The sequence below is a fragment of the Podarcis muralis genome, chromosome 2 (assembly GCF_964188315.1).
Source record: "Podarcis muralis chromosome 2, rPodMur119.hap1.1, whole genome shotgun sequence".
NCBI lineage: Eukaryota > Metazoa > Chordata > Lepidosauria > Squamata > Lacertidae > Podarcis > Podarcis muralis.
Genome location: NC_135656.1, coordinates 28,481,789 through 28,733,797, shown reverse-complemented (window position 1 = coordinate 28,733,797; position 252,009 = coordinate 28,481,789). Strand labels below are relative to the sequence as shown.

General features: G+C 46.9%; 1 protein-coding gene and 3 long non-coding RNA genes across 18 annotated transcripts; 3 read left to right on the top strand and 1 right to left on the bottom strand.

Moving 5' to 3' along the window:
• Positions 1–23,897: 23,897 nt before the first annotated feature.
• Positions 23,898–184,134, bottom strand: BAHCC1 (BAH domain and coiled-coil containing 1). 13 transcript variants are annotated; one of them, XM_077924065.1, is made up of 31 exons: positions 183,844–184,134; positions 150,839–150,993; positions 143,357–143,549; positions 117,717–118,129; positions 68,851–69,030; positions 64,356–64,478; positions 62,057–63,754; positions 60,242–60,347; positions 59,676–59,780; positions 58,829–59,037; positions 57,822–57,980; positions 57,418–57,629; positions 55,706–56,021; positions 53,577–54,269; positions 49,708–49,910; positions 48,759–48,895; positions 48,306–48,431; positions 39,437–39,551; positions 38,616–38,883; positions 36,642–36,830; positions 35,665–35,972; positions 34,937–35,038; positions 34,471–34,603; positions 33,700–33,814; positions 32,402–32,477; positions 31,120–31,228; positions 30,845–30,964; positions 30,235–30,408; positions 27,331–28,412; positions 25,901–26,137; positions 23,898–24,829 (listed from the first exon to the last, which is right to left on the bottom strand). In XM_077924065.1, exons 4-31 carry the CDS (start codon positions 117,880–117,882, stop codon positions 24,623–24,625), a joined length of 7,668 nt encoding a protein of 2,555 aa, XP_077780191.1. In that variant the 5' UTR covers positions 117,883–118,129; positions 143,357–143,549; positions 150,839–150,993; positions 183,844–184,134; the 3' UTR covers positions 23,898–24,622. The 13 variants fall into 13 exon arrangements, 12 of the variants coding, with proteins under 12 accessions (XP_077780191.1, XP_028570112.2, XP_028570121.2 ...); XM_028714279.2 differs by lacking the exons at positions 143,357–143,549; positions 150,839–150,993; positions 183,844–184,134 and adding an exon at positions 139,995–140,365; XM_028714288.2 differs by lacking the exons at positions 143,357–143,549; positions 150,839–150,993; positions 183,844–184,134 and adding an exon at positions 131,696–131,926.
• LOC114588819 (uncharacterized) lies at positions 118,071–122,439 on the top strand. 2 transcript variants are annotated; one of them, XR_003704531.2, is made up of 2 exons: positions 118,071–118,197; positions 120,379–122,439. It is a non-coding gene; the product is annotated as an uncharacterized LOC114588819 (long non-coding RNA). The 2 variants fall into 2 exon arrangements; XR_003704532.2 differs by having other exon boundaries at positions 118,123–118,416.
• On the top strand, positions 134,666–138,764 carry LOC114588822 (uncharacterized). The gene is made up of 2 exons (XR_003704533.2): positions 134,666–135,190; positions 136,681–138,764. It is a non-coding gene; the product is annotated as an uncharacterized LOC114588822 (long non-coding RNA).
• Positions 184,135–231,637: 47,503 nt separating the features above from the next.
• On the top strand, positions 231,638–240,304 carry LOC144326914 (uncharacterized). 2 transcript variants are annotated; one of them, XR_013391802.1, is made up of 3 exons: positions 231,638–233,037; positions 238,154–238,329; positions 240,003–240,304. It is a non-coding gene; the product is annotated as an uncharacterized LOC144326914 (long non-coding RNA). The 2 variants fall into 2 exon arrangements; XR_013391801.1 differs by lacking the exon at positions 231,638–233,037 and adding an exon at positions 235,138–236,504.
• Positions 240,305–252,009: the final 11,705 nt, after the last annotated feature.

The following is a 252,009-nucleotide window of genomic DNA, read 5'->3' as shown; positions in this document are numbered from 1 at the left end:
GAGATGATACGGTAGTGTTTCAGCTTGCACAGTACATTATTCCAACTTTCCTCTGGAGAATTTAGAGCAGCATACAGAGTTCTCCCTGCACCCATTTTATTCTCATAACAATTGTGTGAAGTAGGTTGAACAGAGAGATGGCAACTGGTCTGAGGCCTCCCGGTTAGTTTCATGGGTGAATGGCGATTGAGCCTGGGTCTCACAAGATTCTAGTCTAGCCAGGTGTAGCCAATGTTAAACCCTCCAGATGTAGTGGACTTCAACTCCCACCAGTATGGTCAATGATCAGGGATGATGGGAGTTGTAATCCATAATGCCAGGGCAGAAGCAGTATGTTATCTAACCACTGTGCAACACTGGCTCTGAGCTGGCTTTGCGGTGAATCTATACCAGGGGTCAGCAACCTTTTCCAGCCATGGGCCGGTCCGCCACCCCTCAGACCTTGTGTGGGGCCCGACTATATTTTGAAGAAAAAATAAATAAACAAATTCTTATGCCCCACAAATAACCCAGAGATGCATTTTAAATAAAAGGACACATTCTACTCATGTAAAAACACGCTGATTCCCGGACCGTCTATGGGCTGGATTGAGAAGGTGATTGGGCCGCATTCGGCCCACGGGCCTTATGTTGCCTACCCCTGATTTATATTGTCTCCCCCTCATCTGCTAAGAATTCTGACCTTTGTGTGGGCCAGGGACCTCTCAGGCATTCTGTTGTGACAGATTTGCATTTAATGATTCTCTGGAGCAAGAAGGCAACATGTACAGTAGATGTTCTAACATATAGGTGGCCAATCTGTGACACTGACAGGACATGTGGCCCAGGCAGGAAGTGCTTGTGGCACTGCTTGATTAGAACAGGAGGAACTCTGCTCTGGGAATGGCACAGAATTAGGCCTCCATTATTGAGTGCTTCTGTCATAGGATTTCAATTACACAGAAGGCAAAGCCACACCAAGGCACAGGGAATGCAGGTGGGAAGGAGCTTCATAGGTTACACCAGTGTGGCAAAGTCTCACACTCTGGTAAACTTCTACAAAAGATTTACTGGTTCTGACCAGATGACACCATATGGCTGGGACAATCTTGTCAGATAGGCAGGTTATAAGAAATATTGTCATTGTTAAATTATTACTATATTATAAAAAGGTAAAGGTACCCCTGCCTGTACTGGCCAGTCTTGACAGACTCTAGGGTTGTGCGCCCATCTCACTCAAGAGGCCGGGGGGCAGCGCTGTCCGGAGACACTTCCAGGTCACGTGGCCAGCGTGACATCGCTGCTCTGGTGAGCCAGAGCCGCACACGGAAACGCCGTTTACCTTCCCGCCAGCAAGCGGGGGTGCTTTCGAACTGCTAGGTTGGCAGGCGCTGGGACCGAGCAACGGGAGCGCACCCCGCCGCGGGGATTCGAACCGCCAACCTTTCGATCAGCAAGCCCTAGGCGCTGAGGCTTTTACCCACAGCGCCACCCATTACTATATTATAGGCCTCAGCAAAAATGATCATGAATGCATCCCTCTACACCAGTCCTAAAGATATTTTATTGGAAATAAGCAGGGTGGCCGTGTGTCCTACTTTACAGAGAACAGCACTCTCTTTGGGAAGGCTGTCTAGTCCAAGTCTGATTTACCTATAAGGAACTGTAAAAATGAGAACATCAGCAGTTCTTAGTCAACAGACCAAATGGGCACACAAGACATCTGATATCTTTCCCACCATGGCAAAATCTATTATACAGAAATTATATAATATAAATTTCTAATTATAGAAATTTAAATATGCAAATTGATGTCTTCTTTTGTGGTGATACAGATTTCTTTTTCGGTAATGTGTAACTGACCACCCTCAAAGTAAGTCTAATTGATTTCAATTAATTTACTTTTAAGCAAGCATGCATATGATTGCAGCCTGAGCCTATAGAAGCAGCTGGGTGTGTACAGAGATAAAGAAGCCAGCTGAAAACAAAGCTAGATTCAACCTTTGTAAAATGCGGGTTGTTGTTGGCATGCGTCTGTCTCGGGAAACAATGAAGAGCGTGCCTTCGGGATTGAAGTCAAACCACTGGAGAGTTTCGGTGCCTGCTGTGGCTGTAGAGATTGATATGGGAGAGAGACATGTTTTGTTGCAACTGGGGCAGATGAAGGTGCCCGGTTGCGCTCATGCAGGTGTACCATGGCATTTCTTCTTTCTCCACTTCTCCCAGGAGTCATTGTTCCTCTGGTTGCTGCTGTGGATACACAACCTGTGTGTTCAGGTGCTGCTGCCATCTGCAAGGGATTCCTACATGGCGGGGTTAATGTTGCCTGCCTTCATGTCATGTTTCAGACATCTTTGTAGTGCAGAATTGTTCTGGCAATGGGCCTGGTGCCTGAAGCCAGCTCTCGCAGAGCACATCCTTGGGGATCATGCCATTTTCCATTCTGTGGCCATGACCAAGCCAGCGTAGTCGTCGCTGATCTAGGAGGGTGAACATGCTGGGAATGTGGGCTTGGGAGAGAGCTTCTTTGTTTGAGACTCTGTCCTACAATGTGATGCCCAAAGCCTTCCTGATGCAGCGCATATGGAAGGCATTGAGATGTCGCTCCTGGCGGGTACAAGTTGCCTACAACTCACTTCCATAAAGCAGCGTGCTCAACACACAATCTTGGTAGACCTTCATCTTGTTATTGGTTGTTAGCATCACATTCTCCCATACCCTTTTGGAGAGGCAAGCCATTGTCATAGTTACCTTGCCAATACCATATCCAGCTCAGCATTTGGTGAAGAAGTTGCTGGTTATGGTAGAGCCCAGGTAGACAAAATTGTCTACCAGCTCAAGAATGTGGTTATCAGTGCTGATGTGTGGAGTGTTGGCGACGTCCTGACCCAGCTGATGGTAAGACTGAACTCTCTGCAGGTTTGGGCAAAATGGTTAATGAGTCTCTGTAGAACTTCCCCATAGTGTTAATGCTGTGAGTCCTTCTGCCTTCTGCTCAACCTGATGTATAAGCGTAAATACAACCATATGTCACAAAGACATGACAGTCTCCAGTGACCTTTGGCCCCCACCCCCCAAAATCAAACCAGAGGTATACGTTGCCACCCCTGAAATCCCTTAGCACTTGGCAATGGGGTGTGCATAACCATATTTTGTGGAGGTAAGGGAAATTGCACAGAGACAAGTATGCAAAGAAAACAAAGCAAGAATTATTTCCTTTTCCAGTTTCGTACTATAAGAGGGTTCCACCTTAAGGAATTTTGTATTGCTATCTAGTCCAAGTGCTTTGTCAATAGCTGTCACCACTACGTTGACAGTATGGTCCACATGTGTGCCTCCTCCTTGATCTGGTGTGTTGCTGATTTAATGGGTTTTCCAGTGACAGCATGCCTAAAGTATGTTTGCATGTTCCAGATTGGCCACACGTGCCAGGCTACATCTAGGACCCTGCGTGTGAAGAAAGGAAGCAGGGGAGGGCTATTGCATTTACTGTGTTCAACATGTGTTGCATAGGAGGACTGCGTGACTTGCCCAGCAGTACACAAATACCCCGGGATGCGGGTGGCACTGTGGGTAAAACCTCAGCGCCTAGGGCTTGCCGATCGCATGGTCAGCGGTTTGAATCCCCGCGGCGGGGTGAGCTCCCGTCGTTCAGTCCCAGCTCCTGCCCACCTAGCAGTTCGAAAGCACCCTTAAGTGCAAGTAGATAAATAGGGACCACTTTCTAGCGGGAAGGTAAACGGCGTTTCCGTGTGCTGCGTTGGTGCTGGCTCGCCAGAGCAGCTTCGTCACGCTGGCCACGTGACCCGGAAGTGTCTCCGGACAGCGCTGGCCCCCGGCCTCTTAAGTGAGATGGGCGCACAACCCTAGAGTCGGACACGACTGGCCCGTACAGGCAGGGGTACCTTTACCTTTACTACACAAATACCCCAACTCAGGGGCTGCCTCTGTGGGTGTTGCCGTGCTCCCCCAGAGCTCCTCCACTACCAAGTCACTTCAAAAGGGAGGGCAGTTCCACAAAGAAAGCTTCTTCCTCCACTGAAGTGAATGGGGATATCTGCAGGTGCTCTGTATTGAGAGCAGAGGTTTAATACAGGCTCTTCGCTAGAACCCATATGCAGATGCATAAGCCTGTGTAGCGTGCACATGGAACACACAATTATCTATAATTTAAAACATTCCTCTTTCCCTCCTCTGCTTGGCCTGTGATCTCGGAACCCCACCCTGAACTCCATTCTGTTTTTTTCACTTTATCTGTTTCCGACACATGCCAACAGCTGTTTGAAGTTGCCTCTTGTTCTCCACATCAACAAGGATTGTGTTCCGCCAGAGACTGACAGTGAGTGAGATTTTTATAAACTAGCCAGAATTTTCAAACACTAAAAGGGAGAGATGGGAGTTTGGCAATTGCAGGACTAGTCCTTTGCCTGCCCGCCTGCCTGAGCCTCCCTCCCTCCCCACTCTCCTATTTATATAACCCCCAAAGTCATAAAAATGACAACACATCCAATAGAAGGGGATGGATCTAATTTACCGCCAGCAGCCCCTATAAAACCGCAGATGGGCTGTAGCCTGGGACTTCTCAATTAGATTATATGCTAAAATGAAATTCCATGGATTCTGTCCCAGGCCTGATGGTTAGGGTTAAACCTGGAGTCCCAACTGACGGAGAATCACATGCAAGAGCCAGGGAGCTCAAGCCACCTTGTAATGAGGAGTCTCATAAGCGCATCCCCTCTACACCCCCCCAATACCTGAGTATTGTTTGGCATGGCAAAGGATGCTACAGAATCTGGCCTGCATGGCACTGCACTTCATGTCCTTTTGTAACAGATGTGGGCAGGACGTTTGTATTCTGTTCTAAGAAACAGAATAAGAATTATGCAGTAAGGTACTCCACCTTCTATGCCAAGAATGGCACTTTTATAATTCTGCAAATTAGGCCAGTTTATACCACATTTGTGTAAGTTTCATAATTACTCCTGTCACTAGACATAGGGAAGGGGAAGGAACTATACTGGGAATGAAAACCTTCCCCTGCTGAGCTTTGGATCAGCTATCAAGTGTGTCTTCTCAGTCATGAGGACTGCCAACTTGCTTAAAAATTAAATTATATTCTCGGGAGGTTGCATTCTGCACCCAACTCAAAATACTGTGCATCTGAGATGTTGCAGAGGAGACGCGGCTTTTGATTTGCCCATGTATCTGAATATCCAAGAAAATTGGAAGGACTTTATCTAGGGACATAGGGAAACTACCTTGTTCCAAGGCAGACCATTGGTCCAGGTATTCTTCAACCTTTTTCTATGGTAGCGTACTTGCTTTGAATCCAAAAGGTCCCAGTTATCTAGTGTCTCCAGTTAAAAAGATCAGGGATCAGGGAAGCACTCATCTGTCATGAATCCTGGAGAAGGGTTGCCTGCCAGAAAATGAAATATTTAGACTAGACACACATTCCTATGCTCCTAAAATGTGCTGGACACTGAAATGTGCCTGCTTGATCTACTCCAGGTAGTGTGTTGACAGACTCTCACTCAGTTTTATGGATGCTGGACTTGCAGGGTAGCTTTTTAGGTTACGAGCCAGGCTGGTACAGCTATTCTCTCCTACATCTTCCGCTCCTCCTCCCAGAGTTGTCATCCACACCTTCGATTTGTCCATCAGGACTACATGCCAGGACCTAAGAGGACTTCCAAGCTGTACAAGTGAACCTGCCTGCCTGCCCCACATGTAGGCCTACCTGGAAAAACAAATGGCATGAAAAATCTCCAAGGATATTCCCCAGTGTTTCTGCTTGTATTTGCACCTAGGTGCAGCTGTTCTGCAAACAACATGAACATAACAGTCATTCAAGGACAGGAAAGAAAAAGCAACAAGGACATTGCTCACTTCTTCTGGAACACTAATGCACACATTCAAGTGCTCCCCCCCCCCACTCTCTTTTAAATAGCCCTATCCAATGAGCCACTGCACTGCGACTACAGCTTTGAGGATCAATCACGCACGTATTGTTGCTGGCATGAGAGCTGGAATTGGGTCCCTGCAGTAGTCCAGTTGCTGACACAGATACTAGGAGGATTGTCACCAGCCAGAATTTTTACTGGCCTCTCCAGAATTTTATGCTCTTGTCCTGTTGCCAGAACTGGGGGATGCAAAGTCAGGGATAAAAAAAAGATCTCACCAAGGCATTATTGCCATTATGGTGCATACAAGTGCTGTTTTGGTACAGACTTCAGACAAAGTGTTGCATGAGGGCAGCGGCTGCACCCATGAGCCAAAGAAACATGCACATGCTAGAATACCTGTGTGTTACTGGTGCAAATGTATGTACATTGTGCTGCCACATGAAGTGTCCTGGTGCCTGTTACTGGGTGCATGTCTTAAGACTGTTTTGGGGTCTGTCGGTTTCCAGGCATCCCAGAGGAGAGCTAGTTTATCTCCTGCTCTATCTAGGGATTGGCAGAGTTTCCTCACAGGCAGTTCAGCATCTGTGGAGTTGCGGCCAGCCCAAGGTGAGGCAGGTGAGGTAGATGCAGAATCCCAGCTTTTGCCGCACAGGAGGGCAATCTTTGCATGAGCAATGAAAAATCCACATCACAAAGGAAAAGCATCCTGCATATTTTGTCCTTTTAAACAAGGGTGCATTTTTTTTCCCTCATAGGAAGAGGAAGGAATCATGAGGGGCTATAGACTTGCTCTTTTTCAAACAAGTCAGCAGGGAAGATACTTAACAGATTTTTCTTTCTTTCTTTCTAGAAAGTTACTGTCTCTGGTTCCTGGAGTGACTGTAGAAAAACATGAAGGTAAGTTTTCTTTGTTTTTGTTTTGGCAAATACCTCTTTTTTCATCCTTATTCCTCTGCTGGGGGATTCTGTGGCTGGATTTGTAGTAGCCGCGTACAGCAGCCCAAAGCTGTTGCTCTTAATCCACGTTCTGGTCTCATCTTGCGAAGCGTTTTGGCTGTGTCTTGCTGTGGGACAATAATTGCTCAGAAACAGTTCGGATAGACATCATGGGCACACCTTGCCCCAGCACTGCTGCTGGAGGTAGTTGTCTAATTAAGCTCACACAGTTGTGGAAATTCAGAAAACCCCTAGTTTCCTCACAACTTTTACCCCTGCTCTCCTGAAGAGGAATACCATCCGCCTAGCACATCATGGCATATTCCAACCCCTAGGTAAAGGGGACCCCTGACCATTAGGTCCAGTCGTGGCCGACTCTGGGGTTGCGGCGCTCATCTCACTTTACTGGCTGAGGGAGCCTGCGTACAGCTTCTGGGTCATGTGGCCAGCATGACTAAGCCGCTTCTGGTGAACCAGAGCAGCCCACGGAAACGCCATTTACCTTCCCGCTATTTATCTACTTGCACTTTGATGTGCTTTTGAACTGCTAGGTTGGCAGGAGCAGGGACCGAGCAACGGGAGCTCACCCTGTTGCGGGGATTCGAACCGCCGACCTTCTGATCGGCAAGTCCTAGGCTCTGTGGTTTAACCCACAGCGCCACCCGCGTCCCCTAGGGCCTAGCCCAAAAGCCAAGGACACCAGCCTCCTAATGTTAATTTCAGATGTAACTGACAGCTCATTTGGGGGCACTGCCGCACATAGGGGATTGCATTTATTGCTCATTTTTTTAAAAATGGAAGCTGTTATCCTCAAGTCTCTACCCATGGGCAGGTCCCATGGCAGCACTAACACTGCAGGGCCCTTGTAAGCAGCTGCAGCTACAGTAGTGGGAGCTGTGAGTTAAAGGACACTTTCATGTTGACTTTGTTAAGGCTGCAGTCCGATACTTATTACCTGGGACCATGGGTGTAGGCAGGGTGTGGGGCAGCTGTCCTTCCCCATCAAAGCAAATAAATAAAAATACTAAAAGTAGAAATTGTAGACAGATTCGGACAGATTTTTCTGAGCGCTTGGGGTCTAAAAAGAAAGCAATTTGAAACAACTGCTGTTGAGACATTTCATTCCGAATCTGCTAGATGGAGCCAGTCAGAGGATGATGACAGGTAGGAGTCATGCCCCGCCACCCAACATAAATCCTGGCTAAGCCCATGCCAGGAACCAAGTCACACTGAATGTAGTTGGGCCTACTTCCGAGTAGGCATGTAAGATTTGCTCTGTATGTGTGATTTCCATTTGGTGTGCCGGCTTAAATGCCTCGAGCGCAGCCCAGAACACCTGGATGCATGAGCGTAGGAAGGGGGGGCAGAGAGAGGCAGCTGCCCCCCATCAATAAAAATCTATAAAAATACATAGCTAACTGAGGTTCTGCTCCCCCCACCAACAAAAGGCCTGCCCCCCCTAACCAAAATCCTAGCTACACCCATGCCTGGGTGAATCTAGTACAGTGGTACCTCGGGTTAAGTACTTAATTCGTTCTGGAGGTCCGTTCTTAACCTGAAACTGTTCTTAACCTGAAGCACCACTTTAGCTAATGGGGCCTCCTGCTGCCGCCGCGCCACCGGAGCACGATTTCTGTTCTCATCCTGAAGCAAAGTTCTTAACCTGAGGTACTATTTCTGGGTTAGTGGAGTCTGTAACCTGAAGCGTATGTAACCCGAGGTACCATTGTAAACTCAGTTCCCCAACCAAGCTGAACAGCCTCTTGATCCCAAACTAAGTAGGGCCATCCAGGTTTTCTCCAACAGGCCTAGAAACAATGTGCGCTTCTGCCTTCAACTCAGAACGCTTCAGCTTTGTATCAATCATCCCTTGCTGGCTTCCATCAGCATCAGATTCAGCTTCTGACATTGCAGTCATGTGAATCCACCAGGATTCAGCCCAAACTTGACTTTTCTTACATTGCTGCTAGTTCATTTTAAGCGGCGGCAGTTGGTTGGTTGGTGGGGGAGTTTGCTGTGGGGCATGAACAACAGATCCCTGTGTAACACCGAGTAGTGACTCGCTGGCACACTCGCGTGACCGCCCTAGCACAAGCTGAGGCAGTTGTAACTCTGTTTTACAGGTTGACTTTCCTATCTATTCCGTGTACGGTTGTGATAGTGCAAGTTCATTTTTGCCACATGTGCTCTGGGATGGAGGGCATGAAGTAACTGCTCAGCTTCTGAGCATAGAGCGTGGGGTGGGAAAAGCATACGGCACATAGACGCAGAGGAGTTAGGGTCAAGGGTCAGGGCAGCCATAAAATCACCGGGTCCCTCATTGCTATTTGATGTACCTTGAGATGTTTGGCTTCCTGTGAATATATAGGACTGGTAGACAATTGCTCAAAGTTCAGCCCATGTCATCTTTCTGGTTTCGCAAGGCAGGCCTGTTTCTGTAGTACCTTGTACACAACACAACATAACCTTTCACTGCAGAGGATAGAAACCCCAAGTATAAGGTGATCTGTAGCTACTACGTATGATAGGTATGTACTGCCTGCCGTGCCAGACACAACATCGCTCTGAACACCCGTTGGCTGGGACTCACAAGTGGGGAGAGTGCTCTTGTGCTCATGTCCTGCTTTCCACAGACTTCTGGCTGGCCACTGTGAGAACAGGATGCTAGACTAGATGGGCCTTTGCCCTGATCCGGAAGGTCTCTTGTTCGTACGTAGTCCTTAGAATTGTCACTGGACCATAAATGAATGTGTGAAGAAGGACACTTGGGGACAACAGGACAGTGACTTTGGGGGTTCCTTCAGGCTTAGGTATTAGAATAAATTGGATTGAGGCTACATAGGCACCATACTTTAAAATCACAATTACCATTACCACCACCCCCAAAAAAGAAAAAAGAAAAAAAGAATCCTGGGAACAGTAGTTTGTTAAAGGTCCTGGGAATTGTAGCTCCGTGAGGGCTAAACTATACTTCCCAGGATGTGTGTATGTGTGCGCGCGCGCTTTAAATGTATGAGTGTGTCACTATACCATGAAGAGCACTTCCCCTTTGGGTTTAAGGAAGGAGGATCAAGGAGGCCAGCGTCAGTAGGAGACCATTGTTGCTCTCAGGGCATCCACCTGCTTCCAGCCCAGCTCACACACATCCTCTCTCACTGTTGTCCTTCTCACTACCAGCCAGGTGATGGAGGGAGCCCACCTATTTGCCCTTTTGGCACAGAGCAACTTCCTTTCCTGTACTTAGGGGCCATTGTGGCCCTTGCCTGGCTAATTCAACAATGGGATCCCCAATTAGATTTTAACACTTGCCGGGTCCAGGAATTAGAAGGGACTCGGCAGGCGCCATACAGCCTAACTCATCATAACTCACAACACTACTCTGCTCTTCGACAGATTTTAATAACAGGCAAGTGTCACTTTGTAGTGTGGCATAAATGGGTAAACTGCTGCCCTCCAGATGCTGCTGTACCACAACTCCCATCATCCCTGACCGTTGGCCGTGCTGGAAGGAATCCCACAACATCTGGAGGGCGACAGGCTCTCTCTGTTTCTGTTTCTGACCCATTCAGGCTTCTAAATTTGGCTGCTACTGTAAAACACGTTCATAAGCAATAATGTTTTTCACCTGGGCTCTCACTGCACCCACCCTTTCAGATCAAATCCACATGGATGAGCCTCCCCACCTTATGCTGAGCACTTTTTAAGCTTTCCTACATTCCACTTTAACTGTGCCTCCTGCTCAGTGGCAAATGGACAGCCCCAGAATGCACAGAAGTATTTTGTTTGTGCCAACAAATGAGATAGTGCGTCTCAGCCAGGACTCCCCAAAACTAGTTTCTCTGCTTTGCTTTTCTCCCCCGGGCCATGAGAAAAATCCAAACGAAAGGTTTGTGTGCTCATGTATACACACACACACACACACACACACACATACACGCAGTCACACTGTCAGATTAGCTCTGCATGAGCCAACTGCACACTCCCACTGGAACAAACTCCATGCCGCTTGTATAATTTGCAGCAATTGCACTGGCTAACCACAAGAATTTGCTCTACAAAAGGTCTGCAAGGAGGTGGGCCATTTCTGCCTAATTCCCTCCAGGTGCCACTCAAATTCTTGCATCTCAAGATCAGCAGGTCCTGGATTCTTTTTTGCATACTTGTGAGTACACCCTCTCTTATAGTTCCAAACTTACAACACACTGGAGAGTGGAGAGACCACCCTCATTTGATGACAAAAGGATATAAATCCTATAATAAAACCTATAATATATTTTAAGTTACATGATTCAATCCCCTCCCAAAATTGCTTGCCTTCTTCTATATTCTTTAAAATCCAAGTGGATTTGCAATAGTTTTGTTACGTGACAACAACAATGACCGGTACATGTAAACTGTGTTGCACTAGTGTTTTCCACTAAACCACTGAGCCTCTTGGGCTTGCCGATCAGAAGGTTGGCGGTTTGAATCCCTATGACAGAATGAGGTCCTATTGCTCTGTCCCAGCTCCTGACAACCTAGCAGTTCGAACGCATGCCGGTGCAAGTAGATAAATAGGTACCGCTGTGGCGGGAAGGTAAACGGCATTTCCGTGCACTCTGGTTTCCGTCACAGTGTCCTGTTGTGCCAGAAGCAGTTTAGTCATGCTGGCCGTATTACCTGCAAAGCTGTCTGTGGACAAACGCCGACTCCCTCGGCCTGAAAGCGAGGTGAGCACTGCAACCTCATAGTCGCCTTTGGCCCAGAGTTACCAGCATTCAAATATGTGTGAACATGATTAAATACACACGTACACACAAGTGTTTCTTTCACACAGCTGAGGGACACCACAACCATAGTACTGGTGACAATGCAATAGTTCTAGTTGCTCCTTAATGCTTATAGTTGTCCTTAATGACAAGGCACAACTTGGTGACATTATGCAGTTTGGAACATTTTAATATGTTGGGGTGTAGTCTTGAGCTGAAATTTAGTACAATACCCTGCTATAGTTCTTGCAAACAGTGCCTGGGAAAGCTTTCTTTGCTTCTGTCCCCACAACAACATATATTGATTTGCCCATCAGCAGCAAGTAGGACTCCCAGCTTTCCTTCCTTCCTCCTCCATTCCCAACAAATCGGATTAACAGAATTGACTACCAGGGCCAATTCACACTTTCCCCTTTTGAACTGGATTTAAACGGCTACTTGCAAAAGGGATTGCTTGCTGATAGGCAGCGCAGATGATCAATTAAAATTCCCTCTGTTGGAGCTAATGGGCTTCTTAAACTGTAAGTGCATGGAGTTGTCAAGCCCAGACCTTGAGAAAGCTTTAAAATGTGCTTTTAAAATTCACCTGGTATAGGCCTTACTATTACATACACAGCAGCTCCCATTACTGCAGCACTATCTGTTTTATGAGACTCTTAAGGGAACAGGAACCCACCCAGAGTCTGAATCTGGCAACCCTGCCAGAGCAGCATCATGACACAGATTCAGAATAAATACAGTTGGCACCTCTGTTGTGCTTTCCTAGCAAGGCTTTGTGCCTTCAGCAGCCAGAAGACAAATAAAATGAGTGGGGAAGCCTTTCTTCTTCATTGTGGCCTCCACCTGTTGGACTGCCTATTTTGCAGGTGCTGAAGGCCAGAAAAAAGGCAATCACCACTCTCTGAAAATTAGAGGGTTAATTGGTTTTAAACCTGCTACCCAGGGCGCACTTAAAATATACTTCCCTTCCCTAGTTACCCCAACCTGCTTTCCAGATTCCTTTTTGTTTTGAGCAACATACTGAGGTTGCTCTATTACTCTTGGACCAACAAGTAAGTAGAGCATGAGGATGGAGAGGAAATGAGCTGAACTGAAGCACCAAAGTGAGGTGCTTTTCCTCTCTGGCAGAGCACAGGGATGGTGTTTCTTTTAGTGGCAAAGTTGTGTAATTATAGCAGCTGGAATGAATGGCTTTGCAGATTGAGATGGTAGTCACAGCTGGAGCAGTCTTCTTGGGTTCTTTCACTCTTCTTGGTCTCCTCCAAAGAGCTGAACAGAAGCAGAAAGCATGGGCCATTTTTTTTAAGACCGAGGGCCAAACTCCTTCATGAACGACCCACCTGGGGCCCATCTGCTATTAGGGAGCAGGGCCAGAGACAAAGAGAGGCCATGGAGCAAACTTTGTGCCGTAGGCCCTGCAAAAGGAAGAGGTTTCTGAGGTGTGTGCATCTCTTCATTGCTCAACCAAGCGAGCCAAAGGTAGGAGGACTGCATTTCAAGAATAGATTTCAGCAAGGTAAAAGCATGTGAGAATGTGTATGGTTACTAGATTTTTTTCAATGAATCTGGGGACACTTTTTTTTTTTTTTAAAGCTGAATAGCAACAGGGAGTCAATAGTGGAGGAGGAGGAGTTTGGATTTGATATCCCGCCTTTCACTCCCCTTCAGGAGTCTCAAAGCGGCTAACATTCTCCTTTCCCTTCCTCCCCCACAACAAACACTCTGTGAGGTGAGTGGGGCTGAGAGACTTCAAAGAAGTGTGACTGGCCCAAGGTCACCCAGCAGCTGCATGTGGAGGAGCGGGGACGCGAACCCGGTTCCCCAGATTATGAGACTACCGCTCTTAACCACACTGGCTCTCTGGAGATGGTGGAGATGGTGAGGCAAAAGACCCTGGGCCCAAGCACACATGCATATTGTATAAAGGTGCAAAGTCCTTCTTTCGCACCCTGTGATACATAAATGCACAGAGGTTTTTAAAAACTGGGCAATGGCTGCCCCCCCCCCCCGTGACTCCCAAGCCTTCCCCAATCAGTCAAAACAAAGGGGGAAGGGGGCAGGAGATGGCACAAGACACATCCTATGTGCACAAGACACATCATATGGGGACTTCCGGCACGGAAAAATTGTGGGCGCCACGGCAGTGAGCAACTCCGGAAGCCAGCCAGAGCCAACTGTGCTACCAGACTGGTTCCGGGCTGCTGAGGCTGCCACTGTCACATTTCCCGGGGACAGATTTGCAAATCCAGGGCCTGTCCCCAGGAACGTCTGGTAACCCTAGTGTAGTGACTGTCACAAGGGATGACTATGACTATGTCTATAGGAGTGGACAGAGTAGCCTGGAGGAGGGGTGTGTGTGTCACATATTTGGGGCCTGAGCCTCAGGTTGCCCACTGGCTGAAAATACAGGGTTTGTCTAGGTCCAGGCATGGCCAAACTTGGGTCTCCTGCTGTTTTGGGACTACAACTCCCATCATCCCTAGCTAACAGGACCAGTGGTCAGGGATGATGGGAATGGTAGTCCCAAAACAGCTGGAGGGCCAAGTTAGGCCATGCCTGGTCTAGGCTGTACCTGAGCTTGTTAAGAACAAATATTAACATTTCTGGTCCTTGGTTACCCCAATTGTGTGCTGGGGGGGGGAGGGGAGTTCTAACCTGTATGTGTTTGTTTCCATTTTTGCCATGGTTACCAGCTGATAGTAAAAAAGAAGAAAAAAGGGGGCCTAACCTGCTTTGTGTACCTTTAATAGCCGCTTGATCTACTGAAGTAAGGAGCAGAAGCTTTTCACAGAGGGCTACTATAATCTGCTAGTGTCTGTGGATCGAGCTGCAGTTCAAGGCGCAGGAGCTAGTAAAACTGTTAGCAATTCTAATTAGCAAATAGGTGATTATGCTGTGTAGTTTTAATCTGCTTCTGCTTACGCAGAAGGGAGAAGAAACATGGTAGGTACTGAAGCTGCAGCTTCCAATCACTGCAAATACTGCTCTGCCTCCCTGTTCCCACCTCCATACCTGAGATTTCTCCAGGTATTTCCCACATACTTTCAAAGTTTGTGGGCAAACCCTCCCTTCCTTTCCACCCACCTCTCGCAAGGAAAGCAGAGATTCTTAGAACGCTGAATGTTGTGACCTGCTTGGTGTGGTTGTAGGTTGTATACACAGCCCAGGAGGCTGTCTGCAGCCGTACCTTTGTAATTCTGAGGGGTGGAAACTGCCTCTAAGAATGAATTGTTAAATGGGCCCACTTTCTAGGTGTGATCACCCACAATGTGCCTTCATACGGTCACTATTTTGTGGGAGAGATTCAAGCGCATCCCCAGAATTTAGGTTTACTCAATTGAAGAGGATTGCAGTGCTTTGTAGGCCCGGCACAACAAACTTTTAAAAAACCCAAAAAACCAAACAAAACCCCACACCAATATGTTTTAGAGTTAGGGAAAGTGACAGAGACACACACTTTAAAAAGTGTGGGCTGAATAAACAGTCAGCAGCCAGACATATAAGCAGCCTGAAAGATGAATGCTCATTGTTTTATCACATTCCTGCAAACAGATCAGAATGAATGCTCAGTAAAGACTGGGCATAGTCTAACCTCCGCGTAAGCAAACCAGGATACATGCTCAAGAAACAGGCTGTCTGGAGGAGCCCTTGGTCATCTGTAATACTGTATACTCTACTGTAGGATGGCCTAGGTTGGCATCTCCCAAACCAGCCAGGGACTGTGGGGGACAACAGACAAAGTCCTTGGTGTCAAGCTCTTTCTGCCTTATTAGGGGCAGGTGCCAGTGTTTCTTGCATGAATAATTAAGCCTGCCTCATTCCTGATTGCTTTGCAATACACTGGTACCTCAGGTTACATACGCTTCAGGTTACAGACTCCGCTAACCCAGAAATAGTACCTCGGGTTAAGAACTTTGCTTCAGGATGAGAACAGAAATCATGCTCTGGCGGTGTGGCAGCAGCAGGAGGCCCCATTAGCTAAAGTGGTGCTTCAGGTTAAGAACAGTTTCAGGTTAAGAACGGACCTCCGGAACAAATTAAGTACTTAACCCGAGGTACCACTGTATTAAAAACTACTGTAATTGCCACTAACCCGATGAAATGTATTTTATTGATCAGAGTGGCTTGTGACTGCCATTATTCTGTGGCCTCCAACCGCTGGCAGGAGGTGTCATTTGTCTTGATTGCGGAGCCTATTGTGTAGCTTGAACCTGCTGAGAACTGTACCCACTCACCCAAATCTGCAAGGAAAGAGGAGCCTCATCTCCCAGGGTTGGGAGGGTACAAAAAGCCCTCCTCTCTCTCCCACCTGCAAGAGAAAAATGGCTGCCACAGGAAGCAACCAGCTCTGTCAGCCTGGGACTTGCCACCCTCCCCGGTGCAATGGAAATAAGATTGCCAGCTGATCCCTACTCTCAAGCAGGGTTCTTTTGCTTCTTAACAGTCACATGATAGAAATTCAACATCAGAATCTATCCACATCATGGTAATACAGCAGTGGGGCTTCTGCTCCTGTGACCTGCCCACCCCTTTATTGGGTGTTTTTCATACAGCTGTTAAATGCAATAAAGCCCTATTGCACACAAACTGTGGCAATGCTTCTGCTGGATCAAGTTGACTGAGAGGGACATTGCACCTATGTGTGTTGTGGCTGCCTTTATGTGTCAGTGAAACAGAGGAGTCCCAGAAGTGCGGCGCTGGCTGAAACCTTGAGATTTCATCCTTTAGCTTCAGTTAAGTTGTAGGCGCAGCTTCTCTAGGTTGTTCCTCCTCTGATCCTTTTGGGCATCTTCTGCCTGCCTGCTACCATAAGGAAGCAAGAGTGCCACAGAAAAGGTGGACTAGGTGTGAAGACCAAAGGAACAGGGAAGGAAGAGGTGGAAGAACCACTGCAATTTTCTGGTTTCTGTTGGTTCAAGGAAAAAATAAGTATATAGAAAGGAGAATTCCTGGATGCCAAGATTCAAGTTTGGGGCAAGTACCCTTTGGTGAGAGAACCCCAGCGGAGATTTAAAATCACAAAACATGCAGCAAAGTTAAGCATGTAAATATAGGTTGTTGGACTTTAAAATATGCCCCTGTGAATTCCAAAACTTCCCTCTTCCCCTAGCATAGAAAAAGACCACATGTTTACGAAGTTAAAAATGGTTTACTTACAAATTCTCCCAAGGTCAGCCTCACATGTTTTTCCATACAGCATTCAGAAAAGGTTGCACAAGCAGTAAAACCTCGCTTAGTTAAAGTGGTGAAAGTTCCTAAATTACTGGTATGGGAACTCAAAAGTGGCTTGTGAGAGCCATGCGGTCTGAACTGGAGCAACCAGCTCAAGCCTGTTTATATGCTGAGCTTATCAGGTCGACAGGAGGTTGAGCAATAGGCTTGCTTACCCATTTCCTCCCAAGGTAAGAGGAAGTGACCTTGCTAAGTCTGGCAGGACAGCTTGCTCTATGTTATTAACCCCTTTGTGCATTAATTAGACTTAAGTATGCTGGCAAACTCAACCCACTACAGTGCCCAAGTCCTCCTTCAGACACGGAATTGTCTCTCTCTGTGTTTTGCAGGCCTTTGGTGCTTTTAACACCTGCATGGAACTGGGTTATCTCAAGAACCCTTTGCTCCTATTATCAGGGGCAAGGAACATTTTCTAAGGCCTGAGGCAAAAATATTGTTGGAGCAATATTTGCAGCTCTTACCTTTGTACAGCAGGCTGCATTCTGGCCATACAAAAGACAGACGTTTTCACATGCACATCTCTTCACCTTCCATCTAGGCAAGCAATTGTTCAAGAATACATCCTAGCCAGGCAAAAGCAGTTGATGATGTGTATGAAGCCAGGGATGTAGCCTGGGGAAAATCCTGAGAGGTCCGTGGAGAGGCCTGGACAGCTCCATTTGCTCTCTAGGCCTAAGTTTCCCCACCCCCCGTATTATATGAACCTGACTGGGCATTAAGGTCAGCATCAGATGACATGTTTTCCATATGGTCATTATAATACATCTGATAGATGATTTCAGGAGGCAGGGCCTTTTTGTTGCCAGCCCCAAAGTTATGGAATGTCTACCCTATGGAGCTCTGCAACCTTCCAATTATTTCCTTTTAGCCGTTTTTAGCCATTGAACACTTTTAAAACCCCAACAATTCTGCAGACTCTTAATTTTCAAATAATATCACGCTTTTAGGGATTTTAAGCTTGGCTGTTTTCAACTCGTTTGATTTATAAATGCTGCTATTTTAGCGTTGTGCATTATTTTTAATCAATTTTTTTTAAAAAAAAATAATTCCCCTGCAAACTCTTTTAAATGCCTTTTTAGAAAAGCAGGATAAATAATAATGCAAAAAAATATTGTTGAACAAAAATTCCACTTTTCTCTCCCAGATCTTTGCTTATCGCACAGCTGTTCAAGCCCTACTTGGGGCACTGCCAAAATCAGTCAGGCAGCTGGTCTCCTCTTTCTGCTGCATCCTATGCTAGTTTACTGAGAAGTGTATGCACCACCGTATTTAATGGGACTTACAGGTGTCTCTAGGACTGAAACCTTAATCACTGCAGACTTAATCATACATTGCATTGACTGTGAGGGAGTTTTCCTAGCACCAGTAGGAACGTGAAAGTGAATGCTGTACCTGAAGCGTGGCCATACAGCACCTACAAGAGAGAAGAGGGTTCAGCCCTGCCCTCCTTTTTCCTGGGTCTCCTGCACTTTGTTAACAGCTATATAGCAAGCAGAAATTTGGAGGGGTAAACAGATTTACTGAACAGGGCAATTCTACTACATGGAGATTTCAGGGGAGCCAGGAATAAAGTTCTTCCGAAGGGCGGTTGGATCAGTCTGGAACCAAACAGGGCATGGAAAACTTGTGATCAGGTTGCTTTAATTGTTTTTACATTTCAAAGCAGATGCAGGGACCTGAAGTTTTGATCAGAGCATCAATGCAGTGTGTGTGTGTGTGTGTGTGTGTGTGTGTGTGTGTGTGTGTGTAACCCTCCCCTTGAGCTCTTTTCCTCATCTAATGTGCTTATCTCAAACTGTACTGTATCTGCGATTCACACCCACTCACCCCACCTACACAAAGTTTAATGTCAACCTGGTGGTGGAGGAATTTAGATCAGGAAAGTGAGGGTGGAGTAAAAATTAAAACGCCATCTCCCTCAACACTTAAGCTGCTGGGTGCTCAGATTCTGTTAGCAGAGCAGTTTTAAAGTTGTTGTTGTTGTTTATTTAAATCAGGATCCCATCATGGATTTTCCACATCCCATCTATTTTGGTCCAATGCTCAAGCGTCTTCCAGGAACCTGTTTGCATGCGGATGAGACGAGGTTAAGCCTTATTTCTGTGGAGTTTGTTATATAGTGGAGACAGAGGCCATGTACCATTTGCACAAAAGGGACGGGAGAACTTTTGCCTTGTTTACTCCATTTGTTTTGCTGCATTTGTCTCCCTGGCTCTCCCCCTTTCTCAGCAGTTATTTTTGGCCATTGCCCATGGTGGATGCTTCAAAAGATAATGGCAGCCCAGCTGGCTCAGACCAGAGGACCGTGTGGCTCAGGACTGTTCCCAGTGGCCCGTTCACAAGCAGGATGCGACTGGAATCGCACTTGCCCTCTTGTCTTGCCCAGCATATTGCCTCTGATCCTGCAGGTCATATATAGTCATCACGACTGTGAGCCGCTGATAAATAACCTTATACCGTATTTTTCGCCCTATTGGACGCACCGGCCGGCCCATAGGACGCACCTAGTTTTCATGGGGGGGGAAAGCAAGGGAAAAAATGTGACACCCCCCCCCGCAGCTCTGGGAGCAGCGGACAGGCTGCACGCAGCCTGTGCGCTACTCCAAGACCTTCTCCCTGCTTTTGTGGGAGGTGGCGGAATTCCCCCACCTCCCGCAAAAGCCCACAGGAGCCGTGCGCGACTCCTACGGGCTTTTCGACCAGGAGGGAGAAGGGACTGAAACGGCCAGTCAGTCCCTTCTCCCTCCTCGGGGAAAAGCCCCCAAGAGCGGCACGCTGTTTAAAGGCTGCGCGGCTCGCCTTCCCGCTGCCCCCCATCCTCTGGGGCAGGCGATGGGGGAAGCGCTGCTTTCCCCACCGCCAGCCTCAAAGCCAGGTCGGGGAGCAGCGCTAAGGCGTCACGCACCTTCCCGCTGCCCCCCATCCTCTGGGGCTGGCGATGGAGGAGGCGCTGCTTTCCCCCACCGCCAGCCTCAAAGAGCAGACTCTCCTGGCTTCAGCGGAAGCAACGCGAAGCCTCCGGAGTGCAGGCTTTGGAGGCTTCACGTTGCTATCGCTGAAGCCAAGGAGCCTGCATTCACCCCATAAGACGCACACACATTTCCCCTTCATTTTTAGAGGGGGAAAAGTGTGTCTTATAGGGCGAAAAATACGGTACTCCATGAATTTGCCTAACTCCATTTAAAGGTGTCCCAAGTTGCAGACCATCACATCTTATAGTACATAGCTGTCAACGTTTCCCTTTTTTAAAGGGAATAGGATTCCTCGCAAGAAAAGGGAAAAGTTGACACCTATGCATAGTGGCAGATTCCATAGCTTAACCATGCACTGTGTGAAGTATCTTTCTATTGTCTGTCCTGAACATCCCATCCGTAAAGGTTGATTGGATGATCCTGGGTTCTGGCATTATGAGGGAGAAAAATTCTATTCACGCCATGCAGCTCTTGACATGTCTCCCCACTTACTCGTCGTTCATCTAAACTGAAAAATCTCCAAAGGTTGCAGCCTTCTCTTGAAGAGAAGTTGCTCCAACCCTCTCCATCATTTTGGTTGTTCTTTCCCGCACCTTTTCCAGCTCCAGCACTCCTTTGGATAGGCAGCAAACAGAACCGTACGCACCACAGGCTTGTTCAAATTCATTACGATTACGGGCGGTTTTCCAGTTTTCTTTCCAGGTCAGCCACCACCAGTTCAAACGCCCATCAGTTCCCATGAGAAGTTGGATATTCCGTCCCAATGTGCATCACCTTACACTTAATTATATTGAACCACATTTACCATTTAAAAACTTATTCGTCCTGTTTGGAGGTATCATTTAGGAGCTCCCTCGTGACCCCTTTTTGTTTTTGCACCCTGAATAATCTGGAAGTCATCACCAATCTTGGCACGCTTGTTTCCAGATCGTTTATGAACAAGTTAAAAATAAGTCTTGATACAGATCTTTTGAGACCCTACTTTCTATCTCTCTCAATTTTTGTGACTGTCTACTTCTGTTCTTTAATTAGTTTACCAATCCATAAGAGGACCTGTCTTATTATCCCAGGACCAATAAGTTTATTCAGATATTTTCAATGAGGGAACTTTTATCAAATGTTCAAGTACATAATGTGTGTTGGGTCACCCCTGTCCACATGCTTATTGAAACTCTCAAAGAAACGTCAGTAAGACAGGACTTATCTTTGCAGAAGCTATGTTGATTTTTCTTTCAGAAATACTCGTTCTTTGGTATGCTTGGTAATTTTATCTTTAATAATGCTTTCCATCAATTTACCCGGAACAGACATTAAGCTAACAGGCCTGTAATTTTCTGGATCCCCCCTGGATCCTTTTAAAAATGGATGTTATGTTGGCCACTTTCCAGTACCTGGATATGAATGCTGATCCTGGAGACAAGCTAGGTCTTTTTTGTTAGAAGATCAGCACTTCCACATTTTTTAGAATTCTTGATGGAATGCCATCTGGAACTGGTGATTTGTTAAAATGTTTAATTTGTAAATAAGCCTGGAACTTCATCTCTTCTCACCACTGTTCATCTTTACTGTGAGATACGCAGGGCAGATATCTATGCCTGAATTTACAATTTCTGGAAGTTTGAAGAACTAAGGTAGGAATTCAGGTAGGAAGGCAAGGAATTCACTCACCTGTTATGCAATCTGTGTTCTCTCCTTAGCATACCTTTCGTTTTCTTGTCATTCAATGATCCAGCTTGCCTCCCTACCCATGAATTATAATGTAAATATTCCTTAAACTGATACTGTTAAAAGTTTTTAGTGACAGGCTCCTCAAATTCATTTTCTTCATTCCTGTCACTTGCATTTCATAGGCCCAATTTTGTTTTCATTTGGGCAAGACTTCAGTTTTCTGAAGGACCCCTTCTTATATCTTCAATAGCTTCCTTGACTCTGCTCATTAACCATGCAGGCATTCTCTTGGACTTGGTAACTTTCCTGAGCTGTGCCTATCTTAGCAGAGCTTTTACAGATAGCCATTTTATTTTCTCACCATGCCGCAGGTGTTGCATTATTTTGGTGTGTTGGAGGGTTAAAAGTGACTCATGCCATTATTTTTGTTTTTTATTTGATTTTTTTAAGATGGCAACCATTGGTTCCTCACAAAGTCAAGGGATACTGCAGTTTCTGGGGCATGGTGAGTAAATATATGGACGGTGGCCATGAACAGCCATAAAAAGAAAATGATTTGATCTTCTGTGCCTTTTAGTAATACAGTAATGGAATTGGACCCATGGAGCTCTGTTTAGCTCAGTTTTTTGTTTATTCCAAAATGATTACACACCTACTGTAAAATAGGAGCGGTAAGGCTCTCCTGAAACCAGTGGGCAGTTAGATAATCTGTCTGTAAACCCTGATGTGGAAAAAAAATCCCCAAATGTCTAGAACTGGCTTTGGTCATATTTATCTGAGCCCAATATCTGCCCCCTTGGGGAGAAAAGCCCAGAATGTTACAGTTTGAACTATTTTTTCCTCAGTTCTTCTCTTTTATAAAGCATCTAAGGTGGCAAGCATGCCATGGAGAACAGAGAACGATGAAGGTTCTTGAGTAGCCAGGATGATCCAGAAAGTACATAAATTATGTGATCTTCTAAAATACAGATTTGCTCTGGAGATTATTGGTTGCCCCTCGTCCGGCCAGAAATGAATAAAACCTGGGAGGGAGGACATGGCTGCTGCAGCAAATTTCAGCTCTGCTTACTTTCACAGGAACTTTCCATTTCACATGCACAGCTTCTTCCAGAGCTCTGTCTAGCACTTGGTGCAGGCTCTATGCCCTCCACTTATGGAGGCAACTTGCACAGGATCGTTTGCAGAATAACTGGAAGCTTAAGTCTAGCAGAAGATCTATACAAAGCTCTGGCTCCTGACTCCCTTATCCCATGATCCCGATGCATGACATGTGACTCACTGCACTGAAAAGAACACATTGAAAATATATAGTTACATTAGCAGTCCCCTCAGGAGCTCAGTTTACCTCTCTCTTTTTTGGGATCTCTCCTTGGACTGCAACACACACACAAAAAAAAGCTTGTCAAGCATCTGTCACAGAACTTGTGGGATGCAGCCAGCTTGCTGAGGCATAGGTTGTGCACTATCTAGCCTATCCCATATTGCAAGCAGCAGTCATAAAACTCTCCGGGCTTTGTTTTGCACATCTTAACTTCACTGTAAAATTCATCTGCTAGTATAGTGTCCAGCTACTTTGGTTGGAAGGGTTCTCTCTATTTTCTGGCAGAATGTTGCCTTTATAATTTCATGTAAGATTACTGAAATATCGCAAGTGCCGTTTGTTCTCTAACCCAAAGTGTCTGTTGCAAGGGCTGCTCAAACAGGAACATGTCAACTCGATAATATCTATAGATCTGTGCAGGTAGGCATAAGCCAAAGTACATTCAGCTCCCATGAGAGTGACAGCTTCTGCTAAATGTTGTAATAAATTAGGTACCGGCATCCGTTGTACAAGTCCCATTGAGAAGAGTGAGATTTGCCCATGAGTGGACGCATGTGATGGGCCTGTCCCATTCATTCATGCAGCGGGGCTTGCACACAAAGCTCCTTTGATGAAATTATACCTTATGTGAAAGGGTCAAGTGTCCAAAGAAGTCACAGGTAAGCTGTCTTATACAGTACCGAGACAGATCGTTGGTTCATCCAGCTCAGTTTGGACTACAGTGGTACCTCAGGTTACATACGCTTCAGGTTATAGACTCCGCTAACCCAGAAATAGTACCTCAGGTTGAGAACTTTGCTTCAGGATGAGAACAGAAATTGTGCTCCGGCAGCACGGCAGCAATGGGAGGCCCCATTAGCTAAAGTGGTGCTTCAGGTTAAGAACAGTTTCAGGTTAAGTACGGACCTCCGGAACGAATTAAGTACTTAACCCGAGGTACCACTGTACACGGATGGAGAGCAGATGGCCAGGATTTCTGATGAAGTTTCCCCAGCCTTAGCTGGAGATGCCAAGGAACGGACATTGGATCTTTTCCTTGCAAGGCCTTGTGTGTTGCTTTACAGCTAAGCTACAGACCGAAACCAAAGCTAGGAATATCCCCGACCCTGAGATACAGAGACCAGAATACTAGATCCTGATTTTATAATAATATATATAATCTTCTCTTTAACAGGAGCATATTAACATCCGCAGACATTGTCAGAATAATTATCATTAGAATAACAATAATAATAATAATAATTAATAATAATAATAAAAAAGGGTAGGAGGGGACGGGTGAGGGGAGTCTATAGTACACAGTCTTGTGAGGTCAGCGTAGCCTTTCGGAGCCTGCGCTGCCGCGGCCTTCAAGTGCCCCCTTCTGTATTTACACGCTTGCCTGGCATCCGCGCCCCCAGCTAAGCTGGAAGGAAAACAGTGCATCGAACACAAAATAAAACCCATCAAATAGCCCCCTTACCCTCCCACCCCCGTAAAACCTGCCTCTTTTTTTTTTTTTTTTTGTCTCGTTTCCTTCTTTTTCCATAAAACTTCCTGTCAGAAATACACTATTTACACACGAAATAAATAGAGCGGTAACCTGATTTGTGTTTGGCCTGCGGCAAACAGTCAGAGGTACTAGGGAAAGTATGGCTTGGATTCAAATCTGTACAGAGCCGTTTGGGGAGCCGGGATCAGCCTGCAACCCCGGGGCATGGCAAAGCCGGGAACCTTGCATATTTCAGGGCCTTGCATCCAACGGGCAGGAAACGGTGAGAGGAGACGGGCCCCCTTGCCACTGTCCCTTGGCCCTCCTGTCCACACCCCTGCCCCGCCAGCCGTTTTCCGGCCCTGGAGCAGTGGTTGCATCCCGCAGTCTCAGCATAAGATGGGCACGCCGTCTGCAGTCACGAGCCGGCCTGTGGTGGGGTCGTAGCTCCCTGCCAGGTAGTAGAGGTCTTGACGGTCCTGGTATTTCTTGCTGCGAGTCAGCTGCTCGTAGTGTTCACGTTCTACCACCTGGCATTTGTGCGAGATGGTTTGGACGTCGTTCTCGTCCTCGTGGCACGACTGGTACAGAGCGTTCTGCAAGAAGGCCACATGTCAAAATATTGCACCCCGGCCTTGTGTTTTTTGCAAACAAGAGGACCGAGGCGCTGACCCCAGGACCAAGTCCTCTGCAAGAATTGTTGCTTGCCAGTCTGCAAGCACCCAACATTGTGGGAAATTCAATCACATTTCAGCTCAAAGCAACAAGAGATACGGAAAGCTAGGGTGCACACATTCCGGAAATCTCCCTCCCAGTGTGGTAGCGTTAGCCAATTAGATTACAGTGCTACCTTGGTTCTCGAACATACAGTCATACCTCGGGTTATACCTTCAGCTTTCGTGTTTTTGGGATACGGACGTGCCGAAACCTGGAAGTACTGGAATGGGTTACTTCCAGGTTTCGGCTTCTGTGTATGTGCAGAAGCAGCAAATTGCCACAGGCGCAGCGCTGCGGGTTGCGAACGTGCCTCCCGCACGGATCACGTTTGGAACCCGAGCGTCCACTGTAATCCATTCCGGTAGTCCATTCAACTCCCGAAACTGTTTGAAAACCAAGGTGCAGCTTCCACTTGGCCGCAGGAGCTTCCTGCACTCAAGCGGAAGCCGCGTCGGATGTTCGGCTTCTGAAAAATGTTCACAAACCGGAACACTTCCAGGTTTGTGGCGTTCAGGAGCCAATTTATTCGACACCTAAGCCGTCCGAGAACCAAGGTACCACCATATGGGGCAAGTTCAACCAGCCTCCCCAGAGCTTGCTGGCCCTCCACTCCTGGCTGCACATGGGATAGCACGTGATCTCCCAGTGGATCCCAAACTACCAGCAGTCCATCCTTACTTTAGTTCAGAGCATGCTTTGTGTTGCTTTGTATAACTACAGTTGGCAGGGGCCACAAGCGTCATATAACCAGAACCCTCTGCAATGCAACTATCTTTTGCCCAACATAGGGCTCGAAGCCACGGCCCCGAGATCAAGAGTTTTTACACTCTTACCAACTGAGCCATCCCAGGTAGTACTAGTTCAGCCACACCCTGTGCCTGCCTCACCCTCCTTCCCCCCACCTAACTCTCGCTCCCAAAGTTCGCTCCCGGCACTTTCTGGCCTCTCACCTTGCCATCGCTATGTCGCTTGCCCAGCTTGGTCTCCTCAGGATGGTAGAACCACTTTACTTTGACAACCATGTTGCTGCCCCAGGATTCCCACATGCTCTCGATGCGGCCGATGTACGGCAGATGGGGTCGCCCGGCTGACAGGAAGACAGCACAGTCACCGATGCGCAGAGTCTCCTTGCCCCGTACAATTGCCTTGTAGAACAATTTCCGTGCTTTCCCCTTCATGCCACGACGCTGCAGGGAAGGGCAGAGCATGCTAAGGCACAGTAAACAGGGGCCTGCCTGTCACATAGGGTCCCCACCACCCCGCCTTCCGACAGGCCCTGGTGGGGTTCTGCCTCCTACGGGATTCTGACTGTTGCCATGGAAACAAAGCCCTGCATGTCAACAGCAGAAGATGCCCTCTGCAGCCTGTAGCAACGGAGCATAAGTGAGGGGCCCACTCTGGATCAAAAGCAAGCTTGGCTTTAGCAAGAATCCCTGGGAGAGGATAATCAACATCAAAAAACCCAATGGGGTTGTCAGGTGCCTTTTTATGTCCTGCGAGGTACGGGTGCCCAGAAGGACTGTATTGACATGGAATGCAGCCTAAGGACAAGACACACAGAACATGGCTGGTGCCTCACAGGGAGCAAGATAACCGAGTGCGTGGAAGAGAAGCAGCTCGTTCCCACTGTACCACTAGCCACTCGCAGGAGGCTGCTAGCCATTATGAAACCTCGGCCGTGTTCCCACAAATGCAGAAGCGCTTACAAAAAATTGGCCACTATTGCAGATTTCCTGTGTGAAGTATCTAGGACAACTGAATGCAAGTTAGTAAAGACAGTGATCCCTGGCCAACCCGGAGGATTTGGTGACCACCGATGCACGGCAGCGAACACCAGTCTAATCTCTGTGGGGCTCACGAAAGCCCCAAAGGCTGTTTTGCAGCCCAGTTCTGAGCCTGTCTATGTGGTTAAGTGTTTACTTGGATGTACATCTGAGCAAAGTGTGCCCGAGATGGGCAGCACGAGCATCCTAATTTGTTAACCTGAGGCTGAAGTGTAAAAACAGGAATTCATGGTTCTTTTATCACACAAAAAGAGAGAAAGGGAACTTGGGTCTTTCCGCCAGGTCAGTTACAGGAAGGCAGTATGAAGAGCGGAGAAGGAAGCCTCCCAAGCTTAGCCTATCCTCCTGTTGAAAGGCACAGAAAGACTTATGAACCGCTTCCTCCTACCATTTCCTTCCAGCTCTGTCACAATAGCTCTTGCCAAAACAAAACCCCATTGATACAGTTTTAACAACCAGACAAAGCAGATTCAAAACCATTTCCCTTAATTTGCATACTATAGTACAATCACACCATATGGCATAGAATATTTTATATATGAGAACATGAGCAATGTTCTAAAAAGCTCCGATGGACTGGCATCCATTTCCCATACCTGAGTGGGGTTCCCAGACCACTTCCAGAGCTGGCGTGCTGGCAGGAAAGCAGAGATCTTTGGCCGGTTTTCCACCGAGGGCAGCCTCTGCCGGCGGGAGAACTCTTTGGCTTTGGAGAAGCTCAGGGCCTCCTTGCGCCTGAGCTTGCCCTTGGCCCCAGCGCCAAAGCACCTCTGCAGGGTGCTGCCCTTGGAGCGCAGGGCTTCGGACTGAGCCAGCAGGGCTGGGACAGGGTGCGTCAGGCAGGTCTGCACAAGCAAGGTCGAGTCCTCGTCGTCGGAACTATAGGACGAGTCATTGTCGGATGAGCAGAGGCTGGACGTGGAGCCCGAGCCCGAGCTGGAGGAGGTGGACGATCCGGAGGACGAGGAGGAGACGGAAAGACGTGTCAGGAAGCGGGAGGGGACACTTCCTCTCAGGTCGTCCACCTCATCTTCATCCATGTCTGAGTAGGAGCTGTGACAGTCGCTGTCGCAGTGCAGACCGTACTCCGTTTGACCCGTGTACTTGCGCAGCGCCAGCCCCATGGGCAGCGATGCGCTCTTCTTCTCCTTGATCCCCAAGGCCGGGTGAGCGTAGCCGTGGCCGGGCAGCGAGCCAAAGTCCTTGTCGTTCATCAGCAAGGCCTTGCAGTTTTTGTTCTTGGGCGACGTCACGCCCTCGTGGTCCAGCTTGACCAGGTAATCGCCGCCCATTTTCCGGCGCCCTCCCTTGCCCATCTCGACGTCCAACCGCTCGGCCTTCTTGGCACGCAAAAGCTTCTGGGTGCACGGCAGAACCAGGCCGGCGCTTCCAAAAGCCGAGTAGGAGTTGGCAATGCGGCTGAACGAGTCTGAGCCAAAGCCGTTGCCAAAAATGGGGGCAGCCACGCTGTGCACGGGGAAGAGCACCTCCTTGGCCCGCAGCTTCTTGCTGCTGCCGTTGAGCTGGAAGAGGTTCTGCCGCATCGCTGTGCTCTTGCTGGAGGTCTTGCGCTTGTTCTGAGCCACAGCTGACCAGCTCAGCAGAGGGCTGGCACGGCGGCCCAGGAAGTGATCTCCAGGCAGGGCTTTTGAACTTGGGTGCAGCAGGTCAGATTTACCTGGTAGGAAAGGACAGGGTCAGAGAAATACTGGTGGGGGCTGCCAACTGCACTAAGAAACTGCGTTTAATCTTCCTATGTCCTTCCCCCATGCAACTGCTTTCATTTATTCTTGCCGGGGCCTGGTCAGATGGGTTGAGCCGATAAGGACTACAGTAGACCCTCGGGTTACGTTACTCTCAAGTAACGTAAACTTCAGGTTGTGAAAGTGGCAAACCCGGAAATATTTTTCCGGGTTACGCCGCATGCGCAGAAGCGCTCTATTGCGCCATGTGCATGCACAGAAGCAGCGCCTCTGGATACGGATTTCTCAGGGCGCGCATGGACCCCTGGAACAAGTTAAATTCGTATCCAGAGGGTCCACTGTATCCTCTTTGTATGCTAAAAAAAAAGCCATCCAGAAAGGGGTGGGGAATGAAATGGGTGTTTAAAAAAGTAGATACTAAATAGGTAGCAATCACAGTTAGATGAGCGCCACAGATCCTGCAAGTGTCTGACTCGGACACTGTCAAAGTATTTCTGCAGAATGGCGAATGGCAAAAGGCAGGAAGTAGCAGCTCTCACTGTTCATTCACTTCTCCCTCCCCAGGAATCCATGACACAGCCCACCAGCAGCCCTTGACTTGCAAACCATTCTCATTTGGCAGAAGAAATGCTAAGAGACAGAGTGAAGCCAAAAGAAGAGCTCTGCTTGTTAGGATCTCCCATGTGTCCAGTGTAGGATGCATTGACCTCACTTCTTTTTGCCCTTAGTGACATCAATATATAGGCACATAATCACGTTGTCCCTTGGAGTATATTGTCCCTGATTGGCTGGGATCTCCTGAGGAGGAATGAAATGGAGGGGGGACCGAGGAGAGAAGGCAACTGAAGCAGCAGCGATGGTGGTGGTGTCTTCGAATAGTGATGAACAACCATGAAAAAGGTTGGATTTGGGGCAATTGCAGTCTAAAGAAGAGTAAAATGTTTGGTACAGAGTTCAGAGTTCACCGGGTTTTGTTTATAACTCTATTATATCTTGGTCTATCTCCCTTTCCTGGTGTTCCACCCCCAACTGATGTCCACTAACGCTTTGTCAGGGTTCATGAACCCTGGCCCACCTTTTATGGTGCTGCTTCATTTTGATGTTTACACGCTGCTCTTTCCATAACTTAGATGGCCTTCTTTTTTTGCAGGTAGGGGTCCAAGTACTTCTGGATTACATAATGGACCTGGAGCAAGGAACCAGCTATATTTTGTAATTTTATAAGCTATGTGACTTTGCTGCTCAGTGTGTGTGTGTGTGTGTGTGTGTGTGTGTGTGTGTGTGTGTGTGTATATTACATGATCTGTGGTGTTTTATGCATTGTGACTTTGCTGTTATTTTTATTGATTACAGTCCAGTAATGATTTGATGTGGTTTTTGAGGTGTGATTTTCTGTTTAATTATTATTTGCTGATACGTTAAGGGTTCATTTTATTGTGCAATATTGTATTTGAAACAGATTATTGACTATTGCATTAAGCGTCTTTGTTTTTAGTCATATTTTTCATTATGATTTGCATTGGATCAGATTGTTAATAGGACGTGTGATCTTTGTTGCATATTTTATCATTTCTATGGCTTGTAAACTGCCTTGTGTGTAACAATGTAGAAAGGCGGTGTACATATTAAAAAGGAAGTTTCTGTTCTGCTGCAAAGTTTTACTGGGTAGCCCTGGGGCAAGTCACCCTCTCCGCCTAATCCCTCTCACAGGGTTTTGTGTGAGGATAAAAAGCAAGACAGACACAGGACCTTTGAGCGCCTTTCTAATGAAAGGCAAGCAATGGAGAATTGGCTTACCAGCTTTTTCTTTGCTCGTTGCCTTCTTGCCGGTGCTTTTGGCTGACTCTGAGCTCTCCCGCCCCTCAGCACACAGGCTTGGTGCCGATTCACTGGAATGGGGAACATCACTGGAAGACCTCTTGTTGCGACGGCAGAAGGTGGAAACCAAGAGTGCAGGAGAAGGCTCTGTGCCTGTAGCAGAGAGGGGAGAGTTAGAAATCTCAAGGACAGATCTCTAAGGGTGCCTCCTGAGTTCATAGGTTGGTGGCCCATCTGAATTTGCCTCTGTGGCAATATTCATCTCCCGCTTTTCACGGCCATGTGCAGGCTGGCAAGATCCCAGAAAGATCCTGCACCCAGAAAGCGCAGGACGTTCTTGGATGCCCAAAGGGAATAGCCACTGTGCCCAGAGCTGCGGGGAGTTTTATAACCAACCCAGCACAAGGTGCAGTGAAGCTGCACCCAAGGCGCAGATTGCAGCAAGGAAATTGCTCCTTAGCAAAAGCCCCAACATGGATGAAGCTCTGCATTACAACCTCTGCAGGTTTGGATCTGCCGAGGCAAAACAAAACACAGAAGCGCATCAGGTACAACTGACCCTGCCTTCCTCCCATCCAAGGATGCTTACACTGGATTTTGAAATCGGGTGGCAACATGCGGATATTAGACACTGCAATGTGGCCTGTGTCCCCATCGTCGAATTCTACCAGCACCGAGTCTGCATCATCCTCTTCATCGCTTGAGGAACCTGTGGGACAGAATCTGTGTTAACTTTGGGGACAGACAAACACACGCGCACATCTCAAGCCAGCTCTCCACCCTTTTCTGGACCAGGGACCTGGTTGCTCGCTGCATGCTTGACTCTTCCCCACCTTGGGGTCTCTATTGGCCAGCCCCTCTCACCTCGAATGACATTCCCTGGGTAGAGGCAGCGGGACTTCTGGCTCCAGTAAGCACAGACTCGGGTGCCAGGTGGGAGGCTGTGACTTGACTGTGGCCGCACATCCAGAACCTGGGAAGAAACAAAAGGTCGTGGTTGGCAGGTTCTCTTAGCAGTAGTGTTGCTGCCACTACTGCCTAGCCAAGGGCAATGCTTCACGTTGTATATCATAGAGTGACTGTCAAGGAGAAGATGGAACAAGCTTGGCAGAACTGGGTGTGTGGTGAGGCTCTAGTATTCAGGCACCGGCATTCCATGCCTTGCATAGCTATCTGCTCATCTGCCATGGTCTCCACTCACGTTCTCTTTCCTCGCATTCTGCCTAGACACCACTGAATGCTGCCCTTTCCCTCTAACTTTTACAAAGCTCCTTACTTTCCAAACACTCCAAAGATTTGGTTTAGAAAAACCAAAGTTGCTAACGGCAGACAAACCGCAGAATCAGTAACTGGACATATTATTGATTTGATTAGCACAGTTTATTAACACTGAGCTGATGTTTCCTTAGTGTCAGAACTGCTTGGATTCTAAAAGTCTGCACCAAGTGTGATGAATATGTCTTAGTACAACACAAGCATCAGCTAAGGCTGTCTCCTCACTGGGGGATGGGAAAACAGCACTATCAAAATGAACAGCAGCTTTTCATACATCCTGTTGGGCACTGTGATGCGCAGCTGGGAAGAAAGGGAGGTATTCTGTCCCCCAGAGCATTTGAAAGCAAGAAGCCAGGTGTGGCTACAAACTCTATGCTAGCCTCACAATACCGGTTGGTGGAAGATCAACATTGAAGCTAGGCTGACCATGACAAATCCTGTGCACTGTGCAAGTGCATCTAATCCCTCCCAGTTAGCATTGTCCTGTGTTGTCTTTATAGATCACCTTTTGGCCCTAAAGTCCCCAAAGCAATGAAAAGAATCATGTAGACATGCCCTTGCCTGAATGCATCTTGCCCTTCGCCCTACAACCACACTATCTCAGGCCCTGGTACCCAGAAGACATGCACCTCCTGAGTGTACCTTGCTTGCCTCAGCAAAAAATGCTTCTCTCCATCGTGCTGTGCCAGCTTGCGCTTTGCACATTGGCACAGGGGAGCGGCACTCTCTGCTCCCTGCCTCACAGGTAAATCCCAGATTCATGAATGCACCACTTGCTGTTGCTCCCAGTTGCATTCACAGCCCAGCTTCTCCGCCCCCAATTGCCTAAGCAGGCCTGATTAATCCCAGGCCATGATCTGCAGGGACTCACCGCCTCCTGCAGCAGCTGCTCCTGGGAATAGATCCTCTGCCGGTTCCCTCGCTCTCCCTCAATGACGATGCTGTAGCTACGGGAGGGACAAATCAATGGCAGAGATTTATACAGCTGGAGATGTGAAAGGCTGGAAAAGAACTCGGCTTGGCTCATTTTGACAAGATGTGAAATGGGACATTCAATCCTCGGTTTGCAGGGGAGGGAACAGAGCCCTTGCCTTTTGGCCCAGCAGTTGGGAGAGCATGATGCTCGCTGCTCAGCCCACAGGTCCATATAAGTAGGAGGCAAAGAGCACTCGGTGCTCAATTTAGGGTCAGGAATGGTGCTAAAAGCTTGGTTCAGGAATGGAGGAAAAACATGCTACAGGGATAAACAGTGCAACCCAATAGTATAATTACTCAGAAGTAAGCCTCACCTCTGTGAGGCTTACTTACAGGTAAGGAAACACAGGAGTGGCAGGCCAATGCTTTTATGGAGCACATTTTAAAATTAGCAATTTTAATGGAGGGCAGGTGGCTATTACTCTTATTCTGCAGACAGGTAAAAGCTTACCCAAGACCATACCAGAAACTTATGATAGAAGGGGCCTCTGAACTTTCACACCCATCTGTTCTCTGCACCACAGAGGCTACGGTGTACTTTTTGTTCAGAGCAGCGGAGGGAAAGCATTGGCTCTGCATTGCCAAGTATCAGAATGGATATCACCTGCCACTCTGTTTGCGGGTAAGGAAGATAGGGCCACGATACTGAATTGAGGTCATGTGAACATTGCAGCATGTTGCCTTGGGCAAGGGTGCTGGTATTACTTTAAAGCAGAGATGGGGAAACTTGTAGTCCAGCAACATCTGGAGGGCCACCACACCTATCATCTCTGACCACTGGCCAAGCTGGTTGGGTCTCATGGAGCGGCAGTCCCACAACATCTATAAGGCCATGGTTTTCCCATCCCTCCCTTTAAAGCAGCGTTTCCCCAAACTTGGGTCTCCAGCTCTTTTTGGACTGCAACTCCCATCATCCCTAGCTAGCAAGACCAGTGTTCAGGGATGATGGGAATTGTAGTCCAAAACAGCTGTAAACCCAAGTTTGGGAAACCCTGCTTTAATGGAAAGGGTATTAAAGGGACTGTAACTGTCTGCAGGCACAAAGGAGGAAGGAAGCCACGAAGAGCAGAGGAAAGGAACTGCCTGCCCCCTTAAATATCGCCGTGCTGCCATTTGTTCTTTGCAAGAAACGCCGAGCCCTCTCTTCTTGCATCTCTTGCCCATGTTTGTGCCTGGGAAAATGGGGGTTCTTACATGTCTGGTGGCTGCAAACTCTTCACACTCCCGGCGTAGAGCAGGCTGTCCTCTTTGGGAATGAGCACGCGCAGTCCATCCTGGAGATCCTCCTTGTGAATGGTGCATGACTGGGCTGCAGCCAAACAAGGCAGAGCAAGGCATGAATCCACAGCTCACACTGCTCCCCCATTCCTTTAAACCAGCATACTTCTCAACTATATATATAGTTTGGAATCTGCCTCCAGAATATGACAAAAGTTATTATTAAAAAGGAATATCCAGCTGGCCAGCAAGCACCTTCATTTAAGACCTGCAGCTCTTAAGACTGCATCTCTTGCAGCGAGTACACAGCAGAGGGTGGGCTTGCAGACTCGTTAACAAACTTCATTACCGCAGCTCTTGGGGGATGTTTCCCCAGCCTCGCCCACATGTGGAGACTGGAGCAGAGCCAAGAAATGCACCCAGTGGTGTGGGCTCCAATACCCGGCATCATCCCAGAGCTGCTCAGCAGAATCCTTTCTGCACCTCCCAGCGACCCACTGCAGCAGTCTTGCTCTGCACCCCTGTCTGCCCCGTCTCAGATTTCGCTTCAGCAGCAGCTTATGGACCACCACCACCACCCTCCACCTCGAATACGTTTTCCTCCTTTCGTCTGCCTTTGCTCTTGTCCAATGATCTGTGTGGTTCACACACATGCAGAGAGAGAGAGAGAGAGAGAAAGACTCTACTGGCCCCTGCTTCCACCCCCAGCAACAGAATGCTAAACTGTGAGGGAGTGCCAAAACTCACTGGGGGTCATGTCTTGCTCCGTACCAGTGGAGGGCATCTCCTCCTCTTCAGAGAAGCTGCTGTTATCATCAAACTCAAAGTGATCCTCAATGGCGAAGCTCTCCATCAGCCGGCTGACCGCCCGGCCTTTGCACTGGAAAAGCCAAGGAGAAAATGTATCACACGTGACAAACTGTGTCTGTGCCCAAGGCGCGAAGGGATGGAACAAGGGTCTCCTAAATCCCGAATCGATAGTGAAACCTCTGCACCACCCTGACCTTTGCCAGATGGGGGGGCCATTTCCCACTGGAAGAGTTCTCAGGGCAGCCAGAGGAGCTCCCACCCAGCAAATACAGTAGCAAGGCAGATCTGAGCCATCAGCTCCTCCTGGGAAGAAAATGGTGGCGGCCATAGGACCCTTCGGAGGGGGCAAGTGGTGCTGACCTACCCATGCCCTGCATTGCAGGAGGTGGCGGCCGTTTCCTACCTGCTTGCTGACCACTTTGTTCTTGACCTTGGCCAGCTTCTTGCCCTTGCTGAGGATGGCCTTGGCATTGCGGGGAGAGAGCGCCAGTGCCCCATTCTTTCTCTGCCAAGAGGGAGGGAGGGAGGAGAAAATGGGGTTAGGCAAAAGGCCAGGCAACAGAAATCTTCGGGCAAAGGAGCAGTGCTCTACAGAGTACCTACCCTGACACGAATGGCTGTAAAGAAAGACCCTTTCTCTTTTTTTAAAAAAAATAATGATTTTATTTATAAATTTTTAACAAAAAACATTTCAACAACATTTCTAGTTTAACAATCTCTTCATCTACAACTTTCCCTCCCTCCATGGTTCCCCCCAAAAATTTCAATTTAGGCTGCATATTATTGTTATTTTATACCTTTGCCTTATCACAAAAGAAAAACAGAAAGTTCACCCCCACTGCTGCCCTTATTCAAATCCTACTTAGTTTTTAAGTATTCTGCAAACATTTCCCAATCTTCTTTAAAACTGGCCTCTTTCTGATCTCCAATTCTACGCGTCAATCCTGCCAATTCTAAGACCCACCCCTTCCCTCAGGGCCCGTCTGTTTGGCAAAAACACCCCGCCCCCGTTGCATCCAGCTCGCTCCAGCCCATTGGGTCCCACCTTCCTTCCAGGGACAGTGCCCCTGGCACACCCCCCCCCCCACTTGAGGAACACCTCCAGTCTGGCCTCTTTGCGCGCCTGCTCACCCTGAGGGCCGACTGCAGCACCTTGCTCTTCCGCGTGGCTTTCTTGAGGCGTTCACTGTTGAGCTTTCCTGTGTCGTCCCGGGTTGCAAACAGTCGGGCTTGGCTGCCAGAGAAGAGCCCCTCGTTCGCGGCCGATGTCCCAGGCCCGCACTGCAGCTCCTTGGCCTTGCTCTTCAACTTCTTCTTGCTGGAAGCCTCGCAAGATGCTGCCCGGCAGACGGGCACCTTTTCCAGCCTCCCTACTCCGGGCTTCACCGGGCGCCGCTTGATTTTGACTTGGCCCTCGGGACTGGGGATCCGGCAGGGCCCTGTGGGGATACAAAAGAGTATAAGAGTTTTTGTGTTTTTGATACCTTGCCTTGGCCAGGTCTTCCTTTCTCCTTGCACAGTCTGGCTTGTATAATAGGAATAAGCTTAACACAAGTGCAGATTTGGGGCAGCCCCATATCTATTAGCAGCTTGTGGGCCAATCTGATAGCCTCCCCCCCTCTTCTTTGGGGGCTTTGCTTTTGGCATGCAGTGTGATACCAGAAGCTGGATCTCAGAACCTCGCCTGGATGGGCACCTACAGATTCCCCGTAATTTAAGAATTGGGCCCATATGGATCCTTCACTGCCATTTTGCATCTATCCTTGCACATGAGTAAAATTAGGGCCATATTATACCTTTAAAGTACATTCTCTCCACTGAAAAAAAATTGGGCACTGTAGTTTAAGGGTTGCTGGGAACAGTAACTTTGGGAGGTATAAATTACAGTGCTCAGAATTCTTTGAAAGGGAAAATGTGGTTCGAATGTGCTTTAAGGGCATAGTGCATACACAGCCACAATTTGGCAGGATGGACTGTCTGGGAAGACAGGAGGACCCGATGCAATCTTACATTATTTTCTTAACAGGCTTCAGTGCCTTGTTCTCTGCCAGCTGGGATGAATCCTGCATCTTACCAATAACGTTTTGCCACTTTTTGTTTCACATTACCTAGAAGCCCTTGCCTCTCCTTTTTCTTCTTTGCCTTTTGATTCGCTTCCATCTTCACCACCGAGGAAGGAGAGGGGCCAATCACAGCAGGGTTTACTGTCACGTGAAGGGTGGAGCTGGTGTCGCTGGTCAAGTCGTCAACACCACCGTCGTCGTCATCGCTTTCATAGTCTTTGTGGCGATTGTCATCTGCGGGCAGAGAGGAGAATCAGAAGAAATGGAAGAGAGGGAGGGAGCAGGCCATCTCAAGATGGGGGAGGGACTCAGAGGACATTATGGACAATAACAGGGAGGGGATGCAAGGCATTCTACATGATGCTTCGCTACACTGATGTCCATGCTTCTGTCATCAAGGCACACCCAAGACAATCGCTGCCTTGTTTTTGAGGCCTATACCCTAACACGAACTGAGAAGCCAGAGTTCAAAGCCAGCAGCTCGCAAAACATTTTATACATCTTGTTTGGGGCATTTTATTGCACTGCCTCTTTTTTAATGAATTTTTGGCAGCAATCCACCATTTGGGAACCGTTGGATTTGAGGACTTAATGCAGGAGGAGCCCCTGATAAACTGCCCCGGGGTTCTCATCACGGGTACAACAGTGGGGCAGAAGCTCTTCCAAACGTAACGAAACAAAAAAAGCCAAGCACACAACTTGGAGGGTGTTTCGGGCCTCGCAACTGCCCCCCTCTGTCAACCCCGCAGCAAATCTGGCCTGCGTATCCTCCTCCCCCTCTCCCAATCTTGAGTTCTTACATCCTGGCTCTTGCCCCTCTTGACAATGTCCCTTTGTTCTTTTGGCTTTGGGGAGTGGAAGCAGGATTTCTGTCTCAGTCTTGGCTTCCTGATAAGATGCCCCAGAAGCTCCAAGGGAAACCCATAAGGCTGCAGTCAAACTGGAGCGGACATTGGCCCCAGCAGAGGCCAGCACGTGCAGCTATTTTTAAATTCCACCGCTTCCTCTGCTTGCCAGGAGGAAATGCGCTGAGCGGCAAAAGCTCCTGGCCAGAGCAGAAGATAACAGGGTTTTTTTCCCCCCTGGAGGATGAACTTGCTCTGTGAATGGCTTGGGAGCGACTAATTGCGCTTTGCCTTTCCCTAGTGGGAAGGTGGGAGGGCCAGTAGGGATTCTGTGTCTTGGGAGTCCAGCACACTGCCCTACAGGACACACACATACTCCCTTTCCACAGGGCCGGAGGTCAGCAATTGTCCCAGGGCCTGTTTTAGCCGTGACAGATACGGCAAGGCAACAGCTGCAAAGTTACTAACATCCTCTTCACCTCTTACTTATTTAAGAACATTTAGTTACTGCTTGATTGCAAGAAAACCACTAAGTGGTTTACAAAGATATAAAAGAAAGCAATACCGCAGTGGATAAAACTCAGTTTAAAACAGGTTATTTTTAAAAAAAATCCAGAAGAAAATTAAAACCAACGAGATGAAACATGCAGCTACATGTCTGAAGAGGTTTGCCTAAAGAAACAATGGTTTAAGTAAGGTAAAGGTAAAGGGACCCCTGACCATTAGGTCCAGTCGTGGGCAACTCTGGGGTTCCGGTGCTCATCTCGCTTTACTGGCCGAGGGAGCCGGCATACAGCTTCTGGGTCATGTGGCAGAGCAGCGCACGGAAACGTTGTTAAAAAGAGTACAGTGAAAGGCGCTTGCCTGTTGTCAATAGGCAGGGAGTTTCAAAGTGCAGGTGCTGCCACACTCGAAGACTGATTTATTTTGAGTGTGGAATGAGGATTTTGCAGCACCTGTAACAGTGCCACTTCCACAGATCGAAGTGGTCAAGTGCAAGATGAGGCAAGGTGATCCTGCAAGTCAACTCCTCCCAAGCTGTTAAGGGCTTCGTTTATTAATAGCAACATGCTGGTAGCCAACAGGCAACTGGCGCGCATCTCTGACCAGGGTCTACACCACTGCCAACCTTTGCTTCCCAGCGAACCCCACCCTTCTCTACCGCCATCCATACCTGCATCAGTATTTCCTGTGCTTGGCTTGACCTCTGAGGTAGTGAGGTCCTGCTGTGGGTATTTGGCAGAAGGCGTTGCTTTGGAGCTCTTGGGCCGGGAGAGTTTCTTTTGGATCCTGGTACCGGGGCTGGGCTCTTTCCGTCGGAAGGGGCCAATGTTTGCGGGCAAGCCTTTGCTCTTGACCTTCTGCTTGAGATGGGAGACCTTGTGCACCACGGTGGAAGCCAGCTTGGTTTGGGAGCTGCTCTTCTTGCAACGCACCTTCTCCTGCAGCAGGGAAACAAACACGAGTCACTACGGTCCAAAAGATGCCTTCTCCGCTGTCTCCCACTCCCTCCCGCTCACATCTGTTTCTTACTATCAGGGTACATTGGAAAGGACGCTAGGGAGCTGCTGCCAGTCAGTGTAGACAGTATTGAGTAAGATGGACCAATGGTCTGGTTCAGTAGAAGGCAGCTTCCTATGTGATTGGTAAAATGAAACTCTCAAATTGTACAATTGTGCACATTTCTGCCTTACTTTGCCTATGGGGGGGGGGAGGACCACAATATACTGGAAGATGAAGGAGATGCGAGTGTCTCACATATGAAGATACAGCATCCCAGAGATCTCACTAGGCCAGTCCTCAAAGCCTAAAGCATCGTGGTTGATGTGGCGAGGGTCTTCCCCATCTGACTGGCTTTGGAAGGCAGGGGCAGAATGTCAGTGGCTCTGATCAGGCCTAGCTTGTTCACCAACAAGCTACTTTTTACTCAACGACCAGGAAGGTGAAAGAATGAAGAGGATGGCTGTGCTAGATAAGGCTCTGTGCTGGACTCACCTGGGAGTTTTTAATGCCACCATAAGGAGTCTCTGATATTTTCCTTTTCTTCTTCTTCGGCTCTCCCTCAGCCCGCAGCTCTGCACACAGCAGAGATAAGCTGGCCTTTACTGACCTGTGAATGGGAAAGAATGCTCAGTTTGGAGAAAGCCCAATGGAAAGACAATTCAGCTCACTGACTCCTCCATTTGGGGGCTGGAGGCCACGGGGTGATAAGGTGCAGAGGTGGAGCCTTACACAAAGGAAGGAATTTTTACATAGGTTTTCAGGATGGAATGAGCACACACAGACACACACATGCCAGTTCGCAGCATTCTGCAATTCCATGCAGCATCAATTACCATGAAACATTGGTTCTAGACTTTAGGGCTATATGAGAAAAACCTATGGCAGAATTCTTGTGGCTACTGCTGCCTGCCTAGCCCCACGCTCCTGTCTCCCATTTCCTTCTCCCAGTTAATTCAAACTCATTCCAAGTTCTCCATATACAAGGGTTAAAATGTGTTGGGTCAGAAGGACACACGCAACTTTTAAGCAAACTTGTAAAATTGAAGGCCATTTTGTGCTGAGATTTTTTTCAGTTTGGCACAATTTATTTTGAGCACGAAAATCAATACTGCCTTGGTCTACAGGATCTGGGAATTTCCTTCTGGTAAAACAGTAATGGACCTGCGTCATTATAACCATTATATGCCCCGGAGTCCAAGGTTGCCATACAAGGATGGAGAGTGCCAGGCAAATGTTCAGGTTCAAGTCCCCGGTCTCTACCCTTTGATCCAGCTGTCTTGGTGCTGGGTGCTCACTAAAGTTTCTAAGAAGCTCAGAGCATTTCTTCTGCCTTTGGGGAAGAAGAGCTGGAAACTTCCTTCCTCCCCCCCCCCCATCTCTCCAGAGCAGGAGGGCACAGCAGGAACTAGGTGCCAAGACATCTGGGTTTTATTGAACTCCACTGTTTCCTCAGGAAGCCGCTTGGATGAAGACTGAATTGTGGTAGCTGTGTAAAACAGGAGACCCAATTTCTCCTGACACATACAAGGACTAGTTAGTATTACTAGGAAAATGTCTGAGACTGTGGCAGGCAGGGGAGCAGTGTGTGTGTGTGTGTGTGTGTGTGTGTGTTTAAATACACCTCTATGTTCTGTGCACACATTTACACCTCACTTGGATTCTGCGTGCACCTCTGTTTTCACAGAGAGAAAAACCAGAACGCAACTTTTAAAACAGGATCACATACAGTGGTACCTCGGGTTACATATACACTTCAGGTTACAGACACTTCAGGTTACAGACTCCGCTAACCCAGAAATAGTACCTTGGGTTAAGAACTTTGCTTCAGGATGAGAACAGAAATCACGCGGCGGCAGCAGGAGGCCCCATTAGCTTAAGTGGTGCTTCAGGTTAAGAACAGTTTCAGGTTAAGAACGGACCTCCGGAACGAATTAAGTACCTAACCAGAGGTACCACTGTAAAGCAGATAGAATTGGGTATCTAAATGTGGCCAAATCAAGTTTGCAAACCCTTTCCCCAAAGCAGGGAAGGTTGACATTCCTCCCTAAGGGGCGAGGAGACTGAATGGATTCCCTTTGTGCGATGCTCAGAAAACGGGAAGGAAGAGATCATTACTGAGTAAAGAGCCCTGCTTTGCACCCTTGTCAAATGTCACCCATCTTCACCAAGTGAAATTGAAACGTGCCTCCCTTATGGATCGAAAGGTGTATGAGGGTTTATACGGGGAGTTTAGAAGGACAAGGTGCTTCCGGGGGGTGGGGTAGGTAAAAGCAGCTGGAGGGTCTTGTCTGCAAGACAAGAGTCTGAGCTGACGCCAGTGCTGGATGCATGCTCCCACACACCTTTCTTTCTTTCCCGTTTCCCTTAGGTGGGGAAGATGGCATGCTGCATCCCTCCCACAGGTCCTGTTGCTGCTTTAGGAAAAGGGAGGAGGAGATTCCTTGGACTTTTCATGCCTTCCAGCAACATTCCGGAGCGGCTGCCACTTCTGCTGCAGCTCATTAATTCACCAGCTATTGGGAGGGGGGGGCGGCTTTGGGACAATCGCTTCTTTCAGCTGAGCTTGTCAGAAGGGTTTATGTGCAAGGGGATTGCCAGAGGAGCTACAGCGGAGCTCCTGCCCGGGCAGCTTAACTCCCTCAGCACCGCCGCTCTTGGCTCCGAGGGAACAGGTTTTATGGGCGCGCGTGGGTGGATGTGGGTCTTGGGGGAACCAAGAAGCTAAGTGAGGCATGCCTCTCTCTGATACGCACAATGATAAGAGCCCTGTTCAGGCGCTTGTGCAGGCTTATTATTACCATTATTATTATTATAAAGGTAAAGGGACCCTGACCATTAGGTCCAGTTGTGACCGACTCTGGGGTTGCGGAGCTCATCTTGCTTTACTGGCCGAGGGAGCCGGCGTACAGCTTCCAGGTCATGTGGCCAGCATGACTAAGCTGCTTCTGGCGAACCAGAGCAGCTCACGGAAACACCGTTTACCTTCCCGCCGGAGCGGTACCTATTTATCTACTTGCACTTGGACGTGCTTTCAAACTGCTAGGTGGGCAGGAGCAGGGACCGAGCAATGGGAGCTCACTCGCGGGGATTCGAACCGCCAACCTTCTGATCGGCAAGCCCTAAGCTCTGTGGTTTAGAGCACAGCGCCACCCGCGTCCCTGGTAGGGTAGAAGTACCCCCCCCCCCCGCCAAAGCAGACAAATTTATTTTCATATGCAACAGCCGCAGCGAGAATACTATATGCGCAAAATGTGAGATGTGGTGGTACCTACTAAAGAGGATCGGCAGGTGAAATTGACAGAATATGCCGAACCAGCACGTTTAACAAGTAAAATTGGTGATCAGCAGTCTTTTAAGGAGGAGTGGAAAATGTTTGTACATTATTTAAGGAAAAAACTTTGTAAACATGTTAAAACGCAAGTAGGCTTTGAATAAGGACAGGAGTAAAATCGTATCTGAGAAAATTGTGGTGTATAACATGCAGCAATATTTGAAAAAGTTGGAGAAACCATAGAGGGGTGGAGGGGAAGTCCTGTGTTAACTGGCAGTTAATTGGAAAATGTTGAATTTGGGGTGACTCCCATTCAGCTGAAAGGGCTTTGAAGCCTCTGCAATAGGAGACCTGAATAACAGGGTGCCACCAAGGGCTGGATTGAAGCTGGCATAGGTTGGGATGTTGGAGGCAGGACTTGTGTGTGTGCCCTGTTCCCCTCCTCAGTTATGTGGAGCCTGTGGCCTTTCAGATGTTGCTGGACCATGGCATCAAATATCCCTGTCCATTGGCTATGCTGCCCGGGGCTGATGGCAGCAGAGTCCCCAGAAACATCTGGAGAATCACAAGCTTTCCTATCTTCAGTTTAAGTCAGTGTTTCCCAAACTTGGGTCTCCAGCTGTTTTTGGACTATAGTTCCCATCATCCCTGACCATGCTAGCTAAGCATGATGGGAGTTGTAGTCCAAAAACAGCTGGAGACCCAAGTTTGGGAAACACTGACTTTAAGCCCTGATGTGTTCACACAAATGCCTGAATCGAGCTAAGATCTGGAATTCTGGAAGAAAATCCTCTCAATTCTGCAGTATTACAACTCAAATTATGCAACTGGATAAAGCAAATTACAAAGACTATGCTTTCTTATTTTCCTCTTTTTTCAAAATTCTGGGTGTTTGTTCTACTTAAGGAGCAGGGCAAGACCTGTAAGGACTCATGGAAGAAATATGAGAAGCAGGATAGGTCTCTTGAAGAGGAGGACTGGGAGCCATGGGGAAGGACTATGAGTAACATGGACCTAAGTTGTCTTGCCCTCCTGACCAATGCAAGCCCTCTCTCAGCCACCTCTCCCATTTTCCTGGGGCTGCAATGAAACTTCCACGTAGATTATCACGTCTGATGTTCCTGCATGTACTAATAAGCTAAGAGCTATCATCGATTCCCACTATATGCATGCCAACTAAATGTGCACCATAAAAATCTGAGGGAATGATCATCGCATTAATTCCTAACACAAAGTACCTTCTGTGTAGGACTCTGGTATTGTGCAAAGGGATCCTAAGAGTTTGGCAGAAACAGCCAGCATGGTTTTGAGCTGTTTCTTCATAACCAGCACTGGGACAAAACTTAGCTAAGGAAAATGAGATGCAGAAGAAACGAGGTGAAATTTTCAGGGGTTCTTTGCAAACTATGGGATCGGAGTTAATATCTGTGCTCTGTAGCATTGCTGCAAGCACGCAGTCTCCTGCAGCTACTGGCAAGGACTCTTGGCTTATCTCGGCCATGGCTGCATGCGTGTGCATACTGTATAAAACACAAATTCTGCACCACAGAAATTAGAATTCCGTGACCTATCTGAATTTGAGCATGTTTGTACATTTTCTTTTATTTTGCATAAACTGATTCTGGGACATTTGCCGTTTTAACTATATATTAGGACACTACAGATCAGCCCCCAAACCACTGCTGAGCAGCCTTTTCTGCTTTGGGGAGAAACCAGCTGTGTAACTTTCAGGCAGATCTTTGCAGCGATAAGTTCTAGAAACATGCTCTTGAAAAAAGGAAATTAAGCCGAGAGTTCTGTTGGAAGCTGAGCATTCATTCAAGCTGAACTGAATGCCTAGTGCCCTTCTGTGCTCCCTTGGAATTGCAGCACATGCAAAGCCATGTTCTTAGAGGAGCGAGGTAGTTGCTCCACAGGCATCTGTGCCCGGCTCTTCCATGGAATAAGCCATGGCCCACTGGCCCAGTTAAACCCATTGGAGGAGAGCGCCAGGATTCCTGCTGCTAGTGTGTACTCACTGCTGCCTTCCAAACACTTCCTGTCTCCACAAAGGGCAGCATGTTTGTGTGTGCAAGTTACATAGAGCAAGCTAGAGGAAAGCCTGGATCAATCTCATCTGACACACTGAAAAAGAAGCAACGAAGGGACACGTTGCTTGATGTCAGGAGAAAAGGAGCAGGAAGCAAAGGCAAAGAGAACAACACTCTTATGTTTCAAGCAGAATCAAGACTAAAAAATAGCCAGAGGAGGTGCACACTCCCTACCTATAAACAAGAATCAAATTAAAGACTCAAGCCTGGCCTAATCTGAAGCAGGCCATCCATTTTTTCTTTTTCTTTTGACACCTTCTAAATCAGCCTTCCCCAATCTGGTGCCCTTCATGAGTTTGGGACTAAATGTCCCATTAGCCCGGTCATGCTGGCTGGTGGGAATCCAAATACATCTGAAGGGTTCCAGGTTGACGAAGTCCATCGCAAAGGATCTGCTCTGCATCGCATCGGCAGTTCTTTCACAAGCAGCGTCCTCCCAGCATAGTAAATATGAAATGAATTAGCTCCCTGAAGGCTTTGTTCCCATCCCCCCCTACTGCTGGCTGGCTTCCCGCTTGGATCTCCAGCGCTCGTTAGTTCTAATTGCTCCACTCCGGCACCCAGAGAAGCCGCCTCTTGTTTGCTCCACCCTGGGAATGCAGCCCAGGGTTTGAGGCCGCGCAAACCCTCTTTCCCCCTTCCCCGAGACGGCTTCTGTTCACACTCCTCTCCCGGGCCTTGCCCCCTGCACCTCGACCTTCTGACCCGGGGCTGACCCTGGAGCTGGTGCCAAATTCCATTCCTGCGGCTGCAGCAGGCGAGGAAGGAGGGAATTCCCTGACAAGCAGAGGGATGGGAAGGGAGCAGAGCACCCTCAGGCAGGCAGGCAGGCAAAGGGCCATGGGCAGAAGGCGGGGTGCGGAAAACAGGCCAGCAAGCAACTCGGGGCTCCGGAGAAAGCCAAGCTGCCCATCTTCACACCTCGGGCACCAGCGGGCAGGGAGCTACCGTGGCTCCAGGCCACCGCTCAGTTCCGGGGAGTGGCTGGAGGGAAGCAAGCTTGGCAGGGATTCTCTCGCTCGGCGTGGGAAGCTGCGGGAATGTTCCCGATAGGAAGCAGGCCAAGGGGCCGGGCCTGCAGCTGCCACAAGAGCATGTGTTGCTTCAGCGAGGCCAACAGCAGGGAAGGGATGCCATGATGGCTGGGAGACTTGGCCTGGCAACACACAGCAAGGGGATCCTGTGCCACCGTGACTCGCCTGGCTGGGTTTACAAGGCAAGGCCTGTGCGCCAGGATGCAAATCAGGAAGGAGCGCAAGCCGCCGTTCAGGTGTGGAGCGGTGAGTGTCGTGGGTGTGCGAGTTTCCCTCTGGCAGCCTGTGTGGTTTGGAGCCATCCTGCAATACTTTGATCTGCAGGGAAAGGGGGTGTCGGTTCGATGTTGCGCGAACTCTCCCAGGAAGGGCTGAGCCGTTGCTGTGTTTATAGGGCTGTTTGGAACAGCATCTCCCCTACTGAGGAAAAGCTACGCCATGCTCTGAGCCCACTAAAGCATGTATGTAGAACAGGGTGCAGGTATTATTTAGGTTGCAACTCGTGAATGCAAGAAGCACTCCCTAAGTACAGGAATTAGAAATTGGGGGAAGAGAGAGATAGACAGACAGACATTGCATCCCAAATATACACTATATTTCGGACCTGAGAATAACACCCCCACTGTGGACAGTGAGAGCCTCACCAATGCAATGCCACTGGTAGAATGTGGTTACACCATTTCTAACTGGGCCCAGCTACTGAATGGAGCAGCTTTTCAGAGACATGAAGGCAGTATGATGGACTATTGATGCCCCGTTACAGAAGGTCACGGCCCCCACCCCTCCTCCTGCCATAGTCTCTGGTTCAACGTATCTTACAGATTCTCATAACATTTGCAAAATGCAGAGGCCACAGGAGGATGGAATGCCAATGTCCCGGGGCAAGGATATTGGCTCTATCCATACCCGCTTCAAGTCTGCAAATAACCTGCCACCTATCAACAGCTTCGTTTCACCACTGATGAAAATGGTCAAAGATATTCGTCCCTCCTTTCAAGCGGAAGAGTTTCCCGACCCGGTATTCTCCCTTTCCGAACAGTCGGGAGCTCTCCTACCGCTGTGGAATGTGTGTAAGTCACGGAACTCAAAAGGATGCAAGCCCACGTTTTAGAAGCAGGGTGGTGGTGAGGCTTGGTTGTTAAGATATGCTCATACGCTGCTGGAGACATGCAGACAGTATGGTGGGAAAGACCGGCATTTGGAGGGGTCCCTGTTTCCTGCCTCCATCTGAACTCCTCTCCACTGTTCCTCTGAAGGCACAGAACAGTTTAGTAGAGCCCAAAACAGGGACTGCCTTCCAAATCAGCTAAGAATGTATTCCCTTCTGGATTTGGTTTTGCATAACAGCTCTGCAAGGTTTGGGGAGGGAACAGGAATAAATCCAGGGGAAAGGGTCCAGGCAAGGGCGGTGGGAGGGAGGGAGGAATGGGAGAAGGCAAGCAAGTTCTCCAGCAAGCCCTGGAAGATTTCCACGAGCCATATGGTGGAGCCATGTTGCAACCCAAAGCCAACACTAACTGCTTTTTTTCCCCTGTAACCTTCACTACATTTGCTAATGTTTTGTGACATAAAACCTAGAGATTAATTTTTTTTTCTTCTGTCTTAATTGAAGGAACCATTTAGTACAGATTTAACTATTATTACCAAATCATCAGGATTGATGCAGCGCACACACGCGTGCTCCAATCATGTTTGGACTAGCTTGGAGGATTTATGCAAATGGGCCTGCCGGGAGAGGCAATTTGTAGCAGAGAAGGACAATTATACAGGGCCCGTGAGTGCGGGAATGACTGTGCCGGGCGGCTAATGGATAATCATAAAGCGCCAGCAGCAATGAACACCACTGCAGTGTGACCAATGACTTTATACAGCACAGATAAAGAGGCTTTTATGCAACACTGCCTTCCTCTTCAAAAGAGGGGCAATTCTTTCCCCCCAGAACGGTGGCAGGAGGCAAGGCAGTCACAAGGCGGGGGAGCACAGAGGAGCAGGCCTCTCTCCAGCCCCGCTGCTCCCCTGGGTCTCGGTGCCCATTTGCAACATGCAAGACAAACCCCTGCACTCGGCGCTGAAATGCAACCACTTCTGGGGCGAAGGCACCGGTTAACAGCCACGAACAACAACATGGGAAGACTTTGACCTCAAGGGACTCCATTAACACCACCAGCACTACCCCCTGCCAATGCAAGCAGTGCTCTATAATAGCTACACTGCAAGCGCAGGGAATTGTGGGGGGTGCCCCTGCTCCCTCTTCCTTAGCAACTGTGCTGGCTTTTTAAGTATATAAAGATACAGCAGGGCAACAGAGGAGAAGCATGCATACAGCTTCATACACAACAGCCACCCTAGTAAACGTAAGCAGAGTGGGCGCTTGCAAAGTGATCGGTGGGGTAGCTTGGAGGGCTGCCCCACATAATGGATCCCATAACGTGGTGCATGCACACCATTTGAATGGCAACGTCCATCAACTCGGGGGAGGGGGGTTGGCCCCTTCAAATATTTGACCGGGGTGGTGGTGGTGAAGACCCCTCCGCCCCTAGGAGTTGGCTCCCGTGAACGCAAGAGTAGAAGGTACAGAGGGGGTGCATAAGCCTTTCTGTGCTTCCCACATTTCTCCGCAGGCCCCGGTTCCAAGATGGAAAATGGACTCAAGCTTGGGGAGGAATAAGTGAGGCAGGCAGGGGAGGAAAAGGCAATCTGGAAAGAAAAGCAGCAGGCGGAGGAAAGGTTCCGTGCCCTCCCCACCCCTGCTTCTAGAGGGACTTGGTGGCTACCCAGCATTTGGCCACGCAGCCCTGCCAGTGTCATGCCCAGTTCTCCCCTCGCACTCCTGTAATGATGCCCCCACATGCATGTGCTCATTCACGCACACCCACACTTCCTCACACGTTGGAAATACAGCATGTTGCGCATGCAGCGGCTAGGGTGCCCTTCCCGCCCCCTGCGAGCTGAGCCCGGTCACTCACTTGACCTTCCTGCTGTCGCTCTTGCTGATGGAGCCCTGGCGCAGGGAGCTGAGAGTGCTGGAGTGCTTGCGCTTCCTAGGTCGCCCTGGTCCCCGCCGAGCCGGACTCCGGGAGCTCTCGTCTCGCCTATGGGCAACAGCCACAATAAGCACACATCCAAGGGGCAAGCGCTCCCCTAGCTCCTGCTTGGAAGGGCTGGTGGTGTGTGTGTGTGTGTGTGTGTGTGTGTGTGTGTGTGTGCCTGCCTATGGTCTACAAAGCTGAAGAGGAGTTTGAAACTCTCGATGCAAGAGACCCATTTGCTTGCTTGGGCTGCAGGAGCCATAACAGACAGGTCCAAGATCAGGTGTTTTTTTCACACCCTCGCCTCTTTCTCAATGCTTTGTTGCCTTACCCACATTCTCTGGGGCACCTTGCCCTGCAAACCTGCTGAAAAAAGGCAAAGACACTCACTCGTGGTCGTGCCGCCTCTGCAGCTTGGCCAGCTCCCGCTGCTTCTCCTTGTAGCGCCGCTGCAGTTCCGCCAGCCGCAGCCGCATCTCTACTTCCTGGGTGTCCAAGTTCTCAATGGCTGCTTTCAGGGGGCAAACCTGCGGGAGAGAGGGGGGAGGATCCTTCACTGGGGTGGGAAAACAAAGAGGCCATGCCACGTGCACCATGCTCTGTGCAAGTAGTCCATTCATTCCTAACCTTCTCTTTTCCCTTCGAGTAGCAGGCCCAAGAACTTCCAGAGGTGAAGAAGGGGTAGGGAAGGCCAGCTGGCTGGAAAAGCTGACCTTTGGGTGGTCCACCCCAATCAGTGTCAGGTTTTGGCTGAATGCCTTCAGGGAAAGAAATAAGGGCCCGCCCGCCAAAAAGGTGGGGAACAACCAATATTGCATTGTCAGGGATTTTAAAAGCACGGGCCCAGCTGTTCCCTATGTCAGCTGACAGGTTTCAGCAGCAGAAGAGGGGGATCTCATCAGATAAAGTGGCTAGGAGTTCTGCAGATTTAAAAGGAACAGGGCATGTGTGGTTCAGAGACACACCAGACTGCTGACTTGTTCTAGCCAGGGCCAGAACTGTGCCAGGATGGAATGATGGGCAGCTGGAAGGAACACTGTTTATTCTCCTTCTGCTGTCAGAGGCAGGGGGTCACAAGTGGAGAGTGTGCCACCGCTCTGGCGTTCTGCTTTCAGGCTTCCCATAGGCATCCCACTGGCTGCTATGAGAACAAGGTGCTAGAATAGGTGGGCTACTGGCCTGTTCTAGCTGGCTCTTCTTATGCTTTTCAATTTATTGACATCACCTGTTAGCTTCCTTGGAAGGAAACGAACGGCAGGGCACAAATGATTGCAATCAACAAACAAGCACATCCTCTCTGTCCCCTATTTGAAATGCCCTGGGTACACGGGATACTTACAGGCTTGGTCTTAGGGGTCCAGATGTATTTGCGGCGGGAGGCCCGCATGCGCGGACGCAGGTCCACGCAGGGCACAGCAGCTTCTGCCAGGTCGAGGAGGTCAGGGGGGCTGCTCTCCAGGCCGGTTGCCTCAACCAGGGCCCAGGCAGCAGCGAGAGTGGCCAGGCTTTGCAGATTGAACGCTGCCAGGTCTTCATCCAGCACTGTGGAAAGGGGGGAAGGTTACCGTGGTGGAAAAACCATTCTCATCCACAGGGGAAAGAGACATACATTAAGATATCATACACCTTGGGTCTTCGGATCTTGGGTCCCCCAGGAGGTTGTGGACTCTCCTTCCTTGGAGAGGTTTGTAAGCAGAGGTTGGATAGCCATTTGTCATGGATGCTTTAGCTACTTTGAACTGCATGACCATTGGGTCATGACCTCCCAACTTGGCAGCTCTATGATTCTATTGGGTGTTTCCGGGCACATAAAAGGGGCACACCACCCTGAAACCATTGTCCCCTCTCTGCCCCCAAAGCAACCTTGGGTAGCGACTGGGTGCCGGCTTGTTGTTACTACTGGCCATGTCTTCCTATTTTTCCGAGCGAACTGCCGCTCTGTTCCTTTCTCGGACACACCCACTGGTAAGGGTTTTTTGGGGGGGAGGTTAGCCTGGCACAATGCTCACTCTGGAAAGGTTGCCTTGCCTCTGCCCGCTCTGCTCTCCATACCCTGCTACTCAAAGACATCAGGCACATGGTCGTGTTTATCTCAGGCACATACCACACATCCATCCAGGCAGAGGGGATGTTATTGGGATGCCACATACTTCGGGGGGCGGGGGGGGGGGGGAGAGAAAAGGCAATTTGAGCCGAGGGGGCAGCAGCCAGGAGCCAGAGCCGTCTGAACTTGGGGGAAGGAGAGGGGCCTCTTCAGATAGCATCAAACTTGGGAGGAGGCTTTTGGGAAGAAACTTGCCCAGAGGGGATTGATCGGAAGGGTAACGTAGTTCCAAACTACAAATTTTAAAAGTCCCTGGAGATGATGAGCAGATGGAGGAAGGGGGGGGGGGGGACGGAGAGTCGCAGATAAGGTTTTTGCTGTACATCAATTTGCTTTGTGCTTGTGTACAAGGATGTCTGCCTGTGAATGCGCCTGCACACATGTGTGAGGAGGCATGCAGGGGAGTCCTTGTATGTGGTTTCCGTTCCACTGTGGGCAAAGAACGGTTCCGGTGTGTGAGCAGTAACCGTTTGCCGTAGAGATGAAAAGCGCAGACTTTGCTTAGCCACAGGGGGTGATAACCATCTGCATATGTGGGCTGGTGCAGACCCCCTCGTCTGGGGAGGTGGGAAAACGGGAGGCTGAAAACGGCAGCGGAAAGGTGATAGAGACTAAAAAAAGCAAGACTTTCACTATTTTCATTCTGCTGAATTTTTTTTTTAAAAAAAACACCCCGCCAAACAAGAGCGCTAGAAAGTTCTCAAGAGCGATGAGATTCTGAAACAGGAAGCATCTAAGTGATATGGAGGCAACCCTTTCTCACTGAAAGGTGTTCACTGGTTAATGCAGTTGAATAAGACAGGTATTTTCCTATTTTTTAAGGACCCTCATAATAATAATAACGGGCCTATCCCAAGTCTCTGCAGTGCCCAAATTCAAGGTCCAAACTAGATGACGAGCCTCCCTAAATTGTTTTCTGTATGCAACAGAGTGGCTGCCTCAAAGGCTCTTGCCTCCCAGACTCACAAGGGGTTAATATCCTCTTCCGAGAGCTCAAATCAAAGGTTGAGCTACTCCTAGCGCCGGCTAGGCAAGCCCCCAATGTGCTGCCTGACCCCTGACTTCACTCCGCAGTTTGGCAGGACTCCAGACTCCATGCCTCTAGGGGGGGGAAATCACTCCATTCCCCACGGGCCAGGAATAAGCAACCTCTAACGATTAGCTCTTCTTTACGGCGGCAATTATGAAAGACACCGTTTTCCCTAGCTAGGCACCAGCATGCTTCAAGGCATCCTGACATGCAGAGTCCGTACTTCATAAAAGAGTGCACCTAGAGCAGAAGCCTAGGAAGGCAACTGCTGCTCAAACTCTGGGGGGTTTTCGCCATGGTTCTCAGCTTCCAGATCCCCAGAGCCGTCCAAGTTTCCTGCCTGGGTTGCAGATCACGTAACTCCAAAGGCACTGCATAAGGATATCATGGCCTACGAGGGACCAAAAATAGGGTACAGTTCTACTGGTGATCTGAGCGTGTGCAGATACTGTTCTGCAAACCCGAGGAGGGTCTTAAGGTCAGGAGGGGATCCTTTAACTTGGACATACAAAGGCCTACAGGGCTGTTAGGAAGAGCCCTGCAGGGTTCTTAGGGACAGCACCACTTATCTATGTGAAGGAAGTGGTGGGGTTAGTACGGGGGAGGCAGAAGCTCCTGATCAAAGTGGATCCTGCAGTTCTGTTCTGCACCCATTTCAACCAGGTGTCATCTTTTAGTTCACTAGATACTGACTGTCACAATGGTTCGATTACATGGCTTCGTATTTTGACTCTACATTTTTATTCTGATAGCCGCAGTATGGTTTGTTTGTTATTTTTAGCTTTGTGGTTTCGTGGCTTTTACTTTGTAAACTGCTTAGAGGTTTTCTATCTAGAGCAGGGTTTCCCAAACTTGGGCCTTCAGCTCGGTTTTTTGGTTGTTGTTTTTTAACTACAATTCCCATCATCCCTGACCACTGGTTCTGCTAGACAGGGATGATGGGAGTTGTAGTCCAACAACAGCTGGAGACCATAGCTGTCAACTTTTCCCTTTTCTTGTGAGGAGTGCTATTCAGAATAAGGGAATTTTCCTTTAAAAAAGGGGAAAGTTGCCTTCTATGCTGGAGACCCAAGTTTGGGAAACCCTGATTTAGAGGAATCTTATCTATACTGTATATTGATTAAACAAATATTCCTGTGAGGATGGGGAGGTGAGCAGCAAGTAGCTTCCAGCATGGCTCTCACGGAGGGGTTTAAGGCAGGAAGAAGCAGAGCAACTCTCTTAACCAGCAGTATGCCTGGTGCGGAAGCAATGTGGGGCAAATAATGGGGGCCCTGCTGGCAAGCTAGTGGAGAACGCTGAAAGGCTACAGTTGTGGACAGGCTGTTTGAGCAGTTCAATGGGAGATCGCACATGAGAGTGATGTGCATTTGCCCTTTGGCTGCTTAATCGTTCAGTGCCAACACTGGAGAGCTAATGGAAGATATCAAGGGAGCAGGCCCTGGCATGGATGCAAATTCTACAGTCTCAAAGGTACAAACTTGACAAGACCAAGGTCTGGGAAAAAAATCCAGAACTTCTGGTTCCAGTCCCAAGATAATGTTCCCATCATGAACAACCTTTCAGTCTCCAGTGGGCTGTCATCCTTCCTTCGCATCCCAAGCTCCTACAACATGCAGGGGAGTGGCGGTCAACTCCTTGCTGTCCAGGCAGGAGGCAGGGCTGTCCATAGCAAGGATAGGGCGGGGAACTGACCCTCCAGATGTTGACAGACTCCAGTTCCCATCAGCTCCAGCCAAGAAGGCCAATGGTCAGGAGTGATGGGAGTCTGGCAACATCTGCAGGGCCACTGGTTCCCCATCCCTGGCGTATAGGAAAGAAGTTTCTCATTCCTCTAACGACAATGGAAATTTAGCCCCGTCTCTGACTCTTGGCAGGCTGCCCTCCTGAACCAAAGAAGTAAGCAGCGCTTAGCTACCATGAACAAAATGAGTGGGCAAGTCACCCAGACAAATACAGATTCCTCTTCCCAGTCCCCTTGCTTGCTTGCTGGTCACTGGCCTCCGTGAGAGGGAAGGGACAAAACAGTGACGAGAGGGAGGGAGAGAGGAAAGATAGCCCCTGCGTTCCTTACCATGGGCGGCAGTATCACACTGCTGGCGACGGAGTTCCAGTTCTGCCAGCTCACTGAGCAGGGCAATGCCAGGAATCCCTGAGCTGCATGGCGAGGGCAGGGGAAGGGAATCTGCAGGAGGTGGAGATTCCAAGGCTGGGAGCTCGCCCAGATCGATGCTGGCAGCAATGAGGGCGTCCAGGCCGCACGGGGCCACCTGCACCTCAGCATGCGTCGACAGGTCATCTGGTGAGCTGGCATCGCTCTCGTCTTCCTGGCATTCATCTTCCAGTGCTGCGACTGGGCTGTCCTCCACAGCCATCACCTCCGGTGAAGCCCCTGGCACAGCAGCTTCCGGCCTAGGCTCCTCCTGGCATTCCTTCGGGGCAGAGTCCAAGCCATCTGGGCTGTCCCCGACCAGCAGGGGGCAACACGGCGTCTCCTTGGCCAGTTCCGTGGAGCTCGGCCTCTGGGGGTGCACAAGGAGGTGGGGAGGGGGAGGGTGGGAGGAATCCACTTCGGGGTCCCCAGCCCCACTGGATGGGCGAGCTTCCGACTCGCATTGTGGCTCCTGCTCCAGTGGGAAGGTGCGCGACTGTTCGGGCTCAGCTGCCGTGGAAACCGTTTGCATAGTGTCAGGATCAGCTGGGTCCAGGGGTAAAGGTGATGCATAGCCCAGGCCAGCCACAGGGTAGGAGTAACCAGGGGGAAGATCTAGAGGAAGAAAGAACAAGGAAAGAGCACCAAGATAAGCTATGGCACACACACAAGAGCGGGGGGTACAAGGTCAGCTTGGGACTCTCCAAACCAAAACTCAGGAGAACTCAAAGCTCAGCTCTGCCCTCGCCGGTCCTGGAAGGATCCTTTTAAAAATCCCATATGCTCAGAGACTCGGCGCCTGTTCATTGGGGGAGATAGGAAGCCCAGAGCTCTTGTTCTTTAGATGTCCCTTTTATGAAGAGGCACGTAGTGAGACCATTGATCCCCTGCCGGTGAGGCTCGCTGACCTCCCGGAAAAGCAAAAATTTGACCTTCTCCTGTTAGGCAAAGATCATAAGATGACCCGGATGGTCACCAGATTCTGTGTACAGATCTGTAGGCTCAGACCATCCTCCGACCAAACTAGTTTGTTAAGAAAATCCCCAAACTGGGTGACTCTGGGTCATCTCTGTGCGGTAGCTTATCTTAAAGTTTTAAGTGTCTGTACGCTTATTGCATTTATAAATTTTAAATTTATTGTTGTACATTGTTTTAAATGTTTGTTTTCCTTCTGGGATTGTACCCCCAAGTGTGTTTTATAAGCTGGTCTCCGACCGTAATAAATTATCTATCTATCTATCTATCTATCTATCTATCTATCTATCTATCTATCTATCTAGATAACTCAGATGAGCCTGACCTCATATCCTGCACCCTTCCTAAGAGAAGGCTGGTCCATTCTCACAACTTCTGTGACTGCAGTAAGTTATGCTAATGGAACATACTCCCTTGCTGTTTATTTATTTTCTGGCAGCATTGAGCTTTCTACAAATTACCTAGGAAGAATGGCGTTCAGACTTTTGTGGTACCGTGCCTGTAGGAAGGGGGAAGAGAGGGGGGAAAGCATGAACAGGGACCAAGAGGGGCTGATCAGGTTCTGATCCTCAACAGTGGAAAATCCTTCACTGATTGTTTCCCAAACTTGGGTCTCCAGCTGTTTTTGGACTACAACTCCCATCATCCCTAAGTAGCAGGACCAGTGGTCAGGGATGATGGGAACTGTAGTCCCCCCCCCCCAAAACACACACACACACACACACACACACACACACAAACCAGCTGGAGACCCAAGTTTGAGAAACCCTGTTCTAGAAGCCCATCCGGTTCCTGGGCCTTTAAGTGCACCCTTTCCAAACCTTTCTGCACAACAATGATGATTGAAAACTTTGAATGTGTTGGCTAAAGCCTGCGTAAAATAACTGCACTCCGAACTACATGCTGATGCCTATGCCCAGCAGGGCACAGATCAAGACACTTACTACAGGGAGAGGGAGTCCATGCCATGGACTAGTAACCAGCCCTGTGGTTGATATTGGGTGCAAGCAGTGCACAAATATACTGTGTCTCTTCCCGACGCCCCCTTCCATGCATAGCCTGCCACGAATCCCTACCTGGTTCCAGTGATTTGGGATAGTCCTGGGCTGGCCTCCCTTCAGGCTGCTTGTCCTCGGCCTCCGGGCCAGTGGAGCTCTGCGAGGGCACCGGACTGACAGCAGGCGAGCGTGGCACCACAGCAGGGCAGACAGGTAAAGTGCAGGGGGCAGGGCATTTGGGCGGGTGGCAACACGGGGAGAGCTTGGCTGAGCAGGCAGCTGCTGGCGACAGGCCCTTCGGGGGAGCGTTTAAGGCAACAGCTTTGTGGGATGGTTTGAGTGGCTTCTCGGGGCCTGGCATCTCCAGCTCAGGGGGCGGCTCTTCGGGCTTCCGCTACAAGGAGAGAGATGGACGGGTCAGCGAGTGCCTGAACCCCACGCAACCAACCTCACAAAAGGGCAATTAACCCAACGGCAATACAGTCAGTATATGCATCTTAAGACTTGCATTTGTCCCCAGTGCTTTGCAATCCTAAACACGTCTGGTTCCACATCACTTCCTGTTGATACGTCCTTATCAGCCCACCAACTCTGGTTCCTCACCCCAGTCCTGATCCTATACTCGGGTTGAATCGGTAGCCGTTTATTTCGATTGTGTCCCCTTCTCAGTCGGGAACAATGGGTTCAAGGAAAACCTGGATACACTTCCGATGAAGGTTATTTTGGGTTTCCTATTTTAGTGCTCTGTGCCACTCTAGCAGATGTGAGCTGTGTGTGCTTCCAAGTAAATAAATCAGGATTCTGAGCCAAAGCAACTCAGATTCCGTACCAGCAAAAAGCAAAATACTGCAACCTAGATGAAGTTATGGAAACAGGGATCATTTTATCTATCTTCTGCTGGTTGAGGCAGCAGGAGGCAATAACCTATGCAGGGGGCAGAAACCCCATCCTCTTGACTGTTGGGGTTTTTCATCCAGGCACACCCCTCTGGTTTCCAAGATGTCTACAGGCATCAATCCCACACTTTTCCAAGCACATCTTTGCAACTATATTTGGGGAGCTGAGCTTCAGAGAAGGTTGATCCTCAGGCCAAACATAATTATTATTTGCTTTTTGCGGTGCTTGCTCAGACTCACAACACACACACAAGCCCCGATCGTCACCCTCAGGAAGAGTGCTGTTCTTCCACATAGGATACTGGCGTCTATCACCACCATGCAGCGAGAAGCAGGATGTTGACGACCGTAGCTCTGCAGCCAGTAGAACTTTCTTTGAGATGACTCAGGAGATAAATTCTTACGCTCACTCAGAATCTGGCCAAGCACCGTATTTTGAGCCAGTGAGGGATTTCTCATCAGATCAGATTGGCTGGAGAACACTCTCTCTCTCTCTCTCTCTCTCTCTCTCTCTGTGTGTGTGTGTGTGTGTGTGTGCGCGCGCACATTTCCTTTCCCTTGAAGCATGGTGGGTTACTTAGTGGGTGAGTCGTCTGTAGCTGCACAGTCACCTTTCTGCAATGCATTTGCTTCGTGTGTGTTAATGTGTGTCAGCCTGGACCGTAGGGGCTGAGCTTTTGCAAAGCAGCTGCATGGGTGGCCCAGACTTTCATGCAGAGAGAATATTCGATGATTCCTTGGTGTCCCGTCCCCCCCGACCTCAGATTACCCATGTCCCCCAGAGGGAGGAGGTTCCTTCCTCAGTAAGCAGATCCTTTCTAGCTGCCCAACAAGAGAAGCCTGATGGGTACCGAGAGGGGTTACCGTGATGATGGCCTCACTTCGCACGCCTACCTGGCTGTGTGTGTGCCGCTGCACTTCCAGTGCCTGTGCTGCACGCTGCTGTTGCTGCTGCTGTTGCTGCTGCAGGGCATAGAGTTCTTGCTGACGCAGGAATTGGGAGCGGGAATAGACAGGGAGTTGCCCTGTGTGCTGCAGGTGAGAGCCAGGCCCCCGGCTGGGATACATGGGTGGCCAAATTGATGCCTGATCCATCACCTCAGCTGCTGAGAGACAGGGAGATTAATCAGAGAGGTAAACAAAGCCAGAGAGTACGGAGGTGCCTCCCTGATCCCTGAATTAGAGAGCCACACCCATCTCCTCTCATCAGAGGGGCAGCTCCCGTGTACCCCATCCCAGCTACTATCCAGCAGCAGTGGTGGGATGTGCCAGCCAATTAGTGCCTGGCTGCTACTTACCCAGGGTATGGGGCGCCCCATGGGCTGGAGGCTCAGAAGGCAGGATTACTAGTTGAGCAGGTGGTTCCTGCGACAGGGGGAAGACTGGCTGCATGGCACTGGGCATAGAGGCTGGGAAGCCGGGAGGCAGGTTTTGATGAAGAGCAGGGTGCCCGATGCCTAGAGAGAAGAATGCACTTGACATAGAAAGCCCAGCCCACTCAACACACCCTCCCAGCAGCCACATCTTCCTTAGGGAAAGAGATCGTATCAGAGCAAAGTGAGGCTTTGCTTTTTCATGGTTCCCTCAGGGTAGGCCAAGAAGCGTTCAGCTTCTCGTCACATGGGCATATGCAGACAAACGAAAACCCACCGCAAGAGGCAGGGAGCAGGTCACGTATGTACCACGCAGATAATATCCACTTAGGAAGATCATCATGTATCACACAGTCCTTACGAGATCTAGGAGAATCCCCTCCACCTATCTCTACCTGACAATCAGCTGTGACCCCGGGAAGGCAGTCTCCCAGGTCTGCAATACCTCTGAGGGTTGAGTCATAGGACAGGCAATAATCTAGTTTTGCCCGTGTAAAATTCTAGATGGAAAATCGTATGTATACGCAGGTGTTTTTGCTGCATGTACAGATGACTCTTTCTTGAGGCAAGAATTTTTTAAGCATATGAAGTGGTCCTAAATGTCACTAAGCCTTAGGCTCTCGAAAGCAATTAGGGCTAAAGGTTACGGTGAGGCTTACGCAATAACCAGTTAAAAAAACGGGCAGGAAACAGGCAGAACAGGGGGTCGCAAATAACGGGACAATAGCAATCCAGAGACTAAAAGCAACGCCAAGGGACGGGGCAGCAGGAAAGCACAGAAGGAAACTGAAACTGCCAGGAGAACAGAGTAGAAAACTGTAGATCAGGCATGAAGTGAGTTCAGAAATGGACCAAAGAGAAGGAGAGGAGCTGCTGCCAGCATGGCCTAGGCAAGGGTTCTAGGTAGAACGTTGACACCCAGCAATACTGACCGTATGAGTGTCCACCCATCCAAAGAGAAGGGCTGCGGGTCCGGGGCAACCAGTGGGTATGAGCCGGGTGGGTATGGGCTGCTGGGTCTCCTCCCAACTGGCTGGCCTGCAACGAGGAACTGCCCGCAATCATCAGGTGGGGTGTAAGGTCTCCAGGGCAGCTGCTGGACGGATGGATGCGGGCAAATTCCACAAGGTCCTTGTTATCCCTGTTACATCAAAAATCAGACGGGACAAAGGTAGGTCAGCTGCAACAGGTCAGGATCGTCCAGGCCTGTAAAGGGACTACACAATGTGGGCTGTCATGTAATGTACAGGCAATGCCCCCCTCTCCAAATTTGTACGGGGGTTCTGTTCTGCAATACATCTGAAAAAGCCCGCAAACACCCTGTTCTGCCCCTTTTGTGACATTTTCGGGACCCTTTCAGATTCGGTGCAATGCGTGTGCAGTCGTGCACATGTTGAATACACGCAAAGGACCGGGGTGGGGGTGGTGGTTTGCCTGTAATGGTCATTCTGTAGCCTCCAGGTCTAAAGGTCAGGCACTGTCAGGCTCCTGGAGTAACCAGAAGCCCAGCTATCACATGAACAGGCTCATCATGGGTCCAGCATTAAGAGCACTGTATGCAAAACCCACTGCACTCCCTTCCCCAGCTTTGATACCAATTGATGGGAGATACCATACATATTTAAACCAATTTTTTGCCCCAAAAAGGGACCCAAGGCCGGTGACAGAGGTCGCCGCAGTCAGGCACCTGCTGAAGACCCAGGGGCTCAGAAGTACCCGCCAACATCAGAAATGAGTTGAGATCGTATTATACTTGCTGTTGCAATTTCCGTAACTCACCTCACTGCCTTCTCCCTGTTTATTGGGAGTGGTGCTTGTTTCGTTATTTGATGGTGGCAGACAGTTCTGCTTGTTACAGGAGGCAAGCACTGGCTCTGTTTCGTTCTGTGGAAGAGAGACCACCATGATTTATTTCCCAAGATGCAACGCTTGGCAGCAGGCACTGCATTTTGGGAAATGCAATGTGGCAGCCGCCGCCACAGAAGAACGCCAAGCCAGTGCTCGCCTCTCACTCCCGGGAAGTGTAATATGCACCGCTACCAATAAAGACCTCTGCTGGGAGGAGGTAAAGGAAAGTGCCAGCAGCAGCAGCAGGGACTCTGAAGGGGAACTGGCAACATTTGACCTAGACAGGGGCCCATGTTGGTGCAAGGTAAGGGCCTACTACTAACAGGACCCACTCAAGCCTGGTGCCAGCCCAGAGTGGCTTAGAGATCAATACAAAGTTGATAGTTCCTGCCCTCAGATGTAAGGCAGCCAGCAGCAACAACTGTGCTTCCAAGATGCAGGTGGGCCTTCTGAAAGCCTCTCCAGCCTAACCATAAAGCACCACAAATCGCCCTTACTGGATCAAGAGATCTCTCCCAGCAAGCCCCAGGCGCTCCTCACACAGCCGGCTCCGTTCCTCTTCGGCATCCAGGTCAATGACATGCACAGGCCGTGCCGCGCCAGCTTGCAGGAAAAGAAGAACGGAAAAGGTAAGATTAGCTATCACCTTCTGGCAGGACTTCCCCAAGGGCTGGCATCTTTTCTCCTGGCGACACGAGCAGGGGCAGGAAGCGAAGGAGCAGGAGGCAGGAGAAAGGAAGGTCACAGGAGCACATCACTTCTGCATTCCATCTCCCACTCCAGGGTGGGGTTGGAACTTAAAGACTAAGTGATGGGGCACAGGCCCCTCTTTTAGAACTCGGCATGGAATTATAAAAGTGAGCTTGCAGCTCAAGCACCAGGGGCTGCAAGTCTGGAATGAGAGTTCTCGGATAGGAGGGAGGGCAAGGCCATGGTCTGGTTAATAATAATAACAACAACAACAACAACAACAACAATAATAATAATTATAATTATAATAACAATTTTTTATTTAAACCCCGCCCTTCCCGGTTCAGAAAACCAGGCTCAGGGCGTCTAACAACAAATTTAAAACACTTAATTGATGCAACAAAAAACAGCATAAAATACAGTATAAAACATGAATAACAATACATTCATGATTCAAAAATCAATTTAGGGAGGGAAATCCATCCAATAAACATTAGATGATCACTAGGGCTAGCTGGCTAAGTTAGTCCTATTTGGGCCAGTGAGGAGACCAGGGGAGAATTAGCTGTGGGATCCCAGAGCGGGTAATCTTCATAAAAAGGGGAGGGGAAGGGAATAAAAGATCAGGCTAAGTTCAAATTGAAAGCCAGGCAGAATAGCTCTGTCTTACAAGCCCTGGGGAAGGAAGTTAAATCCTGCAGAAGCCTATGGGCTGAAGCCCCTTCCATTTCTATGTTAAAGGGTCTCTGCATGTGGAAGGAGCGGCATGGCACAGCTCCCTAGTCCTGCCCCTGGCCACCCATACATTGAGAGCAGCTACCCTACTATACGGGATCCCAGTTTGTATAAATGCCTTCAATCAGGCCACGGAAAGACTTCAAAATCAGTTTTCCTTCAATAAAAATCTGGCATACCAAATTGTGTCCCTCTGCTGCCCTACGCCTCGAAACTTAACCAAAGACTTCTAGTAACAAAAGCGTAGCTGCTAACGTTTCAGTTCCGGTTGCGGCTGCGTTATAGACCGAATGTAAAAATTAAACAGATAGGAATCTCACTAGACGGCTTATCAGAAAATCCTGTGTTTGAGATAAATCAAACGCAGATGGCTAGACAATGAATTCCAAGAAGTTAGAAGCCAAATCAGGAATAGGAGTGTGTGTGGCAAGTCCGGGAATGGCGCACGGTGGGAAGCCAATGGCGTTGCATCTCTCCCAGTTAACCGAGCCAGACCCATGTAGGGCCTACATGCTGGGGAGTGCAGTTGTCTAGACCAGGGAACTGAATGGGTGTGCATTCCCGACTGCTCAGGATCCCCCAACCGCCTGGAGAAGGGGGTGCCAAGGTTCTGCCTACGGGAGCATGTGCACCCACAGGGTCCCCCTCCCCACTGAAAATAGGTTTAAAAGAAGCATTCTACTGAGACCCAAAGAACAGTATGTGGTGTTTGCTGGGCTGTGGTTGCACACATGGGCATGTGAGTATTGCTGACCAGTTTGCAAATGTGCCCATCAACACCAAAAGTCTGGGGAGCACTAGTTTAGTGGTTATGTGCATGTAGGAACCCGCAATGCAGGTCTGTAGACATCAGGGACTTTGTTGCAGTTGCAACCCCCCCATCTTACCTTTGAGCCCCATGGCAGCCCTGCTCTGCCGACTGGAGCTGGAGCCGTAGGCCGGTTCGGGCCGGCTAAGCGTATCCTTCTGGCGAGCCACAGCTACGGCGATGCCCACGGGAGGTTGGCGCACCTCGCCGTCCCCATGTCCCAGCTCGTGTTCCCTGCTGCGGGCGCAGTCCGGGCGCTCCATCTCCTGCTGGCCCTTGGCGCCCAGGAACTTGCCCCCGTCCTGGTGGGCGCAGCTGCCCTTGAGGCTGCCTAGTCCCACGAAAGGAGCTTTCTGCCCCACGATAAGTGCTTGGTTGCTGTACTTCAGCAGGTTCTTCATGGCCGACACGTCGTCGGGCGGCGCCTGCATTTCCTGGGTGAGCACCGAGCCCTGAGTCATGAGCGCGGCCTGCTGGAGGCTGCTGCTGAAAGGGTCCAGGTAGGAGCTTTTCCTCTCCTCCACCATGGGCAAAGGAGGAGGGCCCTGGCCCTGCACCGGCCACGGCGGCAGGTGCGGCCCATTGTAGCCCAGAGAGCCGAGCTCCATGGACTTGCGCTTGGACTCTGCGTGGGCCCCGGCCTGCTCCATCTCCGTCTGCAAGTGCTGCTGGTGGCGGATGCGGGCCACTTTCTGGGTGCCGTGCGTCGGCGGCTCCTTGGGGGCCTTGTCTAAAGTGCAGCAGGACTGGCTGAGTTTGCACAGCGTCTCCTGAGGGCTAGGCCGCGCGCAGTCCTGAGGGGGCACCATCTCAAAGTGCCCGCCTTTAGGCTGGTGGGTTAAGCTCCCAAAATGGCCGTCGGAGCCCGTGCTGTTCAGGTACTCCAGGCCTTTGAGGCGGGCCGCGTTGGAATTCTGCGGCCAGTCCAGCCGCCGCTCGGCTTTGCCCTCCACCTTGAGGTGAGAGAAAGGGTGGTTCCCGTAAGGGGGTGGGTGCTCGGGGCCCACGTCGTGGGGGCGCTCCTTCCCCTCGCAGGGCTCAGAGGGCACCTGGAAGGAGCGGCTCTTGTCAGTCAAGTGGCCTACGGAAGGCACGAAGGTGGCTCCGCTGATCCGCAGCTCCCGGCCGGCCTTATCCTGCAGGGGGCACATCCCGTCAGGGCTGGAGTGGAGCTGCAGGCAGGGGAAACTGCCCGTGGTCGTGCTCAAGGCCGGGGGCCCGGTGGGCAGGCTTGACGGGACGGTGTAGGAAACCGAGTGGTGCAGCATCTGACGCCGCTCCAGGCACTCGCTGTAGGACTGGGGGGGCTCGTGGTGGCCGAGGTCCTTGGCACAGCGGCTCTGGGCTCCCGCGTGGCGTGGCAGGATGCCCCCGCCACAGCTGGGCAGCACAGCTTTGCCCGAGTCGCCATTCAGCACCTTGGAGCTCAGCAGGCAGGAGGGCAGGTGCTTGGGGCGGTTGTCGCAGGAGCCCCGCTGGGGAGCCCCTTCCTTGCAGTTGGCCTCGGGCGTCATGGGCATCCCCAGCTTGTGCCGCTCCTTGGCCGCCGCCTCCTCCTCGGCCAGCCGGTCCTTCCCCTCGCCCTTGGCCCCTTTGTCCCCCTTGGACAGCACAAAGCGCTCGTAGTCCTTGTGGCACTTTTGCCCGTGGCCTGCCTCCCGGTCCCGGCTGCAGGAGCCAATGGGGTGCCCTGGTGCAGCCCGGGCAATGCTGGGGAAGTTGTGATTGGCTGACAGTAGAGTGGGCTGAGCTGGTAGGTTCCGCAGGTAGAAATTGTCTGGAGAAAGAGGGAAAGTGGTTAGGAAGCGTCTCCTTCGAGAAATAATGCCCCAAGCAAACACCCCATCTCTTCCTCCCCTATAAATATTGATTGCCATCCAATGCCCTTTTAAAATGTGTTGGGGAGCAGAGGGTTTTATTGGGTTCTTCTTTTTATTTTTATTGTGTATTTTGCATATTGTGGTTTTATGTTGTGAACCGTCCTAAGACCTGCAGGTATAGGGTGGTATAGTAATGATGATAATAATAATAATAATAATAATAATAATAATAATAATAATAATAATAATAATATCCCCCATGCCTTGTTGCCCAAGCAAGTCTAAAGGTTCTAGCCTCTCCTGCTTGCATGTTGCAATAGCTCTTTTAGGAATTGTGCCACTTGCAAGGCAGAGACTAAAGATGTTGTGCTGGGATGGTGGCATTGGCCTCAGATGCCCTTCAGAGAAACCAACTCCTTATTCCCTTCCCTCTCTGTGCAACTGCCTCCCAAATCTGTGCCCTTGATAAGGCGCCGGACTTCGTAGTGGTTCTTCTACCCCTTTAGAAGGGCGTATCTGCACGTTTCCCCGCAATCCCAACCATGACTCAACACTTGCCTTTCTGGCTTTCATAGAAACGGTGCTGGCCATACAGGACGTTGCTGTTTCCATGGTGATCCAAGTGGCTCATGGGAAGAAAAGTGGATGCTAAGCTCCCGGAGAACCTCGGGTAACCTGGAGCTAAAACAAGAGGCAGCGAGGAATGAAATGCTGGCTTCACAACACAGCGGTCGTGTAGTCAAGTCCCTGGCTTGGGCCTTTAAGTCTGTTCTGTCTCTATGTACCATAAATGTCAAAAGTAGACTGCCAGTGGTGGGTGGGTGGGGAAAGATATTCAAAACATTTGTTAAGACAGATTTTTATTATGGCAGTCCAAATAAACACCCAGTGCTCAGTGTTGGGAAATATCTGGCTTTCAAACAGCAAGAAGTGAATAGAAAGGTAGTCCGAAATTGTTGGTACCACAGCAGAAAACTCCTCTGGTGCTAGGCTGGGCAGAAGAAGCTCCCACGGGACTCTTTGGGAAGGGGGAATCACATGAAACAAAGGCTGTTTGGGGGAATAAAAACACCCTATAGCGTGAGCACAAGAAAATCCTGATGAATCACTGGATTCTTCATAAAATTTAGCACGGATATCTCGAATATTAGTCCCACAATTATGTGCAGTTGGGGGGGGGGGGCAAAAAACCTCCGCTTGCCTCTTCACAAGGCTGGGGCATGCTCCTGTGCTTAAATAAATACAGTAGGAATAAATAAATCAAGTTCTGCACCAGGGTGACTAATTATGGAAATCAAGCACCTCTATGTTTATTTGCAATAATTTATTCCACATCATGGTTTCAGCTTTACCAATAAATTAATAAATAATAACAATAACAATAACAATAATAATGCTTTGAGAATCGATAGAGAGAATGGATAAATGGGATTGGCAGAGGAGGAAATGTGACGGTGGGGTCAGGCAATGAATAAGTGAATATGCCGTGTGGGGCAAATGCGGAGCTGCTGAAGGGATTGAAAATACATGCTCTCAGGCCCACACTGATGGGGTCTCTCTGCAGGCTAGAAACTTCTTCAACTATTAACTTGAATAGCCCAGATCTTAAAGAACCTGGAGCTACCATATGCACCTGAATCCATTCCTGTGCAGCAGTTACCAGAGAGGCATGAAATAAACACAGTCAATGACTTTACAACCTTTACTAGGATTGTATCCTCCTGGCTTCCTGCCAGTCTGTGTCTGGGTCAAGGTGTCAAATGCTGCAGCTAAGGATTTTACTTGGGAGGGAAGGCAGGGGAGAGCCAAGCGTTTCGATGGGCACCAAGGTGAACTGCCTGTTGCAGCCTTGACGAACGCTAGCTCTGGGTTTTGGATGTTAACGCTCAGGGGGACGTGGGCCCAGTTCCTGGCTCCTCCAGAGACTTCAACTGCAGTGACTTTGGATAAATACCTCAACTCTGTGCAACTTAACCTCAGCTCCCTCCTTAGTAAAATGAGAGCAATCAAGGGTGACACATCTCAATAATATTGTGAGATGGAACAGCAATGTGCATTTAGGGGGGGAAAGGGAAAACTAAAACCAAACTAGAGATTTGGGGGAGAATACAGGAATGCTTGCTACTATAAGCACTTCAGAAACTGAAACTGCCTCTTGCTACAATTCAGAGTAAGGAAACCAATTTGAAGGATTGGCCAAAAAGATGGGTGTTTAATATTGGTAGGATTAAACTGGCGAAGACAAGAACAAAGTTTTTGTTTGCTCTGAGGGAAGAAAACTAAAAGTACCACTTAAAAAGTAAAGTGCCGTGTACTTTATTAATTTGGGGGGGGGGGGATAAGATGCGTGCATTCAGCTAGACCAGCTTTTCCCAAACTTCGGTCTCCAGCTGTTTCCGGACTACAACTCCCATCACCCCGAGCTAGCAGGGCTGGTGGTTAGGGATGATGGGAATTGTAGTTCAAAAACTGCCGGTGACCAGAGTTTTGGGAAACACTGAGCTAGACAGTATTTCACTTTCTTTCTTTCTTTTTATTTAGTATGTTGAACTATATTAATAGGTATGTGAATGTCGTCCTGAAAATTAGAATGGAAAAGACTTTGCATTACTAAGAGCACATATACGTGTATATATATATGCCTGCAATTTATAGAGATGACTAATAATAATGAGAGCTAGCCCAAATAATCCCAACAGACATCTCCTCAGACACTGTACACAGCAGAGTCCCAAGGAAAAGTTTTTCCACGCTCCTTTCGCTGGTGACTCACAGCTTCCCAGGGCTAGGATCTGAGCGGTGGCAATCGCTACGTGCAGCGTGTCAGGCCAAGCCACCAACGGCTCCCACCCTAACCTGCACCCTTGTCTGAGCGTCGCCATTGTCTGTTTGACTCCTCTCTAGGAGGAAGAGGCAGCCAAATCTCTCTTTATTCCTCTCTCTCTCTCTCTCTGTCTGTCTGCCCAAGTTAATCTCCCCAGTCAGCCACACACCAGCACTTTCAGCCCCGCTGCCCCACCCCCATCCACACACACACACACACACCCGGACAGGCCGCCCGTCAGCATGATGCCGAGAGCATTGCCTGCACCCCGACCCACCCCCCCTCCCAGCAGCCCCAGCATGCCGGAAGCCAGCTGGCAGCCGTTCAAACTAGCAGTCGGGCTGGCTGCCAGGGCACCGTGCCAGCAGCACCTTGCCGCTCACACTTGAACTTTCTGCATCTCGCAGGGAGGGGAGGATGTTGGGGGAAGGGCTCAGCGAGAGCGAGTCACCGCAGGAGACACAGAGGGAGAAGCGAAGAAAGCACACTGCGAAGAATTAGGGTAGCTGGAGTTGGGATGAGCATCGCAGCACGGCTGGGGCGGCCAGGAATGGGACCAAGGCAGGGAGGGAGGGGGTTCAAGGAAGACCTGTGGTTTGGGAGCAGAGGCGGCTGGGGAACGGGGGAGACAGGTTTTCTCTCCCCCCCCCCCCAGGGGAGGGCTGTGGGTCACACATGAAACACAAAAACGGGACATTTTTTTCCTTTTCTTCCACCCACAAGATAAGGCTGGAAGGACAGAATAACTGGAGAGGGAGACTGGGAGCATTGGCTGGGAATTTGGGGGCCAGGATAAGGGATGGTTTGGTGGAAGTGAGGGGCAGCAAAGCTGGGAACCCCACTGCAGCAAGTTCATTCTTAAAAGTATTTTCCAAGTTCCTCCTCCTTTTTTCAATTAAAACAAAAAAAACCAGAAGGGAGTAGGGGGCCAGTTGGGAAATGTTAGGGGAATTCCTGCAGCTAAAAGAAGGAAAATGTTAGCTCACAAGTGAGAAGAAAATGCAAACAACCCCATTGTTCCCTCCTGCTTACTTATCCCTCTTCCTCTCTAGCACCCTGCCAGCATATATACAAGGGGAAGGCCCCACCTCTGGGCTTCCATGACAGGACAGTTTAAACAAGGGATGAGGGACCTTTGGACCACCAGATGTTGTTTCAATGTAGCTCCCATCATCCCTGACCAATGACCATGTTGGCTGGGGATGAAGGGAGCTGGAGTCCAGCAACATCTTGAGGGGGTGGCAGGTTCCCCAACTCTCATTTAGGGAGTTACAACTAGGCAGCAAGAGTTTCAAGCAATGGTGAGTAGAAAGAAGAAGAAGAAGAAGAAGAAGAAGAAGAAGAAGAAGAAGAAGAAGAAGACAAAGAGGAGGAGGAGTTTGGATTTGATATCCTGCTTTATCACTACCCGAAGGAGTCTCAAGGTGGCTAACATTCTCCTTTCCCTTCCTCCCCCCACAACAAACACAGGTGAGTGGGGCTGAGAGACTTCAGAGAAGTGTGACTAGCCCAAGGTCACCCGGCAGCTGCATGTGGAGGAGCGGAGACGCAAACCCGGTTCACCAGATTACGAGTCTACCGCTCTTAACCACTACACCACACCGGCTCTCAAACAGATAGGCCTGGTCCCTGGGCTAGAATGTTCCTTTCTGACACTTTATTCCCCCTCCTTCCTAAGAATGGGGCATGCAATGATACGGAATTAAACTCGAGTCAATATTAATGAGGCCCATTCTCTTCCACAAATGCTGGGATCTCCCTAAACAAGGTCATGTATCTTCTGCAATTTGACATGCACAAAATATTCTATGGATGCCTGGTACAAAAATACTGGTCTTCTTCTTTTCTTTTTATTTCAAAGTCATGTTACTAGTCCTTGTGGTTGTGACAATATGGATGCCATTGTACCAATTCATCTTGTTCTGCCATCACAAAACTTGCGTTTTTGAAGATACCATATACATAGAGAGACAGGACTGATATAAGAATTAAGGACATTTATATATAGGTATTGGTTTTCATAATTTATTCTGTTAGCAGAATGTGAGCAGTCGAAGCACAGAATTCCAGCTCTCTTGGCTTTATTATTTGAACTTTTAATTTGTGCACAAATAGAATACAGGCAGAACTGAGAGATTTATAGTTATTGAGAAGCACTGCTCCCCTCTTCCATGTGCTTCTGGATATTCCACCAAGGCAGCGTTGAGTAATTCCATCAAACCCCTTTACCTTCATGGGAGTGTGAGAACCAAATCTGGGAAGTGCCGGAGTGGGGGCCGCGGAAGGCCGGTTCTGATGGGGATGACGCCGGGCCTGTGGGATGTGGCGGTGCTGCTGAACCCAAGCTGCTGCTGAGGAAGCTGCCCATAAAAGATGAGGCAGGTGAGTTTCCCATCAACCCACTTCCTGCTAGATGCACACACACACAAAAAGAGAGAAGGGAGAGGGAGGAAAAAGAAAGAGTGTCGGCATATGGATGGACCAGCATGAAGATCAGCAAACTTTCTACAGTAGCAATTATTGAGTTCTCGATTTGTCATAGGCTCATGGTACAGTGCGCTACTTTGCAAATAAAATACCTAAGCACTAATCTGAAAGCAACATTTATGCAATAGCACCATACATATTTTTGCTTAAAGACCTAGCTCATCATAATCGAATAAAAATCCTAGTTGATTGAAATGTTTGTCCCTGGAACCGGGCTTGAGGAGGAAAGAAAACACTTCCAGCAGATGTGAAGGCCCACCTACGTGCTTTTACACGCAGTGCCTGGATGCAAAAACACAGTTTCCCACTCAATCTGGCAAGCTTTGGTGGGCAAATATCATCTGCCTGCTGTCTACTCCAAGGAAGGAGTTGGTATTAATGTGAATCCCCATCAAAGACTTCTGAGAATCATAAACTGGATGCATCTCCTGAGCATGGTACCTAGATGCATACAAGCAAGGAAAGGCTGGGAGCATCCATTGCGACTAATAGTTGTGCATCTACAAGCTTATCAGGAAACAAATGACTGTGGGTAAATGTGTCACTAGGCCTTGAAACCTGGGTAGTAGCTGGCACATATACGGAACCCTTTAATATACAAGCCCGTGACCTTGTCAGCACTCATACGTCAGCTCAACACTAGCAGCTTCTACGCAAATGTACCAGCCCTGCAGAACGAGCAAAGGAAAACAACCCAGACGCAACATATTGAGCACCTCCATTTTCATGTCCCGAATGACTCCAGGAAGGGAGAATTAACCATAGGGAAATGAACCGGATGGATGCAAGTTCTCCAGAAAGAAGTATTCAAAAATTGCTTACTGTATAGAGTGCAAACATGCTCACAGTTCCTGTGAAACAACGCAGTCCTACATTTTGAGTCAATGACTCTCTGGCAATCAAGTTCCTTGCAACTGGGTCTCCAAACCACTGGAAAGAGGACCCCGTCTCATTTTGCAATACCTGTGGAGACACATCCTGAACCCACTTCCCACTTAAATGCAGCTATTGTCACATCAGCTAAGCACCTGAGGGTAGTGGAGCTCGACTTGTGCACCAGTCCATACCCATGGGAGCTGTGTGACGTGGGAGCTCTATGAGATTTAATAGCCTGCTCAGTGAAGAGAACACAGTTCATGGGAGGGAGCAGATGATTTCATGTAAACCTGCATTACATTACTCGCTTACCTAGACAATGCACAGTGTTACTGCACAGGCCAGCCTGTGATTTCTTGCCAGAACTAACTCTAGAACAGTTTATTTAGGAAATACTATTAATCCATGGCTGACACTTGGGACTCCTTGTATTTACTGATCATGGCTGTATTTGCCCGTGAGATGGCAGGACAGCTATACAGGTGTAACAGCACCTCTTGAAGGTGGTTGGCTTTTTCAGGGGTGGCTACTGCTCCAGGCCCTGCTAGGGCAAAAGACTTGAACTAACAATGGAAAACTCCTCAATGCAGAATGTTTGTAAGCTTGTTCCCCTACTTTGCTTTTCTCGCTTCCAAGGCACTCACTGCAATGGCTTATCCAGCTCTACAGATACTAAAATCTCTCTCTCTCTCTCTCTCTCTCTCTCTGTGTGTGTGTGTGTGTGTGTTCTGGCAGGGTTTCAAATTCATCATGGGAAAATTCATCACACCAAATTTCTGCCTGTGAAACAGTTGCTTAAGGTGAAGGGGAAAGCTTACCAGAAAAGATGGCAGCTCACTCGGCCAGGCCTGCAAATAGTGCTGTGCTCTATCTATGGGCAACGGTCCTAGACCTTTTAGTCATTACCCCTAGGTATTTGACGTGGGCGAGTGCCTGGTGAGGCATCCAGCCAAAAAGCAGGAAGTACTCCTCTCTTTAAGCCAGCCCACGCTCCCTGGCTAATCCCACTGGGATGCCTCAGCGATGAGTGTGGGGAAGTGGTTACAAGGGCAGGGCCAAGGCAGTTCTCCCCACAGCTGGGGTGGGGGTGGGAGCCTGATCACTAGCTAGGGAAGTCCCTTTCTGGACATGACATTGTGAAGAGACTAGGTCAGATCAGAGTAGGCGGTGGCGGTGTGAGAGAGCCAGCCCAGTATGGAGCTTTAAAAGCCTATCACTTTAGGCTCTCCCATAGGCTAAGCACAAACCTATGAGCACTAAGGAGATCCCTGGGGAGTTTCTGAGTCTCAGACCTGATCCAGAACTGCCCAACAGGGCCACAGACTTCCTTCCTTAAGGGATGCCCAAGCCCCATAAGATCCCTAAACTCCTGTTGAGTTTGACAAAAAAATAATTAAGTGACACCTAATTTTAAAATACTGTATTGGAAAAGAATGGGAGCGGCAGAGCTGTTTTTTGTTGTTTTGTGCATACCAACACCCCACACCGCACCCCGAATATCTAAAAGCTGTACTATTGAACTCTTATTTCTTCCAGGTGGCGTTGTGTGGGTTTTTTTAGAGGGCTCAGCTGGGTGATGCAGTCAGTAAGTAGAGAGGGCTTTGTAAGGTCAGCAGATACCGTATTTTTTGCTCTATAAGACGCACCAGACCACAATACGCACCTAGTTTTTGGAGGAGGAAAACAAGAAAAAAAATATTCTGAATCTCAGAAGCCAGAAAAGCAAGAGGGATCGCTGCGCAGTGAAAGCAGCAATCCCTCTTGCTGTTCTGGCTTCTGGGATAGCTGTGCAGCCTGCATTTGCTCCATAAGACGCACACACATTTCCCCTTACTTTTTGGGAGGGAAAAGTGAGTCTTATAGAGCAAAAAATACGGTATATAATTGCCCAGAACGTGGGAAGACACAAGAGTTCGGGCAGCAAGGAGGATGGGAAAGGAAATACTAGCGAGAAGCACTTCTCTTTCTAGCAGGAGTTACATATCTCCCTAATATTCAGGCTCGGCCTCAAATGTCATAAAGGAACCCCAGAAGAGGAAACGCAGCTCACTTGTGTCCCTGTCCCCCGCAATTCCATGCTGGAGCATCACAGTACGCCAGTGATTGTGTAAGCAAAAACAGATCCTCACCCCAGTCCTTGGAATCACCACTAAAGGGCTATCCTAGCTGAATTAAAACACTGATCTCCCATTTTGTGCCTTACTATTGCTATGCTGAGCATTAAATAACATTAGATGACTGAGGGCTGATCAGGATACTACTTTCTTATCTTAATTTTAATGCCCGTCATTTCTTCCCACCAACATCTTTGTATATTTGTCTGAGATACCCAGTGGAGATCTGAAGGCTCCCCCCTGGGAATGCAAGAGTTCATCAAACCACAGTTGAGAAAGGAAATTTGGCATCATAGGGGTGTGCCCAGTTTGTCTCTCTAGTTTGGCTGGTAGCTCCTATTGTCATCCTGCAGTAACTTAACAATCAGAATTGTGATTGATTTTCTAGACTTTTAGAGGCAGCATAGTTTTTCCTGTGTGTATGCATCCTAGAAGGTGTGACACAGCGATGCAGGTGGAGAAGGGAAGATTCTGAACACATGATTTTGTCTTAGGTTTAAAACCAGTTACAGTATTTAATCTGACAGGAAAGGTAATAGTGAGGGTGTGCCAATGAAGGTGCATGGCAATAGGTTCATCTGCCTGATATCACTGTCAAATGGCCTTGAGGGCAGGTGGTTCCCAGGTCTGTGAGCTAGGTTAGTTGCCTGTTCTGGATAGGGTTGGAAGAATCATGTACGGCATCTAGAGTTCTCTCTGATCCACCTCTATCAGTAGAGGCCAAAGAGACCTCTGTGGCCAGGAGTGTTTGTTTTTTATAAGCTCTGGCTAGTACGCCAGCTGCAACTGTTCTTGGAATTGTCCAAACCGAAGTCCTTGTGTGGGCTTCTGCTGATGGGACTCACTACTTGAATCTCACTCTCTTGATGTGACACTGCTCATGTTTCTCCACATCCCTGAGGTTTGGTTTGCCTTTATTATAACGGCCCAACCTTCATTGCAGCAAGCTCTGCCCTGTGGAACTGCCTGCCAGTAGACGTTTGGCAGGAACTATCCCTGCCTTTCAGATGTCTTCTGAAAACTATACTATTTAGGCTGGCCCTTAAAACATGAGTGTCACTTCTTAGCTAACCAGTACTTACTGATGTCTTTATACAGTGGTACCTTGGGTTAAGTACTTAATTCGTTCCGGAGGTCCGTTCTTAACCTGAAACTGTTCTTAACCTGAAGCACCACTTTAGCTAATGGGGCCTCCTGCTGCTGCTGCGCCTCCGGATCACAATTTCTGTTCTCATCCTGAAGCAAAGTTCTTAACCCAAGGTACTATTTCTGCGTTAGCGGAGTCTGTAACCTGAAGCGTATGTAACCCAAGGTACCACTGTATTTATGTTTTATGGGCATTCATAGTCTGGTTTTATTGCATTTTGTATGTTACCAACCACCTTGACACAAGGAAGTGCATATTATAAATATTTAAATAACAAACACACATTAAAACCACACTTTTTACAAACAAAAAACAGGAAACGTATTGCTAACACAATCTACACCTTAAGCGAGTGCTCTTTCCCCAAAATGTGATTATTATTTTTCTAGAGTCTGAAAGCGGCAGAAAACACGAGGGCAATGATTTGGTGACATTATAATATAGATTCTCTGTAAAAGCAAGTGAACAAGATGTGGTTATTCCAGAGTGAACAGCTAGCACAGAAGTACCGCTAGAACAATCCTTAAATCAAGAAATCAGTACCAGGTTTAATTACCTCTCTCAATCTTGGAACTCAGAAGAGTGGTTGAGGCCAATGAGCACATGTGCACATGCCCAAACCCACTTTACATGGGCTACAGGCAAAACTGCTGATCGGCGTACAAGTAGCCTGCTTGTAGAAGCCCCTGGCCAAATTCCTCCCCCCCCCCCCGTTGTCCCGTCACACACCTAGCATTACAGTGGTACCTCGGGTTACATACGCTTCAGGTTACAGACTCCGCTAACGCAGAAATAGTACCTTGGGTTAAGAACTTTGCTTCAGGTTGAGAACAGAAATTGTGCTGTGGCGGCGCGGCAGCAGCAGGAGGCCTCATTAGCTAAAGTGGTGCTTTAGGTTAAGAACAGTTTCAGGTTAAGAACGGGCCTCCGGAACGAATTAAGTACTTAACCTGAGGTAAAAGGTAAAGGTAAAGGGACCCCTGACCATTAGGTCCAGTTGTGGCCGACTCTGGGGTTGCGGCGCTCATCTCACTTTATTGGCCAAGGGAGTCGGCGTACAGCTTCTGGGTCATGTGGCCAGCATGACTAGGCCACTTCTGGAGAACCAGAGCAGCGCACGGAAATGCCGTTTACCTTCCCGCTGGAGCGGTACCTATTTATCTACTTGCACTTTGACGTGCTTTCGAACTGCTAGGTTGGCAGGAGCAGGGACCGAGCAACAGGAGCTCACCCCGTTGCGGGGATTCAAACCGCCGACCTTCTGATCAGCAAGTCCTAGGCTCTGTGGTTTAACCCACAGCGCCACCCATGTCCCTTAACCCGAGGTACCACTGTGTAATAAACAGCTGACAATTAAAAAGCAAGGCCCGCACCACCATTAGCCTGGCTCTGGAGTGTTGTGCTCTACAGCTCCCCCCTTCAACAAGCAACCTTATCTGCTGCTACAATTTCAAATCAGGAAGCCGGTGGCCATGCATTCCTAGCACCTCCACCCATTTGGCAGCACAGCCTCAGACCACACAGCATTCTGCGTCCCACGGTTCCCCATCCCGCTGAATCGGTGCCATTTCCGGCAGCTGTGGTTGCTACGGTACTTCTCCCTGTCCTCTCCCATCCCGCTTTTCCACAGCTGTGTGTGGAGTATGGGCAGTACTGCCAGGCCTAAGACAAACCCAGGATGCATTGCAGAAAATAAACTTCCCCACCCCCGCCGTGTATCCAAGCCCCCACGGATTCTGAAGCCGTTTCAGGGCAAAAGAGTTGCCCTCTCAGGCCGAGCTGCCAAGGAGACCAGATAAATAGGAAAGGAGGAGAGGAGCAGTTGGTCCTGGCATGGGGAGGGAGGCGGTTCCCGTTTCTAGGCCGAGCCTATCTGAGAAGCCGTGGTGCGGCGCCTTGGCTTGCGTCTCCCTGAGAACGAAGCCCCCCCGCCTCAGCTCTCTCACGCCTGCCAGCGTTTCCCAGCCTGTGAGTCACAAGCTGCTGGCAGTGTCTGCTCCCCTGACTCTGCAGCTGATCAGCTCCTCTCCAGTTTCCCACCCACTCCTCAAACAGCCAAATCCTTAGCCAAACCTCTCGCGCTACGCTTGGAGCCCCTGGATCCCATGAACTGGAAACGCATCTCTGGGCAACTCCCTCCTCCCAGTCATTTCGAGCCAAAAATACAATAATTGAGAGGAAAGGAAAGGGGGGAAACACATAACTGAATGGAGATGTTCGCTTCTGGGACGGAATGACCCTAAGGAAGGAGGCCGACAAGATATATTATTTCATACATGATAAAAGTATCATCCTAAACCTATTGGGGTTTTTTTTATATTAAATCATTTTGAGTCTCCACCTCCTTCCTTTCCACACCTGTAGTTTTGGTGCTGTCCCCTTGTTTTCCTGCTGTATTAATTCACATGACCAGCAATTCACAGCTTGTTGGTGCATGCAGTAAACCCGCAACTTATACAGGGTTTAGGTTCTGGGGATCCGCACCTAAAACTTGTGTAAGGTGAAAACACATTGGGTTCAATGGCAGGTGGGATTGCCAAAGTCTCCCCCCCCCCCCAGACGGTTGCCCCTTTCTCTCCCCGCCCCCAATATAATTGCCAAGCCGAATGAGCACAAGTTAAATGTGCGTAAGCTGTGGGCTTGCTGTAGTTAGTTGCTGTGATAAATTTGCCTTTCAAATTGAATTTCAAAAGGCTCTCTTGGGGTCTGGTGGCAACATGGCTGGCGAAGAAGGGTTTCCAACTATTTTACTGGGCGCTGCACCTGTGCCTTTAGCAACATCTTAGGGATCTGCAAGGATTAGCAAGTGATAACGCCAGATGATTTCTGCAGATCAGGTTGCTTTTTTCAGCATGGAAGTTTCCAAAGTTTCAAGGAAGGTGGGGTGGATCTCGTTTGCTGGGCCCACTGAGGCTCAGTTGCCCCCAACTCCCACCCTACCCTGCTTTTGTAATTCAATGCTTTAAGAAGCACAGCATCCGTCTCCTCAAAGCCATTGTTGACTGTAAAGTTTGCCTGTATAAAAGGGAATTCCAGGTCCAATCCCACTAAATTCTTGAAATTCAGTTTGCTTTACATCATTACAAGATGTGGACGCAGGAGGCAAAAGCAGGTCTAGGAAAGGAATATCCATTGAGTAACACAACAAAGGCTGAGAAAGCAACTGCTCCCCATGTTTTTCCATTGATTCAAACTCTTTGTGGTTTTAGTCAGTAAACCAGAGCTCTACAGGGGATTTTACTTCTCTCTGGCCACTGGAAACCAGGAAAAATAATAATCTGAATCCTTATAAAATCCTCATAGAAGCAGAATCCAAATATCTTAGCAAGCAAACCATTATGACCAGGAGGAACGCCATCCACCACTGTCTGTGGAAAAAACGAGGCTATGCCGGTTCCCCAACCCTTCAAATGAGTTGCAGGAAACAGGAATTTCCACCTTAAAAACAACACTGGGGGGGGGGGACTTTCCCCCTTTCACCACTGGGCAAGAATTACCATAAATTCATTCATGATGTCAGAGTAAGGAGACAAGGAAAGGGAAAGTGTTCAGGTTTCTAAAGGAAGAAGTCTTGAGTCTTTCAGCCTGTTTGCAACTCCAACCACAGATGTATGGCTATTGGTTGTTTTCTCTTTTTTTTTAAATGAAGAGGAAAAACCATTTTGCACAAATTCAGTGGCACTCATTCCTTCCTTTAGTTATTTACTGTATGTGATGGTTACCAGCTTGGAGGTTCATAAGAGGATTAGACAAATTCATGGAGGGTTAAGTCTGTCAGAGGCTACTAGCCACAATTGCTATGTTCTGTCTCTACTGCCAGAAGCAGCATGGGGAAAACAAGATGGGGAAAGTGCTATTGCACACAAAACCTGCTTGCGAGCCACTGTGGGCTGACTAGGTGGGCCTTTGGTCTGATCTTGCAAGGCTTTTCTGATGTTCTTATAATTTATTTATGTGTGCCCTAAATGAGGCTTACAGTGGTGTCTCATCCAGACTACAAATCAGGTTTACTCATTTGCTTCAGAATGTTGCAGTACCTATTGTTCCCAAACCACCCACTGGACTCACTCTCATATTTGCTTCCTGTACGCCAGAGCTGAGCCCCGACACTAAAATAAGAGCAAAGCACAGGACCTGGTCAAACACAGGCACTTTGCATGCAGAAGCAGACCAGGACAAAAAAAAAAATAATGTTCATATAAAACAGCAATCAACAACAGCTTAGCCGAAAGCCAACTTTCAGAACCCCAAAACTGTGGGACAAGCAGCCACTCTCTTCATCTCCTTTTCTGAATAGGGATCTCCTTAACTGTTGTGCCAATCTCCAGGGCGGGCCTCACAACACACAACAGGGGCAGATGATGCGCTGCTGAAAAGTAGTTATGGGCATGTGGTACTCTGGGCAACTGTGGATGAGGAAGTCCAGTCTTCATTCGGAAGGATCAGGAACTCCAACACGGATGCCTGATTTCAACTTGCAAGGGCTGGAAGAAGGTGCTCAATCCAATTACCTTAGGGAATTAGAGTTCACAGAGAGGTATGTTGGTGGTTTCTGGTCCAGGGCAGGGACAAACTGTTGCAAGGTTTGTGATCCTGCAGATTCTAGGCATTACGACTCAAGAAAAGTGCACGGAAAAAAAAGTGTACAGCCAGCAGAAAGGCACCAAGAACAGCACCTGTCCTCTGGCCAAGCTGTGGCCAGCCCAGTGGAAAAATGTGCCAGCTAGGGGAGGCATTGTTTGGAAGCAGTGGTGTGCTTAATTTCACTTGTGCCAAGGGAGCAACACCGCCTCTCCCTAAATACAAGGTGTTTGAGGCAACAAGCCCTGCTCTGTAAGCTAGGCCAAAGGAGGGAGGTTTTCCTTGGAGCTAGATAATAATGTTCTGAAAAGTCTGACTGAAGGGCTCATCGAGCCCGGTGCCAAGCCTGTTCAGCTGCTTTGTAATGGATACATTCTGCTAGCTGCACCTAAGGATCTCCTGATGTGAATCAGTGGAGCCACCAGTGAATCATATTTAAACAAAGCAATCAGCTCCAGACTGGACACTAATAGGATACCGAGCCAGGGCTACAGCATCCCTTATTCCAAGGCTTTACAGTACTCAGTCTGAGCTATCAGTTGCTGCTCCCTTGGGGCTGGGCTCCTTTCCCATCACTCATAGCTACACTAATGCCCTTCAACTCTGACCCAAAAGGTGGCTGTTATTTCCCACTTAAAACCTTCCAGGTGTCACTAGGCGCCCCCCACCCGCAAGAGAAGCCCAGGGCTCCTAGTCTTCCCATGGCATGAATCCGCAACGCCCCTTTCTGCCCCAAAGCCATGCACTCCTTGCCCCGCACATGCTTTGGCTGGTGCCCCTCAGTCCATCCACAGCCCGCCTGCCATCTTATTTCCAGCGTGAAAAAGAGCATGGAGGTTGGTGAGAGACGACAACAGGCTAGATGAGAGTTGGGAGGCTTGCATGACTTTTCTGCGAGAATGTATGTGATATTTGGGATGTCCTGGGCTCTGAGCTCCAAACTCTTTCCTCTCCAAACAGCTCAGCTTCTGCGGTGCGTGCCAAAGGGCAGAGGCTAATTTGGACTGAGGCTTGGATGAAGTTATCTAACTGGCCACTGAGAGCTGATGGATACTGCAGCTGCCCCTCGCTCTTCGAGGCAATACCCCTTTCTCCAGATCATCCCAAACGTCCCCTCTACTGCCAAAAATAACCTCCAACCACATTTTAAGTCCATATTTCAAGACATCATTGCTCCATGGTGTTTTTTTATTTTGAAACTCTCATTTGCCAGCTTTATTTTGGCTTCAGGGAAGGGACCCCACTGCTGCGGCCAGATCATTAAGTGAATGGGGCGGAAACCGGGGAATGGGATAAGCCCAGGTTGTCCCCACTTACCCCATGTTACTGAGGCAACTCTATCAGCCCTGGAAGCATCAATTCAAACAGCGCATGACGCACACATTCTCCGTAGAGCTGCCCTGGCTTACAAAGGCAGCTGCCTTGATTGCCATTGTTGAGGCAAACAGCACCCATTCATCCCTGCCCTGTTGCTGCACGGCAATGCACAGCTCCAAACCCATCCGTCTTAGCCTCTCATTTCTCTACCTGACAAGCCTTCTGTGACTCAGCCAGCCCACATCTCCTGTTTTCTGTGGGTCTCCTTGATTCGATGTGCAGCTTCCTCATTGTTCTGAATTGTAAAGCAATTTTAGAGTTTAAAAGCAGTGGTGGGACATCTCTCTCCCCACCCACCTATCCGCCACCGCCCCAGCCTAGCCATGCTAGAATCTCAGACATCTGTGGCTCGCACACTCAATAAGTTTGTGAGTTCGAGGGGCGGGGGGGAAGGTTTGCTGGAATTTATTCTAGAACCTAGAATAATTGAACCAGCAACAAACTCCTACCCCTCCCGCCCCAAGAGAGTTGGGCTCACACTCTCATAGTTTGAGCTGACAACTCCTTGTTCACTTTCCTTTTAACAACACTTGGCAAAGGTACTGCCAAATGAAAATGGGTAATAGATAATGTAGATCTTTCACTGGTCCCAGCTTTTAAGTTACAGAACAACCATTTTAGCAGAAGGCGACATTAAAAACTGAGCATTTATGCCCTCCATGGATAAATGCAATTGATTATTTCAGACAAAGCAGCAGTTCATCCATAAAAATATACTTCACAGTACACAACATATACTTATATGCACACACAAATACATAGGATACATACGCACAATACTTTATACTTGAATCAATGGAAAGTGAATACCTGGTTTTTGTTTTGTTTTTACAGTCTACACACAATCAAGATCTATTGCATATTTTTTTGCCCCTGAAAAGCGCTATTTGAGAAACTGCTTTCATTCTGAAAATAATAGCTCATTGCACATTGATTCTGCATTTCCCTGCATTGTGTCCATTTGAAAACAGATGAAAATGGATGTAGCCAGTGATGCTGTTTGGTGAGTGTATACTAAAGATTGCAATCACCCCTTCCTTCTTCACTCACCTGGGGCACATGCAGGGAGGGAAAAGAATAGCTAACCTAATCAAGGGGAGGGTTTTCAAAATTGTATCAAGTAACCACACCCACCTTTGTGGATGGCAGGATCTGGAATCAATCTCGTTTGGAAGCAACATGTTGGAGATGGCTGCATAATGGATTCCAGATCGAGAAAAAACTACATTTTTGTGCTGCAAATGCATTTGTGCGCATGCAGCTGGATATAGATCTATGGATATAGATACACAAATCCAGCGCACCTCATATGTCTCTCACCTAATCAAACACCAGGAGGGAGGGAGGGATAGTTGGTTGATATATTTAACTTGAAAAAGAAATGGCGCCCCTATGTACTTCCTTTGCCAAAGTTGGAGGCTCAGAATGCAATGAAGACCGAAAAACACAGATGAAAAATGGCAGGTTCCCGAGAGCCTTCCACAGTCAAAAGCGCTATATAAATGCTAAGAACTATAATTGTCCAGCTAGATTTCAATAACCACTTGAGCCGGGCTGAAATACAACAGGCACTGAAACTACAGATTGATCCTGAGAGACGTGACAGAACTATATGAGGTTATACAAAGCAGACAGGCCCTGACTTGGGAATGAAATGGCGATATGGGGGAAGCCTACAAGTGAGGCAGAAGCAAAAGGGGTTTCGGGGGTGTGTGAGAGAGGGGGCGGCTGGGTGCCCAGTGGACTGAGGTGTCTGAACAGAACAAATCTGAGGAGTGGAAACAAGGACAATATGGCCAGAAGTGAGGAAGCCCAACTATTTTTCCCCATAGAATCATAGTTGGAAGGGACCCCGTGGATCATCTAGTTCAACCCCCTTCAACGCAGGAATATGCAGCTGTCCCATTCAGGGATTGACCCTGCAACCTTGCCATTATCAGCCCCACACTCTAACCAACTAAGCTATATTGTGTGTTGTTTCATGATTAACTCAAGTGAGTGAACTCAAGCAGCTGAGCGGGGGTTCCCCCACTCCTGTTTCAGGTTCAGGAGCCATTACAGAAAAGGGAACAGGCTATTCTGGTGGTTGGAAAGTTGTAGCTGAGCCCAGGACACAGGTCACTGGGCTCAAGCTTGACTTCCCCAGAAGAGCTGCGCTGGGGAGGGCCTCACCCAGCCCCAGCCTCTGGGGGCTGTGCGGGAAATACTCAGACAAACATCTGTGCAGCTCCCAGTCAGGTTTCAGTGGCTGGAAAAGGAGGCCAAGTTCTGTGGGAGAGGCCTGGCCCAAACCAGCTCTGCTGGGAAAAGGTTCAGCAGCTAGGACTGCCTTGAAAATAACCTCCAGCTCTGGGCTCCATTGCAAACGGAACAGCCGCCATCTTAGCGCACACCAAGAGCTGAAGCCAGAGACATTCCAACTTTAAAAACAGAAGTCACACAGAACTTCGAGAAGCAGATTCATGCCTAGTAGATCCAAACTCAGAGGAAGAACGCTAATACCAACCTCTCCTCATAGCTACACAAATGTAGTACTTCCCAGACAGGAGGTGCTGATCTTCAATTCTGACCAGAAGTTATAGGCTCTGAGCGATGCAAGTATTTTCCATTAACCCCCAGACACGTGCTAATTTCCTTTATCTCTCACAGGCACTCTGCACATGTTCAGTTAAACAATTATCTCACAATTTAATTCTAAGCCCCGACGTGGAAATTTGATTACGGGGCCAAGCCTTTATATAACCCAGCTCAAATTAAGTGCTTCACAAATTATTCAGTGCACATTTCCTGTCTCGAAGAAGTGATGCAAACACACATATTTCCTGCTGTGTAATCTTCACAGCAAACAAACGCTACCTACCCAAAAGCATGCCCATGAATGCAAAGCCAGCACAGTCAACCATAATCACACCAGCGTGCAGAATGTAAGGCGGAGAGGGAGGCTGCATTCAAATGCATGGTGCGAAACAACAGAAATGTAATGCTGAGCACTGAAGAAGCGCCAACCCAGAAACGCAGAGAGGGCATGTCATGCACAACCAGATAAGTATCATAAATTCGCCTTTGGTGCATTCAAGGGTTCTCAACGCACTGCCCTCAATATGCGTAAGGCACTGTGAAGCAGGAAGACATAACCTTGCTAACCTTTTTTAAAAAAATAAAAAACCCAACAATGTGGCTGATGGGAAACTGACCCACCCCCACTGGCTACCAAACCACCAACTGCATACCCTCCCGACATGTCTCCAATGAAAACAGGGACGTCCTATTTAATAATAATAATTCTGCTATTTATACGCTGCCCATCTGACTGGGTTACCCCAGCCACTCTGGGTAGCTTCCGACAGATATGAAAACATAATCAAACATTAAACATTAAAAAACTTCCCTATACAGGGCTGCCTTTCGATGGCTTTCGAATAGCTCCATACCCTCCAACATTTCTCGGATGAAAATGGGGACATCCTAAGGAAAAGCGGGATCAAATTAGAAACTGGGATGGCTTCTGTGAATCTGGGACTATCCCTGGAAAATAGGGGCGCTTGGAGGGTCTGCAACTGCAGTAAGTGTGGAGTTTCTCAGCTTTTTGCACATAGAAATTCATTTCCTCTTCATCTCTTTGGAGAAGCAAAGGGAGGGCAGGCCTGGAACAAGGGAGGGGACCTTGCCCAAGGGAACTTTAATGAGTCAGTAGCAGAGGCAAGGCAGCCCGGGGACTGCTAGGCCCATTCCTATGCTCAGCCCAATCAGGAGCTTGTTTCTCTTGAAACAAGCTCCTTGGCCGCGAAGGCAAATCACAACATGCATGAGTCAGGGACTAGCTGTTAAGGGTTTGTGCCAGTGAGGGCAAGGGAGGCAAAAACTTGGCTCCAGGGCTTCCGTTGCTCAATTCTTTGGATTTGCGAAAATTCTGGGAATGGGAAAGGCCTGGGTTTGCGCCCATCCTTGAATCAAGAAGGATCTGGGGGAAAGTGTGGAAACAACAACTACCAGCACCACCACACAAACCCAGAAGCCAGCACGATATCCAATGTGCTGCACAGCCCAAATACCGTTTTCCACACAGTAATATCACGTGGTCTGTACGTACGGTTGTTGGCTTTTGTTTTCAAAAATTATGGCCCTTTGGGTTGAGTGGCTCTGAGCTTATTTAAAATATATTTCATTTTTCTTTGTGAACACAACCAGCTTCAGGGGTGGGTGGGTGGGTGTACGCTTTAAAACAACCTGAAGGAGTCAGCGTCGCTGAGCATATGTGGAATCTGTATAGACATTATGCGAAGCTATAAGAAACACACACACATGGAAAAAAATATTGCCTGAATCATAGAAAAAGTCTAAGCCATTATGTATACATCTGATAAGAACATGGGAGTTCAGCTAGTAAAATTTTGTCTGGTTGTTAGTCTTACCCATAAGGCAGTTTTCTTGAGATGAGGAGAACTCACTGAGGAAATCTGAGAACTTAAACTTCCACTTTTTTAAAAAAGAATATTTTAACTCTTACATATAACTGTCTAAAAATGAGAACTGCTGCATGTGACCCAAATGATTAAAATTCAAATAAAAAGGGGAAATAAGTAATAGTCACCTTTTAAAAATCTGACAGTTTTTAGTCACTTGTAATTTTAAGCACCTGATGTCTTGACTTTTAACAGTTTGGGGTGGTTACTCCAGTTTGCTGGGGCCAGAGTATTAAATTACAATAACACACAACCTAACTGCTCCTTTGCTAAGTGCTTACAGTAGGGAGTTCCCAAACTTTTAGGGCCTAGGAGCACTTTTGGAAATCAAGAAACGGTTGCAGGGACCATGAAATACCCATTTCACAGAAGAAGATCTGAAAATGCTCATAACTCCCTTGAAATAGTCAGGACACTTAATACATACATACCCCCAAACAAATAGAATACAGACAAAAAAAACCCAAAAAGCAAAACGCTCACCTAAATAACAACAAAAGTCTGTTTAAAATAATAATAATAATAATGAAACATTGGAAGGGTCATAGCAGGTGCCAAAGAAAGACAGTTAAACTGCGCACATGATCAAGTAAGTAGTAATGCTGAGACATCTGAACCCTCATCTCTGAATTCTACATATGGAGACAAAAAAATCCCAAAATGCCCTAGAGGTAGATTGCTAACGGCTTTGTGGAAAGTTGCCAGGTTCAGACTAGTAACACACTTGTCAGTGCTAGTGACAATAGGGCACAAGGTGGATCACTTCCAGGCTACCAGCTGGAACTAATAGGCAGATCCCAAAGAAAGATAAAAATAGATTGGTTGACTTTCTACTGTACAGCAAAGTATTTGGGAGCTCCTGTCCCAAACAGCCATGTACAGCAGTGAGAGCATAGAGCCACAGCTCTGGCCTTCTTGTTAGCAACCCATCTTAAAAAAGAAAAATTACATTATGCATAGCTCGTTGCCAGGATGCCCAGGCTCTCTGTGACAGATGCACAGCCAGCTGCGCTGTGCCCGGTTCTAGATAACGCAGCCAGCCCTCTGCGTTCAAGGGCATGTGAAAAACCGCCTCTCTTCCAAAGCCAACCAACCATAAAGATTCCCTGAGCACCGTCCTGCCCTCCCAATTCAGAGAGTTCCCACTAGAACCTCTGCGTGTACACATGACGGAGCGAGACGGCACCTGAATGCAATATAAACACATGCACTGCCCAATTGTATCTGCGTTCCTTCTCCCGCTTGGGGCTTTTCTCTGCTCTGAAACGCCTGGTCCCCACCTCCCCAGCCTGCGCATCTCATCAGAGAGGGCGTCTGAATGAGGCCCATAATCAACGCCCAGCCTTAATAGCCGGCAGTGGCAAACATAGGAGAAAAATAGCCTCAAACTGGCCTGAATTACAGGTTATTAACTGTAATTGGATATAAGCTCTCACTGGGTCTTTTCAGACTGTCCACAGGTTGGTGTGGAACTGCGATGTGTACATTTCAAAATTCCTCCTGACCACATCAAGGGATGCAAAGTCTGCCTTAAGCTCAAAAGTGCGGCATGCTGAGCCAGACCCAGCAGCCCCTTCTGTAACATCAGGGGTTTCCAGTCTTTTAAAACAGAGCAGAACTGGTGTGTGTGTGTGTGTGTGTGTGTGTGTGTGTGTGTGTGTGTGTGTAAGCATTGTGGTCTGCCCCCCCCCTTTAAATACGTGGCTTTCTCTTTTCTCCCCTTTGATGTCCCCTGGTCCTTTTAGATAGCATTTGGGCTTCATTCAAAGTTCTACATTAAGGACAGTCAATCTGAATATGCTAACTTAATTGGATGGCTGTTTCTGCTTCCAAGGTTCACCTTTTCAAAGAACCTGGTAATTTGTGTTGCAACAAAAACCAGGGTGAGAAAAAGAAGAAAGGTGGTGGAGGGGACTGGCAACAGGTGATCAGCAGGATCTTTCTGGAAAAGGGACAGAGTGCTGTGTCGAAGCGTTAAAGCCTTATCACTTGCTTGCTGAAATCCAAGTCAAGCAGTTCCTTTGGTTTCTGCAATTTACATCAGACATGACCCACTAGCAACCCTCAGCAATTACAAGACTTGCAGAGTTGGTTTTAAGAAAATATAGGTGTGACTGCAATTTGTAAGCCACACAGAACACACTGAATACAGAGAACCTTGTTCTCAGGTGCTCATACATAGGATTCCGCTGCAAGTTTCTTAGGATGTCAAATATAAGGGTCCACATTAGCACAATAGAGCTCACAGGTACTCAGAATAAATGCACACTGGTCTGGAATCCTTCCCTGTAGGAGTCAGCACCACTTCTGCAAAGACAGGAGTTACGGTTGCCACCATTTTCTCCAGCAGGGCTCCTGTGCTTTTAAACAGCTAGCAATTAGGAATTTAGCAGGTGTCACAGAGATGAAATGGTGCTGTGGAAAGTCACCTGCTACGCATCTTTGCAGGTTGAGGATCAATTGCTTAGATGGCATGTGCCCCAAAGCAAATACTATTCTCTTATTTCAGTCCTGGGCAAGAAGAGCACTCCGTTCTATTCCTGAGTCGGTCGGATGTGGAAGCCTGCAATTACGGAGAATCGTGGGGCATGAGGTTTGGGGCGCTGGCTCTCTCTATCCGGATGCCCACACATTTTTCCCAGCGAGGAAATCAATGTGCTTTGACGAGCACCAAAAAATCCTCAAGCAGCAGGAGCACCAAACAGTGTTGCCAGCTTTTGGGAGGATGGGGCTAAGGTGGGAGTTATTGTGCCTCTACTAGACACATGAGAGGCTGAAAATCCAGCACCTGGACCTTTTCCCTGCAGGGAAGCACAGCATTGGGTGGAAGAAAAGGAAAAACCCTGCTCCTGGATTTCTGCCTATTACTCAGGTGCTGACAGCAGCTCTGCCAGGTTGGCAAGCCCAGGTTGGCAACAAAGGTTGGCAAGCCAAACAATGAAGCAGCCTCTTTCAAAGGCTATCGAGGTAAACCAGGTCCTATACCCCTCTCTACCTCGTCTTTGGAGTCCCAGATGCACCAAAGATCTGCCTCCCCCAGGCTACACAAGAATGCAAGCTCTTCCACCACCCCATCTCACCAGCAACTTCCCATTTCATTAAGCAATAGGTATGACGTCTAACCATCTGTCCTCGCTCACAGCGCACTGTAAAGACTGGAACCAAAAACAGACGCTAGCAGGAACCTCAATGTATGGAAGCCTCCACTCCAACTGCTGCTATGGCTTCTCCTGCATCTCTGTGGACATCCAGGCAGCCAGGAAAGTCTCGACTCCAGGCCAGTGCAGCAATCCCTAGAGCAGGTTCCTCCCTCCCAAACACAATGTTCCCTGGATGAGTAATTCTGTTGTGGGGTGTGGAATGGATGGGTAGCAAATAGTGGGGAAGAGGTGGCAAACTTGGGATGGGGAGAGAACATTGTGCAAGCTCATACAGGAGGCTGGGGCAGGACAGCAACTGCACGCAGGGCTCTTTCAGCTTCTCATAGCATTTCATCATGGATGCAAGTCTTAAGCCAGCAGCAAGATGCTTAGCTGGCTCACATGGGAGGTTGCTATTTGGGTAAAGGTTTGATGCATGCAACACAGGCGTTCTTTCAAAACTTCTGCAATTCCAACGCCTGACGTCTCTTGGCTTCGCTTAGAACGAGCTGAGCTACAGCAGATAACATAACATAACCATTTTATCTGGCGATGGTGGAAGAAGGCAAAGCCAGCTTGCTCAAAATTCAACTGAGTTTGCAGGAATTTGGGTCATTTTTACAGAGGGCCAGCACAGTGGCTAGGAGAGATCCTGGTTCAAATTCTAGCAATTTTGCACAGTCTTGGGCAAGTCGCTGTCTTGCTTGATTACTTTACAGTTAGGGGCCGTTTCAACAGCAAAGAACTTCTGCTAAAATGGAAATGTCTGAAATGTAGAACGTCTTTCTCAAACTTGGCATACATTGCCCAAGCATCCTCAGAGGCTCTAGCTCCTGTTTTGTGGCATGCATGGTGTTTTTTTTTATTAAAAAAGGGGGGAAAACATTCATGTGCTCCAAATATTGTGGCTTTAGCAGGTACACAGTGTAAGGCTATAACATGTACCTGTTACAATCGCAGCACATTAAGTAGTCAGAGTGAGAAAGGAATTGCAGAGCATTTTGAGGAATAAAAAAGGTGTAATGAAGCTGCTTGATAATAAACTGGGATAAAATCCATGGGAAAGTTCTCCTGCACACACCCCACTGAAGTGAATGGGAGCTGTGCAAGGTCACAGTGGTTATCCCCCCCCCCCCCGCACATCTCACCGTAATTTTAGTGGTCCGGGCAAAGAAATGAACTGCGACACTGCAGCCTCTTGAGTCGCCTCTCTCTCTGATGCAACCGCATGCAGCTTTGCAAGGAAAGTGCATAATCAAAGCCGTTTTCAAAAAAATAAAACGAGGGAATGTGCAATCAGTCATAGTGCACTCAGCACTATATAAATTCTGTGCCAGGTGAACAGAGCCAACTCAAGACAGCACAGAAGTTCATCCAACTGGTTGGGAAACAGGTATTTAGATTCTGTAATGAGGAGGAAGACCCCATCAAATTCTCCATCCTCCTTTATTATACCGTCTCCCATTGGTCAAGCTGCTAGGGCTAATGGGAGTTAGGAGGCCAACAACGCTGGCTGGGAGGGCTCAGAGTTGGCTAAATCTTGCTTAGATTTAGGGATGCAACTGGTTTCACTTCACTCAGAGCAGTGTGCTATCCTCAAGATGTGTGTGTATGTGTGTGTTTTTAAGGTTTGTATACACATTTGAATGCAACTTCCCCCAAGTCAAAACCTAATGCTATATTGTGCTGACTCATGAAGATGCGAGCCAGGTTTCTATTTCTATTATAGATGCTCACAAGTCTGCCCCCCACGCCCACATCACATAAGTCCTGTGTGTGTGTGTGTGTGTGTGTGTGTGTGTGTGTGTGTGTGTCAGAGAGATGGGAGGGGAGGAGAAGGAGGAGGAAGAGGAAGAGGAAGAGGAAGAAGAAGAAGAAGAAGAAGAAGAAGAACTAAATGAAGGTGCCACTAGCTCAATTTACTGTTAAGACCAGTGATCTAATCCAGAGATATATTGCTGCAAAGAAAACGGTGGGAAGATTACATTCTAAATTGCACATAAGCACACACACGCGCGCACACACACACACAATTAACGGCTGTTCATCTGAGGGTGGGGGTAGAGGAACAACAGCGTAAGAGAAAGCGGCTCATTTCCACGATAACGTTATATTTTATTGAAACAATCTCTAAAGTTTTGGCCCTAAAAGTGTGAAAAGGCCTGTGGCGAAACCAGCAATCTGGCAGCTCCCTTTGTAAACAGTTTAGCAGGTGCCGTAATAAGGAATGGAGAAGCCAACGGTTGCAAATTAGCACCCAAGTAGCTTTGCAAGACAGGCTAAGAACTCCTCCACGCCCCCCCACCCGCCATTGCTGGGTCTCCAAAAGTCTTCCCCTGTAAGTGCTGCCATCACCCGGTGTAATCTTAGCCTGTCTTGCTCATCAATCAATTTGCCCCATAAAGCCCTTTGGCACACTGAAATATCAGAGAAACATCCACTCCATCAGCTTATGCAAACAGAACAAATCTCACTGGGCTTCTCCAAATATTGATTACGCTTCCTAATTTATAGCAAAATAATAATGGCGACAATGATTGCAATAATAATAATATATTTTTTAAAAAAGTTGGGAGCAGCAGGGGGGTGGCATGGGAGGAGCGAGGAGAGAACATGGTTGTGTGCAAGAGAGAATGAGATTGGGAAAGCAGCTGGTGACTGAAAAATAAACTGCAACCAACATGGAAAATGGTGAATGTTTTGTGGTAAATGAGGGGTGACAAGCTAGAGGCAGAGGAGGATCAAAGAAGTGAGGGAGAGAGGGAGAAGGAGGTGGAATTTCTTACAGAGACCTTTTTTCAACCCCATCCAACCTGGCAAGAAAGTCTCTTTGCGCAGGAAAGTCTTGGTACCTTTATACAAGCCACCGTGATTCAAGACTGTTTCACGCATTTGACACATGAGAAGCAAACCCAGGTTTGTCACCCAATATGTATTTGAACAGGGAGCGACAGTCAACCACAGCTCCCTGATTACTTCTATTTATATTCTGCTCTTCAGCCCAGATAGACTCCCTTAGCAGCTTCTCATGAAAGCCCATCGCAAGATACGACGTGATGTGCATCTTATGGGATGTTTAGAGCAGGCAACTTGCACGAGTGTACCTGTGCAATACACGCATTTAACAAACATGATATGCTGCAATGTTAGAAAATATGGGGCAAACCATGGAGGGGCGGTGCGGAAGTCAAATGTGAAATGGAAAAGCATGTATCAATTTGTAAACTTCTGAAACTTAGAAATAAAAATAATTTATTTTTAAAAATGCACCTTTTACAAACAAGTGAGTCACATTCACTCAATATTTTCAGGCATAGCCTTGTAAAAGTCTTAAGGTTGCACACCTAAAAACTTTATAAAGACTTTGAAGAATCGAGACGTTTTAATAGTCTATTTTCAACAAAACTCATGCTCGTGAAAAGTGAGAATTAATAGACACCCGCCCCTCAGATCACGACAAATAAAGAATATAAGGAGAGATGGCAGAAGGCCCAATAAGAGTCTCAGCCTCTGAGGAGGAAGTGGAGTTGAGGCAAGTTAAAAAGGGGAGTGGGGAGGGGGAGGTCAGATCTCCTGGGCTGTTTTCCTAGGTAATCTACAATTCAAAGTATTTTCTCCCCCCTCCGCCAACAAATCTCTGTGTTTTAGGTTCATGGAGGTTACTCTAGTTAAATCTTATTGTAAAGAGCTCTGGAGAAAAGCAAGCCCCTACCTAAACGAGGTCAAATCTGTAGAATTTGGACCCCAAAAAAGAAAAGGAAAAAAAGATGCTGTGTTATGGTCCCTGCCTGGCTCTAAGCACTACGTAACAGAGCAGTTGGCACAGCTGCATAAACACCGCTGTCTGGGAAGCAGGGAAGTTCACAGGGACTGCTAGAGTGCACTCCTGAAGAAACAGGATGGAGAAGAAAGTAACCCTTCCAAGTTCATCCTGAAAGCACCCTCCAAGTCCCAAACCTGTTCGGAAGGTAACTGGAGAACTTCCTGGAGCTGTGTCAAAAGGCAAGAGTGGATGGTTTCTCAGTTTCGCCTCAGCGAGCCACCTGCGCCCCATATTGGACTGCAAAGCATGTGCCCAATCACAACCTGTGTGAACACCTTATAAAAGGGGGGGGGGGGTTAGGGTTAGGGTAAGAACATAAACTCAACTTCTGTTATGGTGTTGCAATCCCTCACTGGAACTCTCTAGTGACCCCCACATGGCAGGTCAAAGAGTTGCATGACGCTGAATATTAGAATCCACAGGAAGGGAATCTGGGATGCAAGGACCTACAGTCAGAAACATAGGAAGATGTCAGTCTATTTAGTCCATTATCTAGCCCACAGGTAGGCAAACTAAGGCCCGGGGGCCAAATGCAGCCCAATCGCCTTCTCAATCCGGCCCGCGGACGGTCCGGGAATCAGCATGTTTTTACATGAGTAGAATGTGTCCTTTTATTTAAAAGGCATCTCTGGGTTATTTGTGGGGTCTGCCTGGCATTTTTACATGAGTGGAATGTGTGCTTTTATTTAAAATGCATCTCTAGGTTATTTGTGGGGCATAGGAATTCGTTCATCCCCCCCCAAAAAAAAAATATAGTACGGCCCCCCCCACAAGGTCTGAGGGACAGTGGACCGGCCCCCTGCTGCAAACGTTTGCTGACCCCTGATCTAGCCGAATATTGTCTCCTCTGACTATAGCATCAGCTACCCAGTGTCTCAAACAGTAGTCTTCTCCATCACCTCCTACCTGATTCTTTTAACCAGAGGTGCCAAGAATTGAACCTGAGAACATCTGCATTGTGTGCTTTGCCAATGGGCTATGGTCCCTGCTGAAACAATGACGGCCAGGAAAAGAGTGCTAATCTTAAAATGTTTATTTGGGACTTCCCAGAATTAGCCCTGGACATGGCTTAAGATCATATTTCTAGGTACCCTGAGGTAGTCCAACCTTGGATACAGCAGTGTGTGTTTGTGCATGCGCGTTTGCAGCCATGGTACGACTTGGTGATTTCCCTATATACCGGAAAGAAATGTATTATTTCTGATCTTATGAAGTGAGCTTAGGGCACGGATTCTTAGATCTTGGTGGTGATTATCTGGAGGCATCTTAAAGCAACTGTCTTTAATTATTATCTTGTTAGTTATGTCACTGAAGAAGAAATGCTGTATGAGATCAGCAGATCTTTTCAGTCCTGCTAGGCCACTGCCCCACTTCCGACTCTGGCAACGCTCCACGCCTCAGAGAAAGCTTGGCAGTCGCCCCATTGAGAGACAACCAGTTTATTTAAAACGAAACATTTCTATCCCACTTTCTTTCCCACTCCAATGGAGATATTCAAAGCGGCTAACAATATATGATAAATTAGGGTGGGTGGGTGTGGCAAAATCCAATAATGTAAGAGGAGCCCAGGAAAATGTGCACCCCTTGGAAATACAATACCTTTTTTTAAAACCACTTTTAACTCTTTCAGCTTTGAAAATATGTGCCCGGTCAATTTTGGGGTCCTGTTAGAAATTGCGGCCTAGGCCTCAGTTCTGTGGCAGGGAGCTCTCCCAAGGGCTGACATGCTGAGGGGCAGGTGAGCAAGTCTTCCTCTTGATGATTCATAAAACAGCTGCTTTCAAGTGTCAATGAATATCTCCTTTGCCTCCCCGCAGCCTATAGTTTGCTTCCTCTGTCTGCCCCCCTCTTCACCTTCCTGGGTGCCCATCTCCTTCCTTGAAGAACAGGGTTTCCATGGAACAGGAACCTCTGGGAGGGAGGAAACCCTGGAAAGTGGAAGGGAAGGGCAGACTGGAGGAAACTGTTAACACCATCCAAATACAAACCTGTGGAGGGCAGCGGGGGTACACAAATGGAGCCTGTGTGTGTAACAGATTCAAGTTTGGTGGGCAAAGGGCACTGCAAGTAGGAACACCTGACAACCCTTGCTTACCATTCTTATACTAAAAAGCACTGGTGCTCAAGCCTGTCTGGAAGACATATACCTTGGAAACCCTTGTCTCTAATCCTCCGAAGTGTGTGTGGGGAAAACCACTCTGAACATGCTCAGAGCATTCGATTAATTCTTTGCATATTCCTCCGAGCTCTGACACTTGTTTGAAGGATGAAACCCGCTCCAGCTTAGGCCCTGAAGTGGCCTGGGATCTGCTCTCAACCTCTGGAGAGGAGCTCAGTAAGTTTCTCGGCCAGGAAACTTGAAAATACTCGTTAGCTCTTGCAGTAAACAACAGAGGAAAGGCCCCAAGTTAGGCTGCTTCTCACACACAGGTGCGCTGGCCACATGCAGGCAGTGACAGTACACAGGCATCCTTACCCATCACACAGCAAAAGGAGGGAGGGGGTTCTGGTGGGCCACTTAACCTAGCAACTTCCCTTCAAGTGCAGGGACCAATTTAGTGAAACCACCAGGGATGTCTTTAGAGAAGAGGCTCTCGTCCCCAACACACAAACACACACACAGCCCCTTCAGAGAGGCTCACCAGCTGCTTCAACAAACAAGACCCCGCTACAAGTCAAAGCAAGCTGGGGTCAGAACCCATCCTAGTGACCCATTGGCAAGGCACACGGTTACCTCTTGGCTCTCGTCCCCTCATCTCCCAATCAGTTTCTGGTTCCTTCGGCTGATAACGCCAGAACTTGTTAAAACAAGGCAACTACATGCATGCGTGACAGCCTCCTCAGAGGACGGTTCCTGTCAGCCGCGTCTCCCAAGATGGCTGCATCCACTTCAGGAGGGGATTGCTTGTAAACCCTCTTCTTTAACAGGCCTGGTGCTCTCCGTATAGATTCAAAGATTCCGAGCCCCTGAGAATTGTTTGGATTTTCGCTATAATTACTTGGGGTCTGCCTGGCTGCCGGCCAACGAGGAGTGCTGTGCCCTCAAACAATGCCTCTCTTCCTAAAATAAACTCCCAGAGAAGAATTGGGAGGCGAAGTGGGGAGAAAATGCCATTTACGCTCCCGGCAGTTCAGATCTCTTCTGGCGCCATTTTTGCCTCTTTTGGAACCCAAGGGGTGGGTATATGTGGGGTAGAAGAGAACACCAGCTTGCAATATTTCCCTTACAATATGCAAGGTACTTGTCAGACATTCAGAACATCCCCTCTCATCGCTGCAGTTCTCAAAAACTCTCATGTTCCCTCTCAGCGTTGCTGGAACCAGGGAAAACAATGGGGTGCCTTTTTTTTCTTTTCTTTTTAGGCCCATGAGGGATAAGCCAGTGAGTAATACCAGGGAAGACTCTTGTCATCTGCTGCCTGTAAGTTCCCAAACTTTGGCACAGAGAGAACGGCAAAGCCTTTCATTAAGACATCAAGGCATGGACTCCTAGAAAGGCATATTCTGCAGCACCAAAGCAATATTATGAAGGCCAGACTCTCCCTCAGCAGACAAATTAGCAAGCGACAGAAGTAGGCTTTAATTATACAAAAGTGCTGGCAATTTTTATTTACTTTTTTTGTTGCTGCACCATTACATAAACTGCCTGGAGCTGGGGAAAGGAGGCATATAAAATACCTGAAGTTAATAAACATTAACAAAAGTGCTTTAGATATTATGTTGGCTTAAGATACTGATTGCTTTGACAACAAACAGCATGTGGATTCCTTTAAAAAATGGTAAGGGGAGAAGAATAAACCGTTTTGCACCAAGCATCAGTAAAACTGCAAATCCTGTATCTACTAACCTGGGTCTAAACCCCACTGAACTTAGCTGGACTTGCGATATACAATAGAACTGTGCTGTTCATCTCCGGTAGTTGAAGAATGACAGCAAACTAAAATAATTGATTTAATGTACCATATTTTTCCATCTATAAGATGCCCCCATGTATAAGACGCCCCCTAATTTTTGACATTATTTTTTAGGGGGGAAACCTAGTCTTATACACGGAAAAATACGGTATATGATTATTTCACACCTTGTTCTCTGAAGTATCCAACACAGGGCACCATCAAAAAGATAATATACATATGGAACATTCCTAAAGTCCAACATGGCTACGTGGCAAGTTCATCAGGGGTCTGCTGGCAGAAAAGGTGTTTCAATAAAGTATTAATAAAACAAAATAAGTGAACAAGTGGCCTTGGCTTAATCCAAAATAAATTCAGGATATTTTGAGATTATCTGCAATGCTTTGGGTAAATGGCATATTTTGTTTGGGGAGAAGACAGAAAACTAGCAAAGTTTATCTAAGAGATTCCATTGCACAGGCGAAAATACATTTTTCAGAACCTGTTCACACACGCTATATTTTCTGTCTACAAGACTTACCATATTTGGGAGGCTGAAACAATGTAATCTGTAACAGAGGTGATCATGGCTATTGGTCCACACCAATAATTCAATTCTGACAACACATTTTACAGCTGTCACAATCACAGGAATTGCCGCAGGCAGACCTGTATTCAATATCACCTGATACCTTAGGTTTCCACATGTATAGCATGTTTTGCATGTGACAGTAAACCATAGGCTTCTTTTAAAAAAAAATCTATGGTTTTATGTGAACACCTAGTGTGCTGGTGCACATTGCTGAAAAGGTCTCATTCCACATGAGTCAAGAGTCTGTCTTATCATAATGTAGAAACCCATGCAATTGGCTTATTCCCCATGATCAAACCATGAGCAGTAAGTCAAAAACAAACCATGGTTACCATTCACAATTTATCTGGAGTGGAACAAACCACAAACCTGGGTTATGACATCTCATCAAGCCAGGTTCTAGTTTGTTTCTAGTGCTGTAGCAGCATCAGAGAAGGAACAGAGCAAGAACTTTTGAGCTGTACGTACCAGCATGTTGCTTATTCATATTAAGAACATAGGAAGCTCCCTTATACTGAGTCAAACCAGTAGTCCATCTAGCTCAGTGTTGTCTACACCAGTTTTCCCCAAACTTGGGTCTCCAGCTTTTTGGGGGGACTACAGTTCCCATCATCGCTGACCACTGGTCTTGCTAGCTAGGGATGGTGGGAGTTGTAGTCCAAAACCAGTGGAAGATCCAAGTTTGGGAGACTCTGGTCTACACTGATCGGCAACGGTTCTCCAGGATTTCAGGCAAAAGTCTCTTCCAACTCTACCTGGAGATGCTGGGGACTAAACCTGGGACTTTATGTTTGCAAGGCAGATGCTCTTACCACAGAGCTATGGCCCTTCCCTAAAGTAGGAACATAGGTTGTTGTTTTTAGCGATGGTTTAACACAGGGGTGGCAAACCAGTGGCCGACAGAACAGCATCTGGAGGACTTCAGGTTCATCATCTCTGGTTTAAAGGGACCTGCAAACCGGACTTTTGTGTGCTTACGAACACGTTCCAAACTGCTTGTTTAGACAAAAATAAAAAATCAGTGTGCACCAGCTATTAATTTCACTGCAAACTGAAACTGTGCAACTTGGCCAATGCAAATCACAAAAGGCCGATCAAGAAAGAGATGTGCCATTATGAAAGCTTACTTTTAAGTTACTTTCTTAAGTTCTGTCCACATATCTTAATAAATGCAAGTTTTTCTCCTCGTGCTCTTCTCAATTCAATCTGTGCCTTCACCCAGTGGTTACAAAGGGTTGTTGTTGCTGTTTTTTCTTGGGTGCTTGCACGTTTCTGTTTCCTGTCAGGGCTCCCTTTTTAAATATTTGGCAAATAGAAAATAAATGCGGAATTCTCCCTGTATTATAATTTAAGATTAATCCATATTGTTATGGGCCTAAATAAATGTTGTAATATTGAAATGCAGTTCAAATTAGCTTGACAGAGTGCCAGAAGCACAATTAAAATGTTATCCAATGGGTAATCACAACCTAGTCTCTACGTTGTAAGTGCCACTTGCAATCTGTCGCCTTTTGACAAGAGAGAGAGGGCGGGGGGGGGGGGGAGAGAGAGAGAGAGAGAGAGAGAGAGAGAGAGAGAGAGAGAATGCAGAATAGATGTCCTGATCAATGCCAATGGTTGAAAGCCCCAAATAGATCCTGAACTTCTTTGGCTACAAAACTATAAAGCATTCTTTATACTCCTGTCTGCTGGTAGTGGGTGGGAAATACTGAAAGCAGGATATCCAGGATTTGGATACCAACAAGCTACCCACTAAAGATAAGAGTTGGACAGCCGGGTTTGTTTGTTTTTTAAAGACCACGGAAGGTGGTTTGAAAGAGGCATCAACGCCCATCTTGTATATACAGTCTCATCGCACTATCACTTCATGTACATTTTTTGTATTGTTTTAAAAACCTGTTTTGCATGAGATGACTGTGAGAAAAATGAAATACACATATATACCCAATAATTAAAATGAAACACTCTTTAAAACTATCTTCTGTCTCCAGCCCAAGAGGGACAGCCTACTTGATCAGAATCAAACTGAGTACGGTGGTACCTTGGTTCTCGAACAGCTTAGTTGCCGAACAAATCGGCTCCTGAATGCTGCAAACCTGGAAGTAAGTGTGCGAACGCTTTTCGGAAGCCGAACAACATCCAACACGGCTTCTGCTTGAGTGCAGGAAGCTCCTGCAACCAATCAGAAGCCGTGCCTTGGTTTTCAAATGGTTTTGGGAGTAGAACGGACTCCCGGAATGGATTAAGTTCAAGACCCAAGGTACCACTGTATCATCTAACTTAGTCTGCAATCCTAGCCCTGCTTACCTGGAAGTAAGACCCTATGAATTCAACTGGACTTACTTCTGAGTAGACATGGCTAGGAGTACACTGTTGTTTCTGATTCATAAGGGCCATGAGAATGTGCAACAGGAGGGAAGAATATCAAGAGTGGGTTTCATGCCCAATATCATCATCTTCTATAGAATATTAAATCTCTTGCTCCTGCTGATAAAAATATCTGATCATGGTCAAGTTGCCTGTTGCATGCTATTTTGCCATCAAGTGTTTTAAAATGGCATTTCAAATGGCATTTTCCATTTTCAGTCCTCCAAGTGACCAACAAGAAGTGGGCAGAAATGCCAAACTATGTGGAGAACTTCTCATCTCTTCCTGTAGTCCAGCAGGAAGGCGAAACATATTCTGGGACAGAGGTGGGCAGAAGGCAGATTAAGGATCTTTGAAAGGTTTACAACTGGTGAAATGGTATTTTCAGAGGAAAACCAGTGGCACAGATCAGCCACTATTGCTGCATTGCTACTATGATCTGTGATGCAATTAGGAAGAAGCATTAACTGAAAAGCATCTTTCTCCTGCCCACTCTAAAAGAGGTTGCTGAAACGGAACACTCAGGGGGGAAACAAGGTGTTGAACTTTTGTGTGCAAGGGCTTTTGGGCTCGGTTCTGGACTGGATCACAAATACTTAAAATCTTAGAATTGTAGAGTTGGAAGGGACCCTGAGAGTCACCTGGTTCCACCCACTGCAATGCAGGAATCTCAACTAGATCATCCATGACAGGTGGCCATCCAACCTCTGCTTAAAAACTTCCAAGGAAGGAGAGTTCACCACCTTCCCAGGGAGTCCATTCCACTGTCGAACAGCTCTTACCATCAGGAAGTTCTTAAGATTTTAAGTCGGAATCTCCTGTCTTGTGACTTGGACTTAGCATGTGTTCAGAGGCGCCCTATTCACAGAGGCGCTATTTTGCACCTAAGTTTGGTTGTTTTTTTTTACTGGAACTGAGATCCACCAAAGAAGATCCAGCAAGTTTTAAGCCCTGTCCTACGATATTAGCTAGAAACATTTTCAGCTGTATTCAACAGGCATGGATTAAGAAATGCAAACTTATGGTATAACTTATTTTGCTTGTTTTATTACATTTATGAAACTTCCTTCCATCGTGAAATGAAGGTGCACACATGCGCTTCCCAGGTAAGTAACTCATCCAGGTACTGGCCAGACCCAGACCTGCTTAGCTTCAACCAAGACCCATGTCACCTTCTCAATGGAACACACATCCATTTACAGCCAACAGAACTGTTCTGTACAGTAAACGGTGATTCCTCAATCTTTAGTGGCGCAGACAAGCACATCAGGTACTTGGCCACCATATCTCATGCAGGGATAATCACCATACTTTGAATATTCTGAGGTGGGAGAGCTAGCAGTTCATGCATCCATAAGGTACACTTCCTAGAAGTGCCTTTGCTTTTCTAGCAAAAAATAAACCGCTTACCTAGTCCTGGAGGAACGGAAGTAGAAGAAACCCTAGCACTGTCTCCGGCTGAGACAATATCTCCCCCTGAACCCACTTTCATTTTAAAAAAAGACTGTTCTCCTGATATATACGGTTCCCTTGCAACATTTATGTGGCATCCTTACAGAAACAGAGAGATAAATTCATGCCTATAGAGCACTGGCTTTTAACAGTTGGTGCAATCATGAGACGTTGCACAAAAAAACCACAGGATGAAAAAGCCTTTCCCCGCTTGCATGCCCAGAGTTTGTGTTGATTAAGATTACGGTGCGGCGTTTTCAGAGGACAACTGGTGGTAGAGATCAGACTAATAGAATTATATTAGCTATAATGTGATTAGGAAGAAAACAAAAAAAGTATTATTTGCATTCAGTTTTATCTCCACTGGGCCTGATTAGATGCAAACATAGATGGCTTCCAAATCATACCAGAAAAAGAAAAAGACCTTAAATGTATGCTTTGCTACTTGTTCCAAGAATAGGGAAACTAGGCTTATTATAAATTGTTGTAAGGGATATGCAGTAATCCACGTATGGGAGAGGGGTGATGTTTTACTGCTCCAGAAGTTTCTCTGAAAGCTTCTGAGAAGTAAAACTAACTGCATGAAAATGTATGTAAGGATGAAGGAAAATGATGGGTAAAAGATAATATCCAAGAGATATTACAATTATGCAAAATGTGAAGTTTAGAAAGAGTAACAGGCAAAATTTCAGGCCAGTGAGCTCTGCAAGGTTTTGGGGTTTCCAGCAACTTTTGTTGTGAAATGTGCCCTAAAAACAGATCCAGACATTCATGAGTAGATAGTGTGGAAACTCCTTGCTGTAGAAAGCCAAGAAACACATGCAAACCTCTAAAAGACAAAGCAGCCCAAAAAGTCAGAGATTTCAAGACCACTTTCACATGCCAGCTGAATACAGTGGTACCTCGGGTTACAGACGCTTCAGGTTACAGACTCCACTAACCCAGAAATAGTACCTCGGGTTAAGAACTTTACCTCAGGATGAGAACAGAAATTGCGCGGCGGCAGCGGGAGGCCCCATTAGCTAAAGTGGTACTGCAGGTTAAGAACAGTTTCAGGTTAAGAACGGACCTCCGGAAGTTCTTAACCCGAGGTACCACTGTAATGTCTGTTATCTGAGCCCCTCTTGTTTTGGGTCCAGGTTTTCAAAGAGCCTCCAACATGGGCACATTAATGAGAATCCAGCCACACTATGTGGTAAAAAGTAATTGTTCACTACCATCGTGTCGACTTTTAACATTCAGATCTGTTGCTCTGACGTTCCCCATTCTCCTACCAGAAGTTTTCAGCCACGCAGCCAGTGGAGGAGCTGGATCGCTCCTTTGATTTGTATGTACAGATATACAGAATTGTAGAGTTGGAAGGGACCCTGAGGAACATCTAGTTCAACCCCTCGCAATGCAGGAATATGCAGCTGCCCCATGTGAGGACAGAACCTGCAACCTTGGTGTTATCAGCACCACGCTCTAGCCAACTGAGCTATCTAGGCTGGAGTGATGTCACCATGCTACATCTCACCTGTGGCCACCAGGCACGGTTCTGTGGACTCCCCCTGCAACCATAGCCTAAAGCCCGGTTTGGAAACCGAGATTAAGGTGGTCAACATTTGCTCTGTCCGCATCACCCATCAACTGCCTGCCACACTTGAAAGCTTTTGCTCCTTAGAGATTTCTTTCAGACCTCGGATCATTCTCTTCATTGTGCGCATGTGTGCGCACACACAGAAAGCAACTTTTAAGTTTCAAAGGTAGATTCCAAAAACTGAGTGCAAGACTCCAGGAACAGCCTTACATGCGCCCTTCAGTGGTCAAAAGGTGGGTCTTTCCCCCCCCCCAACCCCTTGCTAAGGATAACATTAGCCTTGTGTGATGCAGCATACTGTCAGCAATAAAGGCAGATATGCAGCAAATCCTCCTCAGCTCTGCCTCGCAGGGAAATCTGGAACGAAATTAGAATGCAGAACTGCTGCATCCCTGTGGTTTCTTACACCCACTGCAGCTTGCAATTGTTCCCCCTCTTCACCCTGGGTGGTGTAATTCACACTCTGGGAAGAACTGAGTGTAAAATCGCTGTTACTGTGATGCTGGCAAGTTTCACACCTCCTTAGCAGCAGTGTGAACCAGGTAGAGGCACAAGATCCAAGGCCATTTTGTCCCTGTATCCCCCCCTTACTCTCTTGGAGATCGATAATTCCAAGGAGTTGTACATTCCAGCCTTGGCCCCATTCGCTTGTTTTCAGAGATCATGGGAATGCAGGTGCAGTAGAGGGTCAGTGCCATGGGTGGAAGTCCTCAGCCCCTCCCTTTAGCTGCCACTTAACCCCTGAAAACCACAAATTCACCTCCCCCCCCCAACCAATTTTGGAACCTAGATGGAGGAGTAACAAATTCATCCTCTCCCCACCACCCGCATCTAGGCTCCAATACGTGGCTCCAGAAGGCAGCAGAACGGTGTTTCCAGGCTTTTTCCATGGGTGCTCCGATTATATGCAATTTCACGTAAGTGTGTGGTGCCTTGGAACGTAACCTCCATGCAAATTGTTCGCTGCCTGTGCAGGTGAAGCATTTATGGGTCTCCATCTATTGTTGTTGTTTTGGACTACAATTCCCAGCATCCCTCACCACTCGTCCTGCTAGCTAGAGAGGATGGGAGTTGTAGTCCAACAACAGCTGGAGACCCAAGCTTGGGAAACCCTGACAGGTCTCATCTTCCAATCTAGGTGCAGTGATTTCTACTAAGAGACCAATGTTATAAGCCAAGAATGGCCAACTGGCAACTTGAGGGCCCTTCTGCCCCCCTGCCAAACTGGATGACCTTACTCCCATAGTTCACTATCTGGGAAAACATGAGGGTAGCCAATGTGGGGCCTTCCAGAAGTTGTTGGACTACAGTTCTCATTAGCCTCAACCAAAAAAGCCAATTGTCAGGGATGATGGGAGTTGTAGTCCAGCAAGATCTTGAGGACACTCCTTTGGTGTAGTCACAGGACATCCTGGATTTAACTTGAAAAAAAAAATCAGGGCAAAGGAAATACTATCCAGGACAGGCAATAGATTCTCTGGGGCCCTGAGTTTAGACACATCAAATAGCTAAAAATTTAACTTCGCAGGAGTTTCTTTGAAGATCTACTTCAGTCAAGAGGGTGGTTGGCTTTCTTTCTTCTTTTTTTTAATTGAAGCCTCACATGAGGGGGAAAGAGGGGAGAGAGAAATTACCCAAACAGGCTGCATGCAATAAAGTAGAATTTATAGGTGCGTGCCTTCCAACCACCAGTAAGATAAATATTGGTTTTATTTTGTGAATCCCACTTCAGCCTTAAGAGGAGGGCTTCTTCATTGCTCTGCTATGTGATTGCAAGCAGGTAGATGAATGAAATAGCGAAATGTACGAGAGGAAAGTGTAACTAAATTTGGAACTGTTAGGTTTAACTGGGAAAGGATATAGACATAAGTGTTCTGAGAAGAGAGCACTACTTACATAGAAAAGGGTGTGGATGAAAAGCAAACCAAGGGAGGAATCCAGTGTCTCACTGTTACAACTGCTTCATCAGCAAAAGCATTTCTGCTTATCCTGGGCTGGTTCTGGGGGTTCTCTAAACCAGTGTTCCCCAACCTTGGGCCTCCAGCTGTTTTTGGACTACAATTCCCATCATCCTTGACCACTGGTCTTGCTAGCGAGGGATGATGGGAGTTGTAGTCCAAAAACAGCTGGAGGCCCAAGGTTGGGGAACACTGCTCTAAACCAGTGTTTCCCAACCTTGGGCCTCCAGCTGTTTTTGAACTACAATTCCCATTATCCCTGACCACTGGTCTTGCTAGCTAGGGATGATGGGAGCTGTAGTCCAAAAACAGCTGGAGGCCCAAGGTTGGGAAACACTGCTCTAAACAACCCCCCACCAGCCATTTTTTGGGGGGTATGGGGGTGGGCCCCTGTTGTAATAACAGAAATATTTGCATCAAGAACGAGTCCTTAGATGCAACCTAACCCTGCTGCAGTGAGTTCCATCGGTTAACAACGCGACAGGTTAAGAAATCGCTCCATGTGACCGCTCTTGGAATGTAACGCTTGAAGCAATGGTGAAAGAGAAGTCATACTCTTCAAGCACAGAGGACAAAGCAGAAGTTTTAGAGGTGGCACTGGATTGCCAAAAAAGCAGTTCGCTTTTGCAACTGTGGATTGGGTAGAATACTACGCCAGGTGCTCTCTCTGGTCCAGCCGTATACATTAATAAATTACATCTGAGCTAACTTGCCTGCTTGTTTAAAGAAGCGGGGTTGCCAGATACAAAAGAAGGCAGGACTCCTGAACCCTAACTTTTGCACAGAAGAGGCATGCCACTTACATCCATAGAAGTCACCTCTTCCACACTACTATTAAAATGTTCCGGAGACCTATCCTCTTTTTGCATCCAGGCAGCCTATTAAGATAAGGACGCGGGTGGCGCTGTGGGTTAAACCACTGAGCCTAGGACTTGCTGATCAGAAGGTCGGCGGTTCGGATCCCCGCGACAGGGTGAGCTCCCGTTGCTCGGTCCCTGCTCCTGCCAACCTAGCAGTTCAAAAGCACGTCAAAGTGCAAGTAGATAAATAGGTACCACTCCGGCGGGAAGGTAAACAGTGTTTCTGTGTGCTGCTGTGGTTCATCAGAAGCGGCTTAGTCATGCTGGCCACATGACCCAGAAGCTGTACGCCGGCTCTCTCGACCAATAAAATGAGATGAGCGCCGCAACCCCAGAGTCGGCCACGACTGGACCTAATAGTCAGGGGTCCCTTTACCTTTGGCCTATTAAGAAAAAGGCACAGTTACATCCAGGAAGAGTTGAGCATGCCCGGAGTATGATTTAAGGGGAATGGGTTGGGGTTATAAAACCAGCCGTACCTACAAGGGTCCTCAGCCCCACTTGAACACCTGCACCTGTTCCAGATTCAACGTCTGCCCCCTCCATGCTTAATTTTCCACACTTGAGTCTTAAAGATGACATGGGAGAAATGGAAGGGGAGGGGGATGAACCTGCTTGCTCCTAAGACACGCACATCCTGGTAATGTCCAAAAGGTCTGAATAAATGTATCCTGTTGACTGTGCACAGATGGTTTGGCAGGATACATATGCTCAAAATTGTGCATATTCTTCAGACACTGCCAAGGCAAGTGTTGAGCGATTGTCTTCCCCTGTTCCAAAAACGTGTCTTTATTTTATTCCTGTTTTTGCACTTATATTCCGCCTTTCCTCCCAGGACTTCAAACGTAACTTGCATTGTTGTTCGCCCATTCCCCCCCCCCCCCCCGCTTTATTTGTTACAATACAAGGTTTTGTGGGGAGGGGGGGTTTAACAGTAAAAATATCCAACTTCCTTACCAAACTCCTGAGATGTGAACTGCCCTGAGATCTTTGGATGAAGGGTGGTATATAATTTTTAATAAATAATAATAATAATAATAATAATAATAATAATAATAATAATAATAATGTGGTAGCAGGTCTAGAACAGGTAATACCACTCTCTCTCCAAAGCAATTTTATAAACATAGGAAATTGCTTGGATAGGGCTCTAGACACCACATATTTCATGTAGTTAAAGCATTTTCACCCTACTTTTCAGCCCCCAAAAGGCCTCCGATTTACAAAATATCAGGCTTGAGATTGCCAAGTCATAACACAAAAGGAAAAGAAATTTGGGAGGAGGAGGAAAGAACCAAATATGCAGGCACATTTTCCTAGTTACAGATTTCAAATAATGACCAGCTGGAATTGTAAGACTTCAGGAAGGAGGAGGCAAAGAAGAAGGAAAGGTGCTGAACTTTCAGGAGAACAGATGGGACAGGCCCCCAGGGGATCCATTTCTTTCCTTCTGTTGTACAGGCATAGGATCTAGAATGGAAGACATTGCAACTTGTGGTGTTTTGGTGTTTTTGTGGTTAGAAGTTGACTTGAGCCCGGTACAGCAGCTAGGATAGACATATTTTAAATAAAGACAGTAACTGCCCCTGAGAGGGCTACAAGTGTCAAGCAATTGAAGTGTGCTGCGTGCAAATTTTGCAGGATGGGGTGTGGCGGAGTGAAAGAAAACAATGCTGTTTCTGGACAAAAAGAAAAAGACAAGATCAAGTTAGGGTTCAGGACGCACTTGTAGTTCCACATGGAGACTTGCCTGTCTCATCTTGCTTCATTTTATTTTACCGGGGGGGGGGGGGTGTACACATACACACATACATATATATTTTAGTTAATCCATTAGAGAAGCCTTACAATAGTTCCCAGCCATTTAAAAATGCATGCCAATGTAAGTCATTTTTGGCACACTGATATGCTGAAGTTGAGCATCTCACCTGATTTACAAAAAACAAAACAAAACCCAAACTCTTCCTTTTTGTCCCCTAGGAAAACATCGTGGATGGAAGTCTCCACCAGCTATTTACAGGTGTGCATTAGAAGTGCTTCTGACCCCTTTAAAAGAGGAATTTCCATATAGAAGGCACTCTTACCGGCCTGATCCTATGCAGGTTTACTTTGAAGCAAGGAAGCATCCCTGAATGCAATGAAAACTTCTATTTTGATATATTGTACCTGGCTTTTCTATATTGAAGCAGCTTAAAGGATACAGTTTCAAGCACTGTATATCGAAACACAGGCTCTAGCACAGGTATCAAAGCACTGTGCTGACAAGGACCCCAACACCCCATATTTAGTTTGGGGACATTTCAGGTGCCGTACCTGATTTCATTCAGGTCCATCCTAAGCTATTACGGAGCAGATTAAGACAAGGCTTGCATGTTTCTCTTTTCTGCCCAAATTCTTGGAGCGCCCTTTGCATCGACTCCCAGCATCCCAGAGAGTCACAAACTAGTGTGAAGCCAACACCCAAGAAGGCATTATTTGCTGGTAGGAAAAAAAGAGGAAGGCTCCAGATGCACAGGAAAATATTTCATTAGGCCCAAGACGTTTCAGAGTAAATCCCATGTTTGGGAGGGCGGTCTTGAACCCTGTTTAGGAAGTTTTTAATATCTGGTGCTGTATTGTTTTTAACACTCGATTGGAAGCCTCCCAGAGTGGCTGGGGAAACTCAGCCAGATCGGCAGGGTATAAATAATAAATTATTAAATTATTATTATTATTATTATTATTATTATTATTATTACAGTGGTACCTCAGGTTAAGTACTTAATTCGTTCCGAAGGTCCGTTCTTAACCTAAAACTGTTCTTAACCTGAAGCACCACTTTAGCTAATGGGGCCTCCCGCTGCCGCCGCGCCGCCGGAGCACGATTTCTGTTCTCATCCTGAAGCAAAGTTCTTAACCTGAGGTAATATTTCTGGGTTAGCGGAGACTGTAACCTGAAGCGTATGTAACCTGAAGCGTATGTAACCTGAGGTACCACTGTATTATCGGTCTTCAACCTGATCTGTAAACCCCTGTTGCATTGCTACGAAGACCACTCCTAAACAGCTGTGGTTTGCCTGTGAATCTCTTGTTCGCCTCTTTAGGGTGGAAAGCAGGCAGCTGACCCCTTCAGACATCTACCCAGCACAACCCTAGGCCCTGTCTTGGAAGCAGCCTTTCCCCCAACTCTGCACAGAGGAAGGGATTGAATGCCAAGGATGAATTCACCCCTTTTCTGGGAGACAGCTGAGTCAGCCCTCCTCACAGAGATGAGCTGTCATAAATATCTTTCTGAAAAGTACATTTTAAGGATGCTGTAATACCAGGGTGTTTTAATATTTAATTAGGCTATCGCCACACGGCACATGGCTCGCTCGCCCTCCCCCCCCCCCTCAACACACAGACCAAAACACACAGCAGCAGACCAAACGCTAGCACAGCCCTCTCTCCAAGTCCTTGTAGCTCGGTCGACATTCCCAGCAATTTTGCAGAACAGATGTTTCCCGGCCAGTGTCACTGTCTGTCCCATGCCCTTCTGAATTGGGGGAGTCCCAGAGTAGCCCGGGAGGAGGAGGAGGAGGAGCAAAGCCCCTACCCCCTTCTCTCTGCGTCCAAGCACACCCTTGGGGATGTGGTTTGTCAGGATGAAGGGATCGTTTTCGAAGAGAGCTTTTGTTACACTGCAAGCCCCCATGATAAACGACTTCTGAGAAATGTTCCTCCGCTCCCTAGTCTTAAACGCCATTTGCATGGCAAGAGTCTGCAACTTCTCTGTGCCTGAACACCATGGGGGTGGGGGGGAAACCCCAGGCTCCAAATTGCAAGATTTGCTTAATATTCATGATCTCTCTCTCTCTCTCTCTGGTTTTCCTTTTAATGTTACTTGACATCTGCTTAAAAAAGAAAAAAACTACAAGCCATCCCAGTGGACTCTGGGCCCGCTGTGGTGTGAGAGACTTAGTAGCTACAGCTGGGCAAACCTGGGTCATAAGAACTGCCCTGCTGGTTTGGGGATAAGGGTCTACTTAGCCCCGCATCCAACATGGGACAAATCCTGCTCTCTCGTTTGCCCTCAGCATCTGTTGCCAGACTGCCCCTAAACGTGGCAGTTCTGTTTAGCTCTTGTGGGCAACGGCCACAAATACTTAAGATTTTATCTCCTTCGCCACTGCAGCGCTAACACACGGCCATTTGTTACATCCTGCCCACACGGCAGTTGATTCTTTCCGTCCTATGCGCAGAACTCAGGACCCAGCCATTAAGTCACAAACTTTTCCAGTCTCATGGCAGGACCTCTGTTCATTTCCTCCTCCCCAGCGCAAAACCCCCCACACCTGCCCCCTCCCTGTATGACGGGAGTGTGCACAGCTGCAGTGACTGATGGATTGGACCCAGGAGGAAACTGAATGGATGCCCCACCCTCAGCCATCCTCACAAAGATTTCAGTGAATCCCACCTGTGCTACTAAGCTGCCTTCTGAAAGTTGGGAGGATAAAACAGGCTATGCAAATGTTTTATTATTAACAATTGCTTTCCATAAAAACCCTGCCCTAATCATGTGTTGTGTGCTCTGCTTCTCTCTCTCTCTCTCTCTCTCTCTCTCTCTCTCTCTCTCTCTCTCTCTCTTTCACCCACAGACACTAACATACAGCTTAGATCACAAGCAACTGCTTGAATTTACACCTCTGATTTTCACCATGATGACTCACAATTTTACAAGGAGGCTTCAATACATCAAAGAGAGAGCCGCCGCCACTGCTAAACCAAAGACCCGCTTTGCAGCCCCAAGAAGAACATCCCGGGCTACAAAATTTTGGGATGTACAGTACATCCAAAAAACCCTTTCGTACCCACAAGTGAAAAACATGCCCCATAGTTATTCCGGGCCCCGTAACCCATCCAATCTCTCGCAGATGCAAGCAGGCAAAATAGCATCTCTGGGAAGATCCAGAAAACAAACGCTAACACACAGATGAAACTACTCAAACCGTAATTCTCTAAGATTTTTGGTTTTTCAGGATTCTGCTTTCTTTCTGCCTGACACATGTGTCTCTATCTGCATCCTCTGTAAGCTTCAGAAGGAGTGCCACTAATAAGGAGTAGACAAGTTAATCTCAAAATCTGTTTTAACTTTGACATACACTTTTTATTTTTCCTTCTCCAGGAAAAAAAGAATACACAATTCATTTTCTAGTGAGTCTGCAGAGGCATATTTTTGTGTGTTGGGGGGGGGGGGGGAGGTGTTGCAGAGAGATAGGAGCAAGAGAAGGACTAGTATGTGCATGGGGTGGAGGGGGAGAGCGCCTGCCTGCCAGGATGATAAATAGCTAAATGAAACTTGGGGAAATCTTCCAGCTTGCTCCATAAAAGATGATGGGTTATCATCTCACGCTGCAACTGGCTGGATGAAGGTGGGGGGGTACGTGCGTGTTCTCGACCCATGCTTCGCTAATCACCAAGATGAAATCTTTAAAAAGTATTTTACAGAAGGTTTCAAGATAGCTCGCCGCTTGATCCATTCACTCCCACCCAGGGCTACTTTTATTTATTTGCCGTGCTCAACGGATCTGCGTTGGAGACACAGCTACATATTAGTGTGTGTGTGTGTGTGTGAGAGAGAGAGAGAGATCAAGGGATCCTACCATCAACCTTGGGTGACTTGGACTCTCTCCGCTGCTTTTCAAGGTCTTAGAAAATCAAAAGCAACAACTCTCTCTCTCTCTCTCTCTCTTAAATAGTACACAACCCCACCTGTTTAGGCCCCATCAATTTCCCAGTAATGCCTCCCCCTCCCTTTTAAAACAGCTTCTGATCCCAGTTTGGAATTTAATCCATTGAGACAGCTGTAGGGAAGGAAGGAGAGACAATTGCAACTTTGGCACTGAATGCAACCATCTGATAGGCAAAAGAAATAAACAATTTGCCAGGAAGACTTAGCCCAAAGAGAGCTGACACTATCTCCTTCTCATCCAGCCATTTGCTTACACTCAAGAGATTGCCTGCACAGAACTCCCACTGTTCCTTATGCAAACCCCCTTCCCAGCAAAGCAATTTGCTGCACCGTCCGAAAGTATTATTTAGCGTAGAATGCTGAACATGGAAAAAAACAACACTGCTGCATATATACGGAACAGGCACACGCTGTATTCTATACGGTAGCTTCTCACTCATCTGCATGGCCTGAAGGACATCCAAATTGTACGAATAAATGGGTGTGCCATTTGCATGTGGGGGTTGTGTTAACATGGAAGACCCGCGGTGAGTTTTGGTAGTCACGAGCTTCAGCTAACCAAGGTTTTAGAAAATGGAAATTTCTACTGTATTGCGCTATTAAGATATCCAAGGGGGAGAAAACCAATTCAGGCCCCTTGTACAATAATAAGTTTGCAGGACACATCACTCCCAAATGCCTATCGTGGCATCTCTTATTTTATGTATTCATCCAGAGCACTGAAATGACATTCTAGCGTAAACCTAAAGGGGCAGGCACCACTGGTAAGAGTACCAGGGGGAACCCAGAGGAAATTTTATTAATTTGCCCCTGTCTAAAATTCACCACCCTCAAGGATTTTCCCTTTATGATATCCTTATAGCTACAAGGCGATTGTGAGCCTGCCGTAATAGCCCTTCTGGTCACTTGAGAGAATTTTAATTGCTCAAAGGCTTTACTACCATTATATGTTATTAATTACAACACTCTAATTAGACTTTTCAGCTATTTCAACAGTTTTAGGAGAATGATCAAGACTTGGCCCTGTAGGTTTGGAAGTATAAAAGTACCTTGTTTGCTATTTTTGCGGATTTTGGATGTTAAAAAAACACACACACCAGGAAACATGATCTATTGGTAATAAAGTTCTCAGGAGTACTATATGCAGGAAGCGTAATATTCGGAGCATGTTTAAGGTTATAGCACATACATTTGGAACAAGCCTTCAGTTTCAGATATAATCTGAAAACTCTGAAAACTATAGCATGCAAAAGAAAGGTTTTGTGGGATTTTGATATTTATCTATATCTTATCCACTATATCTCCACTATTTTTCTGAGTAGATTCTCAGATATTCAGCCCAGAGTCTCAACATTCAAGTGTATATATATATTTTGAATCCCCTGAATGTATTCTGCGGCAAAGTGGTCAGAGCACACCAACATTAATGGATATTTTCTTAGAAATTACACAGATCAATAAACCACAAATTATTACGGCTACACTTTACAAGGTTTCCCTCCCCCCTTTTTTTGGTAAATTAGGGAAATAAGAATCCTCTGAACCATTTAGAGTTGCCTACTTACTTCTTCAGTTATGTTATGTTTTCAAGATATTTAGAACAATGGCCACTCTAAAAGAACACAACTGTGTTTTGTGAATCTCCAGTTAACGTCACCTCTCCTTTTTGATTATAGAGATTCAATCGCTGGTGAGAAATGGGTTAAGTACTTGCATTCATATTTCAATGATATACAAATAGAGGAACAGAAAGGACACACACACACACACACATACACACACACACACACACGTGCACACAGAAAGGAAAATTAAGAATTACATTTCAGGAGTCCACATGCCGTACTTCTAATACCGATGATGCTTCATGTATTTGTGTGGCCACCCCATCCCATAGATTTTTAGATTGTCACTGAGCCTACGAAGCAGTGAACAAGGCCAAAATGGATTTTCGCCATGTGGTTTGGAGCTTTCTGTTCAAAATAAGAATCGTTCTAAGTTTGACTTGCAGGAGAGAGAGATACAGCGAGGAAGATGGCACTCCAAAACAGGCTGACAAGAAGAGCCTTACAAGAAGAGCCTTACAAGTTTTTCGCTTTGGTCTGCGAGACTCAAGTTTGCACAATCCTAACCTACAAACATAGATAGATGGGCAGGCCAGTGGATTTAACCCTGAAGTTGAAATACAGCTGGCTTACAACTGACCGAAGAAGGCAGGTGGATTTCTGCACCCTCTCATGTTAGTTTCACTGATACACACACACACACACACACACACACACACACACACACCAAGCAGCCTATGAATTATCACAAAAGCCTTTTCTGATGTTCGCCCATAAGTCAAAGCTAACTGATGGTTTTATTTTATTATTTATTGGGAATGATTGGTGTTAATTAGTTGGGTCTAATTAATTATTACATGCCATATTTTAAATGCCAGCTCCCCCTACGCATTTACACATATACCACACTCCACCCCCCCCAACCCCACAGTTTTACATACCACAGGCAAAACAGTGAAAAGGAGAATTGTGCTACAAGGTAAAAAAAAAAAAAGCTGAGATGATAAGAAAGCAGTTTTCACAGCTAACAGGGTCTCTCTGTCTGTCTGTCTCCTCTACACACACACACACCCTGGTTGAAGTGGATTGGTACATTCATTATTCTTAATATGTTCCTGTTTTAAAGGCACTCAGCTAGAACAGTCTGTCCTTAAGGAGGAGGAAGAGAGGGGAGCCAGAAATATTGGGATTTTTTGGCTCTGAAGACCCCTGGTTTAATGGGTAAAGGGCTCTTTTGTAAGTGGGTAGCGCATGGAGAATTGAAGGGTAGGGAGAGGAGCTGTGCTCTCACATTATTTATGCGCGCAGTCTACGCTAATGGCATATGCAAGTTGACAGCATACATCCTATCAACTTGCTGAAGTGTATCTTGATTGTTCAAACACACTCTTAAAGGTGCCCGATCATTTATCAAATTAAAATAACTGTGCTGTGTTTCAAAGGGCTCTGAAGATCTAAATTGCGTTCTCGCGTCCCTAATACCCCCTGCATCTATGCACAACCCCCCCCCCAAAAAAACCCTGAAGTCTCCTCCCACCTTTCCAAGCTACTCAAGATGCAATGGGGTAGGGAGGAATAAAAGAGGGAGTTTGCTGGGTGTAGGGCAGGATGGAGGGAGGAGGAAGCAATGCAGCACCCCCCCCCCACTCCACCCGCTTTGTGCGCTCGCCCAGAAATATGCCATTTCATGATTCTGTCTTTTTTCGTTCTCTGCTATGTCAAAAACTCCAATACAAATCTACTAATCCAGCAGGAAATGATGGACTCCAGAAGCCTGACCAATTAAATTTAGACTCATGAAAAGCTTGGTGGCTAGTAAATTATAATTTTTATTAGCTTGAACAATGTTCCTGTAAGAGAAAGTAGTCTCTCCCATGAATGGCTCTTGTATAATTTATTTAACTTCATGAGCCTTGCCAAAGCCCTGAATATTTTTAGATCTTTCTGTTCTAGGGTTTGGCATTTTTCTTTCTCTCATATATATATATATATTTCTGAAGGGATATTTTTAGGCTTCTGCCTGTTATTTAAAACAACCTTCTTTGCATTTGGACTCCCATATGCTGAACAGCCTCTTCTGCTCCGAGGATAAGGCCCATTTCGAAGCAGTGGTGTAAATTTTGTACTGGGAAACTTGTTCTGCACGTGGAAATATTGCCTTGCCTCTAAATTAGCATCATAGTCACACACACACACACACACACACACACACACACACACAGCGCGCCTAGTTGCTCCTGTAGGGGGGGAAATCTACCTCTTATATGAATAATTAGACATGATGGCAAAGCAATTCCCAGTGGGATAATGTACATTTCAAATTTGAACTTTAATTTTTGTGCGCTCTCTCCCTCTCCCTCTCCCGTGTACAACCGTAACCACCTTGTGTAACCATGTGCGCCTTGCAGTTCCCGTGCAAAAGATCAGCGCTGGCAGTTCCTTGCTGTTATCTCTGCCTTGCCTTTGATGTCTCATGCTTCTTGTCATTTATAAGTAAAGATGGTTAGAGTCTTTAGAACATGCCTTTGAACAGTAACTCCTTTAGCACCTATTTAATGCTAGGAACTGTGTTGCAGAAACATCCACTGGTGTTAGATAGTTAATGAGGTATTTACTAAAATGTATTTTCTTTAAAAGAGGGGCAGGTAGGGGAAGCATGCCAGATGAGGAAACTGTAGGGTGGGGTGAATCCTGCAACGGAGTCTCCCTCCCCAGGAATTTATTGTCTTTCTTCCTATCACTGGATTTAACGGTACCTACATCTACAAAAAAAAACCAAACCCCCCACCCTATTACTCCCAAGGAAATTTCCAGCCTAGGACCGCTGCGACCGTTTTCATTCATAAGAAATGTCTGTTTTGAGATCCTTTGCTATGCTCGCTGGAAGCATAAGCCCGTTCCTGGCAGCTATCGTGCTTTCTTTTTCCTGTCAATTACTTACAATTGGTTCTTTTTAATCTCATGTACCTGCACAAGCTATTTCAGGCAAGTATTTCCATCCAACCTTTAAGGGGGAATTGAATGGCGTGCAGCTACCTTCCTCAGATATGGGGGATACGGATAGCATTTGGGTCTCCCTTCCTTCCACCAGCCCTCTTGGTAGGACTCTCGTTTGAATACCAAATAAGAGTCAGCTGCAATGTGAAAATCCAAACAGCTCCAGGCAGGAGTAATGATGAATAATGCTGCTAATATCCTTTTCTTTCCTTCCTTCCTTTTTTTTTAAAAAAAAATAATAATATTTTTTTTCACAGCTTTGACTTTGGACCATCTGCATTAAGAGACACGCGCGCAAACACACAAATCTAATGCTGTGAGAAAAATAATGAGACAAAACATTTTAATTGCACCTTTTGTGACAAGGTTACTATAACAGCGCTTTACCATAAAATTTCTACAGCAGGATTATAAAACTATCAGCACTCTGCTTTAAGAAAAACAATTTGCTAAACGCTAAAAGCTAGCTTTAAAAAAAAAAAATCCAAGGTCTCGTTGGCCAGGTTGTTGTTGTTTCAAAGAGAAAGAGAGAGAGAGAGAGAGAGAGAGAGAGAGAGAGAGAGAGAGAGAAACTGTTTGAGGAAAGGAATAGGGAGGGTACACCAGATCTCCATGGGGAAAGAAATCCAGAGAGAAGGGAGTGTTGGAATATATGCTTGAACGGTGAATGCATGCCTTGTGGAATTTCGTCCGAGTGGACATAAAAATTAAGCACACTCTTGCAAGAGCACTTTGCGTTCCAGTCTTCTCCCAGTGGATTTGCTTTGCATCCGGCCTTTTGGAATTCTGTGCTCGGTTTTTGTTTCTGCTTTAGTTGCCCAAAGAGTTGTGGGTGCCCGAAACGCAGCTTACGGACGGAACCAGCCCCTCCCAACCTATTTCTTTTGAGCGAGTGAGGCCCTAAGTATTAAACTAACTATACTATATATAAGCAGGAGGGTCTTTTGCCTACCTCTGTTGAATGATACAAGGAGATAAGTGTGTTGCTTGTTCCAAGTGTAAAAGGAAAAAGAAACCTTAGGCAGACTTTACCGTCCTTTATAGACTTAATAACAGCAACAACAAACAACAACAGCAACAACAATAATAATAATGAAAAGCACCTGGCAAAGATTCAGCACAGCCGAGCCTGTATATTCACATATTGTGACCTCTGGTTTTGGAGAGGCCTTTCCCTGTATTATAATTGTGCATCAGTGTCAAGATTCCATCAATAATTTATTCTATGGGAATTGACAGTTTGCTTCTTGAACGTAAAAAAAGAAAAGGGAAGGGGGGAAATGCACCTAACAAAAAACATTAAAAGCACACATTCAAAAGGAAAAGAGGCTGTAGGAACAGAATTCCTTCCCCATATTTCTAATTATGAGCTTAATCAAAATTCTCATTTTTTAGAAAAAAAAAACCCACAATAGAATAGAAAAATAAAAGAGATCAACAGAAGGGTTTCATATGGCTTGGAAGAAGGACAAGGGGTATTGAATCCAGACTATGGAAGAAAAGCACAATGATTGACACCAATCATACTCCTCATCCAATTTGCCTGGGTTTGCATTTTAAAATTCTTTCCTGGTGTTGTTTGAACCTAACAGGTTAAAAAAAAGAAGACGACTTCACTCCAATGAGCATCTTCTATTTTATTTAAAGAAAAGGGATAAAATCTAAAGCCTAGAGAAAACCCTGCAAATCTACGATTCAATTATTTCAAATAAAGCGCAAGTAACTTGTGTTACACATAACATTTGTTAGCACTTTTTAAATCAGATCGTGCTAAAAGTCCATTAAGAACTCTGAATTTGGGTATGTATTTTTAAACAAATAAATAAATAAACGTTGAGTTGCACTCCCAGTAGATAATTTTACCTCATGCCATCTTTTTTAATCCATGTACTAATTGTAATCCCATTAAAGCAGATATAATTTTATTAGCATTCACAGTTCATCAAGCTAACAACAATGGCTGTGACTGCTGAGTTTAGAGAAAAATAAAAACTGCAACATCTTTTTTCTTTTTTGCTCCGATGTTTAAAGTAACTTGTAAACAAAACTTAATTGGCTGTGTGTGGTTTTGTAAATCTAAGATTAAATCCCCACTACCATAAATATATAGCCAATATGCAACATACACAAAATGAAGGTGCTCACTACATATTCAGAGGCTGCCACAGCATTTGAAAATCAACCATATGACAAAAACTTTGAGGACAGAAATTCATTTATCGACTTTGGGTTAAATATAGAGTCTGGTTAGGTTACACTGAAAACAAATTCAAACATTCACAGTGAAAACGAAATGTTTTTTAACTCCAAACCATCTATCCCTGATAAGAGCAATGTCATTTCCAAAAATAAATCCAGTACAGCTAAATCAAACCCTTCGCAAACAAAAAGACTACAAATACCCAGAAACAAAAGGCAAAATATACAAAGTCATATTCCCTTACTCAGCATTTTCTTATTCCTTCCTCGGGGAAAATTCCAATCCTGGGAATTTTTGCATCCAAGCCTCCTGAGTTTAAATCCCTTCTCCTCATCGTATACAAGGATGTTAATGAAGACTTCCAAGACGGTATAGTTCTTACCTCCAACGAGATTCTGAATTTTGGAGTTGGGTCGTTTAGCATACAGTGGATGTTTAAATTTTGTGTGTCCTGACATCCAGCTAGCTAGCCCCGATAGATTCTATTTGGTACATTCCCTTCTCCCAAACAACTAATTGATGCCACAGACAATCTCCTGGCACATACAACCCCCCCACTTCTGATTTTTCTTGCCAAACTTTGTGTCTTTAGCAGGATACCACAAGCACTTGTTAAAGCTAACACATGCACTGCAAACCCATTCTCACCCTGACACTTCAGGGCTTTATATAGAAACAGGATTTTCTAGTCTTACACCACCCGCTCTATTAATGCTAACCCTGCACATACAGCTACCCCTAATCTGAAAGAGCATAGCCGGCTCCTGGGTGCTCACCCTTCCCTGGCAAATAACAGCCTTTTTGTTCAGGCAATAGAATTTCTTAAGGATGTTAATGCAGAAAAAGGGTTCCCCCCCCCATACACCACCCCCTCTTCTCTTCTGTGGGATTTATTTCCCTTCAGTTCCAGCTACTAAGGGGGTGGGGTAGGGGGTGGAAAGGCCCTTATTTTAACCACTTCTCCCCCATGACTAAATTTTTCTTTTTTGAAAAAAGGAAGACTCCACGGTAAGGAATATGTGGGTTGCCAGGGGCGGGGGCGGGGGGGGGGAGAGAGAGAGCTAGAGAGCGAGGACGGGACGCATTTGGCTTGTTATCAGCCTGGTACATCCAGATTTGATAGAAAATATACAGCTTCCTCCTCTTCCACATCCACTAAACCGAGCTGCACGTGCGCCCCCATCATTATGAATTATTAGCCAAGGGCAAAAGGGCCGTCTCCCCCTCACTTTTGAGAACCCCCCATTCTACCATATAAAAGATGTTGCAAAAAAAAAAAAAAAAAGGAAAACCGTGCCTCCGTTCTTCCCTTCCTCCCACCCTCCGAATCCTCTTGAATTATGATGATTTCCCCTTTCTAACATGCCTGCCTCGGCTTCTGCATGCGATGGAATCTCTGCCCCGGCCCTCCATGCAATCAATGGCCAGCTGAGGGCTTTTGTTTGTCCCCGCGCCCCCTCTTTCCAAGAGGTTTTTTTTTTAATTAAAAATTTTGAAATTATTAATGCTTAATAAAACCAAAACAAGAAACAAAATACGTTAGCGGAAAGGGCATTTGCAAAGAGCAGCCGGTCCACAGTGGCGAGTCTATTAATTGCAACATCTCTCTCCCCTCAACTCTATTTTTTTTGGGGGGGGGAGCTCCTCTTAAGTAAGCTGTTGAGATCTTTCTGCACGGATGCAACCGGAGCAAGGATCGATCGGCCTCAAGATCAAGACGCAATTTATATTTTTTTAACAGTAAATATATAATCTTTGCACAATTGCGCGCCCATCCTTTGGCGATCGCGACCCTTTTGCAGCCAGGAAGAAAAGTGACCGGGCCCTTCCCCCTCTTTCTCCCTCCCTCCCTCCCTCCTTCCCAGGCCCGATCCTCCTCTGCTCCCCTCTCCTCACCCCGGTGCCCCCACTGACCTGTGTGCGTAGCCATGGAGATGGGCGAGGGGAAGTATTTCCCGGGCTGGAAGTGCCCCGCGTGCTGCACCGAGTTGTGCCCGGAGGAAGCCAGGCGGCTGGAGCTGTTGCGGTGGCCCCTCTCGGCCAGGAGGTGAGGCGGCGGCGCGAACTCGCGGCCATCCATCCCGGGGCCGCGCTGCTGCCGCCGCCGCCGAAGCCCCAGCAGGGAAGGGAGGCCAGCAGAGCGAGCGAGCGAGCGGCACCGACGGGCGGGCAAGCGGGCAGGAGGGTCCCCCTCCGCGGAAGGAAACGGGCAGCGCGCAGCGCACCAGGCGCCGGGGACCGAGGGCTCCCCGCTCTCACCACGAGGCTGGCGGCAGCCCTCCGCGGCTCCTCCGCTTCTCTTGGCCCCGGGGATCCAGCCTCATTCTCTGCAGAAAACAGAAGGGGAGGGACAGAGCGGAGAAAAGCGTGAGAAAGCAGCCGGGAACTGGAGGAGGTGAGCGGGGAACGGGGACGATCCGAGAGCGCACGGAACCCAAGGCTTCCCCGCCATAGCAGCAAAAGGCTACTGGTGATTTTTAGTAGTATTATTTTAAAAATAAATAATAGGAGGCTTCCCAACACAATTAAGCAAGCCATCCTTATCGATTACCGAAGCGAGCGTCGGATTTATCGCAGAGAACAGCAAGCCCTTTTTAAAATTTATTTTGGAGAGGTAAGACCCCCCCCGGTCGATTCGGCGCTGCTAGCTCGGCCCCTTTGCGCGTTGCGCGGCTCCCCCGGCAGAGAAACGAAGAGGAAGGTGTTGGGAAAAAAGAAAAGAACCCCCCCCCCCCAAAAAACAAAACCAGGGCGCCCAGGAACCGAGAGCGGGGGCTGGGAACGAAGATGGAATTATGCATCTTTTTCCCGAATGGCCAAGTTTTTATTTGCCTGCTGTAGTTGTATGTCGAGTTTAAATCACTGGATTATTACCCTTTCCCACCCACCCCCTTTGAGTTGCTAAGGGATTCTCTCCGGAGCTGGTCAATAATATTTGGGTCCTCTGTCCTGCTCTCTTCCATGGGCAAACCAAACCAGACGAATGCGTCGTTATTTTCATCACAGTGGAAAGGGGGGGGGGGTTCCCAACCTGATTTATTGAGCTTCGATCAATTGCCTTTCAAGTTATTTTGGGTGGGGTGAGGGTATTTTGAAGAGAAAAAGAGATTTCTCCCCTCCCCAGTACACGGGCTTTGATTATGGGCAAGAGTTGGCCTGATGGGATCCAAAAAGAAAGCCCCCTTCAGCAAACTATAGAGAAAAAGGAGATCAGCCCAGAGAAAAAGAGCTTGGTGCCCTTCCACGACTCAAGCCCAGGAACAAATATTTCACTGCACAAGACACCTTAGTGGCAAAGCCTTGCATTCTTCCTCCAAGGACAGAGGTTTAAATCCTACAACTGTATTCCTAGACAAAACAGTTATGTAAAGTCCTTCCTATCCATTCAATCCATTTACACGTAAGGGGTTTTTTTGGCTTATGACCAATGTGTAACATTAAGCCAAGAGGAAGGGAAAAAGGAGAATAAAAGAACCCACCTCGCCCCCCCTCAGATTTACCAAGCAAGGTTGTGTTGCATTGGAATATTTTTTGCTGACTTCTAACTACAAATATTTGCAACTCCCCTGTAAAAATGTGATATATGAATGGGGGGGGGGGACTACCCTACTGCATCTGCTATGGGAGGTAGAGACACACACCCAAATTATTTAGATCCCTTCTGCCCACCCCCATGTCCAGACAATTAAGACTACTGTACACACCTAATATTTCTGGGACTCAATAATGTCTGAAGGATTCATATCACCTCCAAACCCAAAAGGGTGTGTGTGAAAAAAGGTAAAGACTACAGTTTATTGAAAATGCATAATTGTAAATCTTAGAATTCACACACACAGTAGTGTGCCTCAATCACAACAAAGCCACATACAGGCTGCAGTCCTGTGCACGTTTACCTGGCAGTAAGCACCATTGAACACAATAGGATGTACTTCTAAGTAAACAGGCAGAGGATTGCACTGTGAGATGCTTCCCATTTACTCAATACAGTTTTTAATTGCTGGATTCAACGCTTGCAGCTCTTTAACAGTGGCGGACTATTTGGTGTTTGATTTAATCTACAACTGAAAACATAATGTATTAAGTGACTACATATTTGCACAGCTGATAAGCTTTATATATATCACACACACACGCTAAAAATATAAATATATGGGCAGCTTTTGCATTGTAAATAAATGAAATTACTAAATACAAAAGGGCAGGGTTTTTCTCTGTTTCCCTGAATGGATCATCTCTCTGCCCTCAACTAAGATTTTTCTGCTTTGCAATTAAAAGGAATTATAAAGGATTTCTGTCTTCTACAATGAGGGGGGGAGCAGTTTTTCCCTTTCAGCAATCAACAAAAATCATGTAGAAACCAGCGGATTATATATGAGGGACCCACTTCAAAGAGTCAGGAAAGGGGGGAAATGGGGGGGTGGGGGGAGAGGGAGAGAAGAATTGAAGCCTGGAAGACAAAAGCTAAATTAGCAGCTTCAGCAACTTTGGGGTTCGATACATCAACGTGAATGGAAACGTCTTGTGTAGGATTTCTCCTCTCTTTTCTCTCCCTCCCGCCCCCTTTTCTCTCTAGGAGAAGGAAAACAGTAAGAAAATCTGAGGTGCAAGACTGAAATAAAGCAGCTGACTGGAAAAACGCGATTGCAGGCCGATGCAAAGTTTCGGTCTGAGTGCTCCAGCAAGGCTTTCTCACCACCCCGTACCGCAGAGAGGACTTGCTGCAAGATCGCGTCCATCCTGGTCGTAGTGAGAGCCGAAGGGGAAGGAGGAAACCAGGCTTCCCCCAGCGGCCTCTTCCGCGGGGGCTTATCTGTAGAACAAGGAGGGCCTTAGGATCCATTCGCGGTAAACAAAACAAAAATAAGAGGATCTCGCGGGAGGCTTCGATCCGGAGCGCTTGCTTTCCGCATAGTCAAAACTACTAAGGCGATTCTTTAGAAGAACAAAACGCTTGCGGGAGCGAGGAGGTTCGGAATGAATCGGAGGATTCAGACGTTGCAAAGGGAACAAAAGGATGTTGCAAATTTGCACGGTTCGGTTCCAGTCAGTTACGCCCCCTCCCCCCAATATATATAGATAAATATATATATATATATATGGGGGGGCAGAGAAAGAAATGGAGTGGGGAAAATGTAATAATCCAGTTTTATACTGTGTTGTCAAATCTACCGAGTATCCACGGTTTTGCGCGCGGGACTGGGAAATCCGGGGGACTGGGAAATCCGGCGAGTTTTCAAACGCTTCGGCGCACCGATCTCGGGCCTGGCAGGGAGAAGGGAGAGGACCACCAGCCTCGGCGGTGCTTGCTGTTTCTATAGCCCAGCGAAGAGGCCTCTCGAGCGGCCGCGAGCAAAAGGATCTTCCGGTGCCGGGAACCTAGAAAGCTTCCGCTAGGCATCATCGGCCAGCGAAGAAATCGGAGAGATCGGCCCCAAAAGTGCCTCCACCGACGCCTCCCCGCCACCCCACGGTGCATTTTATGCAATATTATACATTTTTCCAAATCTTGTTATTTGCCAAATCGCATGTGTGCGTGTTTGAATCTAGAGAGAGAGATTTAAAGGATGCCAGACTGAAATTGCTGTGCATGTAGCTTTCCGGCCAGAGCCGCCCCCCCCCTTAAAAATAAAGCTATCACTAAAGGGATCCACTAAAGGGATCCGAGAAGGAAGGACCGAGAGAGGGGCGGACGCGGGGAGAGATCGGAGAGCGAGAGACAAAGCGCCTCTCCCAGCTGCTCCCTTGCAAGACGTTTGCCTCTCCCGTGCAAAAACGCAACCTGGTTCAACCTTCGAAGCTGAACCAAAAACAAACGAAGAAAGGCCTTTACCTCCAATCTTAATGAAACATTTCCTCACAACACCACGACGGCATTTTCCTCGCCACTGCAAAACTTAAAAGCCTTACTTCCTACGTAAAATCGACATACATGCGCAGAAACACAGACAGGGGCATAAATAAATTAGAATGCATCTGTTCCAAGTATTTTAATTTTTTTCCCCTTTGCAGTTCGGAATAGCCGAATATGCATGAAACACTTTCGGTCGCAGACAGCACTTAGCGTCGAGCAGAAAACCCTAACTCTCGCCTGCATTGTGATTTAATTTTTATTGTGATTTAATTTTTAAACAACGGAGGCTACACATTTGCATGCATTCCTTCTCCCTCCCCCCAAAAATACTACAATGCCTGCGTTTGTTTGTCTTGCAAAGCCCCCATTCACGTCTCCGTTAGGAGAAAAAAAAACACCCCCACCCCCCACACAATTCAACAACTAGAATTTCAGTAAGAAATATGCGAACAATCGTGGGTTTTGTTAGTACTGCCCGGAGCTCGGTACAACATTTCTAAGGCACAGCTGAACCACTGAGAAATAAAATAAACCTTCATGCACGTATTTCGCAGGCTTTCTTTTCGTGAAACAATACGCATCTCCTTCCCCCAAGGATGTCGTTAAATTATATTCAATTTAGTTAAGGAATTGATACAATTTAGTCAGTGGATGGATATCAATGTTACACACAGCGAATACCAGGTGTCTGAATTGCCTTTAAAATGAAAAATAAGCTCAAAATAATTTCTGCTAGCAATATTTTGCAAAAAAAATGTAAAAAATAAATTAATTCAGACCTGACCACCGTGAGGGTGTGCTCGATAATAATAAAAATAATATATATTTTTAATAAAAAAACCAAATAATGCACTTTTCAAATATATATATATATATACTAAATAAATTTCAATTACTTACTGGAGGGAGGGGTGTTCCTTTGCACACAGGGAACGCAATACAATTAAATCAGTGACTGGGACTTTGTTGTATTCCTACTGGTATTTGCACTGTGCTGACTGTTGCACTGTAAATGCACTGGCTGCTGCTCCTTGCAGAAAGGAAAAAAAAGACCCTGTCGCGGGCTCCAGCTTCCCCAACCTCGCAGCTCAGTCCTGCAAGCAACTCTCCCTGCATACTAATAAGCTCGTGCCACTCACTCAGGGTGAGCACGCTCGCTGATTGGACGCCCGGCCCTCTACGGTAATAAGCTCGTGCCACTCTCCCTGCGTAAACAGGCTTCCCCATAGGCTGGCGCGGGGCCAGGGAGCTGCCAATCAGAGAGCAGCAGGGTTACTACTCAACCCAATGGCGCCTAATTCAAGTCCCTCCAGTTGCGCAGCTCCCCTCGCGCAGCTTAGCCTCCGCTTTGCTGAATGGGGGGATACGTAGCAAGCGCGGGAGAGGGAGGGGGAAGGAAGAAAGCTCTGCGGAATGGGGAGGGGAAGAGCCCTGCCAGAGAGAGCGGCTCCAGCCCACACACGCACGCCAGCTGGGTGGTGAGGAGTTTCTGGAGGGGGGGTGCCTTGTTGTTGTTTCTTTCGCTTAGCTAGGCTGGCCAGTGCGTGTGTGTGTCTTGCAGCGGCAGAGCCCAGTCATCGCCACGAAGTCGCCTTTTCACCGATCAGTGCGTTGCGGGTGGGGGGGGGGAGCGCCTGGCTCACGGCAGCTTTTTTCTCGAGCAAGGTATGCCTTTACAAACCAAACACTTAAGAGAGAGATTTACGACCGTAGGGGTCCCTAGCACTCCCGTGCATTTCAACATCCCTGGATGATATTCCGTGCTGGGGTGGGGGTGGGGGGTGAGGAGTCTTTAAAGCGCTCAAGGACACGAGTTCCCATGGGGATTTGGGGCGGGGGGGCGCAACTGCTTCGTGAGCACGTGCTTCTCTAGACGCAAAGGAAGCCCCTCTTCTTTCGCGCTACGCCGAGGCACATGCAAGCTCCCAGGTGGGTTACCATAAACCGAGATCTATTTATTTGTACAGTCATCCTTTTCCCTCCTCCCGGCTCGCTCTCTTTCACCCGCCGCACACTTCGCATCACCATTAATCCCATCCTTCAACCACCTTCAAAGCAGAGCTCCCAACGCATTCGCTGAAATTGTAAAAAAAAACAAAAAACCCAAACAAGCAAGCAAACTGCAATCACGATTCTGCTAGCAGATTGTTCTATTTCAACCATCTATGCTTCCCTCGATTACCTGCCATTCTGCTTCTTAAATAGGCCGCATAATTTTCTCTGCTCCTTCCTATATAGTATTAAAACTCATTTTAAAAAATAGCTGCATGGTGCAAAAACACACACCCCACACCGAGCCTCAGATTTTACACCGGCGACGGAGAGGTTAACCACACCGCCTTCCGTTTATTCCCTTCCTCCTCCTCCCCCCCCCCCCCGCCCCGTTCCTTTCTTCCAACCCGCCCTTCCCCACTTCCAGTAGACGCCCGGATTGGTTGGCAGTCCCCCAGCCCGCTGTCCATCACCCAGTGTAAACAAGGCGCTGATTGGCTGCTCGCCAGTCCGCACTGGGCTGCCTGAAAAAAGCAATTACTGGCCCCGCGGTTTGCAGGGGGCCCGGGGCTGGTTTGATGAAAGGAGATAAGCTGGGGACTGTTTCCAGCGCACCCCCACAGGCACCCCCCCACCCCCGAGGCCGAGCCGACTGTCCCTGGAGCCAAAAGAAGGTCAAAGAGTGGAGAGGATCAAAAGGAGCAAAGAAAAGGGGAAACGGACTGAGTCACTATTAGCGAGTCTGAAAGCAAAGCCATTCATTCCAGGCAGGGTGGTGCTCAGGCACCGCGGGGCGGACGGGCAGCCTCGCCTCCCTGCGCAGGATTGGGGACCGGGGGACCCGGCAGCACCCGCCGTCGCAGCAGCAGCAGCAGCGCAGAATGGGCACAGCAGCCGGGGAAGTTCTAGCGTTTCCAGGGGAAGAGAGGCAGAGCCGAGGCTTCTCCTTCCCGTACACGGAGAGCCGGATGGGCGGGATGCCCCGGGAAAGCGGGTCCGGATCCGGCTCCGCTCCCCACTTCGCAAACGCAGCTGGTTCCCACATCTCCCCCCAGTTTTCCAACAGGGCCATCGCGCCCTCCATTTTGCCAAACTGCGTGCCTCGGGATATTCCTCCGAGGATTTTAAATTTTTTTGCAAAAGCGGAATATGCAGCGAAGCTAAGCGGGAGAAATGCCCGCGCCCTAGTGATCGAGCGAGGTGGAAAGGCAGGCGCGCGCGCTTGCCGTGCGGTGGCGGCGCAAAGATTCTCTTCCCTATACTGATGGGTTTTTTAAAAAAAATTAAAAGGGAGTGTAATTGATTTGGAAAATGCAGAATAAATCAGAATAACCCGTAAGTAATATTAGATTACAATGGAGCTATTCATTAACCGGTGGGGCAAATTGAATTAAGGCGACCGAGAAGGAGCAAGCGTGCGCCCGCCTGTATACACGCAAATGGGTGTGTGTGTGTGTGTGTTTGCAATTCTCACCGCGGTGGTGACGATGGGGTTATAGCGAAGTAGCCTCGTGTTTAAAACCTAGGAAGGGCACCGATTGAAACAAACTTGCCAGCCCGCGGATTGTTTGGGTGCTTACTTGCCAAGTTTTCTATTTCTGCTCCTAACGCTGTATTTATATTATACTGTGAAAGAGTCGATCCGTAAGCCCGAGCCACGCGGACAAGCCTAGGAAGGCTTCCACTTGGAAGACACTTCCTAGGATAAGGCCCCTTGGACGCAGCGGCGAGGGACTGACTTCCCAATAAAACACGCGCAAAATTGCTTAGGAAGAGAGAATCTCCAAAGGGAAAGAAACTTTTAACCCAAGAGGCCCTGGGTGATTTCACAGGCGATGTGTGTGTAGAGTGATTGAGAGAGTTCTACTGAGAATCTTAATATTGTATCTAGAAGAAATTACAAACATGCAAACCATTGTTTTTTTGTTTTTTTTAAAGAGGGAATGGGGTTTTGAAAAGGAGCGTGTTGTGACCAGGGGGTGGGGAGAGGAAATGGTTTGACAAATACAAAGCAAGTGTGTTGAATCGCTGATTTAAAAAGTGACGAGTGGGAGGAAGAAAAAGGAAGATCTGACACGCAAGTGCACTTTCAGACGGTACCTTCATCTGGAGTCCGGGAGAATAAGAGAAGCTACGGAATGGGTATGCAGATTTGAAGTGGAGTGTGGAAATTGGAGGAGTGGTATTCTCCAGAGTTAAAAAAAAATCACCAGTAAACACACACACACGACTCTCATGCATGCACAAAATAACGATTGTGTGTTGTCCTCGATCTCTTCAATCTGCCCCTTTCTGCTCATCCATCAAGCCAGGCTTTTAGCCAGGACACAGGCGGGTGGGGTGGGGTTGGGGGGGGGGGAACACTCTGTGTCACAAGAGGTGCGATTGTGCCTGCCTTCCAATATATATATATATATATGGACTGTTTCTCTAACAAAAAGCCGTAGGCTCCGGATTTTGACAGGGAAACTTATATGAAGGTATACATTCAGCAGTCTACATTAAGCTGCAAGTAGAGAATCCAGATTTATTTTTGTAAATATCCACTCGCCCTAAGGAAAATCCAGGTCAGCACAGAAGAAACACGGAAAACTTTTGAATCACGATTTTTCTACTGGGGGACGGAGGCAACGTGCCTACGTGTCTTCCGCATTATCTCTCTAAATTATTATTAGCCTACATCTTCTGAAATACAACTGAAGGAAAGGAAGTAGGTTTAAAAACAGAAACGCGAGTGAGTTGTACATATTTTCCTCGGTTTTGTATTCCGCCTTTCTTCCGTCATGGAACCCAAGACTGTATACATGTGGTCCCTGAGCGGTCACCCATCCAGGTCCTGACCAGATCCAGACCAGTTTAGCTTCGGCACAGTGGGAGCGTCCTCCTCCTTCACCCCATAGTATATCCAGCTTGGCACCCATTAAGAACCCTTCTTCCTTTCCTGTATTCCCATCATTGGGGAGTCCCTCCTGTCCGCCCTTAAATTTCCAACTCCTTTTAACCGTGGCTTCCTTGTCAAACGGGCTCCGCGTCCACCCTTCCACCTCCACCTTTGTGGATCCGGCGTTAAACAGCAACGTGAGAGGAAACCCTTTGTGCGAGAACTCTCCGCTGTTTCCCCAGGTTTCTGCCTTGGTCTGAAGGTCCAGAGGAGAGCTTTCAACTCCGCATCCGTAAACAGATGAGAGGGGAAATGCGGTCTCGAGGTTTCCTCTCCGCCTGCTCGTATCGCCTCTCCAGATGTCCAGAGATAAAGGCAAATATGGCTACGTTCAAACGTTACAGCCAGACCACTAAGACGCTTTATCCCGACGCGCAACGTCCGAACAAAAAAACGTCGCCCCTTGATCCCATTTTGCGGGGGAGGATAAGGCTGATTGGTTTGATATTGGAGTTGTTATTTCAAATTAAGGGAATTTAGCACAAGCAGCTGGACGCGTTTACAGGGAGGAAGCAAATTCCAGCTTCCTGGATCCTTTTTCCAGGTCATCATATTTAGGAGCGCAAAAGGCGATCCTAAAACACACTTTAATAAAGTCTCCTTGAAATATATGCAACTTTACTTCCAAGCTGATGTGGATGGTTGGGGGCGGGGGGGGTGGACCGTGCAAACAGCAAACGTTACGCGCAATCCTATGCGTGCTTACTCTCTGGATTGAAGCATGACCTGGTGTGGTGGGTATGGGGCCCGATTCTGGGCAGTTTGCTCAAAAGCGCAAGTCCCACCTCTCTTAAGATTGCAACTCTCCACAAAATTCCATTCGTAAGCCTAACCACGTCTACTCAGAAGTAAGTCCTGTTGAATTCAATTGGGTTTACTCCCAGGTAAGTCGGGTTATGATTGCAGCCGAAGGGCCTTTGGGCAGGAAACTTGGAAAACAGTTGATTACTGACTGTAACAACAACAACAAAGGGCGGGACTGCTGCCCCCTCCCCCAGCAATTCCAGGGGTTGGGGGGGGAATTAGAAGGGGGAGACTGCAAAACTTAGAAGTGCGGGAGGTGAAGTAGTTCTAAGGCCTTTCTACCCCCTCCCCTTTTTAACTATTTGTTGGGGGGGCTTGCACGGGGGGGGGTGTGGAGACGAGGTTAGAGGGGGGGGCGGGCTGCTGACCACTCTTTCAGGTGGTGTTTTGTAATGAATGCGCCAGGTCTCCGAGAAAGCAGCGGTTGCCCTGCAGTGGGGAATGGATGGAAGGGTAATTAATGCAAAGTGACTGATTGCTCTTGAAGAAGGCCAGTCCAGCAAAGGGGATTGTCCCTGGTCATTGAAGCGTCCTTTGATTGACACTTTCCTTCCCAGCCCCAAGGCGAAGGCGAGGACCCGAAGGCGCTGCGTTTTGTCACTCGGCTCAGGCCACGGGGGTGCAGAATCTTGACAAAACAGGCTTAGCAAAGATGGTTTTTGTGTGCGCCTCTACGGGATTTTGTTTGGGGTTTTTTTTTTGTGTGGTGTTGGTTCTGTTTTTAAGGCGAATATATTTCCAGAACCGATAATATAGTAAGAAACTGTGTGTATGTGTGTGTTCCACCCCCTTAAATAATTTCAAATTTAAAAAAAAGAGATTAACAAATTGAGAGAGAGAGAGATCAGCGAGGGGAATGGAGTCGAGAAACAGATGCGCCCATAAGCGAAGCTGACCAGAAACGGATCTGACCCAACTTGTCTCGATCTAAATCCTGAATCACATCCTGAAGCTTCTTTGTTGTTGTTTTCCTTGTTCTTTTTTTTAATTTATTTTACCATTCTAGGATTCCGATCAGGACAACCTTAGGACTTGCTGGGTCAGGGGGAAAGAACCACCCCCCTTCAATCCACAGTTCCAGATTTTTAAAAAGAAATAATAATAATAATATGAAACGGATGTCCAAGATTCCTATTTTGGCTTCCATATCTGCACCGCGTACTCTCCCCCCCCCCCAGTCTCTCCCCCCCCTCCCTTCCTTCTGTTCACTTCTGATTTTTTTTTGTTTTTCTTTTATTGTTTCAAAACAGTTGTTACAGCAAATAACTTTAGACAGGACTAGTGTATAAACCAGAGGTCTGCTGGCAAATTACCAGTTCACTCGTACTCTGCCTGCTCACTTACACAAAGTAAGAGAGTGTGTGTGTGTGTGTGTGTGTGTGTGTTTAGAGATAGTTTTGTATTCTCCACGAAGGGAATGGAGGTGGGGGAGAGAGAGAGAGAGAGAGGAGAGGAGGTAGAAGAGAACGGAGGAAACTCCATTTAGCTTTTAGATGGGCCGCAAGTACACTGTCAGCAGAAGTTACAGCTTCTCTTCCCCCCTCCCCATTTTTAAAAATCTGTCCAGGGGTAACAAATGTTTTTAATTTAACAGGAGCAAAGCTTCGGTATCTCTCTCAGACTTCCTCCATAAGAGAGCGAAGATAATGGAAGGAGAAATAAATATTTAGAGTAGGCTTCAGAAAGATCGCCTGGCACCCCCCAAATATATATATATCTATTTGTAAATTTGTCCAAAGCACCCGCTTAACCGTCACGCTCACCTTTCCTCTTTTTTTCTCTCTCTCTCTTTTACCTTTAAAAAAATGATAATGGGTGTTTAGAAGCTGAAGTGAGTGGGATAAATCGATCCAGGATCGATCAGGGTCCCCTGGCGACCCTCACTGCTCCTCCACAGCAGTAATCCGGATTGGGTTCGGTGGGCGTTTACTCACAAGTAAGCCTCGCGCAGGCTTGGTCTGCCGCTGCTGCCATTAAGCCGCGCTTGGGACTCCGTTAATATAGCCAGTCTCATGCAGAGAATTAAGCTCGTTTATCTCGGGACACATTAAGAAGATTTGGTTCATCTCTCAAGGCCAGATTTAAAAGCCAAACTGTCTCCCTCTCTCTCCTCTCCTCTCTCGAAAGCAATTGCTAGAACTCTGGTTTGGTGATCAGCAAGATCCTGGTCAGTTTCGTTCTCTCTTATAGAGAGAGAGAGAAAAAGTGCCTTGTCAAGGAATCGCGTTTAAAGCAGAACTGGCACAAGGCCTCGCAAATCTCGGTGTCGTGTTCTGTCTGCGAATCAATGAAATCGAAGTATTGAGGGAGGGGGTCGAGCAGATACAGAGCAGGATGCGTGTCCAGCGCGGCTCTTCAGCCCTCAGGGAAATCTCTCTCTCTCTCTCTCTCTCTCTCTCTCTCTCTCTCTCTCTCTCTCTCTCTTTCTCACACACACACACACACACAAAACACCCTGACATATTTAGGATCGGGCTCTAGCAGAAGCCACTTTTGCGTAGGCAGCTCGACTCTCTTTTCAGTCCGGTTTAAAGCCATCTCGCTCCGATCCTTCACGAGCTACTCGGGAGAGAATTCCGATTCCCACTTCTAAAGCCCAGGCTACGAACTGCATGGAGACTTGGACCAGATGCAGAAGACTCCAGTAGGCTTCCTTCCCCGTTAGCCCAGGTCTCTGCCACCTTGTCGCGAGTGGTGCCCTTGTCTTTTTTTAATGTTTGCCATCCACCCGGATGAAGACTTCTGGAGAACTCGGGAGTTTGCTCACAATTTCGTGGCTTTTTGCTTTGGCGAAATAAAGAGGTGGCCTTACAGAATAAAAATAAAATAAAAAGGACATTGTTCTCCTCTCCTCTCCCTTTGCGTCTTCCCTCCGCAATTGTCTCCCCGCTGTCAAAACGCACAATGCAATTTCCTCGGGGCAGGGACCTGCCACCCACTTCCTCCCTTCAAAGAACACCGTGGGCCTGTTATTATCATAATTATTAAGCTGTTCCACATAACTAACTTGCGATCTAAGCTCACAATATCCTTCCCATTTTTTATGTTTTTATTTGGTAGGTAAAACGTTTGTTGTGCAGCCCGTTAGCATCTTTTCCTCTGTTATAACGCGCTGGGAGACAAATCTTCACATTAAGTTCAGTATTCAAACAAGCTGGCATTGGAAGAAATGGCAGCTTATCCCCCCCCCCAGCCCCCGCACCTTTCTTTTTTCCTCAAGGTAACCAACATGAAAACATCTCCTTTTCATGTCCAAATGAATATGCAATCATTTTAAATTCTCATACCTCAGCTAACCTTCACACTCTGGGGAAATGTGTTAAAATATTGCAATTTAATATCTTTCCATCTGGAAAAGAGAGAGGGAAGGAAGGAAGGAAGGAAGGAAGGAAGGAAGGAAGGAAGGAAGGAAGGAAGGAAGGACGGGGGACCCCCACCCCCACCCCAGTATGTCAAATAAAATTATGGATTAACTCAGCACGCTAAATAATTGCCTAATAAGGGCTGGGAGACGCAAATCTTTGCATTTGGGTAATTGTATGTTGGGTGCCTTGCCTAATGCAATTGTTTGGGCCCGGTTCATTGTTCCATGTGCTATTTGGTCAACGAGCAAATTAGAAACAATTTCTTGGCTAGGAAGAATTACTCTTAATTCTTCTCGCGCACAAAACGCTCATTGGAAACCGGGAGGAAGCGGCGCGGAGGAGGGTGCGCGGGGGGGGGGGGGGGGACCTACCCACTCAGTACATTTAACAAACTTTTAAAAACGGGCTCCAGTTTTCTGGGGTTGGAGAGGTTGGTGGATTAGAGAGGGAGGGAGGGAGGGAGGGAGGGAGGGAGAAACGAACAAATGAATGAATGAATGACACGGTACGATCCTGAACGTACACGGAGTACATCCAATTGATCTCTGCGTAAAGAAAGGAAGGCAAAGCATTGCAGCAGCTCGTTCCCGGGTTCCTCTGGAAAAAAAGTATCCGTCCGGTGGGCTCCCAGGCAGCCCACCTCGATTTGTTCGAGGGGGCAGCCCGGATCTCCTTAAAGCCAATGAGCTAGCCCGCGATACCCCCCCCCCCCACAGATACACGTGTCCCCGGGTGGAGGGGAGGCCGAGCACGTGCTGCGTTTTGGCTGCCAACAGCCCCGCGCGAACATGCCCTGTTTTATTTTACATGCTAAAAAACAGACTACTGTAGGATTAAAAAGAGAGAGAAAACCACACGCAAATCCAAACCCTTCGGGGACAGAGACACGGGGGGGGGGGTTGGCTTTCCGGGGGAGGGGAAGGAGAATAAGAGACACCTTGGTCGCGCGGTGCACGTCTCCCCGCATCTGCCTCCAAAACCAGCTATTTTCTGAGCTCCCCCGTCCAACCTGGCTCGGCTCAGTCTGAGTGCTTCGGCTCAACTGGCTTATGTCGCCTGTTCACGGAGGTTTCCTGGTTAAAACCCAGTTGTGCTTCCAAGGAAGGGGAGCCCGCCTCGGATAGGGGCGTCAGGCTCCTTCGGCCATCGTTTTAGATGCCCAGGGCTTCCCTTTTCTTCTCCCCCAGCTCCGCCGCATCTCTTGTCCCACTGAACTGATTCTTGAAAACCTGCCCTCTTCCCCTTATCTAACAAGGACAAAGGCGAGAGGAGGGAAAACCCAGTTGATGGGGCGCTCTGTTTGCGCTGTGCCTGCATTAATGTTTTAAAATAAAATATATATAAACACACCATCTAGTCTTTTGGGTGGTGTGGGGGACAGTTAAAAAGCATAAAAATAAACAAACCTTTTAGGCTTGTACACGAATCTCTCTCTGACCCAGTTCAGGGGATTCTCTGCTAAAGGTTAGGCCTTTCAAGAGGGGAAAGGACAGACTGGGGCTTGTGTACTGGACACACGGTTTCTAGGGTGTGTGGGTGTGTATACACACACACACATTCATATTCATTCATTCCCTAGAAATGAATATATATATCTCTCCCTTATGTTTGCGAAATATCTTGGAGGGGAACCCTGTTCTCCCTTCTGAAGGATGCTCCCCCTTTTTGAAATGTTTGCTCCTTTATTCCAAAATTGCTCCATGGACTGTAGGAGGGGAAGAGACATCTTGCATCTTCCCCCTCTTCCTTTCCAAAACAAACAAGCGAACCAAACACCTCCAGTGACACCCACAAAAGCAACTCCTGCGTTGCTGCGCTGGGCTTTCCTTCTGGTTTCTTCCACCAGAGGATGCCTACTTTCCAGGAGCGCCGCTCGCAGTGCGTTGCTGCCTTGGTTCATTCCGCGCCTCGCTTTCCCCGCTGTCTGGAAAGGGGGGCTCCCGAGTCATCCAAGATGGGCGCAACCCCCTCCCCACTCCAGAACCGGACTGCAGCTCCTCCGAAGAGAACCAGCCTGCTGACCAGCCTCGGAAAGCCTCAGTCGCTTAAAGAGACTTGCAAGCGAACGAGCACTGCAGTTTCATGGTCAGGGATCCACAGCAAGGTCACCCCGCCCTCTCCAAAACTGACCCCTTTCCTTAATACAGGACACTAACATAGGCTGGAGATTTTGGCCCTGGGTCCTCTTCCTCCATCTCTCAGAAATAGTCCCTTCAAACTGAGCTAGACCAGGATCAGGAAAGTGGGAAAGTCAAGACAACACATCTCCCAAGTCTTCCAGGTTTTCTGAATCCAGAGCTCGGAAGGAATTCAGATTCTTTGAGAATCCTCATCCCCTGCCCCGCTAAGATAGACCTATTATTATTATTATTATTATTATTATTATTATTATTATTATTAAATACTGTATGTATGTTTGTTGAAGCTGGGAGAATTTAGGAGCTTGCATTATTCATGGGGACTACAAAGAGTAGTCAGGGAAATGAAAAAGGCGTAGATTTGGGGGGGGGAGTGTGCATTGAAGCAAATTCGGCAGCAGCGAGTAGAAATATCAATGATCTGGACAGTCCAATCAGCCAGGAGAAGTGGGGGGGGGGGGAGAGAGAGAAAGAGATAGAGGCGGAATCCAAATAGATCTACTCCCTTTCCCCCCGCCTTTCGATCAAACCTGGACAAGATATCAAATGGTCAAATTCCTCTCCTCCCCCTCCCACTCCAACATACTTACTATCATCTATCTATCTATCTAATCTATCTATCTATCTATTTACACACACACACACACACACACCCTTCCCCAGGCCAACACAAGATGTTTTCTGCACTAGGCAGGGAGATCCCCCACTAGCCCCGGTTCTTTATGCATATACAAAGGAAAACTGACAAATTTGTTAATCAAATAAATCTAAATAGATAAAGTTTATAGTGGCAGACAGACCGATATTGCACAGAGCTTACAACACATTTTTAATCTCAAAAGAGACGTCTCTGCTGCTTCCAAAGGCAGGTTTTGTGTGTGTGTGTGTGTGTGTGTGTGTGTGCGTGTGCGCGCAAGGGCTCTTTGCACACAGCAAGAAGTGATTTCTAACAAATAAGGGGTCCTACTTTGCTCAGAGCTAATGAGCGTTTATAACCCACCAAGAATCTTACTGCACATATATTACACACACACACTATTTACATGCATCCAGTCCATACAGAGGGCGGCTGGGCCCTGCACCCTCTCCTCAAATCCCAATGAACTGTACAAGTCATAAGGGAAAGCGTAGTTTAGCTTTAAAAAGAAATTGTGGATGGTGTGATGGAAGAGGCCAACCTGGCGTAGACTCCCCCCCCCCAAAAAAAAAGAACGTTCTCCGCTGGATCATCCCCAAACAAGGGATTTTAAAAAAGGGAAAGGGTGGGGGCAAGTTGGTGTTCCGGACCCCCAAACCTTGAGCTAAAGCCCTGTTAAATGCAGAGTTGTAATTTGTAGCTAAATATATCCTAGTGTGTTCACACACTGGAAGTATAATTCACTGTGTTTGTTGTGTGAGGTTATCAAGGAACCCGCCCATCTGGGTTAAATTAAAGCGAGTTTAATAAACGATCCCAGGCGTAGCCAAATCTCTCTTTCCATTCTGGAGCCAGATTGATAGGCAGATATACAGCACCGATCGATCGGTGGGATACAATTCCCACCTACCCACCCCCCACCTTTTTATTTTTGGTTAAGAAAGAGGGAGGTATAGAACTTGAGCTGCGGGTGGAAAAAGTAGTCCAGATTTGGGACAAACCTTCGGAGGCAAGAGGCGAGGTGTGGGCTGTGCGTGCCTGTTATTTTAAGAACTAAACCAACTAGCCATCGAGCATCTATAACTTCCCCTCAACGCTTTCTTGGATCAAGTTGAGGGTTTGGGCACTTTGGTGATGAGAGATCACGAAGACACAGAAACACACACACAGAGGACCCAGCCCCCACCTCCCCAAGCTACCTGCAGATGCAGAAATAAAGGTTCCTCGAACGTCATCCACTGCCCCTTCTTTAGAGTCAAGGCAACCTAATCCCAGCAAGTATTTGGGCAAGGGAAGAAGAGTTATTTGGGGTGGGGGGTGGGGAGATGAGAGAGACCGTTTCCCCCGCAAACATGTTGTGACATGTCATAAGGGTGCCTGTTTTGATAAACACATAATTAGTGCCAGGATGTATGAGCAGCTGCGTAAAAAGGCGCAACTTAGATAATAGCCGCTGCAGCAGCAGCACACACCCAAGGAGCGGATTTGCAAACCTTTTAAAGCGGTCATTAGGGCCCCCATTGGCTGAAGGGGGCCCAGCCGGATGGGGGGGGTCAGGCAAATGGGAGCGTGGAGGGAGGGAGGGAACGCCCTCCCCACGCAGACACCCACCCACATCCACACAAAGAAAGGGGGGGAGCAGCAAGTGATTCCTAAGGTAGGCTCCACTGGACAGAATGCATTGCTGGGGTGGAGTGGGGCGGTCCAATAATTTCTGTCCATTTCTCCCTCCCTCTGCCTTGTTCCCTGTGATGGTGCTGGATGCTTAACTACTTTTATTGTTGTGTAAAGTCTCTCTCTCTCTCTCTCTCTCTCTCTCTCTCTCTCTCTGTGTGTGTGTGTGTGTGTGTGTCAGAAAGACAGACACTTTAGCTTTCCCAGCCAGGGAGCTCCTACCTCCAAGGCAGGCAGGAACGAAGACCACGTAAAAACCCGGTCACCTCCCCCGTCTCCAAATCTTAGAGCATCCAAGAACCCCTTTTCAGAAGGGACCCCTTTTATCGTCTTTCTTCATTTTAAAAAAGAGGGGGGAGCTCTCTCCTCTCCTGGAATGGTCTTCTGCGATAGGAGAAGGGAGCAACTCAAGGCTCTCCCCACCCCCTAGAAAGGAGGGAGAGGTGCGGGAGGCGGTTTCCAGTGCGGGAGAGAGCGAGGGAGAAGAAGTGTCCGCCGCGCACCTTCCCTCTCCCTCTATCTTTGCACTGTGGGCTCGTTAAGAATCAATGCAAACTAACTGGGTTTGGGGGGGGGGGAATCCAGGGATGGGAGGGAGGGGCTCCTGCTGCAGAGGCTTTTTTACACACACACACACACAGCAGGGTCTTCTAGAACCCAAAACACATAAGGGGAGCATTTGAAACGCCATGCCCAGAAGAAGCAGAAGGAAGCCATCCAAGAGACTGGCTGACATCACATCCCTGTTTTTATTCCTCAACTCCCCACTCCTCAAGTCCCCACTCCCCTTTCCACCCCAAGCAACTTTTAACACTCTTAACTTCACGGCTCTCTAATAAAAAACAGCGGCGAGGGTTTGCACCGGATTGCTGGTGAAAGACTAAAAGTCACTGAAACTCTCTTGCGTGAGTGCGAAAGAAAGGCGCGCGCGCACGCACACACACAAAAACGGGGGGGGGGGGGCGCACAGCAGCAACTTCGCCGAAGCCCCACGCATTGGTCCTGTTTTTTTCCCCCCTATTAAAGATCAATAGTTTCTAAGAGAAGCTACAGGAATTAATTTTTTTCCTCATGCAATTTTTCCTGCCTTTGATTGCATCGCCCGTTTCCACGCGCCTCCATTCCCCATTTGGTACTAGCAGCCCCCTCTCGCCCACCATGAATACAACCATTGTTACCACGTTGTTAAATTGTACCACGTAAACCTCATGGGGGGACCTTTTCTTTTTTAAGTTCGTGCGTTTCTTCTCTTTCAAAACGGGAGGCATCATATCGTAGCTGCAGCCGGCTCCTCCGCTTCTATATCCATTCTCCCTGCCGAAAAACAAGCGGGCGAGAATCTGGGGTCCCCCCTCCTCCCTTTAGACCCCAGATAATCCATGAATGAAATATCGTCTGTACAATATTCCAGCGGAACTAGATTCAGTCCAGTGTTCGGGGCAGATAATTCTTACATTCTTCTCCTCAATGCAGGACAGAAGACGCCATCGTTTTATACACCTCTTTTTATTTTATTTTTCTGTCCAAAAATGGGGCAAAGGAAGAGACTGGTCATTCTACGCTGAACATTAGGTGGTGGTTGTGGGGAGAAAGTCTTAAGTCCTTCCAAGATTCTCTTATTCTCTCTCTCTGCCTCCCTCCCGAAATCAGAGAGGGAACAATACGATCTCTCCTTAATGGAGGTTCTCCCCCCGCTTTAAATTTCTCCATTTCCCCCAAACCTCCTCCCCCTGCTCCCCAAACGGAGCTTCCAGTTTCCTGTTGCAAAGGGGCGGCAAGAGGGGTTAAGGAAAGAAAGAGAGAGAGAGAGAAAAAGAGATCCCCCCACTCGTCTACCCTAGAAACGGAGAAAAAAGGAGGCAGGGAAGACCATTGCGTCCCAAGCTGCCTTTGTGCTGCCTCTCCGGGATCGACAGACTAAACAAACCCTTTTCCCGCGCCTCTGCCATAGCGAGGGCGGGTGAGAGAGAGAGAGAGAGATCGTGGGGCGAAAGGATCTTCCGTTCTCCAACTTCGGCTTCCACACAAAGGATCGGAGGAATCTCTTCCGCCTCCCTAGCCTCCAGATCCAGGCGCCGGAGCTGTGCGCCCGGCCGTCGGCTAGAACGCAGAAGTTAATTTTATTTTTTTGTATTTTTACACCGGACTATTTTCCCCTCGGAAACAGGCAAGCGAAGAGCCGCAGCGCCTCCTTCGTCTTGGCCAGCGAGGGAAGAAGCTCCGGCTCGGAGGGGAGCAGCGGCCTCGGCGGGAGACGAAGCTGCTGCGCTCGGCTGGCTCGGAAGCGAGTCGCCGGCCGGCCATCTTCGCGGCCTCTTTGCTTTCTTCCCGCGCTAACCCGCGCCCTCTTTTACCCTGGGTTTGGCTGGTTGGGGAAGCCGCCTTGTGCTCACCTTCCTGGGCTCCGATTCCTCCGAGGAGCAAAAACAAAAGCAAAACAAAAAGAGCCGTATATATGTTGAGGAGGAAGGAGGGCCGGGAGGAGCAGCAACAGCAGGAGGCCTGGGTTTCTACAAACTCGTCCCCCTCGCCAAAGCCGATCGCTCTCTCCCTAGGATCGGTGCGGTTTCGCGATTGGATCCCAGCCCCCCCCCCCTTTGAAAAGCGCCCCTCTTAAGTGTGTGCGATCTCTCCCTGCTTGATCAAAAAGAGATCATACTCGGTGATTGCTAGCAAACTGTGCGCAGAGGCAAATGCTCCCTCTCCCCCCTTCCAAATAGCCCCTTTTCACGGTTTAATTAAAAAATAAAGAAATGGGAGAGTTAAGGAGAAAGGTGCCTACGGGATCCCTGGTCGATGGAACAAAATAGACAGTAGCAACCAGCGTTTCCCCTCCGTTTTTCCTAGCAGTGGATGAGTTTCACCCATTAATAGTATATGAGCGCACCAGAAAGAGGCAAGGAAACAACGTTTTCACAACAAAATTCCGACCGGCAAGGAAATCTGAAAAGGATCTAGCAAAAGAGGCCTGGGAATGGGGAGAAGAGAACGCCGGGGAGTTGCAAAAAAAGGCTGTCCGGGTCCGAGGCCTCCTTCCTAAAGCAGTTGCCGCCGCCGCCCCCTCCAGCTGCCGCCGCCTCGCCAACCCGTCCTTTCACTACCTCTTTTGTTAACAGAAAAGTCAATCCCTTTAATTAAAAATCGTTAAATAAATCTATCTCTTTACTAGCACAAATATACTTTCTATACCGAATTTGCAAAGACATCGATAGGTTCTCGCGCGGCGAGGTCCAAAGATAATTTGATTTGAGGAGGAAGAGAAAAGAAAAGAAACAAGGGACTTTAAAATATAACAGATGCACATCTACATGCTTTTTGGCCTCTTCAGAAAAACAGAAATGCTTTTCTTTGTGCAGAAACTCCTGGGTGTCTGAGCAAGCCTTTTTTGTCCGAGGCACTAGATTTCTCAGATTTCTTCTCACGGCGCAACCCTGCACATGTTTACTCGGGAGTAAGCGCCCCGGTGCTGCCTATGGGGGTGCTGAGTAAGGCCCGCACCCGGACGAGGGAGTAAGTCTTATCGAAATTACTTGAGAATAAACATGCATCGGATTATTGCTCAGTTTCTTACTCTTCGAGCGGGAAACAAAAGCGAGGCCTGAACAAAGCAGATCGCAGGGAGCCAAGCTTAAAAACGGGCGTAAAGAAAAAGTCCGGTACTTGGGAGTGTGGCAATTGGGAAGCGAGGTGGGGTTTTTTATTTTTTAAAAAATGCTTTTGCAAGCAACTTTAAATTGGGGTTTTGATTATACAAAGAAGGGGGAGAAGAAGGGCGATTTGCGTTTCGATTCAAAGGCTATCTTTAAAACATTGCTTGCGAGTCGCGGCCAACGTTTGGAAGGGGGTTCTACTTTCCTTCCTGCAACAACGTGGAGGCGCCGCGGATTTTGCTCTAAGCCAAGTCTTTGTAGCTCAGACTGCTGGTACGCTTCAAAAGCAAAATGCCCTCCTTATTAATCTTTTTTAAACGGGGAGCCCTCCTGCCCCCTTCTAAACTGACCACAGTTCTATGCAAGGGCATCACATTAGTTTTATTGTTGTTGTTTACAAAGTTAACAAAAAAGAGGAGGCGAAGAAATGTCCATTTCCACGCAACCTTGCAAAACGGTGTGGGCTATCTCCTAGCAGCCCGATTTCAAAATTATTAAGAGATAAGCGAGGTGATACCGCTACGGGGAACCAACTCGGGTTTTCTAAAAGGATGTGTGAAGCCCTGTACCTCTTTTTTGTGGGTGCGGGCATTTTAAGTGGAGGTGTGTGTGTGTAACCCCCCCCACACACATTTAAACACAAAACCGTAACTTGGGGGCAATAAATTGTACACTCTTCCTCAATGAATAAAGTTCCTTTACAGCGCCAAAGTAAATACAGAGCAAAATTGCATTTTGGAGGGAGGGGCATTGTGATATATTTTTTTCATGTATGATTGAATTGTTTTCTTTTTGAGGGGGATTTCGGCTGGGTATGCGCGCGTGGAGGTTTTGAAGGAGAAATCTGCAAGGAGCTTCTTGAGTTACAAGATGGGGGAGAAAGAGAGATGTACAAAAGTGGCAGGCAGGGGCTGGGCGAGTTGGAATGTTTTTGCCATGTGGTGGGGGAGGCAGAAGGCGACATTTCTCTCTCCCCCCCCCTCTCCCGCTTTGGAATTAAATCTCCATTCATGCGGCAGTTAATGAGAAGGAAAACAGAAGAAGAGAACGCGTTAAAAATAATAAAAAGGGGGGGGGGCGAGAGAAACTTCACAAATACAAACAATGAGAACAAATCGAGACAAAACAATTACTTACAGATCGCTGCTTTCCTGGGTCAAAGTTCTGTTTTAACAAACCGCAGGAACAAACAAACAAAAAAAATCCACTTCACTGTAAAAAAAAAGGGGGGGGCCACTGGAGATATCCAAGTCGTGGACTGGAAAACGCCAATATTAGAATACAGGTGATTCCCCCCCCCCCTTCTCTCTCTCTCTCCTTTCCCCGGAGCTCCTTTCTTTCTCTGTCTCTAGAAAGCGGAAACTGGAGATGGTTTTTGCATGTGTGCGCGCAAGATCCCAGATCTCTTTTTTTCCCCCCACACCGCCGCCGAGGCGTTTGAGGATTTGCTTTTTACGGCGACGGCACAGTCCTCTCTCTGGCTGCTGCTGCAGTTGCTGCTGCTGCAGTTGCTGCTGCTGCTGTTATTATTATTATTACGAATTTGGCATTTAGTCGCGAGTCTTCTGCTCCCACTCCGAGGTCCCCCTCCCCTCCTACTTGCCCGTGTGGAGTAAATCCATTCAATTAGGGCACCAAGACGGAGCTGGAGGCTCTATAATCTCAAATTTATGGCCGGATGACGTGCCTCTCTCTCCCACAATGGAGACCAGTGACATTAAACAGAAAATTGATGAGAGAGAAGCGAAATCTAATCTCTTTCCCCCCACTTCTTCCACGCCATTGCTGCTGCTGCTACTCGCTGGCCTTTTTTTCCATGGTTTGGAGTGGGGGGCGGGGAGGGCGAGACAGGATTTTCTTGTTGGTTGCGGTGGTGGGTGTGAGAAGGGAGCGCGCTCGGGGTGGGGGGGGGTGGGGAGGAGAGCAGCACAGTTTATAGTCTCCGGAGGCAAATATGATCCGAACCATTTATTCATTACCCTCTCGCGATCCCTGTACAATTGAGGCATGTGCTAAGGGAGAGCAAGGGGCTTGCCGGAGTTTCCGAAATCGCCCCCAATCCTACTTCACGCACATCCTCTCCACTCCCTCTCACCCGCCCCCTTTTTATCTCACTGTATTTTATTTTGAATCTGCGGCTTGGGCTTCGGAGATTTACCTGACTTTTTTTTTAGTGCAAAGTGGCATTTTCTCCCTGGCTCAAGAAATGCAATCGGGAACCCCTGCTTTTTTGGATATGTGTGTGTGTGTGTTGGGGAGGGACTCTCTCAATGTACCACACTTTGGGAGAGAGAGAGAGGAAAAAAAATAAAGAAAATATTCATGCGCAAAATGAGAAGTTTTCTTTTGGAGCCGGCTACATTCCGCCTCTATTAGAAGACAGGCGCTATCTAGCTCGTCAACACACATGCATACACACACACACACACACACACACACACACATAGGAGAGGGGGAGTGAAGGCGGAGGGAGCGAGGAAGGCGGCGGGGGGGGGGGGGAAGACCCCAAGCAGGATCTGTTGGACTAAAGACAAAAGTAACGTCCCTGTTGCAGCTGCAAAAGCAGCGCGGGGGAGTGTGTGTGCGCGCGTGCAGGGGGGGGGTGGAGTGAGCAGAGGAAATCCCAGCACCTCCGCGTTCCAAACCAGAAGAGGAAACCGAGATTTGCGTTCCCTGGCTCCTTCTGTGCGTGTGTTGCACAGCCTATCTGCCACACGTACTTCCACAACAGCCAGAGAAGCTCCCATTCACCGCCCCAGCAGCAGGCTCCTCTCAATTAAATCCCTCCCCCACAAGACTCGCAATTTCAGCTACAGAAGACACCCTGCAAGAGCCGGAGGGAGGCGAGGAGGGATATTGTCCAGAGCTTCGCCATTTACTTTCAAGTTTCTTTTCTGCCGTCCCTTCTTCTTCCTCTCCGCTCTCTCCCTCCCCCCCCCCCCGGGCACCTCCCATATCACCGTCCTTGTCTGGAGATGAGTTTACAAACTCCGCGGCTGCTCCCAGCGCCACAGACATAACAATGGCCCGGTGGAAGAGCTGGATGAATCTAGTGGATTTTGCACTTTTTTCCTTCGAAGGGGGCGGGGGGGGGGACACACCGGGAGCTCCCAACTGGCTCCTTCCTCAGCCTCTTTTGTCTGTTCATGCCTGGAAGGTCATCGACATCAGAAGAGTTGCAGAAGCTGCCAGCACAGGAGCCAGCCCGGCCTCGTCACAAACTCCCTCAAGACACGGCTTTCCACCTTTCCCTCCCCTGCGCCCCCTCCACACACACATACAAGAGTTCAGTCTTGTAGCAGGGAGTACCATAGGCCTGTAATAAGGGGCAATATTTTCATCTGGTACGTTTGAAATCCGCCAGTTTGTAATGAAAATGGTACCTGGACTTGTGGGTATCAATGGGTCAATATGAAGTTCCATAAAAGCCAACCAATGTTCATGCCTACTTGTTTTTGAGCCGTGCTGCAGCATTCCAGTGAAACTGCTCTCAAACGAATGGATTTTGTGCGTGCTTTAAAATGTTTTCAGCACTTTTTAAATCAGTTACTTTATTTAATTGTTTTGTAATGTGTTATATGAATTGTGTGGCTTTTGCTGTATCTGTTTTAATTTATGCTATGAGCCATCTTGAGTCCTGCGCTGGGAGAAAGGCAAGCTATAAATAAAATAAAATAAAATAAAATTCAGTACTGCAGTCACAAAGGCAGCTGGCTGCTGGGGAATATAATATTAGAGGATCATCACTGTGTGGCTGTGTCCATGTCCAATGATGCTCATTCCTTAAGTCTTCTTATAGTATATTATAACCTAGTCAGAAGACACTGCATTGGAGGAATGCCTTCCAGATGTTGCTGGACTACAGTTCCCATCATCCCTGATCATTGGCCATGCTGGCTGGGGCTGATGGGATTTGGAGTCCAACAGTATCTGGTCTGGTGGACCAAACAAGTCCTCCATACATTCTCTAGATCAGGCGTGTCCAAAGTCTGTTTCGGGGGCCTAATCCGGCCCACTGGTCGGTTTAATCTAGCCCCTGTGGCAGTTTATTTCCTGGGGTAACATCCTAAAAAAACCTCAACACCTTCAATCCTAAAAGACGCTCAACAACTCCAACCCTAAAAAAACTCAACAACTTCAATCCTTAAAAAAAGGTCAACAACCTTGGTTGGTCCCCATGGCCCTTCACTTCATCAAATCTGGCCCTCTTTGGAAAAAAGTTTGGACGCCACTGCTCTAGATAAGTCCAGGGAATAGTGTTTATGCAAATGACCCTCTAGTCTAGGAAGACAAGGCTGAAGTCTGGTTCTGACATGTTGTGCGTTGTTTCTCTTCCTACGTGCCTTGTTTCCCTGACCTTGTTTTGCCCTTGCCTACCTTCACACCATGCCTACCTTGAAGAACTATGGTTAGATCCCTTCCTCTCCACCCTCTCTCTTGCCTCTTCCCTACCAGAGTTGCAAGGGTGAGTAAGAATACAGATTTGGATGTCTCATTACCTGTTGCTCGGACGCCGCAGGGACTGGAAAAAGACCTGGCGGTATCACTTCCTGTCCCACTGGGACCAAGCGTTTATCGTCTTCTCTTGTTGCTCACCTCTCAACGTTAAAAGCTGGCATTCTGAGCTCATGGCACCCCTGTTGCACAGCTTGGACCTTCGCGCACAGAAGGGAATTCATGCCGGCTCGATTTCTGAAACAAGAGGTGATATGGGGCTCATTTCCCACGAACTCTCCCCATACTGAAGCCACTCACATTGGAAGAGGAGACATTCTTGCCTGCCCAGGCCTGCACAACTGGTAGGCTCCCTAGCACTCGGCAGGCCCCAAATGCACAGCAGGAGGATGTTTTTGGCTTGACAGATCTCAAGCCATACAGTCCAGATTTAATAAGAGGCTATGAATATAGTTTTCCCCATACAGTGGTACCTCGGGTTAAGTACTTAATTCGTTCCGGAGGTCTGTACTTAACCTGAAACTGTTCTTTACCTGAAGCACCACTTTAGCTAATGGGGCCTCCTGCTGCTGCTGCCGCACCGCCGGAGCACAATTTCTGTTCTCATCCTGAAGCAAAGTTCTTAACCTGAAGCAATATTTCTGGGTTAACGGAGTCTGTAACCTGAAGCGTATGTAACCCGAGGTACCACTGTATATATATTGCTTCAGGATGAGAACAGAAATTGTGCGGTGGTGGCAGTGGGAGGCCCCATTAACTAAAGTGGTACCTTGGGTTAAGAACTTAATTCGTTCTAGAGGTCCGTTATTAACCTGAAACTGTTCTTAACCTGAGGTACCACTTTAGTTAATGGGGCCTCCCACTGCCACCACCGCACAATTTCTGTTCTCATCCTGAAGCAAAGTTCTTAACCCCAGGTACTATTTCTGGGTTAGCAGAGTCTGTAACCTGAAGTGTCTGTAATCCGAGATACCACTGTATATATTTACATGCATTTGCCCCAGTGAAATGTCTCTTGGTGACGTTATCTGCCTTTCCTTCCCTTCTGCAATGCCAGAGGACCTCATAGACCTCCTATGGGGGCAAAGCAGGAAGTTTCAGACTGATTCTGTAGCTGAGGCCTGGAGAGGCTGTCCTCAGCCCATGGCAGAGGACTCCACCGCTGTTAAAGATAAATGCCCCAGAGCACCTTGTCTGTGAGCTGAAGTCTTGAGCATCGTATCCACATGGAGAAGTATGTGGGTATCTAATTGCATTCAGGTTGGGTGCAAGGTTAGTCATCTGGGGCAAGGAAGGTGACGTGCCTGTGTAATGTCCTACTCATGCCTACCTTCATATGGAGAAGGTCAATGTACCCTTTTTGCCTGCCTTTCTTTGGAAAGGTGCCCTGTTAGCTTAGGGCAAGGGGTGATTTCAAATACCTTTCTGATGTTCTTCATCATGAAGGACATCTGCTTTGTTTCCTCTCCTCCACCCCTTTTTTCCCCTTTTAAAAAAGTTTTTCTGAGTTTCTGAAGACTTGCAAGCTTTTCTATGCCTCTGGGTAGTTAGGTCCGTAGCTGTAGGCTGCTTTTAGATTCGGGATGGTTCACACACTCTTACCAGGCTTAAAGAGAAAGGTAAAGGGACCCCTGACCATCAGGTCCAGTCGTGGCCGACTCTGGGGTTGCGGCGCTCATCTCGCTTTACTGGCCGAGGGAGCCGGCGTACAGCATGACTAAGCCGCTTCTGGCGAACCAGAGCAGCGCACGGAAACGCCGTTTACCTTCCTACCGGAGCGGGGATTCGAACCGGCGACTTTCTGATCGGCAAGCCCTAGGCTCTGTGGTTTAACCCACAGCACCACCTGCACTTAATTCAGTTTAAATTGCACCAAATTGATGCTGGGCTGGGGGCAGGTTACTTAAGCAGCTTTCAGTTTTCCCACCTGGTTTTCTTGTTTAATCTAGATGTGCCCTAAATTAATCTTGAAATGCTTACCAGAGTAAAGAAATGAGCATGGATCTGACACCTGGAGCCACACAGGTATCAGGGACATCCAGGCATTCTAAGTCAGAATGAAGCCCATGCTCTGGTTATCTATTTTTATTTTAGCTTTACAGAAGAGCACCTGAGAAGATAGGTTGATGCAGGGACTTTACAAGGGCTCAAAAAGTAGTTGGGTGGCATGGGTGGGGTATAGAAACTGGAAAATTTTGAAACCTTCTATAGATTACTTATAGCATTTGGTTTTAAAGTGCTCTTTTGCTTTCTGTGTTTCTAGTCTTCTTCTATAAAGACGCAGGGTAAAATTCAACGTTGTGTTCCTCTAATCATTCCATCTGCACCCCCTGTATGCTGTTCTGAGGGTTCCTCCACTGCCAAACCAATTTTGGAGCTGCAGGAGGAGAAGAGGGAGAAAGCCCTGTTGCTCAAGCAGAAGTCCTTGTGCAGTTCTTCTGCCGATAGGGCCGGTTAGGTGAATCCTGCCTGCAGTGTTTCAAGTGTTGTCTTTGCACCAAGACCTGGGTTCAAATCCTCGGCTGCAAAGCTCAGAGATGACACTGGGGCAATCACTGCCAGCCTAACTTCTGATCCGACTGAGAACGGGCAGCTCCACTGTTTTGCAAGTCAGAAAGCACCTCTGAATGTTTGTACAGTGGTACCTCGGGTTACACACGCTTCAGGTTACATATGCTTCAGGTTACAGACTCCACTAACCCAGAAATAGTACCTGGGGTTAAGAACTTTGCTTCAGGATGAGAACAGAAATTGCGGCGCGGTGGCAGCAGGAGGCCCCATTAGCTAAAGTGATGCTTCAAGTTAAGAACAGTTTCAGGTTAAGAACGGACCTCCAGAAAGAATTAAGTACGTAACCAGAGGTACCACTGTATGTCTTTCTCACAAACATGGCTAGAAACTTGCTTTTTAATTAAAAATCAAAAATTAAGAGTTTTAATCAATAATCAATATTAGGAATCAGATGTCATCTTGGGCCGCGCATGTGTCTGGAATACATGTAGACTTGATTAAAAGATGGTTTACCCTGTGATTGGTTTTAAATGGCTTCCCTAATTTAGCTGGCATGTAGATTAATTTTTTAAGGTCAGTTTCCATGCTGGACAAAGGTCATTGTTAGTAAAGGGCATAAATTTAAATACTTTAACATGAGCAAATGCATCTTGTCCTTTCCATTAAAAAAATAAATAAGTGCCAACAACCACAAGAATGCAAGGAACTAGGGCTGCTGGGAAACTTCTACTTTTAAACTGACTGAGGGCGTGGATTGGAGTTTAGGGTGTATTTTAGGCTTCTGTTTGAAATTACCAGATAATTGAAATAGGATCTCTGTCCCATAAGCCTGAAAGGACGGAAGTCATTGCAGAGGGCCTGAGATCTTTTCCATACTCTGTGCTTCCATTTCTACTATGCTGCTCCTGGTGTAATCATGCCTTTCTGACCCCTGGATGAAATGCAGGTGCTTAAAAGCCACCATGCACAAATCCAGCAAGAATCAGGTCCCCTCGCTCCTGCCCACCTGAGGTATTCTCTCTGTACTAGTTTTGGAATGATGAGGGTGGAAGGAACTAGCTGGCTATAGCTGTGACAGTGTCAGCAGCATGGAAGCCCAATGTGGGTCTTTTTCTTAATTTTAATTTTATTTAACATAATTGTTACAAAATATAAGCAAAACACTGCAAATAGATACACACATATACACTTCAAATAAGCATATATACATGAAAAAAGGAACAAGAGAAAAAAAGAAAAGAAAAAAGAAGAAAAAATAAAGAGAAAAGAAGAAAAGGTGGAAGAATTTCTTCCAAATTTATTCTACAAATATCTTAATATGAAAATAATAATAAAATTTCATTGATTGACTTCCATCACTTACACTGCACTTCCTATATGCATTTTAAGCAAGATTGTATCTGTTATTCCGTATCTTTCCCATACAATCTCACACAAATATTCTAATCAATACGTTTTCTAAATCTTTCATAAATCTATTATAAACACAACCAATACCTTACATTTAATCCTTGTCTGCATAAATAATCATTTAGACATTTCCATTGTTTCTGGTTTATATTTTTTGGTTTTTGTCTTATCAAATCAGTCAACTTTGCTAATTCCAAGTATTCACATAATTTATTCAACCATTCTTCTTTGGTTGGAACATAATTTCCTTTCCAATTACCCAATGTGGGTCTTGAATGGGGGAACCTAAAAAATGGTAGATGTGAATCTAGCCGTTGGCATATCAGCTAGTTCCGGCCAAAAGAGAACTTCAGGGAGACCAACCACACCAGCCAAGAAAACCTTCCTGTACTAGGGGAGCGGAACCAGTGGTCCTCCAGATCTTGCTCAACTACAACTCCCATCAGCATGACAATTGTCCATGCTTGCTGGAGCTGATGGGAGTTGAAGTCTAACAACATCTGGCAGGTTACAGGTTCCCTCTCCTCTGCTGTAACATTTACCGGTAATCTAGGAACTCAAGTGGCTGTCTTTTTTTTGATTCCTGTTGACATTCTAGGTGCACCAGGTGGCTGCAACAGAAAGGGTGTACTTGGTGGTGACACTCAACTGTGGAACACCCTCCCTGGGGATCTTGCCAGTCACTTACCTTGATACCATTTTGGTTCAAGGGAAATACCTTTTACCCCCCTCCCTTCCAGAGGCTTTTTAATCCTTTCTACATTGCTTTTGTGCTGCTCATTTGTTTGTAATTCTGCTGACTGTTCATTTATCCTGTGGTGTCTTGTTCTTCTTTTAATGTTTTGTGTTTTCATTTGCTTTACTGTAAATTTTAACTTTTCATTAGGCATCCTGCTGGGTCTGGGAATCTGTTGAAGGTCAGGGTATAAACTTAGCAACCAACCAAATAATCAAATACCTTTATTCCACCCATAGCAAGTTGGAAAAGTAAATTCCTTCCTTCCTTCCTTCCTTCCTTCCTTCCTTCCTTCCTTCCTTCCTTCCTGACAATTTGACTTTATTAACAGTATTTTTTTGTTTCAATATTTCAATATTTGTAAACAACAACATGTAACTAAGTGAGCCTTTCTTAGAAAGGTGTCTTGGAACTAAGTTTAAGGAAAGAAATTGAGAACTGCTGGCAGGCAACAGAAGCCGGGCAGATGGGAAAAGGTGTGTGCAGTTGTGAAAAGGATGCCCAAGCAAGGCTGGGGGAAAACCCTCTCAAGGATTCAGAGGAAGAGGAAGCGATGGTGTGCCTTCATGGTGGCACCAGCAATGGCCACTAAAGCTGCAGAACATGGCCAGGCCCTTCCCCTCCCACCATTATTTCAGAATCTGAATTGCGGAAGTAGAACACACGCATGCTTCGCACTAAGTTTACACAATTAAATGTGCCCAATTTGCATGGTGCATTCCGGTTATAGAATTTGCATTTTGTGGTTGTATTTGATTTATGTGTGTGTGTTAGCAAAAGCACACAGCCCTGTGGTAACAACTGAGCTGATCTCTAGGCAATGATAAGTAGGTATAAACCTGTTTGTGCATTAAGGTGAAACCCTTGTTTTTTCACTGAGCTAAGCCTGCAGGTATAGCAGGCTGAAACTCTGTCATCAAACTGTATAGAAACCCATCCTGCATGTATGGTTTTTAGGCTGAGAAGGATGAACACCCAAGGAGTTTAAGCAATGGTATTTTGGCACACAGACCTTATACAAACCCACCCCAATTTTTGATAGAAGCTTAATAATAATAATAATAATAATAATAATAATAATAATAATAATATTTATACCCCACCCATCTGGCTGGATTTCCCCAGGCACTCTGGGCGGCTTACAGCATATCTAAAAATATCAAGCATTAAAAACCTCCTGATACAGGGCTGCCTTCAGATGTCTTCTAAAAGTTGTGTAGTTCTTTATCTCCTTGACATCTGAAGGACATTCCACAGGGACGACGCCACTACCAAGAAGGTCCTCTGCCTGGTTCCCTGTAACTTCACTTCTCTCAGTGAAGGAACCAGCAGAAGGCCCTCAGAGCTGGACCTAAGCGATGGAGCTGGAGACGCTCCTTCAGGTATACTGGGAGGTGGCTGTTTAGGGCTTTAAAGATCATCACCAACACTTTGAATTGTGCTCGGAAACGTACTGGGAGCCAGTGAAGATACTTTAGGCCTGGTGTTATATGGTCCCAGCAGCCACTCCTGGTCATCAGTCTAGCTGTCACATTTTGGATTAGCTGTAGTTTCCAAGTCACCTTGGAAGGTAGCCCCACGTAGGGCACATTATATTAGTCCAAGCGGGAGAAAACCAAGGTATGCACCACTTTGGTGAGACAGTCTGTGGACAGGTAGGGTCTCATCCTGCGTACCAGATCTTCTGCAAACTTTTGATCTTTTGGCTGCATATATTATTCCCACCACCCCCACACACATTCACATCACTGGAAATTTGCTATCTGGCAAGGAATTTGATTCCAGACGTACATTAGAATTCACGGAAGAGTAATTGTTAGAGGCAAGGTTACTACGCCCTGCAAAGCACTCCATCACCATCACTGTCCAATGCTGAACCTAGTCTTCCCACATCCATCTCATTCCAGTCTGGGTCTCCTTCAGTATCCAGCCTCATCAGAATACTGGAATTCTGCAAAAACCAGAGCACTGCAAGCAGACAGAACTTCCGCTTGGAGGCTTTAGGCAAGCCACACTCCCACTGCTTCAGTTCCCCCATCTGTAAAACTAGGAAAAATAAAGACCTACTTCAAAGGGTATTTTGAGGAGAAATGATAAGAAAGATTGAAATGCCCTTGATGTGCTGCAGGACTTACTTCTGGGTAAGCAAGCCTAGGAGTGTGCTATAAAATTGGCTGCGATCCTGAAGAAAGGCTATACGCCCTAACAGACTTAGGTGGCAGTAAAAATGCCACTGCCTAAACCCTGTTAGCTTGAGCAAGCCAGGACTGAAGGTGTGCAGGCAGATTTTGAACACACATTCTGCCACTGACACAAACAGTAGGGAAAATGTTGTCCAGTTAGTTTGCTTTTAGTTCAGCTGCTTAGAGCATGGTGGTGATAATGCCAAGGTTGCAGGTTTGATCCCCGTATGGGACAGCTGACTATCCCTGCATTGCGGGGTTGGGGGTTGGACTAGATGATCCTCAGGGTCCCTTCCGACTCTACAATTCTACGATGCACTCTTTTTATGGTAATGAGGGGGCAGCGGCTCTTCTGGTCTGGCATATCCAACACCCTCATCCACCCCACCCCAACATGCCCCAGGAGCACACCCTGTTTCTGGACATGCTCCCCCTTGGAGCAGCGGTTCTCAACCTGTAGGTCCCCAGATGTTGTTGGACTACAACTCCCATCATCCCTGACCACTGGTCATGCTGGCTAGGAATGATGGGAGTTGTAGTCCAACAACATCTAGGGACCCACAGGCTGAGAAACTCCGCCTTGGAGCATCTTCAGTTACAGAGTGACTTCAGTGGGGCTTTCAGGTGCCACAATAGGGAGACTTCTGCCCATGGGCCTCCCATTCTGCCCTTGATCTTGCTCTCACCTGGAGAGAGGGTCTGCAGCCATCCCACAGCCTCTCAGTTGCCTGCCCAGTTGATCGCAGGATTGCTTCCTTAAGCAGTGCATTTACTTCAAAGCATGCTGCATGAGAACATCAAAAGGGCTTGCTTCCATGTTTATGTGTCTTGCACAGGGGTCCTAAAATATTAGGGGAAATATTCATAGAGTTAGCAGTCACAATGGTTTCACTCCTGCACAATCAGCCTGACTGCAACATTTGCATTTGCATTTTTTAAAAAAATCATACATTTTTCATTTCCGTGTGATCATCACCAGCCCTTTCAGCATTGTTTGTGACAGTATGAGGATCCTCCTCACAATATCTAAGCAGGGAGGCCCTCACCCCCATTTCGCAGATGGAAAGTAGGAGGCTGGAGCAATTTGCCCCTAGTAACAAAGTGGGGAGGAGTAATTTGAGCTTCTCGCAAATTTATCCCAAACTCCTGGTCTATCTCTGTGCTCACCATCCTGATTAAACGTTTCCTGCTGACACTTGTGCATAGATTTTGGCAGCGCCTGTGATTTTTTGCTTTGGAACAAGGGCTGTGGCCCTGAGTGGGGAGAAGAAAAAGAACCAACTTAACTCCTATTAGCCACTGCCATTGTATCAGATGTGTTAATAATCGGGTTTGCTAATGCAATTGCTACCACGATGCGAAAATCCGACTGGAAAATGTATTAGAGCAATTATCCCTCTTACTACCTCAGCCTGGTGTAGCATTAATATTCAATTTTGATGTGGAAGTCCTATTATGTTAATGACTTTTGTGACAAAAGTCATTAATGTAAGACTCCCTCTCTCTCTCTCTCTTTTTTTAACGGCACGGCATTAGCTGGGTTGAATACCAACGTGACGTCGGGTAAGTCTAACAAGATAAAACAGAAACTTGCCGTCGCTGCACTGTGCAGTTCCTTAACATATTCCTAGTGTGTTAGCGAGAGCTGCCATTACCTTGCTACAATGGGGAATGATATACACTACAAAGTCAATAATTCGACAAGACCGAGCCTTGTCTAGCGAGAGCTCTAGTTCCTCAAAACCACAGCCTGTTATCAGAATCTCAAATAAAAGCCTATGGCAAAGGCAGTTTGTTGCAGCTCTATGATTATAGAAATAGCCCGTCCAGAGGTACCAAAGGGCTGTTTTTAATTCAGTGTCCCTTGGAGCAAAGCTTGCAAACTGTCCCTCATTACAAAAGCGCATCACAGTGCTTTTTTGGGGTTTTTGTTTTTTTTTAAAGTCAAATTTCTGAACGTCCTGCATTAAGTGTAGTGTGTGGTGCCCTAAATTGCAGGTGTACAAAAAGCTGAATCAGGAAAGGAAGCCATTGATGGGAAACGTCTGTAGATTTGCTCTGAACCACATGGTGTTGCATAGGCACATCAGCAGTGCCTTGCAATGAACAATGCACAGCAGGCATCGAATCCCACAAACAGAGTCTGGCCCTCTCCTGGGCGGAAAGCTCACACTTATTTAGAAAAAGCCGAGCAGGATAAGGGTGCAATGAACATGAGGGATTTTCATGGGATTTAAACAATGGCTGTTTAAGCGTGGTGTGGTCCTCCTTAGTGAGACGAGGAGAGTTGGGAGCTCCTCTCTTAATTTCTCTGAGTCTTTAGGTAGTGGAAGTGCTAGTGAGGAGCACAAATGTGACCCTCAGCTTCTTGGAGAACTGTTGTTGGTTATGTTTACCTTTCAGCTTCCTTAAGTCCAGGCTGAAATTAAAAGCAACTGATGCAACCTCTAGAGTAGAAAAAGACTTTGTCTGAACTCTGGGAAAAATCACAGTCACCGAGAGCCTAAGGGTGCCTCTCTGTTAGAAGGTAAAGGTAAAGGGACCCCTGACCATTAGGTCCAGTCGTGACTGACTCTGTGGTTGCGGCTCTCATCTCGCTTTATTGGCCGAGGGAGCCGGTGTACAGCTTCTGGGTGATGTGGCCGGCATGACTAAGCCGCTTCTGGCGAACCAGAGCAGCGCACGGAAACACCGCTTACCTTCCCGCCGGAGCGGTACCTATTTATCTACTTGCACTTTGACGTGCTTTCAAACTGCTAGGTTGGCAGGAGCAGGGACCGAGCTACAGGAGCTCACCCCGTCGCAGGGATTCGAACCACCGACCTTCTGATCGGCAAGTCCTAGGCTCTGTGGTTTAACCCACAGCGCCACAGTGAAGCTATTTGCCTCAGGTCATGGACTGGCATACACTGGCTTGAATATCTAGGAATATAGGGAACTGTGTTATCGCCACTAGTCCACCAGGTCCACTACTGTCTCCATTGAGCTCTCCAGGATTCCAAAGAGAAATCTTTCTCAGCTCTACTTGAAGACAGCAGGAATTGAACCTGGAACTTTCTGTATGCAGAGCATGTGCCCTGCTTCTGAGTGATGGCCCCTCCCCTTGAGGCTGGCAGAAGACTTTGAGTGATAAATGGCATCTCCTGCTCTCATACTAATTACATTTTCTCCCTCCTGCTCAAGTTTTTGAGTTCTGGGTGCCCAAATAGGCTGGGTTAAGGAAGGTGGGCGAGAAAACAGATTCTTGCTGCTGCCTGACCTCAAAGTTTACTTGTTTGTTCTTTAAGAAAAAAGTAAGAAATACTTTGTAAGAAATTAAGACATGAAATTTTGAAGGAATAACATGAACAAATGTTGCAAATTCTGGACATTTGTCTACAATCAAGCTTGATGCAAATTTCATTTTGGTTGACTTCATGTACCTGTTTTGTGGAGGTCAACTTCAATTGGTTGCCCAGGAGTCGAGTGGCTGTGTAAACAACAGGATAGAATTTTTATACCTTTAGCCATGGTGTTAGAGACAGAATTTCAGCAGGAGGAACCAAAGTCTGCAAGCTACACCTGCTGAAATTCTGTCTCCTAAGAAAACTATTTAGAGGTACAGGAAGCCTCATCTTTCTTGTGCATCCGGCCACTCCTAGACAACAGGCTGAGGTGACATTTTCAGGTGGTAGATTTACACGACAGGTGCCTTCTCACCCACAGAGCACAATCTACACACAAGCCTAACTGTGCAAGCCTTACTGAAGTGAACCAGAACTTGTGCAAGGCTGGTTAAAGGAGACCCTGTTGATGAACTGAAGCCCATGTTAACCAATAGGAGTGAGTGTATCAACTGGAAGTTGTATCCAAGGCCCTAAAACGCCTCAGAACGTTGGTTGGATAGTAGATGGATAGTTAGAGCATGGTGCCGATAATGCCAAGGTTCAAGGTTCGATCCCCATAAGGGACAGCTGCATAGTCCTGCAATGCAGAGTTGGACTAGATGATTCTCAGGGTCCCTTCCAACTCTTATGCATCTAAGGATGGGCACTGGCCTTAAAGCAACTCCATCTGGGCTGATATCTGCTAACTGCCCCATATATCTAGATTCAGGTAGGTAGCCATGTTGGTCTGATGCAGTCGAAATAATAATAAAATAAACTGTCCAGTAGCACCTCAGAGACCAACTAAGTTTGTTCTGGGTGGGGTTTTTCTCAGGAGGGTAGTAGGAGATGGGTGACTGACTCAATGTTGCTGAATTACAACTTATTACCAAAATGAAAATATGGAGAGACCTGGTCTGAATAGAGATACTGGATTTTTGTCTCATTACACATGCTAAAGCTATTTTTGGTCATCTGCATACTATCTGTTGCCTTTTTCTGTAGGACTAATTGCAGTCGTCTGAACAACTAAACAACAACAATTGCAGTCGTCAACAGGTTTACCATACCCATTGAGTCAATCACCCATCTCCTACTACCCTCCTGAGAAAAACCCCACACACCCTCCCACTATATATAAGGGTCTGGTGACTTCTGTTTCAGTGTATCTGAAGAAGTGTGCATGCACACGAAAGCTTATATCCAGAACAAACTTAAAAGGTAAAGGTAAAGGTACCCCTGCCCGAACGGGCCAGTCTTGACAGACTCTAGGGTTGTGCGCTCATCTCACTCTAGAGGCCGGGAGCCAGCGCTGTCCGCAGACACTTCCGGGTCACGTGGTCAGCGTGACGAAGCTGCTCTGGCGAGCCAGAGCTGCACACGGAAACGCTGTTTACCTTCCCGCTGGTAAGCGGTCCCTATTTATCTACTTGCACCCAGGGGTGCTTTCGAACTGCTAGGATGGCAGGCGCTGGGACCGAGCAGCGGGAGCGCACCCCGCCGCGGGGATTCGAACCGCCAACCATGCGATCGGCAAGTCCTAGGCGCTGAGTTTTTACCCACAGCGCCACCCGCGTCCAACAGACAAACTTAGTTAGTCTATAAGGTGCTACTGGACAATTTTTTTTTATTCTTTCGACTGCCCCATATATCATCATCATTATTATCTTTACCCCATCCTACCATAACACATGGCATGCCAACCTTTCCGAACCTGGTGGCCTCCAGAAGTTTTAGCCTCCAACTTCCATCATCCCCCTGCCAGCACAGACAATGGCCAGGGGGATTATGGGAGTTGTAGTCCAAAACATCCACTTGGTTCAAGAAGGCTGGTCTACAGGGTAAGTGGTAAAGGAAGGGGGAAGAAAACAAAAGCTTTCAATGTTTCAGTTACAGGTAGGTAGCTGTATTGGTCTGCCGTAGTCAAAACAAAATTAAAAAAATCCTTCCAGTAGCACCTTAGAGACCGACTAAGTTTGTCATTGGTATGAGCTTTCGTGTGCATGCACACAAAAGCTCATACCAATGACAAACTTAGAGTGTGCATGCACACAAAAGCTCATACCAGTGACAAACTTAGAGTGTGCATGCACACAAAAGCTCATACCAGTGACAAACTTAGTTGGTCTCTAAGGTGTGACTGGAAAAAAGCTTTCATGTTGGAGTAGCACTAAACTTTAAGGTCCTGGTTCAATTTGGAAATGCATTAGAATGGGGAAAGAAAGGAATTTGATGCCTTCCCCAACCCCACCCCTACGCTTTCTGGCTCTGCTTGCAGTCTGCCTCAGTGTGCATTTCCAACAGACATTTTAAAGGTCAGTGTCACCCATGCAGGTCTGGGAAAGTTGCAAGCGGTGTGGCAGAGCGGAGATAATGTCCCCAATTCATTATTCTGACTCAGGCCCTTTTCATTTCTGCACCGAGCCGCCTCCCTATCTTTTCCCCTCTGCATAAGTGCTTTCCCCCTCCCTCCCCACCAGCCGCCACAGTCCTCCAGCTTCTTTTTTCTCCTCCAAGAAACAAAACAGATACATAAGGTTGGTAAGATGAAGTGTCCTCTGCTAATGTCTGCCTGCAATTCAGCCCAAAGGGCTTGGCAAAGAGACTGTGCTGAAGACATTCAGAAGCAAAAGAACACAAATGAGTTTTAAGAGACGTTTTGATTTATTTCTGGAGCGGAGGCAAATGGCGAGCTGGGGATGGGGAACTTAAGACACCTGGTGTGAGGCTGAACTGGGGGCACTTTAAAGGACCAGGATACTCAGGCGGCAGCGTTTTCCTGCCTCAGAAATGTGTTTTCTTCGAGGTGGAAAAAGGAGTGGTGGCGGCAGCAGCAGCGACAACAACAACCCATGAGCCTCCCTTGACCTATTTGGGCTGCTGTCCCTGTCCCTTTGTTTGCTTGTCTGGATTTTCACAAATCATCCCCATATATCCACCCAGATGGGCCAATCAGTTTTCTGCAGAGCACTCCCTGCTTTTAGCTGCCGCTGCTGCTGCTAGGATTTCCATCCGCTCCGGCTACAGAAAAGGTCAGCCAGCAAATAGGCAAGAGGAGTCCTGAAGTAGAGGAGAAAGCATGTCATTGCCATGTAGGCTGTCTTCTGACAGGCTACACAAAGCCAATTGTCAGATCCCATTGCCACTGGGGAGCTCTGTCCTGGTGGAGGTGCCAAAGGGGGAAGGCCAAGCGGAGGGCTCCCCCTCCCTCACGGTCCAGCCATCATGTGACGATTCCCTGGGAAAACCTATTTTTCTGGCCGGCTCATTGGTCCTACACACTAAGGGGCTATTGTTATTTACTGTTTATTGGGGCCTCCGGGACAATCAGGCAGAGGGGCGGTGTCAGGGTGACCATTTGGCCCAGGGGCTTCGAGCTCAAAGGAGGCCTCAGATTTAGACACTTGTTAAAAAAATTTATAAGTTTCGCAGCTTGTTTATATGCACACTGGACCCAAATGTGACGCACTCTCAGATAGGAAAGGCTTTGTTAAGTATCCCCTCAAAAAAGTTACATCCCTCTTTATTTTTGGCACCTAATTGTGTTTTTTTGGGTGTTGTCATTTTTATTATAGCTAGAGGTCTTAAAAGCTGGAATGGCCAGGCTTCTCTGAACCCCTGAGATAATCTATGGGTTTCTACTTTCTATGCTATGGGTTAGGTGTGCATTGCGAAAGGGACGTCCCCCCCCCTCTACTTTTAAGAAGAGGGAGCGACGGTCTTGCCTTGTATGGCTAACATTGCTTTCTTTTTTTCTTTTCTTTTTGGTGAGGCCTCAAAAACTTGCCGCCACCTCTGCTCTTGAAATTCACAGCTTGTGTGCAATTTAATATTGGATGAGCCTTTGAACTTTGCTGAGAATCTTGGCTCTCTGTTTAAAATCCCCCCCCCCCTTTAGATCCTGAAGGTTTTGGAGGGCAGGCTGTCAAAGCCCAACCATATCGCTTGCTAGTCCATTCATTTTTATCAAAAAATATATAACCCTTGATTGCAATAAAATCTCGCAGAATTTACAAGAAAAATTTAAAATTGTCCATGAAAGGCAGTTAGAAAACATTTGAAGGTGACTAAAACCAACAGTAAGGCGAATAAAACACGTCAAGATCTGTATGTCTGGATAGGCTTAAAACGAAACTGTTTTAAACGGGTGCCAAAAAGAGAACAGCGAAGGTGCCTGGCTGAAATTATTAGGGAGTTCCAACGTGTAGGTACTGCTGCATTAAAATAGATGTCTCTTACACTGCAGAGTATTATGTGGCACCTGTAACAGTGGCAGTTCCACAAATCGATGTGGTTGAAGTGGACATCTATGGAGTAGGGAGATCTCACAAGTGGTCTCAAGCTGTGAAGGCCCACACTGGGCAAAAGAGTACTGCATTGCAGGTGGTTGGATTTGATGATCCTTGGGGTATCCTCACAACCCTATGATTCTAGAACCTACATAGCAGCAGTAAGTAGCTTCTTCTTCTTCTCTTCTTCTTTGGCAATCACTCATAGCCGAGTAAGGTCGTCTTCCATAAACACAGTTTTAAAAGTGAGTCCGTAAGTGACTGTGGAGGCTAATTCTGGATGCACACATCCTTCCACAGTGGGGACATTGGTTTCTGGGCGTGAGTTGATCGCGGTGTGGATTTGCCAAGCGTGCCTTCCTCTTAGCGCGTTTCTCCCTTTCATCCTGCGTTCAAGTGTCTTCAAAACCCATTACACCTTTGGTAAAGGCTGTTCTCCAATTGGAGCACTCACAGGCCAGTGTTTCCCAGTTGTCTGTGTTTATACTACTTTTTTTTGAGATTTGCCTTGAGAGAGTCTTTAAACCTCTTCTGTTGACCACCAGCATTATGCTTTCCATTTTTAAGTTCGGAATAGCGTAGTTGCTTTGGAAGACGATAATCAGCCATCCTCACAACATGACCAGTCCAACAAAGTTGATGTTGAAGAAGCATTGCTTCAACACTGGTGATCTTTGCTTCTTCCAGTACAATGGTATTAGTTCACCTGTCTTCCCAAGTGATGTGTAAGTAGCACCTTGAATCTGGCATAGTAACAAATGGGCAAGCAGTGAAGATCTCTAAGCAGAGGTATCATATGCTGAAAGCGTCATGAACCCCATGGAGGGGATTGGTTGGGTGAGGAGAAAGAGTGGGAGGAACTCAGGGAGCTGGAGGAGGGCTCTGATCCAGGGAGAGGCTGGTTCTTCCTGGGTACATCTTCTTGCTCAGCCTTAAAATTTGTGTCCAGGTGGGAATTTTGAAATTTGGCAAAATGTCTAGGGTTTTTTGTTTTGTTTCCACGGATAAAGCCTTCAGATATATTTGTATGTATACAAATACTGATATATTTGTGTTTTTCACTGTATTATGTTTTGCATTTCAAGAATTAAAAAAAAGACCTTTAAAAAAGGATTATGTTAGTTGTTGTTTTTTAAATGACTTTTGTATTTTCAAAAAGTTTGAAGATCACAAACTGGGGGGGGGGGGGGGGAGTCTCCATGTTGACAGGTTTGGAGATTTACATTTTGCTTGTATTGGATTTCCTTTGGCCCAAGGCAGAAACTTTCTGACTCCTGAGGATCTGTTTCAGAATATTGGCACTGGACATACATCCCAGAATAGTCAAGCTCCCTGATCACTGCTGATGTGGCTTGGTGTCATTCCTCTTTTCATATCCTCTAACACCGTACATATTCACCAAGGGCAAGCCCTATCTTCTGTAACCTATGAGGAAGGACATGTCTCAGCTTTGCTCCAAGCTTACTGCATGTGTTTGAAGCTATCTTTCTGTATTTTCTCCCCAAGAGTATTTTGCTTGTGTTCTCCTCACTGCTGCTTGGATAAATGCATGAATCTGACCTTTCAATCTGTAAGTAAAGCATTTTAACTTACAGTACTTAGCAGTGTGTGGTCTGTTCATTGCAAGAGGAGTAAAAACAGGCAAGCGGCGTATACAACTTAATGGGATAAAATGATCTAACAACCTATATTACTTACCTTGTGAGTTTAAACTCTGCAACTGGGTGATTCCCCCTGCTGGAGAGTGAGTTTAGCCCCACATTTTGAATCCAGCCAGTTCTTTTGGCATTTACCTCACAAAAGTGGGTCACAGAGATTCATATTTTTTCTCCCACAATATAAACATGGCATAGGCTGAGATATGCATACGGATTGGTTGATGCAATAATTATGGCTATTTCTGCACTAGAAATTGGAACCAGGCCGTAACAGCACCCAACCAATAGAACTTGGGAACTGTAGTTGAATGTGAAAACACTACTGTATAGGGATCCCAAGAAAAATTCTCAGCATCTTCACAACACCACAGTCCCCAATACATAGCCCTGGCCCCTCAATCAGTTTCATATTGTTTTTAATTTGTACTGTAGGTAGATGTGACCACAGTTAAGCCATGTAATGCTTACCGGTATCTACTAACATTCCCCTGCAAACAATTGGAGATAAAGTAAAAGTAATCAAGGGGTGGGGTGGGGAATTAGCCCTTCCCTGTTTCCTGAGAAGCTCACTTTGAAATCAGAATGTCGTTGTTGTTTTTTAATGATGGTTAACTCCTTGAGGCAGGGATGGCTTCCCATTGCTTTGTATCACATGCTCCCATTCACATCTGCCTTTGACGGGGCTTGTAAAACCATGTTTTGTAAAGGAACACAGCTGCATCATTGTATTTGGTTGCATGAGGATAAAGGACAAACACATCACAAGGCGTGGGACAGATTCGACATCCTTATCGCTTAGTAAGTCTCAGGAAATTACACCGCCTGATCACAAGGAATATATTTTCAGCCAAGATTGTCTTAGAACGGACTGACTCATCGGTTGTATATGGCATCTGCCAAGGGTGCCCAGACCAGGATGCAAGAGGATGGGGACGCAGGGAGGAGCCCTTGCACCTTTCATAGTTGCATAGACAGGAAGTACTTAGGAGAGGAAACTTGTGCAGGGATGAGAAAGGCCGAACACGCCGACATTCCCTTGTCTCTACACACCTATTCCAAGTAGAGGAGCTCAGTCCACCTCTGGTCATTCAACAGCTTTTGCCCTGGGTTTTGGCCCCATGGGAGTTGAATCAATCAGGAGGGAGAGGAAGGGCAAGGGCAAGGACTTTACACAGGTTTGGGCAAGGAAGAGGGAAGAATATGTGGACATGGAATCACAGAAGTGTAGAGTTCTTGGCTGTGTCCGTGGGAGGGACCTGATTCCCCGGAGGCTGACATCACCAGAGGCGCCAACTTGTGTCCCAAGACTGAGGGGGCCCCCGTCGTGTGCGTGTGACGTCATGCGCATATTGAGTGTGCAATGTTGCATCGTCGGGAACAAGCATGGAACCCAGCAGGTTGAGGCTTCAATGGCCAGTGGCTCCTCTTCTCTCATGCTCAGGAGGAGGCCCCTGAAGCCATGCCACGCTGCGCTCAGCTCCACGCTCGGCCTCCTCAGTGTTGAGGGGGCCTATCTCCCCCCCAACAGATATTTTGGGGGCTGAAGACACCTTGGCCCCCATAGGATTGGCCTGCCTGGTTCTCACAGTGGCCAACCTGATGCTTACAGGAAACGAGGGGGCAGAGCATGAACACAAGAGCACCCTCCCCTCTTGTAGTTTCCAGCAACTGGAATCTGGTGGTAAGGTACAGCCATCACGGCTAGCAGCCATAGATTGCTCTCTCCTCCATGCAGTCATTTGCTCAACAGAATTGGTGAGCATAGGAAGGTCATTCATATAAACCAGCAGGCACATACTTGGGAAATTTTTCAGTCTTGTTTATGATGTATAATAATAATAATAATAATAATAATAATAATAATAATAATAATAATTTATTATTTATACCCCACTCTGGGCAGCTTCCAACAAAACACTAAAATACAATAACCTATTAAACCTATTAAACATTAAAAGATTCCCTAAACAGGGCTGCCTTCAGATGTCTTCTAAAAGTTTGGTAGTTATTTTTCTCTTTGACATCTGGTGGGAGGGCGTTCCACAGGGCGGGTGCCACAACTGAGAAAGCCCTCTGCCTGGTTCCCTGTAACTTGGCTTCTTGCAGCGAGGGAACCACCAGAAGGCCCTCGGCGCTGGACCTCAGTGTCCAGGCAGAACGATGGAGGTGGAGACGTTCCTTCAGGTACACTGGACCGAGGCCTAAACATGTAAACTTCGAATGTGGCCAACAGATGTTCAGAAATGCCTGTGACATAGGTATAAGGGAAAGGTAACAAGGGTAAAAGACCCCTGGACGGTTAAGTCCAGTCAAAGGCGGCTATGGGGTTGCAGCACCCATCTCGCTTGAGGCCAAGGGAGCCGACATTTGTCCACTGACAGCTTTCCAGGTCATGTGGCTAGCATGACTAAACCGCTTCTGGCACATCGGAACACCGTGATGGAAACCAGAGCACACGGAAACGCCATTTACCTTCCCATCACAGCGGCACCTTATTTATCAATATGCACTGGTGTGCTTTCGAACTGCTAGGTTGTCAGGAGCTGGGACAGAGCAACAGGAGCTCACCCTGTTGCGGGGATTCGAACCGCCAACCTTATGATTGGCAAGCCCAAGAGGCTCAGTGGTTTCCCTTATGACACAGGTATACAGTAGCCAGAAATCTATGCTTTGTTGCACACTTGGTGACCAGCCTTGATTTGCACCTGCGTGGGGGGGACAGTCCTAACCAATGTGGATTTATTGTGCAATAAGCTGGAAATGCAAAAGATCCTAAATGCACCACTAGCTATTGCTTTGAAATGTTCCACCCACAGTGGACGCAGGCAACAGAATCTCCACCTTTTCTTTTTGAGAGGCATGCTGATAGGTAAAAATGACCTGCCTAGCCTTCCCTTTAATCTTTGTTTCTCTAGGTTAAGCGTAGCCAGTTCCTTCAGACCTTTCTCACATGAACCTTTTATCTAGACCCTTTATCATCTTTGCAGCTATCCCCCGAAGCCTTTCCAGCTTGTCAACACCCTCCTTGAGTTTAGGGTCCCCGCAGACTAATTCAGGGGCTCTTTTTATTTGAAGCTCAGGGCAAATCCACAGAATCATTTCAATGAGTGATGATCATGTGTCAGCTGAACATCCCCTAGTATGAGGATGTTCCAAAATGTTTTTTTAAAAATGTTTCCTTTAAAAAAAGAAAAGAACAAAAATCAAGGGTAGCGAACCTGTATCCTTCTGGAGGTGGCTAGACTACAATATCCATCATCCCTGACTATCTGGAGTCCAATAACATCTAGAGAATGGGTAGGCAAACTAAGGCCTGGGGGCCGGATCTGGCCCAATCACCTTCTCAATTTGGCCCGCGGACGGTCCAGGAATCAGTGTGTTTTTACATGAGTAGAATGTGCCCTTTTATTGAAAATGCATCTCTGGGTTATTTGTGGGGCATAGGAATTCGTTCATTTCTCTCCCCCCAAAAAATTATAGTCTGGCCCCCCACAAGATTTGAGGGACAGTGGACCGGCCCTCTGCTGAAAAAGTTTGCTGACCCCTGATCTAGAGGGTTGGATGGGGGGGTCGCACATGTTTTAAACACACACACTGTCACAACTTTCCAAAACACACAAGTATAGATTGTGGAGTGGCAAGGAATCTCCTGGAGGCAACTATTAATTTCTTTAATGATTTATTAGATTACATTTTTGGTGTGAGGAATCCGAAGTGTCTTCTGCAGGCCGAAGCATCTGCCCAAGTAATAGGTTTTCTCCCCACATACCTTCCCTCCTTCATCCCGGAACAATATATTGCTCTCGGCCTTTCACTCTGGGGGAGGAATGAGAATGAGCACACAAATTAGATTGTAAAGGACACAGTTTAAATCCTTAAATTTCCTACACTGGCTTCACATCCGCTCCCAGATCTAGCAGAAGGTCCCTTACCTTCCAAGTCCTACATGACCTCGCTTCCTGCATCCCTCTGCTCTTATATCAAAACACATCCCTGACCATGACCTTCACTCTTCCAGCATCACCGTCCTCGGTCACTCAAAGAGCTCCTGATCTCTTCCACAACTCCACCATTTTGTCCTTGATGTTCCTTGTAATTGAAACAGCACTGCACTAAACATGAGCGATGCCTCTTCTTTCCTTCAAGTCCATAAAGCCTTTGGTACAGCCCCTCGGCGCTCATGCGAAGGCTAGTGAGTCTTTGCCCCCCCCCCCCAATGTTGTTGGATGGCCAGTGGGCAGGGAAGATGGGCTTTGTAGTCCAGTAACATCTAGAGGAGGGACGCGGGTGGCGCTGTGGGTTAAAGCCTCAGTGCCTAGGACTTGCCGATTGCATGGTCGGCGGTTCGAATCCCCGCGGCAGGGTGCACTCCCGTTGTTCGGTCCCAGCGCCTGCCAACCTAGCAGTTCAAAAGCACTCCCGGGTGCAAGTAGATAAATAGGGACCGCTTACTAGCGGGAAGGTAAACGACATTTCCGTGTGCGGCTCTGGCTCACCAGAGCAGCGATGTCACGCTGGCCACGTGACCCAGAAGTGTCTTCGGACAGCGCTGGCCCCCGGCCTCTTGAGTGAGATGGGCGCACAACCCTAGAGTCTGTCAAGACTGGCCTGTACGGGCAGGGGTACCTTTACCTTTTACCTTTAACATCTAGAGGACTGCAGGTTTTCTTTCTTTGACCTAAAGTGAGAAGGCCTAAGTACCTGTGACTAAAATAGCACACATTTTCGCCATTTGCTCTTGTCTCCATTTCTTCTGCTGCCTCCTGCCTATCAATTTATAGATTGTAAGATGTCTGGATAGAGACTTGCTCTCTTATACTAAAGTGCAGTGCTTTTTTCTGGGGGAAACTCGAGGGTATGCAATACAGTGGTATCTCAGGTTAAGTACTTAATTCGTTCCAGAGGTCTGTTCTTAACCTGAAACTGTTCTTAACCTGAAGCACCACTTTAGCTAATGGGGCCTCCCGCTGCCGCCGCGCTGCCAGAGCATGATTTCTGTTCTCATCCTGAAGCAAAGTTCTTAACCCGAGGTATTATTTCTGGGTTATAGGAGTCTGTAACCTGAAGCGTATGTAACCTGAAGCGTATGTAACCCAAGGTACCACTGTACTGGCACCTTTTCCCCTAGAATTAAAACACTGGTTAAAAGTGTGGCACTCACTGCAACAAATTCATGGCGACTACCAGCACCCTCTTTTTCTCAGGTGTCCCTACAAATTGGTGGTGCTGTATAACCACCACTAAACAAATATACAGTCATACCTCTGGTTACAGCCGCTTCAGGTTGCGTTTTTTGGGTTACGGACCACCGAAACCCAGAAGTACCGGAACGGGTTACTTCCGGGTTTTGGCAGTCGCGCATGCACAGAAGCGCTAAATCACGCTTTGCGCATGCGCAGAAGTGCCGAATCGCAACCCGCCCATGCGCAGACACAGGTTGCGAACGCTGCGGGGTGCGAACGTGCATCCCGCATGGATCACGTTCGCAACCTGAGCGTCCACTGTATCAGTAATTTCCAGATCTTCAAGTGGCAGCCTATACTTTTGCGTTTCCACAGAGAAGATCCGTAGCTTGCATATTTCTAGGGGGTTCTACCTCACACTTTGAGACAGGAGAGAGAATCAGATCCAGGCACAAGTGTTCAGAGAGAGGGAGGCATGCGCCAAGTCTTCCGGAGAGATGGAAGGTTGCTGGGAAACAGCAGGTTAAGAGCTTTGAGACAGGAAGGTTCCCCCCCCCAACCCCCTCCACACTCCAAAATGGTTCTTCACTTGCCAGTGGGTGGCAAACACTGTTTAGCTGTGCTGATTGAGGAAGTTGGTAAGAGGTTGTTCTGGAAGACCAGAGCAAAAATAGATGAGAGAACAACGGTCAGGCTGTGGTTAGCTAGCCTGAATTGCTATGATTAGTGTAGGAGAGGCAGCAGCTTAAGCACTTGACTGGCTACACCTCACCCAGAGGGAGGAAAAGGGGACTATTTCACATTTGCATATATGACACTTCGAAACGCCTGCAGTCGGAAAAGTCTCTGTGCATTGAGTAACGCTGGAGCGCCATTAAATTGGAGCTTCATTGGAGGCGCTTAGAGGCAAAGCAAAACAGGAGGACAATTAAAAGGTGGCCATGTGACAAGTTTATTGCCATCTTTGTCCTCTTTGGTGACTTGGGTCAGATTTTCTCTCTCTCTCTTTTGTTTTGCTTGTGAAATCACGGGGCTGCTTTGCACCTGCAATCTCAGGAGTAGGCTATGCTTTTCCATTGGAAGGCCATCTAGCTATGGAACACCCACTTCCCAACCCAGTAGGAAGTGGCACTGAGTGAGTATGCCGTGTGTGTACACAAACAGTTGAGCTGTACGCTTCTACAATTATTCACATGTAACAGTCCAGGAGTGTACAGTCTGTGTTCGCATAAGATGAGCTGTGCAAATCAGCAAGTGTACACGCAAATCAAAGAAACACTTGAACATGTGTAGAGACAGCTTGTATCTGCGTTCCATGGAACGTGTGAGCAAGCATTCTGTCATGCTCTGCTGTGACCAAGAACAAGAGACAGTCTAAAGCAGTGCTAAAAAGCAGGTTGGCTTCTATCTTAATTGCCAGTGCCATTGATATCACCAGGGGCAGGGAGCAGGTTTAGCCCCCACCTCTAAATTCTCTCTCTGAGCATCCCTTTACTTTCTCCCACTAGATGAACAGCTGCCATTTGTTGGCTGCAGAGAAGTAAAACTTTGCACTCTGGTATATTGTTGGCGCTGTGGGTTAAACCACAGAGCCTTGGGCTTGCCGATCAGAAGGTCAGCGGTTTGAATCCCTGCAACAGGGTGAGCTCCCGTTGCTCGGTCCCTGCTCCTGCCAACCTAGCAGTTCGAAAGCACGTCAAAGTGCAAGCAGATAAATAGGTACCACTCCGGCGGGAAGGTAAACGGCGTTTCCGTGCGCTGCTCTGGTTTGTCAGAAGCGGCTTAGTCATGCTGGCCACATGACCCGGAAGCTATACATCGGCTCACTCAGCCAATAAAGCGAGATGAGCGCCGCAACCCCAGAGTCGGTCACAACTAGACCTAATGGTCAGGGGTCCTTTACCCTATATTGGTTTACAATAAGGACAAAATAGAATCCAGTCCTCATTGAGGAAGAGGTGCAATGGCAATGGACCCTGCTGCAAGGCCTGGCAACTTACCATCCTTCCCATACAGTGGATGACTTACTTATACACACACACCCAAACCCCATAATGGCAGGCATCTTCCTAATCTATTAGACTGAACCCAGCAGAGTACAAAGAGGTCCATTTGTTCCAGACAGAAAGCAAAGTAGCACTTAGAAGTGCAACCTGGGAACAAGATGAGTTATATGGTTTCCTCTTCGGCTGCAGAGAATCTGCAACTCCTATCAAAGTGAAGGATTAGAGAAAAGCTGAAGGAGGGCTAGGCCTCCTCAAGCACTATTAGTGGTGCAATCCTATACATGTCTACTTTGAAGTAAGTCCCATAGCAAGGCAAGAAACATCTAGTGTGGCGGCATCCCTGGAGGTTCAGTGGATAAAGATCTTTCCTAATGGGACTTGAGTAAATCACTGAATCCCAAAATTCATTCTTTATCTATGAAATGGGAAGCATCTGTATTACAGGGATGTCGCATGGATGCACATAAAAGGAACAGCGTAAAGCAGTAAACTCAAGGTTACGTGTTCCACAGTATTACTCTGTGGAAGCACAAAAGAAATTAATATTGGGTAACACTCTTCTGCAACCTGATACACTCAGCTTCCACCACACCACCCCCCATCTAAAGTGCAAGCTTCTAGGTTGGAAATCTCATGCCTAGGGGGCAAATGTGCGCGCACACACACACACACACACACACACACCAGCCTCACTACCTGGCCCTTGGAACTCTCCCCAGGCCACACTCTGTTTTCCACCCCAAATGTTTTTGCCTGGCTAGAATTTGTCCTTGGACTCTTGTCAATGCCTCTTGTTTGCCTGGACAGAGGGCAGAGGTGGATTTGTGAATGTGTGTAGGAAGTGACCTCCTATAGAACGACAGAAATGTGCATTTGCTGCTCTGCCTGCTTCTGCCTCTGGAATCGCCCACCACTGCCATGTTGCCATCAGAAGGTTGTCCTAAAGGGAAAGTGGCCATCAAACTGAAGAAGCTTTCTCACTCCCTTGTCTAGACCTTGTCCAGGTCTGTGTCGACAGAATTCAGAATGTGTGGGGAATTGTGGGTAGAATCATAGAAGCCTGGGAGATGGGGAGGTATTTAAAAAGGATACCCAGCAGCCAAACAGTGGTATGGGGGCCCCAAGGTAGTGTCTGTACACCCTTTAGAAGCCTTCAGGGCGCCCTCCCTCCTCCCCCTAAAATTAGGCTTGAGAGAACCTTTCTGCTGTAGTCAATAGAGCATGTTGCAGGAAGCCCACAATACTTTATCCACTTTGCAAAGGTGCTCACAAGTCCCCAAGTGGCTGGAACTGCCTGCTCTCTTTATGATCAGCAGAACCAAAATAAACAAATGTGCTTAAATTACGTTGATAGCAACATTTCATCTTTCATTTGGGATACCTTGGTGCATTATTATTATTATTATTATTATTATTATTATTATTATTATTATCAGCAGAGTATACTCAGCACTCTTGGAAAGTTATATGTGTGTCACACCCCAATACTTTTGTGATTCAGCTGGGACTTTCTTAACTAAAGGGAAGAGCTTCTCAAAAATATACATCATTTTGAGAGCACGATCTTCGGGTACACACTGCCAGTGGAATGAGGAACAGGAGCCAAGCAGAAACAAGAGTGAGAGTAAGAGAAACTTTTGTTTTGAAGGTGGGAGATACTGAGGGAGGGGTTCCAACAGGAGGGGAATGTGTGTGTGTGTGTGTGTGTGTGTGTGCATGTGCTGTCAGAAGAATGTGGCTTGAGTGGTTGCTCCAGTGGGTGGGATGCCCCTCAGGGGATTATAGTTGCTGGACTCCAGATACTGCTGTCTACCTCTCCATCTGCATTTATTATCATCACTGCAGACATTTGTGACATTAATTATCTTCCCCAACATCAAAAGCTCCCCCCACTTGTTCAGCGACTAAACAGAAGGCCTTTTCTTCCCATTGCCACGGGGCAATTCCAGAACCCCCTCCCCACTCTGCTTTCAGTCTCAAGGGCAGTTTTTGCCCCTACTCCCAGTGAAAGGCAAAGTGCTGACACAAGGGCTTTGTCTCTCCCCTCTCCCCACCCCCTTCCCCTTTTCACATTTTAGTACCTCCCAAGCCCCCTTCCTCCACTTCACTAACACCATCTACTTGCAAAGCCTACACAGAATAGGCTAGCAGCTCCCTGTGTGTTTCATAGGACTGAGATATTATTTAGGTAGAATGACACAACACTCCCTGGGCAGGACCCCTTTCCTCAACGGATCAGAGGGGAGAAGAACGCACTGCAGTCTGGCTATCAAAGGCAGAAGCCACAGGAAATGGCCTGCTGGATTTGCTTCAGAGCGGGCTTGGTTTCTGAAGTTCCCAACAGCAAAGGCTGCATTCCTATACACAAGGTAAAGGTAAAGGGACCCCTGACCATTAGGTCCACTCGTGGCCAACTCTGGGGTTGCAGTGCTCATCTCGCTTTATTGGCCGAGGGAGCCAGTGTACAGCTTCCGGGTCATGTGGCCAGCATGACTAAGCCGCTTCTGGCAAACCAGAGCAGCGCATGGAAACGCTGTTTACCTTCCTGCCGGAGCGGTACCTATTTATCTACTTGCACTCTGATGTGCTTTCGAACTGCTAGGTTGGCAGGAGCAGGGACGGAGCAACGGAAGCTCACCCCATCGCGGGGATTCGAACTGCCGACCTTCTGATCGACAAGTCCTGGGCTCTGCGGGGGGGGGCACAGGGGTGGTTGCCCCAGTCGCAAAATTGTTAGGGACACAACATTTCAACACCCGGGGCTGCCTCAATACAGCTGCATGCTTCCATTTCTGAAAATGGCTTCTCCGTGCGAACCAGGAAGTGACCTCTCCAGCCAACAGAATGGCTCTTCTTCTTTTTTTATGTCTGCAGCTGTGATCTCTTGGGTGACACGGACACTGTTTTGAAGTTGAATGTGCATATGTACTCCATCAGTTTCCCTCCCTCCCATTCCTCCGCATGGCCCTGGGCACTGGCAACCCATGCTACACTACTGTTCGCACATTAACATATTTTTGGCAAACACAGTGAATTTAAATGCGCACCTAAAACTGAAGTGTGCAAAAGGGACAAACATTTGGTTTAGAAACATGTTGATCACAATTGGAAGAGGGGCAAATGATTGGTTGTGGCTCCTGCTTGCTAACAAACCCAGATTTGCTGCAGTATAATGAGAGAAATGTGCCTTAAGTGGACACATGTAGGAGTCTTAGGTCTGCACTAGAACATAAAATGTGTGTGTGTGTGTGTGTGCATGTTAAACCTGCCTGTCATGAGCACAGCCTTAGGGAAAAATTAAGGAAAGCCACGTGTCATTCTCTCTGGAGTTGCTTAGAAGGTCCTCTGGGTCCAGATTAAAGGAAGTGACCCTTACGTGGATCAGGAAGCCCCATCCCACTGGAAGTGAATTTCCATATATGACTGGGAGTTGGCAGAGCGAGGTTGAGCTCTCAGTTTGACAAACAGACCATTCTGGAGCTCTGAAGGGGATTTGAAAAGTCAAACACAGGAGTCAGACTTTGCCTGTAATGGCAAAAATTACATTGCCCTTCACCTTTTTAGCAAAAGGACTCATTTCAAACAGCAGTTAACTTACAGGCTCAATTCTACAGAGAATTATTTCATATATTAGCTTTGCTTTAGACACGCTGCAGTGATAGGCAGCTGCACAAAGTGCGTACCCTACTCTAGGGACTTGGCTCAGGTTGTTGCATTTCGGCTGCTGTAGCAGAACAGTCTGCCAACAGGAAGCCTCTGTAAGTAAAACCATGGAAATAAATGCACAGACCCAGCAGTGCTAGCAAAAAAAGAGAGTGGGCAGGAGGGAGCAATTTTTATTTTTTGCTTCCTTGCTACTGGATTCAAGGAACACTATACTGGAGGAGAAGCACATGGTTTTAATGCTGCCACCCCTTGGGAACGAATCCTACAGTTCTTTAAAATCACAATATTAATTCAAGACTCTCAGTTAAAAAAGAGAATAGAAACCTTCAAGTCCCAATGTTGAGTCACGGCATTTTCAGTTAAGGATGTCAGATATAGGATAATCACCTTTTGGGTCCTGTTCCCTATATGTAGAAATAAAGCAGGTCTTCCTGGCATGGCCCCGCTAGCTTCTCAAGCTTTTATTACAGGGGCAGGGGGAGGACCAGTTAACCCCAAATTGTCCCGCAGTTGATCAGACAAACCATGGCTTGGTTCTCCAAAGTTTGATTTGTTTCCCAGCTGCTCTTGTTTCATGCCTTTGAAGCACGATGAAAGTCTGGGGTGGGTTGGCCAAACAAACCATGGTTAAGGAAGGGTGTTGGATTTGTATGTAACACCAAGCCATATTTAAAACAAACCAAGATTCACAAGACAGCAACAAACCATGGCTTTAGATCATGGTTTGCTAGCAGTGAACAAAACATATCTAAGTTACTGGGCAGGGTGCAGTCATAACACCTAGCCATGGTTTAATAAACCACTATTTACCGTTATGTGAAAACAAGGACAATGTATATCTCACAGAGATTTGAAAACCAACCAGTAAAATGTATTATCTATACATTCTTAGGAGTTCAGTGCTATTTGCTCCCCTCCCCCTGCCAAAGAAAACAGTCTGTAAAATAGGTAGGTGCGTCTTGTGGTCTGGTGCGTCTTATAGAGCGAAAAATACGGTAGTTGAGAGATGCCTTTCTCAAGGACAGGAAGACTCAGGGTGGATCTACACACAGGGGGGAAAACAATGCTAAAAATAAGCCAGAAATTAAATTGTTATAACGAAGGGGGGGTGGGACGCTATGTAAAATCGCATAGAAAAGTTTTCTGCTCTACAGCACCATCTGGTGTTGCATGTTTATAACATATTCAAAACACTATTTTTTTGACTAATGTAGCTGAGTCCTAAGTCTCCTGATAAGCAGATTCCATGGTGAAGAACTCAGGAACAAAAAGGCTATTCGTAAGGGAAAGAAACCACTTGCCTTCTCTTCATTTGATTCTGGGCACCTGGTAAGAGTGTCTAATTCAATTCCAAAGTTATCCAATTTGCCCAGAGCCAAAATTTGTTTCCAGCACAGATTACAAAGCCTCTCATCTAGGCTGTCTGTTGCTTCATTTGCTAACTCCTAAGACAGGATTTCCCCTTCTTCTATATTCCTGAAGGCCAAATTCAAGTGATTTTAATTGCAGGAAGAGGAAACAGTTCTTGCTGATAGAAATCCAGCCCCTTGATTCACATCACTCAAGGCTGCTCTTGGGGCAGAAAGAGGACTTCCTCTTGGAGTCATATATTCCACTTGCTTCAATGTTAAGAGCACAAAGGACTAAACTATGTGTATTGCAGAACCTCAATCCCAATGTCTCCCCTCGCAAAAAAATGGTGCCAACTGGAGGAAAAGATTCCGGGGTGGTGGAGAGAGAGAATTTTCCAAATTAATATTGTATTCCAAATAACAGGAGAGGGTCAATTGTTGGGAATGGTGCTTCTAGTCCAAGACATTAAAAACTAGCGTAAAAGGTTGACACCATAGGACAGGAATATAATTGGTCTCAAAGAATGTGTTAACAGTAGCATAAAGCTAGGACTTTTATAGCAATTAGATTTCATTATCTGGCTGCGGAGTACATTCTTTTCTTAGTTGGATTCATAAGGTTTTGGAGCACTCACAACATTTGGATTGGTTTAAAAGGGGCAAATGCTCTTTGAAGCTCATGTTGGATTTGCAAGCATAGAAGAAGAAGTACTATTCCTCTTTCTAGACAGGCAATTGCAACTGCAGCAAACAGTGCACTGGTTTAGAACAAAATGCTTCAGGACAGATGATGAACTGAGGTCTTCTTGGAGCAACCTTGGAGGACCACATGGGATGGGGCTAGCAGTGGAAATTGGGAAGGTTCAGGGATCGCAGCAGTGATAAATCAATACAGATCAAGCCAATGGGTGAGGTGACTAAAGAGAGAACATCTGCCGTAATTTGAGATAGCCTTCTCCAACCTGGTTGGCACTGGTGGGAGTTGAAGACCAAAACATCTGGGGGTGACCACATAGAGGAAGGCAGTTTTAAAATCTATAATGCACATGTAACTACCTACAGATAGCATTGGGCTTCACTAAGAGACATTGCTTTCCTCTATCAAGAGCTAAGAGAGCTTGACCATTATTTGACCTTGCCAAATGCTGATCTTTCCTCTGGTCAGGTAAGCAGCTCTGCTGCCAGCCGCCAAGTCCTCTGGAATTGATTAAGCAGGCCTCTTGCACCAAACAAAGTGTAATCTTTCATCGGGTTCTTCTAGCAAATCTCTCCCTCCTGTCCATCCTGTGCCTGCCGAACCATTCTGGAGCAACCGCTGGTCCTCCTTGCAAGCCCAGAGACTTTGTCCCTGCACCATCACTGCTGTGTTTACTCGACAGTCTGCACTGATGCGCTGGCAACTGCTAGCTGACGCCATGGCCCTAGGGCTGCAATATTTCCTTAATGACACCTTGTGAGCCCGTCGATACAGAAATGGAAATATATGTTTTTAATGAGATGCAACCGCATGCTGGGTCACAGGTCGCCTCCTTCGGGGTTGACCTGGCAAGGGCTGCCTTTCATTGTCAAACATGTCAGAAGATTGTCATGGACTTAACCTCCCCCCAAGACAAGGGGTGTGGGTGTCAGGCTTTGAGGTCAGCCATTGGGCTGCTTTCTCTTCTCTCCAGCAACAGGGCCTCCCTGTTGTCAGTTTCTCTGTGGCTACCAGGGGAAGAAACGATCAGTTGTGGAGCTGGGCTTTTCCTCTTTCGTGTAGGCTCATTTGTGTTGTTTATAGAGTGCTGACTAACAGGAGAACCCAGCTCTCCTTTATCCTGTTCCCCCTCCCCATCCTCAGCTTTCCAACGCTGCCTAGTGACGAAGCTGAAGGATATGCCACCTTTTATGAGGGAGTTGTCTCTCTCATAGGCACCCATCTTGCGTGTTTGCAGGCTGTAACAGAGAGAGTGTCAGAAATCGGCTCAGCAGAATTGGAGACTGAGAGAGATGTCACAGCTCTGATAAGCTAACAAGTAACATAAGACAGTACCAGAAGAGCCCGGTTGGCTACTTCCCCTATTAGGATTGGGCCTTGGTTGTTTGCAGTGCTATTTTTGTAAGCAAAATAAGGAAAAGAGTGGCAGCAAAAAGAACTCACCATGAACACCTCCCTTGTTCTCTTAGAATGGCAATGGCACCCACCTGAGAGGTGCCAGAATTGACTTCAGGCTGGTGGGAAAAACACCCTGGTTGTTCGACTGCTGTCAAGGTTTGGCTTGGGCAGCTTGCTCCAGCAATCTAAGCCCCTGTCCTCCCAATTTATTGACTCTGCCTCTTCCATGCTTCTGATGGCATCCAGTTGCCGAAGGCTGAGCCATGGGTCTGAGGCATAGCTGTCAACTTTCAGATTTGAAAATAAGGGATCAGCAGCCTCGAAAATAAGGGATCAGCAGCCTCACCTGTCTCGGGGACAGTCTACGGGATATCTAGCAATCCGGGATAGCAGCAGGAAGCAGCGGGAAACGGTGCTAGAATAAGGGAATTTCCCACCAAAAAAAGGAAGGTTGACAGCTATGGTCTGAGGCCTGAAACCTTGAGGAAAGAAGGTTCACATTTGCCTTGTTGGCAAGCCCTATAGGGTGACTTCAGCTTAGAAGCGGCAAACCATGACCGAAACATTCGGATACAAAAACATTCTGCACCAAGCTCATTTGGGCAACAACCTTGCATGCTCTCTGAGAAGGTCTTTCCAAGCAGTGTTTAGCACGCAGCCCTTTCCACCATGGTTAGTCAGTTCATTGCATGGAATCCAAACCATCTTCCCTCAAGCCAGCACTTCTGCAGCAGGCAACCTGCACTTCCCTAGCATTCACTTACAATACTTGGTAGCTGGGAAGATGCAATGGTCTTCCCGCCTACCACAAAACACACATTAATCGTAGCAGTTTATGTTGTGCAGAGTGAGGTTCAACAAGTGCAACAAGCAAGACAGATTCCCCAATGCTCACAATTTGTCAGTATTTTATGTTTGATTGTATTTTTTATTGGTGGGTGGGTGTTTAATCCCACATCCCCACTCTGCAACTCAATCGCAGGAGCACTCATGCATCCTTGGGAACAGCTGAAGCTCAGTGGATAGAGCACATTCTTCACTTCACAGCATCTCCAGGTAGCGTCTCCCTGCCCGAAACCCTGCAGTGCCATTGTCAGCCATTTCATTGACAATATTGAATTAGATGGAACCTATCGTCTGACTCTGTACAAGGCAACCTCACATCTTCCCACCCTTTAAAATTTAAAACTGAATGTGACAAAACACCAGCACTGCTACTCCCTTTGACTGTAGCAAAGCTCTGTAATATTATAATGTGTCCACATCTAAAAATATCTAAGTGGTATACAAAACTACAGTCAAAAACATATACAATAAACAAGAGAATGTGTCTTGATTGGGCTAGGAATGAGAGTGACAAGAACCCATGTTTTTGGTGGCCAATATCAGAGTTGTCCCTGCAGGCGGGTTGTGTGGTGGTGAATAGGGGTGGCTGCACTGGCCCCCACACTTTGGGATGACCCACCTTCTTCTCCTATCCTTTTTTTTTTTTACATTTTGTGTCCCCTTAGGCCAATGCATTCTTACTACCTTGGCCTTTCCCCAGAGATCTCAAGAGCAATAGTTTTGGCCTTGCAACTATGGCCTTGCAAGAGTTGAACAAAATATAAGGGCTTGCCAGAGCTTCTTCCTCGTCTTCCTGGATGCTCGCAGATTTGAATCCAAATGGACTGAGTTCCGTTTGTCAAAGAAATTAAGCAGCCATATGTCTCTCATGATCAGGGCTTGAAGCACAAAGCCTCATATTGCAACCTGAATTGCTTTGCATCTACTGTATGTGTTTTCCAATGCCAGCTTTCCAATGTCAACAGGCTTTAAAACGTGTTTTCCAAGTGAATATTAAGAGTGCCACTGAGCATGGGGAGAGTGCATTTGCTTTATCCCGTTCAGTAACTGAAGCAAGCCTTCCACAGCAGGGATCAGGGATCATTGAGCTCCCAGGTCAGATGGCTGCACAACTTCCAGTTAGACTTGAGTCCCTCCTCCCATTAGCGCAGAAGAGGCTGTGAATTTTTGCAATAAACCAGTACAAAATGCTTATTGCTGTCACCAAATTAAAGGAGTTTAAAGTTGATTAACAATCTTCCTTTTATTTAATCAACCAATAAATTAACCATTCACCAATTAATCAATCATTATGAATTGCCAGCACTTCATTTCATTGTTTGTTGAGGTTTGTATAAATTTTAGTTGTTTTAAGTATTATTATTTAACTGTGCTTTACTGATTGTTTATTTAACGTTTAGAAACAGCTTTGAGGTCCGCTTTGATGGACAACCTAGATGTCCAGGATGATATTCATTTGACCTTCCTTTTCCAACAAGTCCTTTAAGTGGTTTTTTTGTTTTTCGCAATCTGTGTCTGTGCCGAAATTGAAATAATTGTTATATGTGTTTTTATTGTTAAATCGTTTAAGGATGTTTTATGGGAAGTGATTCCTAAACAAATCCTATGTACACTTTACCTGGTATTAATTGTTACTTAATTCATATTTAAATAAATTTAAATAAATATGTAAGTTCCTAAAACACAACATGGGTACCCTTTCTGAAATACAGGAGGGAGCAAAATATAACTTATAGTTTAATAAAGAAATCTATCATTTACTGTTAGAAGGCCTCAGCTAATATTGTCCCTGCTATGGCATCATATCATATCAGAGCCAAAGCAATACATATATATATACATATGTATGTATATATACATACATACATATGTATGTATGTATATATATATATGTATATATATACATATGTATATATGTATATATATATATAATACATATATATATGTATATATGTACATATACATATATACCCGAGGACACCAAAACCTGCATATATATATATATATATATAGTAAGCCTACTGATCAAAATTGCCCCCACTAATTAATCAGCTAAAGCTTTCGTTGTGCATTCTAAAAATTAAAAAGATTATAGCTTGCAGTCCAAAGAATACAATTTTCTGGAGGGGGGGGGGAATGAAAGATTTTTTCAGCTGGTCTAAGCATTTGACTTGTGATTTGTTATGGGTTTTAAAAAAACACACCCAAATATCCCATTGAAGCTGGCAGCACTGGATTCTCTCCCGCCTCTTCTTCAGTCTCCGAGATTAAAAATTGATACAATTTCATTTTCTCAAATTACGTTCCCATAGATGAATGAGTCCCAGCCAGACTCTTCCTTCTTCTGAAACATGCTACTGTTCTGCCTGTGTGGCGGCAATGGGTTTCTGCAGTGTGTGGTGCGGTGTGGTGGTGAAAGTCACAGTGAGGCGTAACAGCAAGTAAGAGATGCTACAGCAGGTGGCATGTTGCCATGGCTGGAGGCGGTTTGGATGTCACAGCAATTGTGGTGGCTGCTGAGGGGCGTGGCGGATTGTGGAGCTTGTGATGTGGTGTTGGCACACGGGCTGGGCTGCTGCAGAGGGCCGGAGACTGCTTCTGCTGCGGTTGGCTGCTGCTGCTGCTACTGTTGCTTGCTGCTGTCTTGTTGCTCAGCGGAATATTGAAGAATCCTTCCCCACTGCCAATGGGAACAAGCCGCTCATTCCATTTTGAGAGTGTCAGTGCCTGGGGAAGGATCGATGGGAACACTGTGTTACAAGTAGGAGTGGAAGGGGCCGGTTGTCAGCCGCTGTAAATCTCTGCTCCACTTGCACAGATCGTTTTGCTAGGAGGAACGGCACTCGGCGTGCACCGTGGAGAATTGATGCAGCCAAAACAAGACGTCAGCACACCTATCTGTGGTTGACCGGATTTCTTTTCAGGGTACCTTTTTCTGAAAGTGACCGTTCCGCTGATGTTCATGTTGGAGGGTTCTGTTGCCAAGTTCCACCTGATTCAGAAACAGGCTTTCGTTGCAAAGGATTGCATTTGGGTTCAATAGACTGTCTGACAGACTAGAACTGGGAAAGCAGAGATTCAAATAGAAGCTGAGCCATAGATCTACCGGGTAGCAACCTCAGGATATTATTTGGAGTTGTGAAAAGTTCAGGGCATCCTTTACTAAGGTGTTTCCTTTGGAGAGGGGTACACTGAACATGTATGTGTTTGTAGTGGTCTGTTTACTTACAGATATGCAGATTGAACAGGAATTAAAGGATACGGCAAAATGCATCTAAGCAGGCAGTGCTCGTCGCAAAGCACCATCAGCAACTTTGGAACGTGTCCCTCTCCCAAATATTCCTCCTCTGAAAAAGCTTAGCAAATCTGGTTCCAGATGGCTGTGACTCAAGGTACTTTCCAAGCTGACTTTACACTATAGCAGCCAAATTGCACATTAGTTGCATTGTCTCCCATTAATGACCAGGCAATCTTAAGCCTAGGGAGAAAGGCATTGATCAAATTCCCATAATATTATAGCATGGGCTCACACCAAGTGTCTCACTTTTTGTTAGCTACCTGTACGAATAGGAACATAATGGCATGCCTACAAAAGTTTGCTGTTGGGATTTAGACCTGCTGATTCAGTGTGCGTGATCTATGCAAAGCACCTGCCTGTCATTTTAGTCCCTGTGCCAATTCACTGTAGTACCCTGAGCACATTGGTGTAAGTGGAAGATGTCATATCAAGCATGGAAACAATGCACAAAACTTCATGCAATGTGGAAACTCAAAGAGTTGTAGGGAAATACTTCCTATGCTGCTGGCATAGTACAAAAGCATCATATATAGGAAGCTATTCTCCTAGCTTGCATGACACATAATCAACTTCCTCAGCATGATGAGGATGCAAGACATCCTCTGTAAAAGGAAGGTGCTTACTAACAGATTTGTGGCTTGCACTTGGTAGCTTGTCTCCAGTTACAGGGCAAGTAAAGATTGTCAGAATCCAACAAAAGGCTGATGCTTCACTTACACAACATCCTTGCCCATGTCTTTAATGTACAGAGTTTGGCTGAATCAATATATATTATTATGATTAATTAATTAATTAATATGTTGCTTAATTGCCAAAGTGGCTCCTAAGTGGTTTACAAGTATAAAACCAAATACAAACAACACACATAATTAAAATGCATTATAAAACGATTCCATCGTTAAAATAACATCCACGGTTAAAAAGTACAATAAAAGCCCAATAAAACAGCACAACAATTCAAAGTTAAAATAGCAATTAAAACAATGAAAGCAGGAGGTTCAGGTCAGGAAATCAGAGGAATGCCTTCTAGAGCCAGCAGAATGCCAATATTGATGGGGCCTCTCGTATTTCAACAGGGAGAGAATTTCCCAACACTGGTAACCACCACTCAAAAAGCCCATCTCTATGTTACCACCGACCATTATAATACTAGTAGTACTAGTAATAATAATATATAATATATATTAATAGTAATAATAATATATAATATATAATAATAGTACTATTGCAACTCTAACAGGGTTTCATTTGTCAATCTGAATGCCTTTATCAGGCAATGGAGGGGAAGGCGGTCTTTCAAATATCCTAGTCCAGAAGTCTTTACAGCTCTGTAAAGTAAGTAAAGGTAAAGGTAAAGGTAAAGGTACCCCTGCCTGTATGGGCCAGTCTTGCCAGACTCTAGGGTTGTGCGCTCATCTCACTCAAGAGGCTGGGGGCCAGCGCTGTCCGGAGACACTTCCGGGTCACGTGGCCAGCGTGACATCGCTGCTCTGGCGAGCCAGAGCCGCACACAGAAACGCCGTTTACCTTCCCGCTAGAAAGCGGTCCCTATTTATCTACTTGCACCCGGGGGTGCTTTCGAACTGCTAGGTTGGCAGGCGCTGGGACCAAGCAACGGGAGCGCACCCCGCCACGGGGATTCGAACCGCCGACCTTTCGATCGGCAAGCCCTAGGCGCTGAGGCTTTTACCCACAGCGCCACCTGCGTCCCGCATAAAGTAAGTAGCAGGACCTTAAAACTGGCTTGGTAATAACAGTCAGACAGTGGAGACCCCTTAGCACTGGAGTGCTTGATGCAGAGCACCACTGACCACTTGGGTTGCAGCATTCTGCATCAGCGGCATCCTCTGGACCACCCATAAGGGAAGCTCTACACTAAGTGCATTACAATAGTCTAAATGTGAGGCTACCAATATATGAGTCACAGTGGCCAAGTTATTCCTGAAAATATTGGGTGACAGGTGCTCTTCAGACCTGGAAACCACTCACCCACAGTGTCTCTGTCTTAACAGGATTCAGCTTCAGGCCCTCATCCAGCCCACCACAGAATCTAGCCCTTGGTTCAGCTTCTGCAAGGCTTGGAATTAATTGGGAGATAAGAGTTGGGTGTCATCAGCATACTGATGACACCATGCCACAAATCTCCTGGTGACTGCTGCTAATGGCTTCATATACCACTAGGGATACCCTGCCAGAATCTGGACACATAGTCCTCCAATGCTATCCCCTCTGAGACTGGCCCTGCAGGTAGGAGCAGAACCACCATAAAACAGCACCTCCAACTCACAGCCCATGGAGACAGTCCAGGAGACTACCATGGTCATGGTATCAAAAGCCACTGAGAGGTCCAACAGGAGCAACAGATTCACACTCTCCCTGTTGCCCCATTGAAGAGGGCAACCAGAGCCGATTCTGTGCCAAAGCCATACGTGAACCCAGACTGGAATTGGTCCAAATTATGTTAACTCCAAAAGTGTCACAACCTTCCCAAAAAAGTGGGTATTAGCAATCAGGCAACAGTTGTCAAATACCCCAGCGTTCAGGATAGGTTTTTCCAGGAAGAGATGCACACCTCCAACAAAGCAATGGTGACCACCCTCTCACTGGTGAGAGCCAGTGTGGTGTGGTGGTTAAGAGCACTGGACTCATAATCTGGTGAACCGAGTTTGATTCCCCGCTCCTCCACATGCAGCTGCTGGGTGACCTTGGGCCAGTCACACTTCTCTGAAGTCTCTCAGCCTCACTCACCTCACAGAGTGTTTGTTGTGGGGGAGGAAAGGAAAGGAGATTGTTAGCCGCTTTGAGACTCCTTAGGGTAGTGATAAAACAAGATATCAAATCCAAACTCTTCTCTTCTTCTTCTCATGCAAGAATGCATTAACCTCCTCTTAGATTCAGCCAGTCAACTCTCCCACCCACAACTTGCACAAACGAGCCAGGATGGGCAGGAGAGCGCAAGTAAGACATGGACAGCCAAAAGCACCTTGTCCACACCTTCAGGCCTCAATAAATGAAACTCATTCCACAGAAGTGAATAAGACAGGGTGCTGGATACCTTACCAGAGACTGGATTGAAGATCAGCATGAAGGCAAGTGATTATGTCATCAAAGTGCCTAGCGAATATATGACACAGCAGCACCATACATTCCACTCATCCCTATAAGGTGCTGCTAGGCTATGTACCTCTTGGACCAATGAACTGTCAGAGCATTATTATTGCATGGATGCTACGTCAAGAGTATTAGCTATTGGATCGGAGATGAATATGATATCTTCAAACTGACAGGAATGTGGTGCTGAACCATCCTTCGCTTATTAAGACAGCTGGGTTTGCAAACAATACTCTTTAGAAGCATTCAGTCCATTTTTGTAACATTTGCAATATCCAGTGTTAGAGTGTTCCACAGGCTAAATTATCCCTAACTGTGAAAAGCCTTTTCTTTGCTAGGACTTTGCAATCTTCGCATTTCAATATCACACTCATCCTGCAAAACAGAAACAGCAATAGTTCCTGATCTGCCTTCTTGATACCATTCATTATTTTACAGACCTTTAGCCTTGCCACTTTAAATTGTCTCATCTTTAAAATAAACAAACCAGATCTTTCAAATCTCTCTCTTTGCAGGAGAGCTCCTCTCAGTCCTTAATCATTTTTTGCGGTTCTCCTTTGAACACTCTCCAATTTGACGATACCCTTTTTGAGATGAGCCGCCTGAGTACATACAGTATTTCAGATGAGCGAGAACACTGTTTGGATAATAGCATTTAAAACACCTCCATCTGACAGTGTAAAGTCCTATTGCATATCACAGACTTCTACTGTTTGCCTAGGCTCTGTCACACAGCTGCAATTTGTCCCTTAAATTTAAGATAGTCGGGACCAGAACTGAGGCACAAGAGGAAGAGAAGAACTATACAGTACTCAGATGCTCAGAAAAATTGAATTGATTCAGTAAGGTTGCGATCCTACACATACTTCCCTGGGAGTAAGTCCCATTAAACTCAATTGAGTTTGCTACTGAGTGCATGTGTGCTGCACAAGTAACTGGGGAATGTCATCCTTCTGTACAACACAAAAAGTGAAGTCACAGTTAAAAGAGTTTATCAGTATTTTCAAATATTAGTCAACTAGCTCTGAAAGATGTTTAGCCCAACGTCCTGCACGCCAGGAAACTAACTTGGGAGAACACTACAGAACAACACAATGGGAATGGGACGCTGGTGGGATAGTTCTGAATTCCTCAAATAATAATAACAAATAATAATAATAATTCCTTTATCTAATATATCTAGTATAGATATAGTATATAGTACAGTGCATATCTAGTTGTCTAGTACTGTATAGAGCTGTTACGTTCTACACAAAGGGTTATTATTCTCAAGCAACAGGCTCTGGAAACAGAAGCCTAATGGTAACCAAAGGCAGGAATTGGCCTAAACGATTGTCTCCACCTCCATCATCTGGCCTGGACACTGAGGTTCAGCTCCGAAGGCCTTCCTCATTGTGAGATGTGAGGTTACAGGGAACCAGGCAGAGGGTCTTTTTGGTAGCGGCACCCACCTTGTGGAACACCTTCTCAGCAGATGACGTCAAACAGATAAACAGTGATGTGATTTTTTTTATAGGCTGCTCTGTTTGGGGAAGTTTTTAGGGTGTGATGCTGCATTGTGTGCTTTTACCATTTTTTGTTGGGAGCCCCCGGAGTGGCCAGGGCAACCCAGTCAGACGGGCGTCATATAAATAATAAATTACAGTGGTACTTTGGTTCTCAAACTTAATCTGTTCCGGAAGTCCGTTCCAAAACCAAAGCGTTTCAAAACCAAAGCATGCTTTCCCATAGAAAGTAATGTAACACGGATTAATCCGTCCCAGACTTTTAAAAACAACCCCTAAAACAGCAGTTTAACATGAATTTTACCATCTAACGAGACCATTGATCCATAAAATGAAAGCAATAATCAATGTACTGAAGTCACACAATCAATCAAACAATCAATCAATCAGTAGCTGAAGTGGGTTCCATACAGTCATGAAAACAAAACAAAAAAGCCGCAAAAACAAAAATGCAAAATAAATAACAAAAACAGACACACCTCAGCGTGGCACTCAAAACGGAAACATAACACTCAAAACGGAGCATGTTCAGCTTTCAAAAAATGTTTGCAAACCAGAACACTTACTTCTGGGTTTGCAGTGTTTGGGTTCCAAGTTGTTTGAGTACCAAGGCGTTTGAGAACCAAGATATCACTGTATCATTATATTATTAATTAAGTACCTATATTCTTGTCAGGGGGCAACTAAGCCCACCTGGCACACAAACACACAACCCCTGCACCCTAAATTCAAGAAGACCCCCAACACCCCTTTTCCTACCCCAGTGCAAGATGCCCATGACAAAAAGTGTCTCTCACTAAATGCAAACAAACTGTGGAAAGGACGACAGGTTGAAAGTGGAGACAAGACCTTTCCCCCTTTATCTGTTTGTTTTGTAACACACATAAAAAACTTTAATAAAAACGAAGAAGAAGACGACGACTGTCAACACAACACAACACAACACACCGCTTCCTTTCGCGTCTGAATTCTTCCTCAGGCAGGTCCCCCTCTCAACTCTGCCCACCCTTCTTCCCAGCCTGAAGGGGAAGTTTCCCGCCCAAACAGTAAAGGATGCTGCAACAAGCGAAGGGGCTTCACTCCGGAGCACAAAGGCTGCGGCGGCGGAGGCGGCTTCCCTGGCAACCCTTTCCCGCCGGTGTCTCCGCGCCATGTGCCTCGCGGAGCGGCTCTCCTCCTCCTTGGCTGCGAGCGCTCAAATATTTACCCAGGCGAAGGACACCACGCCACGCCCCGGCTGGGTTTGGAAACCGCGCGGCGGCCAAGAAAGAAAGGAGCAGAGGAGGGGAAAGAGTCTCTAAATAAAGCCTCGTCTACCTGGAAGAGCGTCTGGATTCCCGGGTCGTTTCTATTCGCCCGCCAGCAATCCGAGGCGGCAGCGGGGCGGGATCTCCTCTCGGCCAAGAAGCGCGGCTGCTGCGGCTGCTGTTGCCGCCGCCGGACACTCTCTGGGTGAACCTGCCTGCGGTCATGTTGGCAGCCGGGCTGGAACAGGAAGTTAGCATTGTAAACCGAGGGCCCTTTCAAGCCCTGGCGAATTCCGCAAGCGAGCGCCGCTCTGCGCGCACACACACACACACAGAGCGCACACGTGTGCGCGAAAGGCGCGCTCGGCCAAGCCAGCCTTCTCTGGGTTCCCAAAGAGGTCGGCAGGGGCGCCTGCCAACTTGAATGAAATATTGGAGGGGGGGCAGGTAAGCCCCGCCCCGCATAATGGATCACATTCTGATCACCGTTTGAATGGCAATGCCAATAAACTTCAGTTATAAATCCAGTTATAAACAGTTATAAACTTCAGTTATAAAATCCAGTGCCGGATTTACGTATAAACTAAACAAGCTATAGCTTAGGGCCCCAAAAAAAATTAAAGGGAAAAAATGTACCGTACATTTCCAAAATACATGTCATCGTTGGCTCCTACGGACGTGGGCATCCATCAGCGGCTCCCCCGGCTCTTCTAGCTCTTTGCAGGCGTCCTCCAAAAAGAAGGGCTGCAGTGGATCAGGGCCAACATATGGGGCTGGTTGGGTTTGTTATTGCTGCTTGCCACTTCTGCCACTTGGCCAAGCAAGAGATTAGGCAGGAGGCCTCCCAGTTCTGGAGGTGCTTTGACTTTTGCAACGTTCATGGCAGTGGACGTCTCTTATTACCATTTTACAAATGAGGACTTTGGGATTGGTTTGCCCAAGTCCACACACTGCATCCTTGATTCCTTTCCCTTTTAATGGAGATTTCATGTCCAGCTTCATATAACCAACATGAAGGGGTTAACACTATAGAGTAAGCTGTCCTGCCAGACTTACCGGTAGCTCACTTTGGGAGGGATGTGGTAATCAAGCCTTTGTTCAACCTCCAGAAGTTCAACTGTGAGCTCTTACAAGCATTTATTGAGTTCCTGTAGCAATAATTTTGAAGCTTTCACCACTGTGACTAAGCCAACTTTTACTGCCTGTGCAACTTTTTCTGAACTCTGTATGGAAAAGCACATGAATCTGACCTTTGGAAAGTTGGTAAGTAAACCAATTTAATTTACCAATGTGGTCTTTTTCTATGCTAGGGGAAGAGGGAAACTTTGGAATGAACTATTTCAGAGGCCTAACTGCCTATCTTTCCATACTTTGCTACATATTTTGTGATTTTAAATCCTGGCTGGGGTTCTCTCACCAAAGAGTACTTGCCCCAAACTTGGAACTTAGTATCCAGGAATTCTCCTTTCTGTGTTATATATTTTCTCCTGCAGCAACACTTAGGAAAGGTGTCCCTCCTTGGCACCAGTTTGGAGAGATGCTTCACGTAACCCTTGTTCTCTTACCACATTTATCTTCCTATTTCTTCCTTAAAGAGCTTCCATCTGTAAACTACCTTCTTGCAAACAGTTAATGGGAAACAGCAGCTGGACTACATATGTTGCCCTGCTTCTGCCTCTCTCACCCTTTTGGCTCCAACTGTTTCCAGCTGTTCACCCACAGCTGCTGTATCCAGATTTTTTTAAAACCTGGATTTGCACTCTTCCCCCCAGTTACCATCTGCAGACCGTGGTGTTGTTGACAGCCCCACATTCTTCTGTAGTGAGGATATCCCTACAAGGGTCCTCTCCCAGTGTCCATTACTGAAGAGAAGAAGGAAACCAAAGTCCGCATAGTAGATATCCTCAGGTATGGGGAACTGGTGGCTCTCTAGATGTTATAGCATTTCAGATGTTGCAGAAGTCCAACTACCATGAGCCACAGCCAGTATGGTCAATAGTCAGGGATGCTGATGGGAGTTATTGTAACCCAACAGTGGGAGGGGCTGCCTAGGAATAAGTAGCCTAATAGAACAATCATTTGTATGGAAGTAAGCCCCACTGAATAAAAAGAGGCTTACTCTTGGGTAAACATGCATGCAGCCAAACTATCTGGTCTGATCAAAATGCTCAGTCCTATCCTTGCTTAACTAAGGGCCAGAATTAGGATAATGGTCATCAAAATGAACATTGGGCCCTTTTATCTACTATTTGATTTCCCCCCAAAAAACAAAAACCCTTTTGCTTGCTTTCTGAAATTCATCCTCTAATGTTTGATCCATTGCCGTCAAGCTCCTTCTTTGTCCTGCTCCATATTAACTTGGTTACATGCCCTACAGAAATGCATGCAACATAACAGTGGACAGGGAATCTATTCATTTGCCTACTAGTGTCTTTCACTGATGTCCTCGGAAGCAACCTCTTAAGAACAGACATCTGTGGAAGGGTGGGGGTGGGACATACACTGGATGCTTTACTGGGAAGTATCCACAGATGAAAGGAACATCAACACAATTAGCACTGTCAGTATCTACAGAGAAAGGGCAATGACTAAAATGGCTCCTCTTTTAACTTTTAATTGCTGAAACATGTCCGCTAAAAGCCTAAGGAGCTGTCTTCTGCTGAGCCAGAGCAATTGGTCCATCCAGCTCAGCATTGTAGATATCAGGGTGAGGAACCTGTGGGTCTCTGGGTGTTGTTGGACTACAGCTCCCATCTTTCCTAGTCATTGGCCATGCTAATTAAGCTGAGTGCTCCATTGTCGCTGTGTATCCTTCCCTCTCCACCCCTTCAGTGACTCCATTTCAAAGCAAATTGGTGCGGGGATGTTGCCCGCCAGGTTAGCGGGTTGTAGGCCACCCGTCTCGTCATTAGCGCTGAGCACCGCTGGGTTTCATTGCTCAGCGCAGTGCCTCCACGAGGCCAAAGTCACTGGGAGTCTTATTGGTATGTGGCGTTTATGATGGTTGAGCTCCACGAAGCCTCAGCAATATTGGTCCATTTGAGCCACGGAGGAACCAGTGTTCAAATGAATGCCCCAGATATTTCTCATAGGCGTGCTATATAGACCAAAGCAAAGGATAGCCAGCTGAGGGTGAATCAAGAAATGTCTTAGCAGAATTGGCAAGGATCGCTTGCGGTAAAATTGGCTAAACTTGGCTAAACTTACTGCAAAGGATCGTGATGCTGTGATGTTTCGGTGCTGCCAAAAATCTGCTTACGTTTGCAGTGGATGGAACAGACTGTAAAATGAAGGGAGTAGTTGAGCGGGCTACTCATTCATGGTCTACGCTGGTTGGCAGTCACTTTCCAGAATTTAGATTGGGAGTTTTGGCTCGACTTGAGACTGAACACAAGTGTTTTACATGCAAAACATTGCACAGCCGCCGAGGTACAGCACTTTGCCGTAGGATGCATGAATACAGGAGCTCAGACTCAGATAGCCTTTGCAATATGGCTGTGACAATTTGGCAAGCTCTACCTATTCTTTTGATAAGAACTGAGACTCTGATATACTTACACGAGGGCAACTGAGTGTGAGGTTAAAGCTCGGGTTTCCATCCTAGAGCTTTAATCACTGCTTCATCTTACATAGGAAGGTGTCTTATATTGAGTCAAACCATTGGTCCATGTAGCTCAGTATGGTCTTCAATAAGCCTCTCCCAGCCCTACCTGGAGGAGCTGCTGGGGGCTGAAACTTCAACCTTCTGCATGCAGCTCAGAGGCTGGTACGTGGTTCTTCAAGATTCTTCAGAACTTGCCGTGGTGAATCAGTGTAGACTTGTTAGCAAACAAACCTGTCTAGTCCATATGAAGACATCTGGGAGCAAAGCTAAAAAGTTAAGCCAAGCAGCTGAACAAGCCAGATGGATGAAAAAGGCATCTTAAGGAAATTGAAAGAGCTGAAATTACATCACATTGTCTGTGCTGAGGCACATGAATAGAAAGAAGAGCCTAGCTGATGAAACTACAGGAGGTGCGGTGCAATAATTGGACCTGAGGTGGAAAGGCTGAGATTTAGTATTCAGATATGAGGGCCCACCAAAAGACTGAACCATAGTGCATGAGTAGTGGATTCATACTGGACCCTCCACACTTTACACTTTCCTAGTTGTTGTGATTCCCCAATGTTGCTTTATTTATTTGCCATCCGGAAGAACACTCTGGCACTCTTCCACCCCTCACCCCAGAAGTGGCATGAAAAGTTACAGGATTTTAGGATGAAGCTCTGGGACATGCACTGGTTGGAAATGAAGCGCTAAAGTCTTTTGCAGGTATAAAGAGCGTTGAAAGTGGGATAGCGTATAACCACCCCAGCACCGTCATGAGCACAGATCACCACGAATGCACAATTAAAAGGATCTCTGGAGGGGCCCATGTTGTTGGCCTTCAGCACTGCTAACAGAAATCCGAGATCTGAGGGACCTTGCCTAGACCAATCCTCATCTCCAAATCCACCTAGATCTTGGTGCTACCCTCAATGGATCTTTGCCACAGGGTAGCAACAGGGATATGGCACCATTAAGGATTCATAGAGAGACAGAGGAAGAACACTTTGTGTTTGTATTTCCATTCCAGCCCGTGTTGGGTCCACCCAAAGGGCAGATGTGGTTGGATTGCTTCCTCATGGACTCAGTGCTAATCCTGGTAAGGGTCTCATTATAGGCCAATTCAGTTAGGCGCAGCAGGCTCGCCCTCTCAAGCCTAGTGCTTGGAAGCTTAGCGATGGGGGTTATTTGTCAGAGAGCAGGAACCAAAATATAGCAGACAGAAGAAAGACTTTCATGGAGAAACTGAGACTCGAGTGTTCTTTGATTCTGTCCCTTTCCCCCCTCCTCCTGGCCCCCATTTCTGTTTGGCTGATCAAAGGGTCTGATTGTATGTGACGGCAATGAGAGAGCAGCCTCATCTTGCAGCTTTCTTGGGTGGGAGGAAGGGTGCCAGAATAGGGGCAGGAAATGGAACAACACAGAGAGGACTGTGAAGCAGCTGATCTCATATATGAGGAAGGGTAATTAAAGAGCGGGGATATAGCTTATTATCAGTGCTGCATCAATGCCGTCATAAATGGCTTTCTCTGTGCCTAATGCTGAGATGCATGGCCTACTATACCTACAGGTAATACCTGCCTCGAGGTATTGTCTAAGATGTTCAAAGCAAAAACAAGAAAACCCTTGCTTCCATTTTACAGGCAGCGAAGGAACTGAGGTAGCACCAGACAGGAAGTGATCCTGATTGAGTAAGTTTTGTCTCCATTCCACTTCATCCTAGGTAAGAGATCAACAGGTACACTGCAGCCTCTTAAGCAGAAACAAGGAACTTCAGGTTCACAGGCTGAACGTGGCCTCCCTGGCCTTTCTACCTGGCCCTCAGGATCCTTCTCAGGCCACATGATTCATCGTCCCTGTTCTGTGTCCTCAAATGCTTTTGCCTGGCTGAAATATGTCCTGGAGGAGTGATGATGGCTCTTGCTTGCTTGAATGGAGAGACGCTTGTGTAGAAATGTCTGGTTTTTTCCCTAGCTGTAGTACAGCCAACTGGACAAAGGTAAGAGTCACATCCATTGCTCTGTCTGTTTTTGCCTCTGGCGAAGCCCATCCCTGGCTTGAGGCCTCTGGGAGGTTTGCCCATGAGGCAATGCAACACTCAGGCTGCGTGGGGGAAATGTTCCCCATTTCTGCTGTAAAGTTCAAAGAAAAGGCGTGGAAGAAATTATTGTGGACTTGAACTATACATTCTTTGGAGAAACCTGGAAGATAAACCCGAAAAAGAAAAGATTGAGATGGAATCAAGTTGTAAAACATTTAATATTCCAGATCTTTGTGTCTTCCTCAATTATTTTTAGAACAGTAACTTCACAGTCCCCAGATGTTTTTCTCCAAGGCAGCACTCCTCTTGTGAGAAAATTCCCCAACACTTATATCACAATCCTTGTTGCTGGCAAATTCTAGTGCTTCTTCCATGTTGTGCATCTGAGTACCATGTGGAATGTAGCTACGTGAAACTGCAAGCACCTACTGGCTAGTGCCTATCACAACAACATGAAATCCACCACCAGTTTCTCTGCGACCTTTTTTATGTACTTCAAATAAATTATTTTACTTAATCAAAATAAAACAGACGAGGTTAAGTGCTCCTTCACTGTATTATTCAATATACCTTTGAATACCAGATAATGGCAAACAACAGAGGAGCGCTCCTGGATTGGTGCTTTGTTTATAGGTTTCTCAGAGGCATCTGGGTGGGTGGTACTGGAAACATTGGACTGATTAACATGGCTTTCCCTCTGCTCATTCAAGCTTACTCAACACCCCCATAGTTTTGCTACCTCCTTTTAAAAAGTTAGTTTTTTTTAATAGCCATTCCAAAATTCCTACAGTACATGCCTCCAGTGGAATACACTAACATGAATATTTCTGCACAGCAATGTTCTTCCCCCTGCCTCCATAGCAGGGAGGTGAAGAACTAGTGGCCCTGTGGATGATGAACTCCTTCAGCCCCAGCCAGTATGGTCCATGGTTGGTCAGGAATGATGGGGAGTTGGACTATACCTGAAGGACCACAGGTTAGCAACCCTTGCCATAAACTACCCAAGCATCTCACGCTTCTTGGATCCACCTCTTGCCTAGAGATATTAAGTTACGTCTCCAAAATTCCTTCCTTACCGTTGGATAAGGAGATGAGGCAACTGAAGCCTCTTCTCCCCACTCCCAGTCCTGGTGATCACCCTCCTCTGCTGTTACAAACAGGAGTCCAGGTGTGCTGCACAGCAGGAAAGAACAAGACATGTCTGAGAGTGTGGGAAATAAATGGGAGAACCTTTGCATGTGTCATCTCCCATTCAGCTGGTGAGGATCAGCAATCACCATGATAGCCTTATCATAGAATTGTAGAGTTGGAAGGGACCACAAGGGTCATCTAGTCCAACCCCCTGCAATGCAGGAATCTTTTGCCCAACATGGGACTCGAACCCACAACCCTGAGATTAAGAGTCTCATGCTCTACCGACTGAGCTATCCCTTATGCCCAATGGGTTATTTTTAATGTCACATTTTAAAATATTTGGACCCTTTATATGGTAAGCACACACACCCTTCTTCCTGACAGGTAAAACAGTTTCTGATTAAACTCGTTATTTGCAAAACATTTCTGGAACATTTGCAAAAATGCTGTGTGTGTTTTTTGTGAGGTGATTTTAAATTTCCCTTTAAAAAAAAAATCATCACACACACACACACACACACACACCACCCTGGACAGCGAACAAACTCGCATCAGATAAAAGCCCAGAATCTTTCTCCTTCTTTCCAACTGGCAATTGCCGAGAGACAAAAGAGGCTTTTGTGGAACATAAATGGCAGCTAGAGACTTCCAAGCACCCCTCTGGTGCTGAAAGAGTTAACCTGGCACCCACCCCAGTTCTCTACCAGGGAGTAGCTCGGTTAATTGGGCAGGCCTCTCTTGTGTGATCCATCACCAAAGGGGAAACACGGGACGGACGGGGGTAATAACAACAAAGTCTCTGCTAATTTGGGAAAATTGCTCTGATTTGGGAAAATTGCAGTGTTTTCCCCCAGGTGATTGACGAGCTTTGGAAAAGGGAGGCTTTTGGGCCCAGTGCCTGTTCGTGTGGCACTCACTGCTGGCTTCGCTCTGCTGCCTCTCCGTGCTCAGAGTTGGCAGGGGCGAGGCAGAGCCACTCGGAAGCCAAGGAGACGTTGACATCACTTTTTCTTTCTTTCCCAGAACGGGCTCCCTCCCTCCCTCCCAAGGCCTGGGGTGCTTCTCCTCCGCCCTTGGTTAAGAGCATCCTATCTCTGGCTTCAGACCTGCTCTGAAAATCAAACATCCTTCCCTTCCCTGAGATGTCAGGAGCTTGCTATTTGGAGAGACTGGAAGGGAACCAGGCCTGTTTAGTCTGAGGGAACAGCTTCCCCGCCATTGATCCATGGCCAAGTCTTTGCCACTGACATCCTGGCTGGCTTTGGCATGGCTGCAGTCCCAATGCATATACACACTCTTCAAAATCCCCACCTCCTCCTCTCTCTTCTACAGTTTCTAAGCAGGCTCTTCCATAATTCTAACAGCCTGTCTCTTCCAAGCGTAGAATACAGACCCTCCAAAGGTCCCTGTTTTCCAGGGGCAGTCCCACATTTCCAGAAGTCGTCCCAGTTTCTGATTCGATTCCAGAATGTCCTGCTTCTCCTTAGCTTGTCCCTATTTTCATCGGATAAATGTTGGAGGGTATGGAGTTATGTGACCCATGAGCCAAGGAGATAAGTAACTATACAACCTTTAGAAGACATCTGAAGGCAGCCCTGTATAGGAAAGGTTTTTTTAAATGTTTTATTATGTTTATAAATACAGTGGAAACTCGGTTTTCAAGTGTCTCAGAAGCCATACGATTCGGAAAGCCAAAAACCCAGAAGTGAATGCTTCCATTTTCAAACGCATCTCAGAAGTCAAATGGCTTCTGAGGGATGTTTCTCCATTTTCTCAATGGAATTTGCCGACCGCCCATTGCGCCTCAGTGGTCGAACATTTCAGAAGTCGAACAGTATTCTGGAACGGATTATGTTCAGCAACCGAGGTTCCACTGTATCTTGGAAGCTGCCCAGAATGGCTAGGACAATTATTATTATGGAATAGGATGTCCCTATTTTCATTGGAGAAATGTCACAGGGTATGAGAATATATGGAAGACTGGCTTTTCAGGCCCAGCATTTCAGATTTCACTCAGGAATAGAACTGCGATGTCACACGCAGCAAAGTTCAAGGGCCAGTCCTTTGGCTACAGTCAAATGGTGAGGAAACTGTCGCTTTTAGGAGTATCTTTTTGATACAGTACTGTGTTGTCTGCCTCAAGGGCAATTCAACAAGAATTCCACTCTTTTATAATTCTTTATTGATTTAAAAATTTACATATCTATACATATCTAAATTTTCATTCTCTGCATAATTTTCTTTTTCTTCATACGATTCAGCAGGAATTCCAGTTAGGTCAGGAAAGTTTGGCCAGAATGAGAATGGTGTTAGTGGGTGTACGTCAGTCCCCAGTTCAAATCTCACCTCAGCCATGAGTTCATTGGATAGCCTTGGACAAGTGATTCTCAGCCTCAGTCTTATATCTGCAATATGGGGATAACAATACTGCCCTACTTTATCCCCAACCTGGAACCCACCAGGGGGACCCATATTTTAATGTTTTTACCATAAATTTGTATGGTGGTAATGGTGCCATTGCAACCCACTTCAGACCAGGCCACAACTTGGTAGACTCACTAACTGAAGGCCAATGCCCTCCTTTATGGAACTGCTACCAGGGTTTCTGAGGTAATGCAGTTGGCTGAGATAATGTCTGTGAAGCATGGTAAATAATTCCCTGTTAAAATACCAGCACTAGCACTTAGGAAGCTATCTGGTACTATCTGTCTATTTAGGCTAGTGTGGTCTACTTGGACAGGCAGTGTATCTCCAGGGTTCTCCGGCAGAAGGTCTTTCACATCACCCCTTACCTGATCTGTTTAACTGAAGAGTCTGAACCTGGAAAATACTGCATAGAAACCATGTGTTCATTCATTGAGCTATTCTTCCTCCCTACAAAGGTGTGTACACACAGAGAGAGACAGACAGACAGACACACCCACACACCCCTTGGGCAGGCCTTGTCTAGGATTGGAATCCAATACAGTGGTGCCCCGCAAGACGAATGCCTCGCAAGACGGAAAACCCGCTAGACGAAAGGGTTTTCCATTTTGGAGGCGCTTCGCAAGACGAATTTCCCTATGGGCTTGCTTCGCAAGACGAAAATGTCTTGTGAGTCTTGCCATCCCCCCCCCCCCCGCTTTCCCCCCTTTTTCTAAGCCGCTAAGCCGCTAATAGCCTTTTAGCAGCTCAGCCGCTAAGGCTTTAATAGCCACTAAGCCGCTAAACCGCTAATAGCGCTAATCTGCTTAGCCGCTAATGGGGTTGCTTCGCAAGACGAAAAAACCGCTAGACGAAGAGAATCGCGGAACGGATTCTTTTCGTCTTGCGAGGCACCACTGTACTTATTTCAGCCTAAGTGAGACTCTAGAAGCTAGACCCAACATGTGGGTACCACACTATGATTCACATGGATAGCACAGACCCCTTAGACACCCCAAGACCCCTTCCTCCTTTGAAAAAAATAAATAAAGGGTTTTTGAGTGTGTGTTTTCGGGTGTGTGTTTTCGGTTGCTTGGTTGGGTTAGCAATTTCTGTTTTGGGGTTCCTGCTCTGTTTTATTGGTGATATGGGGAGAGGCTATAGATGTTCCACCGGGGTTTTTTTAGGAGGGGGATTTCTCTGCATTGTCCGTTGCTTTTCTTTTTTGTGAAAATGGGCATTTTGTGGTGGCCACAACAGATCTCTAGATGTGCCCCATGCCCCCTAAAAAAGTGGTGGATCCCCAGAGCCTAGACCAGCAAGGTAGGAAAGCTGTTGTAGGGGTGGGGCACCCCTTTTAGAAGCCAATCTGAGGTCTAGTTTGCATGAACAGCAGCTGAGGTGGGAAATTTTCTCTGGTGACTTCATACTTCTCCATGAAAAACAAAACAAAACTCCTCTCTTTGGAAAACTAGCACATTAGAGGGGTTAACCATTCTCCTGTTGCTTTTGTTGAATGGAGGACCATTCAGTCATGCTACCCTCCCCTAACTTGCAGTCTAAGGTCCAGGAAAAGTTTCAACACCTCATCTGTTTTTCATGTGAACTGCAGCTCCCATGGTGCTGGGAGAGGGTGGGGAAGTGAACTGCTGGCTGGGGGAAAGTACGAACTGGAACCGCCAGAAAAGCAATGGAGTAAAACTGAAGGAAGACTCAACCTTAGTCCAGGATTCCAAGAACTGAACAAAATCTTGGCGGTCTCTGAAGGGAGGCTCCCAGCCTAAGCATGGGCCACAGCAGGGGGGGAAAAGGTATTATTAATCCATTTGAACATTGCTGTACTATCATTCCAACCCTCACAGCGGCTTACAAAAATAAACAGTGAAAGCACAGTACAAAACCAAGAACAGAAAACAAAAGAAATGCAGTGATCTTCTGAAAAGGCTACTGTGATTGCGAGATTGCCTTACCCCCATATATTGCCCACTTAACAGCCACATAATACCCATTCCATGTTTGTAAGAAATTGGAGCACTGCTCATATTTTGGAATCCCATGCCTATCGGCAGTACCCTTTCCAGCCCCTGATAAAAACATTTTTGTTTAGACAAGCCTACCCAGAAGGCTGAAATGTGTTTTAATCCGTTTTTAGCTTATTGTTTATTTTATTTTTAATTATTTTTTTTAAAAAATGGAATATTTGAAATAGTAGCTTTTACCATTTTTTACTGATAATTTTATTGTTTCCCCCCCTCTTAGTAAACTACTTTGAAGTTGTTTTAACAAGCAGGCATATATACATTTTATGAAATTAAAGTTATGCCAATTATAGAGGATCTGTTTTAATTCTGCTGCATCAGATTTTTACTGAGACATCACGAAACAGCAAATAATGTCTGTGTGTAGTTTCTCATTTTCTACCTGGGGTGGGGGGTGGGGATCACAACCTGGGGGGGTTGGGGGAGATAAATGACAATAGGAAGTGATGTGAAATGACATTCAAATTTCCAAAGCTGGTAACTGCTGGGATCTGTTTTTTATCTCATGCAAAGTATAAACATGAAACAGAGCCTAATTATAAGTTGGGGTGGGCATGAAATCAGCAAGGGGGCTAATACATGGGAGAAGCTATATTCTCTTCAGTGGAAAACAAGGTGGAGAGGTATCCCAAATAAACTTGCTAAATATCCCATTAATCTTTTGAAAATACACTTAGGGAATATATAGTGGAACACCATTAAGTATGTATATTATCCATGGCAGAACATTCATCTTAACTGCCCCAAATACTAAATTTACAGTAGGTAGCGCCCATCTTTCCAAATCCCTGGAAAAATCCTTCAGCACCCTAATTAAATGCCTTTTAATCATTTGAGAAATCTCTCTCAGAACCAAAATACCTAGATACGTTATGCCCTCTGGGCACAAATAATATTGCCATTGGGTGTATATAGTCGATGGTCTACCATAAGCCCACTGGCATTAATTCAGAGTTCAACCAATCAGTTTTATACCCTGAAATTCTACCAAAACCATTCTTTCTTTTCTTCCTTCTTCTCCTCCTTTCTCCTTTCCTTTCCGTTCATTTATAATCCCCTCCCCCCACCATTTGTTAAAACTGGAAATAAAAAATACTTTTTTAAAAAAGGGATGAATATTTGGGTACTGGAGGAGAAGGTGGCAAGTCTCAGAGGCCCATCATCTTTCGATTACCATCTTCACCTCTGTGTAGAAAGGCTTCTTCCCTTTGTCGCTGGACTCTCCTGTCCCCTTCTCTGCTCCTCTCATCTGTCCTTTTGAGCTCATACTCCAACGGCGAATGGAATTATCTTTCTCAACAACTTGGCTGTCCTAATTTTTGCAGGGGTGGGGGTGGTTAGAGGTGGCAGGATGCCTTGAGCATCAATTCTCATACAGGGAACGGCAGAGACGATGGGATAAAAAATCGGGAATGGCGTCAGATGCAGGCTGCAGGATGCCCTTGGCTGCTCCTGGCCAAATCCAGTGGGCAGACCAGTCTCCCAGAAATGAAACGGCATGACAAAAATATGAGGGGGTAGAGGGGGAGCAGCTCTCCCCAAAATTAGTCAAGGCAGGTCATTTATGTTTGACCTGCAGCCAGTCATCAATTAAAGCTGCAAAACCTAGGTTGAGAAGCGGCTCTTCCTCTTCCTCCTACGGGAAACAGGAGAACAGCAACTGATAAGAAGAAAATGAAGAAAGTGAAATAGGTGGGCCATCTGAACATGTTTAAGTACATCAGTCTGTGTTTTCATCTTTGCTGCTTTCCCTCTTCCTATCCAGGTATCGCCATCCATCTACTGATCCGTCTCTGTTTCGATTTGTCCATCTGTCAGGAACTAATTGGGTCTGCATTTCCTCATTCAGACCAGATCCTTCTGCGTAGCCAAGGCTTCCTCTCACGCTTCCTTTCAGCTTTCCAAAGGATTTATTGCTTGGTGTGCTCTCAGCGAGAGAAATGCAGAGCCTTGATCCTGTTTAAATGCTACGTCCTCTTAACTGTTTTTTTGTTGACCTATATGGCCATGCATTCCTTAGTAATAAATAGCATTCTGCACATGCACAGAGGCACTCACCCCACCTTTATATGTAAAATGGTTCCTGGGATGGTCTCTTTTAAACTCTGATTAAATTGAATTGTGGTTTGAAACGTGCAGGAATTTACCTATTGTAAAAGGCTGGATGCTGGCGCTTCAGTTAATCAGTTTGTTTATTAGGATTCTTAGGACACTTCCATGCTTGGAGCAGGCAGTACAAATCCCAAACAGCCTTTGTTTTGCATGTGATCTATACTTGGGGTAAGAAGGTGACGTCTTCTGATCGATGACCTCAGCCAGAAAATCTCCCCATCTTGTCAGTTCAGCAAAATCTCAGGATACCATAAAACATACAATGAGAGTATCCAACATAGGCAGCCCCAAAATTGCGTGAGTATAGTTATGATATCTCAATGGACAAAAGCATACAAACAGGTAAAACAACATATAACAGAAAGAAATGGTTAATAGCCTGTTTGACCTTATCAAGTTTGTCCAGGCTAGCCTACTTCCTTGGGAAGAGACTTTTCAGATTAATCTTCATAGGGAAATATGCCAGATTATTCCTCCCACTTGTCCGTGAATGTCAAGATTTGGTCTTATTATAAAACTGTTTCTCTGTAAACATAACTTGTAGTTACAGCATATCCCATTCCAAACAATAATAAACAACAAGCAGACTAAAAAAAAACAACCTTCTTACTGCAGCTGAAGATTGGATATATGATAGCCTGGGCAAACGTAGCCATGTTACGTATTTGCATGGTTTTGAAAACATCACAGTTATATCCACAGAATTCTTGGGGCTTGTCGGTTGCTTGTGCAGGTCAGCAGATTCCCCACCCCAATAAAAGCTTCTTTGAATGTATAACACAGACCGGATAGGATGTATCTTAAGGAAGAGATACTCTCAAGCTGGAATCATGGGCAATTTACCAGGAATCAGATTGTGAGTGTGTACCTGCAGGCAGAATCTGGAGCCCCCAGCAAACAAAAAAAGTCTGCTCTTTGGACCCAATAAGGGCAGAAGACCAGGCTCCTAGTATTTGCACATGGCTTGGCAAATGTGGAGGTCTTATAAAAAAAAGGTAAAGGTACCCCTGCCTGTACGGGCCAGTCTTGTCAGACTCTAGGGTTGTGCGCTCATCTCACTCTAGAGGCCGGGAGCCAGCGCTGTCTGCAGACACTTCCGGGTCACATGGTCAGCGTGACGAAGCTGCTCCGGCGAACCGGCACCAGCGCAGCACACGGAACGCCGTTTACCTTCCCGCTATAAAGCGGTTCCTATTTATCTACTTGCACTTGGGGTGCTTTTGAACTGCTAGGTGGGCAGGAGCTGGGACCGAAAGACGGGAGCTCACCCTGCCGCGGGGATTCGAACCGCTGACCATACGATCGGCAAGTCCTAGGCACTGAGGTTTTACCCACAGCGCCACCTGCGTCCCTTACACAGCCCTTGCTCCCTTACTCTGAGGCCGCCTCAGCTCCTGGCAACCAGCACCCCCCTGGCCAGCCCCAGAGGCACCATTCGCCTGAGGAGCATGTAGCCAGGGCTGCTGCAACAAACAGCTGTGCAAGCCCTTGGCAGGCATAGACGGGCATCAGAGAGGGCATCAGAGGAGGGAAGGAAGGAAGGAAAGAGGGACAGAGGCTGGTGCTGCCTGCAGCACTCCTGAACATCATTCAAGGCACCCCAGGGTGCCACAGCACACTGGTTGAAAACCACTGTTCTACTGGATCAGTTCTATGCTGAGAATGGTCTACACTGTAAGAACATAAGAGCAGCCTTGTCGGATCAGGCCAAAGGCCCAACTAGTCCAACTAAGTTCTTAAAGCAGCCAGCTAGATACCTAGAAGCAGGAACTTCATGCAACAGTGTTCTCCTCTTACAGTGGAAACAGAACATAACCATCAGGGTTAGTAGCCGATGAAAGTCTTATCCTCCAGGGGTGGTCCATGGTGGTAGATATCCAGGTATTCTGCAGTAGACTGATGCATGGGCATAGCCGGGGGTTTATTTTAGGGGGACAGGACACCCACCTCTCCTGTTCCAGAACCAACGTAATTGGTCAGTTCGCAGAAGCAAGACCCATCGCTCATTCGGGTTGCCAGTTGCATCACTAGAATGCGCCACAACATCATCCAAGTGACCTCAGCAAGCGTTTCCATTCCAAATATTCTGATTATTTCTATTAGTATTTTAATTTATTAACTTGAATGGGGGGCAGTTGCTCCCCTGCCCACACCCATAGATCAATGAGGGGCTCTGACTCCCATTTGCTTAACAGCAACAACAAAAACTGCTTTAACCATATAAATGAGGCTGTTGTGATGAAGAAAGCTGATTAGGAATGGACTTTTATGAAAGCTCAGTTCAGTTCTTGCTTTGAAAATGAACCCCTAGGCTCAGGATGTGCTCAGAGGCAGCCTGTTCCTTGAAACCAGCTGTCCTCAGCTACAAGGCAAGACTAAGGCAACTGGAGTTTGGGAAATGGATGAGATATTATGGGGAAATGTTATAACATTCTGAAGAGCATGGGCAATGGGGATAGAGATATACGAAAAATTGTATACAGTACTGCCCATCCATAGAAAATATCAAGGCAGAATACAAACAGAACGTAAACTACATAAGAACAATACAAATATTGTATTCCTTTCTTATAATATTAGAAATGGGAAGAAAAAGTCACCCAACGAAGTTGATGATCTGGATGAAAGGAATTAATGTTTCATACAATGCATAACCAACTTACGGAATTTTTCATCACAAGAAACAGTGATGGTGGCTGCTATCTCTGAAGAGGGTGTGTGTATGTTTAAATAAAGAATTAGAGACAAAGTCATGGGCCTACCAACATCTACTAGCCATGACAGCTATATTTGTTTGTTCCACTGTCAACAATTGAAACCCTTCCGTTTTCAAAAACTTCCAGGGCAAAGAACAGTGTTTGAGATGTTTGAAATGCTTAAATGCAAATTAGCAAATGAAAAACATAATGAAACCAATATTCTGCATAATGAAAACCAAGATTTTGGGTCAACCTGTTGAACAGATTTTGGCCAGCCTGTTGAGTAAGCTGCCTCCTAAAATAATCAGAATATATAATAGCTAGGACTTCATTACCTATTGACTGATTTTCAAATGTTTATGCCACCCAGAAAACAAGTGAAGGCCAAAAAGATGCTGGTTGACAACTCCCTTCTCCAATTCATGAAGCCAGTACCTGGAGGCTCACTTTAGCAAGGCTTCTACTTCATTCCAAAAACGAATGGATAACTTCAGTGTCAAGGTGGCCTCAGTCATAAAAAAAAAATACATTTACCTATAAATAAACCTCATAAACCCTAGCAATGTTGAGAAGGTAAGGAGACACTGGTTACCTCTTTATTGCACTTCAGACATGCTACATAATTCAGCCACAAAGTTTAACAAGCCTTGGCCAAAATGCACATAACTAAGTTCAGAAAAGGATGAGACGAATTCACAAAGGGCAAGAATAACAATGCTAGCTAGCTATGAGGCAAAGTCAGCCCCTAAAATACGGTACTTGCAGAGCAAGCAACCCTCTGGAAGACATAATCTAAGCAGCCTTTCTCAACCTGTGGGTCCCCAGATGTTGTTGAACTACAACTCCCATCACCCCTAGCTAGCAAGGCCAGAGCTCAGGGATGATGGGAGTAGTAGTCCAACAACATCTGGGGGCCCACAGGTTGAGAACTGCTGAGAGGGGTCCCCTCAGTTCTGGACACTGGGAAAGACCCCCCAAGTCTTTGTGTGAACTCATGAGTGTGTCTCAGAATTAGGGAATTGTGGAGCACACATACACTACAATTGTCAGGGCAAGGCACAATACAGTATCAAATTCAGGATGACTCAGACACTGAAGTCTTAAGAGTCAGTTCCGTTTCCAGGTTTTTTTCTTATTCTTTGCAAAAGCGCTCTTGGATGTTTATTGGTATAAGTAAACACAGCGAGTGTTTTCACACAAGGCACAAAAAGAGCAGATGACCCTTTCACTCTTTTCTATGAATATGATGAGGAAGAGAAAGTGAAAGAAACTTGAAACCTGAAAGCACATGCCAGCCAACAAAAGTTTTCATATTTGCATTATGGATATGGGAAATAGAAACAAACGAAGTCCTCTTTTAGGTTCAGCATGGGACTCTTAATCTCAGGGCAATGGGTGTGAACCACGGGTTGGGCAAAAAGATTCCTGCATCTCAGGGGGTTGAATAGGATCGCGGCCCTCGTGATCCCTTCCAATTCTACGATTCCATGCCTCTATGATCAAGGCTGACGGCAACTTCTGCAAGGTCAGGGATGCACTTCCCAGCCTCGCCGTTAGATTATGAGCATTGCTACCAGCCAAGAAGGGACGCGGGTGGCGCTGTGGGTTAAACCACAGAGCCTAGGACTTGCCGATCAGAAGGTTGGCAGTTCGAATCCCCGCAACAGGGTGAGCTCCCATTGCTCGGTCTTTGCTCCTGCCAACCTAGCAGTTCGAAAGCACGTCAACATGCAAGTAGATAAATAGGTACCGCTCCGGCGGGAAGGTAAACGGCGTCTCCATGCGCTGCTCTGGTTCGCCAGAAGCAGCTTAGTCATGCTGGCCACATGACCCAGAAGCTGTATGCTGGCTCCTTCGGCCAATAAAGCGAGATGAGCGCCGCAACCCCAGAGTCGGTCACGACTGGACCTAATGGTCAGGGGTCCTTTACCTTTACCTTTACCTTCACCAGCCAAGAAGGACACATTTCCTGAGACGAGGGAAGTTACCGTACTTTAATCAGCAACCATGAGTTCCCAAGCGGCATGGTCCTTGTGCAACTTCTTGTTCAAGGATGGCTGGGAGAACTTGCACAAGTAGGAGGCGGAATAGTGCCTGAATTAGAATGAAGACAACCCATTTTATTATGGCACACCCTTTTGCAAACTACATCATCGATGTAATCCTGAGTCTCAGGTATGTACTGTATATGCACATGGTTTCCATGGTATAGAAGGAAAGCACATGAAATCACCACCACCCTGCCGAAGCTAAGCAGGTCTGGGTCTTGTCAGTGCATGCATGGGTGGCCACCTTTGGCTCCTTGATAGAAGATAAGGCAAATATAAAAGTAAGTAAATAAAATAAAATTGGGAAAAAATTGTTGTAAGGGGTGTGGAATTGTGGTCCTAGGGAAATTAAATGCACAGAGTATAGATAGTGAGCGACTCAATTAGAGCTGGAATGTATGCAAGATAAGCAGAGTAACCCTTTGCAAAAGCAATGATAGTTCGGCCCTGAGAGGGAACAATAAAAAGATTACTTGGCTAATACACTCTGTAGATGTACATTTCCTCAGGCATCTGGATCCTGCCACTGTTGGGAGATACAATACAGGGCTTAGTGGACTTGACTCAGTGCAGCTGCTCTTTTACTCTTGCCGGTAACAGCCCCCCACCCCAATAGAAACAATAAAGAAAGGTGAGGGTGGGGTTTGCCAAACAGGATCTATTTAATTGCTTTTAAGATTCATTTCAATGCAAATAATTTGGGCAGGGCCAGACCTAAAGAACATTTGCCCAACCCAAGGATTGCAACATTATCATAGCCGTGGATGGAAATCGAGAATGACAAAACAGAGCAAATAAAATGAGACAAAACTGGTTACCCAGTTGGAACTACTCCCCCTTCAAAGGTCCCTTGGCATAGATAAACAGCATAAAGACAGAGAAGCAAATTATCAAGTTTTTAAAACGTGTTCCTTTTCAATAACCCAACTCAGTTTTCTTTATTTTAAATAAGCAGCTAACTCAAAAGGGTTCTTATCTTACTTGCAAAATTGCAAGCATCTGAGTACATTTATATCTTCCTGTTACTACTCCAGTTGGTTGACTTTGCTATATGTTTTTCCCCTTAAGGGTCAACCATTAATACGATCCTGAAATACAGACTCACTAGAAGATTCTGTTGAAGTTAAAGTGCCTTGTGTCAAGGGCTGTGACACTCCCATCATCCATAGCAAGCTGTATGCCATGATATTGACAGCCAGGAGGCATACAGTGATGCACTCTGTATCCCTATGCCACAATGTGCTTCAGTTGGTAGCATTGGCAAGTTTGCAATCTTCTACTTGGGCCGCATGTACATTTTCAGTGACACACAATGTAGCGACACACAAGAACTTTCTGGGGAAATATTTCAAATTCTGAAGAGCGAGCATCAAATATTTAGGGTCCGGCCCTGTACAGAACCGAGGAAATATTTAAATACTTAGGCACCGTCAGCCAACAGTTAAGCCCTTGAGTGACAAAGTGTCTGGAATGGTTTCCCCAGTCCTGACGCTTCCAGTGCTTAATTTCTAAAATGAGAGACAGCTGCTGTGTGGATTTTAGAATGCACAGTCAATTATATGTAGCATGTGCATCTCACACATATAGGCAACGGCAATTCACCCTGTAGCAGATGTTAAGCAAGTACAGCCAGAGACACAGCCCAAGACATTGTGGTGCCCGAGGCAGAAAATCTAAACTGCCACCCCCACTGGTGAAAGATAAAATAAAACAAACATAGCCATTGACAGTTTGCTGCCCTTTAATGATACCCAAAACTCTGCTCTCTGAGGAAAGCCACTGTACCCTGCCTAATAGTGTGACTAGGTACAGCCACCCTCCCTAGACTGTGTGAATGAACATCGAGTGTGAATGTCTCGTACTGATGAATACTACTCTGAAGTAAGACGACTAGCTAAACAGTGCCATGACCCAGTTTCCTTGCGCTGTAAAATAACTGCTTTCTGAAGTTTATGGTTGATTTCCTCACACGTGGCCCGGATTTGCTGCCAGGGTGGAATCAGAACTGGCTTTACCCAGGAGAAAATCTGAACTCCCAAGGAACTATTACCCCAAGAGAATTTATGCAAAGGCTATGATAACATTTACATGAGCAGATTTAAGGCACTTGTGGCCCCACATTTGCTTACTTGGGGGACGGCAATATTGAGTCAATTTCACCCTGTCATCGACTTCAGATTTTGTTCTCTCTGCCATACCGAAGAGTTGTATACAGGAAGTAGGTCTTTGCATGGCTGGGAGAATGGCTTCAGGCCTTCTGGGGGTAATTAAAGAGCAAAACCAAGGCTGATTAACTGTGGATTGCTTGGAATGTTTCTATATATTCTAGTAGCAGTCCCTTCTTTGAGAAGGGGTTTTTGATTGCACACAAAAAATAATTCTGTATCTGCATACACCTCAAAATCTAATCTGGTTAGATGTTCAAAACAGAAGATATGAAGATCTTATTTCCCTACCAGATTTAATAACACACACACACACACTCTCTCTGTGTGTGTTTGTTACTAAAAAATAAATCAGCCCTTGAACTTTAAATGAATTAAGGATTAAAAAAAACCCCAACGCTGACACATTTAATTGTAGGGTGTTTTTTTTCATGATATGATCTTATTTTGCCTGAATTCTGAAATACCACCACAAAATTAAATGGTGAATTTGAAAGTTGCTATTTTTTTAAATGAGATGTTTAAATCTTACATTTCAAAAAAATTGGACATTTATTGATTATGTAATATCTAAAGGCCAGATGATCCTTTATAAATTATCATAGTGGCAATTAATGGGTTTACATGGCTGTGAAAAGGCAACCTGCTTGTCATAGAAGCAGGATGGCTTCAAACACATTGGGACTGGGGTGAGGGGGGTTGGGGGATGTTCTAAGCTCACTTACTATAAAACAAGTTCCCAAGAATTCAGTGGCACATACTCCTGATTAAATATGCTGAGGTTCATGTTGCTAAATTAAAGTGGAATGGCAGTAGCTCAGTGGTAGAGCTTGCATGCAGAATGTCACATGTTCACTCCAGGTAAAACTAGGAGACCACTGTCAGACATCCTGGAGAGCTGCTGCCAGTCCGTGTAGAATATATTGAGATAGATGAATTAATAGTCTGGCTTGTTATAAGGAAGCTTCCTAAAATTTTAATTCAAAACAGCAAAATTACCTCGACACTCACCCCAAGCGCAAGTCCTATGTATTCTAGAATTCTGTCTCCTGCGGACATGCAAATTGCAGGCTTTCATTCAGTAGTCAAAGAAAACACTACATTAAATCAATGCTGCTCTTTCTGAAAAGGATTTCGGAGTACATCACTGTACTTCAGATGAATTCCCACAAAACCTCCCCTTTTAAAGTTTTCGCTGTTCTGTAAAAGAAAGAAAAAAACCTTCACCGAATGCCGTATTTTCCAGATGACACCTGGGTTCAGGCATTATCCATTTGTTTCCAATAATTATTCCTTGCCTAAAAGCAAAACAAGAAATAGACGTTGCAGCACAATCCTAGAGGCGTCTAAGCAAAAGGAGGCCCCATTGACTTCAGGGAAACTTACTCTTAGGACTTGCAGCCTTAAAACCATTAACAGATTTCACTGTCCTAGTTACACACACACACACACCCACCCCTCCCAGAACGGACGGATAGATTAAATTAGAAATGTTAACAACTCTCTTAAGTTGTTATTTTCCCGAATGGGATTGATTTTGAGCTGACATCACCTTTCAAAACACAAGAGAAAGAGGCAGCGCGTGTGCTTTCCTGCTTTCGGTTCCTAACCGGGGGTGGCGTGGGGTGGGGAGAGTGGGGAGTTCATGTTCAGTTGAGGTCCGGAAGGTCACCGTGGGGAGCGCCGCTACAAAGGCGCGCCGAGTTCAGCGCCTATTACGTTCTGCACAACCTGGCAGTGTGGCCTCTCCCCCCCCTTTTCTTTTTCTTTTAAGAGACATATTTGAAATATCAATCATATGCCTTTCCTTGAAATGGCCCTTGTTTAAACGGTCACAGATTGGAAGGCCTGTTCAAACATTATTGCCCTAGACAGACAGACAGCCTAATAGCTCCTTGGATGAGTTGAGTTTGAAAGGCCAGTATAAATATAGCGAGAGGGGAAAGAGAGATTTTTTTTTCTTTCAGGCCCCCGCTCGCAGCAAGGGCATCCCCCAGCGCAAGCCGGAATTTCTGGAGCAAAAAAATAAATAAATGCACACCCAAAGGCAAGAGCTCTGGCCTCCGATTGGCTCAGGAGCCTCCAACAGCTGGGCCTCCTTCCCCACCCCTCCCCCGCACCCTCCTCTCCTTTATCAGATTGGAGAGATCCTCCCTCTCCGCAAACAAAGAACGAGAGTCATTCAAGCGAGACGAGGCGTCCCGCTGATTGGCCGAGAGCTGCTAGGCGCGACTGCGAGGATTTAAGGTGGACGAGCGCCTTTGGGACCCCCCCCCCCTTGGAAAATCGCGCGGGGGGGGGGCTGGCTTGTTTTGCAGCGAAAGGAAACTGAGCCGGGAAAGAGGAGCTGCAAGAGCTTATCCCGGTTGCTAGCCAGTCTGGCTTTGACTACGGTGGAGTGGGGTGGGGTGGGGGGGAAAGTGTGTTGTTGGGGGTGGGAGGGTGAACAAGCCCGCCCCTCCTTAAGAGAGGCACGGCGGAGAAGTTCCCATTGATTAAAGCTGCGAGGGGTGGGGGGAAGGGCAGGCTGTAGCGGCTCTTCCCAGCAAAACTGCCTTTCTTCCCCTCCCCCCCCCTCTTCCTCTCCCTCCCTCCCTCCTTTCTCCCGCCCCGGGCGCTCCTCTCTCCCCAGCTCCGCCGCCGCCGCTTCTCTCCTTTCGTTCTCCCTGGGGGTGAGACCTGAAGCAGAGCCGGGCAGCGAAGCCTCTCGGGCAGCCTCGGCTGCAGCAGAGCGTTATTTATCGCGGCCGGCTTGCATGCACCGCGGCCGCCTCCATGCAAAGCCTTCTCTGCAAAAGCAGGCATGCACAGCCGGAGCTGTGTGTGTGTGCAAACGCGAGGAGGGGTGGCTGCAGCAGCAGGAGAGCCGGAGGGGAGGGAAGGGAGAGTTGGGGGCAGGATCGGATTCTGCAAAGAAGAAAGAAGCGCTGGCTGCAAGGCTCAGCCCGGCGACGGAGCAGGCAGCTCTGGCAGGAAGGCGCCGCTTGCAATAACTTTATTTTTTGCTGGAAGCAGCAGCAGCAGCAGCAGCAGATCGCCGTTCGAGCAAGAAGCGGGGGCAATCGCCTTCGATCCTGGAGGGGACAGCTCTCTCCCGGATGCACCGGGACCGTGCCCTCTCCAGCTGGGAAGATGCAAATCCGCTGGTCTGGGGGGCGAAACAGATGCGTCTGGTCTGCTGTCGTGGGGGGGGGGGGGTGAGAGTTGTGCTTTGCAAAGCTTGGGGAGAAAAGGATCCGAGTGGAGGAATCGAGACAGCAGGCAGGCGAAGCGGCTGATCTCTGCGGCGCTCCGGTCTCCAGCGACGAACTGCATGCAGAGCCATGGCGAGCCGGAAACCCGGATGTACGTGCGAAAGCCCAGGGACTGCGAAGACACGTGGTGACGGGGAAACGGGAGAGGGATCGCCTGTAATGAGATGCTGCTTCCTCCTCCCCGCCTCCCAGCTGAGCTTGTAAAATATTTTGGCCGGAGGCGAGATCCCAACGAGGAAGCAAGTCTCCCCCGCTTCAGGGTTGCAGAGAAAATCCGCGTTGAATTTTAATGTTTCATTGGGGGAAGGGGTGCGTGCGTATATGTGTGTGTGTGGAGAAAAGGGCAGGAGGGGAAAAAAGGAAACACTGGGGAGGTTGCTCCCCACCCCCAATCTCTCTGTGTTAATAACTCATTGGGGGAAAAGGGACTGGCTCTCTGGATTTGCAGGTATGTGGTTTTATTTATTTCCCGCCTCCCATATTATTTCCCCACCTCCCGTGATTGTGGACAATTCGCCCCATTCCCTTCATCCCAATACCTTATTTAAAACAGAATAACGTCCAATAAAGAGACAAAAAAATATATATATGCTGGATCTGATTGTTTCGAATACTTGGGAAATGGAACGCGCAAAATACCATTGTACTGGAGCGAAAATAAAACATTTTATTTAAAAAAATCAATCAGTTGATTAAATCCGTGTTAGGATTGTATTCAAATGCAAAACAGGCCCAAAATGGAAATGCAGGATTATAACAGTTACATATCGCCTAAAATGTAATAAGAAATTCAAAGTGTATTAAAATTGGGGTGGTTTTACATATACAGTATTGTAAATTTATTTTTAAAAGAGCGGGTCTTGGGGAAAACTAGGCGTTTGATTTCTGAACGTTAGAAACACTGGTGATAATTCACTTTCGTAAAGGGGTGGGGGGATTTCCTAATGCTAACTGGCACGTGACATAATTTCCCACAGTAATACCAGTAACATTATTTCCAATAATACTGTATTAATAACTTATAAATAAACGGTAATATTTGGACCATTGTGGACCTTCATTTGAACTTTTTCTTTTTTCCTTTACTCAAAGTCGTCCCGTCCCCCCCAGAAACAGAGGTGATTAGGTCAGAAACTAGTAAATGTTCAAATATTTCGGCTGGCATTTTAATTTAAATCTAGGCTTCGGGCAGGCGGAACCATTTTTGTCAGGGTTTGGCGGTTGTTAATGTAAAAGGAAAATAGTTGTATTAAATACGAAATTGCAGGAAAAGATGAAAAATCTGTCCCCTTAAATTGAACAAAAAACAACCCTATTTACATGCAAGAGGCCCGGCAGATTCTAAACAACCTAAATTTTCTAAATTTAAAGGAAGTAGATCTGAGGCCGAAAACAAAATGGATGGCTAAAATGAAGAAAAGTTAATTTTTGTTCGTAATAACAAATACGAACAAGCAAGCGGGGATTTTTATGAACGTTCATCCCCTTTTTTATTTTAAGGATTCAGAATTTCAATTGCAGAAAATAGACTCGCCAGTTCCCTTTGAAAACTGCCCATGACGTTATTATTTGTTTCCAAGTTTTCATGAATAAAAACGTTAATGGTTTGTGGAACAATGGCTCTATAATACACAAATACCACAGCCAGTCTTACCATTGTATTTCCCAGGCGTTTTTAAAAGGCTTTCCTTCCCAAAGGCGTGGGAAATTTTGCTCTAGTATATTCCAGTTTGCAATGAACAAATATTCTAAATGAACTAGAGCGCTGGTGTGTTGGGGGTGGGGGGTGGTCGTTTTTGGTAATATAAAACCTGAATCCACTAGAACTTTAAAATAAATTAAAAATTAAAAGATATTTCTATACAAGATTTTAGCGAGATACGCATTAAATATATTGTGCATCGGGAGTTTCGAAGAGCCCAATTCTGAATACTTAAAACATTTTTTCCTTTATTAATTAAAACACCTTCTAAAAAAACAATACCGATTTAACTAGCGAGAGGGGAAGCCAGGAAAAACACAACACTATTTTTGTAGTAGATTTCTTTGCAAGATTTCCCACCTATGCAATTCTTTCTATTTTACTTTATGGGTGCCTTAAACTTCATTTCCCCCCCTTTCTCCAGCGTTTAAAAGTATTCCTATATTTAAAGAATATAATTAAGATCCAATCTTATCTGCCACATGGCTTTTTTTGAGGGGGTTTATATTAAGGTTGGAATTCTTAGTCCTATTTAATTTTTAGTAGATGCTGTGGAAATCCTTGTGATTTGCTTCCGAGTAAACGTAGGTAGTCTCGAACTGTAAATCCTATTTAAAAGGAAAAAAATCAGTTTTTCTCTTTGATAAAATGTACTGAGCCAGAATGAAAATGGAGCTGAAAGTTCTCTTCGTTTTGTTCAAATAACCCACCATTTGAGTCTCTCCTCCCCCCCCCCCACCTCAAAAGATTAAGTGGTGCTAATATTGAACATCTAGCTTTTGCCCCTGTATTGCTGCATCGAAATCGCCACTATTCTGGAGTTTTACACTGGAATTAAACTTTGCCGTGCACATGTTTTTATTTTAATTAGAAAAGAGGGGTTCGGAGCTAGACCCTTTGCTTCCATTCCTTTATTTATAGGTACTTGTTTTGCAAAATGTTTCCATTTTGAATATCCTTTGCTAAACCAAATCTTTGCACCCTCGCCCTGGCTAGTGTGGTTTCTTCCCCTTTACGCATATTTATTATACTGAGCTTAACATCTTAAACTCGCGGGTCCTCGGCTCTTATCTTTTGTCGTCCCCTCCGCGCCCAATCCTTCCCCTCTCGAGTTAAGATATATATTTTATTATAAATTGATTTCCCCCTTCCGCGATTTATATATTGTACAGGGCTTGTGTCGAGAAGCCCTTGTTAATATTCTTTAGCTGGGATTGGGGCGTTCAGGTTTTCAGCGCTGGGAAGGGGGGGGGAACCCTCCGGAGATTTTGCAGAGTTCATATTGCCTCTTTCTCCCTCCCTGCTTATCCCCCACCCCTTTTCCCCTCTTTTAAGACTTGAGTTGAAAGTGGCAGGGAAAAAAAATAATTAGATGGAAATAAAAGATTAGACTAGGAAATCGGGCAGGGCTTTAGGAGGATATAACACTAGGGACATAAGCCACACATTAATAAATCTTTCTCCCAAGATCTGACAAAAGCTGCATCCTACAGATTTCTCTCCCTCTCCTCCCCCCCCTTTCCACCCACTTCTCCCTTTAATAACTAAAACTTTGCATTTGCTTTAGAGTTATTTTTGCCCCAGTGCCTCGAAGCTGCCAGGTACTCGGAGGTTAATTTCACTGTGTGCGTTTGTAAATTTATTTGGAAAGATAAAGTGTGGATGGTGGATGGTGGGGTTTTTTGGGGGGGTGGGGATGGGATTTCTTTTCTTTCTTCCGGGAAAGAGAGTTCTTTGAACCAGGAGAAAGCCCAGGCGCCAGATCGTATTCTCCTCCCCTCCCCACACTTCCAAAATTTTAATTTTGATGGGTTCATTCTCTTTCGCTCCCCCACTTTCCCTGCTCAGTTGCTCTGATATACTCATAAGACCTCTCTGCGTTTTAAGGAATACGGGGCATTTTCGTTCGGGGTTTTTAACATATCGTGGCTGTCACCTCTCAATCCAGCTAACTCGATCCATTTTCAAAGGGTCCCCTTATTGAATTTCCTTCCACGATCGGATCGTTATAGATTTCTAACCGCGTGCGTGTTGGTCGAACCCCGGCTCTGCAGAGTTGCCTGGGTTCTTGCTGCCTTTGTTTAAGATATATAGGAGATATTTTTAAAGGTCCAAATTAATCACAGAACCCCAGTTGCAAAGGGCTGGAATAATTTTGTGTGTCTTTATTCTTTCCTGTGTTGTTGTTGCCGGTTTATGACCTTTTCATGCTGTTAAAAGGGACGTCTTGCCACATTTAATTTTGGTTCCAATGAGATATGGAAAAAGGGGAGCCCGGCGTTTTGAAGTAATTTGATAAGCCATCAAGTAGCAAATCCGAATGGGGAGGAGGGAGAGGAGGTGGGGGAGAAATTGGGGGGGGGGGAACTTGACTGCTCCAGGTAGAGTTTTCTTTATAACCTGAATTTACAATGAAAGCATTCTCCTTTATGGATATAATAGATTAGATTTCACAACTTAATTCAGCGGAATGGTCGCGTTTAAGGATCTCCGACTGATTTTATTACACTGAGCCAAATTGGATGTTTGTGCTTTTAAAAGGGAAACGGTTGTGACATGAAGATATATAATTTTTAAAGTAAGAAAGAAAAAAATACGATGGTGGGGGCAGGGGGAAAATTATCTAGGGGCCTGGGAAAGCCAGGAAGGACACAAACTATTCAAATGTAGTTTCTGGAGGCCAAGAGTTGGAAAGAGAGAGGGGATCTGCAACAACAACAAAAACCCAGCAAGTGAAATGAAAGGGACGAGGCTCCTTCCGAGGCAGGCGTGAAACCGACCAGATCTATAGGGTCATCTCGTCGTCGCTTCGGCTCCAGACTGCTGATTACACTTGGGAAGCCGTGTGTTGTCTATTTACAATAAAATAAAAACAGTTTGGGGACGTACATGAGGGGGTAGTTGCTTTATTTAAATTTTAAGGAAACCGCCACCTTTATTCCTTGGTTACCGTTGACTTGTAACTGGAGAGATTAATAATAACCGTTGCTTCCGCGACCGCATTTGCGTTTGGTAAAAGCAACAAACGGAGCTCTCCTTTCGTTGCCTTGCAACGGGCCAGGGGTAGTAGGGGAAGCTTCCACGGCGGAGAAATTTGGAAAGACAGAACTAGGGCGCAAATTTATGATAGGGCAAGGAAGGCGCGGGGGTGGGTGGGATTTTTCTCGGTGGATCTATTCGAGCCCTTGGGGAGGAAGACAAAAGCAGAGGGAACCTTTTTTTTAAAAAAAAAAAAGGGCGGACGGGAGAGGGAGTTGTTTTAAGATTCTAATCTTAATTTAAGGGCCCTTTCCTCTTGCAACGCAAGCCCCAAATCGCACATTTTAAGAAGCCTAATACAGAAATGGGTGTCCAATTTTATATGCACACACACGCACTTTTTACGCTCCACGGACTCTCTTGTAAAACCGTTCAATTCGCCATCCGCCTCCGAACCGATTCTTTAATATTGACAGTAATTGTGCGTCTATATAAATGCACGTCTATAAATGCGAGATGCACAATTTGTGTTATCACAGACCTGTCCTCGTCCCTATGCACACAAAGAACCGGGGTGGGGGAGCAGTTTCCCCCCCCTTAACGGTTCTTTTTTCCAGAGCTTCCTTTGTAAACAAAGGGCTGGACTCGGAGGTAGATATGATGGAGTCGCCTCTCCCCGGCTCTCGGTTGAACCAGTTCGCAGCAGATCCAAGGACCGATGTGGCGGCGGCGGCGGCGGCTTTGGTGTAGGCGGAGGAGCCGAGCCGCAACGCAGAGATCTTGCGGCAGCGAGGAGAGAGGAAGCAGGGCGTCCTGTTGGGAGCCGGCGAGGCGGGGAGAGAGAGCTTGGCCGGCGTTTTCTGGATCCGGCACATTTCCAGCTTCGGTGGGCCGCCAGAAGCTTCCGGCGAGCCGGGCAGAGCGCGCGGGTTGCGCAGGCCACCTTGTGCCGTCGGCTCCGCGCTGCTTGCCTGCCTGCCTCTCCCCGGTGCCGTCGGGAGGACGCGGGTTTTCTCTCGGTTCCCTCCTCGGAGCTCCAAGGATCTCCGGCTTCTTGCGCTTCCAGAAAGCGGCCGAGAGCCGAGCGCCGCCGCCGGAATGGGCGAGGGCGTGCCGGCTCTTAGACCTACCTCTGCATCTCGAAGGCCTGGGCCTGGTTAGCGCGTCCCCGCGGGCAACAAACCCGCGCAAAGCGGAGCCAGGACCCCGCTCTTGGCCGCCAGCAGGATCCAGGATCGCGCCCCCACGATTAAAGAAGTGCTAGGGAGAAGAGACCCCAAATTTAGCCAACGACGAGGAGTCGAAGTCTCCTCTAAAGCACACACTTTAAAAGCGCGCAGGCGGAGCGGGCTCCACGCTGAATCCGCGCGGCTTCCCCGTTACGTGTCGGTGCATTTGCGCCGCGTATTATGCAGAGACCTTTCCCTACAGGCAGGGTGGGATTCCCCCCCCCCCCTCGGTGTTTCCAAGTCCCTTTAATTTCAGTGGGAGAGTGAAGTTTGGGAGCAGGAGAGCGCTCTGCGCCGAAGCTGCAATCCTGGCAGCAGTTAGGGGAGTGAGATCCCACAGTTTGCAAACTGCAAACCGAACCAACCAACTCCGCTTTGTATTGCACTGAGGGCTGGAGTCGCCACCGGGCGCTGCCTCGTGTGTTTATCGGTTTACCCCAAGTAGACTGTGTGGACGCACCCCCTGTTCTTTCTTAGATTCCCACGACGAGAGCGAATTCAACATCTGGCAAAGAATGACGCCGACGGAGATCACAGGCAACTTGATGCAATCTTACCTAATCAGGTATTTTACAATGGATCTAGGGAAACAGCGCTGGGGCCTTGTCTCTCTCCTCCCCCCACCCCCATATCTCAAGCATATATTGATACCTACTGGGCAACAGCTAAGTCGCCTTGCTTACATAAAGGCGGTGCTACCTGCCTGGAAGGCTAATATTTTAACGCCAGCTCCTTCGGAGCTTCCAGGAGCTTGCACGGCGAGTTTCTTCTGTTCAAAGAAATCTCTTCTCTGTAGAGCAAGGGGAGGGGGAGAGACACCCCCCTCAATGCACCCTGCCTAACGCATCACAGACTCGTAGATTACACCCTACCTTTCAAAATATTTTTTGAACACCAAAAAAAGCGCCTGAATCTCTCACTATCTCCTCCCACCTTTTAATGATTCCCTCGCTAAGGATCTGTAGAGAGCCTGGCATGTGCGCATAGGTGGAAGGTTTGGATTTTTTTTAAAAAAAAATTGCAGTTTGAATTTATAGTTGCTTTAAATCAAAATATGTGACGCACAGATTCGGTGGGATCTGTGGGAGCGCGCAGGGAGAGAGGAGGGCGGGGACGCCTGGGTTTCCGCGGGGGCGATGTTTCCTAGTGCCTTTTGTGCTGAGCCCGAAGGTGCTGCGTGGGTCCCGTCTCTCTCCGGACTCCTAGATCTCTCTAGATTTTGCCTCCCTTTGTAGCTGCAATGAGGCCCAAAGGCAGGAGGAACGCGCCTTTCCCTTGTTCCAATCTGCTGGGTGGGCTCCCTGTTCTGCGGGAAACCTGAACGTGAGCCAAGGCAGTCCTTGGCACCCTAGACAGGGGAGCTCCATCCACGCAGACCCTTCTCCCTCCTTTACCATGCTCCCAAATTCCCGTCTCCTGGATTCTGCGTCCATCTACCTTCTGGCGTCAGCTCCTTCCACCAGGCTCTGCGTCTCCTACTCCTGAGCGCATCTCCACCTCTACAAAGTTCCCCTTTTCTTCCGGGCCTCAGCATCTCAACCTTCCCCCCGCAGCGATGGCTGGTCGCTGCTGTGTCTCCCTCATCCTTTGCCTCAGTGCAGATTTGGCTTGCTGGGGCGACTTGGGGGCGGCACGAAGGCCTGAAAGCTCGGCCAGGACGTGTCCATTCTGGTGCGCCCGAGCACGAAAAGGCAGGAGGCTTCGCTGGCCGGAGCAGCGGAAGGGGGCAACCTCAGTTCTAGATCTTCAGCATCTTTGGCTTTGGCCAAACAATCGCCCCCGACCCCACAAAAGCCGGCTGGAGGGGCCAGATCCTGAGCTGAGAAGGCCCACTCCAAACACACAAAGGAAACGGGAAAACCACCCTCATTCTCCTCCTGCAGGAGTCCCCTCAAGCCCCCCCCCATGGCCCTCGTGATAGCTCTACAGAAGTGTGAGTTTAAAAAAATTGTTCTTGACAGCGTCAGGCTGCCTTGTGCCCAAGTCCTTGCTCCTTCTCTCTCCTTCCTTGCTTTGTTGAGGGAAAGATGCAAGGGAGAAACAATCTCTTGTCTCAGTAAAATCAGAGCTGTCCATTCTTTCCATAGGAAAGCCTCCGTTGCCTTTACCTCCTCTCCCTCCCCCAAGTTGAGAAAGCCAAGATGATATGCCTAGTCTGCAGGATAGATATACATAAACTAATAATGCACAATGTTTAAGAGGTTCCACTGGCTTTGGGGAGAGCCTTGTTCGGTAATCTTTGAAGATGCAATTTACAAATGTATCCTGAATGAGCACAAGGGTTCTCATCTTGATATCTCAATCTCCCAGGCATATATTACATTACAATGTCGTTTGCATTTCTCCTTTGAAAATGGGTGTGGGGGTGACCAGGTGTTCCAACTTCAAAGAGGGAATTGGATCATCTGTGTAAGTACACAAAACACACCCACACCCCACGTTGCACTGGATCTCCATTGTGCTCTGCCTCTTTTCTAGCCTCTTCTATTCCTCCCAACTAAATGGCAATAGTCTATTGGGTTGTGTATTGCCGCTGTTTGAACATGAGACTCAGAACTGTGACCTGAATATGTGTACCAAATTGCCTTATGGAACAGATAGCACATGATGCTAGACAAAGTGATGCATGGGGGTGCTTGCCTAATTGCCTCCTGTTTAATTGAATCATTTGTGGGCCTCCATATAGGAGCAGACTTCAAAGCATACAAGGTTGTCTTGTAGCCAAAACCCGTGGAAACAGTGGGATGTATGTAGTGGTATTGCTCATTGGTGGTAAGGCTTCTGGTAGCAGAACAGGGAGAGAAGCCATGGGCGTAGCCCCACAAATCAAGTAAATCAATAAAAATACTTAACAAACTGAGGTTCTGCACCTCCTAACATAAAGCCGGCGCCCCTGGCATAAATCCTGGCTGTGCCCATGTCAGAAGCACGGTTTGTTGTTGTTTTTTTGCCATGGCAGCCCCCATGACCCCCTAAATTTGCTCAAGAGGGGCCCCACCCTCTGGAGTAGATTTAGGGTTATGTAATCTGCAAGGGTGGCGCTGTGGTATAAACCAGTGTTTCCCAACCTTGTGCCTCCAGCTGTTTTTGAACTACAACTCCCATCATCCCTGACTAGCAAGACCAGTGGCAAGGGATGATGAGAATTGTAGTCCAAAAACAGCTGGAGGCACAAGGTTGGGAAACACTGGTATAAACCACTGAGCCTAGGGCTTGCCGATCAGAAGGTTGGCGGTTCAAATCCCTGCAACGAGGTGAATTCCCGTTGTTTGGCCCCTGCTCCTGCCAACCTAGCAGTTCAAAAGCACGAAGTGCAAGTAGATAAATAGGTACCGCTCTGGCGGGAAGGTAAACGGCGTTTCTGTGTGCTGCTCTGGTTCGCCAGAAGCAGCTTAGTCATGCTGGCCACATGACCCAGAAGCTGTGTGCGGACAAACACCGGCTCCCTCGGCCTATAGAGCTAGATGAGCGCCGCAACCCCAGATTCGTCCGCGACTGGGCCTAACGGTCAGGGGTCCCTTTCCCTTTACTAATCTGGAAGGGGGAGAGGCAATAACTGCCAACATTTTCTTCCCTCCCTGTGCTGCAGGTGGGAGCTTTACTGTCACACTGAGCAACACTTCTGAATGCAGCCGCACGATGCTTCTACAGGGCAGCTCTGGGGAATGCATTTTAAGCATGGCAGCTATGCAAGACCAGCTTCATAGCATATTGAGAGGTGCATTGGGTTCAAATCCTGGCTCATTTATTGACTCGCTTAGATGTTCCTGAGCAAGCCATCTGCCAACTTCTCCACCTGTACAGCAGGGATTGTGCTGACCCACATTGCAGGGTCCTTGTGAGGATGAACACGCCCTTGACACATTAAGGAGCGGATTTACACCACAGTCAGAAAAAAAAGCATACCGAACAGGATCTTGAGTACAGGCTAGTAAAGTCTAAATAAATTTGTGTCTAGGGCAGAATTGTAAAAGAAAGAAAGAAATGTGGGAAGGAAATGATGCCCTCAGCAAGCCACGGCGCGATCACAGCAAACAAGGGGAACAGACAAATATTATACACTTACCCTGCAATTTTAAATCTTAAGCACATTGCACTTAAATAGCATTTATATGTTTATAATATAAACCTCACAGCAAAAGGCTTTTTGGCAGGAGACAGACAATTGTTTTTGAGAGAGCTGAAAGCGGTTTGAGGAAGGGTTTCCCATACTGTACATCCACACGTGTGTGTGTGTGTGTGTGTGTGTGTGTGTGTGTGTGAACAGGCTGTCTCCCCACCCCCACCCAAGGGGTCACCTCGGGTCAAGCAGGTTTGGCAGGTTTTTGGCACAGGATAAAAACCTGACAAACCTTTTCCTTACAGGCAAAAGTGGGATAGCTGCACACCTCACAAGCAACAACGATCCCTCCTGCAACACTTTGGAAAATGCTTGTCTCCAGTCTTAGTATGTAGTGCATTATGAAGTTCAACTTTATATACCGGGTATATGCTGGCACTAGCAAAAAAATACCCCCAATGGATTTCTATGGGACTACCCCAAAGGATGTATTTTTAATGACTGCAGTTTTAGGCTTCTGTTCTGAGTCTCTGAAACCAGTGAGCAAAACGGGGAGCATATCCTGAATGTCCCTCACCACCACCCCCGCTCCATCTTTATTGCACAAGCCTAAAAGGCAACCCTTGAATCTAGATGGTTTCTTCCAGCAGATTGATACCTACCTTCCATGTATTCTTTTCAGTGCCTGCTAAAGACATTATTATTTAGACAGACCTACCCATATGTTTAGAAAGTTGGTACGAGCTTTAATTTGTTTTGGCCTGTTCTGTTGCTGTTTCAACTTTTGTATGTTTTAGTTTATGGTTGCAATTTTTTTTAAAAAGTGATAATCTTATTGTTTTATCTTTTTGTAAACAGCTTTGCAGGTTTTTTTTTCTATAATCAAGCAAGCAGTATATAAATTTTATTAAATAAATAATAAATAGGTCAATAACAGATTTCTTGGTTTTGTTTTGTTGGGCGGGTGGGGCATCGGGAATAAAAGTAATCCGAAACACACTAGCAAGAATTTGAACTGGAGCGAGATGTACAATTCTGGGCAAGGCAGAACTGCATTTTTGTTTTTCATGCAAAAAAGGTTCCCTTTCCTTTGCAAGGTTAACATGGGAATTGTATTCTCACGTGGTTAATGTTGGAAATGGCTCCCAGGCCCGATCCTAAGCCGTGTTGACTCCTGAGCTGGAAAATCCACATTCCACCCTGGTCAGGGTGCTACTCCTTTTAATGCACCTGTGACCACCAGGCACTTCCAGCCCTCTGAGGCCTTCAGCGAGGTCCACAAAGTGTTCACCACCCATTTCTTCTGCCTCCCTGCGGAGTTTGTGTTTACCTAAGCCATCCTTCCTATGACACTTGGACTCCTGCCAGGCCGCCAAACAGCTGCTTGGAGACCTTGGAGGGGTACCATTCTGATGGGCAGGATGCAGCTTGGAGAGCCCCCTTCCTGCGTTCTGCCATCCCCCATGCAGTTTGAGTGGGTCAAGAATTGCGTAATTGTGATGGGAGGAGCGTCGCTCAGGGAGGGGAGAGTTAACAGCCTTGGCACTGTGGGTTCCTTTCGGAGGAAGGGTGGAACATAAATTAAGCAAATAAATAAATGATGTCTCTTCTCAATAAGTCTCTCTCTCTCTCTCTCTCTCTCTCTCTCTCTCTCTCTCTCTGTGTGTGTGTGTGTGTGTGTGTGTGTGTGAATGGCCTCATCCACCACCGGCACATCACTGGCTCCAGCCACATCCCTTTCAGTTGCACCCACTGGCAGGCAGCCCCAGGTATCCATGCACTGTTGCAGGTGTTTCATGCGCCTTGTGGCTGCGTGGGGGGAGGGTGTGAGTGCAGAAAAGGTTGTCCACACCTGATATAACGCCACCCATTTCCACTGCCTAAGTTGGCTCTCTCACTCTTCTTAATAACTGTGATGGTCCTACTGACTCATTTTAATTTTAAGGTTCGGGAACTGAACCCTTTTGCAATGCTGATGCTGATATGTGTCAAAGCTGAACAGCCTCCGTTTTCGTGGTCCATGCTCTCTGGAAATGGAGCATCTGCCTGGTTTGGGGTCTTGTTTCAGCAGATGAGCATCTGCAAGTGAATGGACCTGAAGACACCTGTAGGTCCCTCTTCTCTGAGAACACATGCCTGTTTTTCTGCTAACCAGGTGGCAAATGGCAAAGATGCATTTACAGTGGTACCTCGGGTTAAGTTAATTCGTTCCGGAGGTCTGTTCTTAACTTGAAACTGTTCTTAACCTGAAGCACCACTTTAGCTAATGGGGCCTCCCGCTGCCACTGCACCACCGGAGCACGATTTCTGTTCTCATCCTGAAGCAAAGTTCTCATCCTGAAGCACTATTTCTGGGTTAGCGGAGTCTGTAACCTGAAGCGTATGTAACCCGAGGTACCACTGTAATTTGTCCCACGTTTCTTCTTTCTGCTTTGTTGAGGAAAGTCTTGGAAGCGCTCACCTGTCCCTAGCCTTGCTTTTTTGGACGCCTTTAGGAACTGTCGCAGCTCACACACAGCAGCAGCTTTCGAGCCTACACAAATAATTTATTGAGTTTACCGGACAAATGAGATCACCGGACAAATGCAAACAATTAAATCAAAATGACTTGGGAGGGAGGACAACTTAAAGCCACAGGCCCCTTTGCTTTACCCATTGGATGACATGTTTCTGGCACAGTGCTAACAGGGGAGATTCCTTGAGAGAAAGGCAATTTGGAACGTGGGACTGCCCTGCTAGAAAAACGCTCTGGCCATTTCAGCAAAGGGATTATTGCCAGGCCGCACAGTGCAGGGGTTCCTTGGTACCCCCTCATGCTACAGAAGTTTGTGAATAGTTGGGAATTCACCCTTCACTCCCCTCACCACTGACAAGTTATAATTTTTGTCCAGTCATAGCCCTCTTCCATACACAAATAATTTAGAACCTCAATAGAGAAAGTCCCAATGGCTGGCTGGTCACTTCTGTGGTTGTGAAAACATAACAGGAAACTAAATGATCAACAGTTTGCTACTCCTTAATGAAATCTCAAGATCTGCTAGCTGAAGTGTTCTGCCTCATGGCACCCAATGGCAGGACCGGCCTTATGTGCAAGGCTGGCTCAAGAAAGTTTGTTGTCTGAGGCAAGGGACAAGATGCAGTCCTCAACCTCATCCCAAGTACAGACAACCAACTGGACTGGTAGCTGAATCTTTCAAAACTGGCAATGGGATAGTGTCCTCTACCATGCGTGAGCAGACAAGCTATGGGGCTTCAAGTGGTGCACATAGTTCTGTCCTCCCAACAGAACTGTTACTCCTCCAAGGGACTCAGGAGGAATAGCTAGGGAGAAACCACTCCTGTCCCTGGTGTCTGAAGCCATTTTCTCACTCTACCTAATGGTAGGGCCGGGCCAGTCTATGTCTGGTTTGGGGTGGGGGGTTTCCTTGACCATTACTTGCATTTGTATAAAGCCACAGTTACTCATGGGATTCATCCCCACAGACTTTAATGGGACTTCATGGGGGATGATCTTTCTGTAAAGGAAATGGGACTCAGTGCTTTGGGGGCACAATCATTCTTGGCATGTTTTTGTCAGGAGCCCGTCCTACACTCAAGTAGGACCCTGGTAGAAACACATGCCCGACTGGCATGTTCTCTTCCTCCTGGTCGTTAGTTCGGGAGCTTCAAAAGCTTTCTTCAGCCCGAACATCACAGCGACCGATGCCAACAGACATCAGCACACTTAGGGACCCGCCGAGTCTTCGCAGCTTGTGTAACAGACCTCAGCAACTCAGCATTTTGGCTAATCTACTTTATTTACATATAAACACACATGGAGCACAGGAATTCTAACAGTTTTCTGGTTCATTCTGTGGAGCCTGAGCAAGAGAAACTCATCCGTGAATCGAGCCCTATGAAGGAGCAGTCTTTCGAGAGGTAGTAGTGGGCCACTGGTTTGTGGAAACGCAACACGGTCACACTCAGTCTGATCACACACAATCCGAAACACAAGAGTGCAGGTATGATTTCTACACACATGGTCCAACATGGAAGGCCATCCCTGTTGGTTAACATTACTCACACTGTAGAAGCTTTCCATCTAAATATTACATAAAACAGCTGACAGATGTAGACAACTGATGGACAGATAAGCAGGGGAAGAGGAATGAAAGAACTGGATTATTATTTCAACTTTGCTTTAGTAGTGAGCCTTCCTTGGGAAGTTAAAAAGGGCTTGGTTGTCCCTAAGAACATGTCTATCCAGCAGCTGCCTGTATAGCCTGTATAGCCACTAGCTAGGTGCTGCAGTGTAACACCAGGTGTGGGACATCTACCTGGAAAAGCCTCTCTCTCACCAAACCCAGGATGACAGCAGGAGGCTGGACATGCAGATTGCACATCCAGCTCTGGTCCCAAATTTATCCTTGCTTGGTATATGGACAGGTGAGAGGCCAGCATGGAACCAAGGAGAGCAAGAGGTCAGTTGCTGCTGTGATTGCCACTCAGAGAAGGGGTGGGATTTAGATTTCCTGCCCAAACAGCTTGAGTCAGATCTTCAGTGGTACTGGTGGACAGACTTATTTGTTTGCTTATTTACATCCGTTATATACTGCCCATCAGCTTTGTGTACAAAAATGAGATGAAATTCTTAAGTCAGGTTAATCAGTGTTTTAACACTGATTAACATCCAGAGTGTTTTAAAAATAACATGTTTAAAAGCTGGGGGATGGTTTTTTTTTTTTTAATGGTTTCATTTGGGCATCAGGAAGATGGTAACATTGGTGACAGGCAAACTTCTTTCAAGAGGGAGTTCCTTAAATTACAGAATAACTGACTCATAGAGCTGGAAGGGACTACAAGGGTCATCTAGTCCAACCCCCTGAAATGCAGGAATCTTTTTGCTCCATGAGGCTCGAACCCATGACCTGGAAGACCCTAAGTCTATAACATGTAACAGATGGTCCCTGCCAACTCTACGATTGTATGATTATTTGAAAACTGAAACAATCACATATTCCTCCACTGTCTAGCCCTGCCTTCAATTTACTGTAATTCCCTTCCTTTCCTCTGTTGTTTCCTGTGGGTTGAATTCCAGATTGTAAACTCTGTGGGGCAGGTACCCATCCTTATACAGTGGTACCTCGGGTTAAGTACTTAATTCGTTCTGGAGGTCCGTTCTTAACCTGAAACTGTTCTTAACCTGAAGCACCACTTTAGCTAATGGGGCCTTCAGCTGCCGCTGGGCCGCCGGAGCCCGATTTCTGTTCTCATTCTGAAGCAAAGTTCTTAACCCGAGATACTATTTCTGGGTTAGCGGAGTCTGTAACCTGAAGCGTATGTAACCCAAAGTACCACTGTACTCTGATGTATTAGTAGAAATAATGATGATGGTGACGCTTGGAGAAGAGTCTCCAGAGATGACATCAATGCAAATAATATTTATTTTTATTTTTGTATGGTGTACAGAGCAAGAAAAAAAATAAAAATCCTTCCTTTCTAGCTGCTACCCACTTGGGTAAGGTAGCCAGTTTTTTTGGGGAGGAGGGGGAAGGTTCATGGTGTGTTTTTTTTAACTGGACCTAATCTCATGCCTTTAATAACTTTTTGGCATGCAGGTACAGTATTAAGCATGCAAAATTTGCCTCATCTCTTTATCCCTATGCCAGGAAAAGCCTGAGCTGTTTAATTTGGGCTTACACATGAGCAGAGCCAATTTTGTGTGTGTGAAAAAAGTTGCTTTAAACAAAAAGATTAGCAGATGTGACTGGCTGATAGTTGCCCTGGCTATTACAGGGCACAAGCTTGTGATCTCACCTTGTCTGAAGGTTCCTTGTCACTCAAGACTGTTCCATCACAACAGTTGTCTCAGGTTAAAAAGTGGAAGCAACAGGGGAGAGTGCAGTTTTGTGGTGCCAGACGAAACAACCATCTATAGTATTACCTTTGGGAAGATTTGTTTGCAGGTACGGTGGAAGTCATCCCTGAGTGGACTGGAGAAAATGACCCAATGCACGAAAGACACAAAATCGCTTCAGATGGTGCTTTTAAAGAAAGACCGACTTTATCCATTTGAAATTAAAAAAAAAAGTTTAAGGGTATCACTGAAGTTTTTCATCAGACACTGTCAGCGATAATTCTTAGAATTTACATGGTGCTTCAGAATATTTCAAACACTTCATTATCTCGGGAACTCTTCCAAACAACTGTGCAAAGCAGGTCAGAATTAAAGTCTCCATGTTGCAGCTGCACCAGAGGAGTTTGCTGAACACCACCTAAAAACAACACATTTTATTATTGAGTCACACCTAATCAGTTAATAGCTGTGGTGAGATTTTATGAAAGGAATTCTAAGCTCCCGTGTGAAAATTCACCACTACATGACACCAGTCCTTAGACGACCTTCGAATTGTGTGTGTGTGTTTTAAAGTAGTGTGAAGTTCAGAAGAGAGTCCTCTGTTCCTCACTGGAAGGTCAGTATGAATCACTGGATAAAATGTGACATCTTCATTGCAAGATTTCTGTTAAGTTGTGGGCGAACATATCAGATGACACAGCGATTCTTCCAAAGCAGCTCTTTATTTGTAAGCTGGAACAGAACTGAACTGAGGAGCTCAGTCAGCCTGCTTATATAGAGCTCCAGAACAGTTGTAACTGTTGCAACTTTCTAAAACTATCCAATCACAGTACGTCACTTTTCGATCCTTCATTTGCATACAAACTATCCAATCACGGAACGTTACTTTCGATCCTTCATTTGCATAACTACAGTATCCCCCTGCTGGCCCAGGGTGAGAACATCAGTACATAACAATTTCTTTTAGACATTCATTTATTGGAGAGATGGGGAAATTGTGGTTCTTCGTATCTTGTTGGATTATAACTCCCATCATCCTTAACTATTGCCCACGGTGACTGGGACTGATGGGAATTGGAGCCTGTCAACAGTTGAGGGCTAAAGTTTCCCCATTCCTGTTCTACTCAATAGATCAGACTTCCCTACCCTAGTGGCAAATGTTGCTGGACTCCAATTGCCACTACAGTGGTACCTCGGATTACATACGCTTCAGGTTACATATGTTTCAGGTTACAGACTCTGCTAACCCAGAAATATTACCTCGGGTTAAGAACTTTGCTTCAGGATGAGAACAGAAATCGTGCTCTGGCAGCGTGGCGGCAGCAGGAGGCCCCATTAGCTAAAGTGGTGCTTCAGGTTAAGAACAGTTTCAGGTTAAGTACGGACCTCTGGAACTAATTAAGTACTTAACCCAAGGTACCACTGTACTGCTCATCAGCTTTGTGTACAAAAATGAGATGAAATTCTTAAGTCAGGTTAATCAGTGTTTTAACACTGATTAACGTTCAGAGTGTTTTAAAAATAATGTGTTTAAAAGCTGGGGGTTGTTGTTTTTAAAAAAATGGTTTCATTTGGGCATCAGGAAGATTGGTGACAGGCAAACTTCTTTCAAGAAGGAGTTCCTTAAATTACAGAATCACTAACTCATAGAGCTGGAAGGGACTACAAGGGTCATCTAGTCCAACCCCCTGAAATGCAGGAATCTTTTTGCCCAACATGAGGCCCAAGTACATCTCTTCTCTCTCACAGACTACACATTCACACTTCCACACGTACCTTCCCCCCTCTCTCACACATTCACAGACCTTTCCTTCTCACAGAACATATATACATACAGTGGTACCTCGGGTTACAGACGCTTCAGGTTACAGACGCTTCAGGTTACAAACTCCGCTAACCCAGAAATAGTACCTCGGGTTAAGAACTTTGCTTCAGGATGAGAACAGAAATCACGCGGTGGCAGTGGGAGGCCCCATTAGCTAAAGTGGTGCTTCAGGTTAAGAACAGTTTCAGGTTAAGAACGGACCTCCGGAATGAATTACAGTAAGTACTTAACCTGAGGTACCACTGTATCTCAGACCTCTGGGCCTGCTGGCTGGGGGTTCTTGAGAGAAGCTGGGTTCCAACAACAACTGGAGGCCCCCATATTTATTGACTGGCCTAAACTATGAATGTGATCCACATTTTTAGTCCCGTGGATTTGAATGAGAAAGTTAAGAATGTATTGGATCTGATTAATTCAATCTTCATTTTGTGCTCTGTATTGTATTTTGTGATTTGTTGTACACAGGGACGGGCCTGCCCGTGTGGCAAGGTGAGATGATCGCATCAGGTGACAGGATCCACAGGAGCAGTAGATCTTTATTCTCCCTGGATGAGACAGTATTCCCACCTGTAAAATGGGAATACTTTTTAAAAGAGTATGTGACACCGAGAGAGATGGGGGGGGGGGTTTAGTAATGAAAGCATCAAATGGAAGCATCAAACAGGACATCAGACATTTTTGTTCTGGGTCCTGGTATATATATTTAAATATATATTGCCCAACAAATGAAAAAGCACATTTAAAATTAGTCGTAGGACAATCCAAAGAACTGAATTAACACATGTACTAGATGGAGCTAGGAATGGAAACTGCATCTGGCACTGTGGTTAAAGATCGCTGCTTCTAAAATGGGATCTTCTCTCGCCTGCTAGAAATATCACCGGGCTGCCTCATGCCATTATTCTAAGTGCCACTTCTGAATTCTAATCTTACATAAAAACCCAATATGAAATGCGCAGTGTCGTTATTGAACACTTTAAAATCAGTAGTTACGCAATCACCTTAAAAAACTAAGAGCCGATGATCATCTTCTGAGCCCCTCTGTGAAATCAGCAGCCTAGTTAAGAGTGTTCCCATTTCACAGAAGTGAGAGGGACAAGTCTTGCCATCACTCCTGGACCTCAGGTAGGGGCACTAAGATGCAGTGGTAGCTCAGACTATTACTTGTTCATCCCTCACTGCGAGAAGTGAAGTTACAGGGAACCAGGCAGAGGGCCTTCTGGGTAGTGGCACCCGCCCTGTGGAACGCCCTCCCATCAGATGTCAAGGAAATAAACAACTATTCGACTTTTAGACGACACCTGAAGGCAGCCCTGTTTAGGGAAGTTTTTAATGTTTGATGTTTTAAATATTTTGTTGGAAGCTCCCCAGATTGGCTGGGGAAACCCAGCCAGATGGGCGGGGTAGAAATAATAATTTATTATTATATTATTTTTATAAAGTGTGTATCAGCTGAAGGTCACTACCAGTGTAAGGTGTGCAAAGCGAGGCGAAGGGCTTTTACACACTATAATTGCACTAGCCGGCTTAGCTGCTTGTTCCAGTATAATCTATGGAGGGTTGATTCATAGAATAATATAACCATAGAATTGTACAGTTGAAAGTGACCCCAAGGGTCATCTAGTCCAACCCATTGCAATGCAGGAATCTCCGCTAAAGCATCCATGACAGATGGCCATCCAACCTCTGCTTAAAAACCTCCAAGGAAGGAAAGTCCTCCTGGGGGAGACCGTTGCTGAACAGCTGAACAGCTCTTTCTGTCAGAAAGTTCTTCCTGTAGTCGGAATCTCCTTTCTTGCAACTTGAATCCATTGGTTCGAGTCCTACCCTCCAGAGCAGGAGACAACAAGCTTGCTCCATCTTCCATGTGACAGCCCTTTAGGTATTTGAAGGTGGCTTTCATATCTCCTCTCAGTCTCCTCTTTCCCAGGCTAAACATACCCAGATCCTTCAACCATTCCTCATAAGGCTTGGCTTCTTGACCATGGGTAGGCAAACTAAGGCCCGGGAGCCAGATCCATCCCAATCGCCTTCTAAATCCGGCCTGCGGATGGGCTGGGAATCAGTGTGTTTTCACATGAGTAGAATGCGTCTTTTTATTTAAAATGCCTCTCTGGGTTATTTGTGGGGCCTGCCTGGTGTTTTTACATGAGTAGAATGTGTGCTTTTATTTAAAATGCATCTCTGGGTTATTTGTGGGGAATAGGAATTTCGTTCATTTTCTTTTCTTTTCAAAATATAGTCCGGCCCACCACATGGTCTGAGGGACGGTGGACCGGCCCCTTGCTGAAAAAATTTGCTGACCCCTGCTCTAGACCCTTGATCATCCTAGTTGCCTTCCTCTGCACATGTTCCAGCTGGTTTTCCTCCCCATACTGTAAATGGAGGTGTGGTGAGAGACTGAGGCGGAGACTGCCTAAGATAGACCTAAGATGGCCTATAAGTTCTTGTCAAAGGTGAGATTTGAACAAAGGACTTAGAATCACAGAACTGTAGAGCTGGAAGGGACCACAATGGCCATGTAGTCCAAACCCCAGAAATGCAGGAATCCTTTGCCCAACATGGGGTTTGAACCTACGACCCTAAAATGAAGAGTCTCATGCTCTACCGACTGAGCTATACCCAGTGACGACATCTTGAGATGTAACATAGGCTGCATACACATTCTATACAGTGGTACCTCAGGTTACAGACGCTTCAGGTTACAGACGCTTCAGGTTACAGACTCCGCTAACCCAGAAATAGTACCTCGGGTTAAGAACTTTACCTCAGGATGAGAACAGAAATCACGCGGCGGCAGCGGGAGGCCCCATTAGCCAGTAGCGTAGCGTGGGGGGGCAGGGGGCCGGCCGCACGGGGCGCAACATCGGGGGGGGGGCACACTCGCACTCGCAGCTCTCTGCCCCTACCTGGCTCACAGGTTAGGGGGCGCAAATTACTTGCCTTGCCCCGGGTGCTGACAACCCACGCTACGCCACTGCCATTAGCTAAAGTGCTGCTTCAGGTTAAGAACAGTTTCAGGTTAAGAATGGACCTCCAGAATGAATTAAGCTTTCCACTGAAGCCTCCCTTGATGTTTTTTTCAAAATGTGCGCACTCAACACGGTTAAAGAGGCAAGCTTGCACAGCTTTCAACAATATCCGCTAAACCCTTTAAAAATAAAATAAAAGCAAAGAAGTCTCAAAATGGTGCTTGTGGCATGAGAGAGACAGAGAGGAGGGAAAACCTTGATGCTGTTCATTTTTTTTTTTAAAGGCTAGATGACAGCTCTTGCGCCTGAGAAACGGCTCACCCTATTAAAGAAGCGAAACGCAAAATGGTTGGGGCAGGCCCAGAGGGGGAAATGTTGTGGTATCATCCATCGCTTATGAAAGGACTGTAGCTCCTCTGCCTTGCATGCAAAAGGTCCCAGGTTCACGCCGCTGCATTGCCAGGTAGGGCTGGGAACAGTTCCCTGTTTGGAACCCTGGAGAGCTTCTGTCAGTGAGCGGACACAGATGGACCAATGACCTAGGAGGAAGCAGATTCCTAGGTTTCTGGATGATGTCACAAGCACAATGTCAGGGAGACCTTTGGTCCTCCATTCCTCCTTGCAGGCTGTCAGAATAGCAAGCGATGTGCTAGCCGTATGTATGTGAGAGAGGAGATTCTTCTAGGGATCAAAATCTTTTGAGCCCTGAGAAGACGAGATATCACTGCAGTCGAATCGCTACCTCAGGGTTACACACCAGCCAGATCTCTTGCTAGGTTTGCTCGGTACCAGTGCAGGAACACTTCCGTGTTTCTGGCAGAGAAACTCTCCAATAGAAGGCGATAGCATGCCTTCTGTTAGAGAGGGTGTATGATGTTCAGTTGGGCCTGGAAAGAGAGAGGCTTGGGGTCCGTATCTCCATGGGCCCCTGCCATGGGCCTGAATATGCATGCTGGAGTCGACCCAAATAATAAAAAGCAGTCTGAACAGAGTCTTTTACCTAAAGGAGAAACAGGCGGTGAGAAATGAGAGTGGGGCCACATGTTAGAAGAGTAGGATTGCGTATAGCACCCCGGTGGGATACAGTGTGTTTTTGGGTGCACTGCCTTCTTCTGCAGTAGCCTCTGCACTGGTCATGGGGAGAGGCAGCCAAGTCTTGCCCTCCCCTCCCCAAAGCTTTGCTTTCCTACACAAGAGTGAATGGCACCCTTTCATGTAGGAGGATGTTAGGGTATGTGGGATGGAGGCTCAACTTTTCCCTTCCCCGTGTGACTTACTGAGAAGCAGGTCTGCGTCTGTCTTGTTTCTTGGTCACACCACGGTGCGACAGATTGTTTGGAGAGGGCCACGGAATGTTTGGAGCCGCAGCTGTGCACATGCCATGCATTTAAAGCGCATTTTCAAGCACCCCCTCCCCAAAGGAATTCTGGGAACTGTAGGATTCTGTAGGATTCTTGGGGTGGGTGCTTTACAAAGTGTACACAGCCATAATTTAGGATTGCTATATTTCAAAAAGTGAAAATCTGGAAACAAAAGTTGTTGATCTTTTTTTTTGGGGGGGGACGCGGGTGGCCACAGAGCCTAGGGCTTGCCGATCAGAAGGTCGGCGGTTCGAATCACCACGATGGGGTGAGCTCCCGTTGCTCGGTCCCTGCTCCTGCCAACCTAGCAGTTCGAAAGCACGTCAAAGTGCAAGTAGATAAATAGGTACCGCTCCGGCGGGAAGGTAAACGGCATTTCCGTGCGCTGCTCTGGTTCGCCAGAAGTGGCTTAGTCATGCTAGCCACATGACCCGGAAGCTGGACGCCGGCCTCCTCGGCCAATAAAGCGAGATGAGAGCCCAGAGTCGGTCACGACTGGACCTAATGGTCAGGGGTCCCTTTACCTTTACCTATTGAGGTTTTTGAGCTATTTTTTTGGGACATTCACCAAAAAACAACAACGCTTATGACATGGGTTGTCATACACCCGGGTTTCCCCAGACATTTTTACCGATTTTTGGAAATTCTGCCCAGACGTTTCTGACAGACGAATCCCAGATATGTCCGGGAAATTCCGGACATATGGCAGCTCTATATAATTTCATATACTGTATAGTTATGAGTGTATATACCCACACAAACTACCATGGTTCCTGTAGGTTACTCACACTCTTGATGGTGATGAAGGAGGAGGAAGAGATAGAGCAAGCAGGAGTACAGTGGTACCTCGGGTTACAGATGCTTCAGGTTACAGATGCTTCAGGTTACATACGCTTCAGGTTACAGACTCCACTAACCCAGAAATATTACCTCGGGTTAAGAACTTTGCTTCAGGATGAGGACAGAAATCGTGTGGCGGCAGTGGGAGGCCTCATTAGCTAAAGTGGTACCTCAGGTTAAGAACAGTTCTTAACCTGAGGTACCACTGTATACCACTGTATACATTTTCTCCTTTTATCCTCCATCTGCATCTCCCACCCATGGTTCTGATATAATAAGATCTATGCATGGAAACAAGGAGAGAGCATGGCTCATTGGTAGATCATCTACTATTGGTAGATCACCACATCCAATCCCTGGCAGCTCCAGTTTAAAAAAGACCAGATAGGAAGGGATAAGAAATCACCCAAGACCACAGAAGTGATGATAACAGGCTAGATGGAGAAACAGGTCTTAACCTGGTATGTCAGCTTTCTATGTTGCTTCTCACGTGGTGGATCACAAACTACAGGCCTAAATCAAACACACACAACCAGAAGTGTGGATATTGTATCTCTGCCCATCCTTGCTTGTGTGAATTTAAGAAATTTATAAGCCGCTTCTCAACATTATGTCTCACAAGTGGAGAGCAGCAATTAAAAATGAAAGGCAACCTAACACCACAAGCCAGGGGTGATCTTTCCGATTTCGGTGGGGAGAGAGGAAGTTCCTTAGCCAAGTTTAAAGGCTTCCTTTTCCGCAATTAGATGCAAATCCCCATCTGTATTGTCGTGTTCGCCATGCCCCCCCCCCCCAGTGGCTGGATGTCTCTTCCGATGCACATCCAGGCCTGGAGGCATCAAATGTCCTGCATGACTAGTTCCTGGCTAGGGCTAGATCAGGGTGTGCGTATTTTACCCCAGTGTTTGTTGTGGTTACATTTTTATATATAGCAGTGCTATATCAACACATGTCAAACAATTACCTTAAAAAAAAAGCAGCAACTTGATTTATGCCTTTGGCATTCATACCTATCCCCATTTTTAATTGTGCGTAAGAATAGTCGGTGTGTAGAATGAGTAAGCTAGCCAGAAGCAGGGGTGGTCCAGAGGAGCAAGCAGCTGTGGTCTGAAACACTGGCTGTGCATTTGGAGGTGGGGGGGGGGGGACAGACAGCTACTCTGGGACGTCCGCTCCTTACCTGAAGGGTGTCCCATAAAGAAAACAATGGGCAACAAGTTAACCCCCCCCCCAATTAGCCTTACTTAGGTTGCTTCTAAAGTGATGTCAGGCGGCAGTGGATCCAAACCCCACAGTCACGGAATGGATAAGACCAGGAAAAGTTCTTACCAACTGCTTTTTATTCAATATTCACAGAGAGAGGCTTGGAAATGCTGCCACTTAGAATACATGGAATACGTGGTACCTCTGGTTACGAACTTAATTCGTTCTGGAGGTCCGTTCTTAACCTGAAACTGTTCTTAACCTGAAGACCACTTTAGCTAATGGGGCCTCCTGCTGCCGCTGCGCCGCTGGAACATGATTCTGTTCTCATCCTGAAGCAAAGTTCTTAACCTGAAGCACTATTTCTGGGTTAGCCGAGCATGTAACCTGAAGCGTATGTAACCTGAGGTACCACTGTAATGGCATTGCCCAGAGTAAATCTCCCCTCTCCTTCTCTCCCACTTCCTTATTTGTCATCCCTTCTACGGGTGGCGCTGAGGGCCCTTTGCTTCTGAGCCCTTTGCTCTCCTACTTTTAAGGCTCACCAGGTTCTGGAAGATGGTGAGTCTGGATAATGGTTTCTAGCGATAATGTGTCAGCCAGCTGCTCCAGCTCTGCCTCCTCCTCCTCTCCCATTATTTCCCAACTTTTCACCTCATCTTCCTCTGAGCTGTGATCTCCCTCAAACCCCTGTTGTAATTCTGGACTGTCTACTTCTTCTCTAGAAGGGTCAGGCTGGTGAGGCGGTCTCTACCATTCCTCCTCTGCCCAGTCCCTGACAAGTGAATACCAGAACTTTAGATTTGCCCAATGAACGGGGATGATGGCGCTGTTGACCTGATATTGGGCTGCCTTCGAAGACAGTTTGGAACCTTCAGCTGCTGCAGAATTTGGCGGCCATGTTGCTCACCGGGGCAAGACGGTTTGAGCATATAACACCAACCCTGGCCTGACTGCATTGGCTGCCAATCAGTTTCTGGTATCAATTCAAAGTGCTGGTTTTTACCTATAAAGCCTTAAATGGCTCAGGACCGTACAGTGGTATGTTGGGTTAAAAACACCTTGCGTTACAAACACTTCAGGTTACAGACTCCGCTAACCTGGAAGTAGTACCTCAAGTTAAGAAGTTTACCTCAGGATGAGAACAGAAATCGCTCGCCAGTGGCAGCGGGAGACCCCATTAGCTAAAGTGGTACCTCGGGTTAAGAACGGTTTCAGGTTAAGAACGGACCTCCGGAACAAATTAAGTTCGTAACCAGAGGTACCACTGTTCTACCTCAAGGACCACTTCTCCCCATATGAACCAACGCAGACCCTGAGTGGTATGCAAATTTAATAAAGAAAGTAAATCCACTTTTTAAAAAATGCACTTTTGCAGATAGGAAAATGAGAGGGAAATGCACTGAAAAGTGAGGAGCGACCAAATGATTAACAGGAAGATGTATAACCACTGAAGAGACAAATCAGATGAATGTTCATCTATGCATGCAGGTCAGAATAAACGCTCAATAAAGACCGAGCATAGTCTAACCTCTGTGTACACTTTGGGTGAACAAATCAGGAAGAATGTGAAATAGACAAGTTTTCATATTTTCTGTCAGGCTTCAGGAGAACATCACATAATGAATTTTGAATTGGTTTGAAGCAGAGTTTGTTTTATTCTGTTTTGCTTTTCCAATCTGGCTGTTACTTTTCTTCTCTTTTAAAGACCAACCTCAGCGCTGGGCAATGGGCAGTTTTCATCTGGAATACATTTTGACGGCTTAACATACTCACGTAAGTAACAATTTAGGGTTTTGTTTTGCTTTTCCAATAGACAGCTGCCTCAAAGCCCTATCACACAAGGACCTACCCTTCTACGCAAATTTGCCGAAAAATAAACCCGTTTCTAAAGGGGCAGGACGTTTCTGTCTTTTTTCTCTTGTGGCAGACATGGTTGCACTTCTGGAATGTTTTCACAAGGTCCCCATTTTGGAAAATAAGACAAAATTAATTGTTGTTTTTTTAAAAGAGGCAAATAGCAACACAAGCATCAGAGTCTGGAGATTAGTTTCGGTCTTGGGGAAGGAGTTTTAAGTCTTGTGTTGTTGTTTTTTAACTCCCCTCTCCCCCCCCCCCCCAAAGCTGCAATCAGAAGTTGGTTAAAAATTAAACAAGCCGAGCAGCCAACCTTGCTGAGGCTGGTATTCTGTGCAGAGAAGAGATAACAGGGCCCTGTAGTTACCATTTCAGCAGCTCAGAGAAGGGCCTCTTTGTTTTGATGTTAAACATTACAGGACTTACCCCCCTTCTGGGAGAATCTCTGCAGAGAGACAAAGTCTCTGGCTTCCCTTCATGTTGACATTTCCATGCACAGAGGGCAGAAGGCTGTCATGTCACTCCTTCCAGGGAAAAGTAAGGGAGGATTCTTCTTTCCCTCCCTAAAAGGGTTAATCACCTCCCCCCATTCCTTAAAAAAAAAATCCAGGATCCAAGCTCTTTTGGAAACCCTGAGGAGCAGTGGTACTAATGCTAGAAAGCATTTAAACAAATCAAGGTTTTATTTAAAAAAACACAAAATTGTTCCAGAGTTGCAGGGCAGTTGCATTCCCAGATTTGACATTGTGGGGAATGTAGTGTACCCCTCGCCATGAAACTGCCTCAAGTTTCATGCTTCATAAAATCCACAAAACTGAAAGGGGATCACTGATCATCGCTGGGTCAGCAACACTAAGAAGCAAGTCTTCCAAATGCTGTAGAACTGCAGGTGTAGGTCATGCATGGTTCTTCAAGTAGGAGACGGGCTTTCCTGGGAAGCAGCATTATATCATCAGGGTGCTGCAAGCTTCTGTCTGATCCCGCCAGTTAGGTGTCAGGAGAGAGAGAGAGAGAGAACCCAGTAGGTTATCCCCAGCCTCAGCGCTATCAGCAAAATATAGGAAGTAGGAGACACTGTGCCCCACTTTACAGAGCATGGTCCTCTGTTAGAAGGCATCCTCTGTTTCAGGGGTTGGAAGCCTGTTGTGGGGGAGGAAGGAAAAGGAGATTGTTAGTCGCTTTGAGACTCCTTAAAGGTAAAGGGTAAAGGGACCCCTGACCATTAGGTCCAGTTGTGGCCAAATCTGGGCTCATCTCGCTTTATTGGCTGAGGGAGCCGGCGTCATGTGGCTAGCATGACTAAGCCGCTTCTGGCGAACCAGAGCAGCACACGGAAACGCCATTTACCTTCCCCCCAGAGCGGTCCCTATTTATCTACTTGCACTTTGATGTGCTTTCGAACTGCTAGGTTGGCAGGAGCAGGGACCGAGCAATGGGAGCTCATCCCATCGTGGGGATTCGAACCACCGACCTTCTGATTGGCAAGTCCTAGGCTCTGTGGTTTAACCCACAGTGCCTCCTTAGGGTAGTGATAAAGCAGGATATCAAATCCAAACTCCTCCTCCTCCTCTTCCTCCTCCTCTTCTTCTTCTTCTTGACATTTGTTGGACTATGACTCCCATCACCTCTGCTCATTGAGCAGGCTGGCTGGGGCTGATGGGAGCTGAAGTCCAACACACATCCGGCGGGCCACAGGTTCCCCATCCCTGCCCCATTTGGCTCAATTCTGGTTTAAAGTGAATGGACCCTAAGAAGGGAGAGCAGCAAGGACCTTAAAAAGTGGCCTATCAATAGATAGCACACAGACTGTGAAAGCACACAGGTTTCCCCGCTGTGGTGATGTAATAATAAAAGATCAGGCTTACTAGCTGCTTTGCTTCTCAATATTCTCTGGTTGGCCTCTGTTATTTTCTCCTATCAACAGGGAACCCACGTAAGGACTCTATATGGGCTCTTGGATACCCCATAAGGGGAAAAGGGCAGACTTTGTTTACAACAGTGAGACTTATTGTGTCTCTCTTTAAACTCTAATAGCGATCATTTCTAAATTTGCATCTATCCGCACAAATTGACCACTGCAGATTTTATGCAAAAAAAAAAAAAATGTATGCCATCCTTTTTCGTGGTCCATTTGATTCTTTTCGGTGATGCGTTGCGTGGCCAATGTAATAGGAAGCTCAGGACATGACAAGCCTAGTTCAGATTCCCTGGGTGTGTACATGTATGTGAGACAAGAGAGGCTGAGGCAGACACAGAGATGAAGATGGGATCGTTTTCTGCAGGAAGCAGTAAAGAGTGATCCCATAATTCAAGGGCGCTACCATTTGATGGTCAGCACCCAGAAAATGTGGCCAAAGGAATGATTTCCATATGCTTCATTGGACAAGCTATATCTGAAGGGCATCTTGTACAGCGTCGCATGTAATGCATTGCACTGAATGTAATCTATCTAATGTATTATGTTGAATGTATTGGACATAATGTACCGGGCACGAAGCTGAACACGGTCGGTTCGTGATGGAATGGGCACAACTGTACATTTTGGGGGGTATAACACACTCCTTGTGTTTTGTTATGGGTATTAGACCTGTCATGTTTGGAGCCTGATTTAATAAATGCGTAAGTGGGGAGATGCAGCCTCTGTGTGAGGCAGCAGTTGTCCGGGAGCAGAAACTGGTGCAAATTTATCTGGCTTTGATGCTAGGCTGGCCCCGCTGGCTACCTCCACATGTTTGGTATTTCAGGATAACTGGAGGCAATTAGCATTATTTACCAACATGCAGCAGGGAGAGGAGGCAGGTCTGCTTTGACACCATGGGCTGGCTTGTCCTGGAATGAGTGGAATGCAGGGCAGGAGAGAGAGAGAGGGAGAGGGAGAGAGTTCACACTGCTGTCCCAGGCTGAGTGGCTAATACAAGCTTCAGCCAAGAAAGGTAAAGGTAAAGGGACCCCTGACCAACCATTAGGTCCAGTCATGACCGACTCTGGGGTTGCGGCGCTCATCTCGCTTTACTGGCCGAGGGAGCCGGCGTACAGCTTCCGGGTCATGTGGCCAGCATGACTAAGCCGCTTCTGGCGAACCAGAGCAGCACACAGAAACGCCGTTTACCTTCCCGCTGGAGTGGTACCTATTTATCTACTTGCACTTTGAGGTGCTTTCAAACTGCTAGGTTGGCAGGAGCAGGGACCGAGCAACGGGAGCTCACCCCGTCGCGGGGATTTGAACCGCCAGCCTTCTGATCAGCAAGTCCTAGGCTCTGTGGCTTAACCCACAGCGCCACCCGCGCCAACAAAAGGCTGGCCAAAAAGACACTTGAGGCTTCCAAGCAACTGCACCACCCATGCCGGCCATAGAAGAAGATAGGGCTGGCAGTAAAAGCCCAAATGTGAGTTCAATGTGAGTTACTTCTGCGTAGGTGTTTACAGCAGGGTTTCCCAAACCTGGGTTTCCAGCTATTATTGGACTACAACTCTCATCTTCCCCAGATAGCAAGACCAGTGGTCAGGGATGATGGGAATTGTAGTCCAAAAACCAAGTTTGGGTTGCAGCGGTTCTCAACCTGTGGGTCCCCAGATGTTGTTGGACTACAACTCCCATCATCACTGAGCTCAGGCCTTGCTAGCTAGGGATGATGGGAGTTGTAGTTCAACAACATCTGGGGACCTACAAGTTGAGAAAGGCTGGAGGATCATAAAGGGTTGCTATACGTTTCGAATTGGCTAGGGGGGATTTCGAAAAATTGTCTCAACAACTTTTTGAGCTGGGCAATTCCCCCCCCTAAAAAAAAAAACCCTTTTGTGCCCCTATTTTTACTTCTTGAAATATGGGTCACAGTCTAATGGGAGGAGATATGACATAGGTTTATACAACTTTGTAAGCTGCAGAAAAAGTATATATCTCTATATCTATCTATTTATTTATCTATTTATCTGTCTGCCTGACTTTTAACGTTGCTTGGGGGTTGCAGGATCATGTTCTTTTAAACAAAAAACTATAGTTGACATTTATTTATTTATTTAATATATTTTAAACCTGTCTCCCATCATAACTGATCCAGAGTTAACCGCAACATCAAACATAATCTCAAGCTATAGTGAAGCCAGAGCGGAGAAGAGACAATAAATGACACAATCAAAACACTTATCAATAAATTACATATCAAAGCAGCCTTTAAATACCACAGGGCAGGTGGTTCAACCCTGGACATCATGTGATTGTATTAACCTCCCACAAATGCCTGGATAAAGAACTGGTTCAGGGGGGAGAGCATTACTTAAGCAGGGCACCACCACAGAGAAGGCCCTTTCTCACGCCAGCAGGGAATGCGCCCTTCCTGGCGACAGGACCTGGAGTAGGGCCTTTTCAGAAGGTCTTCATTACATGGGCAGGCTGACACAGGGAGAGGGGCTCCTCAAGTACTTGGGTCCCAACTTGTTTAGGGCTTTATAAGCACCATTTGCTTATTAGGAGCAGGTATTTGCGAGTGCTAGATGGAACCTGTGTTTTTCCGAGGCAGTAAATCTCTGCAAAGCAGATGCTGGGAAGTCACAACAGGGAAGGGCTATTTCTTCCATGCCTATATTGGGTGCTTCCCAGAAACATCTGGCTGACCACTGATAGAAACAGGATGTGGATTAGACAAATGGTTTGCTCCAATCTAATAGCTTTTGGGTGGGGAATCTTTTTTTTGGCCTGGTGGGCGAGATGTTTATCTTCCCCCCCCCCACCCTATGGCCCAGTTTGAAAACTAGGTGGGAACACTCACCTGTCAATCATCTGATGTCATAATATGGTCAGGTGATTGAAAGTCAGTTGGTCCTGCCTACCTGTCAAAGGTGGGCAGCAGGGGTGGGAGGAGATAGTGACCAATGGGGATTGAACTCCATTGTAAATCGGCCTTCATACTGAAATCAGTGCAGATTTGTGCTTTCCACAGGGGTATGCATCAGCTGATCCATGGGGAATTCTGTTAAGTTGTGGGTGAACATATCAGACGACACAGCGATTCTTCAAACAGCTCTTGTTTATTCACAGGCCAGAACAGAACTGAACTGAAGGGTTCAGCCAGCCTGTTTATATAGAGCTCCACTACAACGCAACAGTAACAACTTTCTGTAACTATCCGATCACTGAACATCACTTTCAATTCCTTATTTGCATATGTGGACCTGAGTGACAACTATCTACAGTATCCCCCTTGCTGGCCCAGGGTGAGAACTTCAGTACATAACAAATTCAGTCACACTTTATTCAGGGTTTGTGTGTGAGTTTCCTATAGGGAGCTCTCTTGCACGCTTGAACCAAATAGCTTTAAACTCCCTGTGAGGTGGCTGATGAGCAGGAAGTTCAATCCTGCTTTCAGCAGAAACCAGCCATATGAGCAGCAAATCCAGCTGCTTCTTTACCTGCCCCACAACACATAGTACACAGGGGCGGAGGAAGGGGTGTGTGGTGGGAGCGGGTCGCCCCAGGTGTCACCACTGAGGGGGTGACAAAATGCCGGGTGCAACTCACCTCAGGGCCTGCAGCGTGCCCGAGCCACAGATCTCTCCTAGGAGTGACGCGGTGGCCCAAATTGAGAGACAGTGTAGTGTAGTGGTTAAGTGTGGTAGACTCGTAATCTGGTGAACTGGGTTCGCTTCCCTGCTCCTCCACATGCAGCTGCTGGGTGACCTTGGGCCAGTCACACTTCTCTGAAGTCTCTCAGCCCCACTTAACTCACAGAGTGTTTGTTGTGGGGGAGGAAGGGAAAGGAGAATGTTAGCCGCTTTGAGACTCCTTTGGATACTGATAAAGCAGGATATCAAATCCAAACTCTTCTTCCCCTTCAGCTGTAGGGCGGCTGAGTGGGAGGAGGCAGGCAGATTCCTCGGAGGCCCCATGGAGCATCCTGCCCCGGCTGGCCCTGCCCCTGGGCGCAGGGCACGCACGCCACCCAAGGCGCCCAATCGGCTTGCTCCGCCACTGATAGTACATCACGAGTGGAGCAAGTGGCCGTGTGTTTTTTTGAAAATGGGATCTCAAGCCAAATGGAGGCCTGGTGGGTCAAATATTGCCATGGGCTGGAGGCCCCCAACACTTGCAACAGTGCACGTTCTTAAGTTCAAGAGATGCTTTACAAGGTCACTGAGGATGCTGCAGTTAAACTCCTGGGTGCTGCCTAACTATGGACAGCCTGGGAGTTTGGACCCAGATAGCTGTTTGGCTCTGCAAAGGATCCTGGGATACACATCTCATATTGAGTCATTGGTTCATCTAGAAGAAAGGATTCCAGAGACTGTCCACATCTTCCAGAATCTGTCACTGTTCCATACTTCAGATTTTTAAGACAGTTTGCCAAATGGGAGCAGAGCCTGTTAAAAAAACCAACTATTCCTGCCTTAACTGTCCTAAAGTTCCATCTAATTCCACCCCTCCCAAGGGTGTCAGTTCCTTAAGATGAAGTCTATGTGCTGTTAGTCTTGAGCATATATTTGGCCCTTTTCAGTGGGTGCAGGTATTATAAAAGTCCTCCTGGTTCTTTGTTTTTCTCCTCAGAGTTTTTATTCCTGCGCTGTTTAACCACCCTTTTTTTTTTTTACATACATAGATGGGATACATAGAGCCCCTTCTATCCCATTTTCCTAATAGTGACCATAAATTTATTTACATTTCTAATATGCCAGATACGTGACCAATGACACATTGCATCTTTCTAGTGTGCGCTGAAGATATGAATTGAACTTTAGTCTCTGAGCAATTAAGGCCTCCTGAAACTGCACTTCATTAATGGTTGTTATGCAATAAAAACTATAAAACTGCCCTTATTTGCGATATAAAAATGCAATTTGTTTTAATTTATGTTGGAAAATCCTCATTGAGTTTCTTCATTGGGCCCTGCCAGGCATCTGTCTGACGCCAGGAGAGTTCCGCGTTCAACGAAAAGGAGAAAAATGGCAGGAGACGTGCGCAGGAGCCCAATTGCTCCACTGATGACTATTCCTTAGTGTGTTTGTGGAGGACAAAGAGTTACTGAATTCAAAAAGAGAAGCACACACAGAGTGCGTCCATTCCACCTTTGCTATAACTCAGATGGTAGAACAAGCAACACTTGAGAAACAGCCGGAACTCACGTGGAAGTCTTGAGACTGTGGGCCCCAACTCTAACAATTGTGCTATCAAGAAATTTTGGCTGGGATGGAGTGGTTAGAGCAGTGTTTCCCAACCTTGGGCCTCCAGCTGTTTTTGGACTACAACTCCCATCATCCCTAGCTAGCAAGACCAGTGGTCAGGGATGATGGGAATTGTAGTTCAAAAACAGCTGGAGGCCCAAGGTTGGGAAACACTGGGTTAGAGAACGCAGTTAGGCTGACTCAGGTTGGGGCTAGCCCAGATAAAATGCTGGTGTCTTTTCTCTTCACATGCCCCGATGATACGATTTTGTTTAGATTTTCCACAGAAGCCACAAGATTGTGTTAGGGCATTGCAGGCTAGAGCAGCAATCAGAATATGGGAGAGTCTGGAGGTTCTGCAAGAGAAATCCATTCCGGAAGTCCATTCGACTTCCAAAACATTTGAAAGCCAAAGCGCAGCCTCTGATTGGCTGCAGGAAGCTCCTGCAGCAAATTGGAAGTCGCAGAAGCAGCGTCGGACGTTCGGCTTCCAAAAATAGTTCACAAACTGGAACAGTCACTTCTGGGTTTGCAACGTTCGGGAGCCAAAACGTTTGGGAACTAAGCTGTTTGACTTCCAAGTATTTTCTGTAAAGTATTTTCGTGGAGTCCTGCAGTTCTACGCTCAGAGTTGGAGGGAAAATTTGTGCCGGCAAACCTGAAATTCTGCTTCAAGGACAGAACAGTCATTAAAAAAAAGCACAATTCTGCATTGATTTCAGAATGAAATAACTGCCGTGCCAGATCAGAGTAGCTGTGTCAGAAAAAGTATTCAAAGCAGAGCATGAGGAATACAGGCACCCCTCGCTGTTTGCTCCCAGTTTTTGGCAATGTTATGCTGAGTCTGTATGCGAACATTCCTGCTTTTAGCTATTGTAGTTGATGGCGTATCTACCAACTCTGTTAAAGCAGGGGTTGCCAGCCTGGTGCCCTCAGGTGCCATAAAGGCTGCTTTTGGTGACCCCAGGATGAACGATAATCCCCAGTTTCCCAGCTTTCATTTCTAACAAAACAAAATGCTGTTTCTAGCATTCTTAGAACCTGAAATGTGAAGCAAAAATGTACAGATACAATTCTTCTCATTTTGTTGTGAGAAATTAGCCTACCCAGTGTTTTACTTTGGCCCCTCCAACAAGAAAAAAAAATGCCTTCCTGGAAAAATCCTTCTCCCTTGGAAAAATTCCTGTGGATATTGTTGTTTGTGATAGAGGAAGGGATGTATATGTAGTCTGAGACAGAGGGGAGATATACTGTATGTATGTATGTATGTATGTATGTATGTATGTATGTACAGTGGTACCTCAGGTTAAGAACTTAATTCGCTCTGGAGGTCCGTTCTTAACCTGAAACTGTTCTTAACCTGAGGTACCACTTTAGCTAATGGGGCCTCCCACTGCCACCGCGCTGCCGCCGCGTGATTTCTGTTCTCATCCTGAAGCAGAGTTCTTAACCCGAGGTACTATTTCTGGGTTAGTGGAGTCTGTAACCTGAAGCGTCTGTAATCTGAAGCGTCTGTAACCCGAGGTACCACTGTAATAAGATTTATTAATAAAACTGTTAAATATTTAAGGCTGCAATCCTATACACTTACTGGGAATAAGTACCATTGAATTCCACGGGACTTCTGAGCAGACATATCTAGGTTTGCACTATAACTGCAATTTCTTTTCCTCCAAAATGTAAGACGTTTGCTCAGTCATCAGTATTTGCCCCTGCCTGAGCATCAGACATATGGAAGCTCTCTCCGCCCCAGGTAGTTTTGCTGGGCATCTCTTTAGCCTCCTGAGGGGATAAGGCATGTCTGCCTCTAGAGCCAATACGAAAGGAAAACATGATGATATTAATTATGTAAAGACTCAGCAGTGAAAAAACAAAACGAACTGAATTGTGGTTTGCGATGCTAAATGCAAGCAGCAGCGAGATGGAGAATGCCCTTTCTTTAACGAATGCATGTTAGCAAGGAAATTGACAGCATGTTACATCCCTAACTCCAACACAGGTTGGATGATTGGCGGGGGGGGGGGGGAGGGGGGCACCCTTCATAGAAATTCCAACTTTCTGACCAGGAGACCCATATATTAGGCAGGTGGATTTGGAGATTTGCTTCCGGTGTTGAGCCGAAGAAACAATACAGGGATTTTGTACTACTCACCCCACTGCCCAATGACCTCCTCTGCTTGAGCTGGTGGAGGTGAGCTCAGAGATGGTTTTGGAGAAAATTCACACTATGGCTGCCTTATCTGGCTCAGCTCAGGACTTCATGGCCGCCATGACAACCCTAGGGCTATCTCAGTACACCATTGGCAAGCTGTACTCGGCCCAGTTTTTGAAGCAGAATGGATTAGAAACGATCAGCTGATAAACTTAAGATCCCCATTGCTACGGATGGTTCATTCCATGGTGAGGATTGGTTTGGCAGTGGTAGTCCCCCCCCCCCCTGCAGGTGTAGGGGACGAATTCAGATGGTCTGTCCCCAGAGATGAATGGAATCAGAAGGATTCCTGAATGCTGTGGCAGAGTTTCTGGCTGTCATGGCAGATGGTCTCGCTATGGAACTGTGAGATGGGATGAGCCTTGGACTCCATCACTCCTGAGTACTCTCTTGGGCACTGTACAGCTTGTGCATCTCTCTACTTTTCCAGGGAATGGCAAGCAATGAAACAGACCAGAGGACAGGGGCGCATATTTGACAGAGCACAGGTTTGAGTGTATAATCGTGGCTGCCCTGGGCTGGCAAAGGAGGTGAAAAAAAGCATACTTCCGCAGCTCCGTTGCATTTCTGGATAGCCATGCAGAAAAGCCAATTAGGGTGCCGGATAGACCAAACCCAAATGGGGGCCATTTGGACCTTCAGCAGCCTGCTGTGAAAACTTTATGAGGCACCGTGTGAGAAAAGACCGAGATGCCCAGCAACCCCCGTGCTGCCCTGCAGCTCCCCTGCTATTCTGCAGTCCCTGGTGACGCCCAGCAGCCCTACAGCCCCCTATGCCACCCTGCAATCCCCCCTGGCGCCCAGTGCGCCCCCCCGCCCCTGCCTTCCTTCGCAGCTGAGATAGGTGAAGAATCCTCTCTTCAATAACACCATTAATTGATTGATGCTTTTGAATTATGGTGCTGGAGGAGACCCTTGAGAGTCCCATGGACTGCAAGAAGATCAAACCTATCCATTTTGAAGGAAATCAGCCCTGAGTGCTCACTGGAAGGACAGGTCCTGAAGCTGAGGCTCCAATACTTTGGTCACCTCATAAGAAGAGAAGACTCCCTGGAAAAGATGGAGGGCACAAGGAGAAGGGGACGACAGAGGACGAGATGGTTGGACAGTGTTCTCGAAGCTACCAGCATGAGTCTGACCAAACTGCGGGAGGCAGTGGAAGCCAGGAGTGCCTGGCGTGCTCTGGTCCATGGGGTCACGGAGAGTCTGACACGACTAAACAACTAAACAACAACAACAATTACATAATATTCACAGCTTTCGGGGGGAAGGATCTGATGCCAACAAATGTTGCTTACATTCGCATGGAGTAACAATGAGTGACTATGTCATCAGTAGCAATTTCTGCAGCCGTTTCTATTGCCACTGGGATTTTCTGGCATCCCTAGCTGGCACTGTATTGCAGGTCCATGGGGACACAGCTGGGCCAGGCGCTTTTGGCCCAGCTCACCCACCCATGTCTCGGTAATACACACCAAGTCAACCTCCTCATCCATAATCAGGGTGTTTTATAATGTGATTCCAGCATTTCAGGGGGTTGGAATAAATGACCCTGAGGGTCTCTTCCAATTCTACAATTCTATGATTAAGCAACAGCACCATCAGTTGGGATGGCAAGCTGGTATGGCAACTCAAACCTTGATGGACAGGAAGTGGCCAAGGAAGGGCAACAGCCTTGAGACATCTGTTGCCCCATCTCCTTACCTGGCTTGACCATCTCCAAGGTAAAGGTAAGGCTTGGCCTTAAAGGTAAAGGTAAAGGGACCCCTGACCACTAGGTCCAGTCATGGCCGACTCTGGGGTTGCGGCGCTCATCTTGCTTTATTGGCCGAGGGAGCCGGCGTACAGCTTCTGGGTCATGTGGCCAGCATGACTAAGCCACCTCTGACAAACCAGAGCAGCGCACGGAAACGCCGTTTACCTTCCCGCCGGAGCAGTACCTATTTATCTACTTGCACTTTGATGTGTTGCTAGGTGGGCAGGAGCAGGGAACGAGCAATGGGAGCTCACCCCGTCGCGGGGATTCGAACTGCCGACCTTCTGATCGGCAAGTCCTAGGCTCTGTGGTTTAACCCACAGCGCCATATAATAATAATTTTATTATTTATACCCCAACTACTGGCTGGGTTTCCCCAGCCGCTCTGGGTGGCTTACAGCTTATCTAAAATACCCATAATAACCCTGCCAATCGGGGCCCTCCAATTACTCATTCCCTGCCCCCATCATGCATGCACATACCCCTCCACAAAGGGGCAATTTATTTCTCTAAAGGGCAAGTCCCTCTAAAACATTGGCTCTTAGAGATGCAAACTCTTGTGTCGAAAGTGAGACTCAGAACGCAGGGTGGCTATTACACAATCTATTGCACCAAGCAGGAAGGCGTGGCTTGTGCTGTGCTTCCTGGTCCATTCATGTGCCTGCCTTGGCAATAGTCCATGTTTCCTCATGGAGACCTGCCTAATACTTTGAGAAAAATTGCCTTGGAGAGCCAAGGGAAAAGAAAACACAAAAGGGGTGGGGGTGGGGCAGGAACTCACGGGATAGATTTGAGCAGAAATTCTTCTGTGACCTCTGCAGGCAACTCGATTGAAGTAGTACTGGCTTACAAAAGGAGCCTCCTTCCTACGCACTTGTGGCCCAGCCCCTTGTAAGATGCCACCCATAAATCCATCAAGCTCCGTATTATAACTAATCCTGTGATTTTTTATGTCTGACAACCTGGCAGAGAATCACCGCCACCTGCACGATGGGGAAATCACAAGAGGAGCATCTCCGAAGAGCAGGAAGGTGCGTGTAAAATAGAAGGAGATGATAACAGAAATGGCATTCGCAAACTGACAAGATCAGGGGCAAAACAGCCATGGCAGATATGAATAAGCAAGCTGGCCTCCCTCTTTAATTTTGTCAAAAAATAATAATGTTGCAGCTCCTTGAGGGGAGCGGCAAATCTCCCAATCTTCCCTTCCTCCTTTTGTTTCTGTTCCTTTCCTCATTGATGCTAGCTGGGTGGCTGTTCAGATGCTGCTATAGCTGCTACCTCTCATCTTTCCACCTGTGAGGGCTACTCACTGCCTCCCAAATGTGTTGATGAGTGGCACTATCAGGGAAACCGAGGTTTGTGGCCTTCCTCTTTGAAAGACTCATAGGTTGGTTCTTGGGAGGCTCAAGCGTGAGACTTGGTGAATCACAGACTTGCTTCCTCTGTTTCTCCCCCTACTTTTCTGTTTCTCATTTTCTTTCCCTCCCGTCCACAAGCTGTGTTTTGCTTTATCTATCTCTCCTTATTGCATCGGTATAAAATTGGGACAGAAGAAGAAGAAGAAGAAGAAGAAGAAGAAGAAGAAGAAGAAGAAAAGGCTGCTAACTTGCAAGATGTGCCCTGTAAAGGACAACCCTTCATCTCTCCCACAGAGCTCCCTTATCTTCTTCTCCTTGGATGTTTCTTCTTCTTTGGCGATCACTCATAGCCGAGTAAGATTGTCTTCCATAAACACGGTTTTAACATTGAGTCCGTGAGTGACTGTGGAGGCCAATTCTGGATCCACACGTCCTTCCACAGTGGGGACATTGGTTTCCGGGTGGGAATTAATCACGGTGTGGATTTGCTAAGCGTGCCTTCCTCTCAGCACGTTTCTCCCTTGTGTCCTGAGTTCGAGTATCTTCAAAGCCCATGACACCTTTGGTAAAGGCTGTTCTCTAACTGGAGCAATTACAGGCCAGTGTTTCCCAGTTGTCAGTGTTTATACTACATTTTTTTAGATTTGCCTTGAGACAGTCTTTAAACCTCTTTTGTTGACCACCAGCATTACGCTTTCCATTTTTAAGTTCAGAATAGAGTAGTTGCTTTGGAAGACGATCATCAGGCATCCACACAACATGACCAGTCCAACGAAGTTGATGTTGAAGAATCATTGCTTCAACACAGGTGATCTTTGCTTCTTCCAGTACACTGATATTAGTTCGCCTGTCTTCCCAAGTGTATCCCATATAGAATCACAGAACTGTGGACTTGGAAGGAACCATGACGACCATCTTGTCAAACTCCCAGCAATGCAAGGAATCTTTCACGCAACGTGGGGCTCAAACCCATGACCCCGAGATAAAGAGTCTCATGCTCGACCGACTGAGCTATCTGAGGAGGAGGTGAGCTGCTGCTTGTCTCAGCCCTGCTTCTTGGAAAATGCGATAAAAGGCCATGTTGGGGATGTATATATGTGAATATGAATGGAGGGGCAGGCAAAGGTAAAAGGTAAAGGACCCCTGGGCGGTTAAGTCCAGTCAAAGGTGACTATGGGGTTGCTATGCTCATCTCACTTTCAGGCTGAGGGTGGCGGCGTTTGTCCACAGACAGCTTTCTGGGTCATGTGGCCAACAAACTGCTTCTGGTGCAATGAAACACTGTGACAGAAGCCAGAGCACACGGAAATGCCATTTAGCTTCCTGCTGCAGTGGTACCTATTTATCTACTTGCACTGCCATGCTTTCGAACTGCTAGGTTGGCAGGAGCTGGGACCGAGCAACGGGAGCTCACCCCGTCACGGGGATTCGAACCGCTGACCTTCCCTTCAGCAAGCCCAAGAGGCTCAGTGGTTTAGACCACAGCACAGTGATGCCAAGCTGTAAGGTTGAGGAAAGATTGTGCAGCCCAGGATGCTGCTGGTACTAGCACAGGAGACATTTTAACATTTCACTGACCATACCAAAATACCGTTCCGCTGCTAAGTGAGTTCAGGACTACGTCCATCGTGTATGGTTCTTCTGTCGCTCTCTGGATCCAATTTACCTTACTTGCCTAACTCATATTTTAACGCCAAAATAATTAAAACAAAACAGTAGCGCTTCTGTTGCAGACAACTGCATTTCTTTTTGAGTATTTTAATGGCACACAGATTGCTGAATGGATAGGATGCACAATTTCACACAGCTGGTGTTTCCATCACAACCGCTGCACAGTTGCATGGTTGCACAGAATTCATGTCACAGATTGGTGATGCGGTGAGTGATCTCACCAATGAATGACAACACAAGGTAAATAAATAATTGGAAGCTGACGGCTTCTCCAGTGTAGCACTCAGCAAGAGAGTGCTGGTCTAGTGCTTTCAGGCCCCCAAAATGGTGATCAATAGCAAAACATCCTCCCCCCCTCCCCATGTCTATGACAATGCTCACCATTTTGTTAACCTTCCCCTTTTTAAAAGGCACAGCTTTTGAGAAGGCTGCATGCTTTCCACTCTGGGCACATCTTGCCTGGATTTCAGAAAGGACTATTGTCAATTTCAACTCCCTGCTTTAGATAGGGAGAAGCGACAAAGCTATACAACAGGGCCTTCCCTCTGATCTCTCCATCGCATCCCATGAGGAGTGGATAATGCGCCGAGAGGAAATTGCAGGAGTATTGTGCAAATGGGGCAAAGAATTGCAGTCAGAGTTGACTTTGCAGGATCTTCTAGATAAATCCTTACAGCTCTTCCCAGAAGCGCTAGGCTTTAGAAGTCCTCTGAGCAGCAAGCAATGCTGAAATAGAGGCCAAACAGACTTTAAAACTGGTAAAAGGCATCACTTTCTGGCCGATGGCCCCCTCATGTAAACTGTGGCATGATAGTCAGTGATAGCGTTATTACCCCCAACCCTAAAATGACCCCATTGGCCCTCCCTCTGGAAAAATAAACCATTTGCCAAGAATGTTTCCATATTCCATATTCTATTGTGCTTGTGGCAGCAAAACCTTCCACATTGGCCAAATAGCTGGTGGTGGGGACTTGGAATTGGAATAAATGAATCAAACAGTTGCAGTTTAGAGTTTGTACAGGACTGGGAAAGTTGTTCATTTCAATGGGGTTAAAATTGAGGATAAATTGAGGCCAGGGAAGAGGTTATGGGATGGAGATGAATTAAAGGAGAAGAAGCCGGGAGGCAAAGAGGTTGAAAGAAGGGTGCAAAGGAGGCAGTGAATGGGTCATAGTATTGGTTGTAGAAGCAACAGTAATAGGAAGGACTTGAAGGTTGGGCAGCCCAGGATGCTGCTGGTACTAGCACAGGAGACATTTTAACATTTCACTGACCATACCAAAATACTGTTCCGCTGCTAAGTGAGTTCAGGACTACGTCCATCGTGTATGGTTCTTCTGTCACTCTCTGGATCCAATTTACTTTACTTGCCTAACTCATATTTTAACGCCAACAGAATTAAAACAAAACAGTAACGCTTCTGTTGCAGACAACTGCCTTTCTCCTTGAGTACTCCAATGGCACACAGATTGCTGAATGTGTAAGATGCACAATTTCATACAGCTGGTGTTTCCATCACAACCGCTGCACAGAATGAGTTGTGAGGAAACAGGTGCATAAAGGAACTGATGCAAGGATAGAGTAATCAGAAGGCCAAGGGGTTGGAAGAACATCATAGTGTGTAAGAAGGAAAGAGGCTCTCTCCTCTGGGGGAAGAAGAGAGGGGCACTAGGGAGGCTGACCAAGCCTGTTATGTACTGAAGTTCTCACCCTGGGCCAGCAGGGGGATACTGTAGATAGTTATGCAAATGAAGGATCGAAAGTGACGTTCAGTGATTGGATAGTTTTAGAAAGTTGTTACAGTAACGAGGTACTGGAGCTCTATATAAGCAGGCTGACTGAGCTCCTCAGTTTAGTTCTGTTTCAGCTTACAAATAAAGAGCTGCTTTGGAAGAATCGCTGTGTCATCTGAGATGTTCGCCCACAACTTAACAAAGCCCATGATGGCTCTAGAGTTTGGAGGGCCTTTGGGCAGCAAGATGCCCTGAATGGACCTCTCCCTCTTCCTCATCACTGCCCATTCCTTTTGCCCTCTTTCTGTGGGCCCAATCGACACAACTGTGCAAGGAACATGAAGGGTGTTCCTCCATGCTCTGCTCGCTGTTTCTAAGCTCAGAAATGGTGGGTGAACAGGCCCAGAAAGTGGAAAGCAGAAGAGACTTGGAGGGTCAACACTGGCCTCTTGCAGGAACGTGGGCCGAGGCCGGCACCCAGCTTTGCCTACCTCTGACGCCAGCCCTGGGTCAAGAGACAGAGCAGCTAAAGGAAGGAGCCAGTTGCCTTAAAACCAGAAACCTGAGGAAACAGACAGATAGCAGAGAGAGACATGAAGCTGAAGAAGAGTCAAGGAGAAAGCAGGACTGGGTAAAAAGTGTAAACAGAGCCTTGAGGCATTGTGCATTATTAGTAGGAATGAAGAAAGCAGACAAGGGAGGGATCCTCTGGAGGGATCAGGTTGCTTCTTAGACCTACTATCTTCTCTAAACCCCAAAAAGGGGATTCTCCCAGTTGTCATGTCTACAGTCACTGCAACACTGCAACCATACCTGGGCAATGGAGGTCAAAAAGCAGCAGGATGAGGAAAAGATGGGGCTAAATCTCACCAACAGAATTGAACTAATGCAAGCATAGTAGCTTACCTTTTTTATTATGATTTTAAAAATATTGTTTTCTAGGGTCATCATGGCAAGAGCTGTCAGAGATGTGAACCAAAGCTAATACCATAGCAAACTTCTCTCAACATCTTCTGCTTACAAATCATATGATTACAAAAGAAGAAATCCAGTAGTATATGTGGCTTTCACATATATATGTTGTGTTTCTAGCTTTTTTTTTGTTTTTAAATTTGGGGCAGCGGGGCGCGGGGATGCTAGCTAAAAATGTGAAGGTTGCATCCTTAAATGGAATCAGTGAGTTGGGATGTAGGAGACCCACTTGATAGGTTTTCTGCTTGAAAACCTACGAGGCTGTGTGAAGAGGGGTCGCTTTTCCACAGTGCGTTTTTGTGCATAGCAGTTTGCAATTGTACACACCTTCATGTGACAATGTCATCCAAAGCGGAAGCTGCTATCCATGTTGTCCGTACACACAGGTGGGCACAGTTTCAAACTAGTGAGCAGTGGTGTTCTCTATTCCCCATCCCTCAATTAGCGTTTCCACAGACTTTTTTAAAAAAACAAAACAAAAACAAAAACAAATTATTTATCACTGTCTTTCGAAAGAGCGGGACTGGAAACTGGTGTGTCGATGTACTGATATACCGTAGGTATATATATATCAGTATACGGAGGCGGCTCGGTTACTGCAGTGCATCCTATTTCATTCACAGGCAAGTTAAACATGGTGAGGGCAAGTGGCCCAACCCTGCCATGTCACTAGGTCTGTCCCAGTAGGAGATGACCTGGGAAAAGTGCTCTCTGTGTACCCATGCATACTAGAAAAGTCAATTCTCCGTCCCAGCAGAATGTACTTTGGATTGACCAATAGTGTGAGACAAGGACAATGTGGGGATGACTTTGAAGGTGACTCAGAAACTACAACTCATCCAGAATGTGGCAGCTGGACCAGAATGTGGCTTTCAGGACACCAGTCCTAAAAGATCTATATTAGCTCCCAGTGTGGTTCAGAGCACATTTCAAAGTTTTGGTGCTGACCTTTAAAGCCCTAAACAGGCACCGCCCAGTATACCTGAAGGAATGTCTGTTAGTATTTCACACCTCCAGTGCTGCAGATGAGATTGGTGTAAACCACATGCCTGTCTGGGAAGAGTGTGGGAAAGGAAGACAGTCTTATCTCTTCCGCTGTATGTACTATTGTACTGTACTTTTGCTTTTACTTGTTCTTCTCTCAGAGCTGGAGAGAGAGGACACTATGACTCCTTTGTCTGTACATAGTGTGTAGATAAATACGTAGATTAGCTCTATGATGTCTCATGCTTCTTGCTGTGTTATGCTAGAAGATTAGTGTGCATATATCATTTGATATATGTTACTGAAGCGCACTGGAGAAGAAGGGAAATGCCTTTTCCAGAGCTGCGCATACCGGGGGACGTTTGGAGTTCGGGGGCTGCAGGGGCACCCCAGGGTGTTTTCTAACAGTGTCTCTACCCCCATTGTTCAGCCCAGACACTGAGGTCCACCTCCGAGGGCCTTCTGGCAGTTCCCTCACTGCGAGAAGTAAGGTTACAAGGAACCAGGCAAAGGGCCTTCTCGGTAGTGGCATCCGCCCTTCTGGAATGCCCTCCCATCAGATGAGATAAGTAACTACGGTATACAACCTTTAGAAGATATGTGACAGCAGCTCTGTATAGGGAAGTTTTTAATGTTTGATATTTTATTGTGTTTCTGCATATGCTGAAAGCTGTCCAGAGTGGTTTGGGTGACCCAGTCAGATGGGCAGGGTATAATAATAATAATAATAATAATAATAATAATAATAATAATGTGTGTACAGCACCACGAAAAGACACCTGCATCCAGCAATGAATGCACATTATCAAGTAGTTTGTATGGCAATGTTTGACTATTGAACAGCTCACACCGTCAAGAACATCTGATTACTCTGTCACATACTTAAAAAAATCTATAGAGCCCACGTCTTTCATGGGACCTTACTTCCAAGTTAAGTATGCTCGAAAAACACCCCAAAATGGCTGAACCTGAGTTGGGCTTGAGGCTGTGTTCTTCTGGAGCAATGCCTCTTGTCTTAATTACAGATGGGGGAATTAGCTGCTGTAGAAC

Bases quoted from the DNA above. Each gene is read 5' to 3' on its own strand.
- BAHCC1 (XM_077924065.1), bottom strand. From the start codon at position 117,882: ATGGATGGCCGCGAGTTCGCGCCGCCGCCTCACCTCCTGGCCGAGAGG. The intron at 33,815-34,470 runs GTGAGTTTTGGC...GTTTGGCTGCAG, and splicing joins GGAGCAAGACATGACCCCCA to CCCAGTCATGCACCATTCAC. The intron at 28,413-30,234 runs GTAAGCCAATTC...CTTTCCTACCAG, and splicing joins AACGAGCAAAGAAAAAGCTG to GTAAATCTGACCTGCTGCAC.